Source organism: Stegodyphus dumicola, chromosome 9 (assembly GCF_044657685.1).
Source record: "Stegodyphus dumicola isolate Sdum_Otavi_A_Nest chromosome 9, ASM4465768v1".
Taxonomy (NCBI): domain Eukaryota; kingdom Metazoa; phylum Arthropoda; class Arachnida; order Araneae; family Eresidae; genus Stegodyphus; species Stegodyphus dumicola.
The window spans coordinates 125,406,007-125,694,364 of NC_140776.1; the positions used below are offsets into that span (position 1 = coordinate 125,406,007).

Sequence of the window (288,358 nt, forward strand, 5' to 3'; positions counted from 1 at the left end):
AGTGCCATCTGGAGACATTTTAATTCGTTTTTGTTTCATTATCGTACTTATTTGTGTTTCGGTATATATGTTTAAAAGATACATTTTCATTTTCAATTTTCTTGATTAGCTTTTAGCCTTAAAGGAGAGTTAGTCACGAATTGGATATTGTCCCGAAATGGCATTTATCGTTGAATCACTGTAAAGGGCGTCTACTTTTCAAACTGTTGCCACCAAATGCACTCATGTCCATAAATTAAGGATAATGCAAAATCAGGCAAAGGAAGAGTTAGAAGCAAAACAAATTTGACTTATTTGTAAAGCTTATTTATTAAACAAAAGGTAAAGAGCAAAAAAAGATGCTATATGTTTGATAGTATTAAAAAATTAGCGATTTTTTCTCCCTGGAGCAAATTACAAAAAAAAATCCTATTTACAAAGAACCAATATTACATGGTTGGTATGATTGTTAATACATTGTATATGTGTCTCAGACGATGCAACACAGTCCGTACAACGCCTAGGCATGCTGAGTATCAAATTATCGATCTGATCTTGGGGGATATTACACTACTCAAAAAGCAATGCTCTCCGAAGTTCCGGTAGACATGTAGGAGGAGGTTGACGGGAAGCAACTCGTCGGCCAAGCATGTCCCACACGTGCTCTACTGGATTTAAGTCCGGTGAGAATGCTGGCCAGTCCATACGGGTGATATCCTCCGATTGAAGGCATTCGCTTACGATGTTTGCAAGGTGAGGACGGGCGTTGTCATCCATAAACACAAATTGTGCGCCCCGAAACAAACGTACATGTTGTTCCAGAATGACGTCCCGATAGATTTGGCTTGTCATGGTTCTAATTTGAACATGTAGGTCAGTTCTGGAACCCAGAATAATTCCACCCCAAACGAGCACTCCTGAACCAGCTTAACGGTGTCGTTCAGTGATGTTTTCTTGGTGGTAACGGGTATCTGGAGCTCTCCATATGAAAGTCCGCCGAGAATCAGACTGCAAGCTAAACCTGGACTCGTCGGAAAACATCACACAAGCCCACTGTTGCAGTGTCCACAATGCATGTTCTCTACGCCAGGCTAACCGCAGGCGAAAGTGAGTTGCAGTAAGTGGAACGCATCTGACAGGTCTACGAACATATAGACCAATCTGCTCTAAGCGTCTGTACACGGTCTGCCTTGAAATTGTCGTACCAGTGGCTGAAGAGAGCTGACGAGATAGGTCTGAGGCTGTGCTCCGCCTGTTTCTTTTGGCAGTAACTGCCAAATACCGGTCCTCATTCGGCGTTGTAACTCTGGGGCGATCTGTGCTGTAACTTCTACTCACCATCATCTTGGAATCGTTGCCAAAGGCTGGAGATGACACTCTGGGCAATTCCAAGTTCGTCTGATACTTCCAGTTGCGTACGCCCACATTCCAGACGGCCGATAATTCTATCACGTAAAAAATCATCCAAATGCGCCCTTTGTGTCATAACTATTCGGTTATTGCACTGAAATGCTTAGAAAGCGCCTGCGAACAATTTTACTTCTTGGCCTGTATTCCTTATATATCACTCCCTTACACTCTCGTCATTGTGACGTACCATCGGTGTCTTCTGGTTACTTGCTGAAATTTGCATATGATTCTTGAAGATGTTTGTAGTGATTTTACAGGTGATATATTTATTTTGGAGTTCGATTTCCGCGTGACTCCGAATTATCCTTAATTTATGGACATGAGTCTATTATCAACCCGTATTATATTTAAAGAAATTTAAATAATGAAGAATCTGCATGAAGGTATGCATTTTCTCGAAATGCGAAAAAACAACGGTATAGAGAGTCATCAAATTTTGTATAACATATTTCTCCACTCGAACATGAGCACCTGGAAGCTCGAATTTTGAATTTCGAAATTGTTTTATTATCTCTTTTATATTTTGTGAAGCCTTAACGAATTTTAATTAACCAACTCAACGATTACAGAGCAAGCAGTGGCAACACTGCACACGGAAAAAAGCATTTTTATGTCCAGAGCGCGAAACTGTCTACCGAAATTTTAAAGATATGATATTTTTAAATATTTTATAATTTTGCTGTTTAATCGAATTTTATGTGTAAGCGCCAAGAACGGGATATTCATGAATAAAGTAAACATCAAAACGTTAATAATGAAGAAACAAAAAAAAAATCTGAAATTTTTCAGATTTTAAATTACGTCCAAAGGGGCGTTTTTTTAACGTTTTGAGTGTTGCCTTTATTTATTAAATATCATGTTCTTTGCATTTAAACCATAAAATTCAGTTCAAGAGCAATATCGCAAAATAATGTTAAATTAAGCATATCTTTAGAATTTCCGATATACACAGTCTCGCGAGCTGGAGATAAAAGTATTTTTTTATATATATATAACGTTGCCATTTCTCGCTTTTAAAGCATTGAGTTTGTAAATCAAAAATTCGTTAAAGTTTTACAAAATATAAAATCTATAATAAAACAAATTCCAAATTTGGGATTTCAGATGCCCATATTCGCAGTAGGATTTCGTCATTCAAAATTCGATGGCTCTATGTACCATTGTTTTATCACAATGCGAGAAATAGACAATCATTTATGCAGATTTTTCATTTTTTAATTTCTTCAAATATAATGCAGGACTCTAACATTTTGTGGCAAGAGTTTGAAAAGTGAACCGACGTTTATGAGTCCGACGCAAAATGCCAAATCGAAAGCAATAGTCCTTCGGGACTGAAATCCCTTTGGACTAAAAAATTTGTTAAACCATCTCAATAAGAAAACTGAACATTGATATATATTAAAAGAAAAAAAATGTGCTTGTTCTGCAACACTTACGCAGCCATTCTTTCGTCTGCTGAACGTTTCTGTACGGAAACACATGAAATATCAGGTTTGCTTCTTTCGTATTATGATACGTATTACCGCAGGTATAAGCGGTACAGAGCAACATTTTTTTCGATATTTTCTTGTTTCAAACACTTTATAAATACTATTTCATTTTAAAATTATCTTCAGCTATAATTTTCAAGAAACCTCTTTCAAAGAATGTAAGAAGTAAAGATTTAAGCATCCACTGTGAAGCCCTGGTCAGTAGGCGAGGTGAAGAACCCAGTGACGTCAGATACCTTCCCCAACAGGGTTCGTGTCGGCATCGTTTCCGTCAAAAGGATGACCCAGCCCTTCTTTTGCTTTAGCCCTGGTATTTACTATTATCAAGGCCAACTTATACTCAAAGCCTACCAGACTGAACGAAATTCCGGTTCCCAGTTTTCAGTGGCTTTCGCGAAATTCATCACTAGGTGGCGCTCGCATTCTGCTACAATTTTGCTATAAACTCACTATTTGTAACGTAGCTCGTTATTAACAAAAAGTGTATTTTCTGTCTAGCTGCTTTATATTTAAGGGTTATACTTAACAAGCTTGGTGTTTTTGCGTAACTTTATATGTATATAGGTTTAAAATTGTGTATAAAGCTCATTGAACTCAGTTCTGAAATTTCTCATTCTGCTTATTTAATTCTGAAATCTTTGTGCATGTAATGCTGTTATTTTCAAAATTTTGTTTGTAACTTTCTTCTGATTAATCTGGAATGGGAATGGTGCACATGGATTTATGTCAGGTAGTTACATGTAGGTAATGTATCAAGATGGCACTCATGTATATGTGTGCTTAATAGTGATAATATTGCTTTGTGAAATTCAGTAATTTTATTTCATGTATACATTATTCTTGATAATGAACTATATCAGTATCTCATATTGTGAAATTCAGTAATTTTATTTCATGTATACATTATTCTTGATAATGAACTATATCAGTAGTTATTCTTGATAATGAACTATATCAGCCATAAAATTTTGTACACATGTCATTCTGATAAATGTTGTATGTGTGTAAAAATCTCTACCTGCTGTATATTTAAGTGATGCATTTAATAAGCTTGTTTTTTTGCCTAACTTTAAATGCACATATATCTAAAATTGTGTATATACCTCATTCTACTTAGCATTGTGGGCATGTGTGATGGATATATTATTTATATTCAGCCATTGCAAGTTTTCAAATTTGATATACAGAACTGAACGTTTTCTCAATCATATATTGTAATTATGAGAATTATTATTTTTTTGTGTGCTGTTAAAATATATTTTATGATGTCTGTGTCTCTTTTATTTATAACAAACAGATTGATTTGATCAATAGCTTTATCAAAAATTTCATTATTTTCATTTGAAAAATTGAAGTTTCTCTAAAACACTGAAAATGTAAATTGCTGCAATGCACTTAATTCAATTATTAGTTTCTTAATGTTAACATCAATGAAATTTAGAACACAAATGAAAGGGAAGAGAAACACACCTGTGTAATATTAAAATTAGTCAAAAAAGCAACTTTGGGTTTGAGTTTCATTCAAAATCTATGCCACAGTAAGACTTTTTTTGGGGGGGGCCTAATACTTTTAGAATGTCTGCAATGCAAATACTGCACAGAGATCAAAATCTGCATTGTTTAAGATTTCCTAAAAACAGTTATTTAATAATTAAAAAAAATTCTTCAGTATGTAAAATTTAATCTCTTTAAGTAATATTTTTACTTTAATCTCTTTAATATTTTAATTTATTAATCTCTTTAATATTTTTACTCCAAAATATGTTAATTACATCTTTCATAGGGGATACTAAATTATTTTTTGGCCCAGTACAGCCGATAGAAATATTTTGAAAATTTTTCACTGAAATAGTACATGATCTGAAGCTATCTGTTAACTTCTTACTATATAAATAATTAAAAAATAAGGTGTATACTCTGAATTACCTTTAAATTAGATTAAATAGTTGTAATGCGTACAATTCAGAATAGCGCATGTCTAGATGAAAGCAGGAATTAAAATCGAGATCAAATAGCCGGTGTTTATGTGTGAAAAAAAAAAGGTGAGATAGCTTAAAATTCCATGTTTTCCTGCTAATTAAAATATTTTTACTAATAAGAAATCAACAATATCTCACTACTATAGATTAATATTTTTTAAACTTTGCATATAACAAGACAGAATTCGTTTTTGGTACTTTTCCGAATTTTGTAAACATCGCAAAGTGTAGCAGAATTGTAGCGCCATCTTGCGGTCAGTAAGAATATCACGCAGGCAACCGAAAGCACAAAAGAATATTTTCACACTGGCAGGCCTTGAGTATAAGTTGGCCTTGCTCTTATTTACTCTGCTCTTTGGCTGCTGCCGTAGCGTGTGATCGCTGATAAATTTCTCTTTTTTATTTTGCTTTGATTATTATATCTTCTGCACAAAATCAAGAAAAACTGCCCATTTCAGGGCCAAGTACTTCTGTTTCCTCAGAAGGTATTTTTGATTCTCAATCGAATCAAAATCAGGAAGGAGTAACCGTGTGCGATAATTCTGATTGTGTTGTGACTGATATGGTTCATTGTGCAAATGATTTTAGTATAGCTGAGGGTGATTTTGTTTGCCGTGATTGCTTAAAACTTTCAACTATAGATACGATTTGAAACGCCATGCATATAAATTTCATTACAATAATACTACATTAATTGAGTCTCTGAAAACTAAGTTCCAATAGTATGGTTGATTGTGCAAATAATTTTAGTGTGGCTGAGAGTAATTTTGTATGCTCTGATTGCTTAAAAACGTACCAAAATAAATGCAGTTTGAAAGGCCATACCAACACATTACACTCTAATAATACTACATTATTGATTCTTTAAAAAGTGGTCGATCACCAAGCTACAAATGTAAGGACTGCAATCTGAAATTTAGTGACCTAAAAAATTGGAAATATCATCAAAATAAAATTCATACTTCTAACAGGTAATTATGTGTGTCCTGTATGTTATGCTAATTTTGAAAAGCGAGAAATAATATTTCATTTCAATAATGTTCATGATGTAGATTTGAATCATACTGAGCTAGAATTTAATTCATTTGATGATTTTTTGGCATGGAAGGCAGAAATTGAAAATAATACGAAGTCAAAGTTTCTTTTGGAGTAAGCATATTTAATATACATGGTGTAATGCCACTGTTCAAGGAATTTTATATCAGAAAGTAAAGGTTTGCGTAACTTAAAAATCCTTGATAGCAATAAAATAAATCCATATTGCCCAGCTGCATTAAAAGTAACAGAACATACAGATGGCAAATGTGTAGTGTCGTATCACAAAAATAGGGCCCACCAGCGGCCGAGCGGTAAAGTTTCTGAACACTGGTAGTTTGGTCCGAGGCTCGAATCCCGCGAACGGACTGGCTGCATGGCCGTTTTCATATTTTTCCCCATGTGTAACGTGTATACGAGCCAGTTTCCCTTATAAAGTGCGGTAAAATCCTAGTATTATCGCCAACATCAAAAATGATCCAAAGAACGTCTATATATATATATATTATACACACATAGTATATGTATATACACACATAGTATATATACTATATACATAGTATATACTATGTTTAACTGTATATTTTCTTTGAATGACCCGTTAACTACTCATCGTATATGTCCCGTTTTAACTGCTCATTATAAAGTCGCCAAATCCTGTGTGCACCGAATACTAGGATTAAACCGAAAGTGCTCCATGAAGGAATCCCTCCCCTTAGGCAGATAGCCCTCGGGGCTTTTCCATAATCTCTCACACACACACATATCAGAAAATAATATTGGGCATCGGAATGATTTAGGTCACTTATTTTTAACAACAGATGAAATAAGAAATATTGCATCAAAGATAGCTGCAAAAATTTCTCTGGATAATATTGTTGCGTGCGTACGGGTTCGTTATGAAATGAATGCACAAGTCCGATGAAAAATGAACAAAAATTTATTATCACAACAAAAATGCTTAAATTTTCTCAAATTATCATGCAGTATTACAATATCTCACAGTAGTTATCTTTTAACTACTCAAATGTCCAATAGAACGTAATTCAAAACAGCTAAAGAACGCTAATCCGCGAATTCGCTACAATCAACAACAGTAGTTTTCTAAACAACAACAAACTAAGCAACTGCTACAAACTGAGATGTTTTCCTCCTTTTATAAGATTTTAAAATCACGCGCTAGAATTTTCCAGCACTTTCTAGAAATCAAAAAGAGATATTTATTTATTTAATGCACGCGCTCTTGTATTTTTAATTTTTCCGGCTTAGCTTTCTTTTAATATTCGTCACGCGCTGCACTGCGCGAGAAATAAAACCATTTAATTTATAATTGAACTAACATTAGCTTTTTAAATACCAAATTCGTAACACTGCCCCCTTCCCAAGGACTGCACGTCCCGGGCAGTACAATCCCTGGACAGGAAGCTAAACTTGCAATTGTGGCATAAATGCATTAATAAGCATTACATTACAATAATAAACAACATGAACAATAAATGCAATAAATAAAACAAATCAAATACAAAATGCAAATCAAATACTAAATACAAATCAAATCAAGTACACATTTAAAAACAAACAGGACCATGGTCTGATACTATTTACAATTATTTACATTACGTACTATGGCCATAGTAATGAGCTAACCTGTCGTAATGAACGACTTTAGGCTTAGAGTTCGAAGACTTACGGATCCAACCACGACGTCATTCGTGTTCAGCACTGTATATGGATCATCCGAAGGTGACTGTAATTTATGACGCAGTCCTTTTCGTTGAATCGGGTACAACAACCATACCTTGTCTCCTCCGTTGGATCTATGTCTAGTAGCTCGCGTGTCGTATCTGGTCTTCACTTTCTCCGTCGCCAAGTTGACTCGCTTTCGTGCAGAACGGTGCATCCCCTCAAACCGGGCCTGGACATCTTGGATGTGTTCCTCAGGCGATGAAGGCGCATTCGTAGAGCGACCAAACAATAGATCACAAGGCAGACGAAGGTCACGACCGAAGAGCATCTGTGATGGAGAATAGCTGGTAGTCTTGCGTTTCTTTTCGACCCTAGCATGATTTCGGCGGCTTCCCGAGCTGGGTCTTTCGGACAAGGCGTCGGCATTTCCAAGTGAGGATCTCTTCTGAGGATGGATAGTCATGTCACCAGATGCTGAAAGCAGTTTGTTGTTTTTGAAGTCTAAGGAAAAATTGTATTTCCTTAAAAAGTCCAATCCGAGTATGCATGGATCTGTGATATCCGCCACATAAGCCGTGTGATGGTAGGCGGCACTTCCAAACGTGATGTTTACGTTTAACTTCCAAGTTATGTCGATCTTATCACCAGACGCAGTCTGAAGGGTAACACAGGATGGCGTCCAAATAAGTTTATCTTTAAACTGTTCAGCTAAATCTTTCCTAATGATGGTAACATTAGCTCCTGTGTCAATGATCATATCGCAAGGAACTCCATCGATATTCCCATTAATGGACATTCCGTTACTGTTGCCACTCACTGTATAAATTTTAAGCGCTTTAAAACAAGGTTTTTCATTATCTGACATTCTCCGTTCCTCGATATGGTCACTAATTTGTTTACTGCGTCGTTGCTGGGAAATGGTCTTATTTTCCGTACCTCGGGATGTTCTGCAATTTCTTCGTATGTGGCCTTCAACTCCGCAGTTCCAGCATTTTAGAATTAGTTTCTTTTCACTTATGTTCCGTCTCAAGCCACTGACTTGTCTGGTAAAATCATCTGCTTTATATTCCGTACCCTGGGGTGTTCTGCAATTCCGTCTTAGGTGACCTTCACTACCACATCTCCAACACCTTAGAGCCACTTTCTTCTCCCTCCTACTCCGTATCAAATCGTCGACTTGTCTGGCTAAATCATCTAAACGAGCCATCAGTTGATCCACTGGCTCATGGACTCGCACAGCTCTAACTGGGTAGCGATCTCTACTAGTTGCTTGCTGGGCTGCCTCGAACTTCACGGCGTACAACAGAGCGCTTTTTATGTTCTTTACATCTGCCATTCGAAGAGCTTTCTGTATTTCAGGATCCCGGATGCCGTCGATGAAATATTGCAGCGACAGGATTTCTCTTGTTTCTGTCGGGCACTCCGAAAAGGCGTGATGTGACAGCCTTTCAACATCCGTGGCGAGCTCCTGAAGTGTTTCGGTAGGCTTCTGTTGACGAGATTTTAATTGGAGCCTGCTGTAGTCTTTTAAACACTTCTCCCCAAAGCGCAACTCCAAGGCGCCGGACAGAGCTTCGAAATCTAACCTTTTGCTTTCGGGAAGAGTCTGAAGGATATCCGCTGCGTCTGCTCTCAGAGAAGCGGCGAGATGACAGGCCTTAGCTTGGGAATCCCATCCATTCGCATCTGCCACGATAGAAAATTGTGTCTTATACACTTGCCAGGAGGTCTTCCCATCATATGTAGATAGTTTCAGAACGGAACGAGCAGGCATCGATCAAAATTTGAAACCTTCAGAATTGTTTCCTACCGTCGCTAGGCACTTCTTTAGGCTGTCAACTTCTTTGGCGACGGCAGCAGAAACCCTATCATCAATTTGTTGTTCGACGGCAGAAACTCTTTCTTCAATTTATTGTTGGAAGGCCGAAACTCTTCCTTCGACTCGTTGCTCCACAGCCGACACTCTATCTTCTATTTCATCTTTGACAGAAGAAACCTTTTCTTCAATTTGCCCGACTTTATTTTCGACAGCTCCTATTCTGTCTTCCATAGCCTCAAATTTACTTTCTATTACGCAGGTTATTTCTCTTTTCATTTCGTCTTGACCTGCTTCAATCTTTTCTTGTACAGCTTTTATGTCTTCTTTAAAAGTTACTTGACCAGCTTCCAACTTTTCGTGAACGGCTTCCATTTCCTTTTTAACGGATCTCATCTCTCCTTTAACGGAATCTTGGCCCAATTTCATTTCTTCCTTAACGGAGTTGACGGCCCCTTCCATCTTTTCTTGGAAAGCAGCAAATGCAGTCATCATTTGCCTGAATTGTTCTTCCATCGCTCTTGTTATTGGCATTCAAACCCCACTCCTGACACCAAAAATTGCTGCGTGCGTACGGGTTTGTTATGAAATGAATGCACAAGTCCGATGAAAAATGAACAAAAATTTATTATTATCACAACAAAAATGCTTAAATTTTCTCAAATTATCATGCAGTATTACAATAATTACAATATCTCACAGTAGTTATCTTTTAACTACTCAAATGTCCAATAGAACGTAATTCAAAACAGCTAAAGAACGCTAATCCGCGAATTCGCTACAATCAACAACAGTAGTTTTCTAAACAACAACAAACTAAGCAACTGCTACAAACTGAGATGTTTTCCTCCTTTTATAAGATTTTAAAATCACGCGCTAGAATTTTCCAGCACTTTCTAGAAATCAAAAAGAGATATTTATTTATTTAATGCACGCGCTCTTGTATTTTTAATTTTTCCGGCTTAGCTTTCTTTTAATATTCGTCACGCGCTGCACTGCGCGAGAAATAAAACCATTTAATTTATAATTGAACTAACATTAGCTTTTTAAATACCAAATTCGTAACAATATTTTAGATAAAATTAGAAATTCTCTATGAGATGCTGGGCTTGAGAGGGTTCATTTACTTACAAAACAAGATTTAAGTAGCATCAAAAAATCTTTCAATTTGTCTTCTAATTCTGTTAAACATGAAAATGATTGGGTTTGTGTAGATACGTAGGTACCTGAAATGCAAAATTCTGAACTTCCATGCATTTTATTTTATAAAACCCAGGGATCAACATAGCATGAGCGAATATTGTACACAATATTCATTTCTAAAAGGAAATTATTTTGTTTTGATAATGATGACAGAAGCACAAAGAGAGATACTGAAAAAATTTAGTTCTGACTTGTATATGTATTGATGGTACACATGGGGTGAATGCATACAGATTTGAACTCATAACTTTACTTACAATAGATGATTTGTGCCAAGGATTCCCGTGTGCATTTTTAATTTCTAATCCATGTGATCAGCCAGTGCTATAATTTTTTTTCATGTATTAAAGAAAATGTTGGGCAAATAATACCACAAATATTTATGTCTGAAATGTGTTTACTACAGAAACGTCTTTTTTGTGCATGGCATATTGATAAAACCTGGACAAACAATTTTTCAAAAAAATCAATGGTGTTGAAAAACAGGCAAAAACATAGAAAATTATTAGATCTCTCTTAGAAGAACAAGACATTCATACTTTTCATACACTGACAGAAGCAGCAATAAAATTAATTAAAGAAGATCCTGACACTATTGAATTTGCAAATTATTTTGAAACATATTATTTACAAAATACATCTAGGTGGGCATACTGTTATAGATTTCACAGTGGTGTTAACACAGACATGCACATCGAATGAATTCGCCGAACAATAAAATATATTTATCTTCATGGAAAAAATGTTAAGAGATTGGATAACACTATACATGGTATTATGAGATTTGTATGAGATAAAATGATTAATTGCTTAATTACAGCAAATAAAGTTAAATTAACAATTTGGGTTTTAAGAATGAGACATAAAACAAATGAAACACTATGTTTATAAGTAATAGAGCATGAGAATGGGTGGTCTGTTTCATCAACACATACAGAAATATACACTATATTTGAAAAGTAACAAAACTTGTACATGTCACATACAGTGCACTGTGTGTAATCTATGCATTCATTGATATATATGCAGCTGTATTGATTCATCAGTTTGTAGAGACATTAGGTATTTTTTGGAAGCAGGCAAGATGAAAAATATGCAATGCCTTCACCGGGAATCAAACCGCGGACCTCTGGATACACATCACACCATGAAGGCATGCCAAGAAGGTGGGAGAAATACTTTATATACTCCCCCCTTAAAAGGGCGACTGGGGTTTTTAGCGGACCTAATCGCCAAATCCTGGGTGTGGAGAACAATCATCTAACACCCTTTTAGTTCGGCCAATTAGAATTTTACATTGGAAGCAAAAGGGATTGAAAAATTAGCAATGCCTTTGCTAGAAATCAAACCGCGGGCCTTTGGAATATGCACCCAGTGTGCAGACCACCACACCAAGAAGGCGGGAGAAATATCTTATAAGTTAGGTGGAGTATGTGCAAACACACTAGAAATACTGCTACTTTTTAAATACATTACTTACATCAGCACACTAGAAGTACTGCTACTTATTAGATACATTACTTACATCAGCACACTAGAAATACTGCTACTTATTAAATACATTACTTACATCAGCACACTAGAAATACTGCTACTTTATACTACAACTACAATACATAATGAATTATCCATTTATTGTAGATGATGAAAATGAATTTTGAATTAAGCAGCCAAAAAAAATCACAGACCCTCTCCCTGGAACACAGAAAGAATGAACTAAAACAAACATGTTTAGAATTAATAGATTCATTAAAATCTGACAAACAATGTGATGTGTTAAACAAGATTCTAAAGTCAGCACCACTACAACTAGAAGCTGCTGATTTGTTAAATGCACAAGAAATACGTTTCCCAACTGCTAATAAAGATATTCCACCTAATAAAAATATAATACCCCAAAGATTCTCAAATACAAAACGAAAAGGTAACTGACAAAATAGTAACTTCACAGAATGAAGATAATAATACAATTCTAAAAATTATTTTGGATCACAAAAACTTTACGCATAATAGTACCACAGAAGAAACTTAACACATCTAGTGAAAAATATATATTTTAACAATAGTCATTAGTACCTATTCACAATTCCTTTTGTCCATTTTTATCATCTAAAACATCTTCTTTCAACTGGCAGAAAGTGTTTTATATGTGTCAGATGATATTTTTTTCTTATTTATATAATATCTCTCTCTTTCTTCAGAACTTCCCTTTAATAATAAGATAATTCCTACTCTGATCCTTAAAATGATCAGGAACAGATGTAGAAGTTCAGAACAGGGTTTTAAACCTTTATCTCAGGTCCTCGTGATAGGCTGATGTATTCTGTGATTAATGAGTAAGTCTATTTTTGTCTATCCTCCTTGCGTTACTGTCTTCCTTCCTCCCCCCTTAAGTCCAACAGTACCAAATATTGTCCATATAATCAATCATTCATTGACTTTTATACTGTTCAGTCAATAGATTATTCCCAAACGTTTTAATGTTGATAAATATATTTTGGTGAAACTGAGTCAATCCCAAATTTGAACAGTAAGCAATATTTTCTACTATTTAATATTTGTCAAGTTTTTTATTTTCTAATTATTCAACCCCATGTACATTCACATGTTGTGCACTGGCCATTTTATTATGTGTAGAATTGTTTAAAACTAACTGAACATTGTAACAATCTCATCACAGTTTTGTGAATGCCACATGCTGCTACATTTTTATTTTGAGGTTTTAATTATTTTTAATAATTTTTTATTTTGGGCTTTTAATTATTGATAACATTAAATAGTAGAAACCTTTAATTTTTTTTAATGCTAACTAGCTTTACATACCTGGTAAAGGTACCTGGTATTCCTGTACCTTGAATAAGGCTTACTTGTACATCATGTAAACTTGTATTTTATGCCGATCAGTCCCCCTCCCCACACATGTTGATGTCAGCATTTATTCGCATTCCTTAAATTTTACAGCAATAATTCATAAGTTTGTCTTATGGATATCTGAGACATGAAGGAATATGTAAAGAACACGTTCCCCTCTTCCTTCGGGGCCGAATTTTGAAAACGTTTGAAATTGGTTTTTAGGTATTCATATTCCATACATTTTAAAGCAAGAATTTTATGTGCATCTGTTTCTTCCTTATATGAAAAACATAAAAACACGTTTTGCCCGCCGAATATTAAAAAATCGCTTCTTAAATAACATCTTTGGTACAAAAGGAATAAGCTCCTAAGTTTTGATATCTCTAATCGCTTTGGGCGATGATCTGTAGGCAAATAAATCAGGAATTCTTCTTTTATGTATAGATTTATAATAAAACATCTGAACAAATAAATATGTATACCAATTAAAAAGAAAACTATTTCAGAAAAACTAATAAAAGAGATTAATTTACACTCAGTAATGCGCACCAAGTTCGCAATGTTTAAACGCGTGGCGTTTTAAAAAAATCGGCTTTTACCACGCCAAGCTTTTTGGAGTAAACACACTGCGTGTGAATCTGCGCAAATGATCAGGGAGGAATCAGGAGGAAACTAGCATCTGAGGGGCTAGACGCTTGTGCCTCGTGCCAGTAGCGTGGTTGCAGTAGTCCGAGATGGAAGCTCTTATTCCTTCTCTTGCTGCCTGCGAGGTTGGGTCAGTGATAAAGTTCTTGAATGCAAGTACTGCGCCAATTGAAATTCATTGTCAGGTCTATGGGACAAACATCATGAGTGAAGCAGATGATGCATCGTTGGTGTAGGCAGTTTTCAGAAGGTCGTCAAAGTGCTCATAATGAAGAGTGCAGTGGCAGACAGTCCCTCATTAATGATGATCTTGTTGAGCTTATGCGGCAGCTTGTGATGGAGAACCGTCGCTTCACGATTACGAAGCTCAGCAGCCATTTTCTGCAGATATCACAATCCTTGTTGCAAGAGATTGTCACTAAGCACCTGCTGTTCAAAAAATTGTGTGCCACGTGGGTGCCGAAAAACGCGACATCTGAACACAAAATTGAACGCTTAGGAGCAGCACTGACATTTCTGTAACAGTATTACGATGACGGCGACAAGTTCCTCGGTGCGATCGTAACGGGCAATCAGACTTGGATTCTGCACTTCACCGCGGAAACCAAGCAGCAGTCTATGCATTGGCAGCATAGTGGATCTCCAGTCGGGACGAAATTCAAACAGACGCTATTGGTACGCAAAGTGATGTGCACAGTGTTCTGGGACAAGAAGGGCATTCTGCTCATTGAGTTCCTTCCACGTGGTGAAACAGTAAACGCTGACCGTTACTGTGAAGCACTGTGGAAATTGTGATGCGCCATTTGAAAAAAGAGGCGTGGAATGCTTACTGCAGGTTTTGTGCTCCTGCATGACAATGCTCGTCCACATACGGCTCAATGCACAGCAGCGGTTTTGACGGAATATCTGAATAAAGTGTTACCTTTACAGAAAAGTAACACTTTATTCAGATATATATATATTCAAATAAACTACAAACAATAAATAGCAGTGACTGAATAATATATAAACAAAACAGCCGCTGATTCATAATTAGCCATTTAAAGATTTTTTAATTTCATGTGCCTGGGCAAATATTTCCTCCATAATATCTTTAATTTTTGCTTTTCTATGTTCATCAATAGTATTGACTTCAAATTAGCTTGCTTCATTGCACTTCTTAATCTACTTTTTACAATTTTTATTTTGAAAAAGTTCTTTAACATTCATCGTTATAGATAGGGCGAGTACAAACGTATAAGCAAGAAAGACATTGGCATACACAATACTACATAAATTATATTTCAAGAGTAATTTATATGCACACAAGAAATTGCATTTAGCTTTGGATGAATGGATGAATGCTCATATATAGATAGAGCTTTTTCTCTTTCTGACTCAATATTAGATTCAGAATAATGATTTTCAATTGAATTTTTTATTATTTCACATTTAATTACTAGGTCCTGATATTCGTCCTTAAGAATTTTAACCAGCTGTTACACCTGCATAATGCCCTAATAATATAGAAAAATAGTCGAAAGTGTTCGGCGACATTGGCTTCGAAACGTTTTGGGGATCGAGAAGTGATATGTCTTCATACAACTTCCTCTGCCCTTTAAACCTACTATTCATCGATTAAATGGCGTTATCCAATATAAAAGTAAAGACAATAACTTGTTTGATAGAGCAATTTAAATTATAGTCGGCCGATTCTTCATCGTCTATTTGTTTCACTTTTGGTGTCTTCTAACAGGTAGCTCTTCTTTTATATCACAACCCAGCCTTTCTAGTTTATTATTGTAATCCGGTGCAAACAATTTTGATGCATTAAATGTTAAATTGAAGTTTCTAGAAATGGCTTTTAAAGAGCTTGCAGCCTCCCTAACTATATTATATGCTAGGATGTAATATAATTCTTTAGTCTGCAAATATTTCATTACTGGCTCAGTATATTGAAATATTTTCAAATATACATGAGCAGACAAAATTATTCTAAAAGTTGATATTTTATCCAGAATAGATTTTGCGGTTTGTCGTATCTGTGCATTTTGTGTACCATTAGAAGATATACTTTTCAGAGAAAGTATTAATTCTACGCACATACCCTCCCTCGCCGAGTCATCTGTGTCAATTCGTTCGTTCAAATTTCTTGATCAGCTCATAACCGCACCAGCCCACCAGCCTTATCCACCCCTGAATCTTACGGATATCTAAAGTGTGAAGAAATATGTGAAAAACATGTTTTGTCCCTGTGGCGACTTGCCTATTACAACGCTTCCAGCCTGGTAACCCATAACAATGAAAGACAAAATAATATTTATTCTATTCTATTGTTATGATTATTAACGATCTGTCTCAATTATTGTACTACCCTAATAAAAATTGTATTACCACATCCCCCTACCCCCTTGGGGGCCAAATTCTCAAGGTAGGGGTCCTTGGGGGTCGAACTTCTGAAACTGTTTTTTAAGTATTCATGTTCCATACATTTTAAAGCGAGACTTTTGTGTACATCTGTTTCTTCCTTATATGAAAAAACGTAAAAGCATGTTTTGCCCTTCCCCCTTGGGTCCCGAATTTTCAAAAATCTAGACAAGAAATGAGTTCCTAGCTTTTGATATCTGCATCTGTAATAGCTTTGGGCGATGGTGTATAGATGAATGAATGAATAAATATCAGGAATTCTTTTATATATAGATTTATAATTAAACAACTAAACAAAACGATGCAAAAGGGAAAACACAAATTAAAATAATATATTATTTGATAGAAAATGAGAAACAACCAAAAATCAATATCAAACATGTAAATATGTATCCGACTTAAAAAGAAAAATACTGTAGAAAAACTAATAAAAGAAATTAATTTGAACTGAGTAATTCGCAGCACTTTCGTAACTTAACGGCACGGCGTCGTTGCCAACTGATACCTTTCTGCATGCCGAGCTCCATGACATAAACACGCTGCGCGTGAATCTGCGCAAATGATCAGGGAGGAACCAGGAGGAAACTAGCATCTGAGGGGCTAGACGCTTGTCTGTAGGTCGCCGCTTTTTCAGATGGCCCAGACTTTCCTTTCCCCATCGATGACGAATAGCTGATAGCTTTGCACTTTGTAATCGATTACGAAGTCTCGATACTTTGTTTACGTTTTATGCGGAATTGTAGTAAGGTTGTATGTGGAAACTTTTGCGGAATTGATAAGGGCCGCTCTTCATATTTAAGTATACGAGAGTGGACACAATACGAATAAATCTCTATGCTACAGTCAATTATTTCCATTATTCCAATTAATTCATCGTGAGAACTTTAAAAGTCTTAATAAACAAAAACTTACTCACATTGCTGATACAAAAGTATTGATATGCTTTGTTCAGTTCTCTTGTTAATAAAAAACAGCAATTGTGCATGTAATAACAGTAAAAAATAGTGAAAATTTATATATGTCTGTATTGTTGCCTAAGTAGTTATAATGCATGATTATAAAATAAATATTAGAATCTACTGAAGTATTACATATGTTAGAACACAAGAAAAGAATCTAAATTTTTATTTATTTTAGTGATCTGTATTTTTTTTTTAATTATGTTCACAGAGTTCTATTTTAAGTTTCCTCCAAACAGCAGAGATGCGTGTCCTAAATTTTGTACTGAGAAACACAAAATTATGTTCAAAGAAAAGAAATTCATAAATTCTGCATTGCCTATGATTGCTAGTTAAAAAAAATCATGTTTTCCATTTCTCCACATCGAAAAATTATACTGGGGGGGGGACATCACTTCATTTGACATTTGATGTTTTATATCAATAAAAATCCCATGGTTTTAACCATTGAGTCTAATTTTAATCCCTCCTCATTGTTAGCTTTTAAGGAAATTTGCTTCTTATTTGTATTTTGGTTTCTCTCTGTCAATAGTAGTATTAAGGATTTGGTTTTTATCATTTAACCAAACTCTCCAGTTTCTTCTGTTGCTTCTCTTTCCTTATACCCAGTGTGCATGCCGTGCTGAATTCCTTATTTCAGATTCAAAATGTATAGACAGAGAACAGTACCAGGACGATAAAAGTGGTAATTTAACAACATAAATAACATTGGCATCAATTATCCTCTCCCTAAAACTACCACTTCCGTAGAAAAACTTTTATAGCAGCTGTGCCTGGCTGTCACTGTATTTTATGATTTAAAATTAAATACTGATGCAATTTAAAGTTTTTTCTTAGTTAAAACAACTCATGTTACTGATCAAAAAGTAGTATCTTATGATTATTAGTCATATTATTAAAAATTTCAAAATGGCTTTTGGAAATTTACCTCCTTACACAATGATTTGCAGTTTGACAAAAATTCTTTCACAAGTTGGTCTTACTTTGGGCAAGTAGTGAATTTTATTTCCGAAATGATAACCAGTAATTTTGTTTAGAGTTAAAAACCATTTCTATGGTATATGTACATCTTTTTAGTTCTTAATGTACTTCAGAAGTTTCTTTTCTTATGCCATAAGACATGTGTAAAATAAGCTTATTTCCTTGTATTATTATTAAGCCTTCTAGAAAAAGCCTTTATGACAATTGATCACTGAAACTTATGCCGTACCTTTCTGTTAATTCGAAAATAATTTTGGATAATAAAATAAATATATTAGAAAAGTATTATATTATTAAAATATTTTTTTAAATATATTAAATTAATATATTAGAAATCTCTGTAATTTAAAGCAAGGTTTCATTCTTCAACTACATGTCTATTGCCGATACCCAAAGGCTAATTCCATCATAATAACTTATCTTTTACCCGCTCATTATTCAGCGAAACCTTTCTATTTGAAAATTCTGTGATCATCCTTTGTAATAAAGGCCCAAGATACAACCTCCACCACCTGCGAAATGCATAGCTCTCTTTGTTCAGAATCTCTGTGGCTGTTACTAGAAGGCACTAAATAGGCTTCCTTATTCTCTGTTTGTTATTAAGAGTGTGATATATTTTTGTGTATGTGTACTTGATAATGTTTACTATATATATTTTTGTTTACCATTGGAAATAAAGATATATGCATTACAAATCTGAGTTATTAAGCACATTAAGGCTGTTTACACCTTTCGTTCCAAAACAGATATTCAAATTAAATACATTAGGAAATTTGTGATTTACATTTGTTTCAATAATAATGTTTTTGTTGGCATTAATTTCTCTATTGGTTGTTTAAGGCCATTTTTTATCCATTCATTTATTGAAATATTTACATTTATTACTTTTTTTCCATTAGATAATCCAAGAATTTTATAAATGGTACAATTTTTGGTATAGGCTTGTATATATGCAATGTGAATATTTTTTTAAAATTTTCCAGAAGAAAAAAATTCTTATCTTCTATTTGTGATCTTATTATCGGATTGTGTTATAAGGTATTTCTCTTGCCTTCGTAGCATGTCTACATGATCAGCATACTCGGCACATATTCGAGAGGTCCATGGTTCGAGTCGCGGGGGAGGGCATTGCTCGTTTTTCAGTCTCTCAGCTTCCAAAAAAAAACAAATCCTAATGTCTCTACAGTGTCTTCTTCAAAATAAACAATCTGATGGAATGAAAATATTTTGGTGATTAAAACTTTTTAATCACTGCTGTTTACATCCACATTTCTTTTTTTCACATAATTTGAAGTTTGCAAGTAGTTTCAAGGTTTCCAAACTATGTTTCAGAGAAATTTTAGATCTCATGCAGCTCCTCTGGGCATCTGCAAGTCAAAATCAAAATTTAAAACTGTTTTTAATATCACTAGACATACTTAAAGAAATATTTTTTATTCTATTGTTATTGTTACAAAAAATAATATTAAGCAGATCTGTTTTTATTATTAAAATTATAATGAAATAATGGTTTTCTTTTCACTTTCTGTATAAAATCCACAAATTTTGTATTTCAATTCTTTTTTAACATTTATTTTTCTGAGGATGGAAATGCTTCTCTGGAAAAAATTACAATTTTATTTTCTGATTTCACATATTTGAAGACAGTTGGATAGAAAAGCCACAATTTTTGAAATGGATGAATAAATACAGCGCTGGCTTTTGTTATGTTTTATGCATTTAATAAATTTCTGCCCGACTGTTTATTCTTTAATTCTACCAACACAATCAATCGATACTTGTTTCTAATATAGAATTTTAGCATCAATTCTACATAATAACATGAGTAATCTTTTTTAATTGAATTTTATCATTATTAACAAAATACTTTGGCACTATGAACTGAGAATTTTTTCCTTGACTTTTATCTTTCAATACTTTAGGAACTGGTCATTGATTTACATCTGTAATAAAAGAAATAAATGCTTGTATGAGTTTTAACATATTGTTAAAAGTACAATAAACCTTAGCTCCTTTGTTCCATGAATAATGATAAACTCCCTGTTAAGTATTTTTTTTAGCATCTTCTATGTAACAGTATAGACTCCATGATTATTCCTTAAAATTGGAAGTATCAGAAATAGATGTAAATATGTATTGTTTTCTGCATTAACTTACAAAAATAAAAGTGTAAATATCTGAATGGAATTATATAGAAAGAGCTACAGGACGCTACGTTTTCATGATGGTCATTCCACTATACTGGAAATATTAAATCAAACAATAAGTGCAGGAAAAAATTCAGCAAGAGGATATACTCTCTTCTGAAACAATACATTTGACTGTAGTTGTTCCATATGATATTTCTATACAACATCCCAAAAACTTGGTAAATAACTTTGTAAACCAAGTTTACAGTGTAAAAAAAGTAGTGGAAAAATGTTGTAGTCATGTAACTGGGCTACTATACATAAAAATTAAGCAGTGTTAAAAGTGTTTTTATCTTAATTGCCTGTTACAACCAAATAACTAGATATGAGAAAGAACATGCAGTGTCAGTACAGCTAGATGATCCCTTTTACAGAGTTGCTAATTTGAAAACAAGTTAACCTGTCAAACTACCCTTCATACTGGTTTGCTTTAGATTCATTTGGTAACAAATATGCCATTAAAGTCTGTACCAATCAATCAATAAATCTTGTTACAAGCAAGTTTTTGTTGTCAGGATGCTGTTCATAATTGGTTTTCTTTTGGTGGTATAGCAACAGCGAAGGGAGAAAGATTCTGGGTAATTTAAATTCAACTAACATAGCAAATTCCATTCTTCTGTAACTTTATAATTTGATACAGCTTTATTTTTTTCAGAATTTTATTCATACTTCTATTTCATCCATTGTAGACAAATTTCACAAGTGCATATTTTAAAATTAATTTCACATTAAAAAAAGTATGATTTGTTTATAAATGATTTGTTATTAAAATAAAAATGAGTTATAAAAAATCGTTGTAACTTGGACAAATACACACAAAAAAAGGAAAAAAAAACATAAACAAATGGTGATGCTGCTTATTAAAAACGGAAGAATTGTTATATGCACATACACATGGTTGACACAGTTTGGTGCATACTGCGAAATTTGTTGTGGTAATATGGTAGCAAAAAAAATTTTTTTTGTCATTTTGTATTAAAATTATTAAGGTGTTGATAGCTATGTTAAGTTACACAAAGCAAGGTAACGTACAGTAAGAGCTATGTACCTTAGGTAAAGGGATGCCTTTGAATGCGCTTTATTTCTATGAGAAATTGACTTGCATTCACATAATACATGAGGAGAAACAGGAAAATTACCATGCAGCTATCTCATTCACCAGTATTTGCACCTGGATCAAACATCCAGTGTTCAGCTATCTTATCTGTTAGTCTACTGGTGCCAGTCATAATAAACAGTAATGTAATATTATACAAGCTAAGTAGCATTGACTTATACATCACTAAAGAAATAAATACACTTCAGAAAACTTTTCTGTTTTCCAAAACTGTCAATGTCTCCGTTATTATAACTTCCTGATATTTCACCGCATGTAATTTTATGGTGAACTATTAACTTAAAATAGAATATTTTTTTTTGAATTGGTTGTGTTTAATTATAAGATTATTTTGAAAAACATTGTTCCTGATAAAACTTAAGAATGAATATCTTTACACATTGACTGTTAAATTATTATATTTTAAATCAACAGATTGCAATTATACAATAAGACAAGATGAAAAATACAGTAGTCATTGACAGGCAATTGTTGAGTTTCTGAAGAAACAATAAAAATTTTCAAATCTAACACAGTATACCCTGTTTAATGTTTAATATAGTATGGAAAGTTTTGTAAAGCATCAGCTGTACTAAAAAAAGCATGCAATAGCTGACAATAAAACCAAATAAAAATCAAACAGAACTCTATTACAGGTTATGCAACAAAATTAATGAATATGAACGTCTATAAACATTTTTTTTATTACTTGGACCGGATTTCGAAACATCAACTAGATCTTAGGCAATAAAATTAATAAAAATTTATGTTGATAAGTACTTAAGAACAAATAGAACTTTCAACTAGATAACCAAATAAAGCATTTGCATTCTAGAGGATTTTATTTACTATACATACATTATCTTTACATTTACTCATCAACTCGCATCATACATAACAACTCTTATCATCGAATGATTATGATTTTCTATAATAGTAAGCAAATTTTTTTAACAGTTTCTACTTCGTGTCTGCTAAGTATTCCTTTAAATTGCAAGGTTTCGCAATATTCATTTTCCTTCTGACAAAGTTCATATACGAATCCAAAACATCAAAACCTTCGCAATCGATAAACAATGGCCATTTAATTATCGATGACAAAGGTCTGCCTATCGCTAGTAAAAGGAAAGTCTGGGCCATCTGAAAAAGCGGCGACCACGTCATTAATATAGATATTGAAGAGCAGGAGTGAGACAAGACTGCCCTGAGAACATCCAGCATAAATCGGGCGGGGAGAGGAGAATTCGTGGTTAACTCGCAAGCGGAAACTCCGTCCAGCTAAGTATCATCCGTGAACCTTTAGGCTCCTTTCGAAGGGCTCCTGAACTGAAGAGTCCTATCCCTATCGATGCTGAGTCTCTTTTCGAACATTGGATCCATAAGTGCGTTCCATAATAGGCATAAATCCATAAATAGGCAGAAAATATGTCCGTAAGCAAAAAATATGGCATAGAGTCCAGTCGATAGTGAGTTGGTGATACATGCACTTGGGGAAAAGCAATCGGAGGCTATTTCCCAGGAAACAGGTCGATGCGATGAGGTGTAGAGTTGAAGGCGGCGTCGATGGGCGGAGAGAAGGCTGGAGAATCATCAGGTCAGGTGGTTTGTAGTAGCCAATGGTTGAGAAAGTGGTTATTTTTGGTAAGAGAGCTGAGGGGCCTCATGCAAGCAATGTATAGATTTTCAGTGTTTATGATATATATTTTTCTTTTTTTTTTCTTTTTTTTTTTTAAATTAAAAATGTTTGCTTCCTCACATATGTTAAATAAAATTAATAGTTTTTCCATAGGTGTATCAACTGATTTTAGTTGGTCTATATTATTTTTAAGAATGGAGAAGAATTTAAAGATATTGCTGTTACCGAAAATATTGTTTAGTTCTTTTAACGTGGAAAATATGTCAGTGAAAGTGTTCGTGTTGGATGTAGTGTTAGTATTCTGGTTTCTGGTGCCTTGTGTGTTGTTTGATGTAACTTGCGCGTATGTTCTGCCTTGTGTGTATGTAGGTGTGAGTGAAGTGGTGTTTTTTGGGGTGAAAGTGTAATTTGGTGGATTGTTGGTGTTTCTGTTTTTAGGGAATTTATCGCAACCGCGATAAGAAGCTGGATGATTTTTGTGGCAGTTTGCGCAGATGGGATTGTCAATTTTTCCTTGTGTAGGGCAGTCTGTGGTTTTATGTTGTTGTGCGCATTTAACACACCTAGGTAGAAAGAAGCAATTATCTGATGAATGGTTGAAGCGTTGACAGTTGTGGCATTGCGGTGTGATGTTTTTGTTTATGTATTTTTCAACTGTAATGATGAACATACCTAGGTGTGTTTCACTGTAGATTTTGTCAATGTTGGGTGTTTGCATAAGTTGTATCTGAAATATTGGCATGGGTTGTTTGGTTTTAAATCTTGTGAGCTGAACTACTTTATGTACTGTGTATCCTAGGTTTGTAAGTTCAGTGGATATTTCATGTGTGTCAGTGGTGATGGGTAGGCCTCTGATGACTACTTTAACTGAACGTTTATGTTTAGGTGTAATGACATAGTGTTCGATGTTATGTTTTTGTAGGTCTGTGGTGAGTTGTCTGTGGTCATCTGTTGTTGAGGGTAGTAATTTTAAGTATTCGCCACTGATTTTGCCATAGAAAGTAGCTTGTGTAAGTGTTGTGAGTTTTTTGATGTATTGGTTGTGTGTGGCGCCATCTGTCGGCTTAACCATAATCGGTGTAGGTGTGCTGTAGTTTGGGAATCTAGCATCTGGTGATTGTGTGCTGTTAATTTGTTGTGTAGGTTGAGTGGAGTGAGTGTTAGGTTGCGAGAGTGCTGTGAAGCTGTTTTGGGTGGGAATAGTGTTGGGTGGAATATTTTTAGGAACCTTTGCGGGTTTAGTTGGCTTTTGAAATCCATCCGAATCGTCTTCGCTGTCTGAGTTATCACGTGTTTGCGCTTGTGTTGTGCTATTGGCTGTGTAATGATTGCATGAGTAAGAGCAATATTTAACTTACCCCTCAGCTTATCCAGTAGAATCTTCTTCGCTTCTATCTCCTTTTTCATGATATCCGAATGATAGTCTCTGTCCGTAACTGGTCTCTTGGCCGATAATTCCTGGATTATTCCGTTGAGGTTTGAAATAGCGATTTCTAGGTCAGCGATTTCCGTAAGCACGAGTTAATAATTTTAATGATGTGAGACGGATAACCAAGTCGCATGAGCTTGTAAATAAGTCCGTCATAAACCCTGTCAAAAGCTTTGGCTATGTCAGTTTTCTGTCGCTTGCGAAAGCCTTCGTGGATGAATTCCACTACACGGAGGAACTGGTGCACCGCGGAATGTTTAGGGCTGAAGCCGAATTGTCATCTTAATTAGCCATTCCTCTCATTTTGTAAAATATTTAATTCCAGCCACACGCAATTTTCCTCTCTGGATTTACATCTTTTGGAAATGGCATCAGTGCCATAATGTTGATGTTTAGCTAACTCCGAGTTGTTTCAGGTCATGGTCGTTAGTCGATTTAATAAGGGTATGCGGCACGTTCATTCTAATATTTATTCCTGCACTATTATATAGAATTTTTCCGAGTAAGGTATAGTTGATAGTAAAAATAGTCTTTATTGTATTTTCATGCAAGTAACCAATTCAATATTGTGTCTACCTGACCACAGTTGTGATTTAAATGCTACGTCTTAACATTCTGTCAGTGGTCTTTGTGATCCTCTTACAGCATAAAAACCCATGAGCATTTTTGGTAAGTTATGTATCGACTACAGTGCGCCTGATCATCATACTGTTTGTTTATATACTAGTGAATAATCAGGTAATTTGTAGAATGAAATATGCAAATTTTTTAAAAATATATTTTTAATAATCTGTATGCCTACATTTTTGTTTGTGTTCATTTTACTTATAAAGTTCTTCAACATCAAAATAAGAATGAATATAAAGTTCTAAGCATAACATCAGATTTTAATAATCTGTGCTTATAGCTGATTATTAAGAGCTGAACTAATATAAGTGATTGTAATGTAACTGAAAATTTTCTTCCCGTTTTTCATTTTTGCTGTTTTTTTCGTCATCGTACGTACTAAACTGAGTGCTTTCGTTATTTATTATTCTGTTTTAATATTTCAATTTTAAGTTCAGGTTTCATTTTTTTAAAAGGATTAGAAAGTGCTATCTTACATCAACTTTTATCTTTTTGTTTGCAGTGTTGCATTTCTTTAAAGTAGCAGTTAATGATTTCATGTATCATTAGCAGGATTCATTTTATAACTGAAGTTGAATGTTGCTATATGAAATGCTTTTGAGTAACAGGAAGTACGAAACCGGGGAAGAGAGTAAACACAGCAAACTACCGGGAAGAGTTTTTCTTTTCATTTTCCCTTTCTTTCTTTCTTTCTTTTTTTTTTTTTTTAAAAATCCTACCACTTCTGAAAATCAAGAAAAATACTTTGAAAATGGCTTTTGCCGTATTGCGATACAAGGCATATAAGTGTTTGTGTATTTCTAATTTGCAGTGGCATTAATTTGCTTAAACAGTTAATATTTTTCTCTTACTTATTTTTTCGATACTTTTCCATTTCACCGGCGCAAATCTCGCCAAGCAGACTTTATTGGCGACAACATACAGTACATACATAAAAAATATTAAAAAAATGTTTAGTTCTAAGAATTCTTTTTTTGAAGGCATAAACATTTTAATATTGCTTAAAATTTTATAAAAAGCCAAGAAATAAAGACAATAAATTTGTAAAAAGACATTAATTTAAGAAATTAATATGCTTTCATGGTTCAACATCCTGATTCGCCGGTTCATATCACGTGAGCCCCAAGCGATCTCATCTCACGTAAACTACTCTACAAAAATCTACTGCTCTCAGTAATTATCTATATTAATTTCAAGTTAAATCTTAATTTGGAACACAAGTTTAAATGCAAGAAATATTTCAATTCGTATGAATAGCTTACTCAGAAATTATGTAAACTGCAGTGCTTTACTTCACTAATGCATTCTCATTAGAATTGATGAATTTAACCCTTGACTTTACCTTTTCTATATTTTCGACTTCGGGTAAGCGCTTTGATTGCATCCTAATTGACTTAATTACCAAAAATGGCCTTAGACTTAAAACTGAACTATCTGATAAAAATTCTATGTAATTTTATGCGAGTATTGAAAGAAACAATCAATCTGATAAGAAAAAGCTGCGACTTGTTTTGAAAATGAGGCGTAAAAGCTTACCAGCGAGAATATTCCGTTTGGCATCGGTTGTACCATTATTGGCGACTTTATCGCTTGCACCGGCAAAATGGAAAAGTACCATTTTTTCTTATCCCTGTTTAGTATTAATTTTGCTTAATCATTATCTATAAATATTTAAAATATATATATATATATATACAGAGTCGTAGCTAGGGTTTTCAGCGCCCAGGGACAACTGAAGATTTCGCGCCCCCTACTGGTTGCCAAGGGTGGAAAACATGTAATTCTAAAATGTTGTAACATCAGTTTGGCGCCCTTTGGATTCTGCGCCCGGGGAAAGATGCCCCTTTGTCCCCCTTGTGCTACGCCCCTGTATATATATATGATTTAGGTATCACTGAGTTGTTACATGCAGCACAGAAGTTGAAGCTGTTACTGTATTTTGATTAGGTGTCGGCAACCTATGCGTGGAAACCATGCGTGGAAAAAAAAAGGGTGTTGAAACCAGACTACGATCAAACAAAGCACCCCATTTATTAGATATTGATGGTGACACATGTCACACAGCTAATAACTGTGCAGAAAAATTTGCTTCATGTTTTGATAGATACTTAGAAGATTTGTTTGATGACATCTATTTTGATATGAAAAGCTGCAGTAAAAGAGAAAATTTTTTCAAAATCTGTGAATCCCTTGCCATTAAAAAACTTAAGCCCTTGAAGGGACCAGACCATAGGTGGGTGTACATTTTATGTGTTTTAGAAAGAATCAAAGATCTGTGGGATGCTTTTATTGCATTTTATTTTCACTACTTGGATAAAACTGATAAAGGGGATTATTTTTGTTATGTTGAAACTGTATACAATAAAAGAAATATTTCTGCAGCTCAGAAAAAAATTGTTGAAGGGGTTTATTCTTGCTTGCATTCCCAACAACTCACAAAGGATGCTTTAGCTCAGAAAAAGGTTATTTGTTATGAAAAACAAAACTTTATTGCATATGGCATTATATTCAGCAGTATTACCAGAGTTCAACACATATATTAAATTATTTGAAACAAAAAAACCAATGCTTCATTTAATACATTCCAGTATTTATAAATTGATGCCAAAATTTTTCTCTTTTTTTTATGAAGCCAGAAAATATAGAGTGCACATCTTATAATGATTTATTAAAGATTGATGTCACAAATCCAGAATTCCATCTACCTAGCAAAGTAATATTTACTGGTGCAGAAGCTTCCACTCTCCTGAAGAAATTATCAAAAAATCATCCAATAGCAAAAGAATTCCAAAATTCTCTGATGAAAGCTTATACTAATACAGCACAGCATATGAAACAGAAATTACCCCTTAAAAATTCATATCTAATTAGTTTTACAGCATTAGATCCAGAGCTAAGAGGTAAAACCAGTACAATATTAGCTTTTGAAATATTATCATCTTTTATATCCCATATTTTTTCAAAAGTAGAAGCTGAAATAAGGTTATACCAGAGTGATATTGATATCACCAAAGAAATGTTCTACACATCTAATGAAAGTGGAAATCAAGTCAAGTGTACAATTGATAAATATTGGTCTAAAGTTTTTAATTTAAAAGATGATTTCACAAATGATTATAAGTATCCTACATTGGCTAAATTGGTCAAAGCCTGCCTTAGCTGCTTCCATGGCCCATTAGTGGAAAGTGCATTCAACTTAATGGATACACTTGTCACTGACTAGAACCTCTCCCTAGATGCAGCGCAGATTGATTCCCTAGATGCAGTGCAGACTATTAAATATGATTTAATGGCTTCTAAAGAAACCTCATGTGAAAAATATGGCTAAAAAATCCAATGACTGATCCAATTCACAAAGATCTCTTACTGAATATGAACAGAAGTTGGAAAACATATCAAGAGGACTTAAAAACATGTATTTCAGATGAGTCATCTATAAAAGTCTCTGAAACACCTTCTACATTAGCAGAAAAGCAAACTGCTTCTACCTCTGCATGTGCAGTTCTCGAGGAAATTTCTTCAACTGTAAATGCGGAAAATAAAAGTCAACCTTCCTGCAATTATGAAGTTCACCACAAAAGAAAGACAAGCCCACAAACATCAGAAAATAAAAAAAAGCAGCAGAAATTAGATAATTTTTTTTAAAGAATTAATTCAGGTAATTTAAAATATTTACATAAAATGTAGTAGTTTATATGTTTGAAAATTTATGGTTATTAATTTTGCAAAAAAAAGTAATTCATTGAACTTTTATAATTAGGTCATTCAATAAATACTTCATAATTGTAATTTTTCATTTCTCTACCCCCCCTTCTTGAAACTCCAAAATGTCGGTAGTAAGTACGTAAAAGTTTCAGGGGATTTTTTGCGGTCTCACAAACACCCCTGTTTATAGATAACAACAAGCCGTAGGTAGATAAGTTCAGAAATCACATGATAAAGTGAGCATTCGACAAGATTTTACTACTAGCCTATTGTAGTGGTCAAACATGTCTTGGATTTCAGATTTGGAGTATGATTAGTACATTTAATGCGTCTATGACTAAATGGATGAAGTCACTAAAGCTGATACTTGTAGTACTTGTAAATGAGCTGACTTCAAGAATATTTTTGTTTAAAAAAACAAAACAGTGATCTGGTTTAGATTGTCAAAAAATAGTAAAATCATGTTTTTTCATCAGAATAAATGATTAATTTTGCATCATAATCATCAGAATAAATGATTCATTTTGCAAGAATGCGAAAAGAAATATGTGAACTGATTAATACAGTGAAAAGTTGTTAATTCGGACACCCATAATCTGGAATGATCTATAATCCAGACCTCAAAGCTACAAACTTTCTGCGCATGCGTCATGTTGACCTTTACGGCTGCGATATGCGTGTGCACGTGCGCAAAATACGTTTACGAATGCGCATTTAATGTATAATGGACGGTATAAGCTAAGCTAAAATTATCTAATTCAGTTAATGTTGCAGATTGCATTGTTCCTTAATCTTCGAATTGGATTCGGCTTATTATTTTTTGCAGACTGTTAGAGCAATTTTATAAAAGTAAGCTTGAACTTTCGATTATGTCAAATAGAATTTCTGATATATATTTACTAATATGTAAAGGGTCTACAAAGTGAAAGTATGTTTCGAAGTCTATTTAATAGAAAGTGGAATTGCTGCAAAAAATGGATAAAGGCATATCCTTTGTTTATCTAAACTTTGTTTATCTTTAACGCTGCAGCGTGCAATGAATTGGAAGTTGATCTGTCAGCACTATCCTTATCTTCAGGGCAGATGTTTTTATTTTATTTGGCTTATAATTCCATACTAAATGTAATATTTCATCTCGATGTACTCCATCTTTGATATGATTTAAATCAAATTCCTCGTCATTATAATTCGCTTCCGATAGCGAAGAAAGTAACAGAGGTTATTGAAAACGAAAAAATTTCGATTGACAAGTTAGTCGGTATTCTCGACACAGCAATTATAGGACTTCAACAGCAGAACTTTGTAACTGAACAAGAAATTATGTCTGTTTATAGAATTAAAGAGAATGTATTATCACATAAAAAAATGAAGCAACTTAAACAACGTACATTGAAAGAAATGTTTAATAAAGTAAACAAATAAATATTAAGCTTTTTTTTTTTTTTTTTTTAATTTTGATACCCTTTAGATCATAATTGTTCTTTATTTCATAAATTACGTTTTCATATTTTTCATTTTATAATTTCTGCATACCATCTTACCAGATTTAAACTGATGATCTATAACCCGGAAAAATCGATAATCCGGAATCGCCTAAGTCCCGAAGAGTCCGGATTAACGACTTTTGACTGTAATGTTTAAAAAGTATTGCATTTCAGATTTCATGTAAAAGTTCAGAAGTTAGGACATTTTTATTATTTTGTGTCAGTTAAAGTGTTTATTATTGGTTACCTGCTCTTGTAAAAACTTTTATTTTAACCTGGAAATCTGCAAAAAACATCAAAACTCTTTAGTGAAATTTTGTACTTGCAGTGAATATATATTTTTTTAAAATTTTAATTCAGAAATTAGGTGATTCTTTTCTCTGATTATATTTCAGTGTTTGTAAAGTTTAAATGGAGTATTATTTTTAGCTTATTTTATCAGCTTCTCTGGCACGTTTTTGTACCTGTTTATTTCTCCAAACTTGGGAATTCCTTTTTTTTTCAGCCAGAAGTACAACAATTTTGGCATGCCCTGTTCCGCAACTCGAATAGTCGCACTACAGATCCCCCCACGCCTTAGAACCAGAGTCGGAGGTTCAACCTCCTTTCTGGCCCCTTAGAGAGGGAGGCGCACCGCTCAGGTAGCCACCCGGAATGGCACTGGTCGTCATTTGCACCCACCAGTCGCTCGGTCTGCCGATCGCAGCAGGTCATTACCTAGCATACCCGAGGGAAATTCCCCGGGCTACTAGTTCCACCCTGCGCTAGGACGTACCAGACCCAGTGGCCGGCCAATAAGTGACCTTTCCCGGAGCCTTCAGAAACCACCAAGTTCATAAATTTTATATCCCTGTGGCCAAGACTGCCTAGGTACAGATAGTAGCTTCGCAGAGTTCTCTACGTCGACCCCCAGGGGGGGAGCCAGAAGTACAGTACAAAGTCACTAATCCGGACTCGTCTGGACTTCGGCGATTCCGGATTAGGGGTTTTTCTGGATTATAGATCATCAATTTAAATCTGGTAAGATGGCATGCAAAAATTATACAATCAAAAATATGAAACTGTAATTTATGAAATAAAGCGCAATTGTGATCTAAAGGGTATCAAAATTTACAAAAAAAAAAAAAAACCACTTAATATTTATTTGTTTACTTTATTAAACATTTCTTTCAGTGTAAGTTGCTTAAGTTGCTTCGTTTTTTGTGTTCATACTTTCTTTTTAATTCTATAAACAAACATAATTTCTTGTTCAGTTACAAAGTTCCACTGTTCAAGTCCTGTAATTTCTGTGTCGAGAATACCGACTAACTTGTCAATCAAAATTTTTTCATTTCATCTCTGTCACTTTCTTTACTATTAGAAGCGCGCCTGGGTAAACGCTTTATGCGCTTGCATAGTGGACACGCACATTAAACGTGCATGCGTAAGTTTGTGGCTTTGTGGTCCGGATTATAGATCATTCCGAATAATGGACGTCCGGATTACAGACTTTGTACTTTATAACTTTTGTATAGAGCATAAACTGTACATACTGAATCACTAGGTATGGAAAGTGTCTGTATTACTCAGTTTATTTTAGAAATAGTTGCATTGTTACCGAGTTAGCACTTGAACTATGTCAGAATTTGAAAGGTGAGGACTATTGACCTTAATTTTAGTTATCCATCTTTAATTCCAGCGTTGCAGAAAATGCTAACTTTGATCAACAGGAGAAAATAATTTTTTACTGGAATTTCTTGTTCTTATGAAAGCAGAAAAATAGGGACCCATATTATTAACCTCAAAATAGTTTTATCATATTAATGTGTGTCTATTCTATATAACTTACTATAATGCTATATTGATTTATAAAGAAGTCTTGAAAAATATGCTTGCCACATGTAAGCAGTACCACTGCCGTAAAATGACATCACTACACACTAATGTTACTGACCCAAACTATAAAAATAGCTTTTTGCATTAATTTACATAGGAATGCATACTATTTTGAAGTTTCTGGAAGTAGCCCCCTCTACTTTGATAGGCCCAAAATCAGGTATAATATAAAGCAGTGGGATATCCATTAAAAACATATAAATGTTTCTTGGTGGGGGGATATTCTGCAAAATACTGCCTTAAAATGATGCTAATTGTTATAGAAAAGGAGTATTAGCTAGGTATGCGTGCTTTTCTTGTAATTGTGGCTTGTGATACTGAATTGAAATTATAGTGCTTTGATGATGATTAGTGTCGTAGTAAAAAATTTTGAGGAGTTTTGGAAATTCAATTTTGGATGGTTTTGAATTTTAGACTAGTATTGGTATGTAACGTGCTATTCCTTATAAACCAAGGAACATTGGCTATTTTCATAAGGGCTTGTATTTCCCAGAATTTGAATTTTGTAGAGATTTGTTTTTTTAAGTATGTTTCCATATTGGAGAAGATGCAAACTAAGGGTGAATAAATTATTGTTGTATATAACATCGTTTGATTATGAAAAGCTATGGAAATGTTAAATAAATTTTTGAGTTTGGCAAAATGAGTTCTAAAAGTGAGTTTGTTGTCAAGTGTGATGCTTAGGTATCTGATTTCCGGTATATTTGTTAGATTATTCCAGTATATTTGTTCTTCATATAAGGTGGGAGTAGCTGGTAAAACTGAGTGACTGACCTTTGCAAAATGGAATTGCATTTGATTTGCTATTATATAATTAAAGCATGCGTAGAGAGAGAGTTTCAGAAGGAACAGTGGTACTCTTCTGTTAAAACCATATCACTCGGTTCTTTCTTTTATTTGGTATATTTCCATCTTGATAACATCACTAACCAAATTTTGCTTTTTCTTTGTTGATAAATATTTTTATAAACATGTTTTGTTTGGGTGGGGGTTAATTTTTTAGTGCAATTCTTGGAGTATTTATAGTGCTGTGAGTGCCTTGAGTATCTGTAAAGTTTTGTGAACTACAGTTTCAAAGGAATAACAACACAACAGTTGATTGGTATAGTTTTTTACAAGAAGTATGTGAGAATTCCTTGCTGTCTCATCCTAAGGTTGTAATTAGTGGATGCAGCAAAATTGTGAAAAATTGATGAAAGCTTATTCACAAAAGGAAAAAAATAATCTAGGCCGTGTTATTTCCTCGCAGTGGGTGGATTGTATCATGAAATTGGAGAATATTTCTTGTTGCTAATCACGATTGTTTTGTGCCAATCAACAGAAGAAAATGATGGATGAAGCCATAGTATTTTCTTACTTCTGAAACAGGTAAATCTTCGTATTTGCTCACAGCTGGATGTGAATACAAAGGAGAAACAACCTGTCAATAATTAAATTTTTGCCTCGTTCAATTGAGTCGCATATATTCTAAAACAGAAATGTTCTGTGCTGTTTTTAATTTTATTGCTCCTATCATCACATATCATTTTTAGTGCAATATTTGTTATCTTCTGTAATTTTTTATTGTAGTTTTCAATATAGTCATATAATATGCAAAAAAATATAACTCCTTTTTTGTTGTTCTTTTTGTTATTTCATGTTTGTCAGAAATATGGAAAGAAATAAGCTAAAATGCGCCTATTTGGCAGCAAAAATTCAACGTAGCTTCACCAAATGAGAATCCAGAAACTCATTCAAATGTCTCAATGGAGTTTCAGAACCAAATTATTCTTGTAGAAGCAGACTATCATAATCTCAAAATGAAACAAAAATTTAGACCCAATTAAAGCTGCCATAAAGATTCTTGAAGATACTGATTTAGATAAACAGCATGTAGGAATAACTAAAAAAGAAATAAACTATTCTTGTGTGCTGCGAGGAAAATCTGAGGGAGGAGGCAAATCTGTCCAAATATCTGTGCAGACTTTCTTCCAGTTTTCAGAGACTCTTTAATTGTATAATTATATTAAAATTACTGAAAATCTTTTCCGTGAATTTCATATAGAGTGGCTTGTATATATATATATATATATGAGGGAGTCAGAGTTGGTCATTTTCCTCACCGACTCCACAATCCTGGAATGTCAACATAAAAGGTTACCATACTCCTTCGTTATTTAGTTACTAACAAAAAAAAAAAAGTTTAGGCATCGCTACATGAGTCATTACTCAAGTTGTCATGTGTTGATAAACATGCGGTGATGAAAGGAAAGTATAATAAATAGTGATTCGCCAGGATGGCGTCAGATCAACAATGTATCTGTGTGGAATGTTTTGGTTTGAGATGTGTGCCAAGCAGACACGCAGCAATGGAGCCAAATTACTGATCGTACTAATTTATGCTAAAATTAACAAGGTATTTTATTTAGTGTTGAAGTGAAATTAAGAATCGGGACTCTCCAGATGTTTTATTACGTGCAGAGGGGGGGGGGAATCAAATGCACTTGTGTAAAGACTACGAGAATATGTTGTTGGTGGTTTTGAGGTCCGAATTTTAGATCATTCTGGATAATGGATATCCGGATTTTGGACTTTGTACTGTATATGTTTTTGATGCTTATTAATAAAACATTCTAATTGTATTTACTTGTATCTTGCTTTTATTTACCACCCACATATCATGGATACAAACTGTCAGACTCATCACTTCGTCACAGTCTGTCCTGGTTTATTTTTCATCTTCTTCTGGCTTTTGCCTTGTGACGTCGGTCACCCCCCTCTCTCCATTTCCGACCTCCTGTTACCCAGGCCAGACTTCTCCATATTAGGTGCCCTTGAGGCTTACTTGTCATTGATCCAACAACGTTGCTATAGCGTTGAATCTACTTGAATATTATTTCATTCAGTCATTCTCGCCTTTAATATAAATCTCACTCTATTCTGTAACACTTGAAAAGAAGTATTTTAAATAAACAATTACGTTTTCTTGCTTAAGAAAGCCAAATCTTTATTTGCTTACACACGTAAGGAAATCAAAACATTATTCTAAATTATTCTAATCTTTCTTACTGTACTGTTGCCAAACTACCAAAAAAAAAAAAATAAATAAATAAATAAATAAATAAAAACCACCTCACCATCTAAAATAAAAGAAAAGCAATGGCTGTTGAATATTGTTAACAAACATAAATCATTAAAATCATGGAGCTCACAACAGTCACGTTACAAAACAGCGGCAGCCCGTCATAAAGAGTATTGATTGATTGATTGGAGAGTCTGTCAGTCTCGTCTAGTGAGTTGATAGTCAGTCAGAGAGTGCCTAATAGAGTCTAGTGGCGAGTTGGTCGTCAGAGTGCATCGAGAGAGTCTCTTAGTGTGTAGCGAGTTAGTGCATCATTGAGTTTTATCTTAGAGTGTGTTGAGCTCCGGTAACGACTGAACCAAGTCGGGAGCTGTACTCTAATGTATTGTTGAGTGCATCGCAGGTTGTACCGTGGAGAGTCTCGAGTACGTAGAGTTCCGAGAACGACTGAGCAGAGTCGGGAGCTGTATTCTGATGCTTTGCCATGAAACTGTCTTCACCGTTATAGCTGATAGTCTGAAGGCTGTGTTGCTGATTGTTTCAGTGTGTTTATAGTAGTACTTCAACAACTGTAAACGTGTTTTTGGAGCTGTCTTGAATAATACTGCCTAATAAATTGTGTTTCGATGCTTCATCAAGTGTTGTCGTTATTCACTCCCAAATCCACGAACCCATACGTCTGTAAGAAATAAAACATAACAATATTAAATACCTGTCAAACTTGCCTGAGCTCCTTTTATGTTTTTGAGAGTCTGAACTAGCATTAGTATGATGAAGCGATTGTAAGAGAATTTATGAAGATTTAAATTTGAGTAAATTCATTCAGATCTCATTTTGATGGTGATCAACTTTTAAGATATTGCTGATGACCACAGATGTTATAACAATGTTTTCTTTTTATTATCTCAAATCTCACTTTTGTCACTTTTCAAACAATGCCATGAAATGTTAATTGCGATGTATTATTTTCAGAGAAATAATATAGTGTATATATATACATATATGGCTACACAAATAAAAGGATGTCGTCATTGAATGCTATCCTCTGTATTGTTTAAGAAATAATATTGTGAATATAAAAAAAGTAGGGCAACACAAATAAAAGGATGTCCACCAAATGTTATCGCCATGTGTTATTTTTAAAGAAATAATATGGCAAATAACTATAAATATGTAAGATTAAAAACTATGTAAATATTAAATATATTTTAAATTAGCAATAGCCCCTTAATGCTTAGTTTTAATTTGAGTATTTCCCCGTCTATTCTATAAATAGTAACCTTTTTCTGCATTGCATCACTACAAATATAAAATATGATTTAAATTATTAATAGCCCCCATAATGCTTATTTTTAATTTGACTATTTTCCCTCTTTGTTCTAAAAATAATAACCTTTTACTTATTATAATTAACTGTAGCACATATAAAAATTTATATTTTGACGTCATAAATATAGTAGGAATAATATTGCGAAAATTAAGGTTTCACTGTTGTTAGTATCTTTCATTTGCAGTTCCTTATTTTTAAAACAGAAAGACATTTAGATTCAAATATTGGAAAATTTAATACACTCTAAAAATTACATCTATTTTTTAAAATGTCTTATATTCATAAATAGTACTTTACAATTATTTAGTTAATTATGTTGGTCAAAATTTTATGATTTATATTTCTCTTCATTTGCTACTTCTTTAAGGCATTTTCTTAAAAGCCTTCTCTGTCGCTTTTTTTCTGGAAGGGGTCACATGTAAGATTAAACAGAAAAGTCTAAATATAATTTAAATTAGCAATAGCTCTTAATGCTTAGTTTTAATTTGAGTATTTCTCCTCTCTTTTGTGTATTGCGTTATTTTGAAGCTAATTCATATTATATGATTTATACCTAATGTTGGTCAAGTAAATGGAACTAAAACTCGGAACAGCCAATAATAATTCTACACCAATGTTAATTATCCAATCAAATGCATTGAAAACCGAAACTAAACTGATGATGAATTAAGATTTTATCCTGAACACTTCACTTACTTGCTTTGAACACTTCGACCTAAACTGGACTGCTGTTTCTATTCTTATTGTGCAAAGCTATCAAAAATGGGTGCTACTTGGGTAGACGGTTGCACGGATTTTTGGCGATTTACTTTGGCGCGTTTTTTACAATCGTCAGCCATCTTGAAAAACGCTGGTTTTACGTATTTTGCGCATAGTAAAGTATTCGAAACTTAAAATAAATAAATATCGTTAAAAATAATAGATTAATTTTTTGTTGAAAAGGTTTTTTTTTAAGATGGCAAGCAAATGTAAATAAATACATTTACTACGAGTATAAAATACTAAAGTAAGGTTAAATTATTATTTTCATATAGCATAGAAAAAGAATAAAAACACCGCTATAAAAACATTGCGCCAACGTTTAATTGGATTAAAATATTGCGTAAATTGAATATCGAATTAAAATAAACTATCATACCAACGTTTAAAAGAATTAAAATATTACTTAAATTCAAATACTTTAAAATAAGTAAATAAGAACGCTTCGTAAATTAGAGCTAAAGTGACAGCAATTAGTTTATTGCCGGTAAAAAGGAGGAATGTCTAATACTTTTTTTTTTTTTTTTTTTTTTTTTTTTTTTACCGTTACAGCGGTTATTACTTCTACCGTGACCACAATAACATATACGATCTTCATCTGTGATCCACATTTCTCGCACTTCATTGAAGAAGCAATTAGCGAGGTTTCCTCCAAAAATTTAAAATAAATTTCCTTTGACCCTTGTAGCAATTTATAAATAAATCTTTGATTAGGAAAGCCAGGTTGGCCAAAATAAGCTCTCAAAGGAAAATCTTTTTGATTCCGCTACCAATAATTCTTGGTATCAACATTAATCTTTGAAAGGGCGGACATATCCGTTTCCTATGAAATCTAAGGAATTCGAAGAGATGAATAATAGAATTTTAAAATGGCGCTGTAATGCACAAATATTCAGTAAACAATCAGGGAGCTGATTACAGCTCGTTAATGCACAAATATTCTGTAACCAGTCAGGGAGCTGATTACACACGCCTAGAATTAAAATTATGGAACTAATCATACATAATAAAATCATTTAAAAAATGCAAAGTTAAATTGTATTTTAATATTTAACAGCCATAAATAATGTTTAAAACATTAGATTAAATTTATAGATATTAAAACCAATTACTTTTAAAGCAAGGTGACGTCATTGATTACATCATCCACAACATAAATTATACAAAATATAAACAATAAAATTTTTATTTTAAATAAAAATGCCAAATTAAATTGATTTTCAATATTTAGAAGCCATAAATGATATTTTAAACACGGAATTTATGCATAATAAAACTTATTATTTTAAAAATAAAATGACAATAAAGTATTGGTTACCATAAATAACTTATCCAGCAATATGTTTACCATAAATCTTATCGCTCGGGAAAAAAAAAAAAAAAAAAATCCGTGCAACCGTCTACCAAAGTAGCACCCAAAAATGTACACTTTTAGAAGTAGGCAACCAATTAAAGTGCCATGTTGTTTTGGCTGCAACATGTTCTCTGAAATAAAGATGAATATTAATCTGCCTCGGCTGCCAAGTTCCTCTTCATTACAGATCAACGAACTACGCAATCAACGTTTCTACAACTTTATATCTAAGTTCGGTAAAAGTTTACAATTGGTTGCCCCTTGTTTTTTCGCGATTCTTTTTTGACGCCAAGATCGGCTCCAGGAGGGCACAATTGGCCGCTACACAAAACCAAAATAAGAAGTCAAAGAATTGCACAAACTCTGTGTCCATGTACACATCGATCTATTGGTTGCCCCTTGTTTTTTCGCGATTCTTTTTTGACGCCAAGATCGGCTGCAGGAGGGCACAATTGGCCGCTACACAAAACCAAAATAAGAAGTCAAAGAATTGCACAAACTCTGTGACCATGTACACATCGATCTGTTTTCACTTTAAAAAATATCCCAGAATTGCACAAACTAGGCATTGCGCACTGCTATTAATTACTAGCTGGACCTATAAAATAACACTGTATGTAGAACTTTTATTAAAAGCATTATGTATAGTTTTTCTTTTTTATAGTAACGATTTTAGGAAGCTTGTTATTTGAAAAGTGAAATGATTCGACACAGAAGTGAGATTCAGGAATCTGGGCTAATACGTGGCTTCTGGGCTAGTCTATGGTAACGCTTAACACCGTATCCGGAAATCTAAAGATATGCTATTTTTTAAAATTTTTATGTTGCGTAATTGTAAAGAAAGTGATGACTAATAATGAAGTTAAAAAGCTTATAAAAGTTAGTTAGCAGAGGAGATAGATAGCAGCAAGCTCAGCGAAAGCATAAGGATAAACCCTTCGTTGTGACAACTGAAATGTGAATTCTTTTTCTTTCTTTTTTAACTATGGTTTAAATTCATCTCAACAACTCTTTCGGGGAGGTCTTTCACATTATGACTAAAAAGAAAGCAAAAATCTTTACTCATGCGTGTAAGTTTGATGTTGGGATTTATGAATGAGAACTAAAACGGGTAAACCGTTCCACAGAGTAGTCTGTCATGCATGTGCTGTTAACAGATCTTTATGTGGAAGTGTAAAGCTCTTTTCGCCGTGGAAGACGTTTTGAGCTGCTGAAAATTTCATTTCACTTTCCCAGTCAAAAAGAAATACATTCAACTCTTCCAAACAAATATACTGACAATGACATATCATTCTCAACATATGAAGAACAACTTTCAGTTTCATCATTAGTAATAAATGAAGAATGTAATGAGTCATTTTACATCCTTGAATGGAGTGATGCAACATTTAATGAAACAGAATGCTTCATTAAAATATGTTTAATTTCATGTGCACATTCGTTTGGTGTTAGTTTGAAGAAAAAGTATTTTTTAAACTGTTGTTGTACACTGCTTGACATTGAAAATGCAGCACCAAGAAGGAGTGGTCAGAAAGTGATGAAATTTGGAAAAAAGACAGGCAGTAAGTGATCTTTATTTCAAAATGATAGTCAAAATACAGAACGAGAAAGGCGTCGGCTCAGTAAGGTGGTTGGTTTGGTTTATTAGATTACGACAAAGCACTCGAGGGCTATCTGCCGTAAGGGAGGGATGCCTTCGTGGAGGACTTTTTAAGAGAAACTGGCTCGTATACACGTTACACATGGGGAAAACCACGAAAACACCCATGCAGCCAGCCCGTTCGCGGGATTCGAACCTCGGATCGAACTACCAGTGTTCAGCGATGTTACCGCTTGACTGCTGGTGGGCCGGCTCAGTAGGATGTAGGACCACCGGGGACAGCGATGCACGAAGAAACACGTCTAGGCATAGAGCCAATAAGAGTGCGGATGGTGTCCTGAGGGATGGCTCTCCATTCCCTTTCAACCATTTACCACAGTTCGTCTTCTGAACAAGGTAGGGGCAAAGTCTGCAAACGGCGTCCAATCACATCCCACACATGTTCGATTGGTGACAGGTCAGGAGAGTACGGTGGCTAGGGAAGCATCTGTATACCTTGCAGAGCACGTTGGCAGATGCGAGCACTGTGTGGTCGGGCGTTATCCTGCTGAAAAATTGCATTAGGCAGCCCCTGAAGGTGGGGGATTGCCATCGGCCGCAGTACATTATCCAAGTATCGTTGAGCCGCCATAGTCCCCTGAATACGAACTAGAGGTGACCTGGAATCGTAGGCAATAGCGCCCCAAACCATTATTCCCTTTTTTTAACCTTTTGTGTGTTACCTTTACTTATTATCCGTTGGAAAATAAATAAAAGTTAATATCTTACCAAAGTCCTTATCTTGGTCACGCTGTCCTTTCTTTTATAAGCTAGCAGCTCATTCGCAATCCGCCTGCGGTCTTATGTTCTTTACACTTAAACCATAAAATACAATTCAGCAGTAATATTGCAAAATAATTTTAAAAGGAACATGCCTTTAGAATTTCGGGTACACAGTCTCGTACGCTGAATATTTTTTTTTTTTTTGGGGGGGGGTACAGTGTTGCTATTGCTGGCTTTGAAATCATGGAGTTTGTTAATCAAAAATTCGTTAAAGTTTTACAAAATATGAAATCGATAGTAAAACAAGTTTCAAATTCCAAATTAGGGCTTCCAGATCCGTTATTCAAAATGATGGTTCTAGGTATCGTTGTTTTATCACAATGCGAGAAGCATGCATATATTTATCCCAATTCTTCATTATTTAATTTCTTTAAATATAATACAGGGAGATATACTTGGTGGTAACAATTTGAAAAGTGAACCGACATTTATAGTTTTCAACGCAAAATGCCAAAACGAAATTAATAGCCGTTCTGGACTAACTCCCAAACCATGCCGAAAGCTTCCAGATTTTATATTACGCCCAAATGGGCATTTTTTTCATTTACACGCACATAAACGTTTCGAAAGCATTCAGGTTTATGTCCCTTTGGGCCAAAAATGTTTAAGAACAGCATATAATTTCCGATAGTCTCTAGCGCTGGAGATATTTTTATTTTTTTTAAATTTTATTTTCGTTAAATGTTGCCGTTGTTCATTTTGAAATAATCAGAAATTCATTAAAGTTTTACAAAATATACAATAGACAATAAAATAAATTCCTAATTCGAGCTTCAGGGTGCCCATATTCGGGTGGAGGACTATATTATTCAAAATTTAATGGCTCTAGGTATCGCCGTTTTTTCATAGTGCAAGAAACATACATACATTCAGGCAGATTCTTCGTTATTTAATTTCTTTAAATATTATATAGAGCGCTAATATTATGTGGCAACAATTTGAAAAGTGAATCGGACATTTATAGTGGACCGACACAAAATGTTGTTTCGAGACTAATAGCCTTTCTGGGCTAAAAAAAAAAAGTGAAGAGGTTAGTAGGAGTGAGTGCAACAGTAGACTGCGAGCTCAACGAGAGCGTACAAAACCTTAAAGCCTTTTGGGCGACCGTTAAAATCTGAAACCGTTCAGATTTAAAAAAAAAAAATAAATAATAAATAATATATATATATATGTATTATTTATTTTCGCTCTTGCTGAGCTCGCAGTCTACCAATCTGCTGTTTCACTCACTTCTGCTAACCCCTTTATTTTTGAGTCTTTCTAGCTTTAATATTAAGCATCGTTTATCGTTCTCTTCGTATTTACGCCGTACTCAGTTAAACAACAAAATCACAAAGTTTTTAAAAGCTGCATAGTAGCATATATTTTAGAATTCCCTACGCAGTGTTAAATGTTGACATCCATTAATACGTACTTTTTAATCTTTTCTCAATTCATCCTATGTGTTTTCTTAGTAAGATGGCTAACATGATTTTTTAAAATCTTTTTATTTATTAACTTTTTATGTGTTAAATTTATTTATTAAATATCACATCATTCTTCGCTCTTTCTTAGTAAGATGGCTAACATATTTTTTTTTTCATCTTTTTATTTATTAACCTTTTATGTGAAGAAATTTCAATTCAGCAGCAAAATTACAAAATATTTCAAACAGCTTTAGGATATCCGATAGAGTGTTAGAGGTTGTCATACATATTTCTTTATGCTCGACACTTTTTCTTTAAAAACTATCCCCATGCGGGGCCAGCCGCGTAAAATAGTTGCCATAAAAAAGGAAAAGTGTATAATGATTTTAATGAGTCCAGCTATAGTAATTTCATAAAAATATCGAATATTTCTAATTAGACATCTGTGTATAATACACGTGTATCAAGATACACGTTTATTTAAATCAATGACACAAAAAAGTAGGAAAAAATATTATTAAGAATTGTGTTGATTGCTTTTAAATTGCTTAGTTTATTACCCAATAACTTTCCAGATTAAATTTTAAAGTATCTTAAACTTTACTATATGGTAAAGTTTAAGGTCTTTCGCGTGGTATTTTCGGCCGTAGCAATACATTGCTTTCTTAAGCCAAGATTGTTATTTAAAATTGAAAGATAAATATTTTACATTTTCCTGAATGGCAATAGCCTCGCGCTGAGATAAAAATGTTTTATTTCGATCAGTGTTGCCGCTGCTCGCTTTCAAATCGTTGAATTCGTTTATAAAAATTTATAAAGTTTTACAAAACATGAAATAAAAATAAAGCAAATAAGAAATTCAAAAGTCAGCCTTCCATTTGCGCATATTCGGGTGGAGGACTACGTAATTCAAAATTTGATGATTTTTTTTTCACAGTTCAAGAAACATACATACATACGTACATGCAGATTCTTCATTATTTAATTTCTTTAAAAATAACATAGGGCGATAGTATTTTATGGCAACAATCTGAAAAGTAATACTTCGTTTATTGTGAACCAACGCAAAATCCCATTTGGAGACTATGATAGCTCTTTTTGGTCTAAAAAATACTTTCATAATATTAATCGAATTGTTGATCACCGTAAGTGATTATTTTCCATGTTATACAAACGGACATCACTATGGCAATGCGATAACGATATCCGTAATCACAATTAAGCGGCGTCTGCTATTGATCTTAAACAGATTTACCATCGAAGCATTTGATGCAGAGTTAACCGTAATCAGTCTCAATAAATTTACATTTATTATTAGAATTTAGAAATCGCAGCGCCAGCGAGCATTATACAGTCATTAAAAGTTTTTTTTTATTCCAAGTTTAATTTTAATTTGCAAGGCATTTAATTGCAGCGAATTTTTATACGAGAGTTTTTTTTTTTTTTTTTTTTTTTTTTTTTTAGGGGAAGGATGACTAGTCTGTATTAATTACTAAGGATTGATGAGCATTTGAATCTGACGGCAAGATATACGATGCCATTTATTACAGTACTGCCTTTCCCGTCTTCATTCCTCTGTCTTTTTGCTTTACGCATAAATCAAATATTTTCCGCTTTTTGTATTATTATTATTCTTTTACTTTAATTGGACACTGAATTTATTGCATATAGCAGGGATAGCCAACCTGTGTCTCGCGAGGCATATGCGGCTCTTTGAAGGATTATTTGTGGCTCTCGATAAATGTACCCCAGTTCCCTTTTCATTTTTGTGTTATTATATTTTAAAAAAAAATATTATCGTTCCGTATGTGTTTCAAAATGTCTTCTAAATTACAGACAACAAATATGAAAGCCTAAGTGCAACATTGTAACAAATTTCATTTCCGTACATCGTCTCTTGAATTTTTCTGAATCCATTTGAAATTAACATAATTCAAGGTGAGTTTTCCATTTTCAATATATAATTATGACCCAAAAAAGCATTTGGAGAGTTAGAATTAATAGAGATGCTAGAAGATCAAGCTCTACAATTAAAATATAAATCGACGCCAATTACTGAATTTTGAAAATGTTACCAGAATCGAAGTATCCTGAATTAAAAAAGGCTGCATGTCGAATTATTCCAATATTCGGAACAACTTACTTATGTGAATTATTTTATTCCACTTTAAAATTCGTGAAATCCAAACACCGATTATTATTAACTAACCAGCATCTCAAAGAATTACTGAGAAGTGCTGTCACCAATTATTCACCAAATTTTAAAGAATTATCAAGAGAAGTAAAATAGATGTCAATCAATTTCTAATATTTAAATTCAATATACATATATTTATTTTATATGTTTATTTATATTACATTTATTTTTATGTTTACATTTTACATTTATTTATGTGTTTTCAATAAATATAATTTCTGTAAAAAAATTTTTTTAATACCTTTTTTTGCGTACCTTTTAAATACGTATTTAATTGCGGCTCGTGAAAAATTTAAAATTTTGAAAAATGGCTCGTCCTATCAAGGAGCTTGGCCACCCCTGAATTCCTCTGCATAGAGGAGGGATTCAGAATTTTAGGTGAACTGTTATAATGAAATAATTTAGAATGGTACATCAGCTAATTTTGATACAGAAACCCAGTGGTTTTCCAGGGGGGCGGGAGCTCAATAAAGTCTGATCTACCTCTTCTTGATAACGCTGAATCAGATATTGATTGCATTCCTCTTCCTAAATATTTTTTGTTATTTTTGTATTTGTCTTCTTTGTAATTCTACTGCTTTGATAACTATTGGTTGATTTTTAGATATTTTTTAGATATTTTTGGAGAATTTTGGATTTTATTTTTTTAATGTTTTTGTGGATCTGGTTCTAAATTTCTAATTTTTTTATCTATAATTCATCAATTTTCAGCAGAATATTGCCCAATAATATTGGGATAATTTGTTTTAAAATAAAATTTGTGATACTGTTATATATTGGAATAAAATAGAGAGATGCACAACTAGGTGTGATAGCAATCCCATATACAAAATTTCACTTTCTACGGCTAATCGTTTTATAGTTATACGAGATATATGCGTATTTGCGTACAAACATCACGAAAAATTTCGTTTTGAACCAATTTTATAATTCATTTTGAATAAAAAAAGACCATTATTCGCCCGTACGTATACAGACGTGACGCAAAAAATTCGTCAAAATGGGTATTCCCGTTTAAGTATGATACCTAGAAATTTTCGCGATTACAATTACTTCGTATAAGGACGTCAAAAAGATTTATCAAATCTTTATATCTTTGGATAAGAATTATATCATAGTGCAAATTAATTAGTTTCATTTGTATATTTTCTGAGCCGTTAACCCTTTAACTGTCAAGTTATTTTGATGATTTGGGTACACAAATTGTCAATTTTTTTTTTATTGGAAAAATCAAATGTTTAGTACAAAATAAAATATACTTAAGTAGTTAAAAATTGATATTTTGAAGTACATGGGTAAAATTTTTAAAGTTTTGTAGCCACTACATATTTGCTTGAGGCGGCTGCCACTCAACATGGCAGTTGTAAAGTTCGCTTCTAGTGGAGCATTATTTTCTAAAAATGAAAAAAATTAATTTTTCTGAAAAATAAATAAATGAAAAAATAAATAAATAAAAGTGAATATCTATTAGTAATTCAGTAATTCAGTCTTGTGTGGTACAACTGGAAACACTTTTCCAAACACAAACCAACTCCACAATCACTACACCAAATTCGTGTTTCCTTCCTTACCTTTTTCCCATTTTTATCCTTTTTTGAACAACACACTTTGCACTGTCTTGTAGGCTCACATTTCACAGGAGAAGGAGGAATATGGGAAATAAAATGTCGTTCAGTAAGACGGGCAGGGTTATCTGTTGTAGGTGGTCTGCCAACATTCTTTTGCACAGAAGCTGCATCATCATATTTATGTAAAAGCTTTTCTACAACTTAGATTCGAGATTCTAAAAATGTAATACCTTTCTCAACTACATTTTTATAGAGCAAATATGAGTTCCAGAGTACCTTGTCTAGTAAATGTAAAAATATCTTTTTATAATATCTTTTCTGACGTTTTTGGATTGTTGGATGAAAGGATATTTCCTGCTCACAGCGATCTACACCACCCATAGTTAGACTGTAGTCAGAAACAATCTTCGGCTTGAGTATATCTTCATTTTTTTTTAATTTTTTGAGGCTGACCATGGAAGTATGAATACTACTCGTCAAACACACATCCTTCATCTTCGGTTGAAGAATCTAAATCATCTATATAATGTTTCAAAAAACTGGACGCCATTTTACAACAAAAAGATCCCGTGCACTTTGAACCAAAGAACTTATAACCTCTAGCCTTTGAAATCTTCAGTAAAGGTGCTGTCATCTATTGAATTGAGCGCACATTAACTTTTCGCGAGATACAGTCGGGTTTGACAAAGAGATGAAGCCGAAATAAACGTCTTCCGATATATATTCGGGTATAACAATACGATGCACTCAAAAAAAAAAAAAATTACCCCGAGTAATCCTCGGGCGTGACATTTTCGAACACCAATCTCGGGCATGACAGTTAAAAGGTTAACTCATGTTCGTTTTTAATAGTAAAGAAGATAGTTCAAAATTAGACCCAAAGTAATTGAAGTCTGAAACTTTTTTTTTCAAATTCTTTTTATAATGATACTGATTAATTTATGGAAATTATTTTCCCCTAAATTGCTTTGGAGGCTGCTAGTTTTAGACCACTCTTGTAAGTAGTAGGTATAGGTTATAGTTAAATTAAAGGCAGCAAGCTAATTGTAAACAGTTCTTCACGAAGACATCCCTCATCATAAGCAGGTAATCTGTGTACATTCTAAATCAATTTGTCATCAGAGAGAAATTCTGTAATTCAGGTACTTATTATATTGTCAAACGTCTTTTATTAATTATGCTAATGATATAAATGCTATTAAGCTTCTTATCAAGTAGGTGTTGTTTTTTTAATGCTGCATTGATAAGTATTGTTCTAGTTTAATTAGAATTGACAGCAGGCGGATTAAATTCAGGTTCATACTTGTAACTAAAGTCGTTTTAATACAAAATAAAAGCGGTAACATTTGAAATAGTTTTTAGTTATTAACAAAGTATAATTAAAAAAAAAATCTGTAGCACTTGAAACGAGAATTTATAGAGGTCTTATTGCGTAACGCTTTACACGGTTAGTTGTATTTCATTTGAAGCAGACATCAAGTATTTCGAAATCGAGCATCAAGGTGGATGTACCTCTATGGGCGGAGGCTTAGAAGATCAAGGAGGCCAAGGCCACTACTCCAAAAGGAAAAGAGTTAAGAATTGTGTATGTAGTTCAAAGCAGTATAGCGGTATCGTAGGTGGATCTCTAATGATCATTTGAAGGTTTTTTAGAAGGCTTGCATATACTCTAATTGTCATTTTCGATTTTTAATTTTTTTTCTTCTTACGTAGAAACATGTTTGGCAGTGTATTTAAATTATAAACCTAAAATAGAGTGAATTTTGATAATTTTAATGAAGCTTTCAAGTGCTGTATTTAAAATGTCTCATACAATATATTTATTCAAGAAATACACTTCATCTTACATTCATAAGAGAATTCATGGTCTGCTGGACAGTTCATAAATTTCACAGCTGCTTGTCACTCCAAAGTACACTAGACATCATTTCTCAGCAAGATGAAGTGCCTTTAGATGTTTTCAGTTGTTTAGGACAAGATTTGGTCTGTTATTTATTGGGTTGGAGGGCGTGGCAATCGCATAGCAGATAGTCATCTGATTTAGCGGCACTGGCTCTGAACATGGGTTTAAAGCATTAAAGTTTACAAAACTTTTCATTCCGTTTTGAATTTGCTTTCTTAAATTTTTTTATCATGTTTTAAGAAATTTTGCAAGTTGAAGATTTGAAGTGCATATCGAGAAATAATTAGAGAAATAAAAAGAAGAAATCTGAAAGAATTCAAAATTTAGCTTCGCATTTGTTAAGACTTTTTATGATCTCGCTTAGTTTCGCACTTAACCATTCTGCTTTTGGACTCACTCTTGGTAACACAACTTTTTTGTCTTAATTGTATTTTTTTGTGTTAATTGTAAATGTATTATTAAATATTACTTCTTCCACTTACGCCACTTAAAATTCAATAGTAAAATCACAAAATATTTAAAAAGCAGCATATACTTAGAATTCCCGATAGTGTTAAGTGTTCGATTAATTTTTACTTCCTTGTACGTAAAGAAAGAATTGTAACCGCGAAAAATTTCGGTTTTCAGATTTTAGCGGAAACATTCATTTTGATCGATCCCCAATCCATTTTGAGTCATATGGTGACAATATTAGATCTTTTTTTTTTTTAGTCTTTTCGCAGTTCATCATATCAGTGCTAAATTTTCTTAGATGATTTGCACCACTTTTCATACTTTTTTTATTATTAACTTTTTGACTTTATTAAACATCACATTCTTCGAACTTGCAACAAATAAAATCTAACAGCGAAGACAAAAATATTTAAAGACAGCCTGTCTTTAGAATCCCCGATAGAATGTTATGAGTTATCATACATTATTTTTCATTGCAAAAAATACATAACGACAACAGTTGGTGATAGCATCCTTTTATTTGTGTTACCGTACATATTTTTATATTCGTTGCATTATTTCCTTTAAAATAATACATGGAAATAACATTTGGTAGCAACATCCTTTTATTTGTTCTGCCATACATTTTTTATATTCGCTATATTATTTCATTAATAATACATGATGATGATATTTAGTGGCAATATACTTTATTTGAAAAGTGATACGGGCAAACAGTTAAGACCTAGATTAATAGCACCTCTGTTCTCATCAGCAAGTACTTTTTTCAAATACTTTATGTATGTACTTTATTCTTAATTAGTGTAATAGTACTATACTTTACATAATACTTCAAAATGAAAGCATTTTGGCGATTTTAGAGTGCGGTTATGGCAACAGTCCATGCAAGTTGTGTCTATCCTGTCGCCTGAATGGGAATGTCATAAAAAAGGAAAAAAACTAATCTGTTAACTTTTGACGCTTTCTCAACGATTCGGAAATTTTTCTTTGGTACTTCCTTTGGTATTATCCCGTCGACCGTTGGCGGAAATTTCGGCAACTATCGCCAGTTCAACGCTGCTATTTTGTTCTTGTGTAAATATATCTGGAGAGGTCTTTATCGGTTTTAATTCAGAACGTTCATATTTCATTTCATATTCAAAATTTCATTTTCAGTCAGTGTTGAACTCAAAGATAGAGCCTAGATTTTCCGTTTTTTCTAGAAGTCGCTATTGAGCACCAGTTTGAATGGCGTTTATCATAAGAATTTTAACTTTTTCATCTCGTTTTACTTCTTAAAAAATGCAGCTGTAAAGGTAGCTTCCTAAAAGGTAACATCCTTGATCTGATGAATCTCTCAAGACTGCAGCCTTTGTTATTGTATGACCAAATTCACATTCAAGCTGTACTCAGTCAAAGGTAAGCAAACTGGATGTGCTTCCAGAGGTGTTCGTATCCACACAGTTTCACTTGTGTACCTGGCAGGCTCTACCTACATTTGGCAAACTTAGCTCCAAAGTTGCACAAGTATCCTTAAGTGTGGGCATTTTATAGCCGTTTACTTTACCTAGGCTGGTATATGGAGCCATAATATTCTTATTTTTGGAAATTTCATTTAAGGCTGCCGTTTTATTTGAGGGTACAGCTTCGAAATTCCACTTGCGTTTATCCACTCCAAAAAGTAAATGTAAAGTTCATGAGCATAATTTCTCCAAAACTTTTGAGGAGTCTTTGGATGTCGGGAGTCACAGGTTCAGCATTTCGCTATTAAGTTGATATCTTTTTAAGATTAGATTTTCTCCATAGTCGTACTTAGTTGCATCTTCAGACAATTCTCTGGCTAACATATTAGAGATTTCGTCAGGTAAAACATCCAAAAGATAAGCCATTCAATCTTTCTTATAGACCTGAGCCATTTCACCTCCTCTGTCAAATTTTATCAAATATAATACCATTTCATATTCCCCCCATCAAACTTTGGAGTAATTTGAGCCGATTGGATTTTATTGTTTGATTCTAGTATACCCGCTGGTGATTCTCTAGCTCAGCGATCTCCAGACGTTTTTCATCGCGTAACTCTAAGATGAAAACAATTATAAGTTGTACCCATGTAATATAAAATAAAATAATATAATAGATATGTATGTAGGTGTAGTCAAAAATCAAATTATTACTTGTTCATTTTAAACAATATACTTAACTTCTCGATCAGTAGTTACTCGATTTAGAAATAACATCTTCCTCATCATAAAATTGACTTCCAGTGATTATTTTACAGTTCTAATGAATGATACATTCTCACCTAATTCTTCGGTTACTTCTGTTAAATCTTGTTTTCTACTCTTGGCGAGAAAAGACATTGTTGAACCAGAAAATTCTTGGACAGTGAATCAAAATTAATATTCAAAGGCCTTTAGTTGCGGTATTAAAAAATTCAAATCAGCTAGTGCGATCTAGCAATTTACTTTTTGGTTGTATAATTAGAAATTCAAATACGAGCAAAGAAGAGACTCAATACAATAAAAATATGTGCTTTCAATAAAAATTTTCCAAGATTGTTCTTAGTAAAGGAATATAGTGGAACTTCGAGAAACGAGTTTAATTCGTTCTAGCACTGAGTTCGTATAGCGGATTTCTCGTATCTAGAAACAAACTTCCCCATTGAAAATAATGGAAATGCAGTTAATCCGTTCCGCACCCCCAAAAATATCAACATAAAAGTCAATTTTTCTAATAAATAACGCTGGTAAATAATATAACCGTAGTTTACCTTTATGATAGTTTCCGACACCGAATCGCCTTTTAACTGTTTCTCGTTAATGCACACCAACAATAGCTTCTCAACATCTAGGAGTGCTTGGAAGTAACGGTAACGCCTTTCGCACATCAAGTTTCTTAATTTCTTCCTTATTGTTCAGAATAGTAGTGGTCATCGTTGTCGGACGGCCGTGTAAGTCTTCGCCAATTCCGTCACTCTTACACCACGCTTATGTTTATCTATGATTTCTTTCTTAATTTCAACGGCCATGGCTTCCTTCGTTTTCTTTGCAGCACTATCTGAGGCAACAATCTTCTTAGGAGGCATCATGGAAAAAAAAAAAAAAAAAATTACATTAAATGTAAAAGACAATTAACTCACGAGTACACAAACACGTAGTTAAAAGAACACTCAATGATCTGTCGAGGGGATTCCCCGAGCCGATACGGTTCGAGAAATAGCGCCACGCATACCAACAGGCTCGTTACTCTTATTTAGAGACGAATTTTTCGCTCATACTTTCCTCGTATCTCGAATTTCTCGTATATAGAGATGCTCGTATCTCGAGGTTCCACTGTACTGGAATACTAGGTTAAATAAAAGGTTCAAGCCTTTAACTTGATTCACACAACAAAATACTTAATGTGAGACTAATAGAAGAGCTCAAATTTTAAAATGGAAATCTAATATTTCGTTATAAATCTGCCATTCTAATGTAAAAGCTCAAATTTATTCACGCAACAAAATACTTTTGTGATTTGGAATTCTTAATAAAAGAGCTCATATTTCAAAATGGAAATATTACAGTATTGCGTAATTAATTTGCCACTCCAATACAAAATCTCAAATTTAAAAAAAAAACAACTTTTTAATCGTCGTAATCACTTTGATACTTTAATACAAAAGCTGAAACCCAGCGCGAAGATCTTCAACACATTTTCAAGGGAGCATCTTTTAAAATACGAGGACTGACATTTGTCATTCAATATTTGGTTTGGGAGCATAGCTACCTAAAGTCCTTACAAAATGTAATGGTCTTAAATGATTCCATCTAGTGTAATTCCACCAGTCCTTGTTTGTAATTAATAATAATAGACTTGTTGAACTGCGTTTATTTCTTTAGTTTATTAATTAATGATTATTTCTTTAGTTTATTAATAATTCTTAATGATTCCATCTAGTGTAATTTCACCAGTCCTTGTTTGTAATTAATAATAATAGACTTGATGAACTGCGTTTATTTTTTTAGTTTATTAATCAAAAACACAGATTAAAATTTGAAAGAAAAATTAAATATCTTATGCTTTTCGAAAGGGCAATATACTGGCACACAAAGATAAAATTATTGTATTTCGGACAGTGGTAACAAATTTCTTTTAAAATCACTGAGTTCTCGAATTAAATTCGAAAGACAAATAGCTTACGCTTTGCCTAATGGCTACACATGTCTTTTAAATCGCTAAGTTTTCTGATTAAATATGAAACATAAATATCTGACACTTTGCCTAGTGGCAACGCATTTCTTTTAATCGCTGAGTTTTTTTATATTTGAAACATAAATGTCATAGGCTTTACCGAACTGCTAGTCACTGAGTTTGTTAATCAAAATCTCAAGTTCGCACAAAAATAAAACATAAGAGATCAAATTTAAAATTATGGCCTCTAAGTGTACAGATTCGGGTGGAAAACTACGTGTGTTCAAAATGTGGTGGCTCAAAGCTGCTACCATTTTTCTACAGTGCGAGGAACATACCTACATATTCAGTAACAGAAATGATGAAAAAAGTATGTGCAGAAGTGCGGCTGTGATTATTGTGATTCCAGCTACTCAAATGTTTTTCACTAGTTTTGGGAGAAAATAAATTCTTTTCTCCAAAACCATAATTTTCTGCTTGAACTGTTAAATAAATAAAGAAAGAAAGGAAGACAGAAAAAAAAAAAAAAAGAAAAGAAAAGAAACTAGCTCCGGTGAGTGGCCGTTCGTTTGCGATTCATTCTGCGTCGCGCTTGGCAATCGATTCTGAACAACATCCTTCAAAGTCATTGTTAAGGTCTTTGCAGATGCTGTTGTGCATAGTTTTCTGTTCCGTCTGTTAAACTTAATCTGATTACTTTATCTCAATGCGAGCATGTCTCCTCCGTGTGCTGCGTAGCATTTTTGTTTACAAGTGTCGAGTTTTTTTCCTTGCATTGTCTTTCGTTTTGTTAGGGATATCGAATTATCAAGGGACGCTGCTGATTAACTGTAAACTGCGCTTTAATGACGAAATATATAATCGATTATACTCAAATACGAATTGAGAATTATCAGTACGGAAGTTGAGTATATATAAATATTCGTTCGAGTTTTTGAAACAAACAGCCTTCCCCACATATTAAAGGATACTTTTATTATTTTTAAACACTAAAATTTTTCTAGAAAATTTTTGTGGATATTTTTTATTGTTACGGCTGTCGTTTCGTAAACATTACCAGAATTATCGATAAATCGCTAATGCTAATGCTTATCAGCATTGCTAATTTTCAAATAACCGGCTGTCCTAATGTTGGAAAAAATGATACTATCAGCTAAAAATAAATGCTGGAGAGATTATTGTACCAAAAACACAGAAAGATATGGAAATGTTTACAAGATCTGTATGAACAAAGTTTTTAAACCAATCCAAATCTCTATTACTTCAAACCTCAATCAATCTCAACATCAAGATCAAGATGCAACTTTAATAACTCTAATATCATGGAACACGTTTTTCTACAAGACTCCTCTCAAGAAGATACTCCTGAACAATCTTACATCAGAAATAATAATACAGCTCCAGATACAATGGATGATTTTCCATTTACATTAAAGGAAATTTCTAATATAATAAAAAATTTAGCAAGAAGTAAGGCACCAGGACCAGATGGAATACCTAACCAAATAGTCCAACTTATTCATTCTATTGATCGAACTATTTTCTTAGATCTCAGTAATAAGTGCCTACAATTAAGCACATTTCCTACTCATTTCAAAACTGGTCAAGTCATTTTGTTTAGCAAACCAAGCGCAGATACAAATACTCTAAAGTCATACAGACCAATCAACTTATTACCGGCAATAGGAAAAGTCTTAGAAAGAATAATAGCAAATCGCCTACGACATCATCTAACAAAAATAGAATTTATCAGCAATAATCAATTTGGATTCATCCCGAATAAATCGACAACGAATGCCATAGATTCAGCTTTAAACCAAATTCATATCAATAACTCCAATAATCTGCATTCTGCTTTTATTTGCCTGGATCTAACCAAAGCTTTTGACTCATTATGGTGGCCATCTGTACTTGAAGCATTAAGAAAAGCAAATTGTCCAAAAAATATATTTAACTTCAAGATTATCTATGTGAAAGAAAAAGTTTTATAATATACAACAATAAGATAATAGAATATGCCCAACAAAGAGGTTGTCCACAAGGTTCCTGCCTTAGTGCTGACCTTTGGAACCTTACGTTTAACTCAATAACATCTTTCAAATGGCCAACCCATACACAAAGTGTTGCTTTTGCTGACGACGCAGCTTTTGTGATCAGTGGTAGAACAAGAAATATTCTGGAAAATAATGTAAATGAAACTCTTCATCTTTTTAAAACTGAATGCAACAAATTGAAACTGACAATAAGTGAAGAAAAATCAAAAGCTATAATTTTCCATAAAAAATCACTCGACTACCAAAATTTTCAATCGAAAATAATAGAATAAAAATAGTTCCAAAACTTAAATTTCTAGGCATAATCATTGACAAAAACCTCAACTGGATTGAACGTCTCAAATATATCAGAACTAAAACACAAAAAATAGCAAACAACTTACGTTATGCCCAAGGACTAAATTGGGGACTATAAATCCTCATATTCAAAAAATATTGTTCAATACAGTAATAACAAAAATAGTCTTATATGGTGCAGAAATTTGGGCGCAGCCTATGACTGTTCGTAAACAAAAACAACTGCAAGCCATACAACGTCCATTCCTTCTCCGGATCACAAAATGTTATAAAACAACATCAAATGCTGCCCTATGTGTACTTTCAGGAATACCACCTCTTCATACTTTAGCACAAACTGAACATGCAAAAGCCACAGTTCTCAAATTAAAAAAATCCTGCATATTACATGATGAAATATTTAATCCAAACAATTTTGAAATTTCAGTCAATCCCTACAGAAGACATCCTGCCTCTAATCCTAAAATATATAGCACAGTAAAACCTCCAACCAATCATATCTCCACTAATAATATATACAGATGGATCGAAAATGGACTTAGGAGTTGGCTGTGCATGTATAATACAAATTGATCAAACCCAGAAAATAACTCTCCAAAATCGTCTCTCCAAGGAAAATAGTATCTTCCAAGCAGAATTACACGCAATTCGAATGGCTATAGAATACTCTATCGATAACAATTTACAAAAAATCAATATTTTCTCGGATAGTCAATCAGCAATACTAGCTCTACAAAATCTCAAACACACATCTGAAATAATTCAAGATATTTTTAACAAAATTATCAAATATCCTCAAATATCACCAAACATTTATTGGATAAAGGCTCACGTCGGAGTTCTTGGTAACGAAAAAGCCGATTCAGCAAGCCAAATCAGCTACTATCAACAATAATATCCCTTCAAGAAAAATCTCCTGGCTGAAATCATACGTCAAGAAATATCTACATAAAATCAGCCTCCAAATGTGGGAAAAAGAATGGACAACAATAAATACAGGAAGACAATTAAATCAAATAGCACCTCATGTAAATGATACATGTACAATGGTCAATGGTTATATAAACCGCTTTTTAACTGGACATGGGCAATTTCCCACATACTTCTTCAGATTCAACATCTCTAACTCTGAGCAATGTGTATGTGGAAATAAAGGTGATCCAATCCATTATGTTACTCAATGTCCCTTAACAAAGTCAACTCGTATTAAATTGCCTAATTCAAATATCAATGCCTTCCTTCGTTTTGCAATTACCAACAAACATTTAAAAAGTAAAATAGAAAATACAATCAAATATCTATCTTCAATAGGCAAAACTTTATGTGAGCACTAATGTAATTAATGTCAAAATTCATTTTTGAAGCTGCAATTCATCTAAAACTTTTATTATCTAATTATCTTAAAAACAAACCCTTGCAATAATAATGATATAGTAAAAAAGGGAAAAAGAAGAGAAAGAAGATACAGATTCATATAATAAACTTTATCTCAAGGAACTATTAAGAACTGTTATAAATTATGACTGTTAGCCTACAATTATTATAGCTATTATAACTACTATAATTATATCTAATAGATATATCAATCAAAATATCGACATACTATTTATACTGTTGTATTATGTTATATTATACTATGTTACTATATTTTATTATACTATGTACTATATTTTATTATACTATATTTTATTATACTATGTACTATTTTGAATATTACTTTAAAAATAAACCGAAGTGTAGTGGGACTATACCTACATTACTTATAGTAAACATTGGGTGTCCCACTACATTTCCACCTGAACCTGTCCTAATGTTGGTTGTACATTAGCACTGAAGGCGTAATGAGTACGTTTCCTCAAGCACAGAATTAAAGAATCATAAGTCAAAAATTTTAACTACGAATTTTTATTTAATAAGATAATTTTGCTTAACTTAAGCATAACAAAAAGTAATAATGTTCAAGGACATTAAAATTGAAGTATTCAAAAGAATAACTTACATAGAATCCTCATCAGTACTAAATATCATCAGGCTTACCTATATTAGGCAATAAGAAAAATAAACAGGAATATACTTTGCCATCGTACCTGAAAGAGAAGAAAGTACTACTGGATTAGACCTTTGGCCAGGTACAAGTAGCTAGGGTGAAAATCAAATATACTGCATTGCACACGAGCTTTACTTTCTCTCGCCAGTATATACCTTGGCGCACGTTCGTTTCGTATGCCTTTCGAGTTTCATTATGCAAAATACCTAAATTTATGCTAACACCTAATGACGATTATTTACAGTTTTCTTGTGACGAAAAGAACTCCGAGTATATAACACGTTATCGTAGTTTCTTTGTTTCACATATGAGAAATGTTTCCAAAGTTCTTGGAATTGACGTTTAATTTTTTTTATTTCGTCAGTTTTCATGAATATTACAATGCATAATTCCCATTTAATTGAACACACTAATCCCAACGAAAAACTTAATATTTTTTAAGCCGTCCTCAAAGAACTTACATAGGCGTTACTTCAGTCCACCAAATGACATGGTTAAATTCTCAAATCGAACAGCCCGCAAAAGTTTTTTTCAAATATGGGAATAGAATAGTTCTCGCAAACATTGAACAATTTCTGAAGTTTTCACAACCTCTTCCCACAAAAAGATGATGATTGCTGTTCGCATTTCCATTGTTGCAGAAACAGTTCCGCAAAATTGCGCCTCTATCAGCCAGATAACTCAGTTAAACTAAAAAATACAAGTATAGTATAGCACGGGATAGCTACATAAACATGTCAAACATTTTCTCTGGCTGATAGTCTTTCCTGTAAATTCTAGAAATTGATTTAGAGCTCAATTCCTATAACTTTGGAAAAATTAAAGTAAATGTTGTTACGTGCGTACGGGTTCGTAATAGATTGAATACACAAGTCTGATGAAAAGTTAATAAAATTTATTCTTATCACAAGAAATAAAACAAAATGCTGAAACTTTTTCTCACAGATATTCGTACAATTTCACACAGTAGTTATATTTTATACTACTAAAACGTTAAATAGAACACAATTCAAAACGCGGAGAAAGCTAATCCGATCTCAGAATTTACTGCAGCCAAGTAAACAACATCAGCTCACTAAAACAACTGAACTGTTTTTCTCCGGCTTTTATAAGCATTTTAATAAGTCATGAGAAGCTTCTTGTAATTTCTCGAGGTTTCTGAAAAGCAAAAAAATAAAATTACAATTGCAGCTAGCACGCAGTTGTATTAATTTAAATATGAATTACGAGATATCTATTTATTAAATGTTAAATGCGCGTGCTCCTGTATTTTTACTGTTCCGTCCTAGCTTTCTCTTGAAATATGTCTCGTGATGCACCACATGGGGATGTAAAACAATTTTAACGATAATTCTTCTAAAATTAGTTAACTAAGTACAAAATCCGTAACAGTTAATCCGCTTGTTAATAATTTACGAGCATTCAGAATTCTCACGTCAGAAAAATGCTCTGAGTATTCACGTATTAATTTATTGTCTTTTAAAATAATCTGGTGTGGTCGCCACATGACTTCCGTGTACTGCCTATTAAGTTGTACATATTTTTGTTGCATTTCATTCAAACTTATTTCCTTGAATTTCGTCAGAAATATATTTTTCACACAACCCATTTTGGCAAAAACAGACCTTTAGTCTGTCCGTTCGTATAGATGTCACGCAAAAACATGTTTCAAGTGTTTTCGAGAACGGTCGAAATATGACACTTGAAATTTTTCGCGCATACAGTACTTCCTTTGCTTCGTACAAGCAAGTAAAAATTATCCACCAAAAAATGAGGAAGGTGCTGTATCTTTCTTTCATGAAAGACTCATTTTATCTTGCATTCGAATATGCGAAAATGGTCATTCGATAAAACTGAGTGTCAATAAAATTATTTGGAGGTACAAGATGAAAAGTTCCAAGTAAGGGAAAAGTATATATTTTGACAGCTTGTTCAGTAGTTTAGAATGTTGTTTGTAACAGTGTAACGATTTATTTACTGTTGAACAAAGTAACTGATGTCAATGAAGTGGTCAAAGAAGCAGTTTAGCCTTTACACAGATATTGTCTGAAAGAGTTTTATGAGAGAAGTGTACTTTCTAGATTCAATCCGACAACCAAATAAGCCAATATGTGTCTCTGAAGAAATCGTTGATATATACAAAAATTTATTCGTGTTGGGCAAAAAGAAAGCTGGCAGGGTTCGTCCACAATACTTGGATTTTTGATGAGTTGTGTAGAGACTGGTGAATTCTTTTTTTTTTTTTCAGGCTTCAAATAAGGAGGGAACCACATTCGTGGCAAAATGCTATAAGGTACTGTAGAGGGATCGACTATTTTTTCATACTGTAGGCAAGCACATGAAACACTGGAACTGGAAAAAGTAAACATTCTATAATTTTGTTTATTTTAACGACAACTGTTAATACATAAAGTGCTGGTAGACTGTGGCGTCCGCGAAGTGGCGTAATAAAAATCAACGAGGCACGGTTCGTCATCATCAAGGGTCTTGTGACGTTGATGCGGCGAATCTCCTTGGGGGAGAGAATATTTCTGGTGCTATATTAAAAGCAACAGCGGAAACGTGATAGCAACAAATTGTATTCGAAAAGTAAACACGAACCTAAGGATGATCTTAGTGCTACCTAGGGCTTAATGGGGTTTGTAATAACGAGGAAGTACTGTTCTGCATGTGAACCTCAAAGAATTTTTTTATCTGATCACAACTAGAATGAAATGTTTATCTTCCCTAGTGGTGAATAATGCTGTCCATGACTATATATTAATAAATTCTTGATAATGGAATGCAGTCAGGAGAAAAATGGAGAAGATGTAGGGGTGTTATTACACCTTTCACTTCTTGAAGTTTGAAATATGTTAAAGGTGAGGAAGTGAAGTACACGAAATCTATGTGCCTAGAAGGAAGGATGTTTCGTAAAGGACTGTGTAAGGAAAACTGGCTGATATTCACGTTATATAGGAAAAAACCCACGAAAACCAACCGTGCAGCCAGCTCCTTCGTCTAAGATCAAACTCCATTCAGCGGTCTTAACCACTCGGCCACTGGTGGGGTCGGAAGTGGTATTTCTTAGTTCATCATTTTGTGGCAATTGGTTCATTACAGAAAACCTGTGCTTATTACCTATCGCTAATCTCCAGTTTAAATAATAGATCGTTGCAAATTTCAACGTATGTTTTCGCATTTATACTATTTTCATACATACGAGCTCGTACATTGCAGTATCATAAACACAATACAACTAGAACTATTCATGTATGTTAAAAAGAGACGGAAAAAGAAGAAGCGGGAGTTATCAAAACATCCTGCATTGTTTGAATAGCTCATCGATTGATAAAACGGTCGAATAAATTTCTTTGTAAATTCCCTTTGTTAATTCCTCCTTCCTCCCCATAAATAGTGGACGATTTTCCGATAAAATATCAACGGGAACGTAGAGGTATTACCGAATATACTACAGGGGTTTGAAGTGACTTTATTGGCTTAATTTCCCCAGTTGCTTTTGATTTACTATTGTAGAATTTTAAATGTACAGTAATATTCCCTTTATCCTTATATATCAGTTCCGTTGTAATTTAAAAATAGTACCGTACATATCGTTTGCTGTTAATTGGAAACTTTATTAATTAAATTATTAAATAAAATGGCAAATAAAAAAATAGGTGACTGGTCGTGAAACGTATAACATGATACTATAATGAAACTTTTGGCCTTCCACAAGTTTTCAAGTGTGGAATTAAAGGGAAGGTGGAAATGCGGCTTAGGTAAATTTAAGAAGTATTGTTGTGCTAATTAACGTACTGTAACCACTAAAGGTTTATAAGAATTAAAATTAAGTATTTGAGATTTATAATGATAAAATTCCAGGAGAATTTCTGTCTTTTGTTCCCTTCTCTCAGAAGCAAGTTTGCCAAATCGACATCGGACTAAATTTCATTGTTAATATAAAAAGCACAAGGTTTCTGTTAATAGTATTATGTAAAAGCAGAGTCTTTTTTATATGTATAGATATTAAGGCCATAGGTCGACGTAAAGTCTGCCAGGAAGGTCGGGCTGCGTCCCTCATATCGTATCGGTATAAATATTGTTGCTATTTGTTATATTGTTGTTGAACTTACATATTACATATGTTGTTACTATTTGTTATATTGTTGTACACACACATTACATATATTGTTGTTTTTGCTATACATACTGTCTTTTATATCTATACGCATCTAACGGCATTGAAAAAATACATGTTGTACATTTGTACATCAGACCATGATTATAATACGAGATAAATAAGATCACAACCACCCCGAGGTAATTATCACGAACATCGATTATTAGAGGTAATTGTATGGGTGTGTACGCACATATATACATATATACAAACATACATGCGTACGTATATAGATTTCTCAATCCGGCCCCAATAACAGAAAAGTAACCGTACGAGATTTTCTTTCGTAACAAAAAATATGAATGAAAAGCGAATAAACAAACACCATCAAAATTTACGCTCATTGTGAAATTTTGTCAAATTTTCCCCTTACATTTTTATAAGACATAATTATTATTATTTGAAAAATCTGTTATCTTTTCTTTTTGAATAGTCCAGTAACTTTACTAACTATGGCACGATTATACCAATTTTATTCATTATTGATGTAAAGAAGATTTCTGTTAAATAAAATAAGAGTTGTTTAATGTAAATCGTTTTCTGTGAGCGTTTCTTTTTAACGTTTTCTTTGTTACCTTTATTTATTGAATATCATGTTCTTCGCACTTAAACCATAAAATTCAATTCAACAGCAATATCGCAAAATAATTTTTAAATGAGCATGTTTTCAGAATTTCCGATACACAGTCTCGCGCGCTAGAGATAAAAATGTGTTCCCCCCCCCCCCGTACAGTTTTGCCATTGCTCGCTTTGAAATCGTTGAGTTTGTTAATAAAAAATTCATTGAAGTGTTACAAAATATGGAATCGATAATAAAACAAATTCCAAGTTTGAACTTTCAGATGCTATATTCGGAGGATTACGATATTCAAAATTTGATGCCTATAGATACCGTTGTTTTTTATCACAATGCGAGAAACATACATACGTTTATGCAGATTTTTCATTATTTAATTTCTTTAAATATAACACAGGGCTATAATAAACAGGGCAACAGTTTGAAAAGTGATACGGACATAATTAGATATCGCATTATTTACTTGCATTTTTATTTAAATCTGTGGCAACAATTAGATTCATCCCATAATAACTTGTTGCCATAGTAACGATAAGCTCATAAACTTTGGAACGACAATTATTATATTTTTGACTTTTGAGTTTGTATCAGCATAAGTTTCTTTCATGTACTTAGATATTCTTAACTGGTAACTAACTATCTATCTCAATAAATAAATATTTAAATACTAATGAAGTCGTATTTTGAATACTTATTTCTACCTTCTAAATTGGTGATCCGAACGTGATGGTAGGGGACCCCTATGGCAACTCGTTCGATGAATCTAATTGTTGCCATAAATCAATAAATGTATAATAAACAGGGCAACAGTTTGAAAAGTGATACGGACATAATTAGATATCGCATTATTTACTTGCATTTTTATTTAATTCGAAGTAGAACAAATATTTTTAAGAACTGCGCGTTTATTGATTTTATATCCCTTGTTTGTTACCCAGTAACAGCGATATTAAGTTCGAAAGTTAAGTAGTGTACACTTTTGACTGGCAACACGCTGGCGCTAGGAAGATAAAAGTATTTTATTTCAGGTAGTGGCAGCACATTGTTTTTAAATAGCCGTGTTGGTTGATTAAAATGTGAAGATTTTAATCAACCAACTTTACATTTTACCGATTGACAATACTCTGGCGCGACATAGTCAGGAAAACGTGTTTTATTTCGAACAGTGTGGCCGTTGTTCCCTTTCATGTCGCTGAATTTATCAATCAGAATTCATCAAATTCGTACGAAATATGAAATTATTCAAAAACAAATTCGAAATTCAGAATTCCAGTTTCGAGCTGCATATATTCGGATGTTAAAAATGTGATGGCTGTTAAGTGCCGTTAAGCATAGATACATATATAAACACATACGTATACATTCTTTATTATTTAATGTAAAGTCATAAAACGAAATAGTGCAAAATACCTTTTTAAAACATTTTATTGACTGTACTTATTTTTTAAAAACAAATCACTGTTATAAAAGAAAAGAACAACACGTTTCAAATAACGATGGCCATAATCTTTGGTGCATGTACAGTGGTTCACAGAAGTGCTCGGACACTTATGAGTTTCATTGAAATATTGCTTTATTTATTAATAAAAATTATTAATTTATAATGAAAAATTATTATATCTATAAATTTTTCTTAGCAAACTATATTAATTATCTTATGAACATATTAAAACTTTTTTTTTGGAAAACCAGTAATAAAAAAGAACAGAAAAGTTACCTCACTAAAGTCTGCGTACGCTTTTAAGAAATCTGCCCATAGTAGTAAATATTGTAGTATTTCTGTCAGTATTTTATAGTATATACTGCAGTATTTTATGACTGCCTTCATACGTCTGGGCATAGAGTTTACCAGTTCGTTTGTAATATCTGCATCAGTGTTTCTCCATTCTTCCGTCATTACTGTTTTTAGTTCGGTTTTTGTTTTAATATTGTGTCTTCGTATTCTAATCTCATCTCTCTAGATGTGTTCTGTTGGGTTTAAATCTGGTGACTGAGGAGGTGGTGTTTTCAGAATTTGTGGACATTATAGACACCCAAAAGGCGAACGTTGCGGGTCGTGTGCTTAGAATCGTTATCTGGTTAAAAAATAAAGTTATTTCCAGATCCAAATTTTGGGCGCATAATTTTAAATTATCTTTAGAAATATTTATAAAGAGTATGGTTCATTGTGCCATAAATAAATACTGAATTATTTAATCCTAATGCTGACATACACGTTCACAAAAGTACACCTCCACCGCCATGCTTTACTGAACCAACCAAGGTCTTGGGAGTAAGCTCCTCATTTCCCCTCCCCCTCCATACAATTCATGGAGGTAGGAAAGGGAGGACGGGGCCAACCCGCGCTAAAAGTGAAGCACTGCTTTGAAGCTTAGGTCACCAGATGGGGTGTTCTTTGTTTACATTCAGAAGCTTGCTTGACAAGATTCTGATAGTATTTCGACACACGACAGTTCCGTAGAAATCGAAAAAGGGACACTTTCGCATGAAAGAAACATTCATAGTGTGATGGATAATAGCAATTTGTATAGTTTAGTGACATTTACGCATAAATCACATCTTGGTTATTTTTCGATAACTAACAACAGCGATTTTGATTATGAATTTGTTTTATAAAATTATAAGCTGTTGCACTACAAAAATATAGATTTTAAGAAAAATGTTATGCTTAAAGAATGAAAAATACCTTACGATACATTTAAAATTGTATAAATCTTTCGATACCCTTGATAGAGTATTCGCTACTTTTATTTTCCAAACGTCAAAATGTTTTAAAGAAAACAAATTTTTTTCACATCCATATATTATTGTAACATGTACCTTTTAAAATTTTTTAGAGGAGAGGCTTTACTGCTGCTCATTTTAAACCCATCGTTTTAATTTTATATATCTGAAAAATAATCACTTTGGGCTTACACGTTTTATAAATATAAAATTATGTACGTTAAAATATTTGTAATTAGGCACATAGGTGAGATTAAGTTTTTATTAAATAGAGTAACGCATGCAAGGGCTATCTGCCTAAAGAGAGAGATGCCATCGTGGAGGAATTTTGAAGAAAAACTGACCTTTGAGTGGGTATTAAAAATAATACTTATAATTTTCATTCAAATTATATTCATATATATTTTTTATGTAAAACTTTCGGGTGTATGCTAAATTAGTGTAAGTTACTTTACACGAAAAATATAGTGAATGCACAGAAATTAAAGATTTGCACATGCCGGAAATGAAAAATAGAAAATATGTATGGGTATTTATGCATGTGCTTGCAAAAAGCATGTATCTGCCTTTGACAAAATACTTAAATATTCATTAAATTATTTATAAATGTATTTGAAATGAAGAATTTATTCACTTATAAACAACTGTGATAGTACTGTGAAGAAATCTAATGATTAAATGTATCTAATTTATAATGATTATAAATGTTATCTAATATAATAACCTTAATATTGAATTGTAAACATAAATTGAAATCCTGTTGACAAATACGTTATAAAACTATTTAAGCAAGAATTGTTCGTATTGGAAAGCAATCTGTTAAAAGGTATTGTAAAGCAAATGCTATGAGATGCGCACTTAAGAACGTAATAAAGAGTTTTGGAATATGTATTGTTGAAATGAAGGGTAAAAAAAAATCTGATAAGTATAATTAAAAGAATTATTCCCCTTACATTTTATAATAACTCAGTTACAAGTTTTAAATAATACTTAAAAAAAAAAAAAAAAAAACTTATTTTATTCCCTTTCAGAAATGTTCAGAGAAAGTCAAATACTATTTAATACATATTTAATTATTTCGCTAATTCCTAATAATTCTCTAATTTAAAATGAACCGAATAGAGCATTAATTATAAATTGACTTACATTTTCCGATTTAAAAGATGCCTCAGAAGCCAAAAAATCATGTCATATTTAAGAAAGTATTTTAGGAAGAAGCTCTATAAATAAAAAAGAAATCATACATAATTTTAATATTAATAATACAATAAACTTTCATCTTAATTTTTGTACCTTAACCGAATAAAATCGAATTACCTTAATTTTTTTCCTAATGTAATTAACGAAAACTTGTGAAAATATTTCATTCAAATTAAATTCTGAGAAAACTATCCTGTGAAAAGTATAGCATTTAATTCCGTTCAGAATGAAATGTTGTTTATTTATATGTTGTTTTCACATACTTAGGACTCTGAAGTGTTGTAGAAAAAGAAAATATATACATTTATATGTATATTTACGACGTAATTACAAAATATTTACATGTGAACGCGTCAAATCCCATAGAACTCAATGGTAAATGACCCAATGTTTTGGTCACCAAGTAGGGATCGCCGGTGCTTCAGAGCAGGGTACGGGAGAAACTTGTTTAGGGCGACTCCATCTTACTTCTTACCTCCATGATACAATTATACACTCGTCGGAATCAGAAATGTTAAATTCGCTTTCATCTGCAAATAAGACATGATTCTAACACGTTTGGGCTTATTTACCATTAATTTTGAGAAGAAAAGCCTATGCTTTCTGGTTTTTGCACTTCCAAAAAATTTCCCTGGAGCAGAGTGCCGATGTAATCCGGCGTACTCGTCAATCTGAGTACTCGTCAGTTTTAAGTGAAAGTGAAGCAGAAAATTTTTCAGAAAGTTCTGTGATGCGCTTTAAAATACTCAAACATGGATTTTTCACACATTTTCTAACTACAATTTTCTGATCACGTTGAGTCACATCGAGTCCTCTTTGCCGAACCATCTCTTCTCACTTTATTTTGGATCCGATTTTCTTCTTTAAAGATTTTATCACATACTGCTCCGTAGAATGGGTTAAGTTTCATTTGCCGATATCAATCAGATTTTCATCCGTATAGTAAAAAATGATCAATTTGGGATTGCTGTTCGTTGTTTCCTTACGCCTGCGAGCTGTTTTTGAATATTAAATAAAATATAACGAAGTAAGCAAGCAAAAATAAATCCAAACAATTTTTTAAACGTCACCAAAATGCAGAAATAAAAAAAAGTGGTAGGCGATAATTTTATTTATGAAATTTTACGAAAAAGTTTCGGTGTACGATCATTTTTGTGGCTTGTTTTAAATAAGTCAGTATTAAAAATTAAAAGGTTTGGTTTTATTCAGAGTCGCTTGGAGCTGATATGAAAAAATATTGGGCTTTATATTCGAATTCAGTTTCGGGTTACAGTTTTTTTTTTTTTTTTTTTTTTTTTTTTTGCAAATTCTCAAAAGTGTGAGAACAGACACAGTAACAGTTTGTCAGACACAGTATCTTTCTGTCAAGAATTTTTTGGCGGTTTATCTAAAAGGATACAAATATTTTTAAGGAAATAGATTAAAATATGATATAACCCCAACATTTTTTATTAAGAAAATCATTTATTTTAATTTAAAACTGATTAACGATATTTACTTAAAAATATTCAAAATATAAAATATCATCAAAGTGTTTAAAAAAAAGGCAGTTTTCAATTTTTGGAATATTAGCTACGCTACAAACTCAGTGGTGTTTGTACCTTTCGTAAATGTAAGAATTCTGCTGATATTTTTTCAGTTAGCAAATACACGTACTAATGTAGAAATTTCGTGAAAGCAACATTCGAAAAGCATGGAATACCTGTATGCATTTTCCATTTTCGAACAGCAAATTGTTTTGAGGATTGTAATATATATATATATATCTTTTTTCTGGTAACTGTTCCATTATTTATTCAAAATTAAACAATTAAGATGAATTTATATTTGATAACGTAAATTTCTTATCTACTTATTTCCGCATTGTCTGCCTCTGATTTAAAATGTTAACAACCTGATAAGGTAGATATACTCATCGAGGTAAAAGATCAATATGGTACAATTTTTCAATATATTTTTAGGTATATTGTTCAAGAAATCGATTGTGAAAGTATTAATTTGTTATTACAAAGTGATGAAATTGTTATTTACTGGAAATTACTTCTATGTTGGTGTCAATACAAAGAGAAGTGTGATGGCTTGCAATGTTTCATATAACGTCTCGCCTAAAACATATTCGCAGTAAAAATTCGTATGAAGTTTATAAAATTAATAGTATCGTTCATTGTTTTCTGCGCAACTAGTAAGTACTATTTTGTTTTTGTTTTTTTTAGATAATTTTTTTTTTTTTTTTTTTTTTTTTTGGACACATTGTAAATAACGCTTTCATTCGTTCTCACTTTTGAGCAAATTCTATTTTAAAGGGGATTAATTAGTTATTTATTTCTCCTCTCTAAACTAAGTTTTTTTTTTTCTTTTAAATTTGTCTAGTGTAGGAATTTTCATAACGTGAAATTGTTTTCGTAAACTGCTGAGCGCTGTAAATGTTAGGAATTTAGTAATTGTCAAATGTATGTATATGCGAACTATTTTAAGTTCGTATATAATTAGAGAACTTGTATTATTTGTTTAATATGCAGTAAAGTGCCGATTAATAAATTCGGTAATACGATTCCATGACCAGATAATAAAGGTTCGTTTTTATCCGAATAGCAATGTATGCAACGAGCCCATCGATAGCCAAATAGATAAGGTCATTGATCTTTGGTGATTCGATCGAGGCCTGTTCCCGACGACCAAGCAGGATGCATGGGATTTTCATGGTTTTTCCTATGCGTAAATATAAATACGGACTAGTTTTTCTTAGATACTAGCCGGTATCCCCAGATTTACCGCAATACTACTAAAATTACATCAACTCTAGAAGTTATTGTGAATTTTTCTGAAAATGTGTTCCATTTTTTTGGTTTATTATAGTTGTTTTGATAATTTTCTATCATATTTCTCTGTCCTTTTAAAACCCATTTTTCGTTGTCCACTTTAGTCAGTTCTATCTTTAAATAACAAGGGAACCTTTTTTAAGTTTTTCTTTGAGGAGGGTTAGTAATTTTCTTGCTAATTTTTGCATTTATATACTGAGAAACTATATATGAAAGAAAAGTAAGAAACTTGGTAATTCGAAAAGTATAGACGGTAAGATGGACTACGCAGTTTTCACAAAAATGCACAGAAAAAAATAAGATTTTTTTTAAAGTAATGGAAGATTATATTAGTACCAGAATAATTACATTTTTCGCCGACGGTTGTTACTACGATTATGTCAAAAGGTTGTGCAGTGGCGCAGCGTAGTTCGCAACGCAGATAGGATTATAGATGTTGAAAGGTGATAATAGCCAAATTCATGAAAAAGGCCTTTCCAATACTGGAAAGATCAATCCAGAGAGAGGACATCCAGGACACCGTCATCGTGAAGTGTTTTTATTGGCAGCAGTTGCTAGACTGACCTTTCCATCTTGCATTCTCCTTACGCTATGAATCACAGTTTTCTTTTGCACAAAGGGAATGATTCTGTCTCTTAAAAGCACTGCTATACGCTTCACTGTGATAGAAAAACATTTCGAAATGTACTGCTGTGGTCATCGTCAAAGAAAATGAGATTGTAATGAACGATGCAATGAATCTGCGCTATGTTGCTATCTTTAAGTGATGCAAAAGGGTTTCCGCAATCTCGTATGAGTTCGCTTTCGCCCATATGCACCAGCTGTACGTTTACTTTTGCATTAAGCGAAAAGCACGCCTCGTGAGTCTTCAGGACGTTTGACAACCATTTCGCATTGCCTTCAATTTCCAGATCTGTGATGCGTCTCAGAATCATTTGGTTTCAGTTCCTGTACGAGGATACATATTGGAAATGACTCCGAGTATCTTCAAAAAGCCCCATACGAAATACCATTTCTTCCGGACTGCAGCAGTGCCACCTGTTGGTGAAAACTGTAACTAGTATTACAATAAAAATTTTCGTTATTAAAAAAAAAAATCTCATAATTTCATCTGCATTTCTGGGAAAACCATATGTGTATAAACTTATATATTTATATATCGTTGCCAAAACCAAACTCCCAAACACAAGTAAATTATTTTCATCTTCCACGCGCTTGTGTGACCGTTCGGTAGCACAAATTTATTATTATTATTATTATTATTATTATTATTATTATTATTATTATTATTATTTTTTTTCAAATTTAATCTCTCTCTCTCTCTTTTTTTTTTTTTTAACGAGCTAGGAGATTTAAAAGCAATAAACGCATTTCATCTCAATTATTATTATTATTATTATTATTATTATTATTATTAGCTAGACTCGTTAAAATCATTATATAGTTTTTTCTTTTTATTAATAATTGTTTTAAGCTGCTAGTAATGATAATAATTATAGCCACACATTTGGTTTTACCTGCATGTCTTTAGTTATGTAACAAATGTATTTTTCTGAAAGAGTTTGTGTACTTAATCTACGCTTTAATAAAATTTTTCTCCTTTTATTTTCTCTGTTTAGCCGTGGTGATCGAATAATATGCACATGGAATTGATTTCGAGGTAATAATTATCGACAATGGATGATGATGTCAACAGAAGTTCTGAATCTCTGCCTACCAGTGAAGAGTTTGAATTAGTTGGAGGTGCTGAGCCCAAGCTTCACATAACAGGAAATGGAGGCGAAGAACAATTGAAGGAATCTTTGCAGGAAGTATTGCAAGATATCGAAGGCAAAATGCTGGACGTTTCGCCGAGAGAAAAAACTCCGAATCTAATAATGGTATTTACTATACATTCCTTAAAATTAATGTGGTATTGTACATATAGAGAGTTTCATAAGAATAAATACTAAAGTTAAATTAAATTTAAATACTTCTGTTGCGCAATTGCTGCAAGGAATGAAATTTAAATTTAACAAATATTCTCTATTTGTATAAAGCTAATTTAAATTTAAAATTCAACTTTTAAATTATGAAAATTTAAATGTGAGCAAATGAAAATAAAAGATGATTATTGCTGCGAACTAATTTAAAATATCATCTACTTTCAGAGAGCGTATGTAAATTAAGTGAAAGTATCTAAAACCTTGAAAAAATATTTAATAATCCAAGTAATTAAACCCCAATTTTTTTTTAAAAAATTTTAAGACTAAATTAATTTGCATAAAGTGAATAATTTTTGAGCAGGCAGGAAAGGGTGTTTAAACATTTTTAGAATGATTTCGGAATCGTTAAATTAATGTTTAATATGTTGTAGAGACATTAGGATTTTTCGACGCCGGAGAGATGAAAAATATGCAACGCCATCGCCGGGAATCGAATCACGGACCTCTCAATTACGCGCTGAGCATGCAGACCACCACACCACGAAGGCATGCCAAGAAGGCGGGAGAAATACCTTATATACTCCCCCTTTTAAAGGGCGGATGGACTTTTTTAGGGGACCTAACCGCCAAATCCTGGGTGAGGAGAATCATCATCCAACACCCGTTTAGTTCGGGAGCCACTGACCCATTTCAGCTATAGATGATATAATTAATAAAAACAATGAAGAGACATTAGAATTTTTCGAGGCCGGAGAGATGAAAAATATGCAACGCCTTCTCCGGGAGACCACGGACCTCTCAATTACGCACTGAGCGTGCAGACCACCACACCACGAAGACATGCCAAAAAGGCGGGAGAAATACCCTATAATGTAAGGAGTATTTATTTTTTAATGTTCGATCTAAAAGCTTTTTGCTGGACTATAAGTCTGCATCGCGATTTCCGTGATAAAAATGCTTTTCGTAAAATTTCAGGGGTATTGCTTTCTACTTCCGTTTCAGTATTTTGTAGAGACTATCAGTCGTGGATTTGCTGTTAGAAAGAGCTTTTTTCAAGACATCCGTAGGTAAAACGGCAAGGGACTTCACAGGAATATGTCGAAAAGGTATAAGATGCAATACTGCATCAGTCATCATTTTTTAAGGAATGCTGTGGTATTTTCCGAAGAATCACTTGTTGCTTTATCTTGATGAAATTTCACTCTTTGAAAATCATTGGGATGTACAAATAAATAATAATAACTCAGAGAAAAAACTAAAATTTGTATTAATTATTTGTCCGAAATTTAAAGGTTAACATGCAGTAAATTTGTGTTTGTTACATTTCAAATTCAAATGTATTGACAGCTAAATATTAAATTTTCAGACTGACACAGAGCTTAAATTGCATCGGAACCCGGTGTAACGTCAGAACACCCGTGTTGGGTACAAGGAAAGACAGGTTGTCTTTTAAAATATTTATTTTGGAAACTTAAGAAATTCTTGAACAGATATAAAAATAATTGAATCATTTTAACCATAATTCATACAAAGGCCGCTGACGCGGCAACGACGCTAAAATGCGTCTGCTTTCACTCGTTTACAGCATCAAAAGCTTTTACACAAAGCCCTCTCTTCGTTTTTGTTACAACCTGGAAAAGAAAATTAATTAGTACCTTATGTCCAGAACCACCCCAGGAGGTTTCCGCTGCACCTTTCTTCAAGGTTCTGCTGTCCATTTTGTCTCTGAACAAAACAGGAAGTTCTCATTAAACACCTGGAAGTCCGAGGGTGCATATGTTTGAACGTCACATCGGCTCCGGTACTTCTTAGTTTTGAGGATAATTGATAATTCTAGCCAGAGCCTTAAATAAGCAGGTCCCAGCACTTTTATGTAACTGAACAACAACTTCAGAAGAAATGTGATCTTGAAAATTTTTTAGTAATAAAGTCATATTAAAATTGCTTTTTAAATTTTAATTTTTCTATTTGCATTTTATTAAATTTTAATTTTAATTATTTAATTACTTTAACGATTAATTATTTAATTATATTAATAACGAATGATTTAATTTTTTTAATTATTAATGATTTTATCAGTCATTTTATTTATTTATTTATTCTTCTACCTCTTTCCTCAAGGTCTTCTATAATGCTCCGATACTTCCAGTTTTAGAACTTAATAGGGCTCCGGCACTTCTAATTTTAGAAATTAGCCCTAGACTGAAATTTATTTCAAATAATTATAATATGTTGAATAATCACTAAATAACGTACTTAAAATAAAAAATTACGAAAACTTCCTAAGTGAGATAGAATTTGAGAATAAATAATGAGAAACTTTTAAGGGTAGCTTCTTTGAAGAATAGCTGTAGAAATTAAATATAAAAATAAAATTAGAGTCGAATATACTTGCTCTCCAGTTCATGGCAAATGAAGTTCATCTGTGTGGAAGAAACGTGCAAAGTACTACTACTACGTAAGAAACTTTCAGTGTTTTCTTGTAAAAATGTTGGGAAAGTTTATGCAAGGCAGTATTCTAAAATCCATGACTTATTGTTATTGAATAAGTATACCGAAGTCTAGTCTAATAGGATTGAATTAACTGCTAATAAGGCTCAGTCGTAGTTTGCAGACACGGTACTGTGTGGGTCTTTATGCGAATGGTGCCTTGAATTGAAGGAAAGGAAATTCGGGAATTTTCGGACTTCTGTCTGATATGAACATTTCACGAACTATCTTCCTGCATTTGACATAGTGTTTAATGATAATTCAGCACGACTGCAACCGCAATTGCTTTTACTGTTCACCTTTTTATAAGAATATGACTTATTTGTTTTCTGGTACAACAAATTTTTTTTTGTTTTTTCGTTCTTTACAACGATTTTTAATGGCACAACTATTAGTAACTCTCTTGGAAAGGTTGTCACGTATCCCTAGAAAGTTTGTATGTAAACCAGGTGACGATTCATGTTCATATTAAGTTTCCTTATGATGTAATCTATCCTGAAGCGAAATTTAGTAACTCAAAAATTTAGTTATTTACATTAAAGTAAATACATAATTTATCTTACCCCCTCCTAAAAATAGGGACGATGCAATTATCTGCATTTTAAAAATATTTCGATTGGTTGTGGACTCAATTTCCCCGAACGTTTAGCAGTCCACTAGCGCCCGCTGAAACCAATAAGATCCGCTAAAAATTGGTACACTGGGGGGGGGGAAGAAAAAAAGACAGTTCTCTATCTCTCGTTCTACTGGGCAGATTGACAAAATTCAAATTGCGTTTTTCATGTCTCGGAAGCGCGACTTAGAATATATATTAGATTTATATATAGCACTATTCTAACATAGGTATTGTGACACAAAATCCGACTTTTATTCATATCTCTTTTTTAATTAAACTTATTTGATTCTTCCTTTCAAATTTCGAAATTTAGGTACATTCCAAATAAAATGCACCCATTTTTTGTGTTTTATTTGTAAAATTTTTATTTTTAAATAATTTTTATAAATTTTTTGAAAAAAAAATTTGAATTATAACCTATAAAATTTTTACCATCATCTTAAAGTAGGTGTAGTTCTAAGCATACCTGCAAAAAATTAGAGTTTTTTATTCAAAATTTTCTAAGATATACACGAATTTATATATTTTCTCGTTTTGAAATTTGGCATCTTTTTTTGAGCGATAATAACGCCAAATATGGTTTATGAATTTTTGTTAGAGTGAATTAATTACCACAGCTATTTTTAACCGTAAATTGCAAATAAATTTTTACGGAGAATTAATTATATGAAATTTTCCCCCTCAATGATTAATAAATATTTATTAATACTCTATGAAAAGTTATTTTTTTTAATTGTAGATAATATTATTCAAATTTTTAACTTTTTTAAACTAACTTTTTTTTTTTTTTTTTTTAATATTTGTGAGAGTAAATTTTTACCTTCGCCGTGTTATCGTCTGCTACTTTACTTTCACTGCATTTAAATTGAATTGTCTAAAACTGAGAAAGTTCGTTTGATGTTTATTTTCACAATGTTTTTAAGCAAACAGGACGTTGACAGTTTGGGTCATGTCCCAGCTTTAAAAATTATATATATAAGTATAAATTTTTACATTAATTCTCTTCGAAAGAATGTTTTAAGTAGCTAATTTTCTTTCGTGTTATAGATTGTATAAAAAACATGATCTTTAATGTGATTTAGATTGTTTGCAGCCGATATAATAATCGGGTTATTCGGTGATACAGAATAAACACTGCTGGACTGTTTTATTTCTTTGTCATTCAGCAAAATATCTTTTAATTAAAATATTTATCATTTAGTCTTTGCTTTAAACTTTATTTATAGTTTTTAACTGAAACGCAGCTGATGTAATTGATAGTTTTAAAAAATTGACAAGAATGCAAAATTTATGGAAGGGAATCGCGAAATCTTAATTTTCTTGTGGTGAGCATTGAAAATAAATGTAGAAGGAAAGAAGAAAATTAGAGAAAAAAAGTAAGCAAAAATTTGAAGGGGAATTTGGCTGTCAGAAATTCTAAGGTGCTTCGAAAATACTTTTGAATATACTTTCAGAATACTTCAAGTAATTTGGGTGTTCAAAGAGAAAACATTTGGACGTGTACACCAGAAAATACCATCAATTGAGCTTGTGCTAACGGAAAAGACAAAAACGATATCATTGCAGATTAAAGTGAAGAGCGATTGGTTTTCGACTATATGTTTGTATAACTTTAAATTACGTTATAAAACATCATATCATCATAAACAGAGAATCCCATGATTTCTTAGTCGAATTATTTGAAAAGTCATGAATTTATCCAGTGATGTATGTGGATGTCACCTAAATACGTTTTCCCTCTTGATGAAACCAGTCTTTCCTTTCATCTCATGCCTTAAAATGCTTAGCCTCTAAAGACTGATAAAGGCTCAGACCAAGAACTGATAAAATAGATTGAATTGAATTATTAAGTTACGGTAAAGCTGGGCTATCTGCCCTAAAAGGCCTTCGTGAAGAACTTTCTAAGGGAAACCACTGGCATACACGTTATAATGAGAAAAACCACGAAAACCAGCCCGTTCGCCGGGATTCGAACCCCGGAGCGAACTACCAGTGTTCAGCGAGTTTATCGCTCGGCCGTTTGTTGGCCTTTGTGAAATGGAAGGCGATAAGTTTATTTAAAATGAATATCAGAAATACCAAGATGTTTCGAAAGGTTGGATGCTTTTTAATATACTTGCAGTATGCCTGAAGAAAAAGAGCAAGCCATGAAGAAGAATAAAATAAATTTTTGCATAAAATTTAGTATATTTTTAAATTTAAAACTTTTTAATCTTGTATTTGATTCTTGCGATTTCAAAAATAAAATATTTGACTAAAATATGAATAACATTTTAAGAAACTAAGTGTAAGATGATAAAATTGTGTAAAGCACTGAGCACAATGTTAAAGCTATTTAAAGCAATGTATGCAAGTCATCCTAGGTTAAAATGTTGGTTATACATCTTTCTCATTTATATATCTTTTCTGAACGGAACATTGAAAGGCGTGTTAACTGTGTTTTACTGTATTTCTCTTTTAATATATTCAGTTTTCAGATGCGTCGTAGTCTGGGACACAAAGTATTCTTCCGAAAGAAACGCAATTCAAATAAATAAAATAAAATCCTGGAACATGTATATAAATAAATATATTTAAAATGCTCAGTTCGAATGAATAAATAGAAAATTTGAAGAGACAATGCAACACAAACAATTAAAATAAAAATCTAAAAATTTAAAAATTACTTAAAATAAAAACTGTGACAAAAAAAAAATTATAAAGAAAACTATTTGAAAAAAAAAATAAATAAAATAAATAAACGATGCACCTTATATTTAAACTACACGGTTCAAATGTGTAAATAGAAAATTTTAAAACAGTTATTCGAAAGAAACCAAGCGACTTAAACAATTAAAAGGAAATTCAAAAAAGGGGAGAAAAATTTTCTTTCGGAAGAATACTTTGTGTTTATTTATTTTATTTATTTTATTTATAATAATAACATAAAAATATAATATAAAGAATATTATTTGAAAGAAAGAACGTCGTAATTTTTTTTTCTTCCGCTCACGGGAAAGGAAAATAGGTTGCCATATATTAAGAAGTTCGCCAAGTGAACTCTTCTTGGCGCAAACTGAAAAAAAGCGCCCACATAAATTTGTGAATTTTTCCGTAAATTTCGCACCAAATTTTACAAAATTTCATATTTGGGCATAATTTGAGTTGTATAATGGAAATTTGGAAAACGAAATTGGTATGTTATTTTAGAAAAAGTCCGATTTCGTGTCAAAATAACTGTGTTAGAATAGAGCTGTATATAAATCTAATATATATCTTAAGTCGCGCTTTCGAGACATGAAGAACGCAATTTGAATTTCGTACATCGGCCCAGCAGAACGAAGAGATATAGAACTGTCCTCCCCCTTTTCTTGTGCAGTGTACTTCGGCCTGGGCTCAAATCCTGCTGATAGCATGGGTATTTTCGCGTCTTTTCGCTTTCTGTAACATGCATACAAGCCAGTTTTCCTTGGAGATCCTGCACGAAGGCTCCGCTCCCCCGTATTTAGATCGTGGAGGTAAGAAAGGAAGGAGAACTTTAGGAAGAAATTCTATAGATAGAAAAGAAGTAATGCATAATTTTTATATTAATAATACAATAAACTTTGATCTTAATTTTTGTAATCCTTAACCGAATAAAATGGAATTACCTTAAATTTTTTTCCCTAATGTAATTAACGGAAACTTGTGAAAATATTTCATTCAAATTAAACTATTCTGTGAAAAGTATAGAATTTAATTCCGTTCAAAATGAAATCTTGTTTAAAAATGTATTCTCTTCACATACTTAGAACTCTGAAATATTGTAAAAAAGAAAATACATACTTTTATATGTATATTTACAAAGTAATTACAAAGTATTTACATCCGATCTTGTCAAAACCCATTGATCTTAATGGTAAATCACCCGATGTTTTGGTCACCATAAAGACATCGCCAGTGCTTCAAAGCAGTGTTATGGGGAAAACCGGTTAGGGCCTCTCCTTCTCCATGATTCCTACTTCCATGATGTAAATAGCTCTCGTGCGCCTTGTCGTAATCCAAATAACCGAACTTGGATGTATGGAGTTCTTCCATTCATTTTTACACTGGGATGCGTAAACAAATACTTTGAAAGTTATTTAGCCCAACCAGTGATTTAATCTTTAATATTGCTGAATGTTAGGAGTTTAATCTGGATTTGATAGGCAAATGGGCTGGCTGCATGGTTGGTTTTCGTGGTTTCCTACATGTGTAACGTGAATACGAGCCAGTTTCATTTAGAAATTCCTTCCTTCCTCCCTCAGGCAGATGATAACCTTTGCGATATCTGTATAACTAAACCTAACCTTCAGAGTCATTTAAAATAAATGAGGAAAATTACAAACGTAACTAAATTGCTTCAACTCTATGAAAATATTGCTAAAATTAATAATAATCTTCTATTTTAATAAAGCCGCTCCCTCCTGAAAAGTTATTTATAAAGAAGAAAAATTACAGTAACTGAACTAGACTTGTATTTTATACTACTTCCTCAGCCGACTGTTTTCATGCGTAAAAAAAGCTAGCAGTACGTGTTGACATAATTTCAATGTTTAACTTTCATTTTGACAGCTGACATTTCATTTTGATATTGCGTGGATGACGTAGGATTTTGTATCTGTTTTCAGCTGCCAAGATATTATGTTATGCGTATGCGAATTTGAATTTCTGTAATCGAAGCATTCATTCATAGAACTTCTGTATTTTTGTCGGCTTGGCATTGTAATGTGAAATATCATATAAAGTAAAACGTGTTGTGGCGACGTTTTTCTTGAATCATTACTGTTGAAAGACAGTCGTCAAACATTATTCTCTACAAAGTGCACCAACTTGATATTTCCAATAGTTTCGTCATCATGTCGTTTCGATTATGGTAAATTTTTTCGTAACACAAGCAATATGTCTGTTAAGTTAGTTATTTCGATAAACAAAGAACAAAACAAAAAGGTACATTTAAAAAATTTTTTGTTGAATTTTCTTTAAAAAGGTGATTACTGTAAGAAGAAATAAAAACGAGATATTTAATTTAATGGTGGGCAATAAGCAGCTTCTATCGTTCTGTAAAAAATTGATTGGTGCATGTTGTTTCACATCGAAAGAGATCCGAAACATTATTACTATCTACTGCCAAGTATTTCTCATCTTAAATATCCATATTTTTAAATCATTAATATATTCAACACGCTTATTTCTTCAAGTTATCAAAACCGAAATCTTGTAAATAGTATATATTTGCGAATCATTATTTTGTTACTTGTATATATTCTGTAAAAAGTATCCATAATATCTGTTTCTATAAAATTGATGTAAATAGTCTTGTAATTTTTGCAGTACAACTTTTAAGCTCGTGATATATTGTTCACTGATAGGTACACAGGGCCGCCCAGACGGTTTAGAAGTTAGTCACGCTGACTACCATACCGAAGGGCCCGGTCCCTATTCCCGGAGAAATACATGGATGTTTGTAAGTGTAAGAGGAGGGAAAATGAGGGGGGGGGGATTTTATAGTTTCAGGGAATGGGAATGCGGTGAATCTTTTATTTACCTTTTAAGTATTTAGTTTTAGCTTATGAATATAAAAAAGTACTTTTATTCAAGTTCTGGTATTTATCAACATTTTCTATATGTTTTCTTGTTTAATTTATAAAACACCTTAAAATATTAAAATATAATCTAAATTTAGACGAGTATATACGTATTTTTCGAGTTTTTGAAAAAAAGGGAGGGGAAGGATCGTCTAGCAAATGGTGAAAGGGCTGCACGGGGCTAAAAAGATCTCAAAATACACGGCGAGTTCAAATCTTTTGAGAGACAGGTGTTCTGTCTCGGAATTCCAAACTAGGCGGAAGTTTAACATGTAGCCTATGTACAACAATACCTCGATCACCTATGCTATACAGAGGCACTGGCCTAGCTTTTGGTTGCCGACAACATACGCTCACGTGCACGAATATTTAGCGTCACAAGAGCAATGGAAGGTCATTGGTCCATTTTCGAACCTCCTCCCTCAGTGGCTACGTTGATGTGCACTTGTGAAATATGCATCTCGTTACCTTGCTGAATTGTGGGGTCGATCTTTCGACAGTGGGAACAAATTTTTGGCACTGTTGAGAGTCATCAGGACATTTCTTGTGTGAATAAAATATAAAAAAAAATGACTATCGGAGTTGTTTTATATCTGATTATAGTAGTTAAACGATGACTAACTGACAAATGTGGAATAGATTTGCTTCAATTGACAGATGCCAAATAGGATGGCTTGAACTTCTTCTTCTTTCTTTCTTTCTTCTTTTTTTTTTTTAAATGTTTTAAATTGCAATAATGATCAATCGAGAGATATGATAGGTCCTCTTTTAGATCACATCAGGGCATTCTCTTGCTAATGATGTAAGATTTAATATAAAAATTTGGTAATATAATACACCTTCTGATAATGCAAAATAAAATACAATTAAAAACATGGTTCTTTTCATCAAGCTTTTATTTAAAATGCATATAATAATTAATGTACGAAAAGGGGGAAGAATAATTTATCGTATAGTTTAATGGAAATAAAATATCAAATAATTCTATGTGCAGAATTCGCCTACAATTTTATATCACGAATAATAAAGGCATGGGGCGTACCCTTGATAAATTTATAAATATGATGGTTATACATTTGACAGGGCAATTCAATTAATAGATTTTATTATTTAGGCGCCCACGCTTTTATAATTTCCGATATAAAATTGTAGAGGAATTCTATCGGTTAAATTATTTAACCTGTCATTCTTATTTAATTGTATTTTACTTTCTGTTTCCTAGTTTCAATAAACACGATATCACTAACGAAACTCTTAAGTCATCATTAAACCAGAAGCAATCAATTATAAGATAATTTTGAAACGAAGAAAAATAATTGAATATCATTCAGAGATTGAAGAAATCGCTTTGAATATTGAGTTTCGGAAACCGGATGTATTACCAGTATTACATCGAGCATTCTATTTGAAGCTTATTCGTCATTAAGTGCGCCAAAATGGCTATCTTCTTCATTAAGTGCGCCAAGATGGCAAACTCAAAAGCAATTTTTTTTTTCGGAGCCCACCAGCGGCCGAGCGGTAAAGTCGCTGAACACTGGTAGTTCGGTCCGAGGTTCGAATCCCGCGAACGGGCTGGCTGCATGGGCGTTTTCGTGGTTTTCCCCATGTGTAACGTGTATACGAGCCAGTTTCCCTTAGAAAGTCCTCCACGAAGGCATCCCTCCTCATAGGCAGATAGCCCTCGAGGCTTTGCCATAATTACACACACACACACAATTTTTTCGGCGAGAAACTTTTTTTTTTCTTTCGTATGCTTCAGACTGTCGCACATTTTTGAAAAATAAATGTAGAAAATCGATCAACTAATGTATATTTTTTTAAATATCACTCTTGTTTTAAAAGAGGAGGAAACGTTTGTTATATAATCAATGAAAATTTCAAACCTTTATATCCGATACATTTTTAAATGCTGAAGTTTTAAAATAATAAACCGAAATAGTCTTAAAATATGGCCGGTTTTCAAAAATTTAGAAATTAAATTGAAGTTTTCATTAAATTTTATTGAAAAGAATCCCCCCCCCTCAATTCCATGCTGCAAACAGTTAAATTCTGATATGCATAGTGTAAGATATGTGCTTAAATTCTTTAAATATTAAATAAAGGAAATCTGAGTCGAATTTCGAATAAATAAATAAATAATGGTTCACCATATTACATTGTTCGTCGAGAATTAGTGTGTACAAAATTTGAAATCGATAGCTTATTAGAAAATAAGTTCAAAATAGATGATAAACTTCCACTCAGAGTGAAAAACGATGAATTAACTAAATAAAGCTTTTGAAAAATTAGTGCATTAAATTTCTTTGTATTTATTTATGTGCTTTTGCTTTTCGTGTGGTTTAGTATGGTAATGTTATCAGTTTCTTTAGTTTTCTTCATGGTTCACGTGCTGTAGGTCACCAGGCAGGTGGTAGGTCACATGTTGCGAGAATATCAAAAAATTTATTAGGGCATTGCGGTACGGGTACAGTTACTTTAAAGAGCTTATTCTAGCAGATTTTTCTTTTTAAAGAAAAGTAAAGCTGAGGAGCTATTTTCTTAGCATGGCACGAAAGAATTCTGGGGTTTCTTTCGATGTTAGCAAACTTTATAAATTTTGATTGGAATCGTAAAAACTCTGAGAGAGGAAAGCAGCTTTGAATTTAAAAAAATCTGCGATTCATAATATAATTTCGAAATACTGTGAGTAATGCAGAAACTATTAGGAATATTTTAAGAAAATGTAACCTTCATGGTCGAATAGCTGGAAGAAAACCATCGCTCAGTAAAGCGAATCGCAGAGCATGATTATAAGTTAGCAAGATTTGTAGTAAAAAACCTCATGATTTTGGGAATTCGGCTATATTTATGGATGAAAGTAAATTCAGTAATTTTGGCAGTGACGGAAGGGCAATGCCCCAATGAGCAATCTTATCATATTATAAAACATAGTGGAGTTGGTCTAATAGTCTGGGGCACAATAAGTGCTTGCGAAGTTTAATATCTACATTTTATTGTTTGTAAATTTGGTAAACTTGTCTATCTGATTATCATAAAACAAAGCACAAAGAAAACGGGCATATTGTCTTATTAAAACTTAAACAGGACTATGATCCTAAGCATAATGATCGTATTTGCTAACTGTGGACTGATATGATTGTCTACATATAATCAGAACGCATGTGCTGCATCCAGATCTCAATCCTGTTGAGCATATTTGGGCTTCTCATCTGAATTATTGAATTGAATTATTGAATATAGTTGCATGACATTTGAAAATTGATTTGTGGTGAGTCACGCACCGAAAGATTAAAAAGCAAGATAAAATATGGAGGATATAACCGCAAGATAAAATATGGAGGATATAACCAAGTACATGAGAGATGAATCATGCTATCTTGAACTGAGTACTATTTAATTAGTTTCAGAAACTGTGAGTTGGATCTTGCAGTTTCTTTTCAAGCGAGTTGGATCTTGGTTTCTTTGAAAGTTCTTTTCCAGCGAGTTGGATCTTGCAGTACTTGAAACTGCGAGATGGATCCAACTAGAAGGCGTTTGAAGTCTGGCTATATACTGTTGTACAAGGCGCATGAAATGGTTAATAATCCGAATTATTAAATTACTTGTTTAAAATAAGGGTAATATGCGATCTCTCTCTCTCTCAGGTCAAACTTTGGCCATTTTTGAATTCAACAATCAGGCTTATTTATTCAAATAGGGAAGTTATCTGTCAAATAAATTTATTGCAGTAAGAAAACGTGGGCTGAGTGTTAAAGGAACCCAAAATCAGTGGCTAATAAGACCGCTGAGCACAAGTAGCTCGACCCAGTATTGAATCCCTCCTGGCAGTGTTTTCACAGTTTTTCTCACTTGTAGCTTGAATATGAGATAATTTGCGTTAGAACGTCCTCCATGGAACCAACCCACTAGTGTTAAAAATAATTTAGGAATAAAAAAATATAAAAAAAAAAAAAAAAAAGAGGTTTTCAGTTCCTAGATTGAAATTTTGAAGGATCAAGTAGCAAGGAATTATTAACGATTTCATATGTGGATCATTAAATGCCGTTCAGGCTGCCCCCCCTTTTTTTAACACATTTTTAGCGAATTTTTATTCATATACTTTCATTTCTTAACGTTAGTGGATATTTCGGTAATTGAAATTCCGTCTAATCACCAGCAGAAAAATTAAAATTTTTCAACTGCTAAAATAAGATTTCGTAAGAAACAAACACATTCTGTCATGAATTCATTTTTTTCTAACTACCCAGAAATCGGAAAGTCACGCATTAGCACACAATTTCTAAGAAGGCATTAGCTGTTTTGAGATGAATTTTCCCCTCCATTTTTATATTTATTTATCTGCTTGCGAAAACAACTATCTGCATTACTAATGGGTATATTTCTTAGGCGTTAATGAGCGTATATGAACGCTATTATAAAAACGCTCTTTACAAGTTTCTTTAAGGTACCAAAAGAAATAAATTGTTATTATGGACGCTTTAGTGCTTGTGAAGAACGAGTGTGTCCCTTCAGTTTCGCCGACATGGGAGTTTTTGAGTTACGGTGACTGTTTTCCGAAGGATATTCTTAGCAATTACTGGAAACTGCTACAAGATATTTTTTAATCACCGTAATTTATGAATTTTAGCGGTGGTCAGAATAAAAAAAAGTCGTACAGACAATTCATTGGAATGATTTTATTAATTAAGATACGTGCAACAGCTACAGAAAATGTTATCAGTTGCTAGTTAATTAGTTGTATTAATATAAAATATGTAGTAATATATTTAGTTAACCCTAGATTAAGCGCCCGAATGACAGATCAACCGCGCGCCTATATGCTTAACTAGTAAAATGCCAAAACGGCGGAAGGCGAGATTACAAAAGATACGAATTGCGTTCTACGACTATTACGAATGTAAGTAAATGAACGAATCATCATTTAAAAATGATTTTCCTTATTCTAGATAATACATTTTAATTGGTGGGCGATACCTGTCACCCACGCGGCTAATTGTGCAACACATACGTAAGCCTCTAACGCGGGGTTAATCATCTCATGAAAGTGATTGACTAATTAATTATTGCAAAACATTGGTCAACTATCTAGCCAGTGGAGGACTATCTGACAAATGGATGACTATTATAGGATACGCTTAGAGGACACATGAAGGATTATTGGAGGATATGCTGGGAGGACAAATGAAAGATCTGCTGGACGATTGTTTGCCTAGACTATAAGGGTATGTTTTTTGAAAAGATTTTCCAAGAACAGTTGGCTTGCATTCACAGACCATACGATCCGTATGCAGCTGGGCATTAGAACCAAACTCGGAATGAACTATTAATCTTGTGTAGTTCTAATCATTTGGCAACTAGCTTATACGTCATGGAAGCGATTATACCAGATTTTGCAAAAGACAATTTAAGGTAGTAAAATTATTGAATATAGTTGCATGACATTTGAAAATTGAATTGTGCTAAGTCACGCAGCGAAATATTAAAAAGCAAGCTAAAATATGGAAGATATAACCAGGTATATGAGAGATGAATCGTGCTATCTTGAACTGAGTATTTAATTAGTTTTAGAAACTGCGAATTAGATGTTACAATAAAAGGAAACCCTTTTTGCACCAGATACAATAGATGATTGATATAATTTTTTTTGGGGGGGGGCTACTCTTTGGTCTAACTTCAGATCTATCTTTCCTTTGATTACGAGAGCTTGGAATGTCCTTTACAGATATACCTTGTAAGGATCTTAAGTTTTACTAACGTTTATTTTATTTTAAATCTTTACTATCACTTCTTATTTTCTACTTCCGGCCAGAATTATAAGCGTTAAGGTTTTTATGCAAAGTTTGTCTGGCGAACGCCAAGTATTTAAGTTGTGGCTTTTTGCCAAGCGAGAGAGAGGAAGCAGTGAGTCGACGCAGGCCGCTTACCTTAGAAGTTACGCAGTTGCTTGTTGCCTTCCAGGCCAGAGGTTTTAATCCTCTTGATAAATTTTAAACGTATTGTAGTGTTCACAGTTCTCTGTACTACATACGCTTCCTGTTAATATAAGGCCAATCTTCCACGTTTATTATTCTAAAGTTAAATTAGAGTTTAGTTTTAATTTTATACTTTTACGTTTTGACCCCAAGTAGCGGGTCGGTGTATTCCGAAGTACGGAAGTCATTGTAAATAGAGAAAAATAAAGGGTTTTGTATACCCTTCTTGTGTATCCTGTTTACTTCCCACAATTTTGAACATAGCTTTAGTAAGCTCTCTGTTTCGAGTCAGGTCCTTGCATGTTCCCGAAGAAGGTTAGAAGGAACAAGTGAACCTGATAACCTTTTTTTTAGGCCGTCAGCTCATGAGTGTTTTGTCATAATTAATTAACGAATTTGGCCACAGAAAATTGTGTACTTCGCTACAATAGGTGGATAAGAAAGATTTTTTTTATTGCTGTAGCTTTGTCATGTGTTCTCAATGCATATCTCTAAAGGGAATATCAAAACGGCAACTGTCTGTTTCAAGTGCATATCTAAAAGCTGTGCCATGTATCTATAGCATTCTCTATAAACAGTTGTTGCTTTCCAACGGTTAATTTTCGTGATTTTCCCCATGTGAGTCTTAACGTGAATTCGACTCAATTTACCTTAGGAAGCCCCAATGCGAAAGCATCCTTCCTCTTCGGCAGGCAAGCTAATGTGTTATGCTATATTCAAATAGCCAAACCAAATTATTCTGACGAAAGATGTAAAAATCGATTTGGTATTTTGGTAGATTAGCACATTTTACGCCACAAAAATACAAATTTGTTTTCCTTGTAAACTGTGTTGAACTAAAAATTTCAGAATGAGATATTGCGTCGTCCCTATTCTTAACATCTCTTATTATTACCATTATTATTATTAAATTTTAATTTCTTATCCTTTTTCCTGTCACTACGGGACATGAATGTACATTGTCACAGAGCGATTAAATACTTTCAAGCAAACATGATTTGCATCGATTGAAAATGTTTTCTGTGCTAGAGCTGGTAATGATTGCGAAAAATTTATCCTTTATGGTAGATATTTATCATAGTGAATATTTGTTATTGTGTTTCCAAGAGTACCTTTGTAAAAAAAGTGATATATAGCTTCGGTCTCTAAGGAAAATTTTAATGATTGAGTCTACTGTGTGAAATCTGGATAATTGGATTATAATTCTCTGACGAACATTAACCCTTTGAAGTTTCTTGCGTCTGGTCCAATTAGGCTCGAAAGCCTGGTGTATTTTTTTATCTTTTTCTCGTAGCATTCATTAAAATATATGTTATTTGCTTTGCTTAATTGTCTAGCTAGAAATTATCGAATCTTTTCCAGTAAGATAAAATTGGATCCGGGTGCTTGTTGTTAAATGTAAAGGTTGCCAACATGGAAAAGGTTTGTTTGTGTGATTTCTTTAAATAATTTTAATTTATTATTATTATTGCGAAGAATTTTATTTTTTAAATATGATTTTATTAATTTTTAATGATTACGGTTATTAAATTAAAAAATATTGCTTCTGAATGGATGTTTTCGGGACTAAAATAACATAAGCAGTAGATTTTTTTTTCAGTTTTTCAATTTTTAGATTATTTAAAGCTGTAAAAAATAAAATTACAACGAAATTCTCTCGAACGAGTGGAATATACGAACTAATATGTTCTAACGAAAGAATTATAAATGAATAAATAAATTTTAACGTGTATGAAACACAGTAAGGCTCACGCCATAAGAAAGGTACTCCAATTTGAACATTTATAAAAGTTAATGAAAATTGAATCTTTTGTTCTATTATTTTTTGAAAAACAAAAAGGTGATTGAGTTTCAGCTGGACCTGACACAGATGTTTCATTTTTTAAGAGAAAAATTTAACATCAGTAGCAGTAATCTTTCCGTCATTTCATTTTTACTTCCTTCGACGAAGTAAAAAGGAAGTATTGTAATCGCGAAAAGCTTCAGGCAGCATATTTCAACGAAAATATCCATTTTTACCGCTATCGAATGCAATTTAACGATGTTTTTGCGTGACATCTGTACGTAAGAATAAAAGACTTTTCCTCCAAAAAATTATAAAACTGCTTTAAAATGAATTCTGAAGAGAATTTTTCGTGGTGTCTGTTTGTACCTACGTATGTATCTCGCATAACTCAAAAACGAGTAGCGGCTCAGTGAGCTCAGTTTCTTTACTCTTTTATGTTTGTAAATTGTGCATTTTTCGCTTTAAAAATGATTGAATTATGTTGTTCTTATCTTGTACAATTATCAACAATTGAAAAGCTGTTTAAGTGCGGTTAAGCCTAATTTTTAAATAAACATGGCGGATATATTTGTTTACATTTAAAATAGCAGAATAATAGATTTGTTGCCAAACTAGAGAGACTAAGCTTCGCAACAACAAAGATAACTTCTTCATTTATTATTGCGAATTAAATCATGCTTAATCCTTTCTGGAATTTTTTCGAGGAAATAAGTTTTTAAGATTTACTTCGTTATTTTTAATATAGATATTCTGAGTTTTTATGTATTTTTGCCTTCTCGCGAAGTGAGAACTGAATTAATTGAATGAGAAATACTGAATCGTCTGTGAAAAACTGTTTCTTTTTTGTTTTGTTTTCTTGATTTCTTTTATACATCGTTCTAGATTTATTATAGTATTTGAAGAGAACATGTGGCAACGATTAGATAATTCTTCAAAAGGTATAAATTTTGTGCATTCTGAGTTATAATATGAAAGAAATATAACGCTGTTAAGTGAACCTAGCGCCAGATTGTTGTTATAGTAAGCAAATATAGTGAATTTAAGAGAGTGCATTTATTCTATTGTAGTTTATGCGCTATCGACAAAGTAGATTTAATTCAATCCAATAAGTTTAAATGAAATGAAAAAAAAAATAAATAAATAAAATGCGTATAATTTAATATTCCGTATAAGGAAGTTATGTGGTCAGAATGATTTAGTATTTTTCATCAGAATTTTTCTTTCTGATATCTCAAAATTCTCCATTTATTGCTCCCTTAAAGATGCTTTCCCTTCGTTTAATAAATTAAGAAACAGACCAGTTACGAAACGGACCTTACTGAATTTTGATCAATGAAGATATCAATTAGTTTATTACATAAGATAAAAGAGTTTTAGAATTTCGAACCCGAAAAGAAAAATTCCGCCAAGAAGATTCCCCCCCCCTAGCGATAATTGTTCTGTATCGCCTCCTATTCTTTGTAAGCATAAAATATACGAAACGTTTTTAAAGACTTAGAAGTGAATTATCACGTCTTGTAAAGTACCACAGAGTCAGGGAAATGGCTGTAAAGGACCCTTTTATTTGACTCAAATAAGAATTAACAAAAAGCACCACTTGTGCCTATAAAATATAACCAGCTATTATGACTTGAATCAAAGCTAATGAATTGACTTAACTAAGTAAAAATAAGTTAGCCTACGCAAGTAAGGTAACGCGCAAATTGTCCCTGGCCGAAAGGTTGGCGTGACATGCTTAAAGGCGAGAATATTACAACTACGCTCAGGAGACTGGAAATTAGCACCGTGGCTTTCAGCAGGCAGAACACGATCAGATTCTGCCCTCTAAAACTTTCCTTTTAAATACTGTCTCTTTGAATATCAAATTTTATAATAATTTGAATATCAAATTTACATTTTGACAGGAAAATATAGATGAGGAGGACAGGAAAGCGAATTAACGTAAATAAAGTAACTGGTTAATAAAACTCAACGAGACCTTGCAGTTGGTATCTTATCTTGATCATGGTTTTAACTTAAATTCTATTAAAATTATTAAGAAATTTCTTTAGTTTCGTAATCGGATGATCTTAAATTTTTCATCTGCAATCAGTTTTTGTTAACGGTTTTAATTTATCGGACGAAATCACACATTAATAGGTGCCAAATGCAACACGGTGCAAAAGATGAGACAGCGAATATTCTGTGTTGGTATATAATTTCAGAAAAGCTAATGAAGTTTTTTTTTTTTTTTTCACCTAACTAACGGCAAACGTGGTACAGTTAAAAATGATGCTAATAATTATTACTGCTAATATTTTGCATTAACTCCAACTAAGCAATTTTTTTGCATCTTTGGCATTGTATGATAACTTTTTGATTAAATTTTGCATTGTTTTAGAGACATTTTTTCTGGGCCTATGTATTTGTATATCATATTAAACATAAATGCCCAGTTTAATTGTATCGGGATATTACAGAGCATGTTCTAAAACAGGAATTTCGAACTCTTTTTCGTGCATCGAACTCCTTTAAAAGAATGGTTTTCTTCATCCAACCCCAGACTTTTTTTAAGTATTCAGTGGACAGCATGATCATAATGAAAACAATTGCACAATAACTAAAATTAATTAAAAAACATAAATAATATAAAGATAACAACTAGACGAAGATGTAAAGAAAAATTTTGAAAAAAAAAAAAGGCCTTTTGGATTTATCTTTTATTTTTTGGTATTTATTGATATTTTCAATTTTGAAAATATAAACAAGTTTTCAGAAACATCACTGATTCTAACTGGAAGAAAAAAAAAAAAAAAAAAACAACTCGATTTTAATTGAAGCTCGTAATGAAGAGGGAACCTGTAGGTATTTGCCCTCGAAATTGATAAGAGTCGTGACTAAAATGTACGCTAATCAGAAGGCTGTAGAATTGCTTAATTTTACGTAAATAAGGTTGGTTTAATAATAACTTTTACATGGGGATATTTGTGTCTGCACAAAAATAACATAAAGATAACAGACAAAGGTATAACCAAGCATTTTGGAAAAAAAAAAAAAAAGTCTTATTGAATTTTTATTTTATTTTGCGGTATTACTATTATTTTTTTTATTTTGCAAAAATAAATAAGTTTTCAGAAACAAAATCACATAATCTTAACTGCACAAAAGTTCGATTTTAATTAATGTGCTTGATGTATTGACGTATTTTTTTGAATATTTGGCATAGAATTGCTTGACGTAATTCCTAAATCAGCTCGTTCAAACATATTCAACCTCTTTCTTGTTTTCCATTGTAAATTATCAACTCAATTTGATTGAAGTCTGCTTTTAGTAGGTAAGAGGGAATAGTAAATAATTGTGGCTTGTTAATAACTTTTACTTGGAGATTTTTTTAGTATGACATTTTAATTCTAAACTTAACGTATCGACGAAGGTTTGTCGAACATCCTCCGACAGTGCTATCAATTCGTCTTGCATCATATAACATCAAAATCAGTTAGATCGCTGTTCAGAGTGTTCTGTGAGCCATACTGGTACAACATAATTTTTAATGAATAATTTACAATGGATTTGTAATGAAATTTTTAATTAATATGAAGCGAACATTAGCATTTTCTTTCCAATTTTCCTGGTGATTTGTATATAACAATGTGCCTTCTGAGAGAATGCAGGCCCTCTTAATAACGGTCTAATTGCATTAAGTTATCAAAGTAGTAGAATTCTTATTGATCCAGTGTCAATTTCAAAAGTCAAAGTCAGTTTTAGAATCAAAAGTCAATCAAAAGTCAGTTTTAGAACGAAAACCGAAGATAATCATTTACAGGTCGCTCTTTGATCTTCAGTGGTGCCTTTTAAAATTTTATCGACTCTCAGTGGGTCAGTGCTGACCCCGTTGGGTACCCTTTGTAAAGGTAGTGTGTATGGTTTTTTACCATACACATGGCATGGGATAGACAAAGTAAACTGTGTATATTTTAGTCCAAAGAGGCTTTGTCACTGAAGGACTATAGTTTTCGTTTTGCGATTTTGCGTCGAAAACTTTAAAAGGCTGTATCACTTTTCAAATCTTTGCCACCAAATACTCTCGCCCTGTATTATATTTGAAGAAATTAAGTAATGAAGAATCTGCATAAATGTATGTATGTTTGTCGCATTGTGATAAACAACGATACCTAGAGCCATCCAATTTTGAATGACGTAATCCTACTGCGAATATGGGCATCTGTAAGCCCAAATTTCAAATTTCGAATTTATTTTATTATCGATTTCATATTTTGTAAAACATTAACGAATTTTTCATAAACAAACTCAACGATATAAAAGCGAGCAATGGCAACACTCTACGGGGGGAAGATTTTTTTTATCTCCATCACGCGGAACTGTGTATCGGAAATTCTAAAGATATGCTCATGTTAAAAGTATTTTGCGACATTGCTGTTGAAATAAATTTTATGGTAAGTGCAAAGAACATCATATTTAATAAATAAAGGTAACAATACAAAACGTTAAAAAAAACGCCCCTTTATACGTAATTTAAAATCTGAAACCTTTCAGATTTTTTTTTTTCGTTTAAAGTAAAATGCAGTGTCTACATAAGGTAATTTGAAGTTTTCCTCGAGAATTTTACAATACACCACTTTGCCCATTTAATCGCCTATGCATGTAAGTTTTCGCATGCCAGTAGTCGACTTGTAACCCCAAGCTTTCTATACTACGAACCACTTGTGCTTTATTGTGGCTTCAACATTCTTAATCCTCTCCTGTTAGCTCATCGTCGTGGGTTTTTCGAAACGAAATTCTTCCAGCTGCATCACTTTTACTCGCTTATGCAATGCTTTCTTTATTTAAACAATACTTTTTTTTTTTCTGGTAAATATCATAATGAAGGTTTCAGCGGCCAGTTTTGGGATGAATCATCGTGCTGAAATTGCTTTTTAAACCAATATTGATATTTTTTGGGTTTTTTGGTTTTTTTCCCTCCTTCCATTGACGGGATTACTTTTGGGGCTTCTTTTAGCGTTAGTTTCCGAGATCGAGTTCTTCGATCTGAGACGATTAATTACGTTACTTAACAGTGAAATTATTCTATTATTATTATTAACACCAGACATGCTATTAGTCTCGAAACTCGCTTTTTGTCCGTATCGCTTTTGGGTCCGAATCGCTTTTCAAATTGTTGTCACCAAATGTTATCGCCTGGTATTATTAAAAAAAAAATAAATAAGTAAATATTGAAGAGCTTGTAGGTATGTATGTTCCTCGCATTGTAGAAAAACGACGACTTAGAGCTACCGAATTTTTAATACACATAGTCTTTCATCCAAACATGAGCACTTTGAAGTCCGAATTTTGAATTTTGAAAAATTGTTTAAAATTTATTTTATATTTTGTACAGATTCAACGAATTTTTGTTTACAAACTTAACATTTAAAAGGGAGAAATGGCAACACCGAAATAAAACATTATCTCCGGCGAACGAGATTCTTGCCAGACATTTTGCCGGTAACTTTCAATTTTAATACATAAATTCGGCTATTTGAAAGCAAGATGTTGCTATTTCTTCAATACTTATTATCTTCTCACATCAACGTGTTGTCATCCAGTAAAACATAATGAAGATTTTTCAAATTTAATCTTTTTGTTAATGTATTCAGTAAACCAATGACAGAAAAATAATAAAAGCAGTTCTTAAAAAATTTGTTTCTTCTTTTTAACCTGATTAATTTTAATAAAAATGCATGCAAATCTTGGTATGCCTAATTAGAAATATTAAACATTTTTATGAAATGACGTACAGCTGCACTCATTAAAATCATTGCATGCTTTTTACTCCCTTGTACGAAGCAAAGGAAGTATTGTAATTGAGAAAAATTTCGGATATTATATTTCAACGAAAATATCCATTTTAACTGCTCTGGAATCCGTTTCAACGATATCTTTGCCTGACATCTGTACGTACGAACAGAATAAAAAGAATTCATTTTTCCAAAACGGATTGTGAATTGGATTCAGAAGAGATTTTTTTCCCCCTTGACATCTGTACGTATGTATGTATGTATCTCACATAACTCAAAAGCGAGCAGCCTCAGAACGTTGAAATTCTGTATATGGCTCTGTTATAACATGTAGCTGTACACCTCCTTTTTAGGTTGCAATCAGCCTCACTAAACCTGTTTATGTGTAATAATTACAAAACGATTTTTTATAACCAAAATATAATCATTCCTAGTATTTTCGCGCATTAAGCTACTGAAAAATTATCAGTAAAGACATAAAGTAAAAAATTTGGAACCAATTTTTCACAAAGACCAAAAATAAAAAATTGATAAGTAATAAATTGTAATAATAATTTATTACTTATGAATTATTAATATACTTATGAATTATTAATTATTAATAATTCATAAGTAATAAATAATTAATTATAATTGTCATAATAACCCAATAAATGCAATTAAGAATGTTATAAATGTTAAAACCAAAACTCTCCAAACAAGCAATAACCCAGTTAAAAAAATCTACGAAATTTAAAGAAAAAAGAACATAGCAGTAAAGGAATTCACTCAACTTCATTGCCACTTCGTCAGGGGGAGGAAAATTGAAATCAATTGAAATCTCTCTTCTACAAAAATATTTGCTTTTTCTGTACCCAGAATTAATTAAAAAAATTTTGACCACTTTTTAGGCATCTTTTTGAGTCTAATATTTTTAGAGAATAATTGATTTTAAAATTTAATGAAAGTTTTAAACAGAATGATGTTCTTTATTCCCATTTTTGTTTTAAAAGAGTCAGAATTTACTTTATTTTCTTTCAGTTAATTAATATAGTAATCTTTTTCTTTGTCAACATTAAAAAAATTTCATTGAAATATTTCAGAGTTTTTCTTTTGGTTTCAGAATTCCATCTTTTGTTCTAAATTTTAGCTTTTTGAGCGATTACTTTCTCGGCAAGTTTTTTAGTTTCGCCAATAAAGCCTGTCTAACCTCTAAGTCATTACAGTCACGATTTTCCTAGCTTTGGTTTAGGTCTAATGAAAGTGCTCAAGATTTTTAATTACTTATTGTGAGTTTTATTTAAGTCTTTTCACCTAAGTTTTATAAAGTCACTAAAGTTTAAAATTCTTTGGATTATATGATATAAGTTTAAAGGTAAAATTTTGATTTATTTTTCACTGAAGTATTTTAATTTTTTACTTTCGTTTTCATTTCTGTACATAAAATGGAATTCTCTTTATTTAAGGTATATAATTCTAATTAGAATTTACTGTTTTTTCATTGCTTTGAGGAAGGGCCAAAATTTTTGGGTAAACTATTGAAATTAAAATGCATTGAAATGGTTCATCGGCTGATTCTGGATAAAGAAAAGCAAGTATTTTTGTAGAAGAGATATTTCAATTGATTTCAATGTTCCTTCCCCCGATGAAGTAGCATTGAAGTCCTTTACTGTTATGTTCTTTTTTCTTTAAGTTTCATTGATTTTTTTAACTGGGTTATTGCTTGTTTGGAGAGTTTTGCTTTTAACATTTATTAAATTCTTTGTTGCTTTTATTAGATTATTTGAAATTTATTACTTATGAATTTGAATTTTTGGTCTTTGTGAAAAATTGGCTCCAAATTTCTTACTTTATGTTTATATATATATGTGTGTAATGAAAGCACAGCATATTTGAATACTTGATGATAACTATTTTTTAGAATGATGAATTTGCAGATACTATTTTACAGAAATCCAACTGAAGAATAAATGTTTCATTGAGGTTAGCAGCACGTAATCCAATAAGGCTAAAAATGTATTGATAGCACAATTTTGGAATCACTGATGTAAGAACACCGAGATGTAGATGTGTAGAAATACTGATGCCCTTGATACTTAGAACGTCCATCTATTTTTGAAGAAGAAGCAATCAAGCCGGATTAGATTCCATATTTAATTAGATTCACATTTTGTTGCCACAATTCATATGGCACTCTACTGGTGCCTATTAACATTTACATTTTTTATAACTGTTGCGGTAGGAAGTAAGCTCAGCGAAATTACGTCGAAGCAGTGCACAGAGAGAAGCTGAAGGGAATAGTGACGGATCAGTTCAGAGAAAGAAGGGAGGAATCTAAAGTTTCAGTTTTAAGTTTTGGTTTACAATTTTGTGATTGATCAAGAGGGATCTGCATTAAGCGTTACGTGAGATCGCATGATTAATTTGGATCACGCTATTTAGACTTATGGGGCTATTTCTGAGAAGTCCCCCCAAAATAAAAAAGGTTATTGCCAATTAAATTTAGAAGTTTGTTTCATAATTTTATCTTACACATTCCCCCCTTTCAAAAAGAAAAAAGGTGGAGTGATAGAGAAGCCTTTTTGAGAGAAAAAGCCTTAAAACAGCAAAATATGAGAGATATAATTTCGAAAATACATAAAATAAACTTTTGAACAATTAAAAATTATAAGTCGTCAAATTTTGAATTCAATAATAATTTTAAGCATTAATGCTCATTTTTAGTGTCCTATTAAAATCCAAGTTCAGTGTGTAAAAAGTTCTTGTTCCTTGCACATTCACATCATAATTTTGTTACTTCAGGGAAGGGTTTCCAAAAATTCTTACACACAATATCACAATTATAAAAATTTTATATACCCATTAATTATTACGAATAATCATAAATCTTAAAATTTTACACCATACTAATTTTCATATTTATAAGTAATATTTTATCCATTTGTAATGATTGAAATTATGGTTTTTACTTTTTTTAATCCGGCTCGACTGCTTCTTCTTCAAAAATAGATTTCATTTTTCATGCGCCCCACACTTTTAATATTCATGCTATAAAATTATAGATGAATTCTATAAATAGGTTTAGATGATCTATTATTCCCATTAAACTAAATGATAAAAAATTTGTCCTCTTTTTACTGTTTAATTATAATATGCATTTTAAATTAAAGCTTATTCTATAAAAACTCGTTTATTATTATTATTTTTTTTTTTATTAAGCACTCTATGTATTTATTTGTCTTGGATGTGTAGAATCAGAAGTAACGTTTCGATTGTCAAAATGCTATACATCTTCGATCATCTCTATTTATCTCTGTAACAAATAAAAATCATGTTTACATGTTTCACTGTCGAAACTCAAAAAAAAAAAAAAAAAAAAAAAAAAAAAAAAAAAAAAAAAAAAAATTCCTTCTCTGCGAACAAAGAGTTGAACATCATTTCACTTTAATCCCCCGAGGAAATGCTCTGGGTGAAACTTACTACGGTTCACTTTCTTTTCCATTAAACTGCTGAACCATTGTTTTTAACGAACCGTATAAGCTGGTATGAGCTAAGATTTTAATCTTCGGTGAATTTAAAAACTATGTTTAAACTTGCAATGCTTATCTTGTTTAAATAGTACAAAGTTTAAAAAAAAAACCTTCTGTTTAATAGTATTAATAACCGGAGAAGGGGAGCGGAAAACGAATTTAGAGATTAATTTTATTGGGCTGTACTATAGAATAAGGGGGTTGTTTAAAATGTTATTGATTTTTTACGCTTCAAAAGAGGTGTATTGTTTTATTTACCGTGTAAAACCCTGTCCTGGAAAAATAAAATACTTCTACATTATCAAGACTCAAGAACAACCAGATGCGGAGAAAAGGTATCGGAAAGCAGCTTTTGGCAAATGTTGCTTTTGCGCGAAACCCAAAACAATTGATTGTCTCCTTTGCTTCCTCACGCATTGTGGATCTCAAAGAATTGTCATTCGACAAGCATAAAATCGTTATCTGTCAGTTTTAATTAATTTGTTATTGTAGGCGGTTGATAAACCACACTACTTTTTTTTTACCATTATTTAGCTATCGTATATTGGCAACAGTGTTTAATTATGTAAGCAGTATATAAACAATAATTATTATTTCGAACCTGCATAAGAGTAAATGAATTTCTTTTGGTTATTTATTTATTTACGAATTTTGAAAGTATTAACTGTACTGCCAGTTTCAATTAATCTGTTATTCATGAAATGTTGTATAGATTTAAGAGTAACAAACGGAGTTTCTAATAATTTAAATATTTATTTTGCTATTTTAATAATGTGTCTAAATAATGAGAATTAAAATTAGGGATGAACTAAAACATTAATTTTTACGAAGTCGAATTCTAAAATGTTCTCGAATCTTTCATGACAAGAAGAGGGGAAAATTTAATTAATACTTATTAATGAAAGGAAAATTTGAACACTACGTTTAATTAAAAGCAAATTTTAGATTGTAGATTTTTAAAAAAACACCTGTATTTGTTACGGATACTATACCTAGTATAAATATTATTAAGAAGTTGTAAAGTTGCATATATTTGAAGGAGTATAATTTCGAAAGTTCGAAAATAAAAAGCCTCTTCAACTGCAGTAATGAAAATTATGATGGGAAAGCATGTGCTTACGCTAAAACTATCTGTTATTAAATAATGAAGAGTGCGCATGTATATCTATTTCTCGCATTATGTATAAACAGCAACAACTCACCTCGAAGCCCGAATTGTGAATTTTAAATTTTTATGTATATATTGAGATAACATAACGGTATTTAGATTAACGAGCTCAACTTTTTAAAAGCAGTTTATTGCCACTCGGCAGAGTGTTAGATATTTGTTTCAGATTTATTCAGAAAAGATATTTGTCTTTCAAATTTAATGAACAAACTCAACGATTAAAAAGAACTGTGTTGTCACTGTGCGAAATAAAATATATTTATCTTCAGCGATCCTTTGTCTTCCCACTGGGCAAAGCGTAAGATATTTAACTTTTCTGTCCTCTAGAGAGCTATATGAACTCTAAGAATTGTGAAGTTATCTCAACAGAGGGGTAGGGAATTCTTCCCTATGTTCACAAAGGATCTAAAAGCAATAAACGGAGATTTTCATCACTATTTTGATAAACCAATAAGCTTCCAATTCGCTAAAGAATCGAATAACTCTTTAAATTAAAAAGACCAATCAACGTACCTATGCCCGATACTGTTCAGTGTTGGTGTTAAATCCTCAAGCACACGGAGAGAAGTAAAATTTTTTGATTGCTCAATGATCTCTTTGTTTTTGGTTAGTATCATTTCCGAAAACATTACTTAAAAACATTGAATCCCTGAGTGCATTATGTAGTGGCTTAAAATCGAAATGCCAGTTTATTTTCGTTTTCTAACACTGTAGAGACATTAGGTATTTTTTGAAAGCAGGAGAGATAAGAAATGTACAATGCCTTCACCGGGACTCGAACCACGGTCCCTTAGAATACGCGCCGAGCGTGCTGACCATTACACCACGAAGGCATGCTAAGAAGGCGGACGAAATACCTTATAACGTACATTATGCATAATTTATGTTCGTGATATTTTCTTTAATCTCAAGTGGTACTGAGGTTATAATAATTTTTTGGCGTAGTTCAGAATGGCAACAAAAAAAAAAAAAAAAAAAAAAAAAAAGGGGGGGGGGGGAGAATAAGAACAGAACTACCAAAACATTTACATAATTATTATTTTTTCGAATACCGCTAGTTGCAGCTATTTGTCCATACCACACATAATTTCTTCGCCCTTCTTTTTCTTCGCTATTTTTTTCTTTTCGCCTTTACAAATCATATTAACCACTATGCTAATATCACTGTTAACGCTAGGAAAAATAACTTAAGTAGGCAGGCCCTTGTCTTAAACCTCATTCATCTTATAATATATTAAAACTAACGTCAACGAACCCAAAAGGCTTATAATATCCTATAAATTCTTTTATTTGAATCTTATTTACAAATTTAAATATAATGGAATTATATTTTTCCAAAATAAAAGGTTTTAAAATTGCTTTCCATATCGTTGCCATCCACAGCTTCAAAACGAAGAATAATTGAATTAAACATTTTGATATTTTCAAATTTCAGGTTATGAATTAGTATTTTTGTGTGTTAACAGTTCGTATAAACTTCGTGAACAAACATGCCAAAAGACGGGAGGGGGGCGGAATCTGAAAGGTTTCAGATTTTAACGATTCCCCAAAAGGATTTGTTAAGGCTTTTTAAGCTCTCGTTGAGCTTACAGTCTACCAGTCTGCTGTTGCACACGCTCCTGCTAACCGTCCTCTTTTTTTTTTTTTTTTCTTTTGGTCCTTTTAGCTTTATTACTAAGTCTCGTTTTCTTCGCACTTCCGTCGTTTACAATTCAGCTGCAAAATCACAAACTTTTAAACTCAGCGTAGCAGCATACGTTTAGAATTCTTGATGCAATGTTAAGTGTTACCATACTTGGTTTGTGTTGATCTACTTTCTTTAGTCTTTTCTCAGTTCATCATGTCAATGTTTGCCCACCAGCGGCCGAGCGGTAAAATCGCTGAGCACTGGTAGTTCTATCTTGAGTTCGATTTCAGACGAACGGGCTGCATATTTCACAAGTGCATATCTGTGTAGCCACCGAGAGAGTGGCTTCTAGGATCTACCAATCGGCATCCAGTTATATTTCTGCCATGTCACATGACCTTTCGCGTGCTTTAAGATGGTTGAAAATATTTTGCCACGCAATTTTCTGTACAATATAATTAAAGCATCTTCGATTTCTTCTGAAAATTTTTATTGCGAAGTTAGATTAAGTATAAGCAGTTGTGAAGTTTTCACTAGCTGGTTGAAAGAATTAGAAATAAATACAAACACATGTTGGATACTCCGCAAAAATATCCATGTAAAATTATTACTTAATCTCTTCTCTACATATAATAAAACAAAGATTCTCTGTGTGTGTGTGTGTGTCTTTCGTTCGTGCTGCGCGTAAGCTAATAGACCCACGGCTACGAAATTTGGTTTTTCGAAATTCGAATTAGAATTTTTTTTTATTTTATGTTTTGTGACGAAATCGCTTTATTTTGAGACATAATGGGCTGTAGGAAAGCGAGATTTTACGCTACACACTCCATTTTCACATCGTCATGAAACGTAGGCACTTAGCTATTTTACGAACTTAAAATAAATTTCGTGTTTCAATAAATCGATTAAATACGAAGTGAGCTTAACACCTTTTCAATGGGATTTTTTCAAAAATAGTTTATTTTTAAAAATGTGCATTTTATTTTTCTTTGATTTTTGGACACGTTAAACTTTCATCCTTGCGACTGCTTTTACAAAAAGAATTTTGGAAAAATGATAATATTTTGTATTTTTTAAAAAATGTTTTAAATGAAGCTTACGAGTACATTTTTCACATCTCACATCTTTAAAAATGTGATTTTGGCAACAATTTTCCTTTCTTATTGTTGTTGATAGATTTTTGATGAAATCGCATGATTTTGAATAGTTTCATTCTTTTAGAAATATGGGTTCGGCAACAAATTTTCATCGTATTTCTTATGTCACTGTTTTTAAGAGATTGGCATATTTCATTGTCATTTATATATATATATAATACATTTTTATTGATTTTTTAATAAAGTTGTTCTGCAGAGTAAAATTGTGCTCGGAATTTTTTTGTTTTTTGAGTTTCTTTCATGTTATTTTTTGCTTATTTCACTCTTTGTAAGATATTGAAAAGTTTTGCATGATTTGTTTCTTCAATTTTTTTATTAGGATAATTAATATTTGTATTAATGGATATAGCTTATTTCACTGTTTTTAAGATATTGAAAAGTTTTGAGTGATTTTTTTAGGAAACAAAGTTCTTAACTTCCTTTATACCATTTGAGTTCTTAAGATTTTGCAAAGGGAAGTTCGTTAATTTATTTATTAGGATAATTAATATTTGTATTAAGGGATATTGCTTATTTCATTCTAATTTTGTTATACGTAATAACTTTTTTTTATGAAGTTTTTCTGCAGAGTAAAATTCTACGCAGGTTTTAAATTTAACGTTTGGTGTTTCCTTCAGCCATTTTCCCGGTACATTTAAAAGCCAGACGAAGGCTGGAACATCTGAACGCAAATGCTATCTTTGCATAAAACTATGCACATAAGAAAAATATTTACACCAATTATATATGCAAATAGAAGTCAGCACTTTTTATTGCAGTCTATATGAAAAAGATGTTCTGTAATAATAGCCAATGCAGATTTTAATTCAAAGTGAACTTTACTAGTTTGCATTCGTATACATTTAGTGTGTTAAATTTCACATTTAATAACTGTTCACTCTTAAATGTACTGTCTACACAAGAAATACTTATCAAACAGAATGAATTTATCTTATTCACAACGAATATATTCAGTTTATTCACTTACAACTTCCAATGTTAACAATGGATATAATTAGATCATATAAAATATGTATTCTGAATCTTACACTTTAAAAAGCAAAAGGATGCAAGCACTGAAATAAGAAAACGCTTAATTCAGTGTAACGCTTCCAGTCCGCCTCAGCTCAATTAAAAAAAGTCTATACACTTGAATTCTTTTAATCCACAGGTTTGTAACTTGAGTCATTTTCTCGATGTAAAGAGCGATAATATGTCGTGAACATCAATCCAAATATTAATGCGTGATAAAAATCGCGAAAGTGAAATGTCAGCGATTAATTAAACTCAGAAAACGTAAGCACTACGAGATTTTCTACTGTTACGCCATACATTTATAACTGCGAAACAAATGCAAATTAAAACGTAAACAGCATACGCTCACATGCACGAAGATTTAGCGTCACAAGAGCATTAGAAGCTCATTAGTCCATTTCGAAACCCCTTCCTCAGTGGCTACGCTGATGTGCACTTGTGAAATATGCGAACGGGCTGGCTGCATGTGCGTTTTCGTGGTTTTTCTCATATGTAACTTGTATACGAGCCATTTCCCTTAGAAAGTCCTCTACGAAGGCATTCCTCTCCTCAGCCAGATAGCTCAAGTGTGCTTTCCTGTAATCAACTAAAGCCAAACCAACCATGTCAATGCTGTGTTTTCTTAGTAAGATGGCTTAACAAAACTTTTATCTTTTTTCTATTAACCTTTTGTGTGTTAACTTTATTTATTAAATATCCTAGCAATATCAGAATTTTTTTTAAAAAAACAGCGCATGTTTAGTATTTTCCATAGACAGTCTCACTTGCTGGAGATAAAATGTTTTATTCCGCACAGTGTTGTCTCTGTTCGCTTTCTGATCATTGAGTTTGTTAATCCAAAATTAATTAAAATTTTACAAAATATAAAATAAATAATAAGAAAATATATAACTTCATTCTATGAAAATATTGAGTATTTTAAATTAGCTAGGTCACAAATTAAATGCATTTTTAATATTTAAATCAATTGGATTCAAACGTAAGAAATGAATATTTTCAAGAACTACATCTGTGCTTTTAAATAGCTTTGTTTGTTAATCTATAGCAGACATATTCAGTTTGAAAGATAATATACATTTTGCCGAATAACAATTGACTAGTCTTTTAAAAGACTCGAATGAAAAAGTAAAACGACGCATTTATTTATATTCGTTCCACACTAAATCCTAGTTCGAGACTAATAGCCTTTTTGGGCTAAAAAAAAGTATTGCAACATTTAAATCTGCATACACGGCACACTCATTCGCGTTTTTTAATAGAAGGTGATTAGGTGGTTTCATTAAAATCATAACGTATTTTTCTTTTTTTATGCTATTTTAGGTGGCTGGTCGTAGAAGCAGCTAGTAGAAAAAATTCGAGGAAGTTCTAGCAAAGTAAGAGAAAAATGAAACCCTAGCGTTTGATTTAAAATATTTAATCATGTTTTAGATTAGGAAAAGATTCGGAAGATTGAAATAACAGAAAAAGTGAAAAGATTCAAGTGTTTGAATCTCAAATCTTCTTTAAGATTTCGTGGTATTCCAGAAGTCGAATATTCTATTTTAATTAAAATACATTTAGCTTATAATATTATACCCACCTGATAATTTTATCAATATCTACAGCTCCGCTATAATAATAAAAAATGTTTTTAGTCCCATACATTACATAAGTGCGGCTGAATAATTTTTTTTATAAATATGTATGTTTTTTGTATTCTTTCATGTTTTTAATATTTTCTGAAATTTTTAACGGTATCTCTTTTGGAGTGTTAGGATTTTTCTCAAGTCATCAACTTGAAATTTTATATTAATTCATGTAATTGTTTTGGGGATGGGGAGAAAGGGCTTCTACGTCGAGATGTTTATTAGAAATTTGTGCCACCAAATATGTTATTTAAGGAAAATAATAACATAGAGTAAATCGGCATTGTGTCTAAGTAATAAATGTGCTTTTTTCCCTTTGAGTTTATGTTTCGTATTATTTTACGATATTTCACACAGCGCTTAAAAAGAAAAATCTGTTGTGGACACAACATTCGCTTTCTTGTATAGCCTGTAAAATTATACACATGTTTTTGCTGCATTTCATTTAAAATTATTTCCGTGAATTTCATTAGACATATATTTCTCATTCAATGAACTCAGTTCTCACTTCGTAGCAAGGCAAAAATACGTAAAAACTCAAGGCATGTGCATTAAAAATTGTAAAACAAAGAAAAACATAAAGCACCAAATGCAATTAAAAACAGTTAAAAAAAAACAATTTTTGCAATTAGAGTTTCTGTGCTAAAACAAGCAATTCGGCCAGCCCGGAGGAAGACAAAATTTTCGGTGCACAAAACTAAAGCTTAACGTTTGGTCACATTGGGCTAAAAGACACTGTAGTTGGTGCGCAAACTGACTTAATTCACTATTCTATTAAGAGTTTCAAATGTAAACAAATGGCGGCCTTGTTAAAACTGAAACCACTTAAAAAAACACCTTGTGTTAAATTTAAGCCCACTTAAACTTTTAAATTGTTGATAATTTTATATGTACGCCAGATTAACTAAAGGCATAAAAATCTTAACCGAAACATAAGAACAAAATAATTCAATCATTTATAAAGCAAAAATTTACCAACATATAAGAATAAAAAAAAAAAAAAAAAAGTTCACCGAGCTTGATAATAGAGTGTATACATAATATATAGTATATATATGTGTATGAACTGAAAAAGACGTAGCAGTGTTGATGGTGTAGCACGTAGATAACTTAGAACGTAAATCTATATTGAAGAGCAAAAATTTTGATTGCATAGGTTGCGAAAATGTTGAATCTGTAATACTGGGTAACTTGGCAGCCTAATAAGATTGAATATTCATTTTTATTTCAATTGAAATCTGTGACACAATTTACTTGGTGCTATAATCGTGCCTGTTCAAGAATATTTACATTTTTTAATACTGTTGCGATAGGGCACGGCGGAAAAGCATCCGAGCAGTTCAGAGGTAGAAGCGAAAAGGTGTCCCAGCTTATCAAAAGAAGCTCACCAAAAGAAGGTTTCGGTTTAGAAAGCACCAATTTGTTCTGAAAGCACCGATATTGCAGAAATCAGATTGGTGTGGGCGGAGGAATAAGAATACGGGATGTGAAAAGTCATATGTTTTTGAGGAGAGAATTAAAAATTTTACAGTCGACTTACGTATATAAAAGATACATTATATATTATTTTGGAATTAAATTTTTTGCGAATTTTCCCCTGATATTGAAACAGATATCCCCCCCCCCCGAAAAAAGTAATATTTTTACCAATCCATTACTAGAGAAAGTAAATGGAAAAAGGGCTTGTGGTATTTTTAGAATCTTTGCAAAAAATTCAGTTCGCCGAAAATGTTTTACTGTGTTGTTTGTGCAGTTATTTTTTGCTTTTATTATCTTTTTTTTTTTTTCCTAAAAGGAGACACACATCCAGCGTATATACCTCAGGCATATGCATCGTAAAATCGAATGCACGCAATATTGTGGAAATTTTTTATACTTCCGTATTCGCGTGCTCACGCGGTCACAGTTTTGAAAGCAGTGATTTATCACTGGCTGCGACAGAGAATAATGCTAGAAATCCGGTAGATCAGTTTAGTGTTAGAATGATCATAGCTGCCAACTCTCACAATTTTCATCTCATCTTCTGGTAGATATGTAATCTTCCGCTTTTTGATCTCTAACCTTTACTAACGAAGACTACTAAGGTAAATATTTTCGAGCAAAAAATCAAACTTATTGAATTAATGAAACTTAAATTGTGCAAATTCCAGTTCGCTTCTCCCTAGTGATTTTCAGCATAATTTTCCTTATTATTATTATTTTTTTTTTTTTTAAATCTGAATCCTCAGAATCTACTGTAGTTATTTATAGAACTTTTTATGAAGATTCAACTTAACTATACTCAGTTATTATTTGCATTTAAATTTGTTTTACATAAGTAAATCGTAAGTTACTGAATTTTGTTGAATTTGTTTTACATAAGTAAATCGTAAGTTACTGAAGTATGCACATGAATTATTAATTTTTATCGTTCTTTAAATAGGCTTTGGTAAATAAAAGCTTTTCTTTCTTACGCGGATTTTTCTCAATTTAAAAGCATAAGAAAATTAGAGAAGGAAATTAACTAAAGATTATAAAAAATATAGAATATCTAATTAAGTATTAAAGAAAGACGAAAAAATTTTATGTAGAAACATGTAATCATTCCAAGTATTTAAAAATTTCAATTTTTCGTCTTTGTGAAAAATTATTTCTAAATTTCTTTCTGTGTGTATTTACTAATTAAGTATTAATATGTTTTGCATGGGGATCATCCTTGTTGTTGAATAATGAAGATTCTCTTTGTGTGTTATGAGACCCGTATGTTGGTCTATTATCTATGGACTATCTGCTTAAGAGGAGGGATGCTTTCGTGGAGGACTTTATAAGGGAAACTGGCTCGTATACACGTTAAACATGGGGAAAACCACGAAAACGCCCATATAACCAGCCCGTTCGCGGGATTCGAAACTCGGACCCAACTACCAGCGTTCAGCGACTTTACCTCTCGGTCACTGGTGGGCACCCAACTGACAAAGAATATGCTGAACAAGAAACACGCATCACCAATGTGTTTAACAATAGAACAAACCGAACTACTTTATATTTCTTGCATGGTATTGCGAACCATATTGCATTAGAAACCATTAAAATGTCGAAACAATCGGTATAAACATCCGACATACACATTAAAAAAAGGGGGCTTTTAATATTACCTAGGGTGAAGTGAAATTCCGGAAGCTCTCAAATTTTTAAAAAAGCAGACAGGAAGGTTACAGCTCATTATACACACACCTACCGAAGTTAGCTATCGCATTTGGGATTCACCAATACTTTGTGTACAAAAGTGTTACGAATTAGGTGTATCAAAAGAAAAAGACGACGGATCAACTGAAGAAATTGAAAAAACTATTAGTAACATATTTCATGTCGAAATATAATACGTTTAAAGTTTCTCAGTTTTTATCTGGTTACGGTGTAAATTTGCAAGTTACCTGTTTCGTTTCAATGTAAGATCAAACAGTTTATGTGAATGTTCAGAAAAAATACCTCAAGATCTGGAACATTTGATTTTCTCATGCCCTACCTTTGAGGGCTCTAGATTATACTTGCAGAACGATTTGAAAATGTTCGGCGTGATTTGGCCGATGAACTTAATCTGATTTCGTGAAGTCCAGACTGATGTTCTTTGCTTTTGTATAATAGTATAATATGTACTAAGAAGCCTATTCAAACTTCCTTCGGTTTATAAATATTTCATTATGTTACCAATATTTTAAGTAACTTGTAGATTAGCCAGTACTCTTGCACTATCAAATTTAGTAGCAAATTTGATGAAATGTGAAAGAGATCTGTTAAAGCAAATGGAAAATGCCGGTGTAGTTAATGAATTTAGGTACACTAAGGAACCTTTTTTCTAAAAAAATTTGTATTAAAAAAGTTTCTTTTCTATTGAATTTTTTAATAATCTTTTTGCAAATGTTTACAGTGATATTTAAAAATATTTAAATAGATCTGTTCGTATATTATCATTCGTATCTGTATTTAAAATTATCTGTTGGTATATTTTATTCCTTTTTTAATTTTATTGTACGAAACTGAGTAAATACTGTAATCGTGAAAAATATCATAATTCAATGAAAATATCCATTTTGAGCACTCTCGAATCCATTTGAAGATGTTTTTGATGATCTGTACGTACGAACAGAATAAAGGACTCTTTTCTGTAAAACGGGATTGTAAAATGGATTTAAAATGAATTCAGAAGAGATATTTTCGTGACGTCTATACAGGCCCACCAGCGGCCGAGCGGTAAAGTCGCTGAACACTGGTAGTTCGGTTCGAGGTTCGAATCCCGCGAACGGGCTGGCTGCATGGGCGTTTTCGTGGTTTTCCCCATGTGTAACGTGTATACGAGCCAGTTTCCCTTAGAAAGTCCTCCACGAAGGCATCCCTCCCCTTAGGCAGATAGCCCTAGTGTGCTTTGCCATAATTAAATACACACACACGTGACGTCTATACCTATGTACGTATGTGTAATCTCGCATAACTCAAAAACGAGTAGCCGTAGAACGATGGAATTTTGTATATGGCACTTCTATGACATGCAGTGGTGCACTTCTGTTTTGCGTTGCAAACGAGCGCACCAAACCGATATATATATATATGCAGTAAAACTCGCTTATAACGAGCCCTGATTTAAGGAGAACCCGGATTTAACGAGGGAATCGAAAATACTTATTTTGTACAAAGTTAAGTCTATGGGAGCATAACTCGCTTTTAGAGAGCAAACCCTACTTATAGCGAGGAATAGTTTTGTGATTCATAAAATTTCTATTGAATTCCACCTCTCCAGCTCAGATAATCCTTTCTTGGAAAAAAAAATTTTAAACATTCTGAAGTCAACCGAAAGTTAGTGATGAGCCATCAATCCTGCGCATACTTGGCGGCGGCCTTTTTCATCTTAGGGAATGACCAGGATTAAATTTTTATCGCCGAATTCTACACGTATTATCGAGCCCATGGCCCAAGGGATCATCAGAATTTTTAAATCAAACTCTTGTAAGCACATGACGATTTTGATGCTTCTTCATAGAAGATAAAAAATAGGAACTTCAAATGCTAATGTAAACGTACTCGAAGCGATACCTTTAATGAAGGATGCATGGGAAAACATTACATCAACATGCATTACCAATTGCTTACGTAAGGCTGAATTGGACATTTCTCAAGAGGGGCAAATCACTGAGGAAGAAGAAGTAGACGCCTTGGAAAATTTGAAAATTCTTGTATCTGTTGATGCCAATGTTATCACTTCCCAGATACCTATTCTCGAGGATACTCTAGCTGAAATTCAAACTAATATAGATGAAAAAAATAATGACAGCGGCGGTGCTAGCGACGAATGGGAAGAATTTCAGAATGGCCTGCTTCTAACATACTTAGTGGCTTTTAAGTGTGCAGAAAAACTTCAAACTTTTTTCGAAGCCACGGGTACAAGTAACGATGTTTTTCGGGCCATGAGTCTTCTTCGAAAAATAATAACACAACAAAGAGAATATAAGGCAGTTCAAAAGAAATTAACCGACTTATTTCGTGCTGTATAGAAATAAAAAAATAAATAAAATATTTATAATACAGTAAAAGTATGTATGGATTTTTATGATTTTTTTACGAACCTGTTTTTTTTTACGAGCACTTGGCTGTAACGAGCAAATATCGCGATGCCTTCACGCTCATTATAAGTGAGTTCGATAAAATTATATATATATATATATATATATATATATATAATTACATATATATTTACCTATACTGAATGCTTGCTACTGACTTCTAGAATACGGATGCTGTAAGATTATGTGACTTAATCTATTAAAACATCAGATATGCATTTTCCGAAATTGATATTTCATTTTTAATCACTTACAAATGCTAACTTGTCTTTTCGGTATATGTACAGCCCCTGAGTATATTAAACTCTAAAATTTAATATCTCCGTAAATTTTTGTCGTACTGAAGTGAAACTTTTTATGTTTTATTTATTTATTTTAGAATAAATACAAACTTTTACTAAATATGACTGCAGGGATTGAGAGTTATATTTTGTAATTTTTACAATTTTTTTTTTTTTTTTTTTTAAATTTAAGATTAAAGTATTTTCATAACGGAAAGTGCATGTCCGTGACCAGCGGTTGCGAAAAGAAAAGCCGCATCAAAACTTTTGTGGACGCAGTGAATATGCGTAAGTGTATTTCAAAAATTACATTCAGAATGTTCTGAGATGCGCGAATTTTCAAAAATTTTGAGAATAAAGATTTTACTTAAAACTTTTAGTGAACAAAATTGTGTCTTTCAGTCAGAAATTCGAGCTGAAATCTTATACGATGTTTATCGAGCATTAACGAAAAAAATATTCAGAATATAGTTTACAGTTTTAAAATGGCTTAGCGTGAACCGTGTTCGGAAAACAGAGTTGAAATTAAAGAATGAAATGAAATTTACTTCTTTAATCTAAATTTAATTGACATTTTTATTGCCATTTCCGATTTTTTCTTCACTCCTCCCCCCTTTTTCCCTTTTTTTTCCTTTTCTTTTTCTTTTTTCTTTTTTTTCTGTCTGGTTTCGTGTGTGCTTCTTGTCAAACGAAACAAGAAAGCAAACCAATTAGCTGTATTCTCTGACTGAATGTTTCTTATCAAGCTATCGACCCGTCATTTTGTTCGACGAAAATTCCCTCACCAGAAATTCTTGAAGCTGGGAGTAGTGGAAAGAAGACATACTAGAATTTCGATTATCTTGGATATATGCAAAAGATGGTTCTGTTTTTAATTGCAAAAGAACAGTTTCCTTTTTCCGTTTCTCAGAATTGCGAAAGCGATGATTAAGACCGGATATAATACTAAGTAATTCCATAGAACGTCGCGTATGCGATAAGTTTTTATGATACTATTCGGTATTATTAAGAAAGTAAGTAAAGCTTCGGCGCCTGTGCTGCAGCCGTTGGATACATTTGGAGGCGGTATTGCTGAGTTTTTTATACTTAATCAAAATGCAAGGTAAATATTTTTGTATACCTGTCTTTTGTACCCCTATTTCCGTGTATTGCGAGATTCATTTTATAAGTGTACGTTATATCGAATGAAGTTTCTAAATTTTGCCAGTGTCTGTTGAACTAGGAATTGCATAATTTTTGCGTTTTAAACGTCTAAAAACAATCTTTATCACAGCTAGTACCTGTGCAGTTCTACTGCCGGATACAGCCTTTCCATTTCTGGTCAACCTTACATGCTGGAACAGGATTAAGAAAAAAGGTTCTGTAACATCAGTTTGTATATACTTTAAATAACAAACCATTGACTTTTTATTTGGAAATTAAGTGTAAGCAGTGTTTTTATAAGTTTTAATAACAAATTCCTCCATTTGAAACATTTGTTGATTCCTCCAATTTTGGCAAACCATTTCTCCCAGTCTTTGGTTAAATGATTTTCTGATGTTGCAGTTTTCAGATAGTTTAGTTTCAGAATAGTTACAAATAAATAGAAATATTTCCCCTTTTATTCAAAATAGCAGAAGTGTTATTATTGTTTACAGAAATAGCTTATTTCTAAAATTAGAAATGCCAGAGCCCTATGAAAAGCTGTCCAAAAAGGTGAATTAGTAAAATAATAAAAAATAGTGATGGTGAAAAAGCACAGAAGAAATAAAGATAGAGTAAAAATATACTGGAATTCATTTTATTGGGGGCTGCAACTGGTATTAAAATTTAACTCAAAAACTAAGAAGTTCACTCAAAAACTAAGAACTGCAGTGAACTGCAGTTGAACCTAATAACCTTGATACAGTGATGTATTTAAAAAGTTCCCTTCAGCTTAAAGTAAAAAAATAAATAAATGAAAAGTTTTTAGATTTTAATAATTGCTCAAAAGGGTTTGTTAAGGTCTTTTTATGCTCTCGCTGAGCTACTAGGCTATTGTTACACTCACTCCTGATAACCCTCCCCCCCTTTTTTTTTCCTTTTAGCTTTATTATTAAGCTTTGTTTTCTTTGTACTTACCCTGTATACAATTCAACAGCAAAATCACAAAAATTTTTAAAGCAGCACATGTTAAGAATTCCCAATGCAATGCTAATTGTAAGCATACTTTTAAAATATTTTTTCAGTCTTTTCTCAGTTTGTCATATCAATGTTCAGTTTTCTTCGTAAGATGCTTATGAAAACTTTTTTATCTTTTTATTATTAATGTTTTTGTGTTAACTTTATTTATCGAATATTATATTCTTTGGACTTACATCATATAAAATTCATTTCAGCAGCAAAATCACAAAATATTTAAAAACAGCGTATCTATAGAATTGCAGATGGACAGTGTTAGGTGCTGAGGATAAAAATATTTTATTCTGTGCAGTTTTGTCAGTGCCTTTTCAAATCATTGAGTTTGTTAATCAAAAATTCATTAAAGTTTTACAAAATATGAAATAAATAATATATTATATATATACAACATTATTCTATGATATGTTGAGTATTTTAATTAGATGGATCCATTAAATGCATGTTTATTATTTAAATCAATCCAGTTCAAAAATAAGAAATGAATATTCTTAAAATCTGCATCTCTTTCATTCAAATAACTTAGTTTGTTAATCCACCAGGTTCAGTTTGAAAGATATTATTAATGCAATTAATTTAAATTATCTTACATTTTGCCAAATGGCAACACACCAGAATGAAAAAGTGAAATAAGGCATTTATGGTGAAGGCAAAATCCCATTTCCAGACTAATAACTCTTTTGGTCTAAAAAAGGCACATTATGTTGAGTATTGGCATTTAAAAATTCCAAAATTGCCTTAATTTAATATTTCTGTTCTGTTTTAATTTGGAACAGTTGTTATTTTTTATGTCTGCAGTATGTTCTGATGAGGTATGGAAATGTAAGCAGGTTTTGATATTGTTACTGTTGTAGTACAGTGTATACAGTTTTAACTTTTATTGCTGTAATATTTTTCCTTTTAGCTAATGTTTGAGCTTGTTCTATAATTTAAAATGTGTGAAAGTATATATTTTTTAAACTTTATGTATTTATTGTAATTATTGATACAGATTTCATATGCTTAAATTTTTAATTTTTCTAGCATATTTTTTTAAACCTTGAATGTTTTTGCTTTTGTAGAGCACTGATAATGGAAACGGCAAATTCCAAGAAGAAAATGAATGCAATTTAAGTAATGGTGAAATTTCTATCATATCTTCAGAAAGTGCTTATGAGAGAGCTAATGCATTTGATTCAAAATTCATCATGTATACGACATCGCCTAGTCCTTTAGATGAAGGTAATAATTCTAATTAAAGACCATTATTTGTCAGATTTCTGTTTTTAAATTTTAAAGTTTTGTAATTTTTTATATGTTCAACTTATAATATAAATTATGGAAATAAAATATTTTAAAATGTATGCATGTCACAGAGGCTTATTTTATGCGGGGGAAACAGTATTAGTATAAATAATGCTGTAACTAAACCTAGAAATGACTCATGTTTATAGTCAAATTTGGTACAATCGATGATGCTATTGCAGTGTTCAGCTATTTAAATGTTGAGCATTCATTAGAAAGAATGCATGAAAACTTGGCAGAATTAGAAACTATTCATGATACTGATATTCATTGGACATTATGATGAAATGTTTTTTCCACTACCAGAAACAATGCGTCTACATTTGAGAGGACTAGAGAAATATAAAGATGCTATATTACAATTAAATATTATTCAAGACTGTATTTTATGTAAAAACAATCAAATAAATAACAACAGATTTTCCCCCCTCTAAGTAACTTATATAAATTATTTTTAATGATAATTAATTTGAAGTAGTGGTTAATATTATTGTTATAATTTAATTATGCATACTTAATAAGATTAAAATAAATTAATATTATAATTTGTAACTTTTTTTAATAAATGTTTACAAACAACAGAAATTTCTTAACATTTCTTCAACATATTCTAGGAAGTCTAATTAAGTTTTACTGTATTAGCTAAAATGCAACAAAATTACTCTAAACAAAAGCTAATAGTTTTTAAGTTAATAGTATTTAATTTGTCACCATGAAACTTCACACATGAATAAAATATTCTGTATTCAGTATTCATTGTTGTATATTTCTCCCTTGTGTATCTCTCCAGTGAAGTAAAAAGGTTCTGAAAATTTTTCAAGTATTCTCGTAATTTCTTTCCCGAAAACATTCAGAAAGAGCTTCTCTAAATTTTAAAATAGATTCATCCATGTTTTTTTCATATTGCTAATTAAATCAGCCAGCAAGATGAAAATAATCACTCATGGATTTGGGGTGCATAGGCTTTGCTTGATGAAGCAATAATAGTGAAAAGCTTCAAGAAAACAAAGATCTCTTATGTTTCTGATGGTATTGAAGATCATTGCTTGTGGCACAACTGACTGAAGATTGCTGCAGATGACAATGGTGACAATAGCAACACCTTGAAAGCTTATAGCAGCTTCCTGTAGCTATAAATGATTTGAGGCTTATAAATTTGCTGGAGACAACAATAAGAGTGGACAAGATTCAATATACAGGGGAACAGAAATGAATGTATCTTATTATATATTATAATGCTAATATTATTATGTATGTTTATTGGAATGTATGATTGTGATAGTTAACTGTTGTGTGAATAAATAATATTTTGATTAACAGTAATTTATCCATGAATATTTTTCATTTGTTATGTTCTTGCTCTATAACCATGCCCTTCAGAAATTGTATTATTTCCTATTGTATGATTTTTCTGTAATTTTCATATGGTAAAATTAGTAGAAATATGGAAATATGCAATTAATGCCTGCATGTCTCTCTGCATGCCCTATCAACGAAGCCAAAGGTAGGTAAGAAGAAACTAAGATTATTTATTTATGGGAAAGCTACGTCAGACACCTCTAATATTGCAATTTCCAAATCCACCAATTAAAAATTGTATTACTATAAAAAATTTTTACAAAAGCATGAGCAGTTGCAATTACACTATATAAATGATCATCCCCTAGTAATCTTCCAATCTGACCGAACCCATTTGAATAATTATTCTTATTGATGTTCTGTTCAAATCTAATCAAGCTCCAAAAATGAAATATAATATTCCTTTATCCTTATGATTTGTTGAATAAATTCATCACAGTAACTTGGTTTCATTATAACATTAAATTGCAAATTTAATTAACCCACCTTAGAAACCTGTTTTTGATGAAGAACCGTAAATTTGTATTAGCTTGCCAATTTTATCTTCGAAGCCCTTTTCTTACTCTTTTATATTATTCTTAAAAATACCCCTGCAAATTATTCTTAAAAATACCCCTGCAAATAATCCTAGTAGGAGTCCTATTATTGATAATCTATCGGTCTTCATATAACTATAAAAATATTTTTTAATTCACTTCCCTCAACTTTAAATCCTCTTACTGTGTCATATAATAACAGAAGATGAATGTGGAATATTACTATAGGTAATATAATATGAAAGATGTAAAAATATGAAGGAAAATTATTAGCAAATTACTAACTTAATTGACAACAGACCTTTTAATTCCTGATTTTAATTTAAGTATAACCCCCTTCAAAGCATCTGCAGTGACATCATTCTTTCCCTGCAATAAACTGCAATGCAAAAGCTTTTGCCTCATCACTGTTAAAGATTCAAATAAAGAAATCAAGCTTATAAAATATTTTAGTTGCGGTATAGGCATTCTCTTTCTGTGCTTACTTGTGCCTAATTAACACACCTCTCTTTGTTTAACTGTCTTTTTCATTATTTAAGATGTGAGCAGTGTATACAAACATTGAGGGGGCTGGTATCATACACCCAAAATGATGTGGACCACAAGAATGTTTCCAAAAATAAATTTATATTGTGATTATCCAAGTATTTGTGTTTTTTCTAAAATTCAAGCCATCCTCTATCATGTGCAAACCATATCTCTCTAAAACATCTCGACCATTATTAGGAAGTGAATTGGTGCCTTCCCTAATCAAACTTTCATCTAATATCAAGTTATCTAATCACATGTACTATTAATAAACCAAATGACATTCCATAAAATTTATTAATGCTCACCATTAAAAAAAAAACAACAGCACCCCTATATTAAATACCCAAATACCACTTATTCATAATTACTTACCACTCATTCATATTTTATTTGCATTAACAACCTCCTTCTTTATCAATACCAATACTATTCTTGACAATATAAATGAATAAATCATTAAATAATAAACTCATAAACCAAACTTCTCCATTGACACATAATCAATCAATCAATATAATGATATGTAAATAATTGCTTATCATCATACAATGACATACATGCTGATAAGCATTTATTTAGAAATACACAGTATAATGATATGTAAATAAATGCTTTATTCTTCTTTGAGAAAATGATTCAGTTACTCCGGATACTAATCTTACAATCTTATTCATTAATCATAAAACCTCATTTAATATCCATATTATTACTACTAAAGGAATATCATTTTGTAATCTTATTAACAAAACACACATTACCCAATTAATTCCTTCACATACTGAAAGGAATTGGGGGTGGGGAGACCACCTTTCAACTTTAAGTTAATATAATTGATCCTAATATTTCTATCACTTCTCTTCTGAAATAAGACAGAGATATAAAAATTGCTGAACCCAAACCCTAAACAAAATCCAAACCTTAAAATACATGACTCAACTGATGAAATATTATATATAATATTTATACATTATAATAATAAATCTAATTATATTCACCTCCAATCTCAATAAGATTAAAAATCAATCTTGACATCATTTCAAAATGTCTGAAATCAAAAGCTATAAAGACTAAACTAAAATATTTTCATTTATGAGCTAATGAACCCATTGCCTTTATTTAGCCGACCTTTTTTTTTTTTTTTTTTTTTGTATATTTACTTTATTATTTTTTTATTTTATCAAAATTTATAACCCAAGTTCATACATTATAATTTTAATTTAAAAAATGAGAAAAAGAAATAACAATTAAACATTATATGTATTTATAAAATAATCCTTTATTAACACTTATTAAATTGCAAACCTGAAAGATTGAAATTAAAAAATTATCTGCACTGGAAAGAAATAGTGCATAAAAGTCAACAATGACCAGACCTTAATATCTTTTTTTCTTCTAACAGGCAGGAAAGGAAAGGAAAGGTCCTTGAGAAGAAAATTAAAATATTAAAATTTTAAAATTGAAATATTATATTTAATGATTTTAGTTTTATTTGCAGTGTGACCAGTATGCTTACAGCTTTTTTTTTAACAAATTGTCTGTTATTATATGTTTTAAATGCAGATTCTTAGTAATTACTTATTATTTCAAATCTTAGTAATTACTTATTATTTCATTTTTCATCAAATCTATATTAATTTTTTAATGCATATTAAAAAAAAAGGAAATGTAAAATGTAATAAACTAACATTCTAGAACAGGCATATTTTGTGATTCTTTCACATAAATTTTTATTCTTGGTTTATAATTGTAAATTGAAATGCATATAATAAATTATTTGTTTTTTACAGATTTGATGTCCATATCGGCAAGTTTAGCTGATGGAGAATACACAGTTTTTGATCGCATTACATATTTAGGTTGTGCTGTGATCAGTGATCCAAAGAATGAAACTGAGATTAAGAAAAGTATGTCTGTTCTAAATGGGCAGTCATCAGCTAAGGTTCTCAGTATTTCCCTTTCATTACCAGTGAATTCTGAAGGTTATATTATGTAAGTTTAGTGTGTTTTGCTATTGTTTATAACCATAATAAATAATTGGGGAATTAAAACTGCAATGTAACATTGTTCATAAAAGAATGGCTTTACCTTTTTTAAGCCTCAAAGCATGAATCAAATTTCATATATAATTGAAATGTATTAGTGGTGGCACCACCCAGCCATGATAATGGTTTGTGGCACTGACTGCCATGCCAAAGAGCCTGGGTTCGAATCCCAGAGAAGGCATGGATGTTTGTAAATGTATAGTGTCTGTGCAGCATGGAGGCACTCTAAATATGTGGCAAGCCAAAAGTTCTCTTGAGTGGTTGGTGGTAAGGGAAGAGGAATGAGAGACCCTTGGACCCGTTCCCTGAAGTGCTCTCCATCAAAATTGGGACGAAACTGAGCAATGTTGTACTATCACCTATATAGTTTTTTCTCAAGGCTATTGCCACTAACAGATGCAATCTTGGCCCTCTTGCTATGATGAATGTTCCATGCTTCGTGGGCTTGTCCTGACATTACTGTCAGACAAGTAAGATCAGTAACAACAAGATATTAGTGGTAACTGTAAGTTAGGCAAAATTTAGCCTATTTAATCTACCATCTAAGATGATGTTTTGACTAATTTTAAGTTTTGATAATTATACAATTTAAATTAATCCTAGATCTGATTTAAATTCAATATATGAAATTTAAATCTCCTCAGTTTTTATTGCTATGGATTTTAGACTTTTTTGAATTTTTATTACTATGGATTTTAGATTGTTCTCAATTTTTATTAGTATGGATTTTAGACCATTTTCAATTTTTGTTACTATGGATTTTTATTATCTCAGTTTATTGTGTAATTAGATGATGATTCTCCTCACTCGGGATTTGGCGATTAAGTCCCCTAAAAACCCCAGTTGCCCTTTAAAAGGGGGAATATATAAGGTATTTCTCCCGCCTTCCTAGCTTGCCTTTGTTTTGTAGTGGTCTGTATGCTGGGCACGTATTACAGAGGTTCACTGTTCGATTCCCGGCGAAGGCGTTGCATATTTTGCAATCTCTCTTGCTTCCAAAAAAATCCTAACGTCTCTACAAAGAAAAAGATATTTAATGACATTTAAAGAGTTTTAAGATTTTAGTAGTTTGGTGTTCATTTTTATATTATTTTCAGTACTAAAAACAAACATGAGTAACTCTTCAAAAAATCTAGAAATGGAGCTAATTAATTTACACTGTGACATAAACCTTATTCAAAGATTTGAAGATACAAATTTGATTAATTTTATTAGTAATTGTTAAAAGCTAAATGTTCTCAAGAAGGAATATTTACAATAAGAATAATTGCTTTGTTTAGGAATACATTTACATGTGAACAGTTTTTTTTTTCATGATTGAAAATCAATAAATCTCAAATAGAACCAGACTGCCGATGAGTATTTACAATTTGTGAGTAATATACTTTCTAGTAATTTTCCTCCAAGATTACAAATTGTATGAAAATTGAAACATCATGAGATGTTGTAGCTGAAGGTATATTAAAGAACAAAGTTTATCTGTATGTGTCCTACTAATTAAAAGAAAGGGGATTAAGTTTCATTTTTATTCTCAAGTTTTGTCCCTCTTCAAATGTTTCTTTATAATTTAGAAGTAAGTTACAAAGCGATTTCTTTAATATGTTTCAATTATTTGAATAAACAAAACATCAGTTTGAAATATTTAACTATCAGTGCAGTTGAATTACATATCCTGGCCCTCCCCCACATTTAGCTACTTTTAGATCATGCATTTGAACCATGTGCAGTCTGAGTTTGAGATCACTGACCTACATCATACCTTTTTTTTTCTTTCTTTTTTAGTTTTATTTATTAAACATTCTTCACATTTATGCAACATAAAATTCAGCAGCAAAGCCACAAAATTTTTAACAGCAGCATGTGTTTCGAATTAGAAGTGTTGCTGTTAATTTGTTTTTCAGGTCATCATATCAGTGTTTAGTTTTCTTAGTAAGATGACTTGCACAACTTATTTTGTCTTTTTATCATTCGCTTTTAGTTTTTTTAGCTTTATTTAGTAAATATCACTTTCTTTACACATACGCTAAATAAAATTCAATAGTAAAATCACAAAATGTATGTATGAAAGCATATTTTTAGAATTTCCAATGGAATATTGCTTTTTTTATGTTTGTTATGTTATTTCTTTAAAAATAATACATGATGATAACATTAAGTGGCAATCTGCTCTTTTTAAGTTCATATTTTTTTTTTATATATTCATAGTTTTATTTTCTTAAAAACATGCATGACATTAACATTTGGTGGCAACATCCTTTTAATTGAAAAGCGATAGGGTCTAAAAAGTGAGGAGACTAACTGTCCAATACTAAAAACAGAAACAAACTGTAGTTGAAATAACTTTGTAATTAATATAAAAATCATTATTGTATATAAGTTCCATTTCAATAAATTTGGATTTACTTTGTAATTTAAAATAAACAAAAAGTCTGTAAAACTGTTTGTATTAGCAAGTAAGAAACTGTATTTTTATTCATTCAAAATGCGAATTAAATTTTAGAATCCATATTTTAAAATGTTCCCTATGTTTCGATAATTGAATGTTCATATAATGAGACATAAATTTTAAGCAATGATATGTGATTGAAGTTTCACTGCATTTGTATCAAAATTCTAAATTGAAATTTTTGAAATTTCTGAAAATTCTAAATTGAAACCAATTTTTTTTTATGAATAACCACATCGATCCTGTTCGAAACTATATTCATCAAATCAATTGTTGTGTCAGGCATTACATAATTTAGTTTCTCTTGATATATTTCAAATCATATGTGTTCTGTGTATCACATGTACTAGTTTCTTGATTATTTAGATGGATTTAAAAATTTTATACCTTAGTTTTCCTCTTAAATATAATAATTTAATTTAGCTGAAGCTATTATTGATAATTTAATGAAATTATAATTAATATTGTTTTTAATATATTTCATAGTTTATATGAACCAAGTTCATCAAATGAAATTGCAAGTTTTCCAATACTTCAAATTAGTGCACATGTTATTGGTGAAACACAGTCTGCAGAGGCCAACTGTTTAGCTTTGGTTCACAACTGTAGCCAGGGTACTATTCCAGAATCAACAGTTTTTCAGTGTCATGTGTTTCGATGTGAAATTCCTGAAGCTGTAAGTTAATCCTCATGAAACTGTAATTGAACTTTTACACAAATATAATAAAATATTTCCAAGTAATATATATTTGTCTGAATGCAATTTGTCCTTTCTATTTTAAGCTGTATTAGCCAATTGAATTTGTGATTTCATCACTATATTTCTATAGTTTGTTGAAAAGTGTGGAATTATTGTTTTATTAAAGTTTTTTATACATTTATAGGTATCCAAAATTATGCAATGTTTCACTGCAGCTGTAAAGAAAATACCCAAGTTGCCCATACCAAAGTCTGAGTCTTTTGAAACAATGCAAGGAGGCTCTGAATCTGTAAATAAAAGTAATATTTTAACATACATCTTTGATGGATCCTTAGAATTTAGAGAAGATGATTCTAAGGTAATTTCCATGTTTTTCAAAATAAGTAGTTAGTATCTATAATAAATTATTAAATGTATGTAATGAAAATTAATAAACTCTGTAACAAAAATGTTTAACTGCTGAAAATGTCAAATTACTATTTACAAGTTGCAACTCTGTTGGATTGGTGTATACATATAAGAGACTATCAATGGCAGCATGGATCCAGTGACTTTATAAGAGCAAAAACAAAAATGTAAAGGGAGTTTTATGAAGAAAATTGACAGAAATCTGAATGGTTTGTAGCATATTTTGGGGTGGGAGATAATAATCCAGTTACCATAAAAAATGGAAAGAAATATATACAAAAACAAGTAATAAAGCAATAAATTACTTAAGAGGCAAACCTTTTTATACATTAGGGGTATTGTTTTTCCATTCAGAAACCATTTGGCATACACCTTATACTATTGCACATTTTAGGATCATGGATGTTTCTTTAAGTAATCATGTCAGATGAGTGAGAAAAAATTGGCATCTTATTGTAACTAATATGCACACCAAAATAAATAGCTGTACATGATCTCAGGAAAATGCAAGTCCTTAACACATGAGAAGTGTTTTGTAATATGTATATCACTCACAGACAAGAATTTTATTCAGTAGGCAGCAGCAAATTGCTCTAAAAGGCAATTTGTTTTACTCTCTTTGAACTGTTATCTTCCTGAATTTACTCAAAACTGATTGCCAGCTGACCCATCCTGGCTCACTGAGCTATATTATGTCACCAGGTCTTCTGAAAAATATCTCTCCTTGAGCTTTGAAAATGCTTTTTCTCAAAACTTCCAGACAGCTGCCAAATGGCAAGAAATTGCCTGTCAGGAGGGTTTTTGCCCATATTATTATGTTAAGACTTGCAAGATTTGCAATTCTGTATTTTAAAAAGAAAGCATTTGTTTATGAAATATGTGACTACAAGTTTTATTATGCAAAAATGAACACTAATATCTTAGCTAAAATTGAAATAAATGAATAAGTAAAACAATACAGTATTTTGTATTATAGCAGTACACAAAAACAGTATTGCAATTAAATACATTTAAATGTTTGTGGAAATTTATACCATTACTATGCAGCTAAAATTAGAATTTGTCTTCTTTATAGCTTTTTTTTTTTTTTTTTTCTTTTTTTTGCTCGGGGGGGGGATGAAAGCGAAGAACATAATAATTAAAATTTTTAAGTCACGTAATTTTAAATAAAGTATCTTGAAGGTGGAGGTCACCCTTTTCCATACATTTTGCAATCAATTTTTAAAGTTCCTTTCTACATATTCCAACATATCCACTGGAATTTGTGCTATTTTCTGCCAAATAATGCCCTTCAGCTGAGGCAGATCTAGGTATATATGATAACAGTATGGTGTGCATAGTCGAGAGTTAGAATTATTGGTCTATATTTTAGGGGGAGGTGGCAGTCAAGCATTAACTGTCAATTCACAGCACTATGTTGATTTGATTCAAAACTTTTTTGAACCAGCTGTAGCAGAAATATATTTTGAAAATCTCTGGCTTCAACAGGAGGGTGCCACAGCCTGCATAGCTGCAGCTTTGATGACAGTTTTAAGGGCAATGTCGAATGGCTCATCTCAGTTCAAAGTGACATCCTGTGGGTGGCGCACTCACCCGATTATTCTGTAGTGGTTCTGAAAAACTCTACAAAATCCTTAAATAAATTAAAGCTTAAAATGTACAAATAAATGAAGACAAGCCATTGTGTCCTAAAGAAAACCTAAACAAATTAACATGGGGTAGTAAAGTGACAGGAAAAGAAACAAAAGCAACACATTTATTTCAATCAACTAAGTTATTTATTTTGTTATAGATCTTTCCAACAACAAAAATATTAGCGTGATCTCCCAGTAGATAAAATAATAGTAGGTAGCTAAAGGTTATTAAATATTTATATAAAGGAATAAGAAGGATTTACCACATGTTTCCTATTACTAGCAAGAATAGAAGTTGTATTATGTCCTAAGTAATAGTGTATTGTGTGTCAAATGCAGTACACATATATCAAAGGTGCTTTGAAAGTTTGGAAAGGAGGGAAGAAAACCATCCTCCATCCTAAGTGGAGTATATCATGTGAATGTAACAAGAATGTGGTACTTATCTTAGCAGACTGAAGAATCCTTGCCGTCTCACAAGAGGATAAAAAGGCGAGGGCCCGACAGTAATGGTACAGTGATGGTAAAAGACGAGAACATCAGTCTGAAGAATCTGGCAGAGGAGTTGGAGAGATGGTAAACTGCTGAAGGTACACAACCCTTAGTGGTACTAGGGATAAGTTAAGCAGGCAGATTTTGGAACCTAGGGAGAAATCGTAGGTAACTGAAAAATATACCATTGTAGATGAAGAAAGGTACTATATGCTCTGCAGCCGCAAAAGGAAATATTAATTTGTTTTAATGTTCTCCATCTAAGCAGCTCCTTCACTGAGTTGAAACATCAGGAACCAGTACATCATTCACTATCGATCTTTATCAGTTTTTTCCTGTCCTTGCAAGCGCCCAAGAAGAGTAACACATAAAATGAAGGAATTGAATCAGAGGGATAAAGCAAACTCTGTCTAGCATGAAAGCCATTTTAAAGATTGAAGGCTGCCATGTTCCAGATAATGCCCCAAAACAGGAGAATTTGCAATACCCATGCCAAGAACAAAACCAAACAAAAATTTTCACTTCTTCCTTCTTCCAGTTCCACCTTTTTTAATGGATAACACCAATCATGCCAATAAAAAAAGTAACCCTTTTTTTTTTGCTTTCCAACCCCGCAGAAACAGAAAGCAGGGTGTGTGGAAAAGTGGAAACAACCATCCATCTGCTATAAGTTTAAAACAGTATTAAAAAGTAGATTTTGAAAGCAAGAAAATCCCCTCCATTTCTGGTGAAAGTATATATGTATTTGCAAATCATTTCTCAATTAACTTATCTTAACAAATATAAGTTTACCAGAGAGGCAAAATTTTATTGTATATTGTGTATAAGTTTCATGTTGATAAATCAGTAATTTGTATTTTTATATTGCAATAATACTAAAAAAGTACTTAAGATGCATGTCTGTTTTAACCGAGGGAAACTAATTAAAAGTCGAGTATCTTACTTTTCCAAAATATAGGAAACTAAAACAAATTAATTATTAACAGCTCTAATTAAAGGTTACATAGTAATTTAAAGTGTATAGCTGAAATTTGGAATATGAGTTTAATGAATAAAATTAATTTGATTACATAACACAATCTAATGTCCTGTATTTTTTTAAACAGAGATACTTCTTGGTAGAACTTTTTTAACATCCTGCAGACCTGCTTCCGTTGAAGAATGTTATTTGGGAGAAATGGCATGAATTCCACTGTATGTGGACATGTCATAACGGGTAGAGCGGAACTTCAGAAATTGATTGTGTATGCACATAGGGAATGATGCCTGCCACCTTGAAGATATTTTGTTTAAAATTGCATGATTTAAAACTTTAAATTATGTTCTTCCCTTAAGAGGAAAAAAAAAGTCCATTAGCAATACTTTTTCTATTATTCACTTTTTTAAAAAAAGGAAGTTTCTCTGCCCTGCTCTGTACTAAACTTTTAAAAACTATGTAATTACATTATTTTTTTAAATGCACTTAAAACTTGGATCTTGATTTATACAAAGATAAGAAATTTGTGTTATAAAAAACTTTTATTATTATTATTATTATTATTATTATTATTATTATTATTTAGGGTGGTTATTCATCCTGCCCCAAAGATAAAGACTACTTTAAATTGCGATGTAAACTTGAGAAAAGTGTTACTCTAACAGTTCAACAGGTTTCTGATAATAAGGAACTTGTTATTGATAGGTAAGTTTATTATTATTTTTTTACATTAGTTAATTTGCAAGATAGTTATTTATTTTATAAGACAATTTTCTTGATGATTCATTTAAATTTAGATGTTTCGGATTGCTTATATCGCCTGGGAGGAATGTCCGTAATAGTGATATGCAGCTTATAGAAATGGTAAGTTTTTCATAAATAAATTCCTAATGGTTGTTTTTATATGCTTGGGAGGAAAAAATATTTTTGTATATATATCTATTTCCAAAACTGAAGTATTGTTTTTGTTGGCGTTCTGGAAAACTTGCAGTAAAATCCAAAATATTTCGAGCAACATTTAATGACTGTTTATTATATCTGATTTTTCAGAACCATAATTTACCACAAACTAATAAAATTGCTTCAGCAGCAGAGATTTTAATAGCACATGTATATGTACTGAAGCCCATTATAACTGGCAAATGTATATTATGTAAGTTCAATACATTGCATATTTGGGTGTTATTAGAAAGTTCTATCACCGGTGTAGTGACTGGGTGTGAAAGAATTGTCCCAACATAGTCCATGTGTGTCATGTGTGTTGTAAGAGGCAACTAAAATGGATACCTAGTGCCTGGGGTATAGCAGGGTACCTCTGTCTGTAGGAGATTTATAAATACAGAGGCCTGGTCCTAAAGGTTGGGAGTTGGGCATAGGGCTAACAACCTTATCCTGTAAAATTTTACTTTTTAGAAAATTGCAAGAAGAAAATAACCCATGGCTAACTTCAAGGAGACAAACTGGAAAGGACTCAAAGGATTTGAGAATTGAATCATGGAACATTCATTCTTTCTATAGAAATAAAGGACTACAAATGCTTATTGAGCAGTTTTATGATTATAGAATTGATATTTTAGCCATGCAGGAAGTTAGATGGATAGATAGGAGAGGGAATAATTGAAAAGAAAAAGCATACAATGATCTATAGCTGTGATAAAAAGACACACATGTTTGATACTGGTTTTATAATGAGTTAAGCAAGTTAGACCATAATTAATTGATTTTGTGACCAAGTCAACTAGACTTTGTAAAATAAGAATAAACGGAGTCTTTTTTAATGAAAGTTTTATTAATTTTATGCCTCAATAGAGGACAGGGATGGGTTGGAGAAGGAGCTTTTCTATGATGATTTGCATGCATTAAGTGCTTCCTGTCCAGGAAATTATGTGAAAATTTTATTGGGAAATGCAAGTGCAAAAATAGGTAAAGAAGAGAAATTTAGAACTGCAATTTATAATGGTAAATTAATATTACGAGGGCCATCCAGGAAGTAGATTACGTTTCCGTCTGTGTCCGCTAGGGGCGGGGCTAGCGCGGCCATCTTGGGGTCAGAGCGTTGCGCAGCTCAGTCTGCATCTAGCCGTGCTAGTGAGAGGTTCGTGCTGTGCTCCGTTCAGATACTGTGACGGTTTGAAATGTCTGCGTTAATTGAAAATCCCGCGAGCTGCGAGGTGCGCTCAGTAATAAGGTTTCTGACTGCAAAAAACTGTAAACCGATAGAAATCTATCGGCACCTTCGTGAAGTGTATGGGGACAACATTATCACTGAAGGTGGAGTGCGTCAGTGGGTCATAAGATTTCAAAATGGCCGAACCAATGTTCACGACGAAGATCGAAGTGGGAGACCCAGCATAGTGACCGCCGAACTTCTCGAAAAAGTCGATGCTAAAGTCCGTGAAAATCGAAATTTCACAATAACGGAACTTTCTTTGAGTTTTCCACAAATTTCGCGAAGTTTGTTGCACGAAATCATCAGCAAAAAGTTTGATGACGACGCACAGCTGCAAGAAGAGGTAACGAAGTGGTTGAAGGCGCAGGCGGCCGAATTTTTCGACGAAGGAATTTCCAAGCTCGTACATCGCTACGATAAATGCCTTAATTTGTATGGTGACTATGTAGAAAAGTAGTATTTGAGTGTGGCTTTCATCTGTATATAATAAAATTTGTTTCCTATGCTTTGTTTATTTTTTTATTCCAAAACGTAATCTACTTTCTGGATAGCCCTCGTATAATGGTAAACGGTAATTTGGAACAGTAAATATAGTCTCCTCGATTTTTCAAATGACAATGGCAAGCAACTTATTGATTTTGTGGCTAATCATAATATGAACATAACAAGCACTATTTTCCAACATAAAAAGATGCGTAAAATGACATGGAGCTCTCCTGATGGAGGCACTTTCAATCAAATAGATCATTTTATTATTGATTCAAGGCCTATGTCAAATATACTAGATGTAAGAACAATCTGAATTCCGATTATTTTTTATCCATGGCAAAAGTTAAAGCACCATGAATTTATTTGGGCGATGCAAATGCAACAATTTGTAAAGAAGAGGAATTTAGATTTATAATTGGTAAATTTAGTCTCTATGATTAGCAGTTCTCATGAACTTAGTTCTTTGAATTTGTAAACCATGACAGAAGATTTTCTGCCATGGTCATTCGTAAAGCTTTAAAAAAATGTTCATTTTGCGATTGACAAAGACATTCTGTTTTTAGAAGTAAGCATAATAATTATAATAGTAAGCATTATTCTGTTTTATCCTTGAATCCATCACAAAATTGCTCTGTGACTCTCCACAAGTTCAATTTTTAGGTCATTTTTTTAACCTCTCAAAAAAATTCATGGCTTGAATGTTAAAGATCCCATCTCTGATATTAATTCTTAGAGAACTTTTGGCATATCTAATCAGTGTGGTTTGACATGTATCATATAACTAAAAGAGTGTTAAAGTTTCACATCAAGGAACACAAATATTATGTTTGGAAGGGAGAAATAAACAAATCTTCAGTAGTTAGGCATTTAATCACATTTTTGACTTTAGGTCTGTGAAAATCATCCCTAAAGTTTTTTCAGCTAGTAAACTAGATTTCCTTGAATTTTTTCATATTTGGAAAAAGTTGTTTTCTGTAGTTAATGACATTAATTTTAATTCAGTTCCAATTTTAGAAATTAAGCCCTGGATCAAGTATTGCATTGTTGCTGAAATGTAAAGTCAAGTTTTAACCTTTTTCATTCTGAGTTATTCTAGTGTTGGTCAGGTTCATCTTTAAATTGATTCCTTTGGATTTTCAGAAGAGTACTTGGAAAATGGAATAGCATGTTTCAGTATGCATGGAATAAAAAAAATCTATTTTTATTTGTATACATGACTGGCAAAGTATGAAGTGCTGGCATACTGTAGAATATGTAGGCATTTTATAGAATGCCTTGCATTTTTAAGGAAAGATGTAATATGAAAATTATTATATACTTTACCTTTTTTAATATTATATACTTTACCTATATTGTATATAAAACCTAGGCAAATTATGAGAAAAAGATCATGTTAAGGTTATTATTATTATTTCCATTTATTGAAAAAAAAATATATTTCCTTGTGCACAGCAAAGTATTACACGAGGCTTACAGAAATGTAAGTAAAAAAAGACACGGCAACTTTAAATAATACAATTAGCTCAAAAATCTTTGACTGAAAGGAACACATGCAAAAGAGAAAAATAATGTACAAAGAAAATAATTTACAGTATTCAAAGTAAACATCGATAAAGTCATTAAAAGCATGGTAGGCCGAGGGGTAAAGAAACAAAATCATGACATTTTGGTAGCCAGTTAATTAATTCCAAGATTATTATTTAAAAGAAGTTCATTTCTCAAAAATACAAATGATATTTTCAAAAAATAATGAAAGCCTGCTATTAAAAAAATTTTATTCAAAATATGTAAAAAGGAAAGCAAATTCGTATGAAACAAAATTTATCCCTTTCCTATTAAAATATATATATATATATGAACCTATTTGTTGCATCAAGAAAGGAAGTAATTTTATTTTGAATTTTACTTAATGTTTTCCCTTATAAAAAGTAAAACAGGGTCATTAAATGAACTTTACAAAAAATACACACATAAAAAAAAAATATGTATATGTATATAAAAATGTAATATTTTCTTAAAAAATAAAAGATTAAATTTAACCTATTTGTAACATGATAGGCTTAAGTGATATTTGGAATTGCACTTTACTTTTTTCATGCAAAGACATTTCATATTTGGACACTTTGTTTTACACATTTGATGAATCCTTGGTTGCTTCCACTGAACAATTGCAATTGACTGGAGAGTAATTTTGTGGTTAGGAATATTCAATTCTAAGTAAGTTCTTAAGGCATAAAGTGAATTCTGATCTTGCATATAGATGTTTGAAAACTCCCTCATAAATTTTAAATCAGTAAAAACTGTCTTCTGTCATACTCATTACATCTTAACAAAATATTGAGTGAATCATCTTGGCCCTTACCAACGTCAAAAATAGCAACTCGCATAGCAGTTCCTAAAGAAGCAGTGGGAAACTTTTTCCCGACCTCAATTTTTTTTTTTTTTTTTTGGCTACATTTCCTGACTGATTTTAAAATTAATTTTACTATCAATAGCATTTTCAGCTTTGAAACAAAGAGTGCACAAAATATTCATTTCATCATCATTACTAGCATGGCCACAGAAATTCTAAAAATTTTTTGACGACACTTTGTGTATGTGTGTGCGTCATTGGTTATCTATAAACACAAACAACAGGCAACAGGAATGGAAAACTCTTCAATAAGCTTGTCATCATCATGTTGGTTTAATCCACCCTTGAGTGTAACCTCATCCATGTTTTTTGAAAAAAGCCTCTTTTCCTCGCATATGTTTTATTTCTTCATAATATTTGGATGCTTTCTCTACTTTTTCTAGTTGTTTTTCTGTATTTATGTCTTTTAAAACATCTTCGTTAGGAAAGAAGCTGTAAGACTTAGTATAAGTTTGCAACCAAAAAAGGTTTCGTATGGTATTCTTTTGATTCCAGGAGGAGCTCTATTTTTCATAAATTGAATGAATTTGACACTACCCTGGCTTTGCCAATGGCAAGGCTTGCTATTGATGATCTTCAATGCTGTCCAGAACTCTCTCAAAAAAGCAAAGTTAAGCTACCTCTGCTTTTTTTGACATCAGAATATTCAGAATCATAAATTTTGTGAGATAGTCTTGGTACACCATAACAAATTTATATTCTTTACTTCAGTCTAATAACAAACTGTTATTAGGCTGAGCCTGGAAATAAATAAGATCTGCCTGACAGTGGAAATTAAATTCTGAAAAAGTTATAGATTTCATAATAATACCCTTTATAACATCTTTTCATTTTTCTCTGACAGGCCCCACAAAGGTGGATGTTCAGTTAAATGTTATGTGTAATTTTTTGTATTTGGCTTAAAGTCCTTTCAACATTCTGTCATGTCCTCCATGTACAATAATCAAATGAGTTTAATAAAATATGTGAAATAACTCAGTGTCTGGAATGTAATACTATTTAGTACTGATGCCTCCTATAATAGAATAAATGAGTTTACTTTTGTTTTCCACAAACATCACATCATAGTGATTTAGCAACTAGTAGTCCCATGGTACCTTCTTAATCGTCATTTCAGCTTTTTTAACATCATTTATTAACTTCTGGTAAGTAATTTGGTTAAGAACAAACTGTTTTTGCAGCATTAACTTGAAGCTTAATAGTTCATCTTCAAACTGCCAATGCATGTCTATTAATTATATATAAATAGCAAACTCCCGAACAAAGCACAAAATGCAAATTGCAAAATCTGTATCTGAGTGGTGGACATGTATTTTGACACTTTGAAAAAAGTGCAAAATGCAGATGGCAAATTCTCAATGTGAGTGAAGCAACATTCAGCTCCTAAGTCAAATGCCTTGCCACGTAATATTTGAAACAAATCGAAGATATATTTCATGCATTGTCGGTTTGCCATTTGGCATTCTATAGAATACCTAGGCAGTGTGTGAAATGTTTATATGTTTCATGCATAGGGCCAGCTAGTTTTCAGCATTCTATAAAATACCTAGATATTCTAAAGAATGCCGGATTTCATACTTTGCTAGTAAAGTATGGAATTATTAGGAAAATCTAAAATTATTGCGACATGCTTTAGTATTTTTGTGTTTACTCATAATTCTAATATCTTAGTTTTTTCACATATCATTACTATTTTCTTTGACAGTTTCTAATTTTCATATGATTATAATTTTTATTATTACTTCAAGATTTCATAAGCATATTTTCTTTACCTTGTTGAACAAAGGAAATTGTTTTAACTTGTAATCATGTGTTAGGAAGTTACTGAATAATTATGACTGGCTTTCGAATTGAGTTGTTAATTTTTGTATAATTAATTTTTGTTTTTATTATTTTTAAGATTTTATAAGTATTGGATTCTTAGCTGTTGAACAAAAATTATTTTAATTTGTAAGGATACATAGGAAGATATGAAATTATTATGACATACTTTACAATATAATTTCTCATTTTCATATAATTATTTTTTTTTTTTTTTTTTTATTTTTTTTTTTATTTTCAGATTTCCTTTACTAAACCAGCTCCTGGAGAGAAACCATTGTATACTATCATGGGACTTTGGGATCCAAATGAGCCAGTTTTTGAAATTTTGAATACAGAGACACCAAAAGGTACACATGAAAGCTATGGCCATTATTTGAAACTGTGTTCTCATTATTTGGAAGAATATAAACCCAGTAGTGGCAGAAGAAAGGCTAACGAAACAGTAATTGTTTGAAGTATCATTGAATATTTGAATAGTTTGTTTTCAGTAGGTGCTTGAAACTGTCATTTTTAGAAGCTAAAGACTTGAGGAAGGTTATGAATTCTGTATTTTTGGCCTTCATGTACGCTTTAGTTGCTTTATCAGTATCAATTGACAGGTGTTTAGTTAAACACAGTTAAAATAACTTCAGACAGTTTTTAATGCTTATTCAGTCCCATTGACAAGATAGGAAAAATAATCAGATTATGCAAACAAAAATAAACCATAGATTCTAAACAGGATTAAATATGGAAAAATTAATAAAGCAAATGCAAGTTAACACATTAAAAAAATCAGTACAGTCAAAAGTCTTTAATCCGGACTCGTCGGGACTTCGGTAATTCTGGATTATAGATCATCAGTTTAAATCTGGTAAGATGGCATGCAGAAATTATAAAATTAAAAATATGAAATCGTAATTTATAAAATAATGAGCAATTATGATCTAAAGGGTATCAAAATTTACAAAAAAAAGCTTAATATTTATTTGTTTACTTTATTAAACATTTCTTTCAACGCTCGCATGTGTAAAGCATACATTATGCATAGCCGAAATTAGAAAATTGCAACCAGAAAACTATTTGATTTGTATTCGTGATATTTATAATGACGAGGACTTTGATTTAAATCATATCAAAAACGAAGTACATCGAGATGAAATACTACATTTAATGAGGAATTATGAGCCGAATAAAATAAAAACATCTGCCCTGAAGATAACGATAGTGTTGATAGATCAACTTCCAGTTCATTGCGTGCCGCCACGTTCCTCCTCCTTCCCGCATAGAGCAGCGTGAAATTGATAAACAGATTTCGGAACGGTTAGATAAACAAAGGATATGCCTTTATCCATTTTTTGGAGCAATTCCACTTTTTGTTTGATGGACATCGAAACATTCTTTCATTTTCATAGATCCTTTGGGAGCTCCAGCATCGGATATTCTATTTGACATAATCAAAAGTTCAAGCTTACTTTTATAAAATTGCTCTTACAGTCTGCAAAAAATAGTAAGCCGGATCCAATTCGAAGATTAAGGAACAACGCAATCATCAACATTAACTGAAATAGACAATTAGATAATTTTAGCTTATACCGTCCGTTATACATTAAACGCGCAGCGAAAACGTATTCTGCGCTTGTGCACACGCAAATGCGCAGTCGTAAAGGTCTTACGCGCATGCTTAAACGCCTATGTGCATGCGTCAAAGTGGCGCATGCGCAGAAAGTTTTTAGCTTTGAGGTCCGGATTATAGATCATTCCGGATTATGGGTGTCCGAATTAACGACTTTTGACTGTATATGTAAATGTATGAAATAGAAGATTTATCTGTCAAATAATACACTTGTGCTAAAAAAATAAGCAACAAACACTAAAAGAAAAGGTACAAATGTAAAACAGGGAATTAAAACATACGGTTTAAATCTGAAAAGAAAAGGCACAAATATAAATTTAAAAAACATACAATTTACAAATAAGCAACCAAAGTAGCATAAAATGCAATCTTGCAGTCACTCCACAATGCTTTAAAAAGGTTGTGTCAGACCCATGCGTCAGTTCATAAGCAATAATAGTTCCATGTAATCTCAGATAGCCAAAGTAGAGAGCATCAGCTCAAGACACCATTTGCACAATGAAATGCATTGGAAAGCTTTTGGGATGTTGTAACTTTGTGCAAGATAATCCACTGATGTGTACATGGATCTGGATGTTGGAGGATTACCACAATGGCAATCACTTCCTATTGCTATATGCAAGATGCAGTAGATCTGTAACAGCATGACAGCTGGCATTGCATCTTTAGCTGCTGCAAGACGGCCCACGTCACAAAGTGCAAAATGCAAATGGCAAATTCTCAACCTGAGTGAAGGAACAAAAATCAGATGCCTTGCCACGTAATATTTGAAACAAATCGGAGATATATTTCGTGCTTCATGAAGGTGGACCGTATGCCCAATGACCTGTGGTTTCTGTTCCTTTGTCCGCACTGCTTGTCACAGCGCTGTTGAACTGGGTCCATGAACAGCATAGTTGGTCACCAGAGCAGTGCGGCCACACACTCTTTACAGATGAGCCTCGATTTAACATCCAGAACAATTTCCAAAGGATAATGATATGGCGAGAGCCAGAGGCATGCTATTGGATTCCGAAACACCATGAAAAGACACCATTATAGAGGAGGACATTTACTTGTATGGAGTGGGATATAACAATCTCTACATGATTCCTGATGGTTCCATCACAGCCATCTGATATTGCAACGAAATTCTACACCCTCTTGTACATCCTTTTCTCCTATCACTGCAGTGGATATTGACATGATATTTATGGGTGGTAACGCCTACATAGAATCATTACCAAAGGATTGAGGGGTGCACAGTTATTTGAAGAGTAAAACCATTCCACATCTGGTGTGATCTGCTAGATCGCCAGACTTAAAATTCCAGAGCATGTGTGGGACATGTTGGGGTGATGAATAGAAGGTTGCAGTGGGCTGCTGGGCACCTTCCGTAAGCTCTGATATGCATTATTACAGGAATGAGCGTTATGGCCACAATAAGTGATCAGCGGCCCTATTGCCAGCTTGCCTTGTCATTGTCAAGCATACACTTCAGCTAGAGGTTATCTTACCCGTTATTAGCATGCTATTTCTGTAATGTATTCTTCCAATGCATTGGGTCTCTCCCAATGCGATGATTGTAATACATGTGTTTTTTTATGTCTTTATTTTATTATGTGCTATAAGGTGTAGTAATGCCACACCAACCTCTTGGATAAGTTGAATAATTTTGATAATTTTTATTTTATTCCGTGTTTTGCTTTTATTGCTTATTTTTTAACAGGAGTATATTATTTGATGGGAGGGAAGGAAAAATGTAATGCTTTGTTATAACAATTTTGCAAAATAAGCTCAAGTTTCAAGGTTTTATATTTTTATGTTTCTGCCAAGATTTGAATTCCTTTGTGCAAGCGTTGAATGAAATATGTTTGAATTTTCCATATTTAATCTATTATGAATTATTTTAAATATCACCATTTGATGAATAATTGATTTATAACCAATAAATAAGATTCATTACCTTGGAAAAAGGTTTCCAGCAGCAAAAATGTTGCATCCTCTAACTTTTGGAATTAAGATATTAAGTTTCCAAAATTGGTTTTTGATAATTTTCTTTTCTTTCTTTTTTTTCCTTCCCCCTTTTTTTAAATTAATGATTAAAAGTTCTAAAGTATTTTATTCAAGGAAAACGTGTATTTTGTGGGATTTGAAATATAATAAACACTTAATTTTTTTTTTTTTGTAAAAAATATTCTTGAAGTGTTGCAAAAACATATCTTCTGTTGGAAAATATTATAAATAAATGAATGTGATGTGTTATTCATAAAGTATATCATGGAAATTGTCAGATTCCATGATATACTTTATGAATAACCTAGATCAATGGTCGGTAAAGTGTGGCTCCAGAGCCGCATATGACTCTTTGGCTCCTTAAGTGCGGCTCTTGTACAAATATCCACGGAAGGCACAATATTTTCATTTAAAAAAAACTTAATGAGAAAAAAATTATATCTTATTTTGATAAATTAAAATTCTTCTATAAATCGAGAACATGTATAATTTTTTGTTTGAGTAAAAAGATAGATAGTTAATTAAAATTTTATATTGTTGTAAAAACATGTAACAAACATCGAGTTTAATTTTATTAGTTTTCGTAAGCGTAAACATAAACCATGTACAAGCTACCGGCATGCGCGTGCATGCTTTTTATAAAGCAGTGAAGGTACAAATTGGCATCACAGAACAGCAATTGCAGTGTGAACAGTTTTGTCTTATCTACCGTGTCTGCCATTGTCCTGTCTTATTAAAAAGTTGTATTTTTTAATCTAGCTGCATATCTTACAGGTATTTTTATATGATTTTATTACACCTGCTATGTATGTTTGTGGTTCCGGTACAAAATTTGTAATTGATTTTTCGATAACTTCTATTTGTCCAAATGTTGGAAGTTATCTTCCATTTTTGGTCATATTAAAAGTTTTGTTATTCTGATGATGGACTAGATTATTTTTTTCTTTCTAGTGCAGTTACATACATTCATAAAATTGTATTTTTTAAAAAGTTTCTTTTTTAATTTTTATTTTCATCAATTTAATAGTGATAATAATTTTGTACTGGTGGCTTTAGGAAAAAGATATATTTGGAATATTTTTATAGACACCCCAATTAACATGGCTACCAAAAAAAAAAAAAAAAAAGCAAAGAAAAATGGAAGATGAAAACTGCAAATTTAAAGTTGAGTGGACCGAGAATTTTGCGTTTATTCAAAACTTGAATGGACTTCTGACATGTCTTATTTGTAAGGAGAAATTCATGCATAACAAGAAGTCAAATTTAGAGAGATACTTTACTAGAAAGCATGTGTCATTTAGCACTAAAAAATCCTACCGGTGATGTAAGGAAGAAAGCAGTTGAGGAACTACAGAAGAGTCAAGAGTCGTCAACTTCTGTGTTTAATAACTGGATGCAATCTTCCAACAATATTAATATGGCAAGTTTTGTCTGTAGCCAAGAGATTGCTAAGAGAGGAGAACCGTACACAGACGGCGAATACATAAAAAATTGTTTTATAAATGCATCCAAAAAGCTATTTCGGGATTTTAAGAACAAAGATATTCTGAAAAGAATTAGAGTTACCATTGTCTGCCAAAACCATTAAAGATAGAACAATTAAAATGTGTTCGAATAGCATATCGAAGATCTGAAATTGGTTTCAGCTTTATCAATAGCAGTTGATGAGCGCATGCCGGTAGACATAAATGATACAGCGCAAGTTTCACTTTTTGTAAGATTTATGTCTCATTCAGACCCTAAAGAAGAACTTTTAGGATTATTGCCACTCAAAGGTCAGACGCGTGGAGAAGATATCGCCAATGCTGTAATTGAGTGTATGGATAAACATCATATTCCCCTCGATAAAATTGTGTTGATTTCAACAGATGGGGACAAAAGTATGACCGGCGTAAGAAAAGGGGTTGTTGCTATTATGAAAGAAAAAATTAATCACGAGATACTTATTTACCATTGTATCATTCACATTCACCAAGAAGCGCTTTGTGCGCAAACATTTCTGGAAGAAATTTGTAAAGTTATGAAATTAGTGATTACCATTATCAACTCCATTTTAGATAAAGCTCTTAATCATCGCCAATTCAAAGAATTTTTATTCAAAGGAGAAGTAATAACATTCGAAAACAAATTATACATTTTTGCACATGATTTTGAAAGAGAAACATTGTTTTACTTTCCAAGCCTGCTGTAGCATTGCCAAGGAAATAATTCCTCTGTTGATAAACACCATTTTAAAACAATAATTTTAAATATGAGGGAAGCATTTCTCAGCAGGTTTCAGGAATTTAAAAACAGCAGAGCAACTTTAGCATTTGTCAAAAATCCTCTTAATGCTACGATAAACGAGTTGAAATTTTCTCCATTTGAAATTGACATTGGTAGCTTTGAAATACAATTGCTGGATTTAAAAAAACGGAAATATTGGAAAATTAAAAATGTGATCTTAGTTCACAACACAAGTGGTCTGCTTTGAATGACCTGGAGAAGGAAGACATGATCATTTTCAACGCTTAGAATAGTATTTCTGACTCCTACAATCAGCTGAGAAAGCTCGCGTTTACTGTTCTTTCCCTTATTCTACACATATATCTGAACAATTTTTTCAAGCATGAACATTATCAAGAGTAAACTGAGAAGTCATCTGATGAGAACTTGCAATCATGCCTAAAATTAAAAACAACATACAAACCTGACTTACTCAAACTTTCCAAGGAGAGGCAAGCACATTGTTCGCATTAATAAAGATTTATTAAGTATTAAATTTAGTTTTATTTAGTGTAATAAAAGTTTACTAAACAAGCAGATTTGACTCCTAATTTTTTTAAGTGGTTGTAATATTCATATTTGGCTCTTTGGCTAATAAGCTTGCTGACCACTGACCTAGATAATAGTACCTAGATTGAACTTTACTTATTAAATATAAATATTTCAAAATTCAGGATATCAGAAGGTTTACTTTTTGTATCTAAAATATGATCTGAAAATTAATATAAATACTTATCTTAAACTTCAAGCATTGAAATTTCATATTTGTATTTTTTATTTTAATATGTTTAATGCAATTTAATATGTAATTAATCATAAGCTGTAAAAAGATATTTCCATTGCATTTGATTTAATTCAAAATTATTCCTTTGAAAAATATAAAAATTTTTGTTGATGTGTGTGTGTGTATTTGATTATGGCAAAGCACACGAGGGCTATCTGCCTAAGGGGAGGGATGCCTTCGTGGAGGACTTTCTAAGGAAAACTGGCTTGTATACACGTTACACATGGGGAAAACCATGAAAACACCCATGCAGCCAGCCTGTTCACGGGATTCGAACCGCGCACCGAACTACCAGTGTTCAGTGATTTTACCGCTCGGCCGCTGGTGGGCAAATTTTTGTTGAATTTTCCTCCATTAAACAGGTTTTATGTAATCTGAAGTAGCAGTTATAATTTTGCTTATATCTCCTATTTATGATGCAATAAATACTTTTTTAGCATCAGTTATGTAAGTAAAGGTAAATACTGTAACATCAGTTATCATTAAAATGCCATTTTAAAACATATATGAAATACATTAATTTCTCAATTCAGTTATAGGTTATATAACCAGTGGTCTCAGACTGTGGCCTGTAAACTGCACGTGGCCCCCAAAGCAGTTTTATGTGGCCGGCGAAAACAATTACAAAATTGTTGTACAAGCAGCATTACAAAACTCAAGATTTTAATTATTTGAAGTCTGAGTTTACATTATTTTCATTATCATTAAAAGCTAACATGAATAACACATCAGAAGATCTATAAATGGAGTTGACTAATTTACGTGATATAAATCATATTCAAAAACTTTGAGATACGGATTTTATTAACTTTTATTCGTACTTATCAAAAATTAACTCAGTTACAAATTTTTGCGCTGATAGTAACTCTTTATTCAGGAGTACATTTATATGTGAAGAGTTTTTTTTTTTTTTTTAAGTTGAAAATTTATGAGAACAAAATTCAAATTCAAATAACCATTGAGCATCTACAATCCATGATGAAGATAATTTCTAGTAATTTCTCTTCAAAGCTACAAACTTTATCAAAATTGAAGGGCCACCTAGTGCCAAACTGTAGTAAGAAATAAGAGAAGATAATAACTATGACATAGAAGCATATGTTATTTTTATTCATGCATTGAAGAAAAATTTAATAAATAAGACTAAGTTGAGGACTAAGTTGTCATAATTTACTGTCAAGTTTTTTCCTACTTGGAAAATTTTCTGTGAAAAGTTAAGAAAGTTTTTGTAATTTTTTTTAATTAAATAAGTTATTTAAACAATTAATTAAACATGTTGAAACTACTTTAAATAAACTTTAATCTGAAAATTTAATATTTAGATGTCAATATAGTAGGATTGTAAAATGTTATGATAAAAATGTCTTGCAGATACCAAACTTGATATTTCAGGCAAAGTAAATATAAATTTGAATTTTTTCCTCTGCCATATTTTTATTATTGATTATGTAGGTTTTGCAAATTACTTTGCAAGATTTATTGAAAGTTTTTTATTTATTTATTTATTTATTTTTAAAATTTTTGTGAATTAAAAATTTGTAATTTTGTTAAAAAAAATTCTGGCCTGTCAGCTGTTGTCAGACCATGCATATGCTCTGCAGACTATTTAAGTTTGAGACCACTGATATAGACTGTGTAGAATTTTCCCAAAATTTTGTGCAGAAGTCATAATTGAAATATACTTTTTCTCTTCATTGCTAATTTAAAATGATAAAGCTGTGTTTTTATTTTTTTCCTTAAAACTTGCCCCCTTTTTTTAAATGAATAATAGTATTTTATGATTATTATTTAGCCTCAAAATAACCATTAATCTTTTAATTTTGTAGTTTATATACTTTATGATACCATTCTAAAATTTTATAATAGGCCGTATTCAAAAGTTTTCAATATATTAATAATTTTTCATGCAGTGATTTTTTTTCATTTTTGCAAACATAATTTTTTGAATGTGAACATTTAATATCTTTTCTTCAGACACTAGAGTGTACATGACTGTTGCTGCAGATCTGGTAATAGCAGGCATTCAGGAGCCTGTAAGATTTGTTATTGAAACTAAAGCGAAAATTTTCCCTCCATCTGAAAGGTTTTGGTATTTCTCAAAGAAAACATTATATGAGCAGTTTTACCTTACAGTCAGAGAGGTAACTATGTAGTATTCTTAAATATTATCTATTTACTTAAAAGGGAAGTATTTGTAAAAATACTTTTTTTTTTCATAATTTGTGTGTTTTTAAAATTAACCCGATAATCCAGTGCAACTGTTTAATGAAGTAGAGATGAAAATATTTTCTGAAAAGTATAAAAATGTTAATAATTAAGCAATATATTTTTTGGAGATTTAAAAAATTTCTGCTTTTTTTAAAACTGAGAATGACATTTAATAAAATATTTTCCATTTTTAAATGTAGTAATTTATCCTTCTCTTTTTAGAGTAAAATGTGAGATGAAAAGTCTTTTTTTAAGTAATATTATGATTTGAGAATACAGAATAGCATTGATCTCAAGTGTGGATTTCAAATAATGCTTAAACTAAAAAGAGAATTAAAATATGAAAAATTACCTACTGTTAATATAAAATCTTAAGTTATTTTAAACTTCTTGTCTTCTCATAAAAAAAGTGCTATAAAGTAGCAGAGTAACTAGGTAGGTGCAGTTTTCACACCTACTAAGCACTAACCAGGAATTTTTTGTACAGGGAGTGCTCTAAAATTTGTTGCCGAGAAAAATTAATCATACTTTTTCTGCATTATATCATTGTTGGAAGGATAAAATGTCACATCATATAGTAAGAATAAACTTTTTTTTTCATGGAAAATTTATTTCTTTATGCCAGGGTTGCTGATGAAAATTGTAGTTTTGCCTTTTGGGAATAGGGTAATAGAGTAAAATAAATTTTAACAGATTGCCGAGTTCAATTCAGACTCTACTGATAAAGATATGCTGCAGTGATAAAGTCTTTGACCTGCATATGGCACCATGTGTGCTTTGCAGGATGATAGAAGTAGTCTGCAATATGTGTGGAAAGGAAAGTGTCTTTTTTTTAATTGTGCCTGTAGATGCAACCTTATAGTTAGATCATTTTCAGTACCCTAGAGGATCAGTACATTTGGTACCCATATATATGAAATGTGTTAGCGTTTCAAAACCATAGCATACTTTATTTAGCTAATCAACTTTTAAATAGTTGCTATTTACTATAAAGGCAATCTGTTGTAAATCTCTGTAACTTCTGTAAAGTTTAATCTTTAGTGATACCATTAAATTGCAGTGCTTCAACAGTATCATTTTCTGTCAGCAGAAAGGGAATGCAACTTTTCTTAACTTAAACATGATCACAGACAAGTTTTTATCAATTTCAGCTTTAAGAAAATTCCTCTGTTTTGAAGTTATAGGTAGAAGAATTATCAAATGCAAGACAACCCATGCATTAGGATATGTATCTTATAAAGTGTGTATGTAAATGTAGATTAGCTTATCTCTAGAAATGAAATATTATACATTGCAAAATTCTGTGGTCATATCTTCAGGATTAATATCAGTTACATAGCTCTTTACTATATTCTTATTTTAAAGCTAATTTTTTAAAAACTACTGGGAGTGATTTTTACAAAACTTGGCATTTGGCATATTTGAGTCGTCGAATTGAAATATGGAAAAAAAAAATGGTATGTCATTTCAGAAAAAGTCCAATTTTGTGTCAAAATATCTACATTAGAACAACGTTATAGAAATTTAATACATATATTAAGTCGCACTTTCAGATATGAAAAACACAAGTTGAATTCCATCAATCGGCCCAGTAGAACAGAAGATATAGAACTGCCCCCCCATTTTTTTTTTTTTTTTTTTTTTTTTGCACAGTGTACATCTGTCTGTCTTCTCCCTGTCATGGTATGTGATAAATCTTAAATTTAATGTCTAGTAAATCTTAACTTGTTGATGATGTGAGAAATTTTCTTCTGCCAACAGTTATTTTTCATGCAAGATGAATAATAAACAGTTAACATTTCCTTTTATTTTATTACTAGATTTTTGATGCTCCAAAGCATCAAAATAAAATGAGTTTTGAGAATAATTTGAGTTCTGAAATTAAATGTTTTTGCCATCGGTCAAATGTGTAAAATGTGTGGTCTTTAAGGAAATGAAAATAAAGAATTGATCCAAATATATTTATAACTATGATAAATTCATTCAAATGTTGTTTAATGTTATGAGTTTGCAATTAAATTATTCTGTAACATTTTCATTTTTGTATCATTATCTAGAAAATTTATATGGTTAATTATACCTTATTTGAATGTTTTCTCCTTATTAACACTTTTACTAAAATATTTTTAATGTACTGTATATTTTTTCATAGTGAAAAACAAACTCTTCAGTTTTTCGGGTTTTTATTATTATTATTATTATTTTATTTTTATTTTTTTTTTTTTAATCTATATATATATTTGGAAGTTGAAGTTCAGATTTTTAAAATTGCTCTTGTTTTTAAGAGGTTTCTTTCTTCCATTTTTTTTTCATATCTGTTTTAATTATCAGATTGGTGTAGATACTAATGGTGATCATTCATTGCAAGTTGTGAGTGTAACAAGCACAACAAAACTTCAAAACAAAAAAGCAGCTCTTAGTTTAAATATTGTAAATTCAGCTTCAAAGTCCACTAATGTGCCAACTCCATCTAGTCCTGAAGATCCTGATACACCATCTGGTAAGGAAATGTACTGAGAAATTTGTTTTATTTTTTGTTAATGCAATCATTAATTTTATAATTATCAACAGTTATTATCAATTGTGTTTATGGTCATTATTAATAGTTTTTAAGTAATATAAATATTGTGTGCGAAGAATTGGACTGAGTGTACTTTATATCATTTATTCTTTAAATTTTTACCAAAAATATTAATATTTAAAATCATTAATATTTGCATACATATTTAAAAAAAAATTTATGTATCATTTTTTTTAACCAGTTAAGAATTTAATTAAAATTAATTTTATTTTAATCATTGGAGAAGTTTAGGTGAGTTGAAAGAGAAACCTGTATAAGACATTAAATTTGAACTTTCACAAAAGGAGGGCCAATAAGCACCCATGCTGGACAAAATTATAATTCATTGTAAATAACTAGAAATAAATAAACAGTGTAAAAATTTTTACCTTGTAATTGTAGGCAAGAAAATTTAATTTTCCCCCTCACTATATTGTAAGATTTTACTTAAGCATAATCTGAAATTATACCTATTATAATTAAATATTTTTTTAGTTTCCTAAAATATCAGTTTATAATTTTTACCTTTAAAAAATTGACTTAAAGTTCTGTAGTTTTAAAAGTGATATCTCTGTATTTCATAGTGTTAAATATTTCCCAAGTAGCATAGTTTGGAGATAATGTAAACCATGTGAATTTTTAGTATTTTATAATATATAGTTTTGTTAATTTAATAAGCAAAACCCAAAATAAGTTTTTTAATGTAAAATATTAGCAGCTTTTGAACTCTGAGAATTTAAATGGTTTAAAAGCAATGAAAAGTAAAGCACCAGGGAAAATGTATTTATAGTTTTCTAATTTAACAGGTTCCTAAATAAAGGTTAAATCTTTTTAGAATGTATTCTAATATTAATATAAAATTTACTGGATAAAATATTTGCATGTAAAAAACATTTAAGCAAAAAAATTGAAAAATAATTATTTTTATGAAAGCTGAGTCATTTACCTATTTAAATTATATAAAACTAGTGTTTGTGATCTGTTCCAACTTTCTTATTAAGGTTGAACTTTCTCACCTGTAATGATACATTACAGGATAGTTCACATCATAAGTTTGCTTGTATCAGTATCAATCGCAACTTGATGTTTTTACATCATCACTTATAAAACAGTTAAAATTCCATCTTTAATCTTGTATCTGTTTTTGCAGTAAATGAGTTTTTATTTATTTATTTATTTATTTATTTATTTTTGTATGAAAATGTTTTATCAGTAAATAAATATTCTCTTGACAAGGCTTTTCCTTGCTTTGTGATTTGAATTTTATATACTTAATTAAGAAATCTGACCTAACTAGAAGTGTTTGTTTTACCTGAGATAATTGTTCATGCAGTTAAACAGATGAAGACAGAAATTCTTTAACACAATTACCTAGTGACCATTTCATTGTATCATATTACTGATAAAATTGCATATTGGTCAAAATTTTTATGTTATAGTGTCCTTTGGAAAATTAAAACATGTTGGTGTCTTTTAGTATCTCTTCCGCTATGAGAAGTAATACTGATTATAGTCTATCCTCCTTCTTTGTTAACTTCATTAACAAAATACCTGAATTTTCATTGGTATCATTTTTTTGTCAAAATATTTTTTTTACAAAGATATGATAAACTATCCAAGAAAATATCATTAAATCTCAATTTCAATAACCATGTGAATTTTGTCTTTGTCCATGCCTTTACCCTTAGGACCTGCAGAGACATGTAAACAAGAATATCTGTTAAGTTCTACATTTACCTTCAAATAACAGTAATACTTAGGTTAAATATTTTCACTTTGGTATAGCAATGAAATAAATTGAAATAAATGGGATGTAAATTTATCCTTTTAGCTAGAAAGTTTTGCTTTCAAAGGGCCACAGTTTTGTACCCCCAGCTTGTAAGTATTGGTTTCAAACTAATACATATTTGTCTATATGCATTCAGAAGCATTTGCTTCAGATAGATTGAAATTTATATCTAGGGTATGTAAGCACTAGTTGCAAAGTTGTATCTTAAATTACCAAGTGCTGGTTACAGAGAGACACAATTTTTTTGTTTACAAAAGCATAAAAAAATATAAGTGAATGCTATAAAATTAAAAGTGTATTTAAATTTATGCAGATGCTAACAAAGAAAAAATAAGTAAAATAAAGTGAAGATCATAAAACTGATAATATTGAAAACTGATAATATTGAATAAACTGCTTGTGCTAAAAACTGATACTCTGTTAAATAGTATGCTTTGTTTCTCATACAATTGTTTTTCATTTGTATTAAATTTGATATTTTTATATATGTATAGATAACGATGAACCACTTTTGAGTGGTACAGGAGGAGTAAGCAAAGATTGTACAGCAACAGAGCTAGAAGGTTGGTCTGAAGTTCTTTTGAAGTGGAGGCAGAACTTATCACAGAGGCCAAAGCATTTATCTAGTCTTGTAAGGCGTGGTATTCCTGAAGCTTTACGGGGAGAAGTCTGGCAACTTTTGGCTGGTTGTCATGATCAGAAGGAAATAATTGATACATATAAATCTCTCATAAATAAGGTAAATTTCATCAAAAAAGTTTTCTACTATCAGTATATGGTAGTTTCAAAATGTTCTGGGATCTATTTTGTATTGTTAAAACTGTAGTATGAAAACATTTTAATATAACCTGTCATCTTAAGAGTACTTCCTTCTGTACTCATAAAGCTCAGCTAATACCTGTTAAACTTTTCAAAATGTTTATGGAATTATGTGATGGCAATCTGAAACAAAGCAGGACATTTTGTTCCTTGCATTTCAGTCCCAGTATTTTGTCCCACCCATTAAATAGTTTCTTTTGTGCTAACATGTGAATAAGCATATGAAAATGAACATTTAATTTAGGACCTTCTATGATTGTACAAAGGTATGAATCCTTGGTTTGCAACTATCAGAATCTTGTTTTTCATATCTCCAAAAGTTTATCATTTCAGTAGAATTGTAGTAATGAAAAAGCGTGTCCATTTTATTCTAATTTTGCACAGGATTTGCTGGATATTATTTCATTCATTTCCTTCAAAATATTAATGCAGACTTAATAGCAAGGAAAATGAAATGATAGTTGCACTTTGCATAAAACTGACTGCTACAATAGTTTCAAGTTCAGGTTTGATAAGCATATTGCTGTCTAGCATATGATGGTGCATTATCCCTGAAGCTTAGGTCTTGCTTCCTGTACTAGATATGCATCATATTGAGGAACCCTGAAGCGTGTCACATGGAGAAAGGACTGAAAATGTTGAAAATTATCATTTAGGTTATGATACCAAAATGTCATGGATTCAAGCCTGTGTGCTCCATAAAGTCATCTTTTAGGCATCCTTTACTGGTCACAAAGTTTGAAGAACTGCTGCAGAAGTGGGACATCTGGAGTCACTCCCATATAGCCTAGGTTTCAGGTTTAACGCCCAGTGAGTGACTGTTCCCCCTCCCAACAAAAATTAAAGGAGCGTTCATCTGAAATGAGATTCTCTTCAGACAGTGATAAGAAAACAGCCACAGAGAACTGACTCAGGGCAGGAATATGATTTCTACTAAACCGGATTAAACATGCTAGTCCTGTGATCAGATAAATGCCTAAATAAATTTGGTGATTATGTGGGAAAATGACTGAATAATTTATACCCCTGGTGCTAACCTGGTGAATCAATGTTTTTTATTTTTTGCTTTAATCAGGTATGACTGTCAACATATGGCAACATGAGAAATGACTCGTGCAATGATGTCTAAACAATTTTTTTTTAAATACTACTTCTAATTAAATAGCAAAGAGAGTGGTAACCTTTTACACTAAACTTACACTTGGCGATGAAAACAGACTTCAGCTAACTATGCTGCGAAGTGTTGATCGTGCTGATGAGGAGATATTTAACAGAAATTTCTTTCCATATGTAAAAAATAAATTTTGTAAATGATATTCACAAGCAAGAAGATTATGTTTAGTGCTATTTGAATTATGAATAATTGACTTCTTATTCATATAAGTCCATGAAAAGTGGCAGAGCTGTTGCGGCCACACCGAGCAGCAGAGGCAACGAAATTATTAGAATTTAGCAAAGCAGTGAGCTGCAAAATTAAGAGAGAATAAAGTCTTTAAAACTTAGTGAAGGCACTGGGACTCAAAATTTAGGGGTGGCAGAATTTTTAGAATTTAGGGAGGTGCTTGGCAGCAGGATTTAGAAATTGCACGAAATCACAAAATTCTAGCACCAGCTTTGGATAAGCCTTCAGATATGGGATTTTATTCATTTGGGACTCCGATAAACCTTAGCCCACCAGCGGCCAAGAGGTAAAGTCGCTGAACAGTGGTAGTTCAGTCCGAGGTTTTAATCTCACAAACGGGCTGGCTGCATGTGTGTTTTCGTGGTTTTCCCTATGTGTAACGTGTATACAAGCCAGTTTCTCTTAGAAAGTCCTCCACGAAGGCATTCCTCCCCTTAGGCAGATAGCCCTAGTGTGCTTTGCCATAATTAAATACACCACATCACACCACCGATAAGCCTTATGCATGTGCAAGAAATAGGCTTAAGTGTAATAAATAACAACTGATTCAGTCTTAACTTTGTCTGTGTACAATAAAAGCAAAACAAAATTTCGCGGAACAAATACCAGTCTTTTGATACATCATTAATAGTGTATAGCAGGCACTAGCTGAGCTTTATAGATAACCATTTTCATGATGTCTCACTACTGCTTATCTTGCACTCACCATCTGCATTTGCCATATCACTCACTGCACCTGCCTGCATGCTTCAATTTAATGCCATTACTTAATCACTGCACAATTTTATGATGAACGCCTACTTCCGTAAGTATTAAGATATGCCTGCTCTCGCAGCTGAATTTTCTTCGCCCACGGGTGTTGGTACTTCCAGGGTTCTTAGCGCTCCTTACAAGTGCTTATAAGTCCTTATATTTGAAAATAAAATATAAAGGCCCTTATAGGTGCTTACGTTTTCTTTAAAGCCCTTATTTTTTTTGTTTTTAGTGTTTATTTTTTGCTTTTAGTGCTTTTTTTTAATGAATGCGCATTTTCCCTCCGTACCAAAGCCGAAGCTAAAACAACTTTTCTTCCTTATATGGAACATCTAGATGGTGAATCATACTCCCGGATATAGCTTTTCCCTGTTTCTCTGCATTAACGTAACCTATGGTTTCACGCGAGAGTACAGACAGGTGCACGTCCTTCTATTGGTCAAAGAATTGCGAAAACCGTAGAAAATTCCGGTACATTCGCTATTCTTTTCCTCCCACCCAAATACTACACACGTTTGAATTTCTATCAAGATTTTAATAATTTGCATTTTCGTTCGCGTGGTCAGTTCATATTCGTGTTTATTATGATCGTTATGCTTATATTATCAGCATATGTATGAATATTTATAATAATATATTGCAGTAGCTGCTGAAGTGTAGATAAACTTCCAAAAATGGGTGTATTTTTACACAGATTAGCTTTCTAAGGAATAATATTCGGAATAGCTTAAATAAACAGAAAGTAATCCAATAGTCCCAATTTTTTTTTTTTTTTTTTTTTTTTTTTTTTTTTTTTTTGCCAATACATTATACAGTACCGAGGTTGGGAGGTTCTCCCCTTTCACCACAAAATATCTAATCTTGAAGCTGCGGACTTTTTTTTTTTTTTTTGTCACTGTCCAATCTGGATTGAATAGGACTAAACGTTTTGCGGTCTACCCAACCCAAGCGAAGAATGATTCTATTTCGGAAATTTAACGCAGTGTGTCAAAATTAGAATCAAAAACACCCCAGATTAGTAAGTCTCTTTCTTTTCCTTTATTTAGTTCTTTATTCTCCGAATACCGGCAGCTGTTGATTCCGATTGCGCAATATCACGTATCGAAGAATTACGCCGCACGTATTGCGCAATAACGTTTGCGGTATTTTGCAGAGATAATTAATTTTGATGTTCAGTCTGAGATTTATGAACACCTAAAAGAGTTTTACTGTGCTTTCTAAGCAGGATATTTCTCAGTTCCGTTGGTCTATTTTTATATGATGCACATATCGAAATGTCAAAATCATTTATTTAGCCGTGAAATCTAAAGAACAGCTACAATCTCCCCCCCCTTCTCTTTTTCCAGTTACGCTCGACTATACGGAATATTCGGCAATTTCCGAGTATGCGGGTTAGTTAAGCTTTTACTGTTAAAGGATGGCTGCATGAAGCAATTTCCTGTCTTCTGATTTCAGAAATGTTCCTCTTTTTTATTTAAATTATTTTGCTTGGAATATGTGTTAAGGGAAAACTGTTATGCAATGAAAATTTAGAAAATGTTCAGAATTTTGATTTAAGTTAAATTATTTAAATATTAATAAGAGTGGAAACATAAATTGCATTTATTATTAGGTGCCAATACAATTAGTATGGCTTATTATTATTTATTTTCTATATTTTGAACTGAAATTTCATCATTAAATCTTGTAATATAGTTTAGTTCTGCATAGTTTTTTTCCCTCTCATTGTAAACTAATTCTGTAAATTGAACTTTCATTTAAAATTTAAAAAAAAAGTTAATTGTGGTCCATGGTTGAGGTAATGCTCATTCTCTTAATAAATATTGCATTGCTCATATTTTAAATTGCAAGTCTAATTTTTCTTTTAAGGTTATGCAGTTGTGTATAATGTAATTAGACAGGTGCTTATTTTTTTTTCTTAAAATGTGCTTAAAAAGTGCTTATAGGTGCTATTTTTTTAACTAAAATGTGGCTATGAACCCTGTAAATTTCCCTAGTACCATTTATTTGGAAATATCTTTGCCTAGTGCACTTTAATGCGATTTACTGGCGAAAACTCTTTAGTAGTTAATGACCAGAAAAAAGTAAGTCATATGTCAAAGTCAAGCTTTATAGATGAGATGGCTGCAAATTTGAAGATGATGTTGTAAAGCTAAATTTTCCAGTACAATTTATGAAAAAGTGGTAATAAATGAAGATGATGTAATGCAAGATTTTCATTGTGATGGCAGTGCTTCAAACATCAGCCCACTAATGGATGGCAAAATCTGTAGTATGGTTGGTTATTAATCCAGAAAATATCACTACCCCTGTGAGGTTATTAATGACAAATAAATTTGGATGGAAAATTTAGTAGGAATTCTTGACACAGTAATCACAAGACTTGAAAAATGGAACTTCCTAACAAGAAATTATGTCTATCTATAGAATTAAAGAGATGGAACCGAAGCAACTTAAACAACTTACATTGAAAGAAAAGTGTCATGAAGCAAACAAATAAATATTGAGCTCTTAGCCGAAAATGGCATTAGACCAGATGGACAATTAGTCTCGAAATGGGATTTTCTCCCATCTTATCACTGTTTATTATTTTTAAAGAAACCATAGACTCCAACTACTACGGATTCTCCGTAGTTTCTACGGAAATTCATGAAAAACTACGAGCTACGAAAAGTATGGAAAAAACTACGGATTTTACAAAAACAAGAGCAGGAGAACCAGTACGCAAAACGGAACCAACTAATTCATCCGATGATTGGCTGAATACTCGTGTTATCATATATCACGTGTTGAGTGCGTTCCTAGTTTTGAAGAATTAGCCAATCGTACATCAGTAACTCCAACCGTTAATGACTTATCAATAGTTCCACCCAATTCTCTGTCTCCCAGGTTCCTCGCTGATGCGTGTTTAGGCTGCATTCGGCTGCATTGTGTAGTTTACGGCGAGAGCTTAGCATGTGTCTTGTGAACTGTGAATCAGGTGAAAGATTTTTAATCATAATGCTGCCTCGAACGAAGAAGCCAAAATTATCAAAGCAGAAGTTTAAAGATTCATATTCTTCAGAATTTCCATGCATTAAAGCGTCCGAAATTTCTGTGAATCACGCACACTGCAGTGTATGCAACAAAGACTTCTCAGTTGCTCATGGCGGAAAAGATGACTGTAAACGGCATGTGTTTTCTCAAAAGCATATAGAACTTGGCACCGTAAAATCTAAAGAAATAACAAATTTCTTAATAAAAGATGATGAAACAGATCCTATAAAAGCCGAATGCTATTTTGTTCGTTTTTTAATTGAACATAATCTACCGCTTTCTGTTTCGGATCATTCCAAAGAGCTTTTCAAAGCAATGTTTCCGGATTCTGCCATAGCAAAAAAATTTAGCTGCGGTCATACCAAAACTGCTGCTATTGTGAAAACGCTTGCAGAAAATACTGTTGCTGATATTATAAAATCAGTGTGCAGTACATCATTTTCTCTAAGTACTGATGGAAGTAATGATAACAATGATAACAAACTGTACCCATTGGTTATAACATACTACAGTAAAGAAAAGGGAGTGATAATTACTTCATTGATTTCTATTTTAGAATGCACGAATAATACAGGAGAAGGTATTTTTAATTGTATAAATGAAAACTTTAAAAACAAAGGTTTAGAATGGAAAAACTGCTTATCATTTTCTTCAGATAATGCTAGTAATATGATTGGAAAGTTTAAAGGTCATTTATCAAAATGCATCAACCAAGTATAATCACCCGAGGTTGTCCGTGCCACCTCTTGCATATAGCTGCAAAAAAAGCTACTGAAAAATTAATTGGCTCAGAAATTGAAATGTTGATAATAGATATATATTTTTACTTGGAGAAAAGTTCGAAACGGAAGCATAGCTTCAAAGTTGCTCAACAAATTTTGGGACAGAATGCAAAATCTCATAAAATTTTGAAATATTGCAGTACGAGATGGTTGTCTCTTTTAGAATCTATAACAAGGATTTTGGAACAGTGGGATGCTGTGATAAATTTTTTTGGAGATAAACCAGATAACAGTGAGAATGAAGGAAAGAGATTGCAAAACATTAAAAAAATTTTACAGTCACCGACCATCAAATTGTACTTGTTATTTTTGAAAAATACTTTGTTTATAACAGTAAATATTAATTTGCAACAACAAGCTCCTTATATACATAAATTGAGAAGAGAACTTTTTGAACTTTTAATGAATTTATTTGTTAGATTCGTAAAACCATCAGTAATTTCTAAAGAAAATGAAGATGTTACTCTAACGTCTATTCCATTTCAGAAGTATAGTAAACAAAAAGAAAATGAAAATTTAGTGATTGGTGCGGAAACAAGACTATATTTAAAAAGTGCCAAGTTGAATGAAAGTGAAGTGAAATCATTTTTCAATTCTGTGCGAGCTTTTTTTGTAACTGCATGTTCATATATAATTGATAAATTTCCACTGAGTGATCCATTTCTAAAACATGCTGAAGTTGCTGACATCAACTTGAGAACTGAAGTCTCATTTTCATCTGTTCTTTACTTGATGAATACTTTTCCATCCATTATTGATGAAAAATGTCTTAATCAAGTAGAAATTGAATTTTCCATGTATCAAGTAGATGATTTGAAAGAAATTGTAGATTTGCGTATTGATATAGCATGGGGAGAAATTGCCAAATTAAAAAATATGAATGGGTGTATTAAATACAAAGTATTGCCTTCTGTAATGCTTGCTGTCTTAATAATACCTCATTCAAATGCAGCTTGCGAAAGAATTTTTTCTATTGTTAAAAAAAAATCAGACGGAATTTCGACCAAATTTAGGTCTTAAAACTCTTGAAGCAGTTTTGATTGAAAAAATAAATATGCAGGCAAATGAAGAACTGTGTTATAAAAAAACATTCTCAAAATCAGAACTTAAGCTTGCTAAGCATGCTACATATAAATCTTTGCATTCATAAATTATGCGTATTTTGTTTAATACTTATATGTATCATTCTTGGTTATTTAAATTTTATTTCCCTGTAGAAATCATATCCAGAATAAAGATATGATTTATAGCTTCTGATTTTTTCTATGATTAGTAGTGATTTGAAGTACTTTTTATTAGTGAATGCTTGAGGAGTTAAAAGAAAATTTCTAATTAAATGTGCATATAATTTACAAGGTATATTTTTAATTATTCAGTTTTATATGTATATGGATTTTAAATGTAATAAAATTGATTACAATTAATTATTAATTTAAAATTAATGAATGGTTAATTACAGCATACGCTACGCGCACATTTTCAAAGTTGTAAAAATGTCGTTCGCGCGTTGACTACTGACAAGGTTTGCTGAAGGTTGGAGTCTATAAAGAAACTGACTAACTAAATTTGCATGTATGTATGTTCCTCGCACTGTGAAGAAACAACAGTACATATGGATATCTAATTTTGAATAACATGGTCCTCCACCCACAAATGTGCACCTAGATGCTGGAATTTAAAATTTCATATTTTGTAAAAATTTAATGAATTTTGATTAAGAAATTCAATGATTTGAAAGCAACCGGTGGCAACACTATGGATTAAAACATTTTTATCTCCAGCACGTGAGACTGTCTATCAGAAATTCTAACGATATGTTGTTTTTATATAGCGACTTTGCTGTTTAATTGAATAGTATGTGGGATATGAGCAAGAAATATCATATTTAATTGACAAATTTAATACACAAAAGGTTAATAATAAAAAGACAGGAAAAAATTTCAGCAAGCTATCTTCCTAAAACTGGATACTGGTATGATGAACTATGAAAAGATTGGGAAAAATATGAAAATATATGACAACACTTAACACTTCATTGGGAATTATAAACATATGCTTTTTAAATTTTTACAATTTTGTTGTTGAATTGTATATGGCATAAGTGGGAGGAAAATTATGCTTAACAAAAAGCTAAAAAGACAAAAAGAAATAGATTAGCAGGAGTAAGTGCCAGAGAAGACTGGGAGACTGTGAGCTTGGCGAGATCATAAAAAACCTTAGCGAACCCTTTTGGTCATTGTTAAAATCTGAATCCTTTCTGATTTTGCTTTTTATTTATTTATTTTTTATGTTTTTATATATTTTGATTCCTTAAAGGTCATAAATGCTTCATTATTTCATAAATAACTATCATATATTTCCATGTATAAGCTGAGAATTTGCGGGAACATTCTCTGAACCTAAATTATGAGGTCAGCTTATATACAGATTCACTAATGTCGCAAAAAACATAATTTTTTCCCGTTAGCTGGACACAAGCCAATATTATTGCCCATTTTTGTTTCTTAATTTTTATGAAAACAATTTAATTTAAATGAAAGGAGTTAATCGTTTTATAAGAGTGGGTTGTTATGTTTTGTAAATCGCTTATGAAGCTGTTTTGTTATATCATAAGCAAAATGAAAAATCTGCTAGTGATATTTGTGGTGGCTATTTAGACATTCTCAAACTTGTTTTTCAGTAATGAAGGAATGCCGTTAAGTTAGTTTTGTTAAAATTTTCAGCAAACATGATAATCTGTAATTTGAAATTTGCCATATAAGAACTTCTTTTCCCATTCATCTTTAAACAAAAATGGCATAGAAAATAAGTAGTAGTAGCTCAGATATTACAGATTGTATGCAAGACAGGAAAAAAATGGAATAAATATGCTAACTTAAAGAAGTAACTTAAACAGCTTACATTGAAAGAAATGTTTAATAAAGTAAACAAATAAATATTAAGCTTTCTTTTGTAAATTTTGATACCCTTTAGATCATAATTGCTCTTTATTTCATAAATTACGATTTCATATTTTTAATTGTATAATTTCTGCATGCAATCTTACCAGATTTAAATTGATGATCTATAATCCGGAAAAACCCCTAATCTGGAATCGCCCAACGAGTCCAGATTAGGGGTTTTGTATTGTATATATTTAAAGAAGCTCTTTCTGGAAATTTACTGCTAAATTGTCCTCTTAACTGTAGAGCTATTAATGTTGTATGTGTCAAACAAATATCATTAAAAATATATGTTTTTAATCAATTCAGCTTTGCATGTAATTCATTCTGTTTATTCCAGGTTGTAGAGAAATTATTTGCTTAATGTTCATGAATGGATTTATTATAATCAAATATAGTTAATACAGTCAAAAGTCTTTAATCCGGACTCTTCGGGACTTCCGCGGTTTCGGATTATCGATTTTTCCGGATTAAAGATCATCAGTTTAAATCTGGTAAGATGGCATGCAGAAATTATAAAATTAAAAATATGAAACCATAAGTTATGAAATAAAAACCAATTATGATCTAAAGGGTATCAAAATTTACAAAAAAAAAAAAAGCTTAATATTTATTTGTTTACTTTATTAAACGTTTCTTTTAACATGCGCATGCGTAAAGCATACATTATGCATAGTCGAAATTAGAAAATTGCAACCAGAAAACTATTTGATGTGTACTCATGATATTTATAATGACGAGGAATTTGATTTAAATCATATCAAAGATGGAATACGTCGAAATGAAATACTACATTTAGTAAGGAATTATAAGCTGAATAAAATAAAAACATCTGCCCTGAAGATAAGGATAGTGCTGACAGATCAACTTCCAGTTCATTGTGCACCGCGACATCCTCCCGTGCAGAGCAGTGTGAAATTGATAAACAGATTTTGGAATGGTTAGAGAAACAAAGAATATGCCTTTATCCATTTTTTGCAGCAATTCCACTTTCTGTTTGATGGACATCGAAACATACCTTCGCTTTGTAGATCCTTTGGCAGCTCCAGCATCGGAAATTGTTTTTGACATAATGGAAAGTTCAAGCTTACTTTTATAAAATTGCTCTAACAGTCTGCAAAAAGTAATAAGCCAAATCCAATTCGAAGATTAAGGAACAACGCAATCTGCAACATTAACTGAAATCGATAATTTTAGCTTAGCTTATACGGTCTGTTATACATTAAACGTGCGCGCTTGCGTAAAAGTATTATGCGCGCACGTATTGCATTGACGCCATGCGCAGAAAGTTTGTAGCTTTGAGGTCTGGATTATGGGTGTCCGGATTAACGACTTTTGACTGTAATGGTAATGTTTGTTATAATCAAATATCAAATGTTATAATCAAGTTAATTTCACGTTTAATGCATTAAATAATTAAATTTTTAATTCTGTATTTTCTGTAGAAGTTTTCATTTAACTGTTCAGTTTCCTTTGTTAATACCCAGTGGCTATATTACTTTTGTGTCATGTTTTTGCTTCAGAATTCATCCTATGAAAGCATTATTCAGAGAGATATTTACAGAACCTTTCCTGCTCATGAGTTATTTGTTGACCAAAATGGTGCTGGCCAAGAATCATTATTTAAAATATGCAAGGTAATTTAATTTTATGTTTGAAAATTTTTGCCTTATATTTTTACTCTGTGAATTTAAAATTGGTAAATTATGCAAGTCATTTGATGTCATTATGCAAGTCATTGAGTCAAATTTGTGTTAAATTAGTATATGCAAGCTAGTAAGATGGGTAAGTTACATGAGAATTTCTCTATATCCATTATATGTAATGTAGAAAGAACCAGTTTCTGTGAAATAATCTTCCCCTAAGTATTCTTCCCACAGAATATCTTTATATCTTGCTGAAATAAATTAACTATCAATTTAGTTTGGACTTTGGTTATAATCTATCAGTTATAATCATTGCTTGTAACCATAATAAACATCATGTTTGGATTTTCTGTTCAGTAATTGCTGGAAATTGCTGCCATCTTTCTCAATCCAAGCATTTGATATGTTCATGCTGCATCTTGTATTATTTTCAAAGTTTGCGTAGTGTAATCTACATTTGAGACAGTTTCCTTTAGAAAATCTTTCATAAAGGCAAAAAAACCTTTGTATGCTTTGCTGTAGGATAATTTTCAAAGTGATTTTTAACTTTGTCAGTAGTCAAGGTTTATATTTGCAACTAATTTCTTTAAAATAACACCATGAGAAAATGTCTCTGAAGTCTCATTTATAAAAATGGCAAATCTTTATTATAAATGCTTTCAGATATAGCTTTGAAATCCTGTGCTGATGTTGATCCACGGAGCGCAAGTTAAATACTAATTGGATGGAATGATCAGATTTTATTTCTGGCAAGAGATTGGGACCTGTACCTTGATTGGTATTTCTAAACAATTTTGCATTTCAGAACCCTTGAAATAACATTCATATCTCAGAATACACATCCTTAAATATTATGTCTTAGGCATGCATTTGCATATGATTCATAAGTCATATGATTATTATGGTTAAGTATTTATTACGAGGGTTGCTCAAATGTTTAAGATACAGCTGAGTGGTACAGATTAAACTTTCCAAATATTAGGCATGTTCAGAGTAGTTCCTTCTAGTATCAATGCATTTTTATAGGTGAAGTGTCCAAAGATGCTTCAAGCCATCCATTTCTTGGAGTCGTTGAAAAATATGTTTTTATAGCATCATTAGTCTTATCTTCAGAATGAAAACGATGACTACATAAATTTTGTTTTAGATTAAAAAATAGTCAGAAATCATGCACAGCAAGATCAGGGAATAGTGTGGATATTCTATCACTTTAATGTGTTTTTGTTCCAGAAATTCAGTTGTCAATCTTGCTGAATGAAATGATGCATTATCATGGTTAAACATGGGTCCCCTAATTTTCACTTCTTAAGGAACGTCTGGAAGACACTTAGTGATGAACCAGTTAGCTGTAACTGTCATTTGTCCCACTAACTTGATGGTTTTAAACAGACCTTTATTTTTAAAGGAAACGTCATGTATTTTTATCATTGCTTGTTATCTCTTCACCATTATTGATTTGGGGGCATAATCAAAGATTCATACCTTACTTTCTTGATGTGATGGGGTGTTGAAAAAGATATATATGTTTCATCACCAATTATGATTTTAGAAGTGAGCCGAATGTAGTATGCACCATCATTAAGAAATTTTGTAGTTTTTTTCCCTATTCAGGCATGCTTCTTGTTTTGGTTCTCCGTTAATTTTTGAGATACCTAATGACAAACTTGATTTTTTCATATGCAGTTCTTTACAAATAGTTTTATTTGCAGCTGTATTTTCAATGTTAAGTTTCTTTTGTATCATATATTAGATACAGTGCTTATAATTTATCACCATTTTTTTGAATGATTGATATATTTTCTAGAATTATAGTGACAAAGGTCTTCATCCTGGAGAAGAGTGTTCTTCATCCTAGAGAAAATTTGAACATCTACAAAATTTTGTAAACCACCTAAATGCAGGTGGCACAAGATGGAGCTTTATTTCTATGTGCTTATTGTAGAAGTTGAAGGCATACTTCTTGATTTAGCCCCTCTTTAAAATCATAGCATGATACTGCTCTTGCTTCAACTCCACTCTCCTTTCTTTCAAAATTTATTTTATGATAGATAAATTGCTGTTGTTGCTATAAATTATTTTCTGTGGACATAGAATTCAAGTTTAGACATCTAACAAATAATGTCCTTTTAGTGCATATTGTCTGTCTGTCTTGAAAATTTTGAACCTACGCACATAAAAAAATGAGATAAAATATTCTAGCTTGCATGCTGAAAGTACATTTAAACAGAAGTAAATGTAGGACTTTTTGCAGACAATTTTTCTGCTTCATCAACTAGAGTTGGAATGGATCCATTCCAGCTGCATGTTGACTACAAAACTTCTACTTATGTTCAAACAGGGTTTCACTCTATCAGGCTAGAATATTTTATATCATTTTTCGCTTGTGCATGTGAGTTAATTATCAAAAAGTTCATCAGAACACTAGAAAGCTGAAGGTGGTCTTTATTTGAAAAAAATGCTGATTCAGATATTTCATATTTTATTGAATGTGAGTCACTGGGTTGTATTTTGTATGGGGTGCTCTATATGTCACAAATATTTAATAGTTATGAAATGAATTATGAATTTTAATGTTTATGAAATGAAATACCATTATAAAAATAATGGTAGAATCGTATTTGTAGACAAATATACTGATTATATTGACTGACAAATATTGTTTGCAATCTTTTCCATTAAAAAAGTATTGCTTATTGCTGAACTCTAAATAGTATATAAGAAAAATAAGGGAATTTGTTTTCATAAATTCTATTGTCAAATATTAAATTCATGTGTTATATAAATAGTAAGAGTAATTTTTAACTATTTTACAGGCTTATTCTATTTATGATCCAGAAGTGGGATATTGCCAAGGTCTGTCATTTTTAGTTGCTGCATTGCTGTTACATGTAAGTTTATTTCAGGAAATGTAATTATGTCAGCTATTTTAATGTTTTACTTATAAAATTATGATCCATTTCAAAGGTAATTTTCTTATAAATATTGACTGTAACATGTAATTTCATTCCATATTAATTAATCTCTATCTGTGTATGCCTTACTTATTCTAAAAATATGTAAAGTTTGTTACATTTTCGTTTTAGTAAACAAGCAGGTTTTCAACTACTAAAAAGGTTATGTCATATTAATTTTTGTTTAAATTAAATCTTGTGTTGCATAAGTGATAGCATACATGTAGGTGGATCCCCCCCCAAAAAAAAAAATTATTCCAGTAAAATCTTCCAGTAGGTAATACTTGCCCATCATTTATATTTTTCTAAATTACTTTCTATTTACAACATTTATTATTTTAAAGCTTTCACTTTTTAACCAAAGTGCATATTATTGTGTTTAAAGACTTGCTAAAGAGATTTTGTGGTGATTTACAGTGTTTAATGGTGAAGTTCTAGGACTACTTCTGTTATTCTGTTAACATCAATCACAAAAATATGTTGCATATGTGAATTTCTACTATTAACTTCCTTTCTTGCAAGACATTTAAAATTTGGGAAAATGAATATTTGTCCAGTTCTGACGATCAATAATCAAAAGCGGAATTGTTTTTGTTGTCAACTGAACAGAGAGTAAAATCAGATTTTTCTCATGAGTTGGGGAATCAGCAGTAACAACTTGTAAAATGATCAAAACAATTTATTGAGACAGTGTCGTATCTTGTGTGCTTGAAAGGAGGACATTTATTATTCACCTTGATACAATTCGTAGCCTGTTCCAAAGGTAAATTTTACAACCACTTCCCAGATTTTCTTAAACCGTCTTTTCTCTGTTTCACAAGCTGGGCAGCTGATGATGAGAAATTATATTTATGAATGTTGAGAGTATTAAAAAAGGGTGAAGGGACCATCAAGAATGGCCACTGAATTTAACAGTATTCCAATAAACAATTTCAAAATCCATTTTGAATATGTAGTAGAAGTAGAATGAATAAATTTGTTCGTGAAAAATGAGATGGATTATTTTACATATTCATGACTATAGTTTACTATAGTCACATTTTTATTGTCAATAATTACTATAGTTGGCAATAATGACTAAATGACTATAGTTGGTAACATTTTATTGTCATACCTATTATGTGCTCCTAATAATATTAGTTCTCAACTCTTTAAAATTTTCTTTATATATGCATGGGTATTTGGATTCTTCTCAAACATACTATTGATATAAATCAGTTTCTTTTAAGAATGCCCTCATGTAAAGTAGCTCTACCAAGGCAGATAATATTGTTTTACTTTAACAAATTGCATAAGTGCTTGTGTTCTGAATAACCCATGCTAAATTAAGATTAAAGAAATGCAGTATACGAATTACGAATGACTATACGAAGAACTATACTTACGAATGAATAGTATGCTTTTGAATGATTATTAGAACTGTAGAATGATTTTTAGATGTTTATATTGGTGTTTAACTATATGTACACTGTGTATGCAGTCTGCATGATGAGGGTGAATATAGGTCATTATGAAATATTGGGGAAGATATAGCAATTAGTTCAGAATGTCGTATTTTTAATTTAGTCATGGAATTTTTTAATGCAAGAAGTGTAGTCTCTATTATTATTAAAAAAATTTCATTAATTTTATTTATTATTATTTTTTTCATATATTTCAGATGCCTGAAGAGCAGGCTTATGGTGTTTTAATGAAAATCATGTTTGATTACCACATTCGTGACATGTTTAGAAATGGATTTGAAGAACTTCATCTCAAATTTTTTCAGCTTCAGAAATTAATGGAGGTATATTATATTCTTTATAATTTAGCAGAAATGAATATGCATTTAATTTTGTAAAAATATTATATTTCTTAGCTACTATTCAATATTCATTTAGTAAGTATCAAATTATCATGGCTGTCATCCTTTATTTCTCTGATGCTTTAATTAAAAATATTAAAATACTAAGATACATACATCTAATTCATTTTTGGTGTTCACATATTAATAAAATATTTTAGAAGTGGCTGTCTCTTTATTTTTTTATGCTTTAATTTCCTTTTCATTTATTCTAAAGTTATTTTATTTAAAAAAAAAAATTAAATGAGATTTTTGTTTCAGTTCATTAAACTGTTCGTTTTTAATTTAGTTCTTATTTGTAGTTTGGTATCAGTATTCGTTTTTTAAATAAATTATTAAAAATTAAGTTATTCCTGAAGTTATAAACCTATCTTTAAAGTTTGGGCAGAGAATTTTCATTGTATATTGCATTATATTGTAATATAAGATTTTATGTAATTTTTATGTGAAAATGTGTGAAAATTTTTATGTGAAAATGTGTAATTTTTATGTGAAAAATTCACCATTGTTTTAACATGATAATGTTCTGAGTGAATAAACAAGTTAGAAAGCAAAGTAGGAGGAAATTTGTGGCTTTCATGAGATAGTGTATTTTTAGAATTATTTTGTGAAAATATCCTAAAATATTTTCAGATATTTTAAATAAAGATTCATTTATTCCATAAAAGTGCTTATCTAAAATTATCAAAATTGTTTAAAAATTATACTTTGTTGTGCAGTTATTATTCAGATTATGCAGTAATGTGTTTCTTCTTTATGGCATTTAAAAGATATATTTCATTTAAAATGAACAGTAATCTATTTAAGAATCTAGAAATTTGTACCAAAAGAGATTAAAATTCAGGTTTAAAATTAGGTTCAGTTGAGGTTTAAAATTATTTACAGAAATACAACATGTGGATGTAGCATGCATCTTTTTATGACTTTTAAAATACTTTTAGAAAGTGTGTTATGTAATGTTCTAAATATATTTGCACTATATTTAGAACTATATTGAGTTAAATTATAACATAAATACATTTTACATAGCTCCATATAATAAGTTACAATTTTAATAAAATTATCATGATTAATTTTATTTAAATAATTAATAGTAAATATTCATTGAAATCTTTTTTTTAAGGATCAAATGCCAGAACTGGCTTCTCATTTTGATGACCTTGGAATTGAAGTTCATATGTTTGCTTCACAATGGTTTTTAACACTTTTTACTGCTAAATTTCCATTGGTAGTTGTGTTTTTCATCATAGATTTGTTTTTGCTTGAGGTATGTGAAAAGCTGAAGTAATTCTAAAACTACTTCAATTAAAAAACTGTCCATTGTTTATTGAATGAATTGAAATGCTCCCCTTTATTAAATGTAATTTCATCTTAAGTAATTATTATCTGCATTATAATTATTTAATTAAAATTTTTTTTATTCATTTTTGAATTACTTGATTTCATTGTAATTCATTTATCTTCCAGGCTTTATTTTATTTTTAATTAATGTATTTTCAAATTATTTAAAATTTTCTGTATTTATTGCATTTGTGATTTTTCACAGTTATCTTGCACTTAAGGAGAAGGGATGATCTGTGTGCAGTTAGTCTCCATAGCAATTACATATTATTAAGTTTACAAATAAGTCATGATTTTTTTTTTTTTTTTTAACTTTGAAGCTTTATTCAGAGAAATTGGAAGAATGTATTTTATTCAAAGTATTGTCCATCGTTAGCTATGACTCTTCCCCATCTTTTGGGTAGAATATGGATTCCGTGTTTATAAAATTCCTTGTCTTTTGAGGCGATCCAAGACCCGACCCAATTCTTAGCTCTTCACATGAAGTGAAGTGCTGCTCAGCCAAGTCGTGAGTCATTGACCGGAACAAGTGGAAGTCAGAAGGAGCAATGTTTGGTGAATATGGTGGGTGGGGTAGGACATCCCATTGAAGTGCCTACAAAGGTCTTTTGATGACTTTTGCAGCATGTGGGCAAGTGTTGTCATGCTGAAAGATCACTTTATCATGTCTTTTGGAATATGGGGGGCATTTGAGCTTCAATACTTGGCTCAGTTGCATCAGCTGCTGTTTGTAACGTTCCCCAGGGATGGTTTCATTTAGCTCATAATAGATCACTCCCAGCTGATCCCACCAGATGCATTGCATAAGCTTCTTGCCATGAATATTCAGTTTGACCATTGCAGTTGATGCATGGCCGGGCTTAGCTCACGATTTTCTGTGCTTTGGAGTATCATAGTAGATCAATTTTTCGTCTTCCATAACGATTCAATGTGAAAACCCCTTCCGATTTTGCCTGTGGAGCAGTAGTTCGCACATGGAAAAATGGTGTTCGACGGGACTTGGCTTGAGTTCATACAGAACCCAATTTTCTTGTTTTTGCACCTTACCCTTGGCCTTGAGACCCTTTGAAATCACTTGTTGAGTCACTCTTATGGCAAGCTCCTCTTGAGTTTGGCATGAATCTTGGTCCAATAACCCCTCTAACTTAGCGTCTTCAAACTTTACTAATCACATGTTTTTATTGATGGAGCATGTTCCCCATATGCTTTGCACAGCAATCGATGTCCATCATCAGCACTTTTCTTCAAATTAAAACAAAAAAGAAGCACTTCCTGCAAATTTTGTTTTGTTGGTACAAAGGTTGACATGGGTTGAGCACAAAGAAAGTCTGTAGTTTGTATTTCAGCAAAATGAAACAGACTGATTTAGATGGAAATTCTGGCTCTTTAACATGAATACGATACAAGATTGTACGATAGAATTTAACATGAATACGATACAAGATTGTACGATAGAATTTAACATGAATACGATACAAGATTGTACGATAGAATTTAAGACTAGTAACACCATCTTATGTAAATCTCTCAAAACTTATTTGTACACCCAATAAAATTTTAAACCATTTTTTATATTTTTTAAAACAATATAATTCTATGAAACCATAGTTTTAATATAATTTTTCTTTAAGCTCTTGAATTTATATTGTTACTGTCATAAAATTTTAATTGTATTTAATAGCTCATATTTACTGCAACTAAGAATTTTATATGTTTATTTAAATCAAGTAAATTTTATTGCTTGAGAATAATAATGTATTAAATTGAGCCAAATGTGAAGTGTTCTTGTATTTTTAAAAGTGGTACATGTGGAAAAAATCTGGTGGATACACGTTCCAGACTCAAATGCCCAAGCTTAATATATTGAAGGCGTTTTCTATATGAGCAACGATCTAATAATCTAAATGGTGTTTCTTCAAATAAAACTTGGTACATAAACATTGTTGTGATATAAAAAATTATGCAACAATTAATAAATATCTATCTTTAAAAATGTTGAGCCATATATGATTTTCAGAAGGAAGGGCATTTTTAAGTTTAATATATCATTTTTATATTTAGATTGATAGTGTAATACAGAAGTAGTCAACCTTCTTATAACTTCCGCTCTCTTTGTAGGCAGTAAAATTTCTATGCCGCTCATTCACAGTAACTTCATACAGCACAACTGCAAAAATGTTTTTAAGTGGAGGTTTAGTAAGAATTATATGGTTACATTTATGCATTTATTTATTTATACCATAATTTACAATATTAAACTCTTAATAGACTGAAAATTCATTAACAGACAGCAAAGCCATATAAATATATGGAACTAGGAGAGCATTGCGTGAAGGGTGATGGTGAAATAGAAAATTAAACTTTAAGGGGTGTGTTGTGTTCCGATCTTCATTGATCCTTTATTGGACAAAAACCTCCACCTCCCACATGAAAGCATTAGCCCACTAGTGGGCAGTAGGGACCAGGTTCTCTATCCCTGGAGTAATATATAAAATTATATTAATTTAATTTATGTTAAAATTTTTAATAAAAAAGTTAGATCAGTAAATAATAAAAATGCATCAAAAGTATATCAGTGATGTGCAGACATGACTTTGTGCCATTTTCTCTCATTTTATTTGTTGAATAAGTGTCCTTTTTTTACATTGCAGTAAATTGCAACAAATAGTTCTGAATCTTTAGTGTTGAAAATTGTGATTTATGTGTCGTTTGGGATTTGATTTATTTTTCTAAATTTTATTAGTTTAGAATTTCATAGAATTGTTTTCAATAATTTCAATTGTAAAAATTTTTGTGCATGAATAATAAGAAACAGGGAAAAATGCATTAAATGATATTATCAGTACCATTTAAAAATTATTCTAAATTTGTTTTATTTTAAAAAACTTTGATAAACTGAATTTAAGAATTATTTTGTATACTTTTATTATTTTTATTTATTTATTTTTCTTGTGTGTATCCAAAATGTTAAAATTTCAAACTATGTTATTGTGTAACAACAGCTGTCTTATCAGAAAGTTTCTTCCTTCACTATCACTTAGTAACTGATTTTTTTTTTTTTTTTTTTTTTTTTTTTTTTTTTATGAAAACGAATTTAAATTACGCATAAACTGATAAATTCTCACAACATTTTTCAGTTTTAATGTTTTTAGTGATTAAAAATTGGTAAAATAGCAGAATTTTTTGTTAAAATTGAATATAATAAAAATAACTGCTGTGAGATCTATCATAGCAAATTTTTGTTGTATCATATGGGTAAATTTTATAACTTAACCAAAAGTACTTTTAATAAGCAGAATTTAATTAAAGTATTTGTGTTATGTTTTATATTATCTGTGTGGAAAAAATATTAATAGAAATAAAGCAATGTAATGTTATTTTTAAAACTGTTTTCAGTTTTCTAGTATGTCATTAATTCTCGAACATAGATATTTTTTCCTTTGTTATTTTGCATTAAACACATCTTATTTAGCTTAGACAAACATGTTTTCTTTATTGTAAATTCACTTTAATGTCAGTGTCTTATGAATTTAATCTGTGTTCTATTTGATAAGAATAATAAGAACCAAATGAACTTTACTCTTTACATTTGAAATTAATATGCGAGTTTTAATTCATGTTTTAGTAATACATTTATAAATCAGTGACCAGTTTTGTAAGAAATTGAGTATATTTTAGTCAGAAGCTGGTTGTCATATAATTTTTCTTTAAAGGTTTTTTGTTGCTGTGATTCTCAGTCATCTTACATTCTTAAATTTTATCTTAATTTTTCTGCCAGGGCATGGATGTAATTTTTCAAGTGGCTGTGTCTTTGCTAATGGTAAGTGCATATTTGTTCTTGTTAAATAGCATGAACTGAAACTAGAACACTTTCATTAAAGGAAAAACAGCCAAAATATCTACAAGTCCAGTGCACCAGTGATAACAGTCTTACACTGTGAACTATGCCAAAAATTGTGATTCGTAGTATTTTGATATAGATAATATTTTTCACACAAGAGTTTGACAGAGCCAAAAAGGATTTTATGATTTGGCTACTGCTAAATATGAGAAGGCTCCCATTAAATGCCTTCAAGGAAAAGGAATTATCCATAATGAAAGACTTTAAGTACAAGATTAAGTTATGTTTGAGTTTTAATGCAGTACTGAAATAGTGATCATGCCAAGGGGGGGGGGAATTCACTGCAAACCAAAGAGGAGTGTGATGGAATTATTCAGTTCCTAAACTAATATTTTTCTGAATATTCACATGCAGTTATATTTTCCAGCTGCAGTTCATTTTGAATGCATTGTTAGAGTTGCCATTACTATTTCTGATTGCAATTCATGCTTGTGTATTTGGTTCTGACTGCTGTCCCATTAACCTAAATACCACAAACCCTTATTCATATTCTGTGCTTGAGTTTAAATTTAATGATTACACAAACTAAAGAAGGATTCTACAGGCATTTCCACTGTGAGAATAATGTTGAAGTATTTATCTCAGCAGAGTTTTTTTTTTTTTTTTTTTTTTTTTTTTTTTTTTTTTTTTTTTTTGGTGCTTAAAATATGATTTATTTAGAATAGAATTTATGTAAGTTTATTCTTAAAATATGATGTATGGAGAATAGAATTCTTCTTTGTATTTTGAAAGCAGTTTTAAGCATTTTACATACATATATAAGTAACTTGCTGGAAATATCAAATGAAATTTATTATTTATTTAAAAATTTTTATGGGAAAGAAAGGAAAATTGCATTTGAATAATATTCATATTCTATAGCACTGTGTTATCATTTGAGTGTAAAATTTCACAGTATATTGCACAGTTGAAGATCTGACTAGATATTTATATGGTTAACAAGTAATTATTTTCTCAATTTGAAAGCACTGGAATGTATTAGATTAAATAATGATTTTTTTTACTGTTTTTTCTCAGAATAAGAAACGTTAATAAAATTCTTTATAGTAGATTAAATGCTACACAATTACAGATTTTTTTTTAACCAGCTTAGTGTTTAATAATACCCAAGAATGCATCAAATAAAAATAGAATATTCCAGTCATATAAAATGCATGTTGAACAGTTATTTACATTGTTAGTGTTTAATGGAATATCATTGGTAATTTCTAAAAGTGATAATAATATGCATGGCTAAATGCTTTCTTTAGCAACTCAGTGATGAATAACATGATTGTTATGTAGTAACAAACATTATACTTTTCTTTAAAAAGAGTATTTTATGCCCCTTTTTTAATGCAAGCTGTTGGTAGATTTTTATAGCTAATTCTAAGGGACATCTTGTATATTTTATGCACTGATCGTAGGATTTCAAGCTGCTGTTTCTGTAATATCTTTTTCTTTGGAATAGCCGTTGTTATCTTTAATCATAATTAAGCTGAAAATCTTATCTTTAGTCAGTTTGAAAGCCATCACATTGTGTTCACCCTTTGCCATTCAAGAATGAAGATTGTTTTTGTCCATATTTAGAGATTTCCACTTTTTCATAAAAATAAGATGTCATCATTTTCTTTTAAATATATTTTGAATTTTTTTCATTCTGATTTTGTTTTCCATTCTGATTTTGTTATGGTTAAAATGTGCAAAATATCTAAGAAGTGCATTTTCTTTTGCTAGTGTACTTTTTCTTACCTGTTTTACCCAGTATGGTAATTTTTTTTTTCCTTTATGCATTGTTGAGGCATTAGCACTTGCATTATTACAAATATTAATATGAACCAAAGTTTTAAAATTAATTCAAATCTCCCATCTTTTTCACATCCTTACTTCTGCAATCTGAGTTTTTAAACTTATACCGATTATTGAACAATTATTATTTATAATAAACAATGGTGTAATTTAATTTTGGTTGTAGAATTGAATTGTATTTCTCTAATCTAATAACATTATGTAAGTGATATCAATAGCTGTTATCATTTTAGATGCTTTATATAGAAACAATGGAGTTAAATTCTTTTTTAACGTGTAATATTATCATATTCAAGATTGTAAAATTGTTAAGACAATTTGTCCTGAGTTTTCTTTTCACTTTACCTCTATAAAATTTTATTATATTTTGCTTGTGTAAATAAAAGTAAATATTGAATGTATCTCACAGTTTGAGTTTTTTAATGTACTTTTTTCTTTTCTTTTTAAGTTAATTAGATTTTATATCTTTAAAAGTTTCTAATATCTTCTTTCACAGCTATCTCAAAAAGAATTATTAGCTTTAGATTTTGAGGGTGTCTTAAAGCATTTTCGAGTGTCTTTACCAAAGAAATACAGAACAGAAGAAGCTTCCAAAATCTTGATTCAGAATGCGAAGAAAGTTAAAGTGAGTTCTTTTATAATTTTCATACATACTTAAGTTATATGACCAGTTTGTTTAAAAGTTTGGATTTTTTTAATGAATTTTAGTGTAATTTTGACTTGAAACATTCTAAAAATCTGATATATTAGTATATTTCTAATTACTTTTGAGAATTTTTATTGAAGTTTATTGGCTATTTGAATTCGACTAGATTTGAGAGCTTGAATCTTCATGCTTTTTTTTCATCATTCAAATCTTTCAGATCTTTAATTATTATTAAATATTTAAATTCAGACATTTGGAGGGATTAGTCTTAAAGACATCCAGTGGAAGCATTCATAAAAAATGTATGTAGTTGCTGTGATTTCAGTGGACTTAGTTTACCAATATTATTACTTCATGGTGGCTCTTGAGTTCCAGTCTTAATTTTATGGAGAGAAGTTTAAATGTTTAGTTTTTATCTGTAGTAATTCTTGAAATAATTTATTCCCTTTATGTTTACATTAATTTTAAAAAAAAGTTTTGAGAAAATATGAATCTGTTTGAACTGTTGCTCAGTTTTCCCCTCCCTCGTATTATTATTCGTATATAAAGGATTCTAGAAAATTTAGGATTCATCCCATCTGTATTTATAATTTTCATAATAGCTATTGGAATAGCAATTAATCGTGCATTATTGCATACTTCATTACTTTTTCTCAATTATTTCACATATATGCATGTAAGAAATAGATAAAATAAAATAAATAAAATTACTATAAAGCCCAAAATTGATGAATCCTGTAATATTAAGGCACAAATCAAAACATCGTATTCAAAGAATGGGAAACAAAGCTGAAACAAAAGTAAATATAAACATACATGTAGGAAATACGCGAGAAAGAGCTTATGCCAGTACTATAAAATAAAATTAACCAATTTTTTTTTTCTTTCTCCTGAAACTGTTTTAATTGTTAATTCTATTATTTGTGGTACATCCAATGTGCATTTTGTGGTACATTCAATTAAATAAGATTTGACTTATCCAATAAGACAAGATGCAAAGATAAGATTATTTACATATGGCAACCTCCTAGTAGAAATTGACAAAATATCAAAATGCATCTAAATCTGGCAGCCAAGTGCATTATAACTCCCTTGCCAACCATTTGCATGACAGATCTTGAATTTTAAGAACCAAAGCCCCACCATATTCATATGCATTCAGTCTGTTGTAAGCCAAATCAAAAGGTTTTATAGGCAAATCGTGATATGTTTTGTCTTTAATTCAGTTTTAAAATGTGTGGTTGTTGGATTTGCCTACATGACATGAACTTCTGCAAGACTGCAGTATTTTGCTGCAGAAAGGCTAAGGGGAGCAGTTGCTTTGAATATCATCTTAAAGTGATTGCCACAAAATTTCCAATGCTGCAAAAGAAGTAAAAGATCATAAAGTAGGTTTATTGATTTTTTTTTTTTTTTTTTTTTTTTTGGAATAAACACCTGGTTAAAATATAAAATATGCCTGTAATAATAGGTTTGTATGTAATAAATATTTTTTTTTCAATTATGAATCATCTTTCTGTTTCACTGTAAAACTCACCAAACTGTGCCAAAGTGGTTGTACTAATATGCAAGTATCGAGATAAGATTCTGGTTTTGTATAATTATTTTAAAGCTTTATTTCCTGTTTCTCTAATTGCTGCATTTGTAATAATAACTTTATGATGAATGCATTTTGATATAAATAATTCTTACTAAAAATAATTATGATATGAATAGGAAAGCATGGTTTTAGTATTCTTTATTTAAATAGTTTAGTATTTGTGGGGTACTTGGTTTAAATTATAAAACATTACAAATTAAGAAGTGCTATGTAATTTTAGAATTATAAAAAAACTGTCGTGCATTTTGAATGTAGCTGTACTATACATTTTGTACAGAGCATTTTCATAACAAATTTTAAAATAATGTATGCAATATTTCTTTAGTTAATTACAAGAGTTATTAAATTAATTAAAAATTTAAATTGCAAGCATTTCTGCTTCAAGCTGCTATAGAAATCAGGCATGTTTTAAGTGTGTAGTGAAATAGCTTTGATATATTCATAATTTTATGTTCACAAAGTCTTGACATTTTCATTCTACTGTATGGAGATTTGTTTGTAGAGTGAAATAATTGTTGTTTCAAAGTGTGAGACTTTTAGGCTATCTTCTGGTAGATGTAGTTCAATTCATAATGATATTTACAGTACCCTTGTAATGTATTTTTACCTTTTCTACTTAATGCATATGTGAATGAAACATTAGATATAAATATAACATCATTTATTTCTCTGAAAGGTTAAGAAATTGAAAAGGTATGAGCGTGAATATGCAGCTCTTAAGGAGCAAGAAAAATTACAAGAAGATCCAATAAAAATCCTTCAAGTAAGTGTAATAAAATATGAAATTAAGGCCTTTTGTTTTTGCTGTTTCTCCTTAAAATTAAAAACTGATCAAATTGTGTTTAACTCAAAGGAACTAATAGTCTCAAAATGGGATTTTTGTGTTAGTTCACTCTATACGGGGTGTTGCTTTTCACCAAATGGTATTGCCCTGTGCTATTTTTAAAGAAAATAAATAATAAGGAATCTACAAGGATGTACGTAGGTATGTTCCTTTCATTGTGAAAAAAAAAACAGTACCTAGAGCCATCAAATTTTGAATAACATAATCCTCCACCTAAACATGTGGAAGCCTGAATTTTGAACTTGTTTTATTATTTATTTCATATTTTTTAAAACATTAATAAATTTCCTCTTAACAAATTCAATAATTTAAATGCGACTACTGGCAATACTGATCGAAATAAGACATTTTTATCTGCAGTGTGCAAGACTGATTCAATTCTGAAAAAAGTAAGATATCTTTCAATTTTAATTAAGAAACTTGGCTTTATGAAAGTAATGTGTTTACTTTTATCTTCTGTGGGCCAGCATGTTGCCATTCAGTAAAGCCTAAGATACTTTCAAAAGTAATCTGGAAAGTTATTGAATAATAAATTAAGGGATTTAAAAGCAATTAGGACAGTTTTTAAGCAGTTTTTCTCTACTTTTTAATGTGATCAGTTTAAATAAATATGTATTAAAATCATGAGATATCTAATTAGAAATATTCAATATTTTTATGCAATTACACTAGCTGGACTGATTAAAATCATTATATACTCTTTTCTTTTTTATGATAATTATTTTAGGTGACTGGCTGCAAGAATGACTAGTTTCTAAAGTGATAATATAGTGTATATTAGCATATGTATACCAACCTCTAACTCTCTAAAGAATTATAAAGACAAGCTGGTTTAAATATTTTGTGATTTTGCTGTCAATTTGAATTTTATGTGGCATTAAGTGTGAAGAACATGGTATTTAATAAATAAAATTAACAAATGAAAAGTTAATAATAAAAAAGACAGAAAAAATTTTCTAGCTATCTTACTAAGAAAACTGAATATTGATATTATGAACTGTGAAAAGATTGAAAATATTATAAAAATGTATGGCAACACTTAACACTGCATTGGGAATTCTAAACAACACTTAATAATAAAACTAAAAAGACAAAAATTAATGTGTTAGTAGTAGTGAGTGTAAGAGCAGCCTGGTAAACTGCAAGCTCAGCAAGAGCATATAAAAACCTTAACAAATCCTTTTGGGTGACTGTTAAAATCTGAAACCTTTCTTTTTTATTTATTTATTAGTGTTATTAATTTGTGAATTTTAATTTTCTTTTCATTTTTTCCCTACTTTAAACCAGAGAGAGAACAAACGGCTCCTTGAGAGTAATCTTCACCTGGATAGAGAAAATGATGAACTTACCCATGAACTTATTAATATAAAATTGCAGCTACGCAATGATCTAGTCAAAGTAAGCATGCATGAACATTGCTATTATTGTTTTGTAAAGTTAAGTAATTTATGATTATTGTTATATAGTTTTCTCTGTAATGCGTACTGAACTAAATTTACCATGAAAGGAAATTATTGTTGTTTCAATAATCTACTTTTGTATTATGCAAATACTAGAAGGCATATAATTTACTATGTATTAATAAATTATTCTGCAAAATTACTTGTGAATGCAAAAAGGCTGATTATTATGCAAGAAATTTAGTAAATCCAGACCCAATTATTAAGGTAAATATTTTTATCCTGTTTTTTGTAAAGCACTTTAATTTTCTAGATGAGGTAAAGTGTTAAAGAAATTTAATTTTTTTCCCTTCCAAATATTCCCATCTCAGAATAGATTCAGGAAAGTTAGAGTATTTAAGAAGTAATATTCATGAATATTTAATACACTGTGATTGAACTGATAAAAACACTTTTCATTGGATTCATAAAAGTTTGGGGTACAGTAAAATTTACTTGCCTTTCAACTAAAAAATCTAATAACCATTTATCAAATCGCAGCATAATTATTTATTTATCAAATTACAGCATTTTTAATATATGAAACATCTACATAATATTTTAAAAAATTTTTTCTTTAACAATAAAATGTGTTCTTTCTTCCCTATATGTGATTTAATTGAGAGAAATAATTTTAATTCTTAAAGAATTGTACAGTACCGTATTTGACGGCATTATAAGGCGCACCCTTATTTAGATGGCAACACACAAGGGAAAAAAGTTTCAATAGTCCGTGCAAAAGCGCAGTTCCACAATAACTTAAAATGTGGTTTCTTTTAAGTTCTCACATTTCGTAAAAGCCAAATAAACAATCATTGAATGCAATTACCAAACATATTTTTATTAAGGAAAATTAACAAACGGCAAGCTATTTTAAACATGATACGTAAATTTCAATAATGAATCAGCACAACATATTAGAACTACCGTATATCGAGTTTTTTCATGACCTGTGGTTATTATGGTTATTGATTTAGACCCTTTAATACTCACAGTCTTATTGTGGATGGTACATCAAATGTGAGTGGAATTTTATGCATATTTCCTATTTGACCGAGCGAAAAATAAGTTTTCTTGCGTGCATTTATAACAAACCTATGAAATGCTAGTATTTTTATTTCATAATCTGTTGGCATTTTCTATGCAATAGTTGTTTTTGTGCGCATTGATGAGCCTTGCCTTTTCATGAACCTGTAGCACCAGCCCTCAGACCCTGAAAAGTTCTGATTCCCATGTTTTTCTGCAAATCCTTTCGCCTTATTGATTATTATTTTGGTTGAAACACTTATCCCAGATTTTCTCTTATCTATCAACCACATTTTTACGCCATTTTCAAGTTCAGGCCAAGATGGAGCTGGGCATCAAAGGTTACGTTTTTGTTTTTTAGCAGTCTTCAGTTGATTTTCCTGCAGTCGCCAAGTACGTATCATTTTTTCAGTGGGTGGTGGACCGAAATGCCTTGCTGCTGCTCTGTTTCCATGCACTTTGGCATTGTTTAATACCCCTAGTTTATACTGAATTGTATATCTTAATCTCTTGTTTCCTGTAGTCATATTTTCCAAGGTTTTTTTTTTTTTTTTTTTTTTTTTTTTAACAAATAGTTTTAAGCACCGATACCGACACATTTATACAGAGTAGCACATACCGACACATGTGTCAGCTGAGTCAAAGAAAGGTCTATGTAAAGAATGAAAGGCTCCATAGACGTAATGTGACCATCGAACCTGTTCGAACTTCGACATCAGCTTCGAGCTTTGGCACTTTTTGGCAACAGATATTTCACGCATGCGCAAAAATAATTATGGAAGATGTAGAAAAATGTGTGTCTGAACCTTTATCCGAGCTAAAAATAGCATTCAGTATTGAAAGTTAACCTGTGTCCTTCACGTATAAGACGCAGATAACGTTTTTGAGACCAAATTTAGGGAAAAAAGTGCATCTTATATGCTGTCAAATACGGTATTCCAAATTTAAAGACTTTGTGTGAAATATAATTACAAATCTATTACAAATTTTCATTGCTTAATGAATCGGAATTAATAATGTAAATAAAAATATTCATTACCTTGAAAGGTTTTCATATGTAAGATGCAATTTATTTTATAATGCATGATGTTGTCTTCAAACTTCTTTTTAAGTGTCTGAAATTTTGCTTTGTGGAGTAATGTTCATTGAAATTCTCTTTTGATTGTCAGAAACTATAATTTTATATGAATAACTTCTACTAGAAAATGAAATTAATTCAAGTTCTGCTATATAGTATTTGCAAAATTCTGCTCTAAACTAGAAATCCCAGTGGGTTAGAGAGAGGCGTCCAAAATTCAACCTCATTCTGAGCAGGATAATGTTTTCCAGAGAAAGTCATCCAGTTCTAATCATTAAGGTATTTTCAGCTGCATAAATGCACTTTTTTTAAATTAAAACTTTTTTCTTTTGTAGCAAAACTGGTGACTTACTTTATGAGGTGTTTTTGTTGCTAGGCAAAAAAATATTCTTGCACTTTTGCATTTCTTTTTCTAATCTAATAATCTTGGGCTTTTCACAAGGTGTGGTCTCAGATTTTATTAAAAATTTTAATATTTCTGGATTAAAAGGTAACTTTAGTAAAATATTTATTTATTATTTTGTATCTTTTGTAGTCTGATGAAAAGGTAGAATCTCTTTCTAAAGAGCTGCAGGCAGCTACAATTACAGTTTCAGATTTAGAAGAAGAAAAAAAGAGACTTTCATTAGAAGTAGCGCAAGTATGTTATTTATTATTGTAATTTTCATTTAAGTAACTCTGTGAACCTTTGAGTAGTTGAGCTCATAATGTTTTGTCAAGTCATATACATGTTGTGCCTTTGTATATATGAGGAGTATAAAAAAGTTTTGAGATTAGTTCTGTTGACAAGAAACTACTTTATTTATCATATATTATGTGTACCCACTGTCACTTTCAAAGTAGCTCCTTTACATAGTAATGCAGCATTTCTAGTATTTCCCTCACATCTGGAATGCATCCTGGAAGCTTACTGTCAAAGCATGGCAACTACCCTTTGTGATTTGTGTTGGATCTGTGCAGTGGTGACCATTTATTTTTTACCATGGGAAGATGGCGAAATCTTCAAGAGCCAAATCTGATGAGTATGGCATGTGTGAAATTGAGATCATGCTGTGTCTTGCATGAAACTCATGTTGAAAAGAGAACAGTCGCAGACATCGGTGCAGTGTTCCATTGCTTCTGAATCAGCAGCCTGGGGATGAATTTGGCAGCCATATGGTTCATGCTTAAATTACATATCAGGATTGACTGGAATGTTTCATGTGACACTCTGACAATAGAAGCAGTGCTGTGAATTGTTCTTCAGTGACCCTCATGTGCTGCCACATGTTTTCAACGTTTTCTGGGATTGGGCTCATAGAAGGTTCTCTTGATGTTATGTCATCTTCCAGTGATGTTCTTCTGCTCTTGAAATGAGTGTGCTACTCCAAATAACCTGCACGACTGATGGCAGCATTGCAAACTTGCTGCAACATGTTCAGTGTCTTAGAGGCAGATTTGCTGAGTTTTTGATTAAATTTCATATTCTCTCTTTGTTCAAGCTTGCTGTTCATTTGGAAACACAAAAGTGGTAACGTACATGGTCACAATAGCATGAGCTGCATAGCTAGCAATGCGCACAATGCAGTGGCTTTTGACACATTGACATATGAAGATTGGTGCCCTGTGTGATTGTATGTGAACCTTTGTGTTGTTACATGTTTAGGGTTGCAAAACTAGTTTTGAAACTTTTTGATAGCACCTCGTATAACATTATCTTAAAAATAAATAAAATAATAATAATAATTTTTAGTGATTTGACTATCATTATAATGAATGGAAGATTATAAAAACAAAAAGTAAAATTAGTAATTGCATACATCTAATAAATGTATGCAATTTAAACACAGCTGTTCATGAGCAGACCGAAAAGACTAAGCTGCTTAGATGGTTAAAGCGATACTTGTTTTTGCATTCTCCTTTTGTTTTATTAATGTGCAAAAAATTATTTATTTTTTAATCTGCATTAGAAATATTTATAGTTATAAATTCTTTGTACACTGCTCAAAAAAAAAAAAAAAAAGGGACAGTGCTATATCTCTCGTTCTACTGGGCCGATTGACAAAATTCAAACTGCGTTTTTCATGTCTCGAAAGCGCGACTTATATATTAGATTTATATGTAGCACTATTCTAACATAGGTATTTTGACACAAAATCGGACTTTTTCTGAAATAACATGCCAATTTTTTTCCATATTTCGATTCTACGATTCAAATTATGCCAGAGTAGCAAGTTTTGTAAAAATCGTATGAGTAGTTTTTAAAATATTAGCTCCTCAATGTTAATTGAATTTGGCAAATATTTATTAATATCTCTGTTGTTTTATTAAACTTTTTGGATTTTTTCTCTCACATTTCAAAATTTAGGTTCGTTCCAAATAAAATTTACCCATTTTTTGTGTTTTATTTTTTAAATTTCTGTTTTTAAATAATTGTTATAAATTTTTCGAAAAAAATTTTGAATTATAACCTATAAAATTTTTACCATCATCTTAAAGTAGGTGTATTTTTAAGCATATCTGAAAAAAATTAGACTTTTTTATTCAAAATTTTCTAAGATATACACGAATTTACATATTTTCACATTTTGAAATTTGGCATCTTTTTTTTTGAGCGATAATAACGCCAAATGTGGTCTATGGATTTTTGTTACAGTGAATTGCCACAGCTATTTTTAACCTTAAATTTCAAGTAAAATTTTATGGAGAATTAATTATATGACCTGCATTTTTTCCCTCAACGATGCGTTATAAATATTTATTAATACTATATGAAAAGCTATTTTTTTAAATTATAGATGATATTATTAAAATTTTTAACTATTTTTTAAATTTCTCTCTCTCTCTCTCTTTTTTTTTTTTTTTTTGAATAAATTTTTGTAAGAGTAAATTTTTACCTTTGGCGTTTTATCGTCTGCTACTTTACTTCGTTTAAATCAAATTGTCTAAAACTGAGAATTTTCGTTTGATGTTTATTTGAATTTTATGACATTAACTGCATAATTTATTTCTAAACAAACTGTTGCTTTTGAAGTGGCTGAAAGAGCGGCTGATACTATCATCCATATTTTTAAAGCACAGTATATTTTTACAGAAACATAAGATTTAGAATAATCATTTTTATAAAAGTCAAATTATGATATAAACATACAACCCTCTAGAGACTGAATTAATGGAAGTTCAATGGTTATGTAGAAATGATCTACAGCTACTTAATAGCTGGATTAGTCGGCAGATTCTGTGGACAAGTAAGAATAATTATATAAATGACACCCGACTTTCTGGATTCAATTAACAACGAGGATACGATGTTTATTAAATGAATTTAAGAAGTTTTAAAACATAAAAAATCAACTAATTTTTTATCCTAAAATGTATTTTTGTGCTTAGCGTATTTTCATTATATCCTTAAAGTTGCCTCTCAAAGGAAAGTTTTTTGACACTAAAGAGACAAATGAAGTATGACATCTACTTTTAGAGGCATGTCAAAAACAGATCTCTACAAGCCTTCTCTTGCATTACATGTTGGGCAGTCAGACAAAAAGTTGTATCAGCATACATATAACACATAGCTTCAAATTAAAATTTAATAATATGCAGAGTGGTTATAATTAAAGTTCCACATTGAAATGGTCATAAAAGAAAAACTACTAGATCAAATGTTATCAAACTTGGTAATCATGTAAAGGAGGTCATGGGAATTTATTTTCCGTGAAAAAAGGAAGTTCGAAACCTCACCACCAGGGGAAATGGCACTGTAAGAAACCAAATGTAGGATAAAATTGTGTAAAGCAATGGGCACAATGATAAAACTGTTTAAAGCAGTGTATGCAAGTCATCCTAAGTTAAAATATCGGTTATACATCTCTCTTATTTATATATATTTTTTCTGAACGGAACATTGAAAGGCGTGTTAACTGTGCTTTACTGTATTTTCTCTTTTAATATATGCAGTTTTCAAACGCATCATAGTTTGGGTTACAAAGTATTCTTCCGAAAGAAACGCAATTCAAATAAATAAAATCAAATTCTGGAAAATTTATATTAATAAATATATTTTAAATGCTCAGTTCGAAGGAATAAATAGAAAATTTTAATCTGAAGAGACACTACAACACAAACAATTAAAATAAAAGTATAAAAATTTAAAAATTACCTAAAATAATAACTATGATAAAAAATATATAAAAAGAAAACTATTTGAAAAAAATAAACGCTGCACCTTTATTTACGCAGTTCGAATAGGTAAATAGAAATTTTTAAAACAGTTATTCTGAAAAAAAAAAAAAAAAAAAAAAAAAAAACATGCAACTTAAACAATTAAAATGAAATTCGAAAAAGAAAAAAATTAAAATTATAAGTTATAATTAAAAATATAATATAAAGAATATTATGTGGAAAAAAGGAACGATGGTGACTTTTTTCCCTCTCACGGGAAAGGAAACTAGGTTGCCATATATTAAGAAGTTCGCCAAGTGAACTATTCTTGGCGCAAACTGAAAAACAGTGCCAACATAAATTTGTGAATTTCTCCGTAAATTTTGCTCGAAATTTTACAAAATTTCATATTTAGGCGTAATTTGAGTTGTAGAATCGAAATATGTAAAAAAATTGGTATGTTATTTCAGAAGACGTCCGATTTTGTTTCAAAATACCTATGTTAGAATAGTGCTATATATAAATCAAATATATATCCTAAGTCGCGCTTTCGAGACAGGAAGAACGCAATTTGAATTTTGTCAATCCACCCAGTAGAACGGGAGATATAGTACCGTCCCATTTTTTTTTAGAAGTGTACATATTTTGTACTGTACTTTCTGGAAGAATTTTTTAATTTTAATTCTATTTTTTAACTTTTAATTCATGTGAAAATGATTATTTTTTTAATATTTAAGTATTAATTTTTGTCAAATTTAGCTGAAAGAAATGTGCCGTCGAGAACTGCACAGGGCAGAAGTCGAAAGTACTAGGAATGCAAAAATTATTTCTGGTTATAAGCAGGTAATATATTGTAGTTGAAAAAAATTAAACACATCTAACATAAGTACTGTCATTAAATTATACAAGACTTTAAAGATTAGGTATGGAAGCATGTGCAATTAATTAGATAATGAAGCAAGTCGTGTAAGAGACAGCTTTTTCAAATATTAAATATATGCCATTAAATTAATGAATAAGTTATTTAACTTCATTTTTGAAAAACAACTTGTAGTTATTCATTATGTGTCAATTGCATTTGTAATTCTCTTAATAATTGTCATGTAAATTGATGAAATACATGTTGTAATTTATGTACTTTGTTATAATTACTTAATCAAATGTGTATGATAGTGGCAGACAAACATAGTTTTACACCTCATGTAGAATTTTCTTGAATCCCTTAATTTATCAGTGCCAGAAAAACAGTTTATGAAAATAAATTTTTTGACATATTTGGTATCTCATTTAGCTAGATATCTCAGGAAACTGCCTATGTAGCTTAATCATTTGAGTGCCATGTGTCTTTGCTGTTTTCCCGTCCAAAAGTGCCAAGGAGCGTTTTTTCGCTTGTCTTATTCTCAGATTAAAAATGCCAAGAAGCGCTATTGGCTGTTTTCTGCTCTACGGTAAATTTGCATTCAATTCAGTGTTGTTCTGACATCTTTCTGAGCATAAGCGTAGTTGATTTTATTCTGAACATAACTCTGAGCATGTCCCGGTTATCAGCTTCACAGCCTAGAGCGCTGGCACTTTTTGAGCGACACAGAAGAAGCTCAGAATTGCTCCTTGGCACTCAAATGGCTAATTTATTATCGTGAAATTGATAAGCAATAACAATGATTTCTTATATTTACCAGATCTGCATTGTCCGTATCATGCATTTTCTAATTAGAGTGAAAACTTTTCCTTATTTAATTTCATTCAGATATTTAGTATGTACTGTGAAGTATTATTTGCTCTTTTACTGTCATTGCATTTTAGTTCTTTGAAGGTTGAATTTACTGTGAACACCAAATAGCCTGGCTTACTTTTAAAGTTTTTTTTTTTTTTTTTCCTTTCTCTAAGACGGGGCAATTGGCATAACAGGTTAAAATCTTTACATCGACTATTATGAGTGCTTTTCTATTGTTTCGGCTATCTGTTAACTATAATAATATCTCACAGTAAAAAATATCCTATTTGCTAAAGATTGGCTAGGTAAAATGCGGAAAAATAATTGCATAAGGATTATGTCATTTGGTAGACCGATCAGCAAATGCAGCATTCTTGGGGAAATTGCAAACAGTTATTCGATAAAAATTTGAATTTTTTTGAGGATAAGAATGGACAAAGAATATGGTAGTTTTGGGTAGCTGCTTATATGTTGGGTATTTGTTTGAATGATCATCCTGACTGCTGGTAATTTAAGGGTTAAATTTCTGACATGTTAGGGCAGCATTAACTCCTAAATCCATTTGATTTAAAAACTACTTGTTTAACTTCATAAAAACTTCTGGTACCACTTTGTCTCTTTATTTTGTCTATTAATTTCTCATTATACTTTGGAATTTTTCCTAAATATCCTTCATAAAAGAAACTAAATGCAGCTTTTCTTGGAAGTACAAGGTAACCAAAAATGTTCTTGCCATTTCTGATAAAAAATAGTTGCCAAAACTGATGATGATGTGAGTCTGGACGTTCACCAAGAGTATAAAAGTGTGTTGCATCAGTACTTCAAACATAACTTACACAGTGACTGATTGAAATGCACACATCAAAGGTGCTCGTTTGGAGTTCTTTGCTGCTTGATTTTTAACTGGGCCTGTTAGCAGCAGAATCAAGTCACTGAATTTGCCAGCCCTTCGGGGATTATGTCGCTAACAAACGAACCACTAGGCAATGGTTCCAGAAGTTCAGGTCAGGGGATATATCTCTTAGTGATGGACCACACAGTAGTCGGCCACGAGCGCTGGACAATGAGGCCTTGAGAGCAGCCATAGAGAGTGACAGTAGCCAAACGTTGTGAGCTTGCTTACAGGGATCTGAGGAAATGATCAGACTCCATTTTCACCATATAGGAATGCCGAGTGAGTCGGTACCCCCACTCACTGTGCGATGTAAACAAGCAACAGTGTTTCGCTGCCTGTTTGTCATTGTTTACTCGGCACCACAATGCATCCATATTTGATTAAGTACTCACCAGTGAAGAAAAGTGGGTTCAGTATGAAACACTCAGGCATTACAGAAATTGGTTGTCACAACGGGACCCTGTGCCTCACACTGCGAGACCTTCTCTTCTCCCACGCAAGATCATGCTCTGTACCTGGTGGACTAGTCGCCAAGTAGTGCACTAATGAGCTCCTGCCAGTGGGCCAAACCATCGCGACAGGCTTGTACTCATAGCAGTTGAGTTGGTGCATCGGGCACTGATAAAGAATAAGCATAGGTCAATTATAAGGGTGTACTCCTCCTCCATGACAATTTGAGGTCGCATGTGACTCAGGAGGCCAAGGACACCACCCAGGACGCCTATTCTATGATCACTGGGTCTGTCTACAACTTGAGCGAACAATATTGACTCAAAAAAACCAGTATAGACCACCCATCACAACTTATCGGAGAAAGCCATTCTGTGGTCATCAGTTGGTGGGCGGGTGGGTCCATTTGACTGTACTGAAAGGGGACAAGGCATCAAGGAGGTTTAGACCAATCGCAGTACAGACGAGTGATGAAATTTATAGCGCGCGCTGGCTGAACTTCTAGGAATATTCTCCCATTATTTCACTAACTCACACGCTGCATTTGTAGTTTGAAAAAAATGGCACAAAACAGTATTATGACCAACACACAGCAGAATATGCTGCTATGTTATCCGTTTTTTAAGGGGAAAGTTAACGCAGGAATTTAGGACTAAGAAATATAGAGTGATATGGGATACCATGAAAGCAACGGTAAATAGATAAGAGTAAATGAATTAAGCTTACTTCAAATCTTTTTAGAAATAAACAATTTTATTCATTTAAATTTATAATATGTTTAACTTCCACTACAATCTAATTGCAAACTAAGTTCTTTTTTTTTATATGCTTACATTAAGCTGTTTTCACGCATTTTATTTTACAGTTAATATTAGAAAAATATTTCTTTAAGTAAGAAATTAGAAAGAAAATATCCTTATCCTTCTTCCTTTTTTTTTTTATTTTCTTTTTCTATGAAAATTATTTCTTTCAGGAAAAGGACTAAAATTATTCGCTATTACAGTACGGCCGATTGCTGCTGCATTCAGCTATAACACACGCATCAAAATGTTTTATTTTAAATAATTTATTTTATAGTTAACATGAAGGAAAATATTTTTTCAATATAAAATATATACCAAAATTATACTAATTTATCCTGTATGTGTGATTAATTCGTATTGTAATTTTTGTCACACAATTACTAATACTATTTTTTAATATTACATTGCTTTTATTTTAATTTCATATATATATATATAAACTGCTTATTTAAAATATTCTTCCTTCTCAAAAGATTTTATTCTGTGAAAATAATTAAAAGATAGTAATATTATTTTCAAAATGCAAGTACCAAAATAAAAATGATCAATGTACGACATATATAGGAAATTGAGGAACACGGTTTAAGATAAATCGTTCTTTGACAAAACGTTTCTTTGACTTTTCGCGATAATTTAAACCCGGATTTTCGTGCTTTTTTTTTTTTTTTTTCCTCAAAATAATTAATCCATTAATTAATTTAGCGCAAAAAAATATTTTCTTTACCTTTACACAAAACGATATTCGCGTTAATAATATTGTAACTAAATGCACTTAGATAATTTCATGTAAGAAAATCTTTTATATTAATTCAGATTATTTTATATATTTGTCAGTGTTTTTTAAATATACTGGAGGTGATTTTTTTCCAGATTAGCACTGTTTCTTTAAATATTTTTCTGCGGTTGAAGTCCTTGTCAAACCAGCGTTTCGACACATTAAATAGAAAACTAATAATAATCAATATCTCTTTTACAATATAAAAATGAGAACTCTGCTATGAACAGTATCTTTTTTTTTTTTAAGTTTGCAAAGAAACAATGATTTTTTAATACTAATGGATTACAGAAGTACTATTCCATGAACAAAAAAGAGGAAAAAAAAACATTTTCGTCTTTAGCGCGCGAAACTATGTATCGGAAATTCTAAAGGTATGTCTCAGTCTTATAGCATTGTTACTTTATAGCATAATACAATAATAATACAGTATAATTCTGCTAATAAACCAACCAGTGGCCGAGCGGTAGAGTCACTGAATGCAGGTAGTTTGGTCCGAGGTTCAAATCCCACGAACGAGCTGCCCGCATTGCGTTTTCGTGGCTTTCCCCATATGTAATGTGTATACAAACCAGTTTCTCTCAGAAAGTCCTCCCTTAGAAACCAATTTTAAAGCGTAATAAAATAACACACACACACACACACACACACACACACACACAAAAAAAAAAAATGAAAGCTTTCAGATTTTATATTATTCCCAAAAGGCTGGTTTTTTTAATTTTTTGCGTGTTACCTTTATTTATTAAATATCATGTTCTTCGCATTTAAACCATAAAATTCAATTCAATAGCAAAATCATATAATTTAAAAAGAGCATATCTTTAGAATTTCCGATACATAGTTTCGCGCGCTAGAGATGAAAATGTTTTTTTCCTCCTTTTTTTTTTCCGTACAATGTTGCCATTTCTCGCTTTGAAATCATTCAGTTTCTTAATCAAACACTCATAAATGCTTTACAAAATACGAAATAGGTAATAAAACAAATTCCCAGTTCCAAATTTTGGCCTCCAAGATGCCTACATTAGCAGGGAGGATTACGTTATTCAAAATTTCATGGCTCTAGGTACCGTTGTTTTATCACAGTGCGAGAAACATTCATGCATTTATGCAGATTACTCATTATTTAATTTCTTTAAATATAATACAGTGCGATGATATTTAGTGGCAACGATTTGAAAAGTGAAACATTACAAAATGGCAAAACGAAGTTAATAGCCCTTCTGAGCTAAAACTTATTTTTAAAAGTATCACACTAGTAGTAGTACTGCTACTGAAAAATATTATAAAGCTATTTTATAGTTTTATAATAGTTTTTTGAATTTTTATTTTACAGTAGTGTGAATTTCGCGTAATAATGAATGACATTCCTTTCTGTGTACAGTATTGTTCGTAAGGTATTCAACTATTAGATTTTAAAATAAATGTGATTCTTGCTGTACATAATTGAGTAGAAGCTTATCGGATGTCTATATGTGCTTAATAAACTTATTATCTTCTACATTTTTAAAGCATATAATTACAATTTATATCTATAATTTCAGGAATAGTACAAATAACCTTTCTTTCAGTAGAAACTGCGTTCTTGTTTTCTGAATGTGGCTCCAAATACTCTATCAGTTCATTGCAAATTAAAATAACTATAAATTTTGGAAATCTGAAATACGCAATGAAAACATCTTCCGGCAGAGCAAAAGCATCAACATATTTTTTATAAATTTGCCACCGATTCAGAGATCTGCGACCGTATTCTTCGTTTAAATATGAAAAAAAATCAGCGGCGAAAACATATACAAAGCCATTGTCTATTTAGTATGCCAACTGCACACCTGATTGATGACGCGGCAACACTTTTTTGCGCGCTTTCTACAACTTCAGTACTCAGAGAATATAGGATGTTGGGCAGACCTGTTTTTCACTAGCAGCGACATCTGGCGGCCCACAACATGCTGTCAACTCTCGTAGCGTAGAATAACCATCCTGGTCAAGGACTGCACTGAAAGACACTACCCTATCCACCATACTCCCTAGATCTCCCAACAACAGGTGACCTTTTCCATTCCCTGGACAACCATCTTCATGGGAAATCTTTCAACAACCAGCCAGACCTCAAAAAGGCCATCACAGACTTCTTTGCATCCAAGACTCTTGAGTTTAACCGCGATGGCATCATACAGCTAGCCACTTGTTGGCAAAAGGCACTGGATGCCGGTGGTGATTACTTTGAGGTTTAGCAGTGATTATTATTTGTTTTATGACTTTTTCTTTCTGACTGTCCAAAACGGCAAGAACATGTTTGGTTACCTTGTGCAATTTATATGTTGATCTAGGATCAACTGATTGTTTTGCTAGGGAATGGCATTAAAAAATCTTATCTGCAATTTCATTTGACAATATGTTAGTACCATTCAGAAGAATAACAAAGAATCTGAGAAAATACAGTCAGTATCTTGAAATATTTTGTAAATTCTGCATTATTAAAAAGAGGGGGAAGGTGTCTTCATTGGGTCTTCATAACTTTGTTCCAAGTTGTTTCTTAGCCAGAAAAGGGAAATTTTGCTATCAAAAGTTCGAATTATAGTATTAGTACTCAAGTGTATTAATTCTAGTATTCATTCTATTATCTTCTTGACAGCAATATTAGTGATATATATATATAAACTTATGGAAAATTATTTATTTTCATATTCTTGATTTAATTACAAGTAATATCATATATGCTTTGCTTTGTTATGTGTTTTCTGTTACTATAAAAAAGGTACTTCTGTTTCTTTTATATATCATTATCTAGAAAAATCACTAAACTGCTAAAAACTAACGGTTGACTTTTTTTTTTTTTTTTTTTTTTTGGTAGATTTGCCATCAGCTTAGTACTAGACTTGAGAAGGAACAAGCTACAGCTAAAAAGAATTTAGAATTAATAAAGGTCAGTTTATGATCCTCATCAGCATGTTAGTGAAAATTTAAAATATATTAAGGAATAATTATGTATTATACCTAGGTAAATTATCCAGAGTTGAAGAAGTGAGAAATTATAAAATGAAAAGTAATGGTAGTATGAAGTATATAAAATTAATTTAATGCTTATGAAATCCAAGCTAAAAGTTACAACTAATACTAAATATATACTCAAATGTAATTGTTATCTTTACCACCAAGAGTAATAAAGATGCATTATTTTATTCTTTGATTACTATTTTAACTATAGATTTTAAAACAAAGTCATAAAAATTTATAAATTTAATGATTTTAATTGAAATTTAGAATATGACAAATAAATTTTATTAAAATATCCATCTGTTAGGCTAAGTTTGATTTTATTACCCCCTCTAGTGGTGGGTTCTAGCCATCTATAGGCATTGGCTACTACTAGTCAGAAGCAGTGGTCTTTTTATTACGGAAGCACCTAATAGGTGGACCTCTGTCCCTTTCCATGAAGGGTGAATGTAATGAAAAAATTACATCCATGCCTTCTCTGAGATTCGAAACTGTGCCCTTTGGCATGGCAGTTAGAATCACTAACCACTTCCCCGTTGTATTTCAACGTGGGAAAATGCACCAGAACTATCTGCCTAAGAGAAGGATGTATTCATGGAGGATTTTCTAGCAGGAACTGGCTCGTCTTCACATTACGCATGGGAAAAACCACAGAAGACAACTATGTAAACAGTCCCATTGCATTTATATACATCATTTCTTTGCAATCAACACTCAGTACGCATGATCTGCATTTTCCATCCTGGCCTTCAATTACCCTTTCATCAAGGACCCTTTTCCACATGCCATCATTTATGTCCTCCTGCCTGGTCTCAAGTACCAGGTCTCCTTTCCTGTTGGGAACTAATTTGTGGATAGTGTATACTTAATGTTCACTGTAGTTCGAGAATATCCTTTAGACCATCTCTTCCAAAATGTATACAGCAAATCTTGCTGCTTCCTATAATTTCATGTAATTTTTGTATTCAGGTTTTCCATTTAAAGAATGACCCAGAGTCAAGGCTTCTTCAGAATTATCATTTCCTTGCTCGTATACTAATGGTCTGCTGTTCAGGGTGGCTTAATTTAGTAATGCCTGTTGGGCCAGTGATGTAGAGTTGAGCAGTTTGTAAATGAGCAAGGCTAGGAGCAAATACCCCTATTTGATTAGAAGAAGTAAAGGGAGGAACTATACTGACATTTAGAGTTTTACAGATTGAAACATGATGCTTCTTTTTTGCATTCAATGCAGAAACCTTTTTCTTTGCATGCACAATTTTTTTAAATTATGTTCTCTGTTTGCACCCAAGAAACACCTACCAGCACTCTTTAGCTTTTCAATTACCTGTGCCAACATCAGTTAATAGTTTCACAATTTTGAGACCAATGTCCACTAGTATTACAGAATGGGCAAAATGGTGAAGATTTCTTTGAACCATTTTTTGGTTTTTAGAGTTAATATTTATATCTGCTGTAGAAGAATCAAATATAATCAATTGGTTTCTCACTTATCTTCTGAGCAATAAGTGCTCCTTCCACTTCTGTGAGAAACTATTCAAGTGCAGTAATATCCCCTTCCAACATTTTCCTTCTTTTGGTATTGAGTAATCCATCTTCTATGTATCATCAGGAAACGCATGTAAAATTTTAGGTGCTAAGGCATGGCTGCATGCTTCAGTATTTTCTCCTAAAGCAATTAAAGCCTGCAGCCTTCGATTGCACTTAATGAAAACTTTATTCAAGGCTGTAGGTGATGCATATCGTATTTTCCAAAAAATCAAGATGAGCTTGAAATACTAGAAGGAAAGCAGTCTGTGTAGGATTTTGAAAAGTACATAAGTATTATACCTTTTTTTAACTAAAAAAAAAAAAAAAAAAAACTTAAACTATTCCTTGAATGCATGGGCATCACACCATTCAGTGACAAGATGAACAAAATAACAGCCTTGAACTTGGTTTGTGCTCATTGTCTAATATATGCCAGATGATCTCGTAGTGGCACTTGATGCTGACTGGAGAACTGGAACAGAACGTTTTTGAACACATGTGGTCTCACTCTCAAAACAGAAGTTTGCCATAATCTCTCCCTGATGAAATGACTTCGGTTTTCTTTTAGATGTAATCTAGAGTAAAACAAAGTGATGTCCCAAATCGCTTTTTCTTTTTGGTGCAAATAACAAAGTATTAAGCCAAGATACATAAAAATCATGAGGAATTTTAAGAATAAGAAAAATTCGGTAGAAATCTGTTGCAAATCAGGTTGGCACGAGAGCACTCAGAAATGAGGAGAGTTGGCAACTTTGCACTGAGTTTGCTATACATTCCTATATGTGCCAGACTTTTAAATCTGAATAGTTAAAGCAAAGAATTTTTAAAAGTTTTGCTGTGCTTAATTATTGTATTTGAGAGTACTTAAAATTTTTATATTTATCATAGCATGGTATATTTTACAAGCTTTAATGTAATTAATAGTAACAAATTTTAATTGTACATAAAAATGTGTTTAGTACAAATTTTATCATACATCAGCATACATTTTTTATAATTAAATGTTTTTAATATTATTTAAAAGTTCAGTAGTCATGAAATATTTGTTTCATGGGGGTAAAAGCAGCTAATTGTTTATTGAGAAATTCAGTAATCATATGTTATTCTGTCTTTCACTTTTAGTTAGTTATGTAGTTCACAGATGGAAGTAACTTAAAATGGTGATTTGCATATTTCAAGATTTAGAAATATTCTCTTTATTCATCTGTTAAGGCTATATATATGTATATATTTGTATATCAAATATAATCTATACATTCTATTGTAGATGCAGTTTTTGAAATTTTTAATAGTTTGAATAAATATATGAGTTTATAAATATTTTAGGCTAAAATGGATGCCTGTGAGTCTTGCTCCAAGTATTTGAAGACCATTGTTCCTAATTCAGATTCAGGTAAAATTTCAAAGGAACTTTCTTCGAACCAAGATGCTGAGAATGAAGAAAATGACAGTCAGGCAAGGGAACTTGAATTGGAGCTCGCTAGAACTAAGTTGGCTTTAGTTGAGGCAGAATGTAAGAATCAGGTAATATTTCAACTGTTTGTCTTTACTGAATTTTTACGTATTGTAATGTATTTGAAAATTGAATTCTCAGTGATTGCTAAAATTTCAGCAATTAATCATTTCATTTTCTATGATTTATTAAGATATATTGGATAATGAATGTTCATGTTTCACATTTGCACTGAAATTACTTGCATATGGCAAAAGCCCACAAGGGCTATCTGAGTAAGGGAGGAATTTCATAGATAGCTTTCCAAGGGAATCTATTAATGTTTACATGTGGAGAAAACTTTAAAAACCAATCTTGCAGTCAGCCGGTTCATCTGGATTGAACCAGGTTGAACTCCCATTATTCAGGAGTTTAAACGACTGGTGGGACTTGAAATGATGTGAACAGCTCTTATTATAATAGGCTGAGTTAGATACTTTTGTTCGTGGTTATCTAAATGATGAAATATGATTTGTGTGTACTGCTGATGTATATGTGAATCTGAAATTGTTTTAAAATATCATTGATATTTTAAATTCTAAGGACTAAATAAGAGTTATACCTTTAAAAAAAATGTGTTTTAGTTACAAACTAGCATTTCTCCATTTAGATGGGAGGGGTTTTAACGACTAGTGGGACTTGAAATGATGTGAGCAGATCTTATTATAATAGGCTGAGTTAGATACTTTTGTTCGTGGTTATCTAAATAATGAAATATGATTTATGTACTGCTGATGTATATGTGAATCTGAAATTATTTTAAAATATCATTGATATTTGGAAGATTCTAAGGACTAAATAAGAGTTATACCTTGTGTTTTAGTTACAAACTAGCATTTCACCATTTAGGTGGGAACCTTCTAATTTGCTGTTTTTCTTCCTCCAATTTATTCACAACTACAATGTATTTTTTCTGAATATCTCTTATTCCTAAAATTTCTTATAATTTTTCTGTAACTTGGGTTAAATTTCATTATTTTCACGTAGAAATTTGATGATTTTCTACATTTGAAATTGCTCATTTTTTCTGCTGATTACCTATTTAAATTAAAAATAAAAAACTGATGCCAAATCTGTTTTATTAATGTTGGGTTTGTTATGCATGGAAGAGAATATTATTTATCTTAAAACATCATATTTCAGTTGTCTAGTAGGCGTCTATCACAGCTGCAGGCCATCTGGCACACATCAGCCAATGAGCACAAAGCAAAATGAAGTCTCTTCCTATTTCTATCCATTATTAAATAGTGTGAATTTCACATATTATAAGAAGGCTTTATTATATTAGTTATGTTGGGGAAAAAAAGCAAAATGCTCATGTAGTTCTCAATTAATATACGTATGACTTCCCTTGTATTATTCTATCAAAGAAATATAATACATTTGCAATGCATACTGTTAGTCACTGTGATTTTTGAGTTTTTCAGTGGAAAGGCTGACAGTCTTAAATGTGCGAGTACACAAAAACACAAGGACAGTGTAAGTTGTGTTGAAAATCACAAAAAGAATTTTCTGTGGAATCAAAGAATAAATAGTTATTAATGTGGAATTCTTTTATTATTTTTCTATACAAATGTTTGTGTATATATATATTTTTTAACTTTGTGTGTATTTCCTTGCAATTTGCATCTAGGAATTAGTGGTTGTGCTTTCAGATTTTATTTAGATTATATTTAAAATAAGTTAATTTTTTTAAACAAACATTCCTTGCTATGTAATTTTATTGTTTAAAAATTATTTTTTGTTGCTGAGAAAATTCGCCGTATTTCTGAAGAAAAATCTGATTTTTTTAATTAAGTTGTCAAATATGCATATAAAAATTATTTTCTAAATAAAATGTCACAAAATATAAATGCATTAGAATTGTAATAAAAATAGAAATTCAAAGAGAAACATGAAGGCACCAGTCTTATGTCTGTATGTTAAATATGGTATTAAAATTAAATAATTTCATACAGAACAAACTGCAAAATTTCTTCAAAATGATCTAACTTATGCAAACTCTTGCACATGGCAAGAAAGAGTATGTATAAGAATGCACATGTATATATGTGACTATCAGCTTCTGTGGAAAGACTACTCTTCCCCCCCCCAGTCTCCTGAACATGTCAGTCATATGGTTTGTTGCAGCTACAGTGGTCACATTTTTTATGTTGTATATAAGCAAAACAATTTTGTGGCAACAAACTTCTATGTTTGCGACAGCATGTTCTTATCGGTTGGTTACAGAGAACCAAAGAGATGTTCCATTATTTGAAAGAAAAGAAGATCATTTTAGTAGAAACCTATTGGGGGGGAAAGAGAAAGCACATTTTTGTAGCTTTCATTGGTGTTAAACCAAATATTTCTCAAGAAAGATTTTTTTTTTTTAAACATTAAAAATTAAGGCTCTTAACATGGTATGAGTATAAATCATACTCAGTTCATCTACATAAAAACTCTTGAATTATTTTTTCTAAGTAGTATTTTTTTGTGTGTGGGGGGGGACCTTCTTTTAGCTTATGTAATGGAATACACCATACTAGGAATAAATCTTATGGTTAAAGCAGAACTATCAGGGAAATTTCTCTTTCTCTCCTTGCATACCATTGACTAATTTTAAAGAACCTCAGAGAAAATGTAAATCTTGAGCATGCTGATTTTATAATGGCTCATTAACAGGTTGCAGAAATCTGTAGTGCCTTATGGAGGGTTTAAAGGTAGCCAATAAAATACATGAAAAACATGTAAAGTTACAGACTCTAAAAGCTAATAAAATTGTAGTTATCGTAATATTCTGCATCATATTTGTCTAAAAGTAAAATTTGGCATTCATGTAAAACAGTCACAAAATTTCTCTTGAGAGGTTTGTGAAAGGAGAAAGAGGATGGGAGATCCTTGCATTGCCCCCCCCAGGAGAATACTGCCCCTGGAAACCAATCCAAGGAATGGAGTGAAATTGGATAAATTCATATTGTCACCTAATAAGGTGATCAAGGCTTAAGCCAGTGAAAAGTGCAACCTTTGCCTCTTATATTCTTTGGCCGCAGTAAAATTCCTGGGCTTGATCTGATGTTATTGTGAGACAAATGGGATGAATCATAATAATATTTTTTCCCCCAGAAACTGAGGTGGCTGCATGAGCATTTTTATGGTTTTCTGCATTTGTAACATGTATGCAAGCCAGTTTCTCTTAGAAGGTATCCCACCCCTTAGGCAGCTAAATCTCGAGTGTTTTGCCATAAGTAAATAAACTAACCAACCTTTGACAATTTTTATTTAAGAGCAATTGTTATTTGCAGTTCGGCCATTTTTTTCTTTTATTGCACAAGACTAGTTGCATAATATTCTAACAACTGAAAAATTATATACTATTTTATGCATTTGATTGAAACCATGTAACTGAAAAAGTGTTTTTATATCTTTTATTTATTAGTTACTTTTTTAGTATGTGAATTATTTTTGTGTATGTATGTTTTGTGTGTAAAATGTTTATTATTTATTTATTATGTGAAATCTTTTATTTCTCATCATTCTAAAATTTTCATGAAAATGTTCAATAAATCTGGTAAATCTTAAAAGTTATCATATGTTTCTAAATATTAAAGTATGCAAATTTATCTATATAAAATTTGTTCAGGATCTAACTCACCAGCTGAATGCTGCTATGAATGAACTGCAGACATCTAAAAACACGTGGTTTCAAAAAACATTCTCTTCAATACGTGAAGCAGCAAAGAAAGAAAATTTAGCATCAAAGGACAAGGAAACAAGCTGAATTGATTGAAACTATAAATTCTGCTTGATTTTCTTTACAGCTTTGATTTTAATTTTGCTTAGGGACCAGAGTGAACATACTTTTCATTACTGTAGATTATTTTCTTTTGTTTATATATATATATATTATGTATTATATAAATAAGTGTACAGCTTTTGAGCATTTTTATATGAATGAGTGTGTGTATGCATAACTTGTATATCGGTATAAATAATATTTCAGATATTTTAAGAAATTAATTTTTGTAAATCATAATGTCCTTGATTGTTTTTGCACTCACTGAAAAATAAATAACTTATCTCAGTCAAGTCTTTTTATTTCAGTAATATTTGTTATATGTAGTGCATAATTCTGAACTCATTTTAGGCTGTAGTTATTTATACTGTTTTTTGGTTATTTTATATTTTAAGAAAAATGCGTTAAATAAAAAGCATGCTTGAAAGAATGTCATGTGAAGTTTTGATCAGGTTATTGTGTATTAGATGACTATTTTGCTCTACTTATTTTTATTACTACTTTCATTACTATAATTTTAGCATCTTTATTTTCATAAGAAATAATTCTCAACATTATCGTTCTTTCAAAAGTGGAACAAGATCTAAAATAAATATTTTTCATTCAAATTTGGAATTCAGACACATAAATTATTAACTTGTATTATTATCAACATATTTTCTTAATGCATCTACAAGGGCTGAAATTTTATGCCCTTGTACACAACCTGTGAAACATTATTTTGAATCAAAATGTTAGCTTTATTTTATTAAAATAACTTCATCTTTCAAAGTATTAAATTTCATTTAAAAGATCAATCATCATACTAGTGATTATACCTGTCTGATAACTGCCAACCTAGAAAAATAAAATTACTTGATCCTATGAAGATATATCAGTAAAGAAAAATTTTATTCAGGCATTGCTGTTGTAAAGTGGTAAGGCGAAATTTAAATGACGAGACAAGATGATTTAGCTTTTAATTGCACATTTTTATTTAATCCAATTAGCAGATCATTTTTCTTTTAGATGAAAACTCTCTACATTACATATCCATAGTGATTTTAACTAAGTATGATTGAATTTAAATTTTTTGCATCATCACTATTTCTAACAAATGAAAGAAAGATAGACAGAGCAGTGCAGAGTCTTGTAGCAGCGATATTAGGAAGCAGTGTGACTGAAAAATGGTGCGTACTCAGTATTAGTAGCGGTTACGTAATAGGCTAGCATATTCTAAAAGGTACTGGTCTAGGGATAAGTCTTCAATGCATCATCACATAAAGGCAAACTGTCATTGAATGCTTGTTTATACACTTGTTTCAGGCTGAAATCGGTTTCACTACTTTTAATATGATGCAAATATGGACTTATGGCTGTTGAAAAATTTAGTTTTGGTTCTCAGACTTTCCTGAATTCCATAATGCAGCACTTAACGTGAAGGATACCAATCCCTGATATATACACCATGTCCATAAAAGTCCATATAGTATGAGCTTTATTTTTGTACTTATTAGTCATAGACATATACTTTTAATTATGGAAATAATTCAAATGATACAAATATTCAGGTTTTTCATTTCTAAATTAAAAAATATTAATTTTTAAAAAGTTATGAAATTTTATTTTTATATATTCTCCTGGCTCTTATACTTACATTTAGGAAAATGTAGCATTCTTTATGAAAAATAAGATACAAAATTTTTATCACGTGCATCATGAAAATTGACAGATATTTTATTTTAAAATTGAAGATCTTGTTAAGATCATGTACACAAATTCAGGAGCTAAATTTTTGCATTTGTATATAAATAAATATAAAATATCAGTTCAGAAAATGGATTCTGATATGCATTTCTCATCAGTTTGTCATAAAAAGTATGATTAGTATATATATTTTTAGAGGTCTTATTTACAGAAATTTCTGTGGCAACTCCAGTATTGGCATATAGTCAGTTCACAGCGTTATTTGAATGAATAAAAAGTTAAAAATATTTCTTGTTTATTTAAATTTTGTAAGATTATTACAAAATAATTCTAAAGCAATAAAACTTGACGAGAATATTGAATGCATATTTTTAGTACTTCAAAATTTCCATATTCCATGATAATTCCTTCAACAGACCAGTCATAAAAAATTGATGAATTAATTGATGAATGTTACACACTAATAAATCACAAAAGAAAGTCATTGAATGACATTTAAAGGGAAAAAATTTAATCTCGAATTAATCTATTTTACTTAGTAACCTATTCCTCAAAGTTACTCTGGAATGCGTCAGGTATTATTAAATTTAAAATTAAATATCTCAGTCAATTTTTGTTTCAATTTCTGTTGCACAGAGTGAAATGTTTTGTGTTTTAAAGTTTCGTAATGAGCATAAATTTTCTCTTAAATGTAAGTATAGGGCCTGGAAGATCATATAGAAAGCTAAATTTTGTTAATTTTTATAAAATTGCATTAATAAAATTTAAACAAATCATTAATTATGATCTTTAATTTAAAAATATCTTAACTATTTTTTATTGTAGGAGAGTGAATTGCTTTGTGTTTTATTTTTTATAATGGTGTGCAAAATTTTCCTAAATATAAGTAAAATTATTGGAGGAACATATAAAAAATTTGATTTAATTTGTTCTATAAAACTGACTTTTTTAAAATGTGGAAATATCTGAATAAGAATACTTGCCTCATTTAAAACCTTTTTGTAAGTGTATGTCTATGACTGACAGTTGTTGAAGTAAAGGCCAGGTAAGGACTTTGTAGATATGATATATATATATGTATATATATATACACACACACATAATTAATTTACTTATTAAAGTTTGTTATATGTAATGATGTAAAATGTCATAGACATATTTATAGAATAGATATGTCTCTCATACTTCAAAAACATCAAGGCACTTTTGATCCATTATTAATCTGGTCAACCATAGCATGCATATTGCTTACAATTACTTGTGATTGACTGATACTTATGTCAATTTTTATGCTCTAAGTTATATGAAATGTTATTATTATGGTCTGGTAATCATGATTGTGTTGTCTTTCATTTGAGCTTCCTTTGCAGTCTATTATTGCTACTAACTAACTGGGACTATTTGCCCCAGTCATCTAGGATATTGTGATAATAACCTTAGACTGCATGTGAATAAATAATAAAGTTAAATGAAATGTACCAATATTCTTACAGTACAAATTAAGTATGCATTCTTTACAAAGCATTCTAGCATTCTTTACAAAGTTACAATTGCATTTGGCAAATAGGCCAGGTTTCTTAAGTCATATATTTGTCCCCTAATTCCTTAAAAACATTGCAAAAGTAAAAACCCATTTAAAAGTGAATTTTGTTTACCTAACAGGGAGTATGTGTCCATTAGGAACAGAATGGTTTAAAGTATTATTAATTATAACAAAATAAATTATTCTTTAAGGTTTAAAGTATTATTAATTATAACAAAATAAATTATTCTTTAAGGTTTAAAGTATTATTAATTATAAGGAACAAAATAGGTTAAAGTATTATTTATTAATGTCAGTATGGTGGCATCATCCTCTTACTCGCATGTGTAACACATACCTCTGCAAGATTTTAGCAAAAAAAAAAAAAAAAAAGTTTTACAAAGTTTCACTATAAGTATTCTGGAACTGCTGCTATAAAACTGTGATGAGAATGCAAAGGGATAATTCACATTGGAATAGCTGCTAGAAAAGTATTAACAAAATACATTTCTTTTATTTTAGCTCTTTCTCGGTTTGTGCTAATTAGTATTAATAAGTTTAGTAATATTGGAGACTGGTATCTTCAAATTCTATATACTATTAATTTAAAATTTTTGTTAAATATTGGGCCTAGATGTCTTGCTTTTTACATATTTAAGACATCCTTATGAATTTTTATATGTAAATATAAAAGTTAAGCGAGTTTAAAAAATCAATTCAGTATGTATATCTTTTCATAGTGCAGCTCTTAAAATCTTTATAGTAATTTTGTAATAATTAAGTATATAAATGCCATTGTTGTTTTTTATTATTTTGAAATTTTAAAAAGAACCCTTGAACTAAACAAATTGTGATTGTAAACAGTTAAATATTATAAAATATTTTTTTGAGTTTATATTCTATAATAATATTTACATAGTCCAAAGTTTTTAACATTATTCCCTTCATATGTTTACTTTATACAATTATGTAATTGTGAACGTATTTGAAAACGTAAATAAAAATGTAAGTTTTGTATTTTGTTTGCCTTATTTTTTTGAGAAAAATGCAAAGAATATAAGAGAAAAAATTATCAGTCTTTCTAAATACACCCATGGTCAAAAATTAATCAATAAACGCTAAAAGAAAAGGTACGAATGTAAAAAGGTGTATTAATACATGCAATTTGTGTATGAGTTAAAAGTCGCATCGCCAAATGCAAATAGGCAATTAAAATTAGCATACAGAGGCGTAGCTAGAGGGGGACAAGGGGGGACATCTGTCCCCGGGCACAGAATCCAAGGGACGCCAAACTGATGTTACGACATTTTAGAATTAAATGTTTTCCATCCTTGGCAAGCAGTAGGGGTCGCGAAATCTTCAGTTGTCCCTGGGCTCTGAAAACCCTAGCTACGACTCTGTTAGCATAAAATGCAATCCCGCAGTCACACCACAAGGCCTTAAAAAGGGGCATTTCGGACCTATGCATCTGTTTGCCAGCAGCGATAATTATGTGTAATCTCAGATAGCTAAAGCGGAAAGCATGAGTCGAAGACATCATTTGCACGCAGGCATTGGAGGGCTGTCAGGATGTTGCAAGCTGGTGTGACAATTTGCTGTTGCAAGAAAGCTGAATATGCATTGCAGTATCATCAATAGGTTGTGGAATCGTTACCAAAGAGGTCAAGACCTCTGAAAAAGACGTGGATCTGGACAGTGGAGAACTACCACAGACGATAGCTTCCTGTTATGTGCGAGTTGTCGTAGATCACTAATGGCACAACAGCTGGTGTCGCATCTCTCTGTTGCTATAGGACGGCCCAAATTCCACCAAACTGCATCTCATCAATCGCAGGAAAGTGGACTTGATGATCTGTGGTTTGTGTTCCTCATTGCATGTCAAGGTGTAGTTGAATTGATCCCGTGAGCATCACAGTTGGACACCAGAGCAGTGGGGCCACGTAAACTTTACGGATGAGACTCGATTTAACATTCATAATGACGAAAGGCAGGGACGCACTGTCGAGCACCAGTCGGATAGAAGAGGGGGCGTGCGTGTATGGGCTGGGATAGCAACGAACAGTCCCACCAACCTCTACTAGTGGTTTCATCACTGCCCGCGACGAAATTCTACACACTCTTGAATAGCTGCGGTGGGTACAAACACAATATTTATGGATGAAACGCTGCTTGCATAGTGCCCAAATGGTGCAGAGTTATCTGGAGAATGAAATTATTCCACATCTGCTGTGACCTGCTAGATCACCAGACCTGAATCCCATACAGCATGTGTGGTACATTTTGGGACAATGGATAGCAGGTCATAGTGTGCCGCCAAGCACCCTTTACGAGCTCCGACATGCATAACTACAGGAATGGGTGCTACTGCCACAATAAGCTATAAGGTTAGTTAGTTCTAAGCACTGGCTTCCAGCCCACCTGAGGGGATAGGCCAATCCAACAATAAACGAATGTTAAATAAAGAAATATAACAAAATAAATGGTTAAATAACAGAATATAATAAAACTTGATAAACATCAGGTAATAAATTTAGATCATACAAAACAAACATTGGAAATTCAAAAGAAAAAAAACGGGTTGTAAAAAAAAATAATAAAATCACAACCTGTAAAACAGATACATACATCCCAAACACTCTCCCTGAAATCAAGACATAGAGGTATCGCTTCCATTTCTGCTTTCTTTCCTAAGTTTTAAATCTTTATAAGTTTTGCTTTCAAGTATTATTGAAATTTTCTTTATATTATCAAAATTCATCTTAAATTTGTAAGTTTACTCCAATCATATCTGTTTTCAATATTATTTTCTGTTTTGTTATATCTCTATACCAATATTGTTCTTATGCTCATTCACAATTTGCATAATATATCTTGCAAATTTTCTAAACAATGTATAGTATAACGTAATTCAAACTCTGAAAAATGTATATTTTCCTCTTACACTTCCAGTCAGGTAACAGTTCCCGACAAAGTGTTTTGAACCGCCGAATTTATTACACACTTTACATATATGATTTTCCTGGAGGTGGAACCTTTTTAAGTAAGCAGGGAACCTTCCTATTTCCCCCCTCCTTTCAGCAAGCCTTCATGGTGTAACGGTAGCTCACTCGGCGTGTATTCGAGAGGTCCTGTTTCGTGTTCCGGCGACGGTGTTGTTTATTTTTCATATCTCCTGCTTAAAAAAACTAATGACTCCAGAGTGGCGCCCGAACAAGAAAATGTTGTGGACGGTAATTCGTCATCAACAGGATTTGGCTATTGGGTTCCCTAATCCCCAGGTGCCCTTCAAAAGGGGTATATAAAGTATTTTCTCCCTTCTTTCAGCATGCTTTCGGGGTGTAACGGTAGCACTCTCGGCGCGTATTCGATAGGTCCAAGTTCGAGTCCCGGCGAGGGCATTGCTCATTTTTATATCTCCTGCTTAAAAAAAAAAAAAAAAAACCTAATGAGTACAAAGCGATCCAGGACGCTGCTGTCAGCTTGCCTTGCCGTTGTCAAACATGCATTTCAACTACAGAGTATCATACCCTTTATTAGCGTAATGTACCTTCTGCACATCTTCCGACACATTTGGTTTTTGCAGTGCAATGGTAGTAATACATATGTTTTTGTATATATTTGCTTTATTGTTTACTATGTAGTTTAGAAATGTCACATCAGGCTCTTGGATCAATTTCACCGCATATTCATTTAATAATGTTTGTTTTATTCCATGTTTTGCCTTTGTTGCTTATTTTTTGAGCAGGAGTCTAGATGATTTATGTCGTCTGCAGATTTCAGTGAAATAGTGAGCTACGGTAGATATTGAGATACTTTTCATAAATGCTGCAATAAGTAATCAGTTTATTGTTTAGGAAGCACTTATATAGGATCATATCAAATGAAACGATATTCAGACATATATCCTTTCACTGTGCTTTTTTTTATTGCATTATTTCCACTGGGGAGCTTTGAAAATTTTAAAGGCGTCACGTTTCAATTAAAAAAAATATATTGGTCTAATCTACTATATAAAAACGAAATATTAAGAGTTTTACTTTGTATAAAATCAGAAAATACAAGTAGTGTGCATAAACAAGAAAATGTCTTAAAATAAAAAATCTAAAATTTTTATAAAATTAAAAAGAATCACAAAATAGTAACTATGTATTTAAAAATAAAAACATGTTTAAAATTTATTAAATTTTAAGAAAATCGCGATTTTTACAAAATTTGGCATAATTTGAGTCGTAGAATAGAAATATAGAAAAATATTGGCATGTCATTTCAGAAAAAATCCGATTTTGTGTCATAATACCTCTATTAGAAGATTTCTATATATAAATCTAATGCATATCCTAAGTCGCACTTTCGAGACCTGAAAAACGCAAGTTGAATTTCGTCAATCGGCCCAGTAGAACCAGAGATATAGAACTGTCCGATTTTTTTTTCCGCAATGTTTTTTCGCATAATATTAGTGTGTCTTTATGTGTGCTTTTTAATGTGATACGTACTTATATATCATTTAAGCTTTCTCTTCACCGATAGTATACACCACGTGTTTCCCCGTTCCCGTTCTAACACTACAATTACAGGTTGGTGCACGTAAAAGTGGGTGGAACACTGGAATTTCACCATTGGTGGTACGGGGATAGTCCCATGGCACTAACTGTGCAGTTCCGCCCAGTTTTGAGGGAAAAAAATCCTGGGATCTCCCACCTTTATGTTCCTACCACCAGCCTCTCGGGAGTATTTCGGCTCGCTGTGTATTTTGAGTGCCCCATTGTCGCACAAATACTATAAACTCTTACAAACATGCATTTCTTTTCCAGTATTCGAAGCTGGGCCCATCGATACGGTAGTTAGCATCACTAACCACTTGGAACCACATTTAGCGAGCAATAATCTGTCTAAGTTTATGACGGAACATGGACATTTTCCTGATTATGTCAGACATCAAGCGAAAGCAGCCAAACATAAGCTTCTGCCACGATAGTTTCAGAACCTGAAACATAACAAGGTTTCTTGACAGAAGCTGAAAGGTGTAATTGATGACTCGGCTCCTGGGGTACATAATCAGTCTTCGCAGTGACTAGAATCATCGATTCTTTTATGGTAGGTTCAGGCTGGGCAGAGACTGTACTGGTATTCTCTTGTCTGCCTTTTGGTTGTGGAAATGGTACATTTAGATATCGAAGATTGTTCTTGCAGGTTTGACTCCTCTTGGTTAACACTGTCTTTGACCTGAATTTTTCTATTTGTAGGTGACCGGCTGGAGCCCGGTCGACATTGATTTATGTTTTATTATGACTGTGTGCAATTATGTTCCTCTGGGTTGACCGGTCGGGTTATGCCTCCTTCGTCTCTGGAGAAGGAGACACAGTAACCCTGTTAAGCGCTTGAAAAAGCCTAGGTCTGGGAGTCTCCCTGTCTGGTGTCCTCCCAGAAAATATGCCTAAAGTACGAAGATACTTGCAACCAACTACTTACAAAGACAGAAAAACCAGTCTATTTAGGACTAACTCTGTACGCAGAATTACATTTTATTGAACATATCAGGAAATTTGCAAACAAGTCACTCTCAAGACTGAAAAGTCTATGTATCACTGATTGGAGGAGCAAATACTCTTATCAGACTCATGGTGGAACATGCAACATCAGTCTGGTCCCACGCTTTCGATTCTGCATTAGAGAAGTTCGATAACATACAAGCAAGAGCAGCAAAAATAATTATCGGAGCAGTCTCATCCACAAATAATCTGAAATCACAGCAAGAATGCGATTTGAAGACCGTAGAAGGCAGAAGAAAATTTATCAAATTCCCTAACAAGATCAGAAGCCGTAACAAAAAATCATATTAGCAAAGGAAGAAAAAAAAAAGAGTACCTTTCAGATGTGGAGTGGGAAACAAGGCTTAGTACGATCAAGAGATTAGACAGCAAATCTGCCTTGACTATACCATTCTACAGGAGCCAACTTTACTGTCTTTGCTACTTCAAAATATTACAATAGCTATTAATCTTCTTGAACAATGCTCCAATGCCTAGTAGGTCAACATCAAAGCTAAAGGAATCAGGACCATAGAATCGTACTATGGCTATAGATAATGGTTATGTTTGCGTCTTCACAGATGGATCTTCAGATGAGATTCTATTAAAGAGAAGAAGAGTATTTGAACGGGTAAAAAGAGAAAGTTAATTAGAGCATGATTTCGCTAGCATAGCACAGGTTACTACTCTATCCTTCCTGCTGTTAGTTGCTGATACGCCTTTTGGAAATACATTTAAAATTTATCGCCGGTGTGGGTTGCTGAGTTAGCTATTTAGTCTTAAGTAGTCCAGCACTACTCTTTGCCATTTATTGTTAAATCATTATTAAGTTCCCACCGCAAGAGTCGGTGCTATTGTGAGCACAAAGTACGTGCACTTTTGTTAAAGAGTTTAATCAAATAAAAGGGTAATTTAAACCCTTTTCTTGTGTGCTGTTTCTTCACACCTATGCGAGAAGTCGCTTATCATTAAGATCGTATCTTTGCTTGATAGCCAAACGGGTACGTACGATACTACACACTGTCTGCAGAAACTGCCATGGAATCAAATTTGACCAGACCACATCTTCTCCTGCCCGCCATCTTGATTGCAATGTAGGAAATCAGTGTTTGTGCCTAGGAAGACCTCGAAGAAAATTGCTTCGAGGTCTTCATAGGCACATGTGAATCGTCATGGACCCCATCGTGTTGGAACCATATTGTCTGTCGCATCGATGCAGAAATCTGTTCGCCATCTAAAAGTCGGGGCATGACTTGCTGCAGAAGGATCAAGTAGTTACAGCCGGTTAGGCGAAAAGGCAGTAAGTAAGGTCCGCTGAGATGATCCCCGCCACAACGCCGGCCACATTAACCGAAAACCAACTTTTAATGATGCAATTTAAGAAATGATTTCATGGCAAATATTTAAAAGAAAAAAAATTACATCAGTACATCAAACGCAGCCATTGCATTAATTATAATCGAACTTTTGTGCTGTTAAAATCTGAGATTTTGGTTCTGAAAACTTGTTTATATTTGTAAAATTAAAAGTTATATAATAATGAAAAGTAATACAACATAAATCTGATGATACATTTTTTTCAGAAACTTTTTTTCATAGTCCTCGTCTAATTTATAAGGTATTTAGGTATAAGGTCTTCCTCCTTTCGAACTTCCATCGTGGAGTAACTGGCTAGCAAGTCCAGCTGGCAGTTGGGAGGTCCGGCATTCGGATCCCGGCGAAAGCATTGCACATTTTTCACGTCTCACTTATTGATAAATATAATGACTCGACAAGTGGCGTCCGAACAAAAAAGGTGGTGGACGATAATTGGTCACCACCAGATTTAGGCGACTAGTGTCCCTTCATCCTAATCGCCTGTTAAAATAGGGAGTACGTAAGGTATTTTCTCCCTTCTTTCCGCGTGCTTTCGTGGTACAACTGGATAGCAAGTCCGGCTGGCAATCGGAAGGTACGGTGTCGAAATTCCAGCAAGGGCATTGCACATTTTTTACGTCTCCTACATTGATAAACCTAATGTTACCATTAAGTTATTTATGTGCAGTTGTTTTCATTATTATTACGTTGCATGTTCTACACATGGAGGTAGGAAACAGAGGAGAAACCTTAAAGCCTTTCTCATACACTGCCTTAAAGCAGGAACGCATCCCTTTTGGTGAAGAAAACATTCAGTTATTTGCGATTAAGATCAATAGATTTTGACGAAAATCGGAGGTAAACATTTTGTAATTACGTATAAATGTATATATTTCTTTTTTCTACAATATTTCAGAGAGAATACATTTTTAAACAATATTTCATTTTGAACGGAATTGAATGCCATACGTTTCCCAGAACAGCTAGTTTACTCAGGTTTAATCTGAATGAAATGCTTTCAGAAGTTTACATTAGAAGGAAATTTTAAGATAATTCAATTTTATTTGATTAACAACTACAAAATTTCAAAGTTTACTATATTATTAATATTAAAATCATGCATTATTTCTTTTCTATTTACAGATTTTCTATCAAAAATACTCTCTCAAATATGAGATGATTATACCACCTCCGTGAAACCAGCTCTTTGAGCCTCCATTAGTAATTATGAAAATACTGCCTACTATGAAACTATCCAACAGTTATGAAACGTTCAGACAACGGCTGTGCGAGACATAGGTGGCGTAAGCCGAACTTTTTTACTAGGCAATTAGACTTTGCTTTGCCACTGAAATTGGTATAAGTGCTTTGTCTAGATGTTCTAAATGCTCAGCTTTATATTACCTAGTGTCAGAACCGATCAATTACAGCGGAGGAAACACGAACTGATACTTGGTCAATGACTCCGTTGACTGGATGTCAGCTGTGCAGAAAACTCGAGGGCTATCTGCTTAAGAAAATGTGATGCTTTTGTGTAGGATTTTCTAAGGAAACTGACTTGTATTCTGTGATACATGAGGAAAACCATGAAAACCAACCATGCAGCCAGACAGTTCGCATGGAATCAAATTTAGAAGTTAGAAACAAAGTTCCTTCGACATTAATGATATCCAATCAGCGTACTCCATAAATAAATCCATCCGAATCGCTCCTACGTGTTTATGCTCAGGATCACGTTTACACTACGTGTTTATGTTCTCGGTTTTTGCGGATGCTTTCATGAGCCCACTTGCAATGTGGAAAGAAAGTACATCATACATAAAGTTTTTAAGCGAACTAATTTTACGTTACTTAGCTTAGAGTTTGCTTATGTATTTTCTATAAATGTGATAAGTTCATGTAATAATATTTGTCAAAACATCTTGTAAAGGAAACACGTATTCATACACTTTAAGGTTTCAATTGTGTCCGGCGCAAAATATTTTTGTGACCCTAGCACCAATTAGTTTCGTAATTTATTCCTTACTTATTTTTTAAAAAGTTTGTGAATTTTTAGTACGACAGTTCCTATTTAGTCTGGAAATTCACTTTTTAAATATCCTAAAATAAAAATTGTTACCGAACCAACATAATTGACTTTTCCCTCTTCTTGGCTAGTTAATCAAGTCACCAATTTACTATGGAAAACAAGGGACAGTTTGAATATTTTCTGAACAAGGTGGTTTAAGAGTTAAGCAATTTTACGCAAACATTAAAAAAGCTTTCATCCATACATCAAGTACTGCTGTCATGTTAACTGAATCAAAATTTTATGACATTAAAATCTATGATTCTGTTTCTGAAAACTTTTTCATGTTTTTGAAATGAAAAGCAATAATAATGCAAAAAATAATAAACATAATCTAATAAACATACCATTTTATCAAAGCTTCTGTTCAAATCATTAGTCTAATTTTTATCTTTACAATATTTATAGGCAATCATTTGTATTGTGGTTAAGTTATGTGCTGTATATTAGTATATTATAGAGAAAAATATAATGGGTTCGATGAAGAAAACCATTCTTTTAAAAGTGATCGATGTAAGAAAAGGATTAAGAACCTTTGGCCAAAAAGAAGAAAGGTGTCTGAATCTCTTCTTGCTTTGTTGATTGTATCCTGAGTAAACTGTATAGTGTACTTTTTTTTTTTTTTTTTTTTTTGCAAATGTGCTAGAAAATACAAAATACAGAATTTATATAAATTATTTTTTATTCTAAAAAATATATGTACAATGTAAAAGGTTGTACACACTAAGTATCCGCTTAAAGCTTTCCAGTACTGCTATGTACAGGTTTCGTGTTAGGAAACCGTATAAAACCTCCACTCCGACCCTTCCACAAAAAAGCGTTACACAATAAATAAAAATAAATTAGACATAAATAAACATCACGTGAGGCAGTACATTTTATAAATAAATATGAACAATGAGCTGATGAAGCTAATAAATATAATGACAAATGCCTTTGAACGTGCATGGGCAATACGTTGAACTTATGAACCGACAAGTATTTATTATCAGAAACGCTATGAAGTTTCAATAACATATTTGTGTTTGAACCCCGTATTCAACGCAAATATGTTATTAAAATGTATATTCAACTTAAATATGTTATATATAAAATGTTAGGAATTTTTCTTTTTTGGTTTTCTCCTTTTGCGCCTTGCGTTTCAAAGGATTGGTCATGATAATGTAGATAGGAAAGAAGTTTTCTTTTTCCCTGCTTTAGTCAAAACGCTTTGTGCAGTTCTTGTAATGAAGCTTCTATCGGAATTCTTTGGTGACCCTTCTTTGAGCTACAAAATAGGCAACTGTACAGATGTAAAATACAAGAAGAAGTGCACTCGTCACACTTAGTGCCATCAACGAAGTTTTTGAAGCGCAGGATTCCAGCATCAAAACCGATTCTTTGTAGTGGGTGCTCTCTGAAAATGAAGAAAATTGAACAAAATAAACGTCATGATTTAACATGTTGATTTTAATTTAGCATTTTAAATTAAAAATTTTTACTGGGAATAATGATTTTATTCCTAGTAGAATAACCTCCACAAAGATACCACTTGGGGTTTTTTTCACCAAATCGTAAATGCCCTTCCATTCGCTTTTAAGTTGTCAGGTGTTCATTCATTCTTAAGAGATTAATATTAGTTTTGAATTTTATCTGTATGATTCGAAATAGTTTTTAGCTAATGATTAACTGGGTATTCTCTCCTTGTCTCACAAGGCGCCGAATTAAAGATTAACATTTCGAAGAATCTCTCTCTTTTGTTTCTGAAAGAAAGAGTTATTTGAGAATTATTATTATTGACAGCTTTAACTATAATAATAAACGCATTTTCACGCCAGTATTAACATAGTAATAAGTTACTGGTACTTAAAGTAATTTATTAAAGTTCAGTATTTTTTATGATCAGACGAAAAGAATACAGCTAAAAAATATATTTTACAGTTAATTAACTGTTAAGAACATCTTGTAAGGTTCGTCGTTTGTGGGTTCTCTATCATAATTAAAACACATGCTTAATAGTAGAAGGCGCTTTATCTTTATTGGACAATGCGAATAAATTAAACATATATGTTTAGAACATAAAAGTGATCAAAGTAGTACATCATTTACCCGGCTCTTCCAGCCGCGTAGTAGTACGTAACAAACTTCCCCTTCTTGGAACTGCATGGGAAAAAGGCGGGTCGCGCCTGTTATACTGAAAGTGTAACAGGCGCGACATGTCCGGAGTACTTTGGATTCTGAGATATCCGTAACAGGACTTCGCAAAAACCGAGGATTTTGAAAATAATTCTAGATTTTGTTGAAATATGCAAAGTTATTCATCGCGGTAATCGAAGTTTAAAAAGACTGTTCGGTACTTTTCCATTAAGGCCATACCTTTTATTTTCGAGGTCATATTGGCTTATTTCTTTCCTTGTGCCTTTGGTTCGTTACTAGACGAAACGGAATAGTCGGGATTAACAACATGGAAACCATCTGAAATTTCATAACAAAATAACGGCCTATCTTATTTTTGTTTCTTTTGTGAACAGGCTTTAATAAGTTTCCACAATTTTGTAGTGCCCATAGAATTAATGTTAGGACAAGATAACAAGGTACTGGCCCATTGCTCATGTAATTATTGTACATGTAAGTATTCCAATCATTCGTTGAGTTATTATTAATTTAAAGTAAGCTTCGGTAATCCAGATTCAATAACCCTTGACACTATAAGTAAATGAATCGTGTGGCAATAGCGAAAAAAAATGCATGGTTCAGCAAACCTCGTTTGTATTCGGATACGTTTTTTGTCCCAGATGAAAAAATTCTGTATGACCATTTCCGCTTAACGCACATTTTAATTTTCCATTTCGAATGGAAATCTCTTTTCTGAAGAGATAGAATAATCTCTTGGTCATTTCTTGGTAAACCCCAAATCCAGAGCTGAATTAGCCATTAGGCAAAGTAAGCACGTGCTTAGGGCATCAAAGGAAAGAGGAACCACGAAAAGGAAAGGGTACTCAGGGTCTCATGAACGGAGGCACCACAAATTTCCCGTTGCCAGTTTTACCATGGAATGGTGCAGCTAAACCGACATCGAGGGAGAAGGACTGGGGAAAACCTGTTGGGGAGGCATCAAAATCTTTAAAGTGCTTTTAGCCTTTAAAATCTTAATCCAGCTCTTCCAAAGTCGTTAAATCTATTGCAGTAGGCGGAAGACTAATTAGACGGAAGTAGTGATTGCATGAGCAATGTAAATAACCAATCTTTAAGATCTATATCATGTTAATATACTTTTTTTTAAACTCATTCGATATCTAAATACATTTTAACTGTGATGCAACACGTACTGGTTTTATTATAGGCGTAAATTTTGAACGAAAAGTCACCGAGGACATGATGAGACTGGCTTAGTAGTTAATCGTGATCAAGAATAATTGAAAATAGATCTTAATTAATCGGTTTATCGATTGATTTCTTTGCTCATTGACAAAGAATAATTCCCAGATTTCTTTGAAATGAAGATTATCAAACCTTCTCAAGTAATGAACGGGGTTTCTCGCATAAATGGTGTTCACGTTTTGGATAAAACTGCTTTCTTCTTTACTAAGGTATCGACCTCTTCACAAACTTATGAACTCTCCCATTATTAATTCTTACAATAACAGACTTACCGTTAACAGAATTGACGTCTCGCATGGAACTGACGGACTCATCTCCAAAATCCAGAACTAATATTTCGTGACTGAGAGTCATTTCACTATCTTCTTTTTCAATGGGCTGTGACCTCTTTCTTCGTCCCCAAGAGCTAGTCTTTTCCATACCATGACCGCAATTCACCTAAATTTACACAATGATGTGATTATATATGAATTGCTGCAAGGATCTGGGAATGTAACTTAAAAAGCAGAAAAAATTTTTGACTTACAGCCTCGCATTTGCCGATACAGTATTTGACATTGCACTGGAATATCACGCCATAAGATTCTGTGAATCGGAAAGCTTCATAGCTACTTTCGAGGGAACTGCCTATTTCTCGGAAGCGAGGGAATATGTTTGGATCAACTGGGCAACTGGAAAGAGAAGATTATACATTAAAAAGCATACTTTGCTTTAAGAACATACAGAAATATCATTTAAAATGCGTTCTTATGTACTAAGAAATGCTCGTTGAATTTGGATTGTTAATATGTAAGGCTTTATATCGAATTTAAATTCTAGTTAACTTTTTTATAGTTATTCTTTCTTTTTACTTCCTTGTACTAAGTAAAAAGGAAGTATTGTAATCGCGAAAAGTTTCAGGCAGCATATTTCAACGAAAATATCCATTTTGACCATTATCGAATGCAATTTAACGATGTTTTTACGTGATATCTGTACGTAAGGACAGAATAAAATACTCTCTTCCTTCAAAAAAATTATAAAACTGCTTTAAAATTAATTCTGAAGAGAATTTTTCGTGGCGTCTGTACGAACGTATGTACGTACGTACGTACGTACGTATCTCGCATAACTCAAAAACGAGTAGCCTCAGAACGTTGAAATTTTGTATATAGGACTGCTATAACATGTAGATGTGCACCTCGTATTTTGGTTGCAATCGGCCGCACCAAACGTATATAAATATATTTATATATATATCAACTCTGTTACCCGGCTCAGTGATCTCAGTTTCTTTATTCTTATATGTTTGTAAATTGTACATGTTTTGCTTTAAAAATGATTGTATTATGTTGTATTTATCTTCCGGTTAAGGTTTTTATGCCTTAAGTAAATCTGTATGCAATATTTTTAGAATTATCAACAATTTTAAAGTTGTCTAAGAGCCGCTAAGCCTTTTTTTATGGCGGCTATTGATGTTTACATTTGAAACAGGAGATTAGTGGATTTGTTGCCAATCTAGAGAAACTTAACTTCGCAACAACAGAGATAACGCATTCATTTATTATTGCCAATGAAATCATGCTTAATTCTTTCTGGAATTTTTTCGAGGAAATAAGTGTTTAAAATTTACTTCGTAATTTTTAATATAGATATTTTGAGTTTTTATGTAATTTTGCCTTCTCGCGAAGTGAGAACTGAATTAATTAAATGAGAAATACTCAATCGTCTGTGAAAAACTGTTTCTTTTTTGTTTTGTTTGCTTAATTTCTTTTATACATCATTCTAGCTTTATTATAGTATTTGAATACAACATGTGGCAACGATTAGATAATTCTATTCTTTAAATGATATAAATTTTGTGCATTATGAGTTATAATATGAACGAAATATATAAGTTAACTGTTATATAATTATTGGATTATAAAACAGTTAACTTAGTTTCCGTTATATAATTATTATATAAGTTAACTGTTATATAATTATTAATACAGTTAAGTGAATCTATCGCCAGAGTGTCGCTATGGTAAACAAATACTAGAGTGAATTTTAAAGAATGCCTTTATTCTGTTGTGGTTTATGGGCTGTCGGCGAAGTAGATTTAATTCAATCCAATAAGTTTAAATGAAATGCAAGAAAAAATGTGCATAATTTAATATTCCGTACAAGAAAGTCATGTGGTGTACACATCAGATTTTTTATTTCTCGAGATCATACTACTTATTACAAGAACATGCAAAATAAGCGAGCAAAAACAGAAACAAGTGTTTAAACATGCAAGGACTGCAAAATTTCGTTTTCTTATTCTGTTGTTTGAACAACTAAAACTTCGTCATTAAAAATGTAATTTAATATGAATATATATCTTCTTACCCTCGGTCGTCAATGACTTCGAAAACGCTTCTAGCATCCTTTGCCATGGCAACACAACTGCGGGCGAAAATTCCATAAGGTGCTAAAAAAAAGAAAAATGAAATGAAAACAAATGTTAGATAAAGTTCATTACCTAAAAATCTCATTCACTATTAAAATTCAATAAACACCTTTTTTTTTTTTTACAACTTAAACGCTACTTATACCTTACAGTTGTACTAAGAAATGACTCGACTCCGATTTTGGAGCTTGAAACATATTTATAAGTAATTGTTGAAGTATAATTTTGAGTATATTATGAAATATAGTAAAACGGGCAACCATGCGGGAAGGTTTCCATGCTGGTCATAAGCGTGTCTTGGTGAAAATCGCCGGGGTATAGCCATAACTGTGCTTGCCGTTGAGCCGTCCTCTTGGAACCAAATTATATCTTCTAACTGTCTTACCGATAATTCTGCTGATCTTCACTGTTCCATCGCAATATCTCCTTAGCGTCTGTAACAGAGCTGCTCTAATGAAAGCTTCCATTGCTGCAGTCCCAACTGCACCATCCAGCAATTCATGATATACTAATCGTCTGACTCCTAGCTTTTCAAGGTGGCCAGTAGTGGCCGAGCAGTGAAGTAGTTGGACACTGATAATTCAACCTGAGTTCGATTCCAGACAAATGAGCTGGCTGCATGGGCACTTTTATGGGTTCTCCGTATGTAACGTGGCTATGAGCCAGTTTCCCTGACAAAATCCTCCACAAAGGCATCCCCGCTTAAGCAGTTAGCCTCGTGTTCTTAGCCGCAATTAAACCAAGCTCTACTTGAATGAAGGTTTACCCCACACGCCCACGTGCAACTGTATAGAATTGGCACCTCAAATTGGTGAATCCAGTACGTACCACTCTGTATTACAAGCCTCACCCTCTGAAGCTCAAAAGGGAAACACTTAGGGGGAAAACAGGAAAACATAAGGGGCAAATTAACCGCGAAAAGGGGGAGTTACCTTCTTCATTTTGTTGAGTAAAAGAATATTTATAATCAATATAGAAAATTATTTTAGATAATATTGGAAATTTAATTTATTACATATGTATATGCATTCTAAGTGCCTATATATGATTATTATATTACCTGAAATAGATATTTGAAAATAACAGACGAAATTGTTACAATACTAGATTTGTGGTTACTGAAGTCACGAGATTGATTACCAAAAATTGGCTGCGCAACAATAGTTAGTTGCAATATACGGTGCTTTTTGACTCTATCACACTTGAAATGCCGGAGAAAATATCACACAAAATTATATTTCCAAAGCGAGGAAGGACACAGGGACCGCTTAGAACAACTATGCAGGTGAATTCATTAAGTTAAACTGAAAATGATATGAATATGGAAGTTTCTTGGATGCCCTTTAGTTCTCGGTGTTATAGATTGTTCATAGTTGTAAGTATTAACATATAAGAAAAAATGAGAAAAAAGTCATTTTTAATGCCCATTTTAAAACAAAGTTTTAAAGCTTATCTTACTTCCTTCTGGTATTTCAATCCTAAAGGTGAGTTTGTCGCCAATTCTGACAGTCGATGCCTCCCTTCCTTCCATTCCCAAGATGACGATTTTGGGCAATGGAGCTTCTGGAGATGCTGTCACTTGCATTGTGTCTGGATCTCTAAAAGATAAATAATTTACCATTATAATTGTTTTGGAAGTATTTCTTGAAGGAAATCATCACTTTATTCGACACCGACATAAAATGCAAACGTATTCTGTCTATATCACGTTCTAGGCTAAGCACTTTTTGCTGTGCTTGCCGAAACGATTGCTTTTGGTTGCAGAGAACAATAAAACAATTCTGCAACTGAAAAAAGAGACTGAAGAAAGAATCAAGAGTAAAATTTAAAAATAAGTGTTTTTTATAATAAGTGACTTGTAATTTAAGTTAGGGAGGAATTGTATATTTTTCTTTAATTCTCCTTTTGTACTTAATAGTAAGAAATATAATTGAATTATTTTTTTTCTTTTCATTTTCTATTTGTTCTTTTTTACAAATTGTCAACTCATTTCTAATAAAACAGATATTTATAGACCATTTTTATCATTTAGGCTGAATAGATGCAGAAAATAATTTTACAGTTTATGACATCTGACACATAAAAAGCATTTGAAATATCTCAATTTTCAGTTCTGGATTAAATTTTGAATTATTCTGTTTAGCAGTCCACTTTCATTCGTGAGGTAATTTAAACTTTTATTTTAGAAGCAAGAACATTTTCTTTTAGAAATTTTGAAATATTTAGAAATATTGAAATTCAGTTGATATGCAAATTAATTCTTCACGTATTCTTATTTTTATTATTAAAATTAGTAAAATAAAATAAATTTATATTTTAATTTGTAATTTTAAAGTTCTCTTTAGATTTGGAAGTCTTTTAATTTAGTCCTCAAGAAATATTTGAGAAATCATTTAAAATGTTTTCAGTAAATCTGTTTTTCTAGATTTCAACAGGATTCAGCGGATTTTTATTATTGAACTCTCATAAAAATCTACATAGAATTTTCAAGCTTGAAAAATCTTAAATCCTATATCCATGATTTAATTATGAATGTCTTCTTTGCTTTACAATACGGAAAAATGCTTAAGTTTAACTTGCATAAGCTTAACAAACTAAGAGAAGTCTTTATATTTCTTGGATTTCAGGAAAAAAGCAAATACCCAGAAAAAAAGGTAACGAATTATCTTTTTGTGATTGTCTTGATAATCGTCATGGCATACATTAATAAGCAGAAGGGCATAAAAAGTCAAAAATTCAAAAAGAGTTTCAGAGACTTATATAGATTACTTTACAGTAAACCTTTTGATCCTTATTAAGTAAATAGTTATAATCTACTGTATTAATTGTTTTTTTCCAGAGAAATAATGACATATTCAAATTCTAACTCTTTTAACTTTTACAATTTACAATAGATTTAATTCAACGAGAATAGATTTAAAACTTTTACCTTATGGGCATCATGCCGAAAGAAATATTCCTCGAGGTAACTTCATAAGTGCATCTGACGTTGTAAACTTTGTCTGTCCTAGTCATTACCACGTTGTGGTGCTGTAGGACAACAGTGTTCGTATACACTCCACCCTGAAATGAACAGAATGTCAAACGCTCTCATCTCTTCTCATTTCGCTAAAAATTTCAAAAAGTGAAAAAATTTTTATTGTCTTAAAATAATTTTGATTGAGTAGAAAATACCAATGGAGCAGTGCAAGACGCTTTGAAGCACTACTGTTCCAAATGTCCATCATCAAAGCCACTTAGGCTCTAAAAATACTCTCGAAAAGTTTATGTACATTGATTATGAGTTTTTTCAATTTTGTTTATGTTGAAATCATATTTTAGGAACCTACGCTATGTTCTTATTTAATGTTCATATTTTTATGCCGCTATATTTAAAGTAAGGTTAAATTTTGTAGCCGGTTACTTGAAATAAATGCCTTTTTTGTACGCATATCTTGAATTTTCATAATAACCCGGAACAGATATTCTCAGTAATGCTTCTATAGACGATAAATCATGCGTGTCTCTACAAGCTACATAAAGGTGAACAAAAATTGTTCATTAAAGATTTCAGCGTTCAGTGGATCTGTTCATTCCATGCTATTTGACTAACTAAGGCTAATCTAATGCAGGGATCACAGCACCTAATTTGCGAAAGGCAACTTTTATCAGTCTATAACCTATCAGATTCCGTGACTGTTCTGTGGGGTGTTTATGCACCTTTACCATTTATCGATTGAAGGTTACGCTTTTACCATGATTGTTATGGATAATGGTAATGGAGATGATAATCGGAATAGAATTGGGTAATCAGGTTTAGATTCTGGATGAGTAACTTCAGAAGCGTCCATCACATCCAAGGTTGGAAAGAATAACACAAATGATCCATCACTAAAAGGAAAAAGTAATCTGAATAAATAAAAACATCGATTTTATTTGAACCTGTATTGGAGAGTAAGAACAGACTAAATCTTTTAGTAATGATTTATTGAAGTATAAACCTGGCATAATGTTTCTGCGGCAATTAAATTAATCTTGATGCAGCTAAACGATCGTTTCCAAAGAAATAATCTGCCTTCTGGTGGTTACGACGTTTTCTGATTAGACAACTCATTCCTTTTCTTTTACTTCTTTTAACGTAAAATTTAATGTGCGGTATGTTGGAAATCCAAAATTGCCTGTATTCTAATTACATTGAACTTAGAGATATTCCTGTTTTTCATATTTGAAAACAATTCAATAGGATTTCTGCTAATGACAATTTTTTTCCGCTTGAATTTCATTAATTTTATATATATATAAGAATTCTGCTTGTGTTTCAGTCACATAAGTATTCATTCTTACGTATTCTTAAGTTTTGGACTTCACGGAAAGTTATTTATGAGGTATTTCTTGACAATAACGCTTTCAGTGACTGAGTTTATATTCAAGTCCCGGATGACCTGGCAATAATGGGAATTTATCCACCTACAATGTAATGATTGGGAGCAAAATTAAAAAGTAACATATAAAATCCAATATTGCTTGCGATATTGCTTACACTGCGGGAAAAAGGATAGTTCTGTATCTCCCGTTCTACTGGACTGATTGAAAAAATTCAGCTTGCGTTTTTCATGTCTCGAAATCGCGACTTAGGATATATATTAGATTTATATATAGCATTGTTCTAATATACGTATTTTGACACCAAATCGGTCTTTTTCTGAAATGACATGCCAATTGTTTTCCATATTTCTCTTCTATGACTCAAATTATGTCCAAATATTAAGTTTTGTAAAATTTGCTGCGAAACTAACGGAGAAATTCAAAAATTTATCTTCGCGCATTTTTTTTTTAGTTTGCTCCAAGAATAATTCCCTTGGTGAACTTCTTATATATGGCAACCTATATTACCTAGAAAATATTGAATAAAAAAACTAATTTTTTACAGGTATGCTTAGAAATACATCTACTTTAAGATGATGGTAAAAATTTTATAGATTATAGTTCAGATTTGTTTAATAAAATTTATTTAAAATTACAAATTTAAAAAACAAATCATTAAAAATGGGCGAATTTTATTTGGAATGAGCCTAAATTTCGAAAGGAAGAATCAAGTAAGTTTAATATAAAAAAGAGATATTAATAAATATATACCAAGTTCAATTAACATGGAAGAGCTAAAATTTTGAGAGCTAATTTTTTAAAAACTACTCGCGCGATTTTTACAACACTTAGCATAATTTCTGTCGTAAAAACGAAATATGCAAAAAGAATTGGTATGTTTCTTCAGAAAAAGCCCAATTTTGTGTGAAAATGCCAATGTTAGAACAATTGCTATATATAAATCTAATATATATCCTAAGTCGTTCTTTCATGACATGGAAAACGCAAGTTAAATTTCGTCATTCGGCCCAGTAGAACGGAAGATGTAAAACTTTTTTTTTCCTTTGCGCAGTGTACATAAAGAAACTGGAAAATATATTAGAATTTTATTCCTCAACTTCCTAAACTTAAATGTTGCTGAACTGCTGAAGTAAATAAGGACAAAATATTCACGTGACAACAGAGAGGAATAATTGAACTTCCCATTACGTTTATTCGAAACATTCTTAATGTATAGTCTTCTTAAATATAAACGACTAACATGAAGATACATCAGATCGTCAGTAAGTTGTTGCAGACTTAACTTCTCCTACTCTAAAGAGTTTCCTGCAGATTCTTTGGTAGTTCTGGCATTCTAAATGGCTACTTACAGGCATTCCACACATGTTCGAAAGGAACCAAATTCGACGAGTATGGTTCTAATCCACCTAAACAATAGCTTTAGATTCCAGATATTGCTCTCACAAATAACCCGGGATCATCCATAGTGACCGAGTTTTGTACTTTAACAGTATGACAGTCTTTGGAGGTATAAAATTCACAAAACAAGTCCTTAAATAACACCTATCTGTGTGGGTGGATAGAAGCCAGGCTTTTCTCAGTGCCCTATCCTTAGGTGTTGAGAATTTTGAAAGTACACGTTTCTTAAAATGGCTTGAAGACAACAAGGCTTTGGGCCTGATTTAAAGTTCTGACAAGAACATGTTTTACGAAACTACTTTTTTTACGTACCATAAGGCTCGTCCGTATGGTAGATGATTAAATCTCTGGAGCCAGTATACAAATCCTTATCCTCTTCCAAATGAATTCCGTTATGTCCAAAATTATATCCACTGGATAAAATTTCGAACAAACAACCTAATGAAAAACACACAGAATCGCATCTCTTTACTTACCGTTAATCACTAATTCTCTCGGAATGGCGATTCCATTCTAATTGAAAGAGAAAGTTAGAGGATCACAAATTATAGGTCATCATCTGAAGAAAAGACTTTTCCTAATATGTATAGTAAATAGAAACCGCTTATCCTTATCTCATAGTCTGTTGATGTGTTCTAAGCGAGTTGTTTAGCTGTTGGCTGGCGATTTCTTCTTCACATTAGATTCATATAGCTGTCTTCAGAGCTTTTGGACAATTTTTGTCATTCGCAATGACAAGATCTCTTGTATTACAAAACTGCTTCTTGACTTGATATTTGGCAGAGTATTTAACTTTCTGGGAACATATTACTGGGACTGGCGCTATGGCTGGTCATTCTTTATTGCTGCGATTCATCTAACTGTTTTTTTTCCCCGAAACATTTTCTGTTGTATCTTTATCACATGTTAACATTCAAATGATTTTAGAGAAAAAGAATATGAAGGAAGTCCCAATAAGCGTCTTTATAAGGGCTTCTTTATTTGGAGGTTCTGCCCTAATGAGTGTTGAGTATTTCCCTGTTTCAGTATTCCTCATTTTATAGTACTAATACTCATAGATTTATAATAACCTTAATTGCATTTATAACCATTAACTGTGTATTGGAATACTACATACATGTTTATCTGGTCGTAAATTCGAAATCATTATTATTTCGTAAGTAATATGTTTCAAAGTATATCAAACACTACGGTTTTCAAGAAAGAAATTTTGTTACTTTTTTAACTTGCAATCCCATCAGCGTTCCTCTAAATCGAGCAAGTGCGTAAACGTACGAATTTCTGCAAAACTGTACAGATGATTTTAGTTTCCGAGCACACAGCTAAATACGGAACTTTTATATACGCGTGATGATTCTGCACCGATTAATATCATGTTATTTAAAAATTGGTATCTCCAAAGTCATTGCTTTTTACTCTGTCTTTGCCGGTAACGCTGGTCACTTCTTGAGCAGTCCTCGTGTTGAACTCATTTCCTGCATTTCAACTCAGGACAGCACTAGTTTATAGCGGAATCAAATCATAATAAATTAATCATAAGTAAAATGGTAAGAAATCATTTTACTTATGATTAATCATAAGTAAATCAAATCATAAGTAATCAAATCATAAGTAAAATGCGAAACGCAACTTCGGGTACTCTAATCCATTTAGCGGCAGATGATTATGTAATACAGGGGAAATTAAGATGAGAAGTACCGACCTTGAAATACTGTTTTAAAGAAATGATGCGTTTTGTCTGAGAAATTCTTGCTGAAGAGAGTTTGTTGTTGTAGCCATACTTTATCCTGGTTAGATGAAAAGGCCAATTTCTAATGAATAAAAATATATGACACTGCACAGTTCTAAGAAAAATTCGAGATAGTTTTGAGGGCCTTACGAACAAAGTCAAGTTAAGACTTTTAGAAGCCCTAAACACTTAAAAGAAATTTTTGCCTTAGGTACGTTTACTCCCATTTTTTTCTTTAAATCTCTCCGAGTCTTGGTTTGCATGATGCATTCAACGGCAATACTGGCAATGGAAAATTTTCGTGTGTCTCCTTTTTTGATGCCCGAAGCACAATTTGTCTTAGATGTCCTAACCACCTTTTTGTGGTGCTCGTTTTCCTTCATGCTCTAAGCATCTTTTTGTGATGCCCTCTTTCCTTGAATATATAAGTACATTTTTGTGGTTCTTCCTTCTGATGTCCTAAGTGCTTTTTTTTTTTTTTTTTTTTGTGGTACTTCTTTTACTTGATATCCTAAGGACGTATTTGTGATGTTCTCTTTGCCTTGAGTTTCTTATCACCTTTTTGTGGTGCCCCCTTTCCTTGATGCTCTAAGCACGTGTTTGTTTTACTTGACAGTTAATCTACTCATTTGGGATGATAAAATGAACCTCATTTGGTAGGATAAAAGGTAGAAGCTGCACTTAAGTAAAACACGATAGCTAACTCAAACAAAATCATAAATATTAAGTACTTTGAGGCTTTTCTACAAATTATTCTAAAGATTAAGTTTTAGCAAATATCGAGAAAGCAGTTAGTAAGAATAACCGACCATGGATTGCGTGTTGCAGTCTTGTCCGCTGAGAGAAAGGTCCAATCTAAACTGGTTGCTGTTGAGGACATTGGCATGGCAAGTCTCGCTCCTTCCCAGTGCATAAATTCGTCCGTGGAAATGCCTGTTCGTTTTCACATAAACAATGATCTTTGTGTCCGTGCACTGGATAGATACTAAAAAGATATTCATTGATTGATATTTAATTTCTAAAACTATTTTAAAGTATGAAGAATTAATTAATAAGAAAATTAAGTAAAGAGATCAGTTTTAATATTTTTTTCAGCATGCAATTATCGATTTACATTTAAATGAAGTATACTCAATTTCCGATCAACTAGGATAATAGTTTGTGGTTTAGCTCTTATTTTGATATAGCCACGAGAGGACCACATTATCTGAAAGTTACGGTTGATCGGAAGACAGTTAAAAAGCGCAGAAAAGAGGGATAATCTATATTATAATTAACAGGAATAAACCAATAATAATTTGCTGTATTTTATAGCAGTTTATTCTGGAGAATAAATTCATGCGGTTACGTAAATTTAATCAATTTTGGAAGTAAAAAGAACACAACACAAATAAAGGACAAATAAACATAATTAGAAATGAAGAAGCTAACTTATAAATAGCATTAAGGAACCATATTTACAATAACACTTGAACAACACCATTGCGATCAAATTCGTGTATATATATACTCGAATTTGAGTTACTGATTTATTAAAAAAAGAGAGATGATCAGAACTTTTTGTTTAGGGCAAAAGTTCATCTGGTTAACATCAACTGCCATCACTCCTGTTAATCTACCCAATTTCCTTTCCTTTTTTGTTGGACAGTTTTGTTTTATACTGATGGTTTGTGATACTAATTTTTTCGTCTTTTGGACATGTTTATTTTACGCTGGTGGTTTGTGATACCAATTTTTCACCTTCTTTTATTGACAGTTTCATTTTACGCTGATAGTTTGTAATACAAATTTTGCCATCATTCCGCAATATTTTTTTCCCCTTTTTTTAAGAATATTAACTTAATATTAACCTCATTTAAATATTCTTACTCTTCAAGAAGACATTATTTTTACTCCTTAGACATTTTTTATCGCTCTTGAAATCGACAAAATTTTATTCAAATTATACGTCAAAATAAGGGTGGGCCTTCCCCTCTCCTCCAATTTAAAATTTTGCACTGACGTGTTTCTTTTTTATTTAAATTTCCTTGTATTTATGTAGTTTCTACCGTAAACACTAAATGACGAATTATTTCAAAATATACATCATGAAGACAACATTAAAAAAGTTGTACAGCATTGTTATTCAGATTGAAAGTAGGTTTTATGACATTTTAAATTTATTTAGTTAACTGTATTTTAATGTGAATGGAATAGTTAAGTAAGGCACAGCCACTATATCTTTTGAAAAACGATTGGTAAAGCATTTTTATCTTCCGAAGTAGCCTTTGATGCTTTTATTTTGAACAATGGGAACACATCGCTTTTAAATCGCAAAGTTTCTAAATTAAAAAAAATTAACTAAATTCGCACAAACATATGAAACGAATAAAAATATGTGTATTCAAAAATTGCTGGGTCTAGGTTCCACCATATTTCCACAATGCATATATACATATAGAACATGCATACATTCATTTTGATTCTTTATTATTTAATAATGAAGATAATAAAGTATTCCAATATACTTTTATTGGAAGTGTGTAAATACAATGCTTTTTAATTTTGAGTTCAAATGTTTAGCAGATCTTCAGATATGATTGGAAGGATTCGAATAAAGAGCGGTATAATAAGATTTTTGAAATTCTTTAAATCTCGTCTCTGTTTCTAATGTCTTGCTCCTATCATAATTAAGTCAAGCAATCAATCAATTACGATTGAATTTAAATTGTTTCTTTATAACTGAAGTGCATCAATCAAAAAAATAGTACGTTTGGATTTTGCAATTTGAAATCTGTAAGAAATGCCCAGAAGTGTTTCAGATTGTTAAACATGTTTTTAAAGACAGAACAATGTTACAAGTTTTGATTTTTCGTAAGTCTTACCATCGTAGCACACGCCGTAGACATCGCAAGAGGGATCCTGAGTTTCCGGGAAAAACGGAATGGTGGTGGGTTGCTGCTGTTGCTGGGGGCTCATGCTCAAGTTGATGTTTCCTTTGGATGGCTTTGTTCTCTTCGATGAGGTATCGTCTGGAAAAGGAATAATAATAATAAAAAAAAGATTGTTGACATCGTTGCTAAAATTAAGTTTTCTGAATATTATATACTATTGTTGTTAATGCAATTTTGTTCTAGACACACGCACATAATATATATACATATGTGCAATAATTTTGTATATGATCTCTATTAATTGAAATAAATTTAGGGTATGGGAGAGAAAACACCAGTTATTTTTTAGTGTGACTGAGATGGTTATAAATGTGGCTAACAAACAGATGTAATACGTAATAAAGCAAGAAACTTGCAGAGGTTGGCAATTAACAACACAACATTATGTCTTGTTATCTAACATCGTGCTTTTTTATCTAACAAGACACAAATAAAATTGTGCCTTCAAATAATTTCAGCACACACATTCTCCTTTACACACAACTGTGGGTGCGATAAGCACCAAACAATTTTATACTACAAGTTATATCTTCTCACAAAGGACAAAGCGGAACAGCAAAGCGCTTAGTACTTAGTAGAAAAAAGAGCTTCCCAGTAGTAGCAGGGATATTTATAAAATATATGCGTATAAATATATTTATGTCTATCTATCTCTCTATATATAGTAAGCCTCCGATTCTCTAACGAATCGAATAAGCGAACGAATGAAACTCGCTACGTTATGAAATACATGGGAATGAGAATGGGTGAATTAAAAATAAATCCAACTTTGAAGTTGTATATACGTTTGAGACTTCGCGATACAATTACATAAATATTAAATAATAAATAAATTATATTAAACGAAGGTGGATCAATTAAAATATAACTCAAACTTTGCGTACCAATAAGCATCAAAATTAACAAAACATATCAACTCCTGAAATAAATGGAAAGCTTCATGCACTATTTCGGTTAAAAAGTTTCTTAAGCATTAATGCCTATAAAATACACATGCACTTTAAACTAAGTTTAAACTTCGGAGCAGAAAACTTGCACTTGCTGTAACTGAAACGTAATGATAAATTGCAACACAATTGTCGTTTGGGAAAAAATCATCTATGCTTTCATGTTGCAGGAGGGAAAAGGAGAGTCCCTGTGAACATTGATTAGCTAATTGTATCCACGACACATACATTTACTTTTTCTTATATAAGTTACTCAACCAATAAATATATTAATATTTTCAAAATATGCTAAACTCTGACAACATGCGCATAAAAATTCCTTAGACAGCATTCCATAGGATAAAATTTCTTATGTTTTAGCAGGCAGTATCGCTCGATATCTTCATAATATTCATAATACGCAACATCGTCTGTTAGTTTTATGTTGCTGGCTACGAAAAGGCGTAGAATTTTCATTTATATTTCATTTTTCATTTTGTTGTTCTTTTTACCGCTTTGCAAAATTTTTTGATTGAAATGTAATGGCAACGCTAGAAAATATTTTCTTAAGTGTTCTTCTGTAAGCTAACAAATCGTGAATAGCTGTAAAAATAAAATTTTTCATGTAAAGAATGGCAAAGAATTTCAGTGTGCTGTAAACTTCAACAAAAAAAGGTAAGTAAAAAGGTTTTTTTTTACCAAACAGTGTTAGAAAATTACAAATTATAGCATTATCGCATAAGAATTCTTTAGGGAATCAAGCTCGTAATTCTCTTCTGTTTTGAACAAGCATTTTCGTATTAATTCTTTCTGTTGTACTCCAGTGGTTTTTACAGACAAATTGTGACACTTTTTGGTCTTAAATTTAATTTTAAAATACGCGCTATTAAAAGTTGCATGGAGCGAAAGTAATTAATGTTACATGTCTGCATGAATATAGCATTTTGGTGCAAAATCGCGAAAGGGAATACTTGCGAAATACTTGTTCTTAAGGCGATATGCACAATTTCCAACATAACAAAACAAACAACAACTCGGTGGCAAGTAGATTTCATTGATTGATTTTCCGGATAAATAACTGATTAAAACGCAAAATATGTATGTAATTAGACGTATTTAGATGTTAATGCATAAAGACCATAGCAGTCTTGAGGCCAGTGGAACATTCCTTTTATTGCCGACATATGCAGCCACAAATAATTTGGTGAAAAAAATGCGCCTGTTCTTAAAGAGCTGCTTTAGTACTCTATAGGGTCCACCAGCGGCCGAGAGGTAAAGTCGCTGAACACTGGTAGTTCGGTCCGAGTTTCGAATCCCGCGAACGGGCTGGCTGCATGGGCGTTTTCGTGGTTTTCCCCACGTGTAACGTGTATACGAGCCAGTTTCCCTTAAAAAGTCCTCCACGAAAGCATTCTTTCCCTTAAGCAGATAGTTCTCGAGGCTTTGCCATAATCACACAAACTCACACACACAGTACTCTATAGAATTTCGAAAATATCCTCGAAGACGGTTGGAGCAACAGGCGTTAGCCACTTCGCAGTAGCGGAGCGAGAGAGAATGCGACATGTACAAATTGAAGTTACTGGCTGCGACATTAGTGCAATGCAGTGCGCGCCGCATCATTAACACCATGGATTAATTTTGAAATGGTGCGGTTTACAGAGTTTATTATAACCAGTTACTATTTTTAAGGCAGATAGGTTAAATAACAAAATTTAACAAAATTCTGAAAGCTTTTAGATTTTGTATTACTCTCAAAGTGGCGTTTTTTCATTTACACACACATACATGTTTCGAGAGCATTTGGGCTAATGCCCCTTTGTGCTAAAATATTTAAAAACAGCATATCTTTAGAATCTCCAATCGATACTCTCGTGATACTTCTTGTGATAAGAATAAATTTTATTAACCTTTTATAGTACTTGTGCATTCAATCTATTACGAACCCGTACGCTCGCAACAGTATGTATATATATATGGTTGCGTGTACACACACACATATACATGAGTACATATATACATAGTACATGCACGCATACATACATTTCTGAATCCGATAGAGCGATAAGAGAAAAGTACTTTTTTGTACATAGTTTAAAGTGATGTCACTGTAAAGAGCTGAGAGTAAAGAATGGGACCAGGCAAAGAAATGGAACACTTACTCGCACAGATGGCTTCCAAGTACACTCCAGTGCTATCTCCAGTGTCCAGAAGAGGGAAGGGATTAGGGGTGGCGAAGGTTTCTGCTCCATCAGGGAACATGATATGATCGAGGTGGAAAAGTTTGCAAATGGCCTTTTTCGTTCTTGGATCAGCGCGGAATAGCACAGATCTGCAAACGAATTCTCTTTCCAGAGAGCACTGCTGGAGACATTCTTGCCTTGTATTCACCTAAAAAAAATGAAAAATCCATATTTGCACTTAAATTCCTGAAACATCAAATGTTTTGCAATAAAACTTTAATTATCCGGATTTCAATTGTCTGAAACTGCAATTATCTAGATTGCTTATTGTCCTTTCTAACCAATTATCGTCCAGCTACTTTCTCTAACTTTGCTGTTCAGCTTTTGCACATTCATTACTTATATATAGGAACAAATGTTAAAAATTTATAACATTCTAACTTTCACATTTAAAATTTATATTTCATACATAACATTTAACATCATAAATATTGTAATATTCTACTGAAATTGTGGTTTCATTCCTATTTATTTTTTAGTAACGATTCCTAATTTTATAAACTGAAGGCTTCTGAATTCTCTGAAACAAGTAATTTCCATCCAAAATAGAGTATATTCTCTTTAACTGACTGATATGTATTGGCTCGGTTCATAAATCTACGCTGTGCTTCATTAGGTTGGCAACACTACATTAGAAAGGCCTTCATTTTCGTTATTCAGTGGCTTCTCTTTAGTTTGCATTTTGATTGTTGAGAACAGGATCTTTTATTTTATTTACAGCTCGTTTTAGTCATTTTTAGGTCTATAGTGTGGAGTTTCAAGCAAAGAAAAATGAATACTTCCGACATATATTATTCTTTGTGTTTCATCGAGGATCTAGTGCTTCAGAAGCCACAAGAAGAATTTATGGTGTATACGGGAGTGAAGCATTTGCTAAAAGGACGGCACGGAAATGATTTTCTCGTTACCGAGCAGGAAAATTCGACTTATGTGATGAACCACGTCTGTAAAATTTTCTCATTTTGATGAAAACCTCCTAAATCAGTTGGTTCACGATATTCCTCGCTAAAGAGCGCGGGAATTGGCAGAAATCATGGAATGCGATCACACAATCATTTTTAAGTGACACCACCAATAAACAGCGAATAAATACAACTCGGCTCAGTGCAAGCGAGCTAGCGATCCAACGCCAACCCAATGAAGAATGGCACGGTCTTACACACAGTACTCCCTCTTCTATATCACATTTTTTTTCTTAACATGCGATTATTCATTTCCATTATTATGGAAAACATTCTTCTTAGTTTCAGATTATATTTCTATGCATTAAATTTTTAATTGCATTATTTACATTCAAATTTATTGTAATTATTCAATTTCTGAAACGAATGGCAATTTTTTAACATTCTTCATAATAACACGGAAGAAAATCACAAATTTTAATATTTTCTATACTAATATTTTAAAATACAATTTTTACATTATTTTCTGTAATAATATTCAAAATTATTTCATTTATGTTTCACATTTACCACATTCTCAAAATAATTCAAACTTCTTAGCAATAATTCTTTCTAGCCAAGTAGAATTCAGTTTGTAGCCATTTACGTGTTTTAATGTTTATTAATTTAAATATTATGCAAGAGGATATTTTAATTTCTTTTGCATCAATTAACATTTTCGTAGATTTGATCAGTAAATTTATAATGCCTTTAGCTAATTTTAATTAATTGAAAACAGATTATACGTTTTATTTTAGTCAAATGAAAAATAATTTTTTTTCTTAGGGTAGAAAAATTATAGATAAAACTGTATGTTTATAGTGGTTATAGAACATAAGTATACAAAAAGTAATTTCGTAAAGATAAATAGGTTCTATTTTTAATCTAATGAAAAAGTAACTTCCTTATTTAAATTTAAATAAAAAAGTATGTTCTGTATTTTGTTTTACAAAAATGATAATTTTTATTTAGATAAAATATCATGAATATAAATAAAATTCTCTTAGATAAATTTGAGTAAATACGCATGCAACTTGAAAGGGCAGAAAGACTGTAGAGTCATTAGGGATTTTTTTTATGATGGAGAAGTGAGAAATGTGCAATGGCCTAGCTGAGATTCGAATCTATACCTCTTGAATACGTGTAGAGTATGCTACGGTTACACTACGAAGGCATGCAGAAAAGAGGGAGAAAATACCTTATTTACTTCCCCTTTTAAAGGAGGAGACCCATTCGCTAAACCTTGGTGGTGAAGAATCCTCATCCCCCACCTTTTTACTTCGGGAATTACTATAAGGTTATTCTTGAAGTAGGAAACACGAAAAAAGAGCAGTGACCTTGCCGGGACTTGAACCCTAGAGCCCTCGAATACGCGCCGAGTGTGCTACCGTTATACCACGAAGGCGTGCAGAAAGGAGGGAGAAAATATCTTATTAGACGATTAAATCATCTTGATTATCCAATCATCCAGATGGGATACGACATAGCAACTGACTTTAATACTACTATTCGTGGCATATTTAAAACTGGAGTCACATTTTTCTGAAATCCTGTTTAATGTCAAGAAAATGCTGATTTTTGCAAGTTAATGATTCTGAATACGCTAATGTGCACATTGCCTAAGTAGACTGGCAAGAACTCTTATTTTGTGACTGATTCGGCACGTTAAATCTGAAACAAATCTGGTAATCTGCAAATTGAGTAAATAATGGCTAACAAACTTTTACAGCTAACGAATTTTAACGGTATATATTTAAATTTAAAATTGTGTTTCGCGAAATCTGTAACTGACATTTTGAGATTCTTTTTTATTCGTTTGTATTTTGTGAATTTTTCTACTGCGATTTCATAATGTTTTCATTAACTGCTATTTTATTACTTAATGCACTATATTGTTCGTCCATAAGCGATTTCTGCTTATGAATATACGAATCCTTAAGAAAGCTTTATTCATGAGACTCAGTCATAAGTTCAACTAGTTTACTTTCTGCTTTAGGTAAAAACAAAGATATCGGGCAATACTATATTTAATTGTTAAACAACATATTTACCACACATTTTACTTACCAGAATTTGCTTATCGAGGTAATAATTTAGATCAATGTAATATGTGAGAGATGTCTGCGGCAAGTTGACAGGAGCATATCCATAATTCTTAGGACCACGACAAACCTTGTCAGCTGGAGGAAGAAAAAATATTATTTATTATATTCTGTTATTATATATATATTAGAAGCTGAAGAAATAAAAGAAAATTAAATTTTCAATCTCTTCCTTATTTTAAAATGATATGTTTCTATAATTGTACAGTTCTGTTAATTTTAAATGCAAATAACTTTTGAAGACGATAAAAAATAAAAAAGAAGAGAGAGAGAGTTGCACTTAATAAGAACAACATCGGAAAGGCAGCATCAGAATGATTTTCTTAAGATTCGATATAAAAAATTGCATTACTAAAGAAAAAATATCTTATGTGGACAACACACGACTTCCTAGTATGGCCTATTTAATGATGCACATTTTTTTTTGCTGCACTTCATTTTAACTTGTTTTCTCGAATTCCATTAGAGATATATTTCTAATTCAATCAATTCAGTTACCAGTTAGTAGCAAGGAAAAAAAAAACGCAAAGAAGCTCAAACTTCATAAAATATTATAAATTGCAGGAAAAAAAAAAAAAAAAACCTAAAACACCAGATACACTTAAAAGGAATTTTTAAAAAAAATTTAATAATTAAAATTAGAGTTTCTATGACAAAATAAGGAATTCAGCCAGCGGACTGGAAGACAAAATTTTCGCTGCACAAAATTGAAATATAACTTTTGCCCACATCAGGCAAAAAGATTCTGAATTTGGTGCACCAACTGACATAGTTAACTATTCTACTAAGAGTTTCAAATGTAAAAAAATCGTGACCTCGTTAGGCTTAGCCACTTAAACTTTAAAGCTTTTAATAATTCTAGAGCTATTGCAAGCAGATTAACTAAAGGTACAAAAACCTTAATGGAAAATAAGAAAAACATTATTCAATCACCTTTAAAGTAAAAAATGTACAATTTACCAACATATAACAACAAAAAGAGCTGAGCTCACTCAGCCGGGTAACAGAAGAGCAATATATGTATATACCAATTAGTACTTAAATTACATAGTTGAGACGCACAACTACATGTCATAGCAGTCCCATATACAAAATTTCAACGTTCTACGGCAACTCGTTTATGAGTTATGCGAACTACATACGTACGTACATAGATTTTTTTGCGAGAGATTTTTTATTATGTCTGATACATACATACGTATTACATGCGTACGCATGGCACGCGTACTTATGTATGAATCAAACGTCACAAAATAATCTCTTCTAAATCCATTTTAAATCCATTTTACACTCCGTTTTCGAAAAAAGAATTCTTTATTCTGTCCGTACGTACAGATGTCATGCAAAGCATCCTTCATATGAATTCAAGAACGGTCAAAAGGGAAATTTTCGTTCAAATATGATACCCGAAATTTTTCGCGATTACAATATTTTCTTTACTTCGTGCAGGTAAATAAAAAAGGGAAAAGTACGCGAAGAAATACGGTAGATAAGTTTCAGTGTCTCCAGGTAGCGTCATTTTGGGCGATAATATAAAAAAAGTACTCCAGGAAATACGAAATTTTAATTAGGCAGCTCGTGTTATTTCATGGTTCCAGCTGGTAATTAGTAATAACAGAGAAAGAAACGTGAAACACTTTTTATGAACGACAATATAATTATAGATGTACATAGAAACATAAAAAATTAGATACATATTTTAAATTTCATAAATTAGATGATGCGTCATAAATTACATCGGCTGGAGACATTATTGAAAAGTAAAAGAAAAATGCAGATTAATTAGAAATACATACTGTTGCATGCGTACGGGGTCATAGTGGATTGTATTCAAGCGGAACCGTTAATAATTTGTTAAAATCTATTTTCCCAAAAGAAACACTTTAGTGCTCTGGAATTTTCCACAAAAGTACTCGTACAGCTCTTCTCAGTAGGACAGAGCATAATTAGTGGTTAACACTTCAAACTATTAAGAATGCAAAGCAAACCGCAATACAACGCAGTGCAAAGCGCATTTAAAGAGCGAAGCTTGCATGGAGCTCTATACTCTGATGTCATCTTTGAACTAAAAACTGAGAAATTAATGCCTTCCCAGTCTTATATAGTTTTCCGCTAGTCGCCGAGAAATTTTCTGTACCTTTTATTTCTCGAAATTACTGGAAGACATATATATTTACAGAGAGCAAGATACAGCTACAGTAGCATAGGCATTTGGGCCAATTATAGTTGGGACCGGACCAAAATATAATCAAAGAGTAGCCAAGTTTGGCAACTTCTCAATGACATGCTATAAATGAGGAAACTTTTTGTCATTATTAAAACACAAACAATAAATTATTACAATTATGAAATAAAAAAACAACCGAACATCATTCAGAGAATGAAGAAATCGCTTTGAATATTCATGTTCAGAATCTGGATGCAATAACAGTATTGCAACGAGCATTTTATTTGAAGCTAAAATGAAACACGAATATTGCCTATTCGTCATTAAATGTGCTAAAAGGGCAAACTGCGTCACTAAGTGGCCATGATGGCATAATTTAAACCAAATTTTCCTCATTCTTGCCTGCTTCAGACTGCAGCGCATTTAATAAAAATGTAGAGAATCTCTCAATTAATGTTTTTTTTTTTTATCATTTTTGTTTTAAAAGAGGACGAAAAAATTCTTTTATAATGAGTAAAAATTTCGAAACATTATTATTCGATAAAATTTAGATTTTGAAATTCGTTGTTGTGACTTATCTCAGTTGTCTGACAGCTCTTCTCAGTCAATATCAAAATAAGCCCACGAAATTCTTCGTGACAAGCAGTGAAAGACTGCGCCTGTCTTTGGCAAAAGCATCATACAGGACAGTGCGACTGTTGTTAGAGTCACTAACCACTATCCCGGTTGGGAGATACTGAAATTTTAAAAGCAAAAACATCAAATAGTCTAAAACATCGAGCAATTTTCAAAAATTCACCTAAAATTCAGAAATTAAGTTAGAGTTCTTCATACAAGTTTCATTGAAAAGATTTTTTCCCTCTGTATTCGATGGGGCAAACAGTAAAATTTTAATATGCTTAGTTTGTTCGTTGAAAGAAGATATGGGCAAAAAAGGAATCGCTTAAACATTAAATAAAAAAAATCTAAATTGACTTTTAAACAAATCGCTTCGTTACCTTGTACTGTGATCGACAATCGGTATATGTACAAAATTTGAGCTTAATTGCTTATAAGGTAGTAGGTTAAAATTCGATGACTAAATTCCGCTCACAGTGAAATACCATGAGTGAATTAAATAAGAGCTTATAAAAGGAACGCCAGGTTATGTGGGAAAATGTGAAAGGGGTAAAGAGGCTTTCAGGAAGTCGTAACACGATCGGCATCTATATTTGAAAAGCCAAAAAAGAAATAACACATTTGTTGAGGGAAAACGAAAAGCATAGACGAATCAGAAAACAAAGTTCTTCAAAGATCGGGGAAAAAGATTCAATGAAAGTTGATGATAACCAAACTGCGAATATTTTCATGAATACCTGGAGCTTCAAGGAAATTCAGTCCACCAGCTGAAAAATTCCTTAGCGTAATTTTGACAGACAAAATTCAAAATATTTTTCCAAAATACTCAATAATTAGATGATTTAACGAGTTTTTGCTTATCTAACTTTAAAGTAGACAACAGTTTTGTAATACTCCAAAATGCAGCCAAAATTACAATTTCACACCAACAAACAAAGGTACCTACGTTAAACGAAAAGTACCTACGTTGCAAACAAGCATTCTCAAAGTAGTCCACTCCTTGCGATTCCACCATATGGACGTACACCCCAGGAGAACGCCTGTCGAACTCGCTCAGTCGACATTCCTTGGTGACATAGTTGAATTCCACTGACCGACAGACAAACCGAACCTCAGACAAACAGGCCGAAAGGCAGGCCTCTTTGTTCGAAGTGAAGATGATGGCGTTTTCCAGGCCTCGAAGGCTTTGGTTGGGTACTCTTTCGAAGGACCACAGCCTGCTGCAGACACTTTCTGAAAAAGAAAAAAAGAAAATAATAAGCGTTGGGCATAGATATAATAATGCTTGCATGTTTTAAAACGAAGAATATAAGTAATTTTAATGTTTTTATAACAACGTTAAAAATTGGAATTCTGGCTAGTAAATACTCGTTTCCTTTGTAGCTACGTAGAAACTAATTTTTTGTTTCGTTATGTACTTGAAGATGAGCAGAATCATCCAGACATTTTCATACAATGCTAAAGCTTACAGATTGGAAAACTGCTAGTTTTACTCCAGTTTGAAAAACAGACGAAGATAGACTCTACTAAGATATTTTAAGCATGTTCTATTGCAGCGGTTCTCAACCTTTTGACTAACGCGTAACAAAAATTTAAAAACTTTAGTATTACCACTACAGTTTACAATGATTATTTTTCAAATTCTCAACAGAAATATTTAAAAAATATATTTTGCCATTTGCACAACTTATTGGCTATTTGTATTAAATATGAACACATAAAAAATGTTAGATTAAAAAATTGTTTTCCATTTTAATTATCAAAATTTAAGTTATAATACTTAAATTCTAAAATTTAGTGTTAAATTTGGGTCTGTTTAAGAGAGATCAATTTCTTTATGTCTGGTCTTATTTCACTTAGTTTTAACCGTAAATTAGGATCCACTTTTAATTTTGTTCTGCATTTTTTTTTTCAAATAAAAAATCCTTGTTCACACAAATATTTCGTGCAAAAAAGCAATAAAAATTTAATAGCTTTATTTGAGATGCCTTTAAATTTTTTCTTCGGTTCGTCCAAAAGTTAACGAGTGTGTTATTTTTGAAATCTTCAGTTCAAATTCGATAACAGGAAATTTCTATCAACTGTTCTTTTTCTTAAGGAGGTTTTTGAACTTAATAGTTAAAAATACTTTTTTTTTTTTTTTTTTTTGTGTATCACCTATTTTTCTCTTGCTTACCACCAATGGTACGCGTACCACCTGTTGAGAATCGCTGCTCTATTGAAAGTTATTTTTGTAAACTGCATTATTTCTCGAACTTTTAAAATATTTTAACTTATTACTTTTTATCTTTTGATTAAAACTTGTAAAGAAGGAGATAAAAATATGACCTAACTGAAGAAATTATACTCACTTACCTTATTTTTTAAATTCTGTGGTCCAAGCGGTTTACATGCGTGCTTCTGATGTAGTTATTAACTGCCTTCAGAATGAACTATTTTGCGTCAGACGGGGAAGAAAGAGGCGTTTAGAGTACTTTATTTAATAGTACCTTATTTGTTAGTTCAAAACTGTCTCGAAATGGGATTTTCATCGAATTACTATAAATGCTTCGTTTCCTTTTCATTCGACAAAATGTAAGGTATTTAACTTTTAAATGAGAGACCTTAAGCAGAAGACGGAAGAGGAAGAATGACTTTATTTGCTTACATTAGCTGTACACAAGTCACGCGATTTCTGAGGTCATCGGAATACATCTATCTCATTAGATATAAAAAATTAGATCCGATCATTTGAAAAGCTAAGCTAAACATTAAATAAAAAATTACTTAATATTAATTTCTTAGAATTACTTAATATTCATTTCTTAGTTTTGAATCGGATTGATGTATCGGGTCTGTCTGTCGCAAATTTTAAAGCTATGTTGTTCTAAAATATTTTGTGATTTTGCAGTTGAACTAAATTGTATGTGGCGTAAGTGCAAAGAAAGTTATAATTAATAAATAAAGTTAACACGTAAAATGTTAATAATAAAATCATATTAAAAAACGCCTTATAAGCCATTTGACTAAGAAAATTTAACATTGATATGATGAACTGAGAAAAGACTGAGACAAATAGAAACTTTTATGGCAAAACTTAACACTGCATGGGGAATTCTAAACATATGCCGCTTTTAAAATTTTTGTGGTTTTGCTGTTGAACTGTATATGACATAACTGCAAAGAAAATGATGCTTAGTTATAAAGCCGAGAAACAAAAATAAATATGTTAACAGGAGTGAGTGCAACACTAGGGCTCAGCGAGAGCATAAAAAACCTTAACAAACACTTTTGGGTGACCGTTAAAAATCCGTCATTCAGATTTTTATTAATTTTTTTATTTTTCAAGTTTACTTCAAAAAACACTATTTATGAGATAAGCCATACCATCTTATTTATCTATTTTTTCCTTTCTACGTCAAAAAACGACGATACTTATGAGATGACCTGATAGTATTTTATTTATTTTTTCGAAATATACTTCAAGAAACATTAAAGAATGGCATTTCGGTATATATCCAATTTGTTATAGGCCCTGTCCGAAGGCGAAAATTTTGTTTGGTATACATCTGTTTAGACTAAGACTTGAGTTCGGTGAGTCGCGACCGGCACGCATTACACTTGTTAACCTCTTTTGAAATAATGCTACGACTCCCCATGAGGTTACTGTTCAGTAAACAGTTTCCATTGTAACTCAGGATTTTCAAGCAATTTTGTGTTTTTTACCGCAAATATTTATAAATGCATTAACAATTAGTTTCAGTAGACTTTAGCAGTTAATTAAGTTTTGGATTCATATCAAGACATGATACTTACCGGATCTTAAATGTAGTTTCACCATGAAATAGGTATTGACACTTCTTTGTGGCGAGGCTGTAGGCCTGGACGCCTGAGTTTCGTTCTGCAGCTGACATGTTGTTTCTTGGTTAGGTGTGAGGGGGTTGACCACGAAGCTGAAGGCAGCGGCGACGCACTCGGATTCTTCCCTACACCATCCTAAGCATTCGTATAAGGATACGTTCCATACTGTGTAATATACTGTGCCAGCGTAGTCCTGGTTCGTGAGCTTTTCAAAAGTCACTTTACCTGTAACAGGAAATTACAAGAATTTATATTTCTAAAAAGTGAAAGGGAGATGCCCAAACTTTTAATGAAGTGTCAGGGCTGAAATATAAGCTAAATACTATATCAAGTACTAACTTGTGCTAAGCAGGAAACGCGACTAGTTTGCCCAGTTACCAGAGTATTCGAAGAGAAGAAATCGAAAGATTTCTACCTCGAATAGATGTATACTTTTAATATTTTTTTTGTTTGAATTACTTCTGTTTGAATGTTTAGTTTTTAGGATTGGAAATGACATTTCTCTCGTTTTCAAAAGTCTTCAGATTCTTCAAAAGTACTGAAATGGCTAATTAGAATAAGAGGGAAATTTTTCTTATTCATTTTACCTATAGAATAAGTACTATGACTATTTCATCTAAGGAGGAATATTATGAGTCTCTTAATAATCTCCGCATTTTTGATGCAAATATTAATTTTATCAATTATTTTAGTTTAGATTTTAATATGTACTATGTATACGCTTCTTTCATGTTTAAAAAAAATGCATTATTATGTTCATGTTAAACTTCAGATTTTTGATAAAGAAAATAATCTGAAATTTATTGCTCTCTATATAATAATCACAAAAATTATTAGTACTCGTATTAAGTTCCAAATAAAATTTAATATCGTATAGTCGTAAGTACAATTTACTACCATTGGACAAAACAGAATCTTTTAGACTAAAAGGTTTTAATAATTGTTCAGTAATGATGTATGGTCATTATGTTTGTCGGAGAAGGAAAAATATATAATACAATCTCCGGGACTCCAATTTATGACCATCTGATTGCTAGATGGACGTGCTTTGCACTTGCACCACGAATGCACGTGATGAGGAGGGAGAAAAACTTTAAAAAATAAAGGTGCTGAAAAAGTATCATGCCATTACGTCACAGCCGAGAGAAAACTGCTAAATGTTATGCTAATTTATATTATGATTTATCATCATTTAACTACAGAATAATATTTTTATCTGAATTAAAAATTTTATATCTATTTAGTTCTTTGACAGAAACTTGAGAAAAATATTTGATATGATATTGCTATTATCAATGAACAACACTATACATTTCATAAATTAAGAAATTAATGTTTGCTGATTTTGAAATTTGATTCCACAGGTTCTTTAAACTAATCACATGTCGACCGAAACTATATCGCAACTTCTAAAGAAAATCACCTCCCACTGACCACTATTTCTAACAGTAATCAGTATTTTTGAGAGCAGAATTAAGTATCGTATTGAATACAGCGATAGTCTTTGAGGAGACCACTTTCTAAAAAACTAAATTTGTCTAGAATCAGCGAGGTGTTATAAAAATGATTTAGGATCTCTAATATACCCTTTCCTAGTTTGATGTGAAGAAAAAACGAGGTTTTGAGAAATTAAAACAGGAATTTAAGCGCCTTTAAATCCAAGGCCTTGTGAGTCTAGGCAGAAATCATGCCTTAGGATAACCATAAATGCCCGTTTCAGGAAGGCTGTACCGTTTTCAGTAAGATGCTACTGCCACGTCCTTAATAATGTGAACTAAAATTTACATGTGTAGTTCCTATATCGGTGTTTATAAATGGCAGGAGCTTGACAGTTCCTATTTCTGTTTATAGATGGCAGCACTTCAGTAATTCTCATAATTATCCATAGATGGCAGCAGAAGAATGAAGTCCTATTTAAAGTGTCTTCATCGACTGCTTAATTATTTTTGAATAAACAAGGTCGAAAACTTCCCAATGCGTAATGAGTAGCTTGGGGAAGCATACATTTTCTTATAAATGATTGATCAAAATTAATGTAAACTTGGGGAAAATAGTATAAAAAGAAAAATACCAAAATAATAAAAAGTAAATAACCGTTTGAAAAAAAAATTAAAAAAAGAAAAGAAAGAAAAAGATATGTCAGATAGAATATATAGAATCTTCTAAGCTAACATTATTACGCAGTTTCATCACAAGCAGTTATTTTAATTCTGGAGCAAGAATTAGAATAGGAAAGTTTTCGACTGTGTTAGAAACTTAATTTGTTTATTATAGTGCAAAATAAAATATGCTAGAAACTGTTGTTAAGAGGGTTAGCTAAAACGACTTTTTATATGATCATCTTACCTTGCACCGAGCTACGTAAATCACGTTATTGAAAATAATTGAAAGATCATGTTTCAGTCACTGTTTTTTTAATGACAGATAGGTTTTTATCACATACTAAAATCAATAACACCCCTTTGTGGTGTTTATAACATTTTCTTTATTTCTTTATTAATATATATTTAGAAATTTTGCACAGAATTATTTATTGATTAGACGAAATAAGTAATTTTGAAATTAAAATAGTCCATTAAATGGAAGAAAGCAATTATTCTTATATTAATTAATATTAACAGTAATAAAAGTTGTTTGAAAGAACAAATATCTGAACAATAATTAATCCTATTTTAGAAAAGTTTTTTCCCTTCAAAATTTATCGAATTTCACTAATCTTTCTATTTTTATTTTCATTACATTCATTTTTAAAAATATAAGCATGCATGTTCATTAGTATTATTAGTATTATGGAAAGAGACATATAACATATAAAGAACCTATACTTCCCTTTAAGATGAATGATGCGCTACCAAAATATGATTATCTGATCAATTATGCATGTATATGAATTTTATCAAATATATTTTTAATACATTTGATGTTTAAGTTATAAAAATTTCTTAATTATTCTATCAGAAATGTAATCATTTTGAAATTATGTAATAAATTTGATATTATGTAAATGTTTTAATCTGTAGATTTTCCTGATGATGCTTTAGAGAACATTCGTATAACTCAAACGCTTGAAATGAAGCATTTTGGTATTGCATACTTATTCCTTTTTCGTTTAAAATCGTTTTCCTAACCTAGTAGGTTCTACCAGTCTTTAAGACCGTTGAATGCTGGTAGTTTGACCTTCTTTGGATGAAACAATTAACGAAATACTTAGGCTTCATTCAATGGAAAGCTAGCATTTTAGTTCCGTTGAATAGAACCTAAGGTTCAAGATTCAAACCGATGAGAATGGACTAACTGCGTGGTTGGTTTTCGTAGTTTTTCCCATCTTTAACGTGAATACGAGGCAGTTTTACTTAGAAGGCCCTCGACGAAAGTATCCCTATCCCTGGGCAGATAGCCATCGCGTGCTTTGCCATATTCTAATAACCTAACCTCATATCGTATTAATAATTTAGACTAAATATTAAAATTTTTATACACATAATTGAAATAAAATTTTAAATGTTTTATAAAATGTTGAAAAATTTTAAAATAACAACTATTAATGACTGTTATAAATTGGGAGAAAGTGTTTAAGGATTTTCAATTTAGAGAAGCAAGAAATAGATGATTTTGTCGAGACTTTTTAAGTTTTTTTTTTCTCCTTTATATCGATATTATTATCATTAAGCAAAATTAAACGCTCGATTAAATTTTTTTAGAGAAATGTTTTATGAACTGGAAAAGAATTGTTTTCACATGTGCAGTGAAATGTTTATGTATTTAAAGTTTTTGTTTTCAGCGAAAAACATATTTTACGTCATTTTGCGAAATTCTAATGCTTGAAAAGAATTAGTATTAATTTAGGATAATCAGTTGAGAAAACAAAGAGCAACTGATTTACTGATATAAAGTACAGGGGTTAGACAAAAATATGGAAACACCTTTAAAAAAACATGTTTCTTTGCTTAATATGGTGTAGGAAACCCGTTCGCATCCAAAACAGCTTGCAGTCTTCTCGGAATGGAAAAATACATTTCCTGTATGTTTGCCAAGGGAATATTATACCATTCTTCCTGCAAAACGGTGGCAAGTTCATATAACGATGTTGGCGGTGGATAACGAGAACGCACTTTCCGTTCCAATGTAGACCACAAAGGTTCAATAATATTCAGGTCTGGTGACTGTGATGGCCAGGGGAGATGGGACAACTCATCCTCATGCTCAGAAAACCAGTCCTGGACAATGTGAGCTGTGTGAACAGGGACTTTGTCGTCTTGGAAGACACCATCACCATCGGGGAACAAGGTTTGTACCATGGGATGAACTTGATCGGCCAAAATGTTCACATAAGTCTTCAGTCATGTGCCCTGATAAAGTTATCATGGGGCTAGCAGAGAACCACGATATGGCTGCCCAAACCATAACAGAAACCCCGCCATATTTCACTCTTGGCAACAAGCAGTCTGTATTATAGGCTTGAGATGGCGTTCTCCAGACGTAAACTCGGCCAGAAGTGGGAAACAATGGGAAAGAAGACTCTTCAGACCCTATTACTCGCTTCCACTGCTCTATAGTCCAGGCTTTATGACTTTAACACCACCTTTTCCTGTTGCGGGCATTAGCATCACTGATGAGTGGCTTCTCAATTGCAGCACGGCCGGCAATTCCCTGTTTATGAAGCTCCCTTCTAATTGTTTTGGTACTCACAGGGTTCGGTAACACAACATTCATTTCAGCAGTAACTTTTGCAGCTGTGGTCTTCTTATTTTTCGTCACAATTGCCCTTAATGATCGTCTGTCACGATCACTCAGGACACACTTTCGTATGCGCTGTGATTTAGCAGATGATATTTTTCCGCTTTTCAAATATGCGGAATAAATCTTCAATACAGTACCTCTTGAAACACTAAACACCTCGGGTACCTTGCTTACGGAAGCACCTACCATACGTGCTCCAACAATTTGCCCACGTTCGAAGTCTGTTAACTCTGACATAATGCAATGACAACCTAACATAACAGTACTCCGACAACAACTGAACTGTTTAGCACATTTACGAAGTTGTATAGGTGGCGTCAGTAGTCAAAAACGCCAGCGCCACCTACATATTTCATTAAAATCATTCTTTCTTTTCAAACATGCATTTCACAAGGTGTTTCCATATTTTTGTCCATCCACTGTAATTGCTTTAAATCAGTCCATGCTAAAGTTGATTTTTATCGAACTTTTTAAACCTCGTATTGGAATGCTTCCTAGTAATGAAGTAACACTAAGGGTTTAACAATATTCTGGTACTTTTCGTTGGCAAAAAGATCAGAATGTTTGCAATTCATGTGTAACACTTTACTTGCTTATATGATAGGATTTTGGTGGAAGGAACAATTTTTTCTAACTGCATCTTGGAAGATGTGAATGAAAATTTATTTTATTTTATAACTTTGAAATTAAAAGTGAAATGAAAACCTAGATTAAACATTATTTCCATTTCAGGAAATCTAGCGTTCCGTCTTTGTTCGAAGTAGAGGAAGTATTGTAAGGGAGAAAAATTTTGGGTTTCAGATTTCAACGAAAATATCCATTTTCACTACTCAAGACTACTTTTTCATGTGACATATGTAGTTACAGACGGAATAAAGGACTGTTTCTTACAAATCAGATTATAAAATAGATTCAACAGAGACTTTTTCGTGACGTCTGTACATACGTACGTACGTCTGTATGCATGTATATTTGTGTCTCGCATAACTCGAAAACGATTAGGCGCAGAACATTTAATTTTTATATATGAGACTGCTAAAAATCTAGTTGTGCATCTCTTGTTTTTAATTGCAATCCGCCGTACGAAAAGTATATATATACACACACACCTACTATCTCCTCACCTGGCAGAAAAATTCTTACCCAGCCTTTATTTTTGCAATAGTTGGTCGTAGTCATGTGCTTCCGATTACAAAAATGTTTTAAATGACAAAAATGTTAATTTTTGGGCAATGTCAAATTTAAAAAATATAGTTCTCGACAAATAACGAAATCTAACTTTTAATATGATCTTTCGGTTCATATATTTATATTTGGGAAAGTTTTATACTCGTCATGAAAATATAAAATTAGAAGAAGTTTGACTCCCATACGACAATCGAATATTTAATTTTAAAATTTCTAATTTTTCATCTCATTTTCAACCTGCTTTGAAATAACGGTTAACTAAGGTAGAATAATTTCAAGAATAAGTTTAAATGAACTGACAAAAAATGTGTACAATTAAATAGGCCGTACATCTGAACTATTGAAAAAATACGATTTAATTATTGTTATTTATATTTTAATTTTTGTAAAGTGAAGAACCGAGTCTGTCTTCTGCTGTTAATAGAGGACTAATAAAGTCAGTTTAGGGTTTAAATTAAATTTAAAGAATAAAATTTGCGAATGATTCGAATGTGTGTGAAACTACAGAATTTCATCACTAAGTTATATTTTTAATGGATATCATTAAACATGTTAAAAATACATGTTGTTTTTACATTACTTACTTCGTTATCCTGGTAAATAGTATAAACTTTTATAATTTAAGATAAAAGAAATATATCTTATGTCTTGTAGGTTAGTAAAAGCTTTCTGTTTTTCAGTTGCTTTCAATAAAAACACTTCTTTCAAGTAATGATAGCATAGTAAACTAACGATATTCTTTGTATTTATGCAAGGTTAGACGGAATATAAAGGAAATTCCAACGAAACTTTGAAATATAATACTACAAAAGAATTTAAAATAACGGTTTTAAGTTCATGCTGTGGAACGGTAAACATTTGCTCTAATTCCTAGAGCATAACAATACAGAAGGTTTTACGCTAATATCATTCATTTTTTATGGTGCGTAACTGAATGGAGACAGAAGATTTAACCATTTGATGTTTGACCTATCAGCTTCCCTTTTTTTTTTTTTTTTTTTTTTTTAAAGAAAAGAAAAACTTCGTCGAACTTTCAAATTCAGGTAACGTAGTATACTCAAGAAAGATTTAAAAAGATTATTTCATAGAGTTGTCTAAAGAACTCAGAAAGATTAGTTGCACAAGCCAGACAACAAGTTGCTCGTCTAATGCCTTGGATTTCAAGGTCGCGAAAGAGGAATCCATAAGCTCCTTATCAGTAAATCCGCAATTATGTTGTCGAGTATAGTTGATGAAACATGGTAGTTGGTAGTAACTTGTCATGTGCCTCTGCTTTCCGACCGCCGGCAGATACATATTTTCCCAGCTTAAGAGATAAGACGACAAAAGATTTTTCGCACGTGCTCGGTAATGCCTGCAAAAGGTGACGTATTTTTGTTACTTAAAAAACCCGCGCTTTGTGGGATTTTTGTAAATTATTACCTCACTCCGTCATGGTTAATGAGCAGCCGTTGTAGAAAGGAATCTGGGTTAAAAAGTGCACATTGTTGATTGTCGCGAAAATTTACGATATGGAATGAAGATATCATTCAAATGGCATTGAAAATTTCTCACCGCTGAAACCGGAATTTGTAAGCATATTACCTAACAACTTATTCACACTTATATCTGCATCAATAATGTCACCGGTTCCGCTCAAGTAGAAATCACGTTGCCATCAGAGGTCTGTCAAATAACAAGGATATGAATTTCTAATAAAATTCCTTCAACTTGTGGCAACATTTCAGCGATTCGAACAGTTTTCAGTTTTCAAAACATTTCGAGATAAACAGCTGTTACACTTTCTTGGTATACTATAGAAATAACTTACTACCCTCAAAAGATTTTTGAACAAGAGAAAAATTGCATTACCGTATACGATTTCTGGAAGGCACAAACCATTTAATTTTATCTTAACAACATTGAATAAAAGACCAAATCTTAACTGTATTATGAAATAATTAAGAATATATATATATATGTATGCACATTTGTTTGTTCCTGATATTTTGAAAAACAGCGCTACCTAGAGCCATTAAATTTTGAACACGTAGTTTTCCAACCCAACATGTGCACCTCGAAGCCCGAATTTTGAATTTCCTTTTAAAATTATTTTATGTTTTGTGCGAATTTAATAAAATTTTGAAAACAAATTCAGTGATTTAAAAAAATGAGCCCACTCAACAAGGCGTAAAATATGTACTAAGTCTCACATTGGGTAACAGAACTCATCAATTTAAAAGAACTAAGTTGCCATTCGGCAAAGGATAAGATTTTACCTTTCAAATTTAATCAGAAACTCAACAGTTTAAAAGAAATGTGTCACCACGGCTTAAAATAAAATATTTTTATCTTTCATAAGTGGCAAAGGGTAAGGTATTTAATTTGTTATTCAAATTTAATCTGTATGTTTCTAATGAATAAACTAATTTAAAAATAATCAATACAGTTCTCCATATCTGTTATTATTAATTACCACTAGGAGCCTTGAAATTATTCTAGCTGAGCTCAGTTTCTGCGTACTTTGATGAAAATAACATGCTTCATTTGTTTAACTTTATTCACTAGCTGCTTGCGCGGCCAGCTGCCTAAAACGGCAGTTGTAAATAACTGTATAGATACTACACAAGTGCTTCAAAGAAAAATAAATCACGCATAGTGTTTACGGAATGAAAGTAATCTCCCGATTGATCCAGAGAATTATTACGATTTATTACGATTTTAGAGAAGGAGAATTTAAAGGGTTTTCATTAATTTAAATTATAATTTTAATTTAAATATTTTTTATCTTACACACACACACATATATATTATATAGCTGGACTCATTAAAATATATGTGTATGAATATATAATGACTTTAAAGAGTCCAGCCAGTATATTTTCACGGGTTCAACTAGTATCCAGTATTAACAGAGATGAATAACTCTGTTTATTGCAATTAAATCGCATAACTTGCTAATCATTAAATTAAAAAAGCTATTAAAATAAATTAAGATTCATTAAATTAAATTAGAAACTAAATAAATAAATAAATATCTTCCTTCCCGAATGGCAACACACTAGCATGCTGAAGATAAAAATGGTTTACTATGAGCAGTGGAATCACATTACTTTCAACTCGCTGAATTTTTTAATGAAATATTCATTGAATTTCTGTTATATATGAAATAAAAAATTGAATACTCGGGCTTAGAGGTGCACATATTGGAATGGAGGACTTTGTGCACTAAAAATTTGTATGTTCTAGTTGCTACCGTTTTTCTACAATGCGTGGAACAAACATACATAAATACATATTCTTCAATATCTTATAACAAAAACAGATTTATAGCACTTCTGAACGTTAGACATTGTTTAATCGCAGAATAAAATTAACTAAAAAAAGATGCAGTCGCAACAAAGAATTCTCCGAGATATACATTTGAATACCTTGGAAGACGCATAACAATACTCAATCACTTTTTTGCAAACAGTTCCCAAACCATCAATTCTGTTTACTTTCACTGCTCTCTAATGTTTTCAAAGTTGCGAAATAATTGCTATTCACATTCGATTGAAGATCAAAGTCTTAATCTTAATCGACAGTTAAGAGCTGAAATTCTCTTTTGCGTGTCTGATAATAGGAAAATAAAGGTTTGAGTAATGTATATCATCACCAAAGAAATGAATAGAATAATCCATTAAGAGTATCTACTTAAAGGTTAGCAGATCATCAACCGCAATGAACCATGGGATATCAGATGCCGTACGATCATGTAAAACCCATAGCCGAAAACAAAAGCAATAATAGCGCTAATCGATGATCGTGAAAATTTTCGTAACCAGCGGGCCGTGAAGAAGCCGCAACCGAGCACGGTTACGATTTACGAGATAAGAGCTTTCCATATATATGGCGTTAATGACCCAGAATGATATGCATTGCCACCAAGCTTAAAATTACATTTATTTAGATGTGATTTATACTTTGGTGAAATAAATTAAGAGAATTAGGATATTTTAACGAATTGCATGAAAAGAACTGAACTGAAGGAAAAAGCACTGCTTCTAGATAAAAATGCAAATCTTATATGGCAAATACGAAAGTTACACGTGTGTGCAGGCGAAGCCAGTAGAAAAACCAGGCTTTATAAGCACGTGGAGGGTATGACGAATTGCGTTCGCTAGCCCACCTCGAAGAATTTCTTGGTGTTATCTCACAGCAATCGGTTGCATTCACATCGGAAGAGTAAAAATAAGTAACCACCAACGTTTAGATGATGGAATGAGGTGGCGAATTGTTGAAAAACTAGGGGCAGGCCAATAGCAAGTGCAGATGTGCAGAGAGTTTAATTTAACGCCCGGCATCGTGTGTAACCTATGGAAATAATTCCAGGATACTGGATCCATTGAGACATAGCCTGGGCAAGGTCGTTCAAGAGCCATGACGGCCAGAGAATATCGCTATTTGTCTATTTTAGCGAGGCGTAACAGAGGGGCTACAGCTTCTCAGCTCTCTCGGGACCTATATGCAGCCACAGAAATTCATGTAATAAGGGTGACTGTTTCCAAAAGACTGAATGAGAGAGGGTTGTTTGACAGAAGACCGGCTGTTTGCGTCCCGCTCACGTCTGCGGACAGGAGAGTCCGATAAGCATGGTGCAGGCAGTATAGTGATTGGAATACGGAGCAATGGGCGACCGTTCTGTTCACCGACGAGTCCCGTTTTAGCCTAAACACTGATTCTCGCCTTACTTTCATATGGAGAGAACCAGGGACCAGTTACCTACCCTCCAGTATCCGCGAAATCAACAGTTATGGTAGTGGCGGTGTAATGGTCTGGGCAGGCATCATGTTGGATAGCCGCACACCTCTTCCACGTCTTTGACAGAGGCTCTGTAACTGGTGCGAGGTATAGGGATGAGGTCCTGGAACCTTATGTTCGCTTTTTCCGGGGTGCAGTGGGCCCCGAGTTCATCTTATAGATCAATAACGCGAGCCCACATAGAGCTCTTCTTGTCGACTTTCTCGAGAGTGAGGATATTCGTTGAATGGATTGGCCAGCCAAGTCTTCAGACCTCAGCCCTATAGAGCACGTCTGGGACGCTCTGGGGAGGGCAATTGCAACTCGCAACCCTCTCCGAGAACCATCCAGGAACTGAAAACAGCGTTGCTGAATGTGTAAGACCAATTGCCACAGACACTGATAAACTGCCTTATCTCCAGTATGACATCACGCTGCGAGGCCTGTATGGCTGTAAGAGGTGACCATACCCCCTATTAACCCATTTCTTTTGTGTCTTCTGCAACTGCTGTTTCAGACCTTCAAACTCCCATGAGTGTTACACACGAGCATGTGTGTCTATTATAACTGCTGAATGTTTATTTTGTTTGTATTATATCAACCTATGTTCACACCAAATTTGATTAAAATATGTCCAGTAATTCTGGAGCTCGTAGATCAAATATGAAAATTCTCTTAATTTATTTCACCAGTGTAGTTAGAGACATGGAAGAGTACTGGTTTGTGGAATTTTGCCAATTTCTTGAATTTAGTGACTAATTTGTGTTGCGGCAAAAAGGGCTGATTGTTTGGACTTATTCGAGATCTTAGTGAGTACATGGAGACAGAGCGTGTAAAATCTATCTGTCCAAAAGTCCTGTATTATAACTTATGGCTAAAGAATAGTAAGTGAGCTTCGATTATTTATCTTAACGGAATTCTCTCTGACAAAATTTGGTTGATATGTAGTCAGCTTTCGTTTTTATGAACCTCCAGCTTACAACTACACGTTTTTATGAATTATTCTATTGATCCCAAATTGTTTTGCTAGTTTTAATGCCAATTCCCATTTGCGATTTTAAGAATACTTTTTACAATCCATGGGAGTACATGAAATTGTAAATCCACTGCATTTTGTACCTCCAAAAGTTCGAATTATGATTTTTCAACTGCGCGCTTCCCGTGGAAGGGGTGCATTCTCTGTATGTTAAACCCGGGAATTATATAACTAAAATAAATTTAAAATTGAACTCCAAGACCATTATAAATTAAAAGAAGATAAATTAAAGAACCAACTACGAAAGCCATCAACTCAAAAACTATAACCGGAAGGTATATATATATATATATAGGCAAATTACATACACATAACAGATCTGTATACAAAAAGAATGATGGCAGTGCATACGCAAACTACCGCTTTTATTTTCGCACCTGGGAAAAGACTGCATGTGTGGAAAAACGGAAAACGTCTTCCATCGTTTGACCGCCTTACCGCTAACGTACGACCATGCATACTGTGACAAAAAGTATTTATTATTGGTTGTTTCACCTAATAAAATTTGTCTCTTTAATTTTGGAGCATCTGCATGAAAAGGAAATTTAGTCTGTATATTTATTCTTCAATCATGCAAAAATCAGTGAGAGATCGATTCACAATTTTGCCGGTAGGCTGATGATTTCATTTAGTTTCATATCATGAAGCAACTTGAATTTTCTAGAAACCCATTTCATGAGTAATGGCTAAAAAATTATACAAAATTATTTAGACAAAAAATATTTAAAAAAAGTATTAGAAACAGTTAGAAGGCATAAAAATATTTAAAAGTTCTACGATTGAATAAGCGATCGATTAACGGCAGTTTAAAAAAATTACGCAGAATTTTAACCTTATTTTGATTTCTCCTCTAGAGCAAAGTGGCATAGTTAGATAAATGAGCTGTTAAACATAGATATAGAAAATTATTTTCATAAAAAGAAATTGGTGTGAAAATTTTTTGTAAGCAATGTATTCAAATTAAAGATGAATATTTCCTTAAATGCCAGGGAAACTGAAATGCAAATAGTATAGGACCAAATAACGTTTTAAAATAACAGTCAATTTGGTTTTCAACTAGAAAACATATTCAGCAACTTCTGTAGTTTTATAACCTAATTATGTGCACGCTATCAAAGGTTCTCCACCGGGGGGGGGGGTTCACAAATTCTAGGGAAGAAAGCGGTCAGCCTTTTAGTTACCAGTCACGTATTTAGAATTAGTTTATGAAAATAATAAAAAAACCACTCTTATTCATGTTTTGGTTTTTATCAACCTTTTAATACTTTTTCTTGTTTAATTTATATAACACTGTATAAAAAATAACCTAAATTTAAATAAATGTATATGTGTTTTTGGAATTTCTGAAAGGAAAGACGGATGATCGGCTAGCACTGGTAAAAGTGGTGCATGAGGAAAAAAAAAAATTGAGAACCGCCGCTCTATATAAAAATTGAGATTAAAGTTAGTCTTCAAAGATGGGTTAAAAATTTACAGATATTAAAAAATACATTTATAAAACATTTAGACTATTATGTTATTAAAAGAACTAAAATTATTTGGAAGAAAAATAAATTTTTTTGTACCTGCAATATCATGTTTTGTTAATTTCTTTTTAACATCTTAAAGAAGTTATTACTGTTTTCACTATCCAAATTTTGTATTCTAATAAAATAGAAATTTTTAGCCTATTATTTGCATGAAATATTTCTTGTAAACGACGCGTGAAAATTATCCAGCGAGAAACTGAGAGCAGCTGTCTTGAAAAATTAAGTTCCCCCCCTTTCAATTAAATAAGTGCAAAAAATTTCTACTTAACGTTCATTTATGACACAGTAATGTAATACTAAATTTCTTATATTTACCATTTGGCACTGCTATTTGGAACAGTTCTTTTAAATATATAGTCTTATGTCCTTATGTATATGTGTAACGTATATATATATGTATGTATATACCTATATCCATTATCTATCTGTCTATACAGATAGATAGACAGATATATATATATAGATGTAGCTATAATTTCTTTGAAATAATCTTTTAGTAGGTCTAGCGTAATTGTTTAGCTTGAAATTTTCTCACATATTTAATTAAACTAAGTTATCCGAATACAGCAAAGCGCGTGAGGGCTATCTATGTGAGGGGAGAGATGTCTTTCTATGGAAAATTTGTTTGTATTTAAGTTACACATGGGGAAAACTCCGAGAACCAACCATACGGGTAGCTCGTTAGCCTGGGATGGAAGCAAAGTTGGTTTAACCCTAAGTAAAATAAGCACGTGGGTAAGGTATGAAGGAAAGGGTCATGAGCCGACAAAAAGTTATGAGGAACTCAAGGAAAGGGTCATCACAAAAGTTTTCATTGCCTGTTTTACCACGAAGTGATGAAGTTAAACCAAGACAGAGAAAGAAAAAATGTGCAGAAACCCAGGAGTAAATGTATTTGGGGGCATCAAAATCGTTTGAGTGCTTGGGGAATTGGATCGAACCCAAGTAGAACTCCCAGTATTCAAATGTCTTTAACCACTTCGCCACTACCTGGGCACATTTGATCGGTCTGAATGCAAAAATCAGATATTAAATTCTTATATATTTAGATTAAATTTCTTATTATTTTTTAATATTCTATGCATTTCAATTTTTATTTCAAAAGTATTTTTGAAATTTTTAATGGTAAATTCTGTATTGAGAATATTAGACCAGTGGTTCTTGAACAGAGTGGAATTCCACGTGGGAGAAGATTTTATTGTTTCGTTGAAGGGAATGCGATGAGTATTTAGTTTTAGTTTATAAATGTAAATTAACTACTTTTATTTACTTATTATTTAAATGTAAATTAACTACTTATATGTATTTGTCGAGTTTTGGAAAAGAAGGGGCGCAAAAGGGTTGAGAACAACTGCAGACTGTTATCTAAAGTTTTGAGATAGAAAAATTTTTCCCCCCTCATAGATCTTAATCTAAAATTTAATTTTCAAAATTTACATTAAATTATTTTTACTATTTAATTTAATTAACTTCACTGTTACTCGTTAAACAGCACTTCCAAACGCCTTTCCACGCATAGAACACTTCAAAATTTTAAAAATTAAGATTTACGAATTGCAATAAATTATACTAACTGATAACCTCAGTTTCGATTTTAACGTCTGAAATGATTTTAAACTCAAAACTCTTAAGAGAATTAATCTCTTTTTTTACGGATATTCAAGAGTACAATTCCTTTTCATAAGCCACTTCCAAACATGCTCTAAAAAAGCAGCTAAACTCATCATTGTACTTCCATATAATTACAACATGCTTTTACAAAATAGAAATGTGCAAATTCCACACTGCAGAACAAGAAGTATTTCAATTCGAGCAGTAGAATTATTTGTTACATGATGAAAATTCGAAGCATTTGAAAGCTCGTAACAATGAAATTACCCATATTGAGAATCCCTTATCCTTTTTATTATCAGAACACAATGGCGTCGAAGGGTTGCAAATCGGGGGAAAACGGAGAATGTAATGACAGTTCATTACAAAAGAAAGCACGCGGAAATCCGCTTTCGTCGATAGGAAAATTACTCTGCAAAATATTTTTATCTGGCATCGGAATGGAGTATGCCGAGAAGCGCCTCCTAATGGTAATGTGTTGTTTTCACCAGCAGTTTTCTATTTTTGTTCTTATGGCTAACCATCAAGATGACGTATCGATGAAGTGAGATAAAAGAAGAGATAATTTTTTGTTTCAAGGGAAGTTAAGTTGCTTCAGTTGGTGATTTTGGAACTAAACAATTCTCTATTAGGTACGAAATACTACATATCGTAGCGAAAATCGTTGCAAATGTTGTTAAAAATAATTCAATCGGACATTTTATAAATTAAATGTATTTAAAATTACATCTATTAAGCATGTTATTAAAATAAAACTAAAATTGCTCACGAATTGAAGTAAATGAACTTAGTAAATTCTCAGGAAATCCATTTACAGTCTTTAAAATGCTTAGCCTATTTAGCTACTGATTAAATTTGAAAAATAAATCAAAGATGTAATAAAGCTGAAAATGAATCACGTCAATGTAATGTAAAATTTAAAATTAGGCAAAAAATAGCTGTATATAAATTATAAATAAAATGATATTTATCTTCTTGCAGCCTCATTTTGGTGCAGATTTTGACTAAATAAACTGATTTCAAAGGCCTTGAGACGTAAGGCCCTCTTCTTTAAAAAAAAAAAAAAAAAAAAAAATTATATATATACATATATATCATCTTATTATACATATATAAATCTTATTATATATATACATATATATCAAATGTAACACGCGCCACCACTTTATCCTAAAAAAATCAAAGAAAACCCAAAATTAGTGCTATGAAACTTGCAGCAGATTTAGAAGAAAGGTTTGTAAAAATAGTTAGCCCTGTAGCAAAGTCATTAGGGCACGTGCCTAGAGTGAGTGATCAGGGAGAAGAAAATTCTTAATATGAAAACAATGGAAATACCCGGCAAGCAGTGATTTATAATATTGAAATAATGCCTATATTTGTAGAAAAGCCGAAATTTAATATATTTGGGTCCAATGGACGAATTGCTGAGAAGCAAAATGTGAAAGTCAAATGGAGAATTGAAATCCGAAAAACCTATTGCTTGTTGTTAAGCATGACAGTAAGAAGGTCTCGGTTTTCGCTGCTTCTGCGATAGGAAATTTACTTTTTAAGAAAAATATATGGATTAGTATAAATGTACAAATATTCTTAATGAAAACCTAAGAGCAATTGAAAAAAACTTAATTCAAGTTCTATCAAAAAAAGATCCTAAACATACAACCCTAAATATTCGCTTACGGTTATTATACAACTGTTCTGAAGGTACCAAAACTCTTCCGTATTCAATGGATTCAAATCCTATAAGTTGGAAAAAAGAATAAGTAAACATGAGATTTCTTCGAAAATTCTAATAAAAGCACACTTCAAAAATTCACACTTCAAAAAATTAGTTAAATCCATTCCAAAGTATAATTTAAGTTGAAGAGAATTTAACGAAATGTTGGATGTCTCGTTAATTTCATGTTTTGTTTAATATCAACTTGTTGTTAAAAGTGTCCGAATACTTATGTGAATTCATTTTCAGAGCGTTTTGAACAATTTTTTTTTTACCGAAAAGTTTCGAATAACATTTTCAAAAACATGCAGGTTTTAAAAAAGCTGATCAATAGTACACGTGGAAGGGGAAAGTCATTTCTATAATATTTAGTAACTGATATTTGAAAATAAAACTGAAAAACATATGTGTTCTAAAGGAAGTGTGAACTACTGTAATTGTCAGGAAAACTCAACGGTCTGTTTAACCGTTAAAGTCAAAATGCAATAAATTGTAGAATTAATTTCTCGTATTTTGTTTCATCCATACATTATTTAGCTTAGTACGGTAATACTAGCTGTTTTTTAGCTGTACTATCAAAGGAAATACAATTGCAGCATTTATTAATTTTAATATTCGGCAAAATTCAGGTTATATTTCTCGTAAATTTCGAAGAAAATCCTACAGTGAATTGTGAGAGATACTGCCAGAAATTCTGAGTTGCGATCACTTGAAATGCGTTGATCAGTATTTTAATTAAATGATCACTGCGGGTAGTCCAAGAAAAAATTATTTTCAAACTTCTCATAATTATATAAATCTCATAATTATATAAATTTCAAACAAATTTATATTATTTAAATAAGAAAACCATAATTATATAAATGAAAAATACAGAAAGATTATAATCATAAAATTATGAAACCAATCGCCAAAATTATTTGCAGATGTATTGTGAATAGATATTTCATTACTGCTTAAACTGCTTAATAAAATTTTTACGTTCTTGTTCGACTAAATCTATAACATGTGTGTTTCTCGGAAAGCATTATATTAGAACAAATTACAATCTAAAGTTTTAGTTAGAACTATTATTACATCATTTGTCTTAACCGAATGCCACTGACAAGCAATCGTTTAATTTTAAATAGAAGTCGAACTAATCATGTGTGTTAAATTAAATACTAAATCGAAGGTATAATTAAGTAAACTGCTTCGTGTTTCTAAGACAAAGAAAAATTCCTTAATTCTAAATAAATGAAATAAATCGAATTTTTTAAAATAACAAATGAAGTAAATCAAAGCTAAAAAAAAAAAAAAAAAAAAAAAATCCAATCGTTAATGCCCTCTACCCCCAAAAAAGTTCTTCTAATTCTCAGCAAATAAATCAAATTAATCATGTTTGCAAGCACTCAGCAGATTTCTTTTCTTATTTCAGAGTATTTACCAAGTAAAAGTCTTCAGAGCTAAAAATACTAATTAACATTATTCGAACTTTCATAAAAAAGCAATTATATTCTTTCGTAAAAGCGCTGCCATGCGGTGACAGAGACACTAATTAGAATTCAAAATAACTGTCCAAGAACTACAACAGCGCGTGCCGATAATTGGCCTTCTTGGCATAGCAGGCGTCGGATTTAAAGGCTTGTAAAACCTTTTATGAGTACATTAAAAATGTTGCGAAATAAAATAAACAAACACATTACTATCATCCACCGGAGAATAGCAATTTAAAGTAGCTATCAAAGGCGAGTGAGGCGTTGTTCTGCTCTGCAACTTTGCCGCCTTCTGGCCTTTCGGCGGCGTTCTATTCATTTGCAAGTGGCGGAGAATTCAACAGGAAATGACCTCCGTTGTAGTAAACGCTTCACTGGTAGGCCATTGCCTATTATTCCGAATCTGACGATGAAGAAATTACAGCCTCTTCTACTCTTCCTACTTCGCTGTTAAAACTCTTAGCTAGACGTTTATAAAATATTCAGATGGTAATCTGCATTTGAGTTTCGAACTTTTATAAATCTGGTGAAGTTTGAATTTTTTTTTTTTTTTTTTTTTTTTCATTCTCAAACATGTTTCCCCCCCCATAGTATTAGTTGCGTTCTAGGTGTGGCTGTGAAGTTTATCGAAAAGATTTCGTTTGAAATAAAAGATGATAGCAGGGCAGTTTCAAGCTTACGTTTTCTTATTTCTTCTGAGAATACATCTGCTTTTGCCGTATATTAAGTGTTATAGGCAATAAAGGTAATAGCAAGAATTTTTGATGCAACAAGAGTTTCATAAAGAAGAAAAATATATATAATGATTGTAATGAGTCCATCTAGCGTCATTTCATTAAAATATTTTATATCTGTAATTAAACATCGCATGATTGAAATGCAATTTTATTTAAATCAATCAGATTAAAGAGTGGAAAAGAATATTGTTAAGAACTGCGTTTATTGCTTTTCACTCGTCTGGTTAGTAAATCAATAACAAGTAGATTAAATCTGAAAGTTAATCTTGCGCTTTACTGAATGACGACAGGTTGGCGCGTCGGAGATAAAGAGTATTTTATTTCAGGTAGTGGCAACGCATTGCTTTTAATAATCTTCAACAAACTCCAAATAAAATTGAAAGAATAATATCTTACATTTTGCCGAATGGCAACAGTTTGGCGCGTTGGAGATAAAAATGTTTTACTTCGAATAGTGTTGCCACTCTTTGCTTTAAAATTGTTGAGTTTATTAATCAAAGATTCATTAAATTCTTACAAGATATGAAAAAAATCAAAAACAATAGTTCAAAATTCGGGCTTCGAAGAGCACATATTCAGATGGAGGACTACGTGTGTTCAAAACTGGGTAATTCTACGCACATTCAAACACATTTTTCATTATTTAATGGTAGAGAAGAGACTACAAATTAAAACTTTCCAGTGTTACTAAATCTCATTTACTCTTACCATAAAATATTGCCCTACAAAACACAATGAAAAAAAAAATGCAACGTTAAACTTCTTTCTAGTCCTTTAAAATTATGGCACAACTTTCTGTAAATTAGTAAGTCAAAAATTTATAGAATTCTTTAAAATTTCAGATGCAGCTTCTAAAGATACATGTATAGAGATTTTATTTTTAGATATTTTACAAACATTAGTGCAGAAGTTGTATATAGAATTTCTAAAGATCTCACAGAATCTTATTTAATGCGTATAAAATCAACTAATAGAATTCTACTTAAAATATCAGATTCATCTTACAGAAAAGTGGCCCATATTTCTAAAGAATTCTATAGAATTCTATTTTAATTTTCTACAAAGCTTTAAGTATTTAAAAGTAATATAAAATCAATAAAATTCTTTTTTGTGATTAAAAAAAGAAATTAAATTTTAATTTTCCGTCATAAGTTTTTAGTCTTGTCTAATTTTTTAAATGGTCAATGACATGGAGAGGTAAAAATAAAAACTTTCGGAAGAGTTTTTTTTTTTTTTTTCAATGAAAAATTTTAATATTCTGTTGATTCAAAAAATATATTTAAATAAAAATAAATACCTATTAAATAGTAGTTTCATTAAAACTACGAAACTATTTTTCTTATCAGGAATACGTATACAATAATTAAACCATTCATTTCAGAAATTTGAATTTTACAATTAATAGCATAAATTTAATCTTTTAATTTATTTTATGATTTAGGTTGATCGAACTCTTTTCACCAGAGGTACTATAAGTCTCAATACGCACACTTAGTCCATATCACTTTCCAAATTGTGGTCGCCAAATGTTATTATGATATATTATTACAAAATTTAAATAATGAAGTAACAGTATATATACATATATATTTCTCCCATTGTGGAGAAACGATGACACCTAGAGCCACCGAATTTTTAATATATGTAGTCCTCCACCCTAACATGGGCACCCCGAGGCCTAATTTGGAATATTGAATTTGTTTTTGCTTTATTTCATATTTTGTACAAATTTAACGAATGTTATTGGACAAACTAAGCGATTTGAAAGCGAGAAGGGACAACACTGTTTGAAATAAAATATTTTTACTTCTAGTGTACCAAACTGTTGCCATTCGACAAAATGTAAGATATTTCCTTTCAATTTTACTTTTCAATTTTAATCCACAGATTTGGATATTCGAAAGCAATGTGCTGCCCCTGTCTCAAATAAAATACTTATTATCTCCACCCAGAAGCGTATTGCCATTCAGCGAAGTGTAAGATATTTAACTTTCCCATTTAATCTATCTCCTACAAAATAGCAAACGAGTGACTGTAAAGCAATAAACACAGTTTTTTTTTTTTTAATATACGTTTTTATACTTTTAAATCTCATTGATTTAAATAACGTTCACAATAACATAAGAGATGTAAACCATGTTCACAAACGTGGTATTTTCGAATGACGAAAATATTTTTTTAATTTGAAAAATCATTTTTAAAAATTACGAAGTCTAACTTTCTGTGTGTTTTCCCTAACTCTATACTTATATTTAGGAAAATCTGAAACTTACTATAACAGTGGAAAATAAAATGTTTGAGTCTCATACAACAAAAATTTACTGAAATTTTAATTTCAAATTTGTATTTAATTTCCAACTTGCCTTAAGGGGTCGGTTACGAAATAAATTAGAATAATTCGAGGTTGATTTTTTTACCTTTAAATGTCATTCAGTGATTTTCTTTCCTGATTTACGAGTGTGTAACCTTTTTTATTTTATAGCTTTGTTACTATTAGTATACCGAGAGAATTTTCAGATAAGTAGTTTGTAAGTTTTCAAACACTTTATCTCTAAACACGTTATTAGTATTCTTCCAAGGTTTTATTACTTTAGAACAGAGTTTGTTAAACTGGGGATCGTGACCCAAAATGGAGTCGTAGAGGGAAATGATGGGTCATGAAAACGCAATTCAGATACACGAATTTAAAGAAATTACATTAATGAGAGTTTTAAAGAAATTACATAAATTGATATTAATGTGATTAGTCACCTGCAATATAAATCCCAAAAGGAATTTCTTGAGATATCGAGTGATCTAGACGTAAAACTTGAGTTTTCACAATCCTTGGCTGAACTCTGGATCGGAGCTAGAAATGAATTTCCGAAATTGGGTTAAATGTTCTTCTGCTATTCAGCATCAAATAAATATGTGATGCTAAATGACTTATTCAGCTTTAACCTTATTAAATTCAAATATCCTTTAGCGCTGAAAGTAGTTGAATGTGCTTTATGTGTATTAATGTCAAATACTGCTCCAAAATTTAATCTGTTATGCAGAAAAAAAAAGGGGGGAAGAACTTCGGTCTTTTTTTTTTTTTTTTTTTTTTTTTTTTTTTTCTGCATAACACACTCGATTTTCTTTTATTAATTTTTGTTCACTTGAAATAAATCCTAAAACTACTTATGTACATTATATACTAAAGAAATTATTTATGGCAAATATCTACTTTTATATCTTTATTCTATATTTAATATCTGCGATCACGAAAAAAATTCTATGATAAAAAGGGATCATGAATGAAAAATATTTACGAAGCGCTGCGTTAGAATGATAAAATGTCTGAAAAAAATTAGGAATATTTTTAATTTTTAGTTTATTCAAATAATATTTTCAACTGGCTGTGTCCCTGCCAATGCCTTTTTAGAATATTAATTCGATAGAATTTTGAGATTACAATCTCCTTTTCGAAAAGAAATGCGTTTTAACTAAACATTTTCAGGACAATATTTCTTCAAAAATTTCTGCATAAAAATTCGAGTCACTTAATCAACTAACATCAGAAACATTGTCTTAAACTGATATTTTAACTTCATTTACTGGCGAATGCAAATATTTTACTCTTCGATTTGTGTTCAGCCCTTAAATATATTCTCAGTTTTAAAATTAAATATTTCAGTCAATTTTTTGTCGTACGAGATTCACATTTCTTGCATATTTTATTATTTTTTCCATGAGTACCAGATTTTTCTTAAATATAAATATAAGGAGTAAAAAACTGTATAAAAGTTAGATTTCAAAACGTTTACAAAATAATTTTTTCCTAAATTAAAAGTAAATTAAAAGTTCCCAAACACGAATATTTCATTTAATATATATGCACGAATACACGAATATTAATACACGAATATTTCACGGTCATTTAAAACATTTTTGTGAGCGGAAGTATATGTCTACGATTACCGGTTGTGAAAATAAAGACCGGGTAAGAACTTTTGTGCCTACAGCATATAGAAATAGAAAGAGTATATTTGTAGAATACTAAACAAAGATAAAATTCTTCTTTAAAACAATTTTTTTCAACATATATACATATTCTCTCTCTCTTTCTCTCTCTATATACATCATAATCAAGAGCTAATAATTAAATCAAAAATTAAATAAATTTAAATCAGTTTACAATCAAAGATTGTTAAAAATATAAAATTACTATCAAAATTAAAATTTAATTTAATTAATTAAAATTAAATCAATCAAATTCTTATTCCAGAATTCTTTTTATGATGTTAATTTTTACAATAACTTTTGCTTTAAAGTATCTTTGGAGCAGATTATAGCTTGATGATTAATTAAAATTAAAAAAATATTTTATAATTTTTACGTTATTGCATTTTTAATTTTAATTAAATTAGTTTTTATTTGGCCGTTACTTTTAATTATTTCTTTCGAATTATTTCAAAAATTCACACTTATCCAGACATAATTAAGAAACGTGGCTCTGTTGAAAATTCTTCGGCTACTCCTTGAAAAAAGATCAAGGAATTTTCAACAGTTTTTATATCGCTAAATTTGTGTATATTTTTATATTATATTAATTTTATGTTATTATATTAAAGTTAATATTTTATTTGAATTTTGATATGTATACTTCTTGTTAGACTTTTAGCACTTTTCCTGGTTTAGTTTTGATTTAATTATTATCTCTCGATTATTTAATTAATTTTGCAGTTACTGAAGAGATTTTAATAATTTATTATCTTAATTGGAATTTCCGAACGTTTGTTTACAGATATAAGATATAAAAAATGAGGGCAAACTATTAATTTTAATTTTGCAATAGCCCCTTTATTCTTCGTGTTAATCTGGGTACTTTCCATTTCCATTACATTAACGAAATAAATAAATGTAATAATTACTTTTGGAAAATGGTATTTGTAGATGCATATGAAGAAGCTCTTAGTGCAGGTTTAAAACATGGGCACACAGATGATCATTTACAACCTATAACTTTCCATTCTCGAAAATTAAGGTCTTATGAAAAAAGGCAATTACGGAAGTGGAATGTCAAGCAGTTGTAGACGCTATAAATAAACTTTTACTTATTTAATTTACTGCTTGGATGGAAGTCATTTTACTGGGCATACTAATCACACTACTTTAGTTTGGTCTTAGAATATAAAGTATTCCACGGTCGTCAGCAAATAGCCTATGCTGGTTCGCTTGTTGAGGATGTGCCCGTTTGTATGAAAGTTTATTTTGTTAGTCTAATGTATTTTGCTACTTTTCTATGTTTATTTGTTTCTAAAATCCCCTTTACAGTGCTTTTCGATAAGAAATGTGAATTGTGTCATAATGTGTTAAATACGTATTTTAATAGAATTTCATGAATATGTAGAAGAAACTTTTCGGTTTTATATTGAATATTGCAGTTTCGCGAAAGACTTTCAAGAGTAGGACAGTAAAAATTGCACTATGATATTCAAACAAGGATTTTCTAGAACTCTTAACTTACAATTATTTCTTGAAAAATTTAGGACTCCAATTTAGGATAGTTTTTACGATACCTGGAGAGAAAATTTGAAGAACTATACAAATTTATATTTTGAGAGAAAAACGAAAGCATAAACTTGTAATTTGGATTACAAATTTAATTCATGTACTCTATAATATTATGTTTCTGTATTATTTCTGAATTACATTTTTATGTGTCATTTTGCACGTTTAATATATAAGAGAGTTGATAAACGAAATGACGAGACACAGTGAAACCTAAAGGCTATGCTTTTGAACAAAATTTCTCATTTCAATCCTTGAATTGCAAATATTGCAGAGAATGTTTATCTTCATTTGCTAACGATCTAAAGTTAGAAAGAGGCTTGGCATTCTATCGCCAAGCCTTTTTCTCTTAGAAAGATGGGGAATATGTGAGATATAAAATATAAAAGCAAACTACTCATTTTAATTTGGCAATAGCCCCTTTATTCCGCATTTTAATTTGGATACTTCCCCTTTCCATTCTTTATATAACGCTATTTGACATGGCTTATTCGAAACTTAAAAAATCAAAATTTCCAGAACCGAAATTGTTCTCTTAAGCTTCCATTTTGGATAACTACCCGCTTTTCCATTTGCCTGCATCAAAATAACATGTTTCCGCTAGCCTTTGTACAATACATTGCATGAAGATGTTCTAAGCTTCCGAAACTGTAGGGTGCATACTGCACCCATGATGATGTGTGAATGAGAATATGTATCTCAAGAATTAATTGTCAAGAAATAAAATTACGTCTTGTTTTCAGCCAGGTCTGTCCTTATGTGTCATCTCTCTGCATTATATCTACACATAAACTTCTCCAATTCCATTGCAGCTAACATCTCCAATCTATTACATATATATATATAGAGAGAGAGAGAGAGAAAGAAAGAGACAAATAGATAGACTGATGATTCAGGTTGAAGACTTTGCAGACACATTGTATCATAAACGATGAATGTAAAAAAAAAAACTTATCTCTTAGAAATTTTAATTGAATTCTCCTTTTCCCCCAAAAAAGCCTTCTTTTAAATATGGCGTCATCGTCACAATGATTTTGTAGAATCACGTCATGCTTTTATCATGATGTTGGCGATATATTTGATGCATTTAAACATTAGCTCGTTTCCTTCCCCTGATGTTTACATATTACGATGATTTTGAATTTGTTTGTACGTAATGCACACAAACAAGATTAACCTGATGTGAGTATATAATTATCCTGGTGTCATGGGTGACATAGCTTAAAGGTCACTCAAAAGCGATCTTTTCCTCATTATGGAACAGCAATCCATCACCCGAAACATTCCACCATTCGTGGAATTGAAACTTCTGTGTCACTTCGAAGACAGTTACGGTTGTGATTCCCGAGGACGGAACCTGACTAGGAATTCGAAGTATACTAGTAGTCGAGCCCGAACTTGTGTATTTGAAAATGCCATGGAACATTAAACGTTTCCAGGCTTTGGGAATAAAGCTCCCGCCGATAATCTAATACAAACTGATCATTACGACATGTTATTGCTATTCCATTATAGTCATCCATCGTTAAAGACTAGGAATGTTCGTTGGATAACTACCATTGGAAGTTTAGAAAATATGTCTCGCTGCTTTGCTTATTACCTAAAAGACTTATCAATCATTCAAAGCTGGTATTAACATCATACTCTTTTTTTCGAACTTTCTCTTCCAATAGTGGCGATTTCTGGAAATAGATGCCGATGTCTTTCAAAACCTGTGCCCATTCCTGATTTTTAAGAGTCATAACTTTTAAATAATGATTATGATTAAAACCATGGAAGATCCAAGCTTAGATTACCGTTGCTTCTATACAAAATATTTGCGCGTTCCAAAAGATATTTATACGATATTTCTGTTCTTCTAGAAGAGCACAAATAGTTAGTTAAAGTTGACAGGCTTAGGGATGGTAAGTTTCCAGAAACTTTATTCCTCTCTGAAGAAGTCTTTGGGATAATTTTAATAGAATTAAAATTAAAATAAGAATTGGAAATCCAGCAATGCCTGGATAAGATAGATTTACTCACTTCATGTATTTTGACATATGTTTTTTAAGGGAATATTTTGATAATTTTTGTAATTTTAACAATGTATATTAAGCTTTGCAAAAAAGACTCTTATATATTATCCAAGTATTAAAATACGGACTGAAATCTAAAAATTTAATAACGAATATGATTAGCAGAAAGAAAAGGAAATTAAAAGTTGGATTTATGAAGAATTTGACCAATTCTGTAGCAAAAGATCAAAGAAAAATTTATGAACCCATATCATCTGACAGAAGAAGTCCATAGTAGTTAATTCCATATGGAATGTATGAAAGATTTAATGGAGGATCATTTCCAATCTGCTTGAATTGATGTCCGATGGAAACAAACGTAGAGCTGAAACATCGTCGTACAGAACATTTTGGGAGAAAATAAAGCGAGGAGAAAACATCACAGTTCTAAAACACCGGGATATAAAACATAGTCGTCGAAAATAAAGCGATTTAAAAACATCGTCTTAGAAAATATCGTAGTAAAAAATAAAGCACTTATAAATCATCGCATGACTATAACATCGCAGACATGTGTGTTTTTTTACCCTTTAAAATTTGTAAATGTGTATTAGCATAATGAAAGCAAGGAGTGAGAAATATTTTCACCTTCGTGTTTCAGTTTTTTTAATCAACTAATAAATTTTTGCAAAAAAATCCAGAAGGAAACTTGAGCTTTCAAAATCTTTAAATGAGTAAAAAGTGAATGCTACGTACAGCAGCTAACAGAATTTTAAGCTTATGTAGTAATTATTAAATGTTATTAGACTATGTTTCTCATGAAAAACTGGCAATACAACTTTCTAAAAGAGATTAATTAAGTAATGATACCACGACGTTTTAGAACTGCAATGTTTTCTCCTCGCTTTCTTTTCTTTCACGATGCTTTATACGAAGACGTTCGCCTTGCTTTCGTCCGCTATGTTTTCGCCTTTAACTGCTCGAATTTGTCCTTACTTGAAAAATATCGAGGAAATATTTTCAGAGGAAGAAGCAGCAACAAAAGGCAATTGTGAAGTAAAAGTCTTCAGAGAAGGAAGCTGAAGCAGCAATAAAAGCAATTATGGAGGAAAGGTCTTCAGAAGAAGAAGAAGGGCTAAAAGATGATCGTAGTTCTTTGTCCCCCGAAGTTTTTGCGAAATGATGCAAAATGCGCCATTGTAAATTTAAGATTTCACCTGAAGATATCGCCCTCATAAAGAAGCAGAATGCTATACTATACGTATTTTCAATGGCAATGCGTTGTCTTTATTTAAAAATGGTTAGGGATGTTTATTTGTTTATTGAATTATGGCAAAGTACTCCAGTGCTATCTGCCTTAGGGAAGAGATGCCTTCGTGGGGGACTTGTTAAGGGAAACTGGCTCGTGTACGCGTAAAACATGGGAAAAACCATGAAGACAACCATGCAGCCGGCCCGTTTACCTGAAAACGAACCCAGGTCGGAATTACCAGTGTTACTGTACCGTTCGGCCGCTCGTTCAGTGTGGCTCTAAGAGGAGAAGGAAAGATGAAAGAAGACGGCCCTAAAAGACAGTTACCTAATGTTTTACGGGAAAGGCTCCTCGTCTAAACAGTAATATTTTTCATCTAAGCAAACAAATCTTTCAGCCTCTTTCTTATCATTTTTCATTTATCCCAACATTCTCCTTCGTTCAGGTATAATAAACTTAAATTTCTTTTTCCTCTAGTTTAATATTCGATTTATATATTTTTAATTTAGATTTAATCATTTTTATTGGTTTTGCATTATAAACCACACACGCACACAAAATTACATAAAATATATATAGCATAAAATATTGCTAGAAAATTCAAACAAGTTTTCATCTGTAACTAAGGATGGAATTACCCCATTTTACATTAATTCCTGCAGGGAAACAATTTTTCGGTTTATGAAATTTTCGAACGATGGATAGCCTTCAGGAGCGAATCAAATTAGTGGACTGAGGTTTCACTGTATTTGTCAACCATTTTTATTACAGAGTTAAAATTTGAATTTTAAATTACTCTCGAGATAGTAACAACGATCTAAATAAAAAAAACTGAATCTAATTGTCTAAATAAAAAACTGAATAAATTAAATGAAATTTCACATAGTTCTTAGATTAAAACACTTTTTCTCTATGTATTTTGCAATTTACTTTACAGCTAACGTTTTTTAGATATATTTTACTGTTTCGATATTTACCCTTTCTTCACCTACGCACATTTATTTTTAATGTTATTTATACGTATGTATAAATGTATATATTTAAACAAACGATAAAGTATTAAAATATATAATGCAATTTTAACATAATATCAACATAATTTTAAGTTATAATATACGTTTGCATAAATTTACATATTTTTGGCGCATTACATTAAAAATCTAAATTATTAATACATGTATGCAAAATGTATAATAAACATTACATATGAAATTAAACTATAGATGCGTACGTATTTGTAATTTAATATGTAATAACCTCAGTAAAGAGGCAAACAAACTCACTTTCAGCTAGACTGATTGAAAGAGATAAGATTAAACAGGCGACCAGCAGACTGAGGTTTCTCATCATGCACTTCCTTAAGATGATTTCTTTGTTATCTGAAATAAAAAGGATTAGCATTGTTATGTTGTTAAAAAATATATAAAATAGTAAAAACCATACAGAATTGTATCTTTTGGTAAGATTTTTCGTGACCATTAAAAAAAAAAAAAAAAAAAAAAAAAACCTCCTTCTTAAACTTATTTTTTCGAATTATTCTAACATAACATAAACATCAGAAAGTGCAAATTCTGAAATTAAATATCCCCGTAAATTTTTACGGTGTCATGATAAATTATTTTTCTCCTTTTAGCGCATTAATTACCATAGCCATTTTAAATCAAAGCTCACTTCATAAAAACTTTTAATTGTAGTTTCTTTTCTTTATTCTCAATTATACGTTATGAGAGATGCAATTTTTAGTCACTATTAAAACACAAGCAATAAATTACAAAAAAATTATGAAATAAAGAAAAATAATTGAATGCCATTCAGAGAAGAAGTGTTTATTTGTTTGGTTTATTTAATTATGGCAAAGTACTCCAAGGCTATCTGCCTAAGGGAAGAGACGCCTTCGTGGGAGACTTGTTAAGGGAAACTGGCTCGTGTACACGCAAAATATGGGATAAACCACAAAGACAACCCTGCAGCCGGCCCGTTTACCTGAAAAAGAACACAAGTCGGAATTACCAGTGTTACTTTACCGTTCATTCAGAGGATGAAATAATCACCTTAAATATTCAGTTTCGGAAATTGGATTGTTACAACGAATATTTTACTGAAAGCTAAACTGCAAAATCGAATATCGCCAGTTCTTCATTAAGTGCATCAAGAGGGCAAACTCAAAAGGAATTTTTCCTCGAAAAATGTGAGAATTTTTCCTCTCCATTCTCCTCAGACTGTAACATCTTTTAAAAAAATGTAGAAAATCGCTCGGTTCAGATTTTTTAAATATTTCTTATTGTGAAAGTTTGTTTTATAATCTGTGAAAATTTCAATATTTTATATCCGACACATGTTCAGATATTGAAATTTTAGAATCTTCAATGCCTACATTATCAAGCGATATTTAAAAAATTTCCAAAAATTCTGAAATTAAGATGCACTTTTCATGTAAGCTTCATTGAAAATTTTTTTTTCGGCTGTAAATAGTAAAATTCTGATATGTTTAGTTTGTTCGTTAAACGAAGGTATGTGCGAAAATGGTTTAAATATTAAATTAAAAAAATCTAAATCGAATTTTGCAAAAAAAAAATTCACCACATTACATTGTCTTCGACAAATAGTGTGTGCATAATATGAACTTGAGAGCCTATCAGGAAGTAGGTTAAAAATTGCTGACAACATTTCACTAACAGCGAAATACTGTGAGTGAGTTAAGTAAAAACAGGAATTTGCTTAATTAAAACGGCTAGTTCAAACGTTTTAAAATAGAAAGAAAACTGAGTTTTTATTTTGTTTAAAATTCTCATTCATTTGCAATCTATTATTTGGACTTAAATTTATCAAATTATTTCCTTTCTTAAGACTAACTTTTATTTTTAAATTTAAAAAAATGCACGTGTCTTATAAATTGAATATGAAAAATAATCAATAATGTAAATAATAAATTAAATGTAAGTAAGAAATGCACCATTATTCGATAACTTATTTTAAAGCTTATTTATAATTATTTATTTACATTCAAAAAGCGTTATTTTATATTTAATGCTAATTTCAAAGCTTTTTTTTTTTCCGTCATCTCAATCTTTCTTTTAACTCATAGTGTTTCCTTTGTATGTATTTTGAAACTCTTCAGACTTTTATAAAATGTATTTTAATTATTTTAAAATAAATTTTTTAATATATATTTCTAGGAGAAAATCCCAAATGTGTCAAAGCATTTTTTTATCTTCTAAGTATTCCATTACTTAAAATAATGAAAAGAAGAAAACTGTAGAAAACTACATTTTTAATTTTACGCTTTAGTAGGTCTTCAGATGCTGACAAACATTCAGATAAATTTTTCTAATACATTTTCAGATTACATTAGCAATACGAAATGTATAAAATGTATTTAGAAACACATAAACAAAATTCTGACCAGATTTTAAAATATTGATTCTTTTAAGTACTTTTAAAACTTTTCTGAAGCATAAAATATAAAAAGGGACAGTTATTAACTACGAAAGCGATGAAGAATTAATTTTGTTTTGGAATTAAACAGAAGAGATAACTAATTGCTGTAAAACACGAGGAGAATGCTATTTTATTTGAATACCTTCTGAAGAAAACTCTTAGCATTTATGTTACAGATGGGAATAATAAAGAAAATGATAGTAAAATGGGCTGTGAGCTTGCTCATTCTATTAAAAATCGAATCATGAGTGATATAACAATCTTAAGTTGTTTAAATGGCTTAGGCTAGAAGACTAAATCTAGACAAGAAGCTAGGCAAGCTGTTGAGCCATCATCACACTTTGAAACTTCAAAAATGGTGGAGAGCTGCAGAAATCTATCAGACATCTCTCGCATCTCTCACCGATCATCAATTGATAAAATGTCTCAGACACCAAATTTTTGTGCAAATTTTATTCTCCTGACATTCCGTAAAAGAGCTGATACAATCATCATGACAACAGAAACAGCTTTTCAGCTTAGAAAGTTAAAAATTTGTTATAAGCGAATATATTAAAAGATGCCTAATATGATAGAGCCTTAATTACAGTAAAGAATAGGGCATCTTTGCCTGAGAGATACTTTGTTCACGGATGTGTTTAAGAATCGAAATAAGGCCCTAAACCTCGCTGAAACGTTCGAGTAAACAAAAATAGTGTAGACGCTGACGATAATTTTGAAAAAACGAGGATAAAACATATCTATGATGCCAAAACTTGGTACGACTCAGGAAGCAAGAGGAAACTGAAATATAGCGACGTGTTGGTGAAAAGATCTGTAACTTTGATAACACTTAACTTGTAAAGTTCCGTTATGTTATTCTAATCAGTTATTTTAATTTAGATCTTTACTCTTACTTCTATTTTCCGTTTCTCTACCAGAATGCAAATGAGGTTAAGAATATTTAAGGTCAGATTTTCGGAATGTAAGGCAGAATGTGTTTCCGCCTTTCGAGGCCAAGTTACTAGGCTTTTGCTAGTTCGAAAAGATTTTATTCTTCGGCCTTGTATTATAGTTGCCGAGATTTAAATTGTAACGTGGGTGAGAAATTTGAACCAACTCCGTATTAAATTAGTTGCGTAGCCTTCGGCTACTAAGTTTTAAATTTTGAAATTGACATTTAATTTATATTACTTCGCCATAATTGATTGGCTGATTTTATCTAGCACGAGACGTGCATTTATGTTCCTGTTTTGATTTAATGAAAAGGCTTGTTTTAAAACTTTTTCAATATTTTGCAGTTCTTCTCAGGTCAAACGATAACTCGGCCCTAGTTTGTTAGGACATCTACATAGTTTATACTGCCAAGAACAGAATGAGGAATGCTCCTATTAAAATTCCAATATTTCAATAAATTAAAAATAAAGAATGCCAATAAAGACAACTAAGAATTACAATTTGAAGTATACATTTCCAACTACAGAAGTGTTTTTAATAACGAAAATATTTATGTTTTAAAAAAAGTAATTTTGGACAAACAACGAAATCTAACTTTTAATAAAGTCTACCGTTTCTTATATTTGGGAAGATTTTATACTCGTTATGACAAAATAAAAATACAAGAAGTTTGAATCCCACACTACAAAAATTGACTGTATTTAATTTCAAAATTTTCAGTTTTTCATTTCATTTTCAGTTTGCCTTGAGAAATCGGTTAATTAAGTTAGAATAATTCGAAGAAATAACTTTAAACGACGTGCAGCAAAAAATGTGTATAACTTAATAGACGTACAAGGAAGTCAGGTGGTGTCAACATCAGATTTTTTAAACAAAGAAATGTAAATACCATGATTTCTGAATTTTGGAAGACTTAAGAGACTTCGAGAACTTAGAGAGCTTAATAAATTCCAGAATTTTTTAACGTCAGTTTTATTGGAATTTTCTTTTGAAATTAATTTTTTAATTAATAGTTTTAATCTTCTTTGTCACTCAGTTTTCTTTTAGTTGTTAAATTTAACTAATTTTAAGATGTTTAAAGCTTGAAATTTATTAACGCTGGCATGCGTCTCTTGTGGCTATTGAAAATGTAGCCGTTTTGAGAGACGCACTTAGGAGCCATATATCAACAGAAAGGTTTTCCATATACACTCCACTTGCTTTCAATATGATGGCTTTCTTCTTTACAATATTTGACACGCTAAGAGCAGTACGTGAAATCAGCCTCCGGAAACAACGGTTACAGTTAGTTGCTTTCTATTTGCTTACTTTATGTTTGAGTGGCAAACACGCCGTCATCTTAAAGTTCAACGTTCGATGTTCTACAAATCGTACATTTAATGACATCATCAAAAAGAGTCAATTTCATCAGATTCCCGTGACACTGAGAAGTCTGTTGTACTTAACCGGAAATTTTCAACTGAATTTCAGCCCTGAACAACAAGCAACTATTTTTATTTAAAAGACAATTGTTTTTATCTTGAAAATGGCTGATACCGATCAGCATATTTACCGGTAATAAATTTTTAATCATAATTTCGACATTCAGATGTATTTCATAAGAAATTTTAGTAATAATACCTGTTATAGGAATTTTTAATCGAAATTTTTTTTACTTTTATAACAATATTATTTGCAAGAAAATTTAGCTTATGTTTATGAAATCTCTAGCTAAATTTTGCTTTCCAAAAAGAGCTGCAGAGATTCTCGTATTAAACAATATGAACTGCAGTACCACTCTACTTAACGCTAATATAATAGAATATAACGCTAACATATTAGAATTTCGCTAATGTATTAGAATAATAACGCATAATAATAATAACATTAACGCTAATGTAATGTTAACTAATAACGCTAGTGTATTAGATAACGCTAATATAATAACGCTTATATATTAGAATTTCGCATATTATATGGGTGTTATCTAAATCCACATGTAAATACAGCAGTATTAAAATAAGTAGCCTATTAAAAATGGTGGTTTTCCAAGCTTCAGAATCTTTTCTCATGATACTATAAAGTGTTTCAATAAATGATAATATAAGCGTTATTATATTATTAATACAAGCGTTATTTATTTAATTTCACTCTTAGGTAAAAATATACGTTTTTGTTATATTAGACGCTTTCGCGACTTTGTTGATCAGCCACCTAAAATATTTATTATAAAAAATACTATGATATGACAATAAATTAGCTTTAAGTAAAGTATCGCTTCCGGTGTATTATAAGAAATTTTGGATTGTATTTTATTAACTAGAATTGGGACCATGTGTAAAAATTACTATGAGGTTGATTATGTTTTATTAGGTATAATTGGCCATGTATGAATTGTGACTATATTTTATTAGGTATATTTGGTCGTGTGTACAAATTAAAAAATGGTTTTTCTAAATCTATACCAACATAATTTGGCCTTTTATAAATTTATTTCATTGCGCAATTAAAATCTGATTAGATTTTTAAAATTAAGGAAAATCAAGTGTTTATAACATATTTGAAATAAATACTTTGAAGCGATTACAGTCATTTAATTTTTTCCTATTTTATTTCTATAGCATCAACAAATAAGAGTTCATTTTGGTCTGCAGCTACACAATGCTAGTTAGTTTTTGGAAAGACAGCTAAACAAGGACGACCATACGTTCCAAGATGAGTAAGAAGATAATTTCTGATCTGCTATTTGCTCTTCTGCCTCGTAATTATCAACACTGCAAGAGAATAACTGGCGAATGTTTTGGTAACGTTTTGAAGTTCTGCAAATGCAAAGCACTTAAAAATCATTCTTTTCTACGGATTGATATGTATGTAAGATAAAAAATAATGCAAATCAAAATTAGAAGTTAAATTAGCAACAGTTCTTAATTCCCCCTCTCTATTCTAAAAAATGTAATAATTTCTATTTCAGTCCATCTTGTATGGCTTGCGTAACTCTGATGTAGTGGCTAATTCGGAGCCTGAACACAAAATTTCGAAAACTCAAACCTTTCTAACCTAAACCAAAACCTTCTGTCAGTGAGCCTCGATACTAGATAATTGCGCTCTTCAGCTTCAGTTCTATTGCAGTCAAGACGCTTCGTTGTTCCCTTTGCTTTGTCGTGCTGCTAACTACGCCGTCATCTAAAATATGATATTCTGAATAAAATTTTTGGGTGCATATTGCGTCCATGATCACGTGTGACGAAAAATATAATTTCGATAATAAGTTCGTGTCTGGCAATAAAAATTATATTCATTTCGGCCTTGTCTGTCTACAAATCTCTCCTTAGTCATCTCTCTAACAACACAGTAAAATCTCTCCAAGCTCACAGAGAACCATCGCCAATCCGTCGCAGGGTACTCCCTTCATCTTATATATATGCGGCATAAGTGTCTGTTTGTCGCCGATAGTTTATTGGTTGCTTGCGTAACTGTATTAGCCAATGGAGTGACGTTGCCACGGCATTCAAATAGTCCATATACACTGATACCATACATGCAGTTATCATTGTTTTAATTACATGCAATATCATTGTTTTAATTAAATTATCATGGTATTTAAGAACATTTAAATATTTTTAATTCATACAATTGTTGCTTATTATGCATTTAATTATATTTACATATAAATTACCTAGAAACTTGCAAACGTTGAGAAATTAAAGGAGACGAAACCAACTAACGAGTTGTGCGCAGTACATCTCATCAGGTAGGTTTACCCAAATTTCTATGCTAAATATCCTTTCGGTTAAAGAGTTTAAAATTTTGCCCAATTTTATTCCGACATTGTATTTTAAACTGAATTTCAGCTGAACACAAATTGAGCGCGTCAGGGCGAACGTGAACATTTGTTTGCATTAGCAATCATCTGTTTTTGAAATGGTTTGCAACTGAACGCAAGAGTTCGTGAGTTCCTGTTCAAGAGTTCGTGAAAGAACGAACGTAAAATTCAAAATAATTGATGGTACTCTGCAAGGCGAGCTTAAAAATGATGGAAAGATCTACACAAGAAATGTTGTGTACAAAGAGATCTTTGTCATGTGAATTAACATTTTATTATTTAAATCACCTTTATTTATTGAGCTAGCAGTGGCTCTTAAGAAATGTACCGCCAGTGGTTTCCTTCATTGCACTCTACTTTAAGCAATTAAGTAAGTAGAAGGGGAAAACCCCGTGGGGAAGTAAGCAAAGGGGCCTTCTCGCCGCCTGACCTGGGTAATTCAGTTTGAATTAGCAGACATCTTTGCACAAATAATTTTAATTACAATTTATAATATCTAAAACAGCGGCCATTTCTTATGACCTCCGGGCTTTCTAGCATTAGATATGTATGCAAATACTGGGCCGATCCTAGTGTGGGGCAAGATGGTATATAGCAAGTGGGAGGCCAAATTTAAGGGCGGCGAAATGATTATCAAATATATTATATTTCTGGGGAAAAGGGTGGCCTATTTTAATTTGCAGGTGAGCTGCCAGCGGTCTAGGATCGGCACTGTATAAATATCGTGCCTAGATGTAATGGAAACAGCCTTAATATGAGCTACATTATTTAAGATCAAAATTCTTATTTCAATCGTTCTATATTTTTCACGAATATGAGTTCAAAAGTGCCAAGTAAAGTATAACTTCTGGTTTATCATATATAGTCAAAATCTCATATGTTCTTCTCAATCATGATTGTATATGCATCATATATGCATATACAAGTTTTAAATGCTAAATATGAGAAGTTTTGGATGTGACAACACAGTGACACGGGGAAGAAAAGTTATTTTATTTCACACAATGGCAGCACATTTCTTTTTAATTTTTAAGCTTTCTCATTAAATCCGAAACATAACTATTTTACACCTTGCCGTGTGGCAACGTATTGTTTTTAAATTACTGAGTTTGTTAATCAAAACTTAATTGATTTCGCACTAAACATAAAATAATAATAAAAAAAAGTTCAAAAATTAAACCTCGGTTTCGAGTTGCATATGTTCGGGTGGAGGGCTATGTGTCTTCAATATGTTGTGGCTCCAGGTTTCGCTATTTTTCCCAATACATGCATACATACATTCTTAAATATTTAATAAGAGAGAGAAAGAAGATAGGCTACTGGATAATACCAGACTTCAAACTGCACTTACTAAAATAGTCCCCCAAATTATTTCTTCAAATCTTTTCCTTATATCTAACAAAATACCTTATACATTTTTGAGAATAATACAGGTATATATATATATATATATTAGTGCTACGTATAATACAACTACACGCGATTTTGATATGTTAGCTTCATAGCATCAAATATTCATGTAGTTAATTGAGAAACCAATAAAATAACTAGCCAAAAATTCCTTGCTTTCTCAGAAAGTACAGTAGTCTTTTTTAACGTTTCTTTAAAACACAAATCGGCATTTCAGATTGTTGGAAGCAAAACCATTCAGAATAGGAAAACAGCATTCTAAAAGGAATTTTACTTTTTTTAGAAAAGAAAGAAATTGTTTTGGCTTGCTAATGAAAGTTCTGAGATACAATTCTTTACTAAAAATAATGAGAATTCAAGTATTAGACTTGTAAGAGTTGTAGATCAACTTTCTACGATTCTGTTAATTTTCCATCGTTACCCAAACCGTTGATTTCAAATCATTGTTACCTTAAAGAAATATTTTTAAAAAAATCTTCTCAGCAGTCTGAACCAAAAATTTCCATTACCTTTCCAAAAGGTAACGAGAAGAATGTAGATTAAAAAACGGATTGCAGTAACGGGAAGAATGTAGAGAAAAAACGGAGAAACAAATCCCAGTGCAAGTAGTGAAATAGGTCGTAAATTGCACTCTTGAGTCTGTGGGCCAAACCCACTTAACGACCGTAATGGGTCAATGGGTGCTCGATGTTCGGCCAATGGTCTGGAAAAAAATAGTGACTTCATTCCCAGTTTGCGGAAACAAAAAGCGTCGTGATTTTTGTTTCAACGGGGCAATGGCCTTCCTGAGGAATGACTCAACATTTTCTCTCTGATTACGTTAAGTTCAAGGCCAGATCTGTTTAATTGGTCTCTGGTCAAGGTCATTCTAGAGTTGCAGACGACAAAAAATTACATGGAGAAGTCTCATACAATAAGTGACTTCGCTATGTAATTAAGGAAAAAAAGTGTATTTTAAAAGTTGTTTTCCATTAAAACATATATATAAAAATTTTGCTTTAATCAAAAATTTCACATATAAAGTAATCATTTTCCCCTTTGTGTTATTATATAAAGAATTCAAGAAATCTGAGAATAGTTAAGATCTGTATTTAGATTCAAGATAATTTTTAATTTGTCCCACCTCTGACAAATGTTAATCCATTCTTGAACTTTTCAGTTGATCTACAAACATTTTCAGAAATATTCGCACAAACGTAGAATTTTGTGAATATGAAATTTTCTTAAATTAGAATCCAAATTGTTTATCCAAATCATGAATCTTCCGAATTTCTTGAAACCTTCCAATAAAATAAATGGTAAGAAAAAAGAGAAAACTTTTCGCTTTTTTTTTTCAAAATTTGATTAAATATTGAAGTAATTTTAGAATGCTACCGATAATACTTGATAACTGAAATAATATTGATTACACAGTTCCCCTTAAATTTCTTCTTTGTAAATTTTTAATATTTTGCTAAATACTGAAAGTTTTTTATTTGAGCAAAATTTTAAATTTCCGTTCCGTGAAAACCATTCAGAATATTTTAAAATCTAAGCATGTGTGTAGATGTTAGGATTATTTTAAAAGGTGGTTTAGATAAAAAACTAAAAATAGAACTCTAATTTCTCCTTAGAAAATTGAGAAAAATTAAAAAAAATAATAATATTTTTTTAAAGAATTTATGAAAGTACCAAGCACTAAACACTTTTAGTACAATCTAAAAAAGAAGAAACTTTAAAGATTTTAAGACTAATCTTGCTAGAATTGAATTAAACTAGACAAACGACATTTTCTAGAATTAATACTATTAACGATATTTTAAGTTAGGATTCAAAAGGTTCAAATGATGAAAAAGGCTCGAAAGCTGAAATTTTCGAATTTCGAGGCTATTTCAAGATCTGAAAGTCTCAACTTTAATATAAATCCTAGCTTGTTGCCATCAAAAGTATCAAATTATTATTAAGAAAAGCGCATTAATTAAAAATGTGTGAGAATCGCTTTTAAATAGCTCACTTTATTACACTAAAAAGCAACGAAATATTATAATTAACAGAACAAATGAAAACTTTTGTGCCTCATTTATTTACAAAAGCTTCTGTTTTGCCTTGACGTGATTATCTCTTGATTATCTCAACTGGTCCTCACCAGCGGCCGAGCGGTAAAAGCGGCTGAACACTGGTAGTACGGTCAGGGGTTCAGGTTCTGGCGAAGAATGTGACTCCATGGGCGTCTTCGTGGTTTTTCTTACCTTAAACGTGAATACGAGACAGTTTCCCTTAAAACATCCTCTACGACAGCGTTTCTTAAACTGTGGGTCGACAAAAATTTAGCAGTTTTGATATTTCTTTGACTTATTATAACAATTTTACAATTGCCAAATATTTTTATACAATGTATCTGAAAATAGATAAAGACAATACAGACAAAGAAAAAAGGAAAACGTTTCGACGCATTCTTTTTATAATAGAAACGTTCATTTTATTTGCTTTGCACGTGACACTATCATTTCGTCTGTTACTTATTTAAAATTTTCCCATTGTTCTATGTTTTAAAATTAGAAATTAAAGTTAATGACCTAAAACTGCAATTACAGTACAAGGGAAAACATTGACAGTTTCACACGCGCGTGTGTCGGATTTGCACAATGTTCATGGGGTTCCATAAAAGTTTCGTATGTATTATGGGGTCCTGGGGGTTGCGAAATAATCACAGTGATAAAAAGGGGTCGCGACTGAAAAAAGTTTAAAAAACCCTGCTTCCCTTTCTGTGTAGTGCCAAAATACGAAGCACGTAATAAATAAATAAAAGGTAAACCGGCAGCTCTTCTCTCAAGTTCTAAAAAAGTTAGGCCTTGAAAAAAAAATTCAAAAATATGAACGAAAAATGTCTCACAGCTTTTAGATTTTATATTACGTTAAGAGGGGCATTTTAAAAAGAAAACTTTTTGAGTGCTACCTTTATTTATTAAATATCACGTTCTCGCACTTAAACCAAAAAATTCAGTTCGACAGTAATATCGCAAAATAATTTTAAAATGAAATTAAAGCTTAGGATATTTTCATATTTAAACTGTAAAGTAATTAAGCAATAAACTAATCGATTTAAAAGTAATAACCACATTTCTTAAGAATATTTTTTCTGTTTTTTTTTAATGTGTTGATTTTAATGTGGTTGAGTATTTGTTAAAATCATGAGATTTCTAATTAGAAATATTCAACATTTTTATGAATTTACTCTAGCTGGACTCATTAAAATCATTATATACTTTTTTGTCATAAGTACTTTAGTGACCTTCCACGCGATAGGAGAGATTTTAAGAAATAATACAGGGAATATAAAAATATGTACGGCAACATCTAACACTTTATCGGGAATTCTAAAAATATGCTGCTTTCAAACATTTTGTGTGTGTATGTTTTTTTTATCTTGCTTTTGAATTGAATTTTATGTGGCATAAAAGCGAAGAAAATGATATTTAGTAAATAAAGGTGACACATAACATAAGAAGTTAATAATAAAAACACAAAAAATGTTTTGTTAGCCGTCTTATTAAGAAAGCTGAATATTGATATTATGAAGTAAAAAAAAAATGTACTGCTATGCAGCTTTTAAAACTTTTTCTGGTTTTGAACTGTATGTGGCGTAAGTGCAGAAAAAACCATGCTTAATAATAAAGCTAAAATGGCAAAAAAAGGGAGAGTTGGCAGGAGTGAGGGCAAAAGCAAACTGGTAGACTGCGAGCCCAACGAGAACGTAAAATACTTTAACAAACACTTTTGGGCGACTGTTGAAATGAGAAACTTTTCAGTGTATTCTTTCTTACTTCATATTTTGTGCAAATCTGATGAGTTTTTAATTACAACTAAGCAATTTAAAAGCGTTGTCATTGTCTGAGAAAAAATGCTTTGATCTTCTATGCGTTAGTGTGTTACCATTTAGTAAACCGTCAGATATTTAACTTTCAAATTTAATCAGTCGATTACTGAAATGAAGCGATTTAAAAGCAATAAACGCAGTTCTTAGTTCTATTTTTTTACTTTTTAATCCGATTAATTTAATTAAAAATGAATTTAATCCATCACATATTTAATAAGAGATATTAAATATTTAAATCAAATCACGATTCAATTGCATACATATATATTCTATAATTATACATACTGAATATATATATATATATATATATATATATATTCTATAATTATACATACTGAATATATATATATATATATATATATATATTTGTATACATTCTACAAAAAAAATCTGAAATGTTTCAGATTTTAAATTACGTCCAAAGGGGCGTTTTTTAACATTTTGTGTGTTACCTTTCTTTATTAAATATCATGTTCCTCGCACTTAAACCATAAGATCCAGTGCAACAGCAATATCGCAAAATAGTTTTAAAACGAGCATATCTTTAGAATTTCCGATACAGAGACTCACGCGCTGGAGATAAAAATGTTTTTTCTGCACAACGTTGCCATTGCTCGCTTTGAAATCCTTGAGTTTGTTAATCAAAAATTCGTCAAAGTTTTAAAAAATAGGAAATCGATCATAAAACAAATTTCAAATTTCAAATTTGGTCTTCCACATGCTCATATTCGTTGGAGGATTACGTTATTCAAAATTCGATGACTCTATGTACCGTTGTTTTATCACAATACGAGAAATATACATACATTTATGCAGATTTTTCATTATTTAATTTCTTCAAATATAATGCAGGACTCTAACATTTTATGGCAACAGTTTGAAAAGTGAACCGACATTTATCCGTCCGACGCAAAATGCCAAAACGAAACTAATAGTCCTTCGGGATTCAAATCCCTTTGGACTAATAATTATTTTATTCGGCTGGTAATGCTATAAAAAAAACATCTGATACATTTCATCCCTTATATGAAATATAAGCTTGAAAGGAGCGGGTCTGTTTTAAAAAAACCTGTTGACAATAAATCTATAAATTTTTTTCGTTGCTCGAAATTCTAAAATTACCTACTCTCTAAGAAAACGCTTTTACTTCCTATTCTTACTTACGGAGGAATAACATATTTGTTATGTTAACAACTATTCATTAAGTTACGGCGTAGTAGAGATCCAAAGCCAGATTCTTTTGAACCGCTATCAGGTCATCTTACCAGATGATCTACTGGAGTCAAGAAACTGTTTCGTGTTATTTCTACTAATGAATGAAGCTCCAGATGATTGGATCTTTACGACGTGATATTAAATACAGAATATGAAAAGATGGGTCTTTCATACTCCACTTTCTGTTTGCATATACTTTTAAGAATCTGCAATATTTAAGAATTTTTATATTGTACAAATATCCTTTAATTTTAGTGCTTTAATATCGCCGAGAGATGAAATAAAACTAGACTTACAGATTTTTCTAGAATAATTTATATAATATTTATTAAATAAACGAAAAACATTAAAAACATGAGATAAAACTCTAAGAAAAATTGTCTCAGCTTGAAATTTAAAACTCGTGAAAATATTTGTGCTTCAGAATTATTTCTGTATCTAGACTGCATCGGACGAAACAATAGGATAAAGAAATTGCCATTTTACCATTACTTACAAATGAAGTCAAGGGTAACAAAAAAAATTTTTTAGAATGGTTTTTCTCTTACAAAAGTCTTGTTTTCTTTCGTTTATTTTATTTCTTTACTTATTTTTTACGAAAACCAAAAACGGAAACCCAGTGCCTTCTTTTACAGCTGTAGTAATTTTTTTCGCTACATTTACTCGTAAAAACTACTGCATAAGCACTGTTAATGAAGACATAAATTTAATTCAGGAAAGCTGTAACTCTAAATTACGGCAGTCTTGCTCAATAGGAATAGAAATGAATAAAAGTTGGAAAAATAAATCCATTGACCAACGTATAAAAGAGTCTTGTACGAAAATTAATATTTTTTAATTTTTGATTAATATTTTTGAATCGAATGTTTAATACACAATGCGTTAAGGTAAGCAAAAGTTAACATTTTACTTATTAATTTCACATTTTATTCGAGTGTTGCCATTCAACAAAATGTAAGATACTTATTGTTTATATCGAAGATTAATCTGTCTGTTACTCATTAACAAACTAAGCTAGTTTACAGCAATAAATGCAGTTAAGAATATTACTCTTTTTATTTTTTAATCATCTTGATTAAAATAAAAATGCATTGATTTCATGATACATCTAATTAAAAACATTCAACATTATTATGAAATTACGTTTTACAATCTTTCACTTTTCAAATACCCAGAAGATATAGAACACCGTCTTCTTAGTCTAAATGTAGTATCCTATAAAATGTTTCTTTATTCCACCTGAGTCGTCTCTATTGATAATCTCTACTGATAAAAACTTTAAATGACCCCTTTTAGGGGACAGTTAAAATCTGTAGCCTTTCAATTATTATTTTTTTTTCTAATTTTCTTTAGTTAGTGGTTTGTATCGCAAAACTTCTATTGCCGATGTGTATGTATTCAATAATGTGAGCATTTTGCATCTGATAAAAAACAAATAATGTTTAAGCTTAAATAACAGTATTTTATAGTAAAATATACAAAAACTATGGTTAATAATTCATTTTTGATATTTAATGGATATGATTTCATTAATCATAATTTAACGCCATTTTTTAGACTTTTTTAATTTTCAAATATGGAAAAGACCAATTTAGAAAATTACTATATGCACTATATATGTCAGGAAATGATCACTCTTAAGCTGCAGTCCCTGTATAAAAATCTCTGAAACGATTTTTATGACTACATCCATGGTCATGAAAGTTCTCAATCAATAATATTGCAAAAGACATTTATAAGCATTTTATTAGTGATATTTATGTAAATTGTTAAGACAAAAAATTTTCCATTTTAAAACTTTTTCGTTTTTGTAGACTCACAGGTGGTGTATTTCTATAATTCGAAAGGTACAAAATAAAATAAAGAAGGAGATTATCAATGAATAGATATGATTGTTTTAAAAGTGCTCGACTAGACTTAAAAGTAATGCATTGTTATAATTTGAACGCTGAACTGCATCGGAGAGCAACGGCTCTCAGAACTGGTGATTTGCCATATTGAGAATGAGACGGTAGCCTACGTAATGTAATATTATACAGCTATAAAACGTTGAATAAGGCTATAAATGTTCCTGGGTAACAAAATAGTCAGGGTACACTTCTGGAAAGTACGATAAACTTACGCAAAAGTGTTCAAATTACGCTTTTACATTTAAGATAATTCCTAGTAGAAGGTTAGAAAATGAACTTTTTTTTTTCAGAAACTGTACATATAAAAAGAAAATTTAATATTTTCTTGGCTTTTTATTTTTTATTTTCGCAACTCAGACTAAAACAATGCTTAAACGAAACCTCAATATTTAAAGAAATAAAATATTTTTACACCTGTCTAAAATCAACTCTGAAGTAAAATTTGGACTCTTTCATTGCGTAATATGTTTAGAAAATAATTTTCAGCTCCAGGAACTGTTTTAAGAATTACCTGAATATTTTATCCATTAATGAAAAAGAACGAAAAGAGAATAGTCTTTGGCTTAAAACAGTTCTTAAAATACTAAAATTGGAAGAATGTACTTATATAATTAGCCATTAAATTACTTTAATGCAAAAGGTAACAAAGTAATTACAAAGAGCCTCAAATCGCACAAACTTTAAATGTTTAAATGCAGTACAAAAAGTAATTCTTTTACGATCTAGGGAAAGATTCGATAAATGCAAAATTTTATGTAAAACAAGAAAACTGCAAAATATTGCCGGATAGAAAGATATGATTTAATGACAGCTTTGGAATAAATATTCATTTAAAAGGCCATGCATAATTCTTTTCAATTAGGTAATTATGCCTATGTATCATTCTAATATATTTATGACATTAAATTATGTAAACTTTAAACTGCAATGTTTCCTATTATTAGAAAGTTATATGCATTCCTACAAAGTTTTTTTTTATTCTGTTTCTAATTTATTTTCAAATAGAAGCTCCATCTGAGAAAATATGATTTAAATGTTATAAGAGTATTACTAACAAAAAAGGCAAAATCTTTATTTATGTATAAACAAAAATACCTCAGAATATATATATTAACGAATGTTAGCTCTCGAAAATTTCATTAATATTTATTTATTATTTTAAATTAAATTCACCGACAAAATTTAATAGGTTTTACTTTTAATTTACATTGTTTAAATAATATTTAAATTCACATAATTTAAAAATATACTTTTCCTATTTGACTTTAAATTCCCACGAAACTGCTATTTCGAATGCGAAGGGAAAATTGAACTTAATTATTTAAAAAATAAATTAAAAGGAACCGTTAAATCTGCCATCTTTTTTCTTTTGCATCATACCAGAACTTTCAGCCTAAATTTGCAAAATTAACTGATGTTAGTTTAAAAAAAACATACGCAGCATTTACATTACGAATAATATAAAATTATGATTAATAGATGATATTAAAAATTTTAATAGCTTCAAACATTTCCTTAAAAGATATTTTTTTAATTTAATTTCTTTTCTTTGATAGCATAAAAGTAGTTCATACTAATTAAAAAAATATATAAGCAGCATTTACACAATATATACAAAATTAAACTTTAAAATAATTTCAAATGACTTTTTTTTACAAAATTCCGAAAACTATTTAAAACATCTATATGCTTCTTTTGCATTTCCTTTGTAACAGATATAAAAAATCTCTTACCTTTCAAACAAAGCGATCAATGACCTTGACAGTAGTTTCAAAACGCGAAAAAGTCCAAAGCTGGAGTTTTCCAAACTAAGAGAGAGAGAGAGATCTTCAAAACTTTTCTTTTCCCAGCTCTCACAACAACGTTTCAGAAAAAGGAAGGAACTCTAAAGAACGTCTTCTTTCTCTCAGTGAAGAATCGTTCTCGGAGAACGGAAAGAGGGAAAACTCCAATCAGTATGCGTAAGTCCTGGTATGTCGATGCATATTATGGATGAGGAAACCACAGTATCGGAAGATGGAATTGTCGAACTTGACCGTGCTCTAGTGCGGAAGTCAATAAAGAGTCGACAGAGACCTTGGCCGTTTTTATACGGGGAGCGAGTGAAGCGTGAAATGGCTCGGTGCATCTTCCACCGAGATTGTATATCAGCTGTACGGGTTCAGTTGGCGCTCTACTTGGCTCGTCTCTACCGTGACCGAGCGAAGAAGACACCCAGAGCTCGTCTCAGACCTCTGCAGGGAAAACGACTTTTGGGAGAGAGTCTCGAGCCAGTAAAAAACTACACTTGGAATTTTATGATCCCAATTTAGGGAGATTTAGACGCATGCAAAACTCATTACGAAAGATTAAGCTTCGAGAAAAGGTGTAAGAAAAATAAGAAATCGATAATAAGGAAGTTTTTTGTGGGGGAGGAGGATAAGTTACTCCGGTTGTTTGATTTTTATTGTTGATGTAAAAGTTGGCGGGGAAAGAGAATTTTTACTGTTCTTTTTAAATTCGAAGAGTCGTTTTCCATGGGAAAACTGGATGAATTCATGCAAAATGAAGAAGATAAGTTTTAAAGGAATCAGGCAACAAGACGAGGGGTATTCGACGAGTTTATTAGCTGAATTCAGAGGCATTTTAAATTTTACTATATTTTTCATTTTCTTACTAACCATTTAAAATATTAGTCGACTGTAGTTAACAGAAAAATATACTATTAAAATTTATCCATATTTTTAAGCAGTTTTATTTGGAGAATAACTACGTTTAGTTGTGCAAACTGAATCTGTATTCAAATAAAGAATACACTTCAAAAGAGAAAGGACAATATCTGTGTTCATATTACTCCTATATTTCGATAAAAATCAATGGATGACAGAAAATGAATAGCTGTACATTTAATTTATTTTTAAAATTTAGCAATTTATTTTCAATGACTAATTTAACAAAGTTTATTCCAAATTAAGTACATTTAAATTACGTACTATTAAGAAAAACAACAATGCGTAATACTACGACTTCATCTGCTATTATTATTCTCACATCTTTTCTTCTCCTTTCTGGATTTTATGTAGAAATATTCTTTTATTCTTATGATTTGCTTTGCTAATTTATACATTATCCCAAAGAAGCAAATTTAATTTTCTTTCAGATTATCATCTTGTGCCCACGGTTAGCCAACTAATATAGTTATTATAAAAAAATATATTATGATTTTAATGGATATAATAAGATATTTCTCTCTCCTTTCCGCATGCCTTCGTGGTGTAACTGAAAGCACGCTCGACGCGTATTCGGGACGTCCAGAATTTGAATCTCGATGGGGGCATTCTACATTTTTCATGTTCCTGTATCGATATAACCTAATGACTCTATGCGTATGAGTCAAACTAGCAGTTAATAATAATAGAGACGAAGAACTGCGTTTATTGCTTTTAAATCGCTTAGTTTGTCAACCAATAATATGCAAAGTCTGTACAATGAAATAAGCCTACCAACGGCCGAACGGTAAAGTCGCCGAACACTGGTAGTTTGGTCCGAGGTTTGAATCGCGCAAACGGGCTGGCTGCTTGAGTGTTTTTGTGATTTTCCCCACGTGTAACTTGTATACGTGTAGCTTCTCTTAGAAAGTCCTCCACGAAAACATTCCTTTAAGAGATAACCTCGAGGTTTTGCCGTAATCACATAAACCAAAACTATAAAATAAAAATAATAATTAACGTAATTTATATGAGGATAAGTATATATGACGATTTTAATAAACCCTGTTAATGTTAATTTTACGAGTCTAGTTACTAATTAATAATAATTTAAATGAATTTGCGTTTATTGTTTTTAAATCATTTAGTTATGTTAATAAATAACAGAATAAATTTTAAAGAGAAATAAAATATCTTACGGTTTGCCGAATTGCAACACACTGGCGGGAGGAAGAAATTATTTCTTATTTCTTGCAGGGGCAAAAAAAATTTTTTTTTTTAAATTGTCGAGTTTGTTGATTAAGTTTGCAAGAAAAGTTGTTTTGCTTTGCCAAGTGGCAGCGCATTTTTTCTAAATTGCTAATTTTCTGTTTGTTGCAAAGTATTTTCAGTCCAAAGGGATTTGAATCCCGAAGGACTATTAGTTTCGTTTTGGCATTTTGCGTCGGACTCATAAATGTCGGTTCACTTTTCAAACTGTTGCCACAAAATGTTAGAGTCCTGCATTATATTTGAAGAAATTAAATAATGAAAAATCTGCATAAATGTATGTATATTTCTCGTATTGTGATAAAACAACGGTACATAGAGTCATCGAATTTTGAATAACGTAATCCTCCAACGAATATGAGCATGTGGAAGAGCAAATTTGAAATTTGAAATTTGTTTTATGATCGATTTTCTATTTTTTAAAACTTTGACGAATTTTTGATTAACAAACTCAAGGATTTCAAAGCGAGCAATGGCAACGTTGTGCAGAAAAAACATTTTTATCTCCAGCGCATGAGTCTCTGTATCGGAAATTCTAAAGATATGCTCGTTTTAAAACTATTTTGCGATATTGCTGTTGCACTGGATCTTATGGTTTAAGTGCGAGGAACATGATATTTAATAAAGAAAGGTAACACACAAAATGTTAAAAAACGCCCCTTTGGACGTAATTTAAAATCTGAAACATTTCAGATTTTGTTTTTTTTTATTATTTCTGTTTGTTGCAATTTCTTCTAAATTGCTAATTTTCTGTTTGTTTTTAACTGCGTTATTGTTGTTAAAAATCTGATGTGGGCACCACATAACTTCTTTGCACGCCAATAAATTAGACATATTTTTTTCTGCATTTCAGTTAAAGTTATTTCCATGTATTATTCTAAATTAAACAATCTCTCGAGGCAAGTTGAAATTTTCAAAACATCAAAAATTAAAAATTTTGAAATCTAATCTTCCTATCAAGTTTTGTTGTTTGGGACTCAAATTATTTGTAGTTATATTTTTTCATAATGAATATTTTTCGCACAATGGCGGGCACTTGCTTATAACGGCATTGGCCACTCTTAAGGCCAGAAGTGGTGGCCATTTTATTGCGGAGGCAACTAATAGGCAGCCACCGTTACCTCCTATGAAGGACAGACAATTTTGCATCCATGCCTTCTCTCCGGGACTCGAACCCGGGCCCTTTGGTATCGCAGTCAGGCTCCTACAACCATTATACCGTCTGGGCGGCTCATAACGAATATAAAACTTCCGTAAATATAAGTATTATAGTACAGGAAGACCACATTAAAAATTAGATTTCGCTATTTGTAAATTTTTTTAAAATTTGAAATTGTTAAAATAGGAAAATTTTCGTCATTTAAAAGATTTCTGCAATTGGAAGTATATTAGCACGACCAAAGATTGTGAAAATGAAGGGCGTGTAAGGACTTTTAAGCCTGGTAAGAGGGGTGGATACATACACATACTTCTTGTATTGCCGACTGCAATAAAAAATATAGGTTCATAATGAGATGTTATAGCAGTCCCATATGCAAAATTTCAACTTTCTACGGTCAGTGGATTTAGAGTTATGTGAGATACATACGTACCTACGTAAGTACATACAGTAGTTCCGAAGAAATCCGTTTTGAATACATTTTACAATCCGTTTTGGCATAACGAGTTCTTTATTCTGTCCGTACGCAGAGATGTCATGCAAAATAACAGTCAAAATGAATTCGGTCCTATGTTATTATGACAATTACGTCTGTCCCTTTCGGAGCCGAGATATCTGTCAAAAGCTATATTTCGGTTGAAATCTGATAACCGAAATTTGCCGCGATTACAATACTTCTTCTATTTCGAACAAGAAAGTAAAAAATATTAATGAAGAATGACATTCACTCTTTACATTACAATGAATTAGTATCTGGTCTACAGAAAAAAGATATCTGGATTCTTTCATTTCTTTCACTTGCTAAAACTAAAAGAACACTTTATTTTTGTAATGATTGAATACATGAATAAAACCAGAATATAAAATTTTTATCTTAATTGAGATATTGAAGATCCCCGGAAAAAATAACTAAAATCATATTCCTTCTCTTCTTCACCTTAACTCATGCCTGTAGATCACTATATCAATAGTATTCGCAGAAGGCTTTTTTATTACCAGATTAAAGGATATTATTACATAGCATAACTTAAAATATATTAATTTAAGAAAAAACTCCTGGGAATTGAAAAACAATAAAAAAAATCTTTTTCTCAGAAAAACGGAATCCCAGGCTTTCGATGAAAGAAATCCTAATTTTACCCCCCTGCATAGCAAGCAATAAAGAAAATTTAGAAAATAACGCTTACGCTTTCGGATCCGAGATATCTATTGGTTCGTTTAACCTTTAAGTAAACGAAAGCCTAACACGCGAGAGTAAAGTATACACCTAAGTGAAGAAAAGTAAATAATAAAAGAAAGTAAAGACCTGGTAAAGTAAACAATACATCTTAATGAAGTCTTCTTAGTAAATATATCTTAGTGAAGTCTTCTTAGCAAAGGACTTTTAAAAGGAAACTAGACAAGTCTGGAACTTTCAAGCGATGCAGAAGTAGCGCACGAAGTGTTTGTTCACATGAATCCGAGATATCTATTACGTAATGCTAGCTTATTATTAAACATTATAAATTTACTTGTAAGCTTCCGATTCTCTAATGCAGTGGTTTTTTTAAAAAACTTATTAACTTTTTATTCGTGCTCCGCCCTTAAACACTCTATGAAAGGGGAGGGATGCTCCGTGGACATCCTTTTAAGGGAAACTTGCACACATCCACGTTACACATGGGGAAAACCACGAAAACTCCCATGCAGCCAGCCCGTTCGCCGGGACTCAAACCCCGGATCGAACTACCAGTGTTCAGCAATTTTACCGCTCGGCCGCTTGTTAACGCAGTGGTTTCAACTCAAATTGAATGCGAGCCGAATGTCATCTAATAACAGCAAGCGGGTCACATTTCTTTTAAAAAATGTTTAAAAAATATTTAAAATAATATTTTAGATTAATTTTAAATTTCGTTTGCTAGATATTTATGAAAACACACTTGAACAATAATAATAACATCTCAGAAGGATAAAAATGAAATTTATATTTATTTCCTGTCTGAAATCTAAAATTTATAAAGTTTGTACCCTAAAATTATAAGATACTTCTCGCGCCTTCTTAGCGTGCCTTCGTAATGTGGTGGTCTGCACGCTGGGCGCGTATTCCAGAGGTCCCTGGTTCGATTCCCGTTGAAGATATTGCTCATTTTTCATGACTCCTGCTTCCAAATAACCTAATGTCTCTACAAAGTTGATACCTCTAAAGTTTGGTTTTTGAGGGTTCCACTTTAATCAAATATATTGGCTGAATATTAAATTCTTAGAGTGACATTTCTTTTAAATAACTCTATAGAATCTCACTGTCTTTGGTAACATACAGTCAGGAGCTCTAGGAAAACTGTAGAGGAGTAATCCTCTTGTCTTAAACTGTAGACAGACAAAGTCAGAAGAAGGGTGTGTAAGATCTTTTTATTCAAACACAAAGATACTCACAGACGGACCCACTTGGGCTTACACAAGCCAACATTTCTAGTTTAACTTAAACAAGTAATGTTGAGCTAAAATCAAATGTAGTTAGATTAGCCTAATGGCTCACAAGACAAAATAACGCGAAGGAAAGCTCTGGTTTGTAGAAAACTGCCGAGACAAACCTAATGGCTAGAAGCATTCAACACGACAGAATCAAATAGCTATTTAGTTACGGTAACAGTGTGGCCTCAAGTAGGCAGAACACGCTCTAAACTACTTGCGAAACCTTCTCTTAAATAGCACTTCCTTCTCCCTCACTCTAAATAGATGCTCGCTATCTCGTTTACATTCTGGCATGAAGAGTGTGGGTTAAAAGGAAAGCAATAGGTTTACATAGTTGCTTCATTTCTAGTGATTTAACGCTTTTTCTATAAAAAGGCTTCTCTGCGTATTTTTCTCCTTAAAGGGGGAAATATGTAAAAGATTAAATTAGCAGCTTAAATTTCCTTCTGTATTCTAAAAATAGTAACTTCTATTTGCACTGCGTCATTTCGAGCCTAATCTACGTCATATAATTCTTGCGTAATTCTGATGATGTAAATGGAACTAAAACAGCCTATGGTAATTTCAAAGCAATATTGACTATCTAATCAAAATGCATTGAGAACCAAAACTAACTCAGTCTGAATTAGGATTTCACCCTGAACATAATACACTTGCTCTCTACGCTTTGGCCTAGCTGGATTGCAGTCTGTCTGCTCCTTCTATCTTACTGCATATTTATCTAAAATGTTAACTTTTGGGAATAGGCACAATTAATGTGCCAATTTGATGGGGGCCACAACATGTTTACTTAAATAAAAGTTGAATTAAATATACTTTGACTGCCAAATTTCTTATTCATTGCGGATTGGAGTTTCAACATCTCTAAGCCATCAAAATTCCTGCTGTTCATTACTTCTAAGTTTGTTTCTATTACATATATATATTTGGTACCGCAATTGCAGTAAAAAAGGGAGGGGCACAACTAGATGCTACAGCTATTTTTCGCCATTAGAGTACTTGCTTTACTTTGTACAAGGAAGCAAAAACGTGATATTTCATTTACAGTAAAACCTTGCTTAGCGTGATAAGTACATGGCGCATGCAGTAAAATCGTGTTCCGCAAAGTCAACTTTCTGTAGTGAAAATGTGGACTAGAATACATGTATAATTTAAACACACCTAAATATCGCTGTAATCGAAAGAAAAAAAAAAGAAACAAATGTTTATCGAGAGAATTTTAATTACTGATTAATAATTATGTGTAAAATTATTTTTCGAAAAAGCTGGTTAATTTTGCTTGAGATAATAACTAACGCAAATTTTTAGAAGTTTCGTGGTCAGACAATACTTCAAAGGCTCAGACAATACTTCAAAGTCTCTCATAATGTGTCCTCTGCTTTCTTCATTGGGGTCAATTTCAATTGCAAAATCAGGCACTTCCTTTTTCATAATAATTCGTTTAATTTCTTGGCGCCTCGTCTTCATTATCAGTGCTTTCAATGCCCGCTTGTGTGATGAGAAAATCGACTTCTTTCATGCTTCCTTAATTAATTCTTTGTCTTATCCATGTCTGAAAATGTCTTCTATGTCTGAAAATGCCTCGCCGTCTATTGTTTCTTTTATTTGTACAATTTCATTAGTTTCATTTTCAGTCGAAGAAAATTCTTTAAAATTGTTGATAAATTCTGGCCAGAGCTGACGCTAGCAAGAATTCGGTGCCGATGAATGAACGTTGAACCGCGTATAAATGAAATTCTAACGGTGGTCAAATGAACTGAAAACAATTAAGATAACGCGTATAACCATGATCGTGTTCCCTAAGTCCGCCTTCGGCAAAAATTCACTGTACTTCCAAATCATTTCTCTATCATTTTAAAATAATTGCTAATTTAGTAGAAAGACTATAGTGTTTAGAGGGTTTTTTGGTATGAAGCATGTTTTAGGAAAAGTAGCTTCCGTATATAATAATAATACAGCTCATAGCTTTTTCTTTTAATATGCCAGCTTCTGTTAAGAAGAGCTTTCATAAACAGTAATCATCTGCGCACTTTTTAAAAAATAGTTTGATATTTAACGAGAAAACAGTTTATTGGTTTAACGCAGGGTATTTACACACTTTTAGAACGGCTTCGATAAAGAATTAAAAAAGCAGATGTTTTGAAATAAAAATCTCCAACAACTTATTATTCGAAATGAGAAATGCGGTCTGCTACTTTTAAATTTATTCTCCTTTCAAAATGTCGCATGTAAATAAGCTATGTATTGAAGAATATGTTTTGGCGGTTTCCGAATAGAAATATTCCTATTCCATGTTTCAAAGACGTTGTGAAATGCATGGTATTAAAATTTTCGAAGTGAAAAATAAGCAGAATTATTAATCGAATCGGGAAAAAACCGTCAATCATTACATGGAAAAGAAGACTCCCAAAGAATACCCGAAAAACGATAGTTGCTGGTTCTAATATTTCCAAATATTAGAGCATCGTTGTTGAATATTAAGTTAAATCGTTACTTACGAGAGAAAATCCTCCGACACAGAAATCAATTGCAAAGACTTTTAATGCATCTGTAGCAGCAACAAATAGAATAATAAACCAAGTTTTAGACTTATTAAAACTAAACAACATAACGTTCCCCAGCTTTTGCTGAGGCACGTGGCTTAACGTAGAACCATAGATCCCTGTTTGAAAACTATTTAGCAAGAGATAAATGGAAATACATTGTGACCCTGGATGAAGCATGGATTTACCTAAATGACTGCAACAACAAAATGTCTATTGATAAAAAGCAAATAGAAAAAAATGTGTAGATCTCGATCCGTTGACGGAAAGAAATTTTCAGTAAGGTGTTTATGATCGTGGTAGGATTCTCTTACAGTGGGAAGTTAAAAATAAAACGAGTGAAAAAAAAATTTAAAATTCCATTCCTTTATTCCAATGACTTTGAAAAAGTGAAACGTCATTAAAACAAAAGAAGTCATACTTTGGAATGTATCACTTCCTTCTTTTTATGAAGAAAGACTGATAGAGGTATTGCATATATACCTTTTTATTGTATTCCTGCAAAGTTTATCGGAATTTTGCTTATAGGTTCTGGTATGTTTACTATCTTTCTTAGCTCAATTGATTGATGAACTCCGGAAAGTTGCGGAAGAAGACTGGAAATCAATACCCATGGAAATTTTACAAAAAGCCCTTCTGTCATGGAAATCACGATGGGACTTATAGCCTATTTTTTGGCTACAAGATCTTAAAAACTTAATTTTTAAATTTTAAACATTAGTTAAAAGGCTCCGAAATCGTTCTAAAA

The 288,358-nt window shown here is 31.7% G+C and overlaps 2 protein-coding genes across 8 annotated transcripts; one reads left to right on the forward strand and one right to left on the reverse strand.

Moving 5' to 3' along the window:
* Positions 1-25,110: 25,110 nt before the first annotated feature.
* Positions 25,111-195,804, forward strand: LOC118185492 (rab GTPase-activating protein 1-like). 6 transcript variants are annotated; one of them, XM_085824059.1, is made up of 26 exons: positions 25,111-25,236; positions 70,588-70,848; positions 112,310-112,469; positions 116,746-116,947; positions 119,933-120,122; positions 120,331-120,504; positions 124,243-124,361; positions 124,454-124,520; positions 130,791-130,899; positions 139,186-139,352; positions 141,751-141,919; positions 144,263-144,507; positions 155,026-155,139; positions 157,962-158,036; positions 159,760-159,885; positions 161,066-161,209; positions 165,062-165,103; positions 167,469-167,597; positions 169,895-169,981; positions 171,350-171,460; positions 173,789-173,884; positions 174,141-174,245; positions 178,502-178,585; positions 185,234-185,305; positions 188,230-188,427; positions 192,015-195,804. In XM_085824059.1, exons 2-26 carry the CDS (start codon positions 70,645-70,647, stop codon positions 192,150-192,152), a joined length of 3,327 nt encoding a protein of 1,108 aa, XP_085680185.1. In that variant the 5' UTR covers positions 25,111-25,236; positions 70,588-70,644; the 3' UTR covers positions 192,153-195,804. The 6 variants fall into 6 exon arrangements, with proteins under 6 accessions (XP_085680185.1, XP_085680184.1, XP_085680183.1 ...); XM_085824058.1 differs by having other exon boundaries at positions 25,181-25,530; XM_085824057.1 differs by having other exon boundaries at positions 25,181-25,461.
* Positions 195,805-204,991: 9,187 nt separating this feature from the next.
* tyn (trynity) lies at positions 204,992-279,563 on the reverse strand. 2 transcript variants are annotated; one of them, XM_035355351.2, is made up of 15 exons: positions 279,235-279,563; positions 262,218-262,313; positions 249,905-249,964; positions 233,318-233,587; positions 230,489-230,755; positions 226,703-226,815; positions 223,614-223,842; positions 220,457-220,603; positions 218,402-218,577; positions 213,030-213,163; positions 211,559-211,698; positions 210,040-210,121; positions 208,214-208,358; positions 207,960-208,125; positions 204,992-205,723 (listed from the first exon to the last, which is right to left on the reverse strand). In XM_035355351.2, the coding sequence occupies exons 2-15, from the start codon at positions 262,282-262,284 to the stop codon at positions 205,563-205,565; spliced, it is 2,157 nt and encodes a 718-aa protein (XP_035211242.1). In that variant the 5' UTR covers positions 262,285-262,313; positions 279,235-279,563; the 3' UTR covers positions 204,992-205,562. The 2 variants fall into 2 exon arrangements, with proteins under 2 accessions (XP_035211242.1, XP_035211243.1); XM_035355352.2 differs by lacking the exon at positions 249,905-249,964 and having other exon boundaries at positions 279,235-279,562.
* Positions 279,564-288,358: the final 8,795 nt, after the last annotated feature.

Coding starts and splice junctions, on each gene's coding strand:
- tyn (XM_035355351.2), bottom strand. CDS start 262,284: ATGATGAGAAACCTCAGTCTGCTGGTCGCCTGTTTAATCTTATCTCTT. Junction 223,843..226,702: donor ACCTCGATAAGCAAATTCTG/GTAAGTAAAATG, acceptor CATTTTTTTTAG/GTGAATACAAGGCAAGAATG. Junction 220,604..223,613: donor CTTGGAAGCCATCTGTGCGA/GTAAGTGTTCCA, acceptor TTCCTTTTCCAG/ACGATACCTCATCGAAGAGA.
- LOC118185492 (XM_085824059.1), top strand. CDS start 70,645: ATGGATGATGATGTCAACAGAAGTTCTGAATCTCTGCCTACCAGTGAA. Junction 116,948..119,932: donor AATTCTGAAGGTTATATTAT/GTAAGTTTAGTG, acceptor TATATTTCATAG/TTTATATGAACCAAGTTCAT. Junction 174,246..178,501: donor TTTCATTAGAAGTAGCGCAA/GTATGTTATTTA, acceptor TGTCAAATTTAG/CTGAAAGAAATGTGCCGTCG.